This window comes from Anarhichas minor, unplaced genomic scaffold (genome assembly GCF_050575085.1).
Source record: "Anarhichas minor isolate MPS153535 unplaced genomic scaffold, ASM5057508v1 ptg000030l, whole genome shotgun sequence".
NCBI classification, from domain to species: domain Eukaryota; kingdom Metazoa; phylum Chordata; class Actinopteri; order Perciformes; family Anarhichadidae; genus Anarhichas; species Anarhichas minor.
Genome location: NW_027466476.1, coordinates 3,713,056 through 3,945,931, shown reverse-complemented (window position 1 = coordinate 3,945,931; position 232,876 = coordinate 3,713,056). Strand labels below are relative to the sequence as shown.

The 232,876-nt window shown below is 41.4% G+C and overlaps 5 protein-coding genes across 8 annotated transcripts; 2 read left to right on the top strand and 3 right to left on the bottom strand.

The window, feature by feature from the left end:
- Positions 1–2,383: 2,383 nt before the first annotated feature.
- fzd10 (frizzled class receptor 10) lies at positions 2,384–6,110 on the bottom strand. The gene has a single exon (XM_076104504.1). It carries the CDS (start codon positions 5,406–5,408, stop codon positions 3,654–3,656), a length of 1,755 nt encoding a protein of 584 aa, XP_075960619.1. The 5' UTR covers positions 5,409–6,110; the 3' UTR covers positions 2,384–3,653.
- A 38,934-nt stretch (positions 6,111–45,044) lies between these two features.
- On the top strand, positions 45,045–65,564 carry LOC142964593 (transmembrane protein 132D). Its single transcript, XM_076104988.1, has 9 exons — positions 45,045–45,069; positions 46,003–46,879; positions 52,763–52,904; positions 57,462–57,647; positions 59,507–59,650; positions 62,551–62,756; positions 63,031–63,292; positions 63,446–63,637; positions 63,729–65,564. The coding sequence occupies exons 1-9, from the start codon at positions 45,045–45,047 to the stop codon at positions 65,040–65,042; spliced, it is 3,348 nt and encodes a 1,115-aa protein (XP_075961103.1). The 3' UTR covers positions 65,043–65,564.
- Positions 65,565–66,045: 481 nt separating this feature from the next.
- On the bottom strand, positions 66,046–81,207 carry glt1d1 (glycosyltransferase 1 domain containing 1). Of its 4 annotated transcripts, XM_076104899.1 has the most exons (13): positions 80,731–81,206; positions 80,195–80,346; positions 79,958–80,063; positions 79,040–79,148; positions 78,411–78,462; positions 77,478–77,540; positions 76,863–76,919; positions 72,304–72,402; positions 71,612–71,661; positions 69,485–69,528; positions 68,892–69,012; positions 68,214–68,312; positions 66,046–66,539 (listed from the first exon to the last, which is right to left on the bottom strand). In XM_076104899.1, exons 1-13 carry the CDS (start codon positions 80,796–80,798, stop codon positions 66,387–66,389), a joined length of 1,173 nt encoding a protein of 390 aa, XP_075961014.1. In that variant the 5' UTR covers positions 80,799–81,206; the 3' UTR covers positions 66,046–66,386. The 4 variants fall into 4 exon arrangements, with proteins under 4 accessions (XP_075961014.1, XP_075961017.1, XP_075961015.1 ...); XM_076104902.1 differs by lacking the exon at positions 72,304–72,402 and having other exon boundaries at positions 80,731–81,207; XM_076104900.1 differs by lacking the exon at positions 77,478–77,540 and having other exon boundaries at positions 80,731–81,205.
- slc15a4 (solute carrier family 15 member 4) lies at positions 80,999–104,893 on the top strand. The gene is made up of 9 exons (XM_076104898.1): positions 80,999–81,525; positions 81,736–82,362; positions 84,401–84,693; positions 85,409–85,550; positions 85,784–85,855; positions 87,861–88,041; positions 91,269–91,427; positions 95,091–95,249; positions 103,189–104,893. The coding sequence occupies exons 2-9, from the start codon at positions 81,793–81,795 to the stop codon at positions 103,338–103,340; spliced, it is 1,728 nt and encodes a 575-aa protein (XP_075961013.1). The 5' UTR covers positions 80,999–81,525; positions 81,736–81,792; the 3' UTR covers positions 103,341–104,893.
- A 6,241-nt stretch (positions 104,894–111,134) lies between these two features.
- Positions 111,135–202,991, bottom strand: LOC142964591 (transmembrane protein 132C). The gene is given in 10 exon segments (XM_076104987.1): positions 111,135–111,468; positions 111,547–112,682; positions 114,581–114,772; positions 116,767–117,040; positions 121,471–121,679; positions 126,698–126,841; positions 141,872–142,058; positions 165,130–165,276; positions 201,040–201,928; positions 202,979–202,991. Coding segments are annotated over 10 exon segments (3,231 nt in total). The 3' UTR covers positions 111,135–111,428.
- Between the last annotated feature and the right edge of the window lie 29,885 nt (positions 202,992–232,876).

Genomic DNA, 232,876 nt, shown 5'->3' with positions numbered 1-232,876 from the left:
GCTCTCCAAACAGACAGGTCTGAACTAGTAAACAGGTGCTGCTGGAGCAGCTGAGGATGAGGACATGGGGCGTCTCCACAGATCAAAGAGGAGCTGCCTCAGCCGCCAATCATCCCAGCGACTTGATTTGTGTCACTGTGTCAGAGAACTTTATGACTGTTTGCACAAGCAGCAGACAAAGTTACGATACACTGGCTCCGAAACAACACCGCCTCGCATACAATAAGATGGCATAGAGAAGAAGGTGAAGTCATTTATTGATACAGAAGCATAGTCTTATGGTTTTGACTGGTGAAGATGTTTCCTTGCCGCTTTCCCTCTGAACTGGAATCAGCCTTTGACATGCCTTTGAGTCATTTCAACTTGATGCTTGTAATACTGCTCGGTTCCACAAATACACTTTACATCAGCTCAATTACAGAGTGTGGAAAGCTGAAAATCCTGGCTCGCTGGCAAGGCAGTCAGTTTAAATCAAATCAAGTAATTATCAAAGGTTTGATGCTGTTTCAACAACACTGATCACAAGCAGAAGCTCCTTTTTGTCAACAAATCCTAAACCAACGCAGACACTGCTACCTCCTGCAATGCTGTCACCCCACACTCATCCACCTCCTGCACGGCGCAGGAGGTGGATGAGTGTGGGGTGACAGCATTCGTCCTGATGAGTTCGGATATATACTGGTCTGAGATTCATCAGCCTTAGTCACATGGTTGTATCGGGATTCCCCGCTTTGTCAAATAAAACTTGTCATCGCAAGGCGCAACATTTAACGATCAGCAGCTGCAGACGAGAGATGTTTCATTCTGCTGAGAGATGCTCCTTGAGAACGTGTGATCTACTGTTATAAGATCTATACTTTTAAAGGCCTAAATCTAGCAATACATACAGTTGAGCCCCCCCCCCCCCCCCCCCACCCCACCCCCAAAAAAAGCAAAAAACTTTCTTGCTCTGAGCAGTATTTTTTTCCTTTGAAGAGAGGAGAAGAAGAGAAGTGAAGCCTGCTTGGCTGAAGAAGCCCTGGAGGGGGGTGGTAACTGTCATTTATATTTACAGCCTTCCCAGACACCTCGGGGGCTGTTATCCAGGTGGCCTCTGTTGAAGCTCTCTGAAGCACTCACACCTTTTTTGCAACTCAGAGTATCAATAGACACTGGCTGACTTTGATTCAGCCACATAGAGGTTGGGAGTCATGTGCTTTTGACTGTTAAAACGGGTTGGGTTGACGCTGGAACTTGAATGCCCTCTGGGATAAAGCATTACTACACTTCTGAAACTTTATTAAACCGGAGAGGACTCTCTACCACAGGTTTTAAACTCTCAAAGAAAGATTTAAAAGTGAGGCAGATAAAGGTAGAAAAGGTCTTGTACTCCAAAACTACATTTTTTTAACACATATTTATAAGCACTACTTCATGCATATGTGGTTCTGTTTAACATACATGTAGCCAATGACTTCATGCATCCATGTTCTCCCGTTGCTCTGACAGCACTGTCAAGTTAAAAACAATTGCTGTGGCTTGGAGTCAAGACTAGACTTGTGGCTCTCAGAGCATGTAGCTTTAAGTTGTTGACAGCGTAAGGATCGTTTAACACCAAACACCTCAGGATACCACACAGTGTATTCAGTTTGCTCATGCTTTAGAAAGCCGCTTCAGTCAATATGTAGCTACTTCAAATCCAGGCCAGATGTGTCTATAGAAATGTCACTATGCCTTGCTGATAAGAAGAGCGGAGATGACAGATATTTTGTATTTTGGGTTTGCAGCGATCTTCTTTTCAAAGTCCAACCCTTCAAACGATCTAATCCTGTCCTGAATGAGAGCTGGATTATTGTATAACCCCTTCATTGATACGCACCGACACATGCAACACAACGAGAGAAAGAGAGAAAGAGAGAGAGAGAAAGGCAGAGAGTGGACTAAAATAAAGTTGTATATCCCTTCAACTGAGGTAAAAAACTATACATATAAGCATCCGGCATAAAGGATGTAAAGGATATTAAAACAAAATCACTAACAGGTTATCAAAACCCTCATGTTAACCACAGCATTCGCAATGGACATTTTGGTCGAAAAAAAAACCTGTGAAGATGTTAATTTGTCCTTTGGATGACACCACCACTCTCACTTTTTATCCGTATGAATACTGGCTGAAATGTTCATTTATCCTGTAAATGTAATACTGTATCACACTGTTACAATTAGTTTTCTCATCAAACACGTATGTATTCTAATTGCAAAAGCCCATACAAAATCTGTGTTATAAAGTGTGATTTTACATGAGATTTTATATTAAAAATGAACTCACTAAATCTAAAACTAAATGCATAAGTGACTTTGTTGCCTGAACATAAACAGAAAATTAAAAGCCATGGACAATCCCTTCTTTTTCCCTTTAAGTTGTCCTTGATGCCGCCACCGAGGGATAAACGTTTATGTCCCATTGTTTCCTTATGGATATTTAAAAACAAGAATAGAAATGTCGCTATTAATGCTTCCTGTGTGTGTTGACTTAAGCATCAACATGTCAAACATGGTTACATCCCTTTTTATATGTAAAAGAGCATTTTTTTTTTGCATTACAAGAGATATACAGTGTATGTATAACATTTATGAGCTAATCCTAATGGGTCATAAAACCAATCAGTTATTAATATAGTAAAAATGTCTCTTTTGGCCGTGCAAACTATGCTGTTTCAGTCCATTCAATTGAAAACTATATTGTTTGCCAAATGTATTGTTAGAATCCAGCTCTGACATATCACATTCACAAATTAAGGTGAATGATTTCGATTTTTGTTAAGTGACTCCTACCAACTGTACAGCGTATAGCAAGAACACAAGTGCTGCGACAGTAAGAAAAAACACAAGCGGTCATATGAGAATGAAGACTCACTCCAAGGGGGAATAACAACACAGTTGCAACACACCATTTCGGCTTAGCAAACATTTAAAACTAGAACGTTTTATTAATTTTTTCTATAAAAGTTTTTTTTCGAAATATATACAAATGTTTCCTTGTGCTATAAAACAGCAAAGGAAAAAAAAGAGGAAAACTCAACTACGTGTACAAATAACTTTTCAATAACAAGTGTTTTTTGTAATTTATGGGATGGATTTGCCTCACAAATTGTGGGCAGTTTGGAAGGTCTTGAGCTCTTTTCAACAGCTGCTCTCACTCCAGTTCAAACATATATGGCACTGCCTTGATTTCCATTAAAAAGCCTCCAAACACAACACTCATCTCTCTGACCGTTTGCCTCCATTGTCTGTGGGGTCCTTTCATTGTCTGTAATCTATCACGAACAGTACAAGTGTTTGTTTTGTGGAAAACATCTATTGCACATTAATCAAGTGACCCCGTGACACATCCAAATGGTTTATTCCACTCTTTTTGTGTGAGGCAATGAGATTTGTTTTTCTCTACCAAGTTCCTCAGTACGATAAGTGAATACAGGAGTAGCAGATTGTTTTTTTCCCAAACAAAGGCAGATTTTGTTGCATGAGATGGCCCAAGACACACACACAAAAAAAGCATGTCAACGCAGTTTGCATAAATAAAACATGAACCTTTTGTTTGATGGCACTCTGATTACAAAGTCTCATTTAGGTAAGGGCTTTACAAGTATTTTTGGGGTTTATACAAAGAGAGCTCATACACATGTTGGAGGGGGCCGTGTAGGCTCATACTTAGTACTGTGCCCTTTGAGAGATGGGTGAGGTTTGATGTAAGGCCTGCTGCTGGTGAACACACTGGCAGCCTTCCTCCTCGTCCTCTTCTTTAGCTTCCTGCTAAACACGTTCTGCCACGACTGCAGTGTCTTTGAGGTCCAGATCCACATGCCGCTAGTGATGCCCACCACCAGCAGCATGAAGATCTTCACCATGAAGATCTCAACCGTGGGGATGGAAGTCTTCATGGTGCACTCGTCTGACTCCGGCCCGCTGCTGTCCACACACTTCTGCTCTCTGGCCACAATGCGCCAGTAGTCCATGTTGAGCCTCTCGTAGAAATAGCAGGCGATGACGCAGGTGGCCGGGACAGTGTAGAGCACAGAGAAGACCCCGATGCGAACCATCAACTTCTCAAGCTTGTCTGTGTTCTCTCCCTCCGTTTTCATGATCTTACGGATGTGGAAGAGGGCCACAAAGCCAGACAGCAGGAATGAAGTGCCAATAACAAGGTAGCAGGAGAGAGGAATCAGCACAAAGCCCGTGAGAGCTTTGACGTCCATGCTGCCCACGTAGCAGACGCCCGTCAGTTCATCTCCCGCTACCTTCCTCATCACCAGGATCATGATGGTCTTCACAGCCGGGATGCCCCACGCCGCCAGGTGGAAGTAGCTGCTGTTGGCCTCGATGGCCTCATGACCCCACTTCTTCCCTGCAGCCAGAAACCATGTGAGGGTCAGGATAACCCACCAGAGGGAGCTGGCCATGCCAAAATAATACAGGATGAGGAAGACAATTGTGCAGCCGGTGCTCTCCAGACCCTCCTGGATAATATACTGAACCCCATTGTCTCGGTCACAGGCTATTCTGTCAGCTCCCACAAAAAGTCGGACGAGGTAGCCCACAGAGTAAACACAGTAGGACATAGAGAGGAAGATGATGGGCCTCTCTGGGTATTTGAATCGCTGCGGGTCTATGAGGAAAGTCAGCACGGTGAAGGTGCTGGAGACAAAGCAGAGGATGGACCAGATGGCTATCCACACCAGAGAGAACTGCTTGTCTCCGTGACTCCAGTATACGTCCACTTTGGGGTAGCACTTGGGGGCACAGGACTCACTCTTCTCTACAAAGTGGAACTTGCCAGGATTGCTGCACGTCTGCTTGCTGCCGCTGTCCTTAATAAGGTGCAGGTCGTGCCCGCCCAAAGGCCGCTGTGGCCTGAAATCTGGAGGCTGGGTGTGGGAGACTTTGGGAGGCTCATCTGAACCGTTGTTGGGCGCCTCCATGCAAAGGTTGTTTGGGTCGTTTTTGGTCGGCAGCCGGGAGCAGTCCAGAGAGTCAGGCCAGGGAAAGTTAAATTGTTCCAAGATGGGCGAGCATTTCAGCTTGACCTGCTCACACATAACTCTACATGCCGGGATGGGGTTTGAAACCTGCTCCGTGCACATGGGAGCATACAGTGAACACAGGAAAAATTTGAGATGGCTGTGGCATCCAAACTGTATCAGCGTCGCAAACTCCTGCAGCTTTATTGCTGCCTCTTTTTGGTCATCGTTGCCCATAAGATTTGGCATCACTGTCATGTTGTAGCCAATGTCTTTACACTGGGGGATGTTGATGTGTTGACATTTCCCCTCTCCTGACCAGTCGGGGTCTATTGAGCTAATGGCTGAGCCCCCACCGCCCCAAAGGACCAGTAGCACATAGATGAGGCTCAGTTTAACAGTTGAACGCATTCTCCTTCTTTTGATTTAAAGAAAAAAAAAAAATAGGCCAAATGTTCACCACTATAACACACCACACAAGTTCATTTCATTAAAAAGTCAGAGATGAAACCTGGCTGGTGTTTGTGTGTCAGATCAATGTGGGGGAAAAAAAAAAAAAACTTACTGAACTATCTGCTGCATGACCATCGTTTCCTCATGTTAGATTTGTAGAGTTTAATAAAATCATAAATCCCGCAGTGGTCCGAAAATGTTTTCTCGCTGGTAGTCGCGTGCGTTCAGGTCCATGCTTTCAAGCGCTCAATTTGTAGTGTCGGAGCTACTTGTTCGGTCTCTTGCACGGAGCATATCGGTCTACTGTTGTGCGTAAAAGTGAACGGTAATGTGTTCCGATTTGTTCCCTACTCGTTCACAAAAGACTCACTCATCCATCCTCACGTATCGTGTCACTTTTCCCGGAGTATTTGTCCGTGTAGCACTGCGATTTCAGTCCTCGTGCAACAACTTGGGAAAACAAAAACGATTTTCCTCTAGTCCTTTATGCGGCGGGGATGGCTGCTCACAAGGCACCGGAAACAATGAACCAGTCGGCAATATAAGTAAGTAAATAAATATCCTCGTTGATAGTAATGACTGTGTCCCTTAAAATGCAGGCGTATGCTCCTCTCGTAAACAGGCAGTTGATGCGTTTGGTGGCAGCGCTCGTCTGAGCTGGTCGGAGCCTCCGTCCCGGTCTAACCTGCCAAAAGATCCGCCTTCAAAGACAGCTACTTTGCATAAGAAAGATGACACTGACACGCGGATTATTTTCAAATCGTGCGGAACAGCTTGTTCATTACAGCAGTTTCAAAGGCTCGGAGCAAACTTCCCTCTCTCTGTTTGTTTGTGCTCAACCGCAAACTTCGACTACAACAGGACAGAAACACATTTTATGAGAATCCCAAAATATTGCGCAATATGGCTCATAGGCACACCGGTCCGGAGGCGCATCAAAATCTGAGTTTTGGTTACAACTGATGTTTTAACTGTCAGCACATATGTTACTGCAGGGCAAGTTTATTTTTTACTTAAAAAAAAAAAAAGGTATGATTCCCCTCCATTTAATTGCTTTTTCTTGGTAAATACGTTTCAGAAGGCAGCTCCCCTAAATAACAGGCAAAACAACGACAAACAGAACATATTCCTAGTTTTTACTGCTGCATTCTGCAGTCACACAAGATGTTATCAATATGTTTTACTTTGTATGTTTTGAATCAGTGCAACCTCAGTTTAAGGGTTTCACTTATGCTGAGTGGTCAAAAATAAACATTAGCTAAGGACATGCCTTAAATTATATGAGAATCCAAAGAAAAATACATTTCATATTGTTCTTACTGCACACTAAAACATGCCTGACAGTTCAAGTACAAAGTAAAGTCAAATTAAAATATTCATGTAGAGTACAGTATTTGAGTAAATATAACTTTCCATAACTTTCATTGGCAATTTCCTGTAGACTGACATTAATCCCCATAGGACTTTCATTTAGCAAAAATTAAATTTGATGATCATAGACCAGTCTTTAATACGATGCAAGCAAAATGTATGAAAAAATGAAAATGATTACATGCATGAATTATGTTTTTAGGGTGTGGTTCCCCTTTAAATTATGATATATTTCTGGTATATTTCATGTAATGGTATATTTACACAAACAACACAGGCAGACTGGGTTAGCTATGTTTTATAACTTAATAAAATTGATGTAAATATGTTGTATTCATCAAGGTGAATTTCAAAATAATATTCACACATACCAACAAGAAAACAACAATAGACTTGAATAGTTTAAAACAATAGCTGTATTGTGTCGAGTGTTTGTCAGTCTGTATACTGTATGAAACATTCACTTTGCAATCATTTCCTGTCTTTTTCAATGAAGTAGTAGCAAACAAATGAGGTTATGGTTAAGTTTCTTTTACAAATGTCAGCCTAAGGTGTTGACATACTTCTATTGCGAGGCCTAAAAGAGCTTGCATTAATTATTCAGATACTGCTTTGCCTCTCCCACAGTGACATCTGTATTCTTACCAGATGTGGACAATTCTAGTATTCTCACCATTTTGCCGGGACATCCATTTCTTAAGTTGTGTTACACTTGGAGCCATAAATGAACTGTCACAACAATCTACAGTGTTTTCTGATTTTGAATAAGCTCTGGGTGATATCACAAATGCACCAGTACATATTTATTTTTTGAATCCTGGAGAGTTTAATGCACCTAATGAACAAATCATGGACACCTCTTCATGTGCTCTCTATGAACCCTCTATTATAAACACTGATTCGAAAGAGACACTCTCACTACACAGTGAATGTCAACAGACACATTACAGTAATTAGCTGTTTCGTTCTTTACATTTTTCAACAAGCTTTAAATTTAGGTTTTAAATCTTGGTGGGACTGTGCTGTAGAGAATGCTTTTATGTGTGTGATTAACCATATTGTGATGAAACATTCTCATAAATCGCAGAAATATATTTCTAATTAAATATATTACCCAATAACATTCATAAAGCACTGTGGCCAGCTTTGTTCACATGCGGAGAAAAGGACACTAACAAGTTAGCAATGTTGGCTGAATAGAGTTGATTCACTTCAGCTTCCCCTAATAAACCTTTTTCTTTTGAGATCATTTGTTATGATTGCACATTGAATCAGTGGGGACGGATACAAGTTGTTTTTTTTCTTGCATGTTCACAGAATGTTTTTACTTCATGTGCGCTTTCCTCTCACACTGCCAAATGATGAGTAGAATGTGTTACACTTACAGATCCTGCCTCTTGCACGGGATCGGCTCCAGCACCCTGTGACCCTGAACAGGATAAGTGGTTTAGAAAATGAATAGATGGATGGGCTTTTATTGGCCCATTAAAGCGAAACAATTCCTGGAGAGAGCCGGCCTACATAAGACAAAGCAACGGCAAAGTCACAGTGTGTCATGAAATAAACCGAACACGGTTATATTGCCGTTGCAGTGAATCAGAACTCCATCTTGGTTGTACACTGCGTCATTTTGCTCATGGAGGAGCTTGATGGCGTGACTGCTTGAGAGACCGTTATGAGGCCTTCTGCCTCTTTTATGTATGTGAGATCCTCCAGACCTCACTCACATTACCCTGTAAAAAGTTTGTGGTGGTAAGATTTATCCCCGAGCCTGGCCGTGCTCTTCATCAAGGGTGAAATACTGATCACAAGTAAACAGGAGTGCTTTTAGTACATTTTTTACAAGAGTCACCAAAGTGCTTTTAGAAGTATTTCAGAAATGTGTCCGGGCAAGATGAGAAACCTGGCACCAGCGTGCCTAAATGGTTTAAGCACAGCATATCTTAGTGGTGGCATTTCAGCTGTTAGCGCTCAGTGTGTGGAGCAGAAGGGGCATAAATATAGGGTATGAATACACTTAGGAACACAATACCCTCCTCCTATGCAGCACATGTGCTTCTCAGATTCCACTTATCCAGCTGTTACCGTTTGAAGGGGTTTTGGTCCGAATGAAAAAAATATCTCATGCTCATCACTTAAAAAAAAAAAAATACATACGCTCATGTTTTCCCAGTTTGTAATCAATGCCTTTATCCGCCACGCTAGTTTGATTTCCTGACAGATTCTATCATTTTAACCCGGCAGTATCATGTGTTGGGTTAAAATGAGTTTGCTGGGAAATTCATAATGATATGCAAATTATTATTAATAATTATTCCTTTGTCAAAAAAGCCCAGATGTAGCAGTAGCATGCATTTTATATATTGTGACCCCTCACAAAGGCAAGGACAACAGCTGACATGCCTGCTCTGTCCCTCTCTCTCCTCTTGGCTTTTATTATATCTGATGTGTAGAAGTAGAACAAAAAGAGATGACAGCTTTAATGTGAAGACGAATAATGTATTATCAATGTGTTCCCAGTGGCAGTTCTGCTCTCCATTTACTGATCATCCGACTTTCGGGAAACTCTGTCTGGCACATTTTAAAGCAAATATCTGCCCTTATTATCGCTGCCTTTGGTGTAATGAAGCTGACAAGATAATACTGTCACACAGTCTAATAAGAAGACACAGTCTAGTGGTTTGTTGTAATTCATCGCCTTTGTTCTCTGCTCGCTCCTGTCTTTCCTCTTGCCTCCCACTCTTTCGTGATTGTTTTGGTCATGATGATATCTCTTTGAAAATGAGAAGAAAAGAGGCGGAATCAGGCCTGTTCAGTCTTTAGCATCTGTAGCCTCAGCAGCTATTGTCTCTTTTATGATTTCTTCCCTGTCTACCACCCCCTGTTTCATATACAGCCCCCTTCTATAGCTCATTCCTACTCACACAAGTGCATAACACACACACACACAAACACACACACACACACACACACACACACACACACACACACACACACACTCGCTCTCTCGCTCTCACACACAGCAACTTTATCTCATCTTTGCAACCACAACAGTGTGATGAAGAAAAGCAGCGCAGCTCCATCGCTGAGAAATCAGCGACTGTGAGATAATTCTGTAACTAATAAAGTGAAGGGGGGGGTGGGCTTTGATGGCTGAAGCTGAAAAGATATTTTATTTTTTTGTGTGTGGGATTTGCGATGTGTGATTCTATGGAGCGAGCTCGCTCCCCTGCTGCTAGGCTCTGGCTGGAAGCTGGCCCCCCTCTGGCTAATGTTATGGAGAATCGGAGGAATTTTATGGCTGTCTTTTCCCTCAGCCCCCTTTTTTCTTTTGTTCCCCTTTGAAGAATGACTTTAGACATTTTATTTACATATTTAACCATGGATGAAAGAAATGAAGGGTGAGGAAGCAAAGCTCCTTGGGTTCTTTAGGGAATTTTGATCAGTAAAGATGAGTTGAAGCTAATACATTTTTGTTTGTGTGGCCTGAAATTAGATGGGAATCAAACACGCAACTGTAATGGTGACATTTCTGAGAATCGGCGCCATCAGTTATTTGATGGGAAACATGATCTGCTTACACCAACTCTGTATCAGTAAGAGTAGTCATAGTATTTTCTCTTAATTGCTGTGATTAGATGACTCGCATGCTGTTCCAACATGTGAGGTATGCTATGAGAGAGATGGGGGACGTTTTAGACATGTTTGGCATTGTTGTCAGCGTTGAAAGGGCATGTTGATTAAACGTACGGGTGGGGTAGGGCTATAATCTTCTTAACCAAGGCCCTCCTCTTCTCTTTCAGAGGGCACAATAAGAAGAAACAACACACTCAGTTGGAGGTGAGACTATTTGTCCACATGCCCTGCACATTGTCCAAGGATCCTGTTCTCCCTCCTGATCGCACGCATTCAGCGTTTAGCTCAGGATGATCCTATTTATCAACATAATCTGCTATTTTCTCTCTTATTGCCACTCCACAATTTGTGAAGAGGTTGGTGCCAAAACCCCCCAAAAATAAAAAAGGATAGCATCTGAACTTGGACAGTAAAGAACCTTGTGGTGAAATCATTTAAAAAATACTTAGATATTAAAGCAAGTCTTTCCTATCCCAGTTTGAAAAATCTTTTTTGCAACTGCAGGCAAAGATGATACATGATATTTTATCCGTCCCGTTTGAAATGCTTGAGCTTTAATAAGGGCGCCGGTTTTAGTAAAGGGTCAGACGTTTTGAGGAAACGCATATGAATCAAGCAATTAATTATTGAAGAGCTCTGTCAACATCAAAGCCTGCAGTATTCTTTGCTCATCTGGTTTAAATAGTTCAATAAAGTAACTTATTAATGAGGACTAATTTGTTTCACTCTCTTTTTCACTTTGCTCCATCAAAATGCTTTGTTTCACTGCTGTTATTATGGGTAGAGTCCCATCGGTTGAAGGTTAACCCGCTGATCTCAATCCTTGTGTATTGCGGTTGATAAGAGGAAGTCACTGCGTCATTGTAACCTTTCAAGTGTTTATAGAGTAGATTAGTACAATTATAAGTATGGTGGACTTTTGTATGACTGTAGAAACTGTCAGCCAATCTGCAATAAACAGTTGTAATGAATTTGGTTTGTTATGAGGCCCAATAACATCTGGGTTGAGGCTGCTTTGAAACAGCAATATTAGTTTAGTGGCGTGTTCTTACATCATACTCTTTCATGTGGTGGTCGTTTAATAGGAAAGAGAAGAGGAGGGGAGGAAGAAGTGGTGGTGAGGGGGAGGAGGAGGGTTGTTGGAGTTCAACAGCTTGAGATGAAGCAATGAACCAAAACAGTTACAGTCAACTGCTTGTAAAACGCATTTTTGTTTTAGAAAGTCAAATCAGACACATTAGAGACATTTGCGAAGTTCTGCAAAGTTCTTTAAAACACGAGAGCGATTAGTAGACGTCACAGATAAAGGAGGAGGAGAAAAAGAGTCAAAAAGGGAGAAAACATTTTATTGCCTTCGTCGGAGAAGGACGGTGATGGCAATATTATTACCCGAGGTCCTCGTGGGGGCACTTGAGTGTGAATTGCTAATCAGGAAGGCCTTCTCTGGTCTAATCCCTCTTTGAGTGGCCGGCCCGGAATCAGCGCGTCTGGGGAGACTCCCCACTGCTTCTGGCTCTGGAGGCTCCATTCAATAGCGCAGCCCTCCTGTCCCATTCCCACAGTCCCCTCACACCGTGCATCGCAGCCATGCATGTGTGCACACACACACATGTGCACACACCCGCACCCATACACACACACACACACACACACACACACACACACACACACGCATCCTCATCTGACCAAATTAGATTAGACCCTTCCCTTTCTCCCCAGCAAGGCGCTGGTCTTTTCTCTGCCCGGTCATTTATCCTTCCCTTTTGTCTCTGCTCTATAAAAGAGAAACAAATTCCCAAACAACTCTGCTCCTAAGAATGCACTGGTTTGGAAAAGGATGAGGGAAGGGCAGACATCTTTAGCAGACTATAGGTGATGCTATAATATCGCCATCCCTTTGGTGTGTCAGCTCTAATGATGTGTGGGGGAGAAGAGTGGTGTGGCAGAGCAGTGAGAACAACGCCAGCTGTGCATCATGTCAACCTGTTACCCCACAACAACACTGAGCCGTTTCTGACAGCAACACTAAGGATCTCTTTATTGTGGCCCCTCGCTAACATTGTCCAACATTTGCTCTGCTTGGCCGTAAATCCTCCCTGACTAGAATAGATAAAGTGCAGTTGGCGAACCGTCTGCCTGAGACGTGCACCAGTGCGTCCGAGTCCTGTAGTATTAGTTGTTTTGATTCCTTGTATCTTTATTCCTTGTAAACCAGTAATGGACACTGACACATATAGGCAAAATAAAGGCCTCTTTTGAAAGGGTCTTTTGTAAGAAAGCCCGGGTGGAAGCTTATTCCTCCTGGTTCAATGTGCAGCCAAGCTACCCCAAAAGCAGCAAATTGAGATCAAAGCAAAATTACAGCTGACTCGTTCAAAGCAAGATAAAAATGTGTGAGCCTGCAGCAATATTTTCTCTATTGATTTCCTCCTTTGCTTGCACTCCGTGGGACTGTGCTGGCTGTGCTGTGCTCAGCGCCAGCATTGGAGACTCTGAGGCTGCTGCAGGGAGAAAGGAAATGACTATCGATACAGACAGAATAACACTGTCATAATGATCAGGGATAAACGGATTTCACACAGCGCTCGAGATCTAAGGGATTGGGTAACTTTTCATTGCCGTCCAAATGTGTTTTCACTTTGTATTAAGACACAGGGAAGAATAATGAGAACATCTAAAGGCAAGCATGAGAGTGGCATGAAGAGCGAGCAAGGGAACGGCATTGTCTTGTGCTGTTATTAGCTGTGATTCTGCGGATAGAAGCAGGCGTGTAGAGCCAAGTTTCGTCATTGTCTTCTCATCCGGTGCAGGGATCTCTTTTTTTAAGGAACCACATGTGGAGCCTATCTCTCAGAAGTTTATTTAGATTTGCAAAAACCTTTGAAGAGTGTCTTTCGCAGACTTTTTTCTCGCCGTTTTTTAAAATTTGCTTTTATCTTCAGCGCTACAACAAAGAATCAGGCACAGATGAAGTTTTCTCAGTGCTGCACAGCAGATAACTGCACATTGAAAAAATGTCAGCTTTAATTAGAGTGAGCTAGCTCCAATGTGGTGTTCCAATAATAACACAACGGCAAAGAAAATATCTTTGCTATGTTGAGCTCAAATCTAGGCTAATTATGGGTAATTTACAGGTTGTCGGCAAGGTGTGAAGGCATGAGTGAAGGTGCAGGTGAGGGATTCAGTGCTGCGTTTGAAGTCCTGGGAAGGATTGACAAGGCTCGCAGTGAAATCTGAGAAGGTATGAAGACAAGCTGGAACAATCAGTGTCTGCAGACACCGCAGACCAAGAGTGTTTCTCTCTTTCTGATGTAATTCTCCTCATGTTGGATCTTTACACAGTCTTGCACATCAGTCTTTATCTACAGTAGAACAATGTAGCAAAAAAGTTGTCGGAAAGCTGATGACAAATCCAAAATGTCTGTCAGTCGACACTGGAGGCTTCAACAACTGACAAAATATGAACTCTTCTTTGTTTTCTGCGTCTCATGCAAGAGTGCATTTGCACATCTTTTATGCTCTCTTCACCTTTCTGTTGTAAGGTGTAACACCTGGGCGAGCTGAAAGGATCATGAATCAAGCTGAGGAAAATGTCTTTTAATCTGTTTCAGATATTGTTTCATAGCTGTAAGCAGTCTTACCTCATCTATGAAGCTTCCTCTTCAGACAGAGGGATCACTGTATCTGTAGGCATTCCTTGGGCTCAAATATCAAAACAGCACTAAATAACCTGTCATTCTCCCTCCCAGATCATAGACTTTGCTGCGTGATCAAGCTTGTGGTCCATTTTTGAGGAAGAAATTACCCCGCAGTGGTAAGACATCTGCAGTTTAAAGGTCCAATGTGTAAGATGTGGCCAGAAAAAAAGTTCAAAAAGTGAACTAACATAATCACCAGAATGTGAAGTGGTAACAGTGTTGACTTTACGTCAAAAATGTCTTTGTACTGTGCAGACATATCTACTGAAATAACCATGCTAAGCTGCTTGCCCCAGTCCATCCTGTCTTGTAATACAACCTGTACCTCGAGAGGTGATAGTGAGTCACTGTAGCATTTAGTCTGTCCTCAGTCCAACATGAGAGGACAAAAAAGTAGAGCTTCTTTTAGAGCATGTCAATGATACCGTACATCCATAGTCCATGTATGTTTAGATAGTTTGTTTATTGGATAACATCCAAAGTGGCAGAAACGATTCATATTTTTATTTTGTCCCCGCCATCACCAGAAGACCACCTCGCCGGGCGGAGGTCGACTCCGTAAGACGGGTCTTCCTTTTGCTGTTAGCTGTAGCAACTCTCCTTCAGCCAGCGCAAACCCCAGCGGCAGCACTCGATCTAACCTGTGTAATGGCAGCAGCACAAAGTTTGCTGCTCTGGGGGAGAGTCCCACGGGATCAGACGCCTGGCGCTGAGGTTTGCTGTAGCTAAATTTGTGTTGCTACAACTCTGCTAGATCTTACACCTCGCACCTTTGAATATTATACCATTGTGGGGGTAATTTACATAAAGAAACAGTGAAACACTTTCCAAAAGTTGAGCCGTAATCTTGATATAAAGGAGTGTTGTTATCAAGAGAACTTTATATCTACAGTGTGGAATGTAGTAAATTGCCTCAGAAACTAAATAAATGGTATTAGCAATAAAAATATCTTGTTTTCACTCATTTCAGTTTTCACTCATTATGGAAAGTGCCTGTGCGCTTTTTCCTCCCTTACACTGTGAGCAAGTGCAATGGCTGTTTGACTTCTCGTCTGGTGTTCAAGAGCTTTCCCAGACATTGGTATCAAACCTAATACCAAGTGATTTCCATTTCACACCAGTGCCTCCTGAGTGATCGAACGGGGAACCTACGACGTATCCAACACTGTCATAAGGAGAAGCCACTACGACAGTCAGTCAAAACCCATCCTGTTTGACATGCACGCTTCATACATCCTGTTTTGATACACTTCAGTTTTATCGACAAAGTATGAGGGACGGTATACCTTTGGGGAAGGGCTGTTTTTACTATTATTACACAACACATGAAACAATACGCATTCATCTCTATCTATCACACACACGTGCAAACACACCCATTCCTGTTTCTGCTTCATAGAGCACGCAGATGAGACCACTGCTGCCTCTTGTCACGGGAAAGGATGTTGATGTGGAGTCTTTAGTGGAGGGATTTGAAAGCAGTTTTATTGGTGGAGTCTCCGATAAGAAACCTGTGACTTAAACACGCTGATTGTTCAAAGATGGCTGTTGTTTCAACGCACAAGAGACTGGGTGTGACAGACTCAGACTAGGTTTGAGCTCTTAAGCTCGTTAGTAAAAGCATTCATGGACGAAAGCTTAGAGCAGTGCTTTGTCTGCTTTTTAAAGTCATCTATATTTAATTTAAGTTTCTCACCACAAGCAATCATGGTAACCCAGTCAAGAAGAATATATGTTTTTTAACTAAAAGTGTGTTCACTTTTCGCCTCACGTTATTTGCACGGACCTGACTGGAATATTCGCTCACATTTTTTAGCTTAAAAAAATCCGTATTCTGGCTGTTACTCTTAGACTTAAAGCTATAAATACATGACTTTAAATGGATGGACCTGTTTTTAGTCTTTATGCTAAGCTAGCCTGCTCTTAGCTGCCGTCATATATTCAAAACACAAACATGAAAGTGGTATCCTCTGATCAAATCGCCTCAAGAACATAAGCGTATTTCCCAAAATGTCACACAATTATTTATTGATTATTATTAATAAAAGCATGAGCTAGATAATTCTTGTATTAATTAGAATTATTAGTGTGGAGTGTGCCTGTAAAGGGGTCAGTAGCCTTCATGCAACACATCACACCCACTAATTTGTTTGAAACCTACTGAACCAATAGAATTGGACTCATCCTAAGCATTTAAGGAGCAGTGGGCTGCTGTGAAGCAACTTGTCTCTGTTTGTGAATGTTGTAACTTCTATCATCTGTAACAGCAGATAGGAGTTACAACATGTACACCATCTAACTTTTAAATCCTTGCTGATATCATCTAGCAGGTGTTACTACAATAAGGATGAGATCAGTGTGAACCTCACTAGGGCACCAACCTTTTTCATGTTTGCATCCAAACATTATTCTGTTTAAGCCTCACTAAAGGTGTTGAGAACTGTGCTTTCATTCTCCCTAGAAGAAGACCAAAAGGAGGGTAAAGAAAACTTCAGCGTGCCTTAAGTGTCAGGTGCTGTTGACAGTCTGGGTTCAGAGTGAGCAGAGTGTTAGCTGTCTAAACAGGGTGACGGCCCACTGTAGTTCAAACAGGTCAGCACGAGTGAAAGAGGACACCGGCTAGACTGGTCCCCTGTCTTCTGCAGCTGACACAACCTTGTTGGTGCCCCCCACCTTCTCCAACACCCAACACCTCTTCCTTCTGACACCCTTGTCCCCTATCTTTAAGCTATCACTGTAAAGAATAAGACATGCACCACAATGCGCCGTCTCTTTCTGGACAAACAACGGCAGCCTCTCTACGTTCCAGTGTCGGTTTCTCCCTCCCTCTCACCTCCGGGTTTTGACAGAGAGACTGATGTTTCAGGTTCAGAAGGTTTACATTAGCATCTTTGGGTAAAGGCCTGTAATCCAGCCGTCACAGCCCTTATGATCTGACCACGTCCAACCTGTTAACCTACCACTGTGACAATGTCAAAGCAAACAGACCCGAGAAGACTGGGAGGAAGTCCTCAGTTCAGCAAAGACTCCTTCTGTTTGCTCCCTCTCTAATAATTGTTTGCTCCGCTGTCTGGAGGTGTTTGTTTACGTCTGTTGTCATTTGGCTCAGTGTTGACATCTGATATGTGTAAGCGATATCATGGCATTCCTGAGTGTAGTATAGTCCATTATGAGATGTTACAGTTTGATATTGTTGTTTTAGCTCAGAGGTTTGAAGATAACCTTTCCTGTTGGCATCCTTGCATGCATTTTATTGTGTCATTTTACTTACGTACATGTTCACACAGAGTATTGAGAGCTGAAGTCGGGCTAGCCTGTAATTGTTGTATTTCCAACAAGTTTTCTACATCTTCTTCTGCAGTGGTTTAATGGTGCTCGAATGGAGAATTAGCGTTACGAAGTGTCTTTCTCATAATGGGACTGCACTGCATTACTTCTCATTTTGTTTGGTAAATTTTTCTGAAATTGTTGTGAGTTTTTATCTCTGCTGTACAAAATTGTTATTACAGACGTGTCTCAACTAGCTGCGGCCCCCTTGACTCAGACTCATGGACTTGCCTATTTTGTCAAGCTGGTCACGTTGTAAGTGGCAATAGACAACAAGACAGCGTTTCCTAGTGGTATTATTGTTAGTAATGCTGTAGCAAAGACGACCAGATCGCTTTCCATTTTCCTCAGAGCCCACTACTAGCAACACATTTAACAACCTATTCAGAACATCAAGGGAACAGCAAGAAAAACATTCAAATATATTATTTTGTAATTCACTCTCAATGCTGCTTAGAGTAATCGCAGTGACCGGCACTTCTGCCAATAACGCGCCATTTACATTGTACTCTACGGTATGGGAAAGGCTATTGTTAGCTACCGGGGATAATAAAAGTCCTGTCCTCTTCCTGTTTTGATTGCTTAATGGTTGAATTCACTTCCTCAGTGCCGTTAATCGAGTCTTCATTTTATCAGTAGATTGTACCCAATGGTGGACAGAATTGCAAAGTGACAGCGTGGCTGATAGTGAACTAATCTAAACGCTGATGGTGTCATTGTTCTATAGCCATTATATCAATCTACGTTCACTTTGGCTCTCTGTAGTCAAGAGCCACAGTATAAATGGTATAGCCGTCTAAAGTTATGAATAAGTCTGGCCTCTGCAGAGTAATATGGGCTTCAACCACTGATTCTTTCCTTGCCAAACATTTTATCTCTCCTGATTGGCATCCAATAAGTCAAACCATTAAAACGATTAATCCCATTCTCATTGAATACCAAGGGACATACTTCAAATGATGGGGCAAACAATTAATGGCATCCTGTTTATTTGAAGTGATTATACTGGGTTTGTTCCCATCTGCCTCGTGGGAGGAAGTGGCGTCCCTGGTGCAGATGCTGTTTGTCAGAAGTCAGAATGGTGAAGCAGCGAGCCAGCATGCAACAGAGGAGATTCAAGCAAACTGAAATAGAACAATGGCTCTTCCAAGCCTGTATCCTATTTCATAGGGAACAATGACTAGTTTGTGGCACTTTTCCATACACATGAAAGACAAGCCATGCTTCTATAGCTATACACTTTACGCATTTTTGTGATATTTTGGTTCCGTTTGTTTTGAAGTGTGGTAGAGGAAAGACAAGCCTCTGCATAGCATCAAATACTTCACTCATTTTAAAGGATTTGTGACGCGGATATAATCATTTAGTTCCAGAGTGTGTTTTAATGCTTATACGTACGGTATATTTATGATTGGCTGCAGCACCTCAGGCTTCTGTCTTGTAGGCCCCGGACTGTTTGAGCAGCAGCTGCAGTAAATTACTTTAGTTCTTATCCGTTCGCAGTTCGCACCTACAGCTGTTTTCGTTATATTACAAATGAGATTCAATTCAAGACATACAAAAAAGCCAGCACTAGAGTTGAGTGACTGCTCGCCTCTTTGTGAGGACCCTGAGGCAACTTCTCCTCCACTTATTGTCCAATGGCATGATTGTTTGTTGTCATTGTGATATTGTTTTCACTGTCACATTTTGATCTTGGTTTATGGTCCCAGATGTTGGCAGAGGGGTGCAATCCAAGAGAAAAGACATTTCAGATGTTCTCTGTGGTGTAGTGCTGCTAAAACAGCAAACAAAGACTTCCTACCAAAACACTAAGTGGCCATAGGTCTTTACAGGAAAGAAACGTGGCCTGAGCCTGTGGCAACCTGTTGTGTTGACCAAGTGAATAGGTTTTTATTGTTTTGCACTCAGATTGTGAGACGCGGTAGATTTGTATAAAAAAAACATGTCACTAAGATTAGGCTACAACAGTAGTACTGATAATACCTGTTTTTCTTGCAGGGACCATTTTTCCCTCACAAATGCTGGGAATCCTGCACCCCGTTCCTCTCCGTATAGGTGACTCCCACCTCAACTCCTCCGGTTGCTGTCCGATTGGTGTGAGGAGGCCACCCTGGTCTTTTTCTGCTTCTGTAAAGGTTAGGAGATGTGAATGAATCAGTTCTGTGTGTGTCCAGGGAAGAGGCAGCACAAAAGCCTGTTGTGGGGGGTGAGATGGCCCCAGTATAGCTTCTTCCACCAATCAGCAGTGATAAAAAAGAGGAGAGGGAGCCAGAGGCGGCAAGGGGAGTAGAGCTCCTCTGTAATTACAACATGGTCTTAAAAAGCAAATACCAAGCCCTAGCAACCTCAGCCGGGAGACAGACAAAAAAAGAGGGGGGGGGGGGGGGTAGTGAAGAGGAGGGGTAGAAAAAAAAATAGGCAAGGGGAGTTAAGAAGCGCCACAGAGAGCGACCCTGCAATGACCTCGGCTCTCCAACAATCGTCCCCTGCCAGCTGGAGCCAGGGTTAGGGGCGAGAGCGAGGGGCCGGGCAGGATCCCCTCCGATTTATGACTGACTATAAGGCCCCTGAAAGAAACCCAATCACCCAGGATTCCTGCGCAGCATGACTCTGGCTGGAGAGAATAGATAGCCCAGGAGAGTGTGGGACTGGGGCTTCGGCGGCAGAGCCAACGGCTCATACACAGGCGCTGACACAGAGGGCCACTTTACCAAGGGGAGGGCCAGTGGGCACTGGCTCTATTATCTGCAGCTCTCCGCATTGAGTATGATATCATTACACTGTGCCGACTCTAACCTCAGCTGCGTTCAACGACTGCCCAAACTCATCCTCTGAACTCTCTTTGTCTAATATATTTCACAACCTGGATTTACATGCACCCGGCTAATTGCTCTATCTGTCTAATTAGTAGAAATGTAATGGTTATTAAATTTCAACCTGGTATCAATGTAGAGTGGGAAAGAGAGAGGCAGGCTGAGAGTAGGGCATGAAAAGAAAGGGAGAAGGCAGCTGTCTTTTAAAGCGGGGTAAGCCGTGCTTGGAGCTACCCCGCTGATCCATTAGCATATCTGAATGATCCTGTTCCTGCACAGCCACCACTACGCTGCAAGGTGGCACATCTGAAGAACGCGCCCTTTGAATGCGCTTGCAAGCTGGGGAAACTCTTATTTTCCAGCCCGTTTGAAAATCCGGAGACAACTTGATGTTTGAGAAGCCAACAAAAATAAGAGAGGGAGAGAAAAGGGGAGAGGGGAAGAAAAAAGTTTGAGGTTTTGAGGAGGACAGAGTTTTACAAGTTTTTTGAAGCTGGATACTTAATAATTCACTTGATGCTACAAGCAGCAGCGAGGCAGTATGTATACACACTCATGCATGACAACAGTTTTCATAGCCGTGTTGTCAAAAGAAAGTGTGTCACAACCCCTGGCTCAGGCTACAGAAATGTAGTATTTTGTTGAAAAATGGTGTTTCAGGGATCCTCAAAAGCTAACCCATGTTCGAATATGGATTTCAATAATTCTGCCTACAAAATTAAGATAATTCTGAAAGTCAACATTTATTCAAGTCTATCTTTTTGATAATATCTGCAACAATGGCATACTTTATCCTCTCATAGAGTTTCAGAGTGCTTTTCTTGTTCTTGAGTGATTTTAAAGTGGCTTCATGTTCAAAGTACAATTGTAGACTCCACGAACCACTGCCTCCCGCTGCAAAAGAATGTACATACTTATTAACAAAGTAAAACAAACAGGTTTGGCTGGATGGATCCCTTTGACGAGACACACCCAATATCTGTTGCACAAGTAACACAAGTGATTCAGAATTTTTTTATGTATAATATATTCGTGCATTCTGATCCTGATCTTATTTGGTCGATGTGTCAGAGCTCCTTTTTTCCTTTCCTTTTTTTTCTTCTTCTTTTTTTTTTTTTTATCAGCCTTGAAGTTGGTCTCCCCTCGGCCACAAAGCAGGCTTCTATTGACTGGTTCCAGGGACCGTATTGATGGTTCCATAATTTGGGCACAGGAACACAAAAAGGCTGACCCCCGCTGGGCTCAGCACGACAGCCCAGTCAGCAGGGAGGCTTGCATTTATTAGCCTGGGAGAGGAGCTCCTGCAGAATTAAAGCACATTCACCCACCCATTGATCTCTGTCATGAAAACAATACTCGCCTCCCTCACTGGCAGCGAGCTAGGCACTGCGCACTCTGAGGTAATTCGGCGGCCATAGAAAACAGGATGGCTCACACCCTCGGGCTCCAAGTAAACTATATGAAAAGTGAGAGGAATAGGATAAAAACAACTCAGCCATATTAGATTATCAATCCACCTGTCCAATTGTATTATGCCATGAATCGGGATGAATGGGGGGTGAATATGAATGCAGCTGTTGTGTGTGTGTCCAGGGAGCAGAAACCAGTCTTTTTTTATTTTGGCTGTGTTGTGACATGTTGAATGCTACTTTATGCGCCTCTGGCGGATTCTGAGCCCAGGTTTTTTTTGTAAAAAGATGTCTGTGGATTGGAGCATGGATCAGCTTTGCACAGCTTACTGAACTTGCCTTTAACTTTTGGCTCTGGCATCATGGTCATATGAGAGGTGCAGCGCGTGGTTGCATCGCTTCCATCTCTCCAAGGGATCTTATCTGCTGGTCAGTGCACAAGGCTAATACATGGGATACAGACGAGGGAGAATTAGGGCAGTATGTTCCAACACTGTGAGCCCCCACCATCTTAGTTTCTGTTAATCCACTGATAATGGCCTTCATCAACGCAAAAATACCAGAGAGGCAGTCACAAGGCAGGAGCATGCCTTCCAGTATCTCCTATCTGATAGGGTGCACATGTGCGTGAAACAGAGATCCTTAAAACGGCTTTACAGTTGACCGGCACCGCCTCCCAAGACAGATTCATGAAAATTGAGTTATCAGTTGTTGTTTTGGTCTGCAGTCCTTCCTCTGGGCACACAAGAAACAATCTTGAGGAAGATACGATGGGGAGGGCTGCACCAAAACTGCTCCTCTCACCTTTGGAGTCAGATGTGTGTGTGTGTGTGTGTCTGTTTGTGTACACGGCCATGACTGTTGACCTAAGGAACAGGCAGGGCTTTGATTCTGCCCTCAGTGGCTAGTGTCCAAGGAGCGGGGGTTGACTGGACTGTCCGGTCAACTCCTCACACACAGGCCGTAATGTCAACACAAGGCACAAGAAGACAGAGAATGTCACACTTCACACATAGTTGAAAGGAGTGATGCGTCTCATTATGCCACCTAGAGCTGCTTTTGTCAGCTGGGGTTTGATGTGTGGAGGGGAAGGGCTCAGGGAGACGGCGTGGCCTGGTATGGGGCCTGCCGCTGCCACCTTTGAAGTCACTGTCGGGACAAGGTCTTTCATATTTGCAGAAAAGAGAGGAAAACTCAAGGGATGGCTGTGATTGGCACACTGTTTTGTTAGTGCAATAAATGGCTTGAGCTAATCACCATTTGCACCCGCCCTGTTCATCAACCCTCTTGCTGCCCCAGGAGTTTTAAAAACAGTGCTTTGCAGGCACTTTTTTGGCTCTTCAAGCATGAAACTTCCTTTTATCTATTCTTACTCAAAAAGCCATTCAAACATCTTACATAAATTATGCTCTTAGCATTAGAATCAAAGGCGAGCAACATCTCTCCTCATGCTGTCAGTGAACCTTTTGATGGACAGATATATTGAGGCTTGCTTTATGGAAAGCATATGCCTATTGTAATTCCAAAAGGAACTTGCATCCCTCAGTTACAGTGAGAATGAGCTCCTAAACAGCATCACAGTTTTCCTTCATTTATTTCATGTCAGAACAATTCTCGCAAAAATCATCTGCTTGGTATATCAATTACTAGACTACTACAATTCTTTGCTACATTAGATGTGATATTTTTGCCTGTAATTATTTGTACTCTTCAAAGTATACGTTTCCCTCTAGATACCCTTGAAGTTAAGCCTATCAGGACAAAAGTCTCTATTATATATATATTATGTGCATAGTAAAGTAACATGAACTACAGCCTACGAGTCTTGTTTTCATAATTACTGAGCAGCTATCAGTTAAGGTCAGTTTCAGAGCATTCCTGTTCCAGTAATAGCCTACCATCATCTTTGAAAGGAATAGTTTTACATTTTGGGAAATTGGCTTATTAGCTTTCTTCCCAAAAGTCCGATGAGAAGATTGATACCACTCTCACAATTGTTTCTTCAATGTACATTTGGAACTAGCAGCCAGTTAGCTCAACACGGAGGAAACAGCTAGCCTCTACCTTCACACACAGCCAGGCTAGCTAGAGATGAGCTAATGCTAAAGCTCACTAATGATTTATGTTTAATCTTGTTTGTTTAACACGTGAAAAAAGTGAGTAAAAGCAACAATTTGTGATTTCCACAGGGGTAATGTGCAGGACGATTTCTTAGCCGTACCTTCTGCCAGAGCCAGGCTAGCTGTTCCCCCCCTGCCTTCATGATAAGCTAAGCTAGCTGTCTCCTGGCTGTTGTGTCATGGATGGACAGACACGAGAGTGGAATCAGTGTTCTCATCTTGACAAGAAAGCACATTCGCCAACAACTATTCATTGAAGAGTAGTTTTTTTGGACATATTATTTAGTCATACCTGTGAATATCTACCACCCTCTCGCCTGCTACACGGTTCTCTTCGAATTACTTTTAGCTCTTTATTTGTGCATAATGCTGCACATAAATGGTGAGATTAAAGGCCTATGTGTTCCTCTTCCTGGCTTTATGTTCATCAAACAAGTAAGTTCATCGTATGTTGACTTTATTAATGTTTACCAGGAAGAGCATCCATATATATGCTTTGTACTCAGGATGAAAAAAAGCGTGATCCTTCCTCTATATTGTAAATGAGAGAAAGAAGACTCAGTGGTGTTGACTACACCTCAAACCGCCATGGAAGGTCATTGTCAGGACCTCTCTTTGTAATAACCACAAGGTTTCTTTCATAAACAAGGCAGAGAGAAAGAGAGAAGAGAGGGCGTGTGAGTGAGTGAGTGTGTGTGTGTAGGTGTGTTTGTGTGTGTGTCTGCTTGATAGGGGGGCAAATAGACTCTGTTCTTATCTTTGTTCAAATAGTGCGGAAAAGGAAAGTCAGGAAACACACAAAAGGGAGAAAGGAGAGTGGAAACAAAGCCAGTTACAAGATAATGACAAGGTCAAGTGTGCGCTCAATGGCTCACTTCAGTCGGAGAGAGATAAGGCCCAACCTGCTGACAAGGTGTGTGCAGCAGAGGGGAATGGGAGGTCAGGTGAAGCTCTGGGGACAGTTCCTCCTTACACACACACACACACACACACACACACACACACACACACACACACACACACACACATACACACACACACACACACACACACACACACACACACACACACACACTCTAACTTTATTTGAGTGCCCGTCTATGAGAACACCAGCTCTCCACCACCACCTGCTGGACAAATTAGCAAACACAGCGACTACTGATTCGTGCACAATGAGTGACAGCATTTTTGGCTCAGATGACAGCAAAGCAGAAACTCCCCCCCCAACAAAAAAAACTCTGATCCTCCTTTTAGCAGTTTATCATAAGTCAGACTGGCCTGTAAAGGAGTTCTTATGGATGCTACAGAGATAGACACAGAATGTTTAATTGTATCATCACTGCCTTGCCTACATCATGCCCTGCTGTCTGGAGTCCAGTGTTGTATAATGACAGCAGTGTGGGAAGCTTTCAAAACTCACCAACCAAACACAATCCCGGCTTGAAGGGCACGCTGCCAATGCATTCATCAACCATTTCCTGGAGCAATTCCAACAATAACCAACCATTTGACTGGAAGAATTCTTGTCTCGCTTTGATGTTTAAGTTTCTTCTGTTCCTGAGAGGCACATCACTGACCGAGTTAAATTTAAAAAGGCACATAGCTCCCATCTGACGTTGAGCATGACATTAAGTATGATTTTCAACGACAACAAATAAAGTGCGAAAGGGCTACAGGCTTGCAACTTACTTTCACAGGGCATAAAGGATAGGATTAGTTGACGGCTATCTCTGATGTGTCACTCATCTCCAGGAGAGAAGAGAAGGAGCACACAAGATAAAACGTCTTTTGGTGGACCAGCAAAGCAAGAGAGGTTAAAGAGAGATGGAGAGATATGCTTCAATAGATATCTGATACAACTGATCCAGACACTGACCCTAATCCTGATCTGGAATTCTGATCTCATGCCTGGATAAAGGGATAAAAAGCCTTTGGGGGGTTTCAGCCGAAAAAAGAAGGCCTTGGACAGATACTCAAAGGTGGGCTGGGTCAGTGGGACGTCAGGCAACACTTTGACCGCACCAAGCCTTGAAGATGCAAGGGCCCGCCTAAAACACAGCCAGGCGCAGGGTGAGCACTGAGAGACAGCACCAGGAGAGTGGCATTGAAGTGAGCTAGAGGGAGCAGGCTGGCTGTGCTGTTGTGACTGATAAAGCAGCGAGTCAGGAGCTCTTTGCTCTCCTTCATTTGACTATAGTCTAGGGCAGGGGTCGGGAACCTATGGCTCGCGAGCCAGGTGTGGCTCTTTTGATGATTGCATCTGGCTCGCAGATTTCGGCTTTTCAGATAAAACATAAAATATTATCACTTGTTTTAATCCATCCATCGATTTTCCACTGCTCATGTCCTGTTCAGGGCTGCAGTTGGCTGCAGGAGCAATTGTCCATTATTTTTATTGGATGATAATAGCTGACGTTGGCCGTTGCTGGGTAAACAGGTAAACGCCCCCTTTTGACTCAGTGTTCTCGGTCGTTAGCTCAAAGCTAACCCTTCGACGAAGAAGATGGCGAAAAGAAAAAAGGATGAGGAGTATCGTACATTTCAGGACGAATGGACTGAAGAATTTGCCTTTGTGGAGAGAGCAGGTTCTGCGGTGTGCTTAATTTGCAATGACAAAATTGCATCGATGAAACGGTCGAATGTAAAGCGGCAGAAGTCGCATTAATTGTGAGTATTACAACAACATTATTTAAAACAATAAATTCAGAGGCTTATTATACTCACATTTAGTTGAATTCAGTCTTAAAATATATTATATGGCTCTCACTGAAATAAATTTCCAAATATTTTGCTTTCATGGCTCTCTGAGTCAAAAAGGTTCCCGACCCCTGGTCTAGGGACTAGAGGAAGAATTAAATCCATTTTATAATTTTAGCGGATATTGCCATCTAGTGGTGACACCAACGTATTTGATTAATCACAATTTCTACAGGTCCATGTTACTTTAGCAGGTAGTGTGGGACTCCAGATAACTGTCTTGGCTTTATATTATGGAAATGCACCAAAGCCAACATGAACGAGATGACAGCTTGCTTCCAGGGGGAGGCAGTCTTAGGTCAGAGATGGAGGCTTGCCCAAACACACACACACTCACACACACACACACACACACACACACACACACAAATCCCCGGCAAAGCCACTGCTCTGTTTGCGGAGGATTAATCGGCCATAGCTGGCCCTGATGGAGGGGGAGCCGAGCGTAGAGAACATGGCTGGCCCCCACTCTATCAATCAGACAACTCTTCTTCTACCCAAACCAAATTGACCTGCCGATGCACTGGCCACGTCCAAGCTCTGTGTGGAAATAAATCACATTGAATCAGAGGTAGGTACCTGTCAGCTCCACTGAATGCACCATCCCTCCCTCTGCTCTCCCCGGGTGGAAAGATGTGTCTGACTGCGTGGCTTAATACCTCACACACGACAAGTTGACTGAACTGCACATGCAGACAATAATGGAAAGAGCTTTTTTAAAGATGTTTTTAAAATGATTGGCTGAGTCAGTTATCATGTGTACATTTATTTTGATGCAGACAAAGGATAAATGAGTTCGTTTTATTGTAGAATGCATTCTTTGATTCCTTCGGATCATCCATTGGCCCAATCGCAGCTGTAAAGCCATCAGCAGCAAAAACTATCTTAACCAAAGAGGTTAAGGCTAAGTGTGAAGTGTCAAGTGCAGGTTTTGTAATCAAACTGTAACCTCCACTCCTTGAATGAAAATAATTGTACTGAGATTTGTGTAGCTGGCATTGGCGCAGCGTTGTCGATATGTCCTTGCATCAGTGCTGACAAGACAAATTCCCTGACACTCACTGTACTTCATGTACACGGTGATTTGGAGTCTAATTAGAAATCCAACCACAACATTGTTGCATGCCTCCCCTCATCCTTCAGCTGTCCCTTTATTCCCCCGGTTGTAGCTCCAGGAGGTTTCACAACATGATCAATGGTGTGAGGGGAGATAATGTGAGGAAGGCCGGGCTCTAAATCTCAGTTCTGCTCATCTCCTCTCATCCTCCGGTTCACCTACGCGGCCAGGCTGACAGATGACACAGTGTGCGGTCCAGGCTGCATCTCTGTTCCTGGGTCATCCATTGCTCCCGGAGTGATAAGTGGCTCTGTACCGGTGTGGCTCATCCTGCTGCATACACATTCAATTACAGTCCGGAGCCACAGTACAACAGCAGCCTGTGGAGGACAGCAGAGCAATAACAAAACTCGAGATGACATCTGTATCACCTGAAGCGACAAAATAATTTGCTGCTGTCGGTCCAATAAAGGACCGGTTGTGCTACTTTTAATTGTGCCACAATAACTGTTAATGAACCACAGCTGGTTTGTAGTTCTGATTGTCAGCTTGTTCGGCGACAAGTTCTGAGGATGTCGAGCCGTTATGAATACATACTGGAACACAAGTTTCCACTTTTGAGACAGTACTTCTGTCCAACACAGCAATTAATGCCTAATATGTATGTAATGTTAAAGGGTTGGTTTACTCAAAATAAATAAGAAGTCCTATTTTCTCAGTTATGACATGAAATGCAGCCGTGATTTGCCCAGATTTTAAGATTTTTTTTACTACCCCAATACAATACAAGGGAAAGCAAATTACATTTGTGGCAGTCAAACCATGGAAAAATTACTTTGGAAAAAAAGAGTAAAAAAGGTAAAAATAAAAAATTGCAGTTTTCATGGGGACTATTTCTTTAGTAGAAAGTAGTTCCCAGAAGAAGTAATATCTACGTATTGGGGAAATGACAAAAGTCTTTCAGACTAATATATAAAAATAAAAAAATAAAAATTATCTGCATAGCTAGATACCACTAGCGGTATGTCAGAATTCCTTTTATTCTATTCATCTATTTATTCGTCATACGGGTGAACTGGAAACCATTAATGTCACACAGTAAAATAACAGGATACAGATAAGTATTGTGAGGTTAAATGGATTGAGACAACAATAATACTGCCAGGACTATGGCTTTGATTCCCACCCTTACATGTGTGACATGTGCACTCCTGGCACTGTAAGATGCTCTGAATAACTAAAGTGCAGTCCCCAGTTACACACACACACACACACACACACACACACACACACACACACTCACACACAGACACACACACACATGCTTCACAGGAGATAAATGAAAGGAAAATGAATGCTGTCCAGAGCTGAATTAATTTTACATCCCACTGCAACGAGCAGCGAGGTGCAGCCTCGAAGCACTAGATGGCAGCACAACCGCACTGCTGCACCTCTCCCTAATTGAATATTTTAGACATTCACACATTTCATATGATCATTTCTATGACATTAAATGATTACATACAATGTCATATCTATCCATTCACTTGCTGTTAGATTGACATGATGCCGGTCCCAAAAAAAAAAACATTGTGCGCACCATCCTCCACAGTAAAAAAATATAAATAAAATAGAATATAAATCTAATAACATGGCTGGCTAACTACTCAGCTTGCACGTTATGCTGTTGTGAGCTTGCACGAAAAGAAATATGCATAAATTAAAGTTGGGCTCTGACATCAACTCACTGGCCTTTTCCTGAACCACTCTCTGGAGTCTGACTTTTGGAAGAGAATATTCTTGTTAATCCTCTCGACCTGATCGCAGTTTGCCAGGTAATTCCTAGAATTTATCAGTGAAATGGAAATTGGGTTTAAGATGTGGAGCCCCTCTGGTCTTGCGGAGAGTCTTTAAGAATGCTGAAGGGGAATACTTGGAAGTTTAATGTTCACGGTCTCCACTACTTATTACTGCTTTACTTCTCAGGCTGCTGTTTCTGTTCAGGTGGGGGAATTTACTCAAAACTTGAATATTTTCAAAAATATTTTTCAGTGTTAATCAAGGAGTAGCGCCCTGTAAATGACAACAGACAACATATAGCATCCATACTGTGCATAGTCTTGATACATATTAGACTTTAGGAATCCCATGCATCAAGGACCAGTGGCCACGTCCGAATATGGGCTGTCCATATTATGTCTGTGAATGCTTCCTGTGGTGTTGGTGTATACATACTTATCTGACTCTGAGATTCCTGCCTGTCACGATTCATTCCATCATGGCTGACTGTGTTCCCCAGAGCGTGAGGGAGAAGCTTATCATCTGTCTCCTCATTTTATGCCCTGTAGCAGGCAGCCTTCAGCAACGGAACAAACTCAGGATGTAGCCATCATTGAAAAACCTTCATTGCTACACAAGCGATATATAGAGGAAGAAGCAGGCACAAATTGAATCACCATATTCAAAAGGAGTTTCAGGTGTGATATTTTCACAAAAATGTAACCTTTTCGGTGCAGCATTTTCAGGATAAGGTGAGTTGGCTACAGCCTTAATATGTGCTGTAAGCTGAGATAACCTATCCAATATCAGCAACTAATGAGGCAGAAAGAGGCGCTGGAGCAGACAGACACTATCATTTCAGCTCCATACGTTTTCTTGTGCAAGATAAGCTTTGTCAGAGGTCAGATACAATGTGATAGTTTGACCAATTTTCAGCACTATTTCTGGCAACGGCAGTCGATTTGATGGCAGCTTGGATTGCCAGCCGTGGTGAATGAGCAGCTGCAGTGCTTTTGGCTCACAGGGGAAATCTGTTTGGGCTGCCTGGAGTTGAACTGCAGAGCACTTTTACTCCTGGTGAGAAGATTGCTCGCATGTTTTATTGAACGTTGCCACCGGCACCTCTCATCCTTGACAATCTGATTCTACCAAGGTCCACCTCATGACCTTAATGTTCAACCAATGGGGTGTTGCAATTCACTCGCTCTGACCCCTCCATCAACCTCGTCGGCCTCATTGGTCCTTTGGGTAACATTTATGGGCCACTCTCAAAGTGGATTGATATCTTTTCTGTCTGCCTGCATTGTACTTAACTGTCATCTTTGACCTTTAGTTCACTTGTCCGATGGTAGACAAGGCTAGACATCACTTTGTCATCTATTTTTGGTTCTCTTTCAGTGTTAAGGTGTGCAGAAAACAACCTCAACATACTGAGTATGTACATCCTTTTGGCAAACATATTAAATGTGGGTCAAGGCCTCTCAGCTTGCCAGCAACTTAATTAAGATTCTGTCTAATCTCCTTGTCTGACCTCTGGAGCTGTCACCCAAACTGTATTATAGTAGAGATTTAATCCACTATAGCTGTCATGGAGCCAGTGATGCTGCCATAAAACACAAACCCAGTCCTCTATTATCCTTTTTACCACTTAACCTCTACACAGTTTCAACAAAAGGGAATACAGAGGAAATGAGGAGGTTATTCTTAAAGATATTCCTTTACAACCCCAACATGACCCCAACTTCTCTTTGGGACGTGCTAACAGCTAAGTGAAGCAGAGCTAAATGCTAAATACAGCAGAGCTAAATGTTAATGTCAGCATAAACTGCTCACAATGAGAATGCTAACATGCTGATGTTCAGCAGGTATAATGTTTACCATGTTCACAATCTTAGTATAGCGTGTTAGCCATGCTAACATGTGCTAATTGGCAATAACACAAACTACAGCTGAGGCTGATGGTAATGTGATTACTTTTGTAACCCTTACTTTCGTGTGCTATTTCATCATCAAAATCCCTTCTGAGAGGTTTTGAGGTGAGAAATCGCTTGTGTAGAGTTAGAATATTGGCAGTCTCAAGAAAATTAAAGTCAAATCGAAAATTTGCTTCAAAGTTTTCGGGGTTAAGAAGCTCCACAAGACCCCGGGCCGCGAAGCAGAGCATAGTGAAGCTTGCTGGAGCCTGTTTAGGGGCTGTTGGATACAGCCTGGCAGCTAAGAGTCAAGCCAGCGCTCAAGTGCATGCTGGAGAACCAGAGGGAGCGCGGGAGGACTGCGGGGTCCGTGCCCAGGGCCGAGTGCCCGCTATAGGCTGTCCTCCAGAGTCAACGCACCCTTGGATGTAAAGCTTAATATGCTCTGCGGGCCCTGGCTCTCCTCTCACCCGCTATGACTGCCTCAACAGCACCGGTCAATGTTCCAGATTACAGATTTACAAACAAATCATTTAAGCACACAAACTATATGAATAGTTAATTTTAGAGTGATCTATCAGATATTATGAAACTAATATTACAACTACTCCTCCTAATAATGCTAATTATTAATACGTACTATTGTTATTGCTATTATTATTATTAGATAGATAAGTCTAAAGTAAAATCTTCATATGTTTGTTTTGTAAAAATCTGGAGGCTTTACCAGGGCTCGAGGGGCAGTCATAGCCGGTGAGAGGAAACGCCATAAACCAACCTCCACAATGCCGAGGATGAATTGTAACTAACTGTACATTCATTGTCATCATCATCATTTAATGTCTTTACACAAGCCCTGAAAACCAAGAAGTCAAGTATTGAATGTATTATAATGAAATGAAGGTTGAATATCCTATAACCAATTTGATTTGGCTGGCAAAATATATACTCATACGCAGATTTTTAAGACTTAAAGCATTTCAAAAAGTTAATAAAACTGACAAGCTCCAGCACATGCAAGAGTAGGCTACTTACAGTGAACTCGTTGGTATCCGTGGTACTAAGGGTAAGTAATTAATATACATTTATATTAATAGTTGTTTTAGTTACTAGACCATTGTGAGATGTTTCTCATTTGGCTAGTTCTTTCTAAAACATGAGTTTTGTCACATTTAACTTAGCTCAACTTTGCTATAGGTAAGTTTTCCAACTATTGACTGTACTTTATCCCATTGAATTACTTTTTTTGTGTGCTACTTAAACTCCTACCGGTGAACAAATGAACATAAATACATTTAGACTCATTAAGTTCCTCTACCCTACTAGGGGGTGTTTAAAGTGGTGAAGTTAATGTGAGTACGGACTGTTCGGTTAAGGAATGCATTTTTTAACATTCAAAGATCGAGATCTTTTGATGCAAAGGCAGGACTGCCGGAAGACAACCAGACATCTCATGGTCACCATCTCCATGGTTTGTATTAAAATAGATAGATATATGCTTATAAAATACTTTTTTCATGCCCGTGCTATGACAATTGCATTAGCACAACCTCTAAGGTAAGTAAAAGTGCCAAGAGAATGAAAAAAACGTAATCAGGTAATTATACTGATTAACCTCAGCTTCAGTCAGAGATGAGGAAGTAATTTGGTCAGAATGAAAACGACCCTTCGTCTTTGTCTGCTTCTTGTCTCATTTGGTTGAGATTGCATAGATGTTGAGTACTTGCCTTTTAGCTCTCTGAGGTCTTGTCTACCACACAATAACCATGCAATTAGGAATCATTAGACTTGCAGTCTGCTATCAAGACTGCCTAAAATGCTGAATATTGCCAGAATGTTTTTTTTTCTCCCCAGGATGACAAGAAGCACACAAGACACACATGGATCCTAAAGTACCTCTGTCTTTCCCCTACCTGAACGAAGACCATAAGCAACGTCAAGGAATACATGGTGAGTCAGTTGTAGGTATACAAAGAAGCTATAGAGTAAGCTTATATACATTTTTTTGATATGTTAAATTCACAGGACACATTGAGGGTGATGCATATCATATATTAAACAGCAAACCCTGTACAGCTAAACAGTAATGTGCTGTTTCCTTGTTTTTTTCTCTTCTAATTCTCTCATTTCTGTGATGTTGGAACCAAAAGACATAGAATTTGGCATTTTCTAAAGTAGTTTTAATTTTTAAAGTTGACTCCATCTGTGTTTTTTTTCACGGTTTTCAAATTGAAACGCCCACTCAGCCGTTTGCTAACAGCAGTGAAGCAGGTTACCATTTTCAAATTGCAGGAGGTGCAATATTAGGTATGGGCAAAATGTGTGTCAAAATACCATTTTAGATGAAATATTGTTGGCCTTGATATCATGTTCTACAGACTTAAGAAAACATATTTGTTCGGTAAAGATCCCCGGTAAGCATTATCATTTTGGTGTTTTTCAGGGAAGGGACTCGAGCAGCAGTAAAAATATTTTAGCCACCTAAAGAAGTTCCACTTACAAAGAAACAAACAATATCAGCTTAAGTGTACACTATATTTAGAACATTTTGAAGACGTTGTATCGCTCACTTTTTCCTCGCAGAACATGGAAGTTGCTAATCTACCACCGCATCGATCGATTAGTTTGTTTGTGTCATTGTGTGTCTTTCGGATCTGAACTAATGTGAAGTCCACAGCAGTACATTGCTTAGCCTCCTTGCAAATAACATTTCTTCTGTCCTCTGAAAACTGGGAGCTTGCTGACCGCCATCCAAGTTCATAATAAGGTGTATATACACTGAACAAAAGTGTAAACGCAACACTTTTGTTTTTGCACACATTTTTCCAGAATTGAGATAAAATATCAAATTCTCTTTCTGTCAAGCTTGTTTCTCTCAAATTCTCCTCACAAAGTTGTTTAAATCTGTGTTGGTTAGTGCTTCTCCTTTACAAAGATAAAACCTCCACCTGACAGGCGTGGCATATTAACAATTTACACAGTTGTTTAAAAGGATAAAATTATGAAGTAATGACATTTTGGACAGACATGGAAGTTAACTGCAACATTATTAGTAAGCGGAGAAAAATAACAATAACAAAATCAAGGCTGGCTGATTTTTCTTGATTTGATTAGATGAAAATATATGGCGCGATTAAACTACTCCCATACAGTGATATACTTCTTGCTATATATCATGCTAGAGCATGACTAGTAAAGTAGATATAAATGATAGATGAATGAGATAGATGGGATGGGGGAGGGGAGTCATAATGAATCTCCCATGAGATGCTTAATTGTGGCCTAAATATTGCATCGCTGATTTAATTCCTTGTACAACCTCCTTAAGATAACTAAACTGGAAATAATGAGACGATTGTTAAACCATGAGGACTCTGTACGTAACAGATGCTATTGATAGGACTTAAACTAACTGCTTGATAATTGCCTTCAATAGATTCTTCTTTTTTTGTCACTATTGTTAACAAATTTCTTGGACAATCTTAAAGACGGCAGCCTCTAGTAAGAACCAAAGCTTCCTCATTAGACAAAAAAGAAAACACGAGAAAGGAGAAATATTTGTACGGAAGAGTGAGAAGCAGCTTTTACGCAGAAAGCAAACATCTGTTTTCTGCTTTTCGAGGCAGCTGTGAGACGACACAGGGAGGTGACGACAGATCTTTTTGTCTTTAGAATTTTTTCCTCGTCTCAATGATCCTCAAGATTCTACGCTGTCACATAACCATCGATTCAGGAGAAAAAACAATAAAATCTTTCTCATGAAGTTTCATTTCTCTTGTAAGAACATTTCTCTTAGTTCTTTGAATTGGAGACATCGCTTATGAAGAGTATTTATGTGAAGTGCTCCCCTTTAATTGCTTGAGAAGTCGTGAAAAGACATGGCAACAAGGGCGTATGCCACAAATCTCAATCGCATATCCCATTGGACGCTTGTGTCATTTTTTTATTTTTTTGCTCGAGAAGTGACTCAATTTCAGTCGAAATGCAAACAATCCTCAGTTCCTTCATGCGTTTTTCGAGACATGTGAACATCAATTCAGTCGTCAATCAAGCGTGAAAGACAATTTTCCTTTAAAGTGGCTGTTGACGCTGTGTTAACAGTGTGTGTGCGTGTGTGTGCGTGTGTGTGTGTGAGTGCTGGTGTGTGTACACTACAGCATGTATTGGCTGTGCAGAGGGCTGCAGAGCCCTGTCCTGCCTTGGTGTGTCTGACTTCGCTGTTGTGGTGGTGGGATTACTCTGGGGATTAGCAGGATACTGGCAGCACCCATCGATGGGACAGAGATGACAGTTCCCATCATGTAGTCTTCCGCTTCAACCTCTCGCTACTCCCTGGACTTAAAGCGACACAAACAGCAGATTACATGAGTGCGACAGCAGGGGAAGAAGTCACACATCACACAGCAGAGATTAGGCTGAACAAACTCTTCTTCGACTGCCTGAGGGTGCAACCCAAACATGCAGAGCTGTCTCTCATGGCCCACTTTGTGCTGGATTACGATGCTGCAGAGAACATTTCTCTGCACGAGAGTTTGGAAAAAACAACTGTTAGTATGCTATTTAAATAAAGGAGTGAACTGATAAGTAAATTGTAAGCATCACAATTTCCACTCAGAGGATAATGGAATATCTGTTTGTATAGCTATCACAACATGAAATTATGCAAATGCACATTTTAAAGAGGGTATAGTATCTATCCATAATCAGAATCACCTGTAGGCTTAATGCATGTTTGCCTGAATATCTCTTGAAGACATTAGTGCAGAGCATAGACTGTATATAAGAAGTGGACATAGTTGCCGTGAGATCACCCATTAGTTTGTGAACTACCTCTTTGAAGCCCTGAATTTGGCATTTTGTTTATCGCCATCTTGGCTTTTTGCAACCAGAAGTGACACGAGAGGGTGGAGCTGAGTACAACCGAATGCTGAATAAAACATTTTTATGTTCTGAAAACACACTGTGAAAGGGTATATTTACTCTAAATGGGACCATAATTTACTAAATTAACAATATGCTGAGAAGGCTTAAAACTAGCGATTGAGACCATAAAGTCATGGTCTCATTGTTTACGTTTAAGGCACTTCTCCATTGGCATTACTTTTCAGACCCCAAGGTTGCCGCCTGGTGCAGAGCCAGCCTGTATACCTCTAAGACTCTGGGGAATTAAGATAAATCCAGCTCCTGTTGTGTTTTTCAGTCTTTTGAGCTTGTGTTTGCTCAGGTCCCTGCATTGTACCTTTCAAGTTTTACAGACTTGCAATTAATATGTCTGGAGCAGCTTGCGTGGGAGTGCAGTGGATGCTGTGCAGGCATATAATATTAAAAAGCCTCCATTCGCTTCCCACCTATTGCGGAAACACAACCATTTTCTCTGTTATTTAATGGGATCATACTTCCAGCATATCAAAGATTTGTCTTTTGCCGTTTTATCCATTGTAGAATTTGATGGAAAAGTGTGCTTTTGTACTATAAGAAGAGGGATTGTTTGGCAGTTTGAACAATGTACGCTCTTTGACAGTTTATTTGGTGAGAAAGTAAGAATGGAGCCTCCTGCAGGTGGGCGCATCCCAAGCGGTAATTGCAAGTAGTGTATTGATATGGTTTGAAATGTTAGTGGGTGTAGTGAGACTTTATATTTATTTGCATTATGTTTTTATTTCAGTGCACAGTTTTTTCCTGTTTTTGGTCAAAGCCAATACTACATGCAAATTAAATATAAGGTCATCACCAAACAGCACGTCTCCCCCTGTTCCACTTAGAAGCACTTAGTTGCTACCAAGCTCTTGACATTTATAAGCCCAGTCAGTGTGTTACCAACTCTGCTAAAGTTTATTCTGGACAATTGCCTGCATACTACAAGACCCCAGTCTGGATTCTGAAAAATAATGAAATTTTAAAATCAATATGATGCCAGGATTCTACGAGTTAATGAAACACCTTCAGCAGATTTCAACATTGAGCCATGTTTGCAGAGGTGTTGATTTATCCAGTGAGAAATATCAACACTTGTTAACTTAAAATAACTTAATTCCAATAAGTAAAAACTTACCAACACCATGAAACTTGCTATGAACACAATTTTCAGGCAAGTGATGGAAAAGATTCCTGATCAATATTAAAGATCAGACCCAATTTGCAACACACAGCAAACACATGTCTATGCTTGAGAGTGGTATGAATACCTTTGCAAGAAAGCGAATACTGTTAGCCTATTTCCCCAAATATCAAACTATTCCTTTGGTAATTAATAAATAGATGGACTGTGGTCCAGAGGCTCTACAGCACTTTTGCAGAAGGTACATGAAGAACTATTAAAGCCAGCTTAAAAGAAAAAGTCAGTTTGAGATAAACACCAGTTAAAGTTTTTTCTTAGCCAGGCAACCGCAAAATGGTAATTATTGTGATTATTCAGCAAATGGCTTTAACACTAACAAGCCACATGTTACATTATAAACACTTTATAAAAGGGGCCTTACTAAAAGGTTGTGCCTCTTTTTAATGTTTCTCTGTAATTGAAAGACTTTAGCACCCCTGACAATAATATTCTCCAATTGAAGTCAAACTAGTAATTTACCATGAGAGTGGTGTCAGTCTTCTCATGTAACTCTTAGTAAGAAGGAGAATAAGCACATTTCCTTTAACAATACAACAGCAGATGCCTTATAAGTGAGAAACTCACGAGTAGCCTATTTCTTAAAGGATTTACAACTCTATCACACAGCATTCATCATTACAGCAGGATAGCAAGAACTCAGACCAGCAGAAGGCCTATAGTGAAAGACTAACACAGGAGTGTGCAGATCAGTCCACGCATATACACGCACACACATAAATACTCTATATATTCAACCTTCCTTCTTTAGTAACAATGTTATTGAAAAGAGATGTAAATTTTAGTGCACTCACTTTCTGAGGTTTACAATGAAAATGAGAACGGCAACATGTGGCTAAATGCACCTCAGCAGAAGCTACCGCTATCTGTCAAACAGAAGGATGATCTACATTGAAAACGCATTCCCTCCCTCGTGGCACTCGCATCTATCACCAGTTTATGACCACTCTCCCCACTCTAGCACATCTCTGCTGTGACATCCATCTATGTCAAAGTCCTAACTTGCATATCCGGAGGCCTGTGTTGTTTCTCTGTCCTTTAAGCGTTCATAACATATTCTTGACAGGTTTCACCATATGTTGTCTCTGCATCTGCAAGCTATTGCGGATGCTTCTTGTCCAGAGTCCCTGGAGGAAGGACACACATTTCTGTTTTTATTTTATTTTTTGCACAGCTTCATGTAAAGTAAATAATGGTTGAACGTGTGATGCTTCTGACAAGTGATTCCCTCATATGCGCTACATCAGGTGACTAAAAAGGCTGTTACCTTACAAGAGCATGCCTCTGCTATTTTAATGACGATTGGCTTTGGAGATTGCTTGAGCATTCAGCTGCCAATTCCTCAAGTCAATACTCCTTAATTTAATAGCAGAGAAACATGGGGTTCTGTTTAGCTATTAAGGCCTGCTGAATCTCATGAAATATTTGTAGTTGTGTGCACATATGACAAGTAACCATGTCCTCTTAATGCAGCCTCCAGTTCTGCATTTGTGAGTATGAATATGCATGCAGCACCGAGGGTGTATCAGTACCGCTACAACAACTTCAGCACCAGTTTTGGGGGGTAAATCTTCTCTCACAGCAGTAGCTTGTGGCAACTTCCTCCTGTCTCCAGATACTGTGAGGTTTGGTCACACACTGTGTTGATATGTTAGTTAATTATCTTTATTAGTCAATAAAGCCCCATTACATTCACCACTAGTCTGCAAACAAGTAACTTTTGTTGGAGTGAAAGAAGTCAGTATGTAGTACACCAAGTTTAACACCATTAAGTTGTGCATGTAAATACTTGCGTTTTAATGATGGATGGCAGTATTTCATCTGACTGAAATCTGCTCCCTGGTCCTGAAACATGCAATAACAGAGTGTTGCACAAGTATTAGCATCTCTTTCACGCAGCACTTGCACATAAAAATATTATGTGGATGCATGCATGAATATAAATTCTGTATCTATTAGGTTCTCTGTTAACAAAATGAGCCAAAGCCAGCTGAAAACGTAATCATTTCTGATGCAACTGGGCTGCAAGCAATAGTCAGTCACTCACCTTTGCTTTGCTGACATAGAAACTCCTCTTAACCATCAGAGGGCACTAAAAATCCACCTGATGCTCTCAACCACTCAAGACAATTATAATTTAAATACAACTGGAATTGAAGCTGGTGTATTATTAGAAGTGTTTATGTTTGGTTGTATTTATAATGTAAGAAGATGATTCTTTTTTACAAATCTCTAAATTTTGAATGAACAGTAATAATGAGGTAAGTGTGATGCAAACTGTGTCCTAATTAGCCTGATTTGTCCTGGTTGAATTAAAAGTGTCATTATTATAGTACATGCAGTTGTGGTTGCAAGCTAAAGTTACTAAAGTTACCTTTCTTCCCAAAATGGTCGATGCCTTGTATCTATTTAAGTAAGAAATTACCTCCTATTTATACAATACTCTTAATGATGTTTTCATTTGTTTTGTCCTTCATTCGATTTTATGGTCTTACAACTTCACACCATAAAGATTGATTCCGTAACTTACAGTTTCTGCTGTAGACCTGAACGCGTGTCCTCCATAATGGCTACCAGTAGACACTATGTCACGTTTGATCATTTGTACTGACATGGCAGTCACACCAACGCAGGGTTAATCCTACCAGCTGCGTAATGGACGTGGCTTCCTGAGCGGATGAACAGTGACAGATGATGAGTTTAGTGCCCTGAGGATTGCGCACAAGACAGTCAGTGATCTGCTAACAGCCGTCTAACACCAGACCGGGAGACCGACTCAATCCGGAGGACTTGTTGAGTTATTTCGCTTCGCGGGGTAATATTGAACCAAACGGAACATTCACCGTCACGCGGTCGCAGCTCAAGACTCCCACATCTTCTGACCGGGCACCAAGTCTACACCAGAGACATCTCCAGGATCGTTACGCGCAACTTTTACGCGCAACCGGGGACCTGCCGATGAACGGATCTCGATGCACTGTCACCTGCAGCACGGACTTCACTACAATTTGTGCTCTCACAGTTGCGATTATGTTAATTGAGCGAACTGCAGGAATGGATGAAGCGATCCGCTCCATGCTCTGCTGAAACGAGACCAAACGACGGATACTGGGAACTTGCCTGGAACAGCGAGTCGCACAGGGTGCCAAAATGAGCTTTAACTACCAGAGCAGGAGGATCTTACAGATATTATTTGCAACTATTACAGCAGTTCTCACACAAGGTAAGTGACCTGGAAGTAATTGTTTGCGTGCTGTGATGTGTTTAAATCTAAACTGTCCACCAGGGATAAGTACAAGACCAGTGTCTGCTGCCAAAGTGAAATGATTTTACCTGAAGCTTTATGCGACTATCACTGTTTAAGCACTCATACCGTGTATGCACTGTATTTACTGATTTCAGCTAAAATACAATGACTTATCAGACTGAAGTGACAATCCTGTGCAAATGTTACTGAAGAGGAGTGGGCCTTCTCTGAGAAATGTCATGCCAACTGTAAAATAGCCTTTTCTAGATGTGTAAATAATATATAAATGTCCTAATTTGTGCCTCAAACTTACATCTTACTCCACAGTGAAACAACTTTCTAGTGAGCCAAACAGAGTATGTATTGTAGCAAAGGGTTGTGACAGCAGTGAGTGGGATATTAAACATTTAGGAGGAAATCGGTGTAAATTGGAGTAAAATACTTGATGAGTGGGTTTATATTACAACTTGAGCCACACCTTATATCTTAGTACTTTGCTTTCCCTTATGGATGTCTGTTAGAAAACTGGGTTACTCAATTTTCACACGGCAAACAATAAGCAGACAATCTAAATTCCCAACTTTGATAATGGAAACAAATTTCATAAATTACTATTTCCAGGTAATGTTGGTGGCTGATTAATGTAGATACAAGGATGACAAAAATGGTTAAATTGTTATAAATCATTTTTTTTTTTTTAAAGCAGCTAAGAGTCTCATTGGACATAACAATCCCTACCAATCACTGCCAGCTTGAGCCTCCCCTCTCTCCCTGCCTGTCTGCCTGTCTTCTCCACCCTCTCACTCCCCAGGCCCTCGGGGCATTACATGGTATATGATCAGAGCAGCATTGTGTATGTTTTATAGAAAAGCACTTAATGTCAGAAGAGAATGTAAAGAGTAGTTTAGACCACGAGATCGGACTGATAAGAAGTGTTGTCGTCTAACTTTTATCTTGCGTAATAGCAGACCTGTTTTTCAGCTCCACTTTTGTCAGCACATAATTCACTTTCATGACATGAAATAAATGGCACGACAACAAATCAGCAAGAGAGCCTTGACCGCAGAACATAAATAAAGTAACAGTTTTGACACTATATTTCATCATTTTCTGTTAGTGCATCATGCTCATTGTCACAACCTTGACATTTGACAGCATAAGTTCAACTACTTAAGTGAATCTTTGTGGCTTTTCATTTAATTGGGATCGCTATTACGTTAGGTGTCTGTAGCAGCCACCACATTGTACTGCTTGTGTTTCTAACACAGTGTGTCTTCCAGACCTTTTTGGATCACAGTTTTTCTCACTTTTTCGATGACCTTTGATAATTAACCACAATGCTGTGTGATACTCTTTTTTTAAAATCCCTGGAGTACTAACAGCTTACCTTTCTTCTCCTGTGAGATGCTGTTTACCTCACAAGGTGACTGCTAAGACTAAATGTCTCGCAAAAGACTCACACCTTTGTGTTTAAGGACCTATTTATGAGCAAGCTGTCTGCTCCTAATTAGACTTTTTGGGGCTTTTTTAAAGGTAGATGTATTGGAAAGGTCAGCCAGTCAAAAGTTAAAACACAAAGTGTTAACATCAGCTGTAAGGATGTTGTCTCCTACAGGTGCTTAATTTGTGTTATAAGCATCCGACTCTTGCCAACATGTTCTTATTTTAAAGTATTCATCATCAGTGTATTGCTAGATATGTGACCCATAACACTAACATAACAATTTGATCAAAAACCTTCAACAGACAGCATGAAAGCAAAAAACTTTAAACTTTTAATCTCTCAATTACTGATTAAAATGCAGATATCCATCGTTGTCCTCTGAAATACTATTGGGAGTCGACTCACTTCTGCAAGCTGTTTTGCACATATGGTAAAAGTCATTACTGCACATTAGAATTCACAGTGATTCCTCAGCATTATAATAGAATAATATGAAGATTGATTACGATTGGAGAAATAATGCTTAAAGACAACCACACTGAAAAGAAGTTAGCTGACTATGAAAATATTTTAATACACAGCCTTGAGCCAAACTGCAGGGCAAAATGTAACTCATTAGATAGAAGTGTTTTTCATTAAAACTGGTGATGAGGAACATTATTTTGAAAGTTTTAATCCCCATACGCCACAGAACAAATCTCAGCTTTTCAAAGTAAAGTACTCTGTTTACTTTCCGTATACATTTTAATACACGGCATTAAAGCCCTGATTGCGATGTGTGTGCTTCATACATGTGGCCAAGCTAAAAACACAGATGAACTGAGGAATGTTGCACTCATGAAGTCACATATTCATTTAGAAAGACAAGTCGTGCTTGAAGTTGATTCTCTGCAATCACTCAAAGGAACAGTAGAGGTAGTTTCAAATGAACAACTCCAAAATGTAATTTCCTACAGGGAGCATTTTCATTTGGACACAGAGATGGATGAACAAAGATTTGATCAACAACATATGACTTGAATCCTGGCATGAAGGGAATCTTCTGCCCCCCCCCCCCCCCTAGAAAGCACTTAACCTACATACTGTAGACACATATAAAATAAAGCAAACACAAGGCATTGAAAATGAGCAGTCTTGGAGAGGTGGCTTTTAGAGGCTGTTGTAGCATCTGCGTGGCAACACTGATGCTTTCTGACTCAGCCAAGGAGGAAGAGGAGCTCAGGGTCTTCAAAATGAGTGATTTGAGAGGCTGGAACAGCTGGTGCAGCGGATTTGCGCTCATGTTTATCAGTTGAGGGCAGGATTCTCATCATGATGAGAGGACCATAGAAGTACAGTTTTGCTTACACTGACTACTTGTTAAATATCCCAAATTTTGACAAAGGAGAAGGATGCATCTCTTACCCGTCATGAATAATAATACAAAAAACTAGTGCCTGAAAAGTCTGCTACCAAGTAGATGTGTGCTATCTGTGCTTTAGATTTAGATGGTCTCCTTTTAGTTTTCTGTCAGGAAAAGCATGTGAAATAACAAGGACAGCACAGATGACCCATCAAACTCAACTGTAAAGGGATGAGCTTGCATGTGAAGTAGTTTGTTGGCACATTGGCGGTGCATCCTCCCTCCAGGAGACAGTGAGCCAGTTTATATTCACTCCAGCCGGAGCTGCTGCCAGCTCTGGTATTAAACAGCACATCTGTCACTGTGGCCACTGGTAGGCCAAGCCAGGACAGCCACGTTCCCAGCTCCAGTCCCTGCCTCATGCAGTGTGTCGCCCACTCGGCGAACATGACTGTCACTCTTGTCTGTATGTGGAGGAGAGAGAGAGAGAGAGAGAGAGAGATATGCTTTTGTCTCGCTGCTGGGTGACATGATTTTGACACTTACAGTATAGTCGTTGCTGTGTGAACTGTCAGACCATCATGACAGGCTCGTTGCCAGGGTGGATGAGTGAGGATCAAAAGCAGAAGAGGCCATGGTAGACGGACCCGTCAGAGGCCAGCAACCATGAGGGACATGATGACAGATATTAACAAAGAAAAGCTTCAAACTGTCCTTGTCGGTAAATAACAAAAAAATAATTCAGTGACGGACAACTCTCTATCTGGCAACTTTTGTCACACGTTCACAAATGCAACTGCTGCAAGTCTATAGATCTCGACATTTCCCCTTTTGATGGACATTGTTAGCTTTGGTATAGCAGTGGGATGATCTTTTGTTTTTGTCTTAGATGCTACTGAAGCTGTTTTTCCACCACGCTAATGCAGCTCCGTCCATTTCGTTATAATCTGCAAAGTAAACACCAGTGTTTTTGTCCTTAATTCACCAAGTAGGGCAATTAGCCACCAGATAAAAAGTGCACTCTCAGGTCAGTGGCTATAATCTTCATAATTCTATCAAAATGGACGTTTAATGAGGACACGTGATGGCCGGGTGAACTCTGCTCATGTCCACTGTGACAAACACTTACCATTAAGCTTTTAAACCAGATCAGAACATATTTATGCTGTTGGTTGGTTTTTACTCACTCATTTAAAAAGGTCCATCTATGCACTTGTGATCAGAATTTAACAGGCAGCCAGTGATCCTTGTGATCATTATACTGGTTTACTGTCCAACACAAAGCAACCTATGCAAAAATCACAGCTTACTGAATGATACACGGATACATTTTCAGATGTATCTCTGTTTTAGTCAGCCTAATAGTTTTATTAGAATCTGGTATTTTACGTCTCGTGGTGATGCTCCACCATGCTTGTTTTTTGTTGTTGTTTGTTTCATCTGCTGGGTATTCACAGCATGCTGACAATCTGAAAAAGCCATTTTAATCCCAGTTTTGGATGGCTGATTTCAACCGTGTGCCAAATTGATCAGATCCACCTTTCCTCCCCAAACTGATCATCCATGAGAGAGGTGAAACTGGAGCAATGTAAGGGGACAGGCAATATTTTTAAAGTCAATTTTAAGCTTGAATCACTTGACACTCCATATCAGTAAACAGGTTTTGAAAAGTAAATTCTATACTGAGGAATTTCTCACTTTTAGTACATTATCTTTGTGTGAAATGATTGGGTATTGTAATTTTTCTTTCGGCTGAAAGGAGGGTCTTTTAATCTAAAACTTATACTATATACTTATACTGTATTATTTCAGCTGCCCTTTGCAAATGTAATTAATAGTTTGATAAATAGTTACGTCTAAAAGACAACAGAAGCTTGCACCCTGTTCATTAAGGCGCACTTTGCAATATGCAGAGGACTACAATTCTCCCTAATGTGTAAATTGTGGTGCACATTAGAAGTTCCATGAAGAAATTAAGATTTAAATTGCGGTACACGATTAAACAAGTTTCACCAATGTAACACTGCTATATTATTATTTAGATATGCTGTGGGAAGGGTGTTACTGTTTTTCCGAAACAAGTCAAGAGGAGGCTTCAAAGGACATATTGATATCCCTGGGGAGGCCTCCTCACACCAATTATTTCCGTACAGTCTTTTAGCAAAGTCACAGAGTTCAACTGCTCTGTCCCAGCCTCAGAAACTAAAACACTCTTAAGCTTCCCTTGTTATAATTCACATTATTTCACCTATGTGCTCTGTTGTATGAATTGTAAGGTTAAGCTCAGGAGCCTTTTAGTGTAATACATTGATGCCCCACTCAGTTGATCAGTTGGCCTTGGCTGACTTTTTGTGCTCAAGTGTCCCTGGTATTTTTCCACAGTATTTTATTTTCAAATTTAGCAAACTTAATTCCTTAGTAATGTTTTCGTTTCAAGTAAAATTAGTTGCTTATAAATATGGTATTATGAGATATTCCCACGGCTTTTAACCAGCCTATCCTTTTCTATTTTACCTTACAGATTTGAGCAGTAAAGAGCTGACTGACAGTAGCCCAGTGCCTTTCCCTGTCTTCTTGCCGGTCAACTACGAGGTGCGAGATGCTGACTACTTCTTCCTGAAGGAGGCTGGGCAGGACTTCATGAGGAACTCCAGCATGCAGAGTCACACGCAGCCCTTTGTTATCTTAAGAGCCAGCCGGCAGCCAGCTGTCAACGCCAGCTACGGCACTATGTCCACAGAGAAGCTTGTGCCTCTAGATCTGGTCCAGTCTGTTCAGCTTTTCAACGCTCCAGAGGTCTTTACCTTTAACTGGAAAATCCAGGCCTTTGTGCTGACGCCTCGGGTTTTCTCATCCAAGCCCAAAGTCCGGGTGCTCTTCTATGTTGCGGGGAGGGACTGGGGCAGGGGAGAAGGAAGTGTGGATGAGCTACCATGTGTGACAGTGTACGCTTTCTGGCAAACCCAAGAGGTGAGGGGTTCCTGTGCCATGGGAGGCGACAGAGGAACCTGCATGGCTGAGCTGGCTCCTGCACTTGGCTGGTTTGCTCCGGGGTCAGAGGGCACCAGCAGGGAGAGGCAGGACCCGACTACCGGGAACCCTGTGGAGCTGTACTACCAGGCGAAACCCAAAGTCGATGGGAAGTGTAATTCTGTTGATGGAAGTCGTTGGGGTGGCTCACAGCAGCAGACAGCAGAGTTTGTTCCTGTCACGCCCATGCAGAGGATTGGCAGCGTGCGTCTTCTGCAGGTGCCTAAAGGAATGGCAACACTTTCTCGGCTCAAGCTCGGCAATGCCATTGTCATACGGACATCCTCCAAACCGCTGAAGAAGACTGATATCGCCACCTTCTACATACTCATGGCGAGTTCTGCTCAGCTGACTAACTTCACTCTCAGGTAAGACTGTCTTCTGTTGCCTCACAGTTTATTATTATTTATTTTTTTAAGGGCTCTGCAATTTTAATGTAGTCCAAATTAATTGGTTAATAAGAATTCAATGCGGGGAATCAGTCACTAATAGTATTTTTCCTCTTACTTGCGCAAATCCTGTGCCATCAAAAATGAGGAATATTGGAGGAAATCAGATTTATCATGGATTATGGCATACGATAAGAGGTTAACCGTCTTTCAGAGAACTGGAGATTATTTGAGTTCGAGTGAGCACAGCCCGATGACATTAAGGGCTGCTTCAAGAGTGGTAGTCATCAAGGTTGACATGGATCAAATAAGATCACATGTAAGCTTATGACTCATTACTGCTCTGCTTTAAAGGGTATGCCCGGGATCTGTGGTAATTCAAAGCACTGCTACTGAATGTATGAAGATCCTGGGGATTACCAGTATATCTCAATTTAATTTAAGGCTCTGTTCTCATTTTGCAATGCAAAATGTTCCCGTTTGACTGGAGAGGAGAGCATTTGTAGTCCCATCTCAAAGCAGCAGAGTTTCCTCTGGAGGTCTCCGTGACCTCCTTGGTAATAGAAGCTAATTTTATAAAGATCATAAATGTACTCGCATAGATCCCAAAAATGAATGACTCAACCACTTGACTTTTTATCCTCTAAAGAAAAAAATGCAAAATACAAGATTCAGTCTGTTCTCATGGCTTTCTCTCAAGATGCCAGTTTATTACTTCTCTTTTCAAGGTGAAATGATGCAACATGGGAGATTGGCACCTCAAAAACTGGATGTGAATTAAATGCCTCCATTTCCCTCTCACTGCTTCATTGTTGGTTTTCATGGTCATCTGCGGCCTAATGCCTTTTATTATCATCATCCAGGCGGAGTTCAAACAGAACCACGTTGCGGAGTTCAAACAGAACCACGTTGCAGCATAGCTAGATTTGTCGAGGTTAGCTGTCAGAGCAGACAAGTAGAGATTTACGCTAACTTGATTAGAGACTGTTTTTTTATTATTATTCTAGACACTATCTGCTTTACTCCAAGCCCGTGAATAATGGACTGTCAGGAGGAATGAAATACGTTGTCTCGGTTATTCATTTGGTTTGCGTGTAGATTTCGATCATCAGTTAAGTATGTCATAAATCCTTCCATCATATGTGGTTTCACATAATGTTATGATTGGTAATCTCTGTTGCTATTTGCAGTTTATTGGATGATGTCCAGTTCAGTGTCCTGACTTAAGAACTGGTTCAACAGGAAAGTCCTTGGAGGCAGCTTGTCTGAAAGTGTATTAGTTCCTAGAAAATAGTTACAGCCTCTCCCTGTAGATTGAAAAACACTGTGGTACACAATCACTACTTCCTGGAAAATAAATAATTTGAGAGTTACTTCTGTTTTGACTTGCAAATACAGTACATGCTTCAGTGGAGGTGAGCCAGGAAGGGGACAGTCATGGATTATTAATTCCCTTTTCACCTGGTCCTGTATTCATTCACATAGACAGTCACTTAGTCAGATCAATTGTGAATGCTGGAATGGGTAAATATTGATTGAGGCAAAAGCTGTGCATGGATGGACTTGTGCTTACAGGTTTCAGAGTTGAGTCTGCAGGAGTCCTTCAACATTTCTCTCAGGTCATTCAGCTTTTCTCTGGTGTACCAAAACAAAACAAAGCAACTTAATGCTGAAGGTGTTTCATCCTGTTTTATGAGTTGTCTGGATTTCCAGGAGAATCTGAGAACTGGGAATTGCACACCTTTGAATGTATTTTTATAGGGTTGGACGATGTATTTTAATTATTTAGCTGGGTTGCCTTTTGTTCTCTCTCTACCAGTGAAGCCAAAAAAGAAATCCTGATTTCTGCTCTTCATTCTGCCACTTTTAATCCTTGCTTCTTTAATACATTTACTCAGTCAAACATGTTTCTGAACAAAAAGCAGATAGCAGAAAGATAGCATCTCCTCTCCTCTCCTCTCCTCTCCTCTCCTCTCCTCTCCTCTCCTCTCCTCTCCTCTCCTCTCCTCTCAGCTGTCATTTGGCTGGAAGATTGGTAATCTTGTTAGAAAGCTTTGTAGTAATTGAACTTGTGTGATGGTCTGTTGTGTCTTTGTAGAATGTATTGGTGACTAAACTCTAATATATATATTTTTTGCATCCAATTAACATGGAGAAATACACTCACTGTTCTTCTCACTCATATATTCAGTAACACAGCGCTACCCTCCCCTAGCTTATCAGCACATTAACAAGCCCTGCGCATCCGGTCCTCAACAGCTGTCTGTGTGCTTTATCACAGTCGGAATGTCCCATTAAGCTTTGCTTAATATTCTCTCATCAGCATGATAAACCTGTTATTGATATCTATAGCTGGAGTCAAGGGACGTACAAATTTGAGGTCGATTGAGAAATCGAAAAGCCACACCTGTCCGCTCCTGTGAAATGAACCCTTTCATTTTCTGTGAGAGTTTGATAAAGGTCATTGATAAAGTATTACAATCACACACTCATGCGTTTGGTAATTAGGTGATCCCTTTAGTGTTTGCTCAGGACGTTGACTGGCAAGAAGCATGTGCTTCTGCAAGCTTCTGAACAGCTATTAAAAGTCAGCGATGAAGCACAATAGTTTGTCTTGTTCTGTGGGTTTTATTTAAAGACAGCAGTGTGGCAATAAATAAACTAGAACTTCTGTGTTAACAGGACACCGTGTCAGTGAGCTCTTCAACTAGGGAGCCTAATCATTCATCTGTATGACAAATAGGACTTTCACATCCATTTTTAGTGCTGTGGTGCCCGCCATCTGGCAGGCATGTTGGCATGAACGGCTCCCCAACTCACTAAACTGCTCCATAAGTCCGATAAGCACGTTGCCGGTGGCTGGTCATCAGACTGGCTAAACGGTGTACATTTGCCTGCATAATTAAAGATTGCATCTGTTTCACCGGCCCCGCAGTGATGCATCCACAAAGCCAAAGACACAAATGATATCGGTGAAGCAATTACAAACCCTATGTACTGTAGCATCTCGATAGCGGGTGATGAAATGCATCTGGGCCAGGCTGAGTGGCTCATACAGAGAATACAATGTATCTTGTAGGTCTTTGATCAGGCTCAGTCTCTGTTTTACTTGACTATTTATTAGCTTTTTTGAATTTTGTCAATGTTTACTTTCCTTTGTTAGCCATGGCGCTGTGACCAGTTTGCGTGAGTGAATGAAGAGTATGTAAAAGGTGAAAGAATACTGCCACTCATGCCTTGCCTGGTCAGAAGTGAGATGGATGGCAGGTGCAGCACCTGAGAGCTGCTTTTCTCACACACTGTCAGCTTCAGTCTCCAAAGCCATCCATCTTCTCTGCCCTGGTGCCTCCCCCTGCCTGCTGCCTCCTCAGGGCCTGCTAACCAAAGCCATGGACACTGGTCCCCGCTACCAACCACTCAGAAGAAAAACGCCTCTTCCAATCGCAGGGGATTTTTTTTACACAAGGGGGGCTGAGAGAGAGAGAGAGAGAGAGAGAGAGAGAGAGAGAGAGAGAGAGGGAGAGAGAGAGAGAGAGAGAAAAAAGCTTGAGATAAGTCTTCTTGTTACTGCCACTTTTGATTAGTTAAACTCTGCTGCACGCAGCTCAATACACAGAGGTGTTTCATCACAGCAGGACATGTTATTCAGAAGTCATTACTTGTTTTCTCATTAATACACTGTGCATGCCATCCTGCTTACCTCATTGATTATGCCCGGATTACATTGCACTTACAATTCTCTACAGTCAGCATTCGTGTTGTAATTTTTTAAAGAAAGGGGAAATGCAAGTTGGTGAAGGCAAAGCACGATGTAAAGAAAATCATACTGCAATGCTTTGAGAACTATAATGCTTTACATATGAATGACATTATGATATTATGCTGTGGCTCTGGACTGAAATAACTAAAAAACTACCGTATAGATTGTAATGAAATGTGGTTGAGACATTCATGGTTTCCAGAGGATGCATCCTCATTTACTTTAGTGATCCTCTGGCTTTTCCTCTAGCGCCACCATGAAGTTCACATTTGTGGGTTTAGGTGTAACAACTGATTGGATGGTGATGCAAAACCCATGACATTCCCATCAGCCTCAGCTGTATTTTGTATTTAAGTGCTAGTTAGCAAATGTTAACATGCATACATGCTAAGGATGGTTTACACCAGATAACATTATACCAGTTGCCAAACATCAGCATGTTAGAGTTGCCCTTCTGTGCATGTTAGCATGTTTCAATTAAGCTTAAAGCTGCGGTGCTTCCTGCCAGCATGGCTGTAGACCAGTGGTTCCCAAAGTGGGTGCTTACAAATTACAACAGTCAAAATCATAAACTGAATGTTTCATCTGAGACTTCATATTATGTGGCAGAAGTCAATTTGAAAAGTGATTGTAGAAACAGAAATAATTAACATGTGCCATTCTGTTACTGCTTTCATTCAGCAATAACACGGATAACAGAGTGCAACCTCCTTCTTCTTGTCATCGCCTCAGCTTTCATCTTTCCAAACCCGAAACTCATAAAGCCTTTTTAGATCAACACTGCTTGTATTTCTCTTTGCCCATTTAGCCCGTGTTGTTGGATCTGCTGCCTATTGGGAACCCTCAGACTGATAACAATGGACTGGCCACCCCTTTCTGTTTGCTACTCTAATGCACAGTACACAGAAGAAGCTAGTTTCATTCACTATCCCAACACAGACCATGCAGCACCTACAGTTTTTGGCTCCTTTTTCTTTGATGAGAAATGCTCCAAGCCAGAGTTGGAATTCTCATTTTGTAAGTTCAGTGTGTTTCCAGAGACACGTCTGCTGCAACATAGTGGCCCATGCTGAGATCAGTGGCCACTTGAGACCTTGCTTCCAGATTACATCCTGGATGTGCAGATGTTAACAAGAACAAGGGTTCCCACTTACAGACACACGCAAATGTGTACACAAAACGTACCGCAAGTCCATTAAGTGTTCATATTATATATTTAAATTAGGAGTTAGTGCGTGTTGGTAGACTGATTTGTTTCATTGTGCTGAACAAGGTCAAAACCCTCAGCCCAAAGCGGGAGAAGTGCTCAGATTGCTGTTGCTCCCATCATAGATTACACCTCCTCAGAGACTCATAATGCGCTCAACACTGTGTTTATCTCAATGATTCAGAGATAAACCACACAGTTTTGCATGCGGATGAAAACCAAAGAATTACACGAGGTTTTTGTTCTGAAATATCTGAGATAACTTGTCTGAGCTGTTTATGAGTATTCCAGAGTTTTGAGTTTCATAGAGAAGCAATTCTAAATGAGAACAGTTCACCATATTAATTATAGGTATTGTTGCTTCCGTTGGCCTAACTTCATTACAATTCTTGTTGAAGAATATCTCATTAACATTTGACCTACTGCAAGATGGTTATGCTGCGGAAGCCCACAGGGAAGGTGTACATGTGTAGTTGCATAATGCTTATCATTTCAAAATTTGAGGCCAAGAAAAGGAATTAGTACAGTTTGAATAATGAGCACACGTGGGAATGAACAGGCTGCCTTTTTGTTGTAGGAATCCTGGATTTATTGTGATAATCTGAACAGTTTGAATGTATAAATCAAATATATTCTGTGCGAGGAAACCACATTTTAAAATATACCATACTATACCATACTGAGTGGGAACAATCTATCATAACAAATTGTCACAAGCAAATTCCCCCCAAAAAATTATATCGGAAAAAAAGTGTATAAATATGTTCGGTTATTTGTTCACGTTCACCTACACTTTAGAAAAATAAACAGTCATTGCCCAGAATCCGTTGGTTGTTAATATAGGACATTTCACATTTACCACATTCTTGACCTTTTCGTTTTTGATTTTCCACAGAGCGACAGTAAAAAAAGGTGTGACCTTTCGAACAGCGACACCCAGTAATTCTTTACTGTGGGACATCACTCTGGATATGGGTGCAGATGGAGCCATCGCTGTTATTTGCGAGAGGAAAGCTCCCATACCTGGGAAAAGGCAAGTCCGTTCTCTTCACATTACTCTGTATGCCAGTGTACAGTATATATCTATATAAATATATCTATTTCGTTGCCTCTGTATCTCATCGTGACCATATTTATAGGATTTAATTGCTATGGTTTGAATGGACAAATAACACTTCAAAGGGAATTTTACTCGTACTGTTGGTTACCAGTGACTCTAGCTGATGACCAACTCTAGCATGTTGGACATTCTCAGCATGTCCTGCTAAGAATATCCGTATGTGTCTCTGCACCTGTGGAGTAAAAGACAAACCATCTGTGTCGTGCAAGCCTTACAGCAGCTTACTGCAGATGCTCACTGCGCTGTGTCCTGGGAGGACATCTCTTATACTCTCTCAGCACAGGTTGGCTGCAGGTTATCCTGTAAAGCTGCCCCTTGTAAACAGCTATTGCTTTCCCCCCTTTATTGTCCACTTCTCGTCTGTAATCTCAAAGCTTTAATAATTTCTAAACATTTACCAGCTGTACACATCCATGCATTCCTAGTATACAGTGCCTATGACGCAAGCAGGGAAGGTTGTTGTAGCAATTCCGTGGTGAGACATTTTCAAACATAGCACTAAAACTATTGGGAAAGACATCTGCAGGCTGGTCTGATCCAACTCATTGGGCTTCTAAGAAGTACTTCACTGTAACCTCATTAAACGGGGATACATCCTTTCCCCAACAAGCAGCTTATCTCAGATGTCCTTTCATTTGCAGTTGAGTGCAATTCATTGCACATTGAGGTGAGCAGAGTTAATTTAAGAGTTAAGTCGTATAAGTGTGCGCCTCCACGGACACTTTTTTGTAAAAAAAAAAAAAAAAAGGGCATAGGACACGTGTATCAATTTTAAGGTTTACCATGTTGACCATTTTTGTTTTGTGTGTTAGCATGCTAACGATGAGAGCAGAGGGTTACACTCATTGACAACAAGTCCCTTTTGTCACAGTTTGCTCCTTTGTCCCTTCTCTTCGGCTGCATCCTGACCTCCTCAGTGACTATTCATTGCCATTTTCCTTCCCTGCTTTCTCAATTACCTGACACATCCATCTACACACCTGCTTCCACTTCCTTCATCTGCTCTGGAATTACCTGGCCCTCCACTCTCACCTTGTCACCTGCATCTAATTGTCTAATCAGTTCCTGAACATACAGGTCCACTTCCATTGTTCCTTAGCTAAATCACCAATTAGTCAACATAACAAGGATTATGCATCATTTTTTTCAGAGCACGGTGTAAATGATATGTCAGTGTACTATTAGCGTGCTAACATTTGCTAATTAACACAACTTTGTGAAACGCAAAGGAGGCCTACAGCCGAGGCTGTTCATGTCATACGTTTTCCAAGTATTGGGCAAATCAAAGTTTTGACTGAATGACTGTTAGATGAAAAATATTTCACTCAAATCCACAAACGTCAACCTCATGCTGGCAGTAAAGGAAAAGTCAGGAGAACACCAAAGTCATTAGGATTCTTCCTCTGGGCACCATGACTGGATAAGGATAGATATTTCACTCTGGATGAGTTTGTGCCTCTAGAGCAGCTAGAAAAAAAATGCTTGTAAAACTAAAGCTCTAATCTGTGTATAAATGTTTGGCATAGCTTGTAAAATGTCTGCAGCCAACTTTCCCGGGATGAAAAAAATACTAATAAGAGTAGACAATAACATTTCTCAGAGAACTTTGCTTCAATATAATCAAAAAGATTGATCCCATCACAGGGATGAATATTATTTAGATCGAAACTCGTAGGTTTGTCTGACTGACACTGACTGGTTAGAGGTCGCACAACAATAGACGCAGCTTCCTTTAAAGTGAGGCAGAACGCTGACATTATATGTGCTTCTCATTATTGCTTTGACCTCATCAAGTTGTTTTCCCCATTTGGCGTGGATTATGACATTGTTTATCACAACGCTCTTTATGGGTTAACATATTCTTTCGCTCAGTTATTTTGGCTAATCCTCTCTAAAATGTCATGAAGCTAACAGAAACCCTGCAGTGTGTGCACTGTCACAGCACTCTGGGGATTTCTCTGACTTTTTGTCTTGGCTTTAGTGAACACTAAAATTATTTGCTGTATCTGTACATTAAAGCTTTTGTTTATCCTCTGTCACAGCAGCTTGGTTTGGATCTTAATATTAACTACTCACAGACAGAGTGCCCGCCATAAACAAGTTGTTGAAGCATCATCCCCCTGCAAGCTTTGCAAGAGAGACTGAGGGCGTAAATAACATGGCAGCATCCTCTATCTTATAGATATCTGTGTTAATGCATACTTAAGAGGATATACGCATCCTTATGCGATGCAAGCATATCCTGTTTTGACGCTTGAATTCCATTATTATCTTTTAATCTCAGGTCTCGGAGCAATATGCTAAGATTATTCAATTACACTAAATCTCCGTCTTGCCCTTAATAAGGGAACATATAATGGAGCACTGAGTGGATTCAGAGAGGGGCTTTTTTTGTACTTTGTTGTTGACTTTGGAACTTAATGGAGGATTTACAAAATATGATTTGCAGTTTCTCCAACTGTTGTTGCTTTAATACAAAAAGGCGGCTGGTATGCAACACTTTAGAGGTCGTTTTCACGCAGTAAACAGGACTTACTGTGTGTCTGCACAGCCCTGACACAGATATTTATAACATATACACGCAGATGCAGCGGGTCTGATAATGTCTATGTGGGTATGTGCATGCTTATTGTGTTTTTGTCCACCAATACATCTTTTCTATAGTTCAATACAGTGCCAAGAAATAAAACCCAGGATACTAACTTGGGCCACAGGAGGAAATTGAATCCATAGCTAGGACACTCTGTTCTCTTTGGCATCACTGAGAGGCCATTAGAAGTTACAAAGGCTTATACTTTGTTGTGTATGCAGGATGCCGCTGTCCTCGGACCACCTTTTATTCCGTTCACATTAACAGAGAAATTCAGCTCTATTCTTTTTGGATTTAGTTTGTGAAAATGCCTACAGATGCAAAGCCCTCCACTAAACAAAGAGGATTGGGTCTTGTCGCAACTACTGGGATCACATCCCTCGACATCCCTCGCCTGAATTTTGAGCTGGATATCTCTAAATATCCAGTCTCAAGCTTCATTGGGTTTCTTTTAATCGTCCCAAAAGTTTCATAAATATGAAATAATTGCAGTCTGAGGGACAGTATACAGTATACATGAGGTGTGTATGGTCTGCAGTTCATTGCAGCTTATATATTACATTCATTATGTGCATCATACAGTAAATGAGGTGTTATTGATTGTGAGGAATTTAAGTTGTAAAGCGCTCCTAGCGATGGGTATTATGTGTTACAATATGTTTACTTGTAGAAGGTTTAAACTAAAGGGAGAGTTATTGAATTTGTTGTGCACTGTGAGAGAAACCAGAGAATTTATGACACTGCCATTAAGTCAGAGAGAGGGGGATGTTGCTGAAGAGTTTCTGAGCACAGCCTTCAAGAAGGGGGGTGAATTGGTCAAGGAAGTGGCCGACTGAAGTCCGAAGGGTTCAGCCAATCACTGAGCTGATCGATGGGCTAAGTAATGTGTAATATGAGACATTTCAGAGACTTTGGAGAGACAAAGAAACTGTGAATCCCCGGAGATAATCAGACCTCATCTGGACCATGAGGCGGACACACCAGTCTGTCGTGTGGTGCGGATCGGGCCTCTATTTCATGAAATATTACTATTGATAGTGTAATTCAGTTTGTAACTGCATTTGCTTTTGTTAGTATATTAAATTCCTTTTGATTTAAACTTCAACCAGCTGATTCGGCCCTGCTTAATGATGGAAGAAAGAGAGCAGGGGGGGGGGGGGGGGGGGGGGGGTGGGGGCTGCCTCTTCTCCTCTGAACAAGGAGGGGGGCTTTTTCCTTTACCTTTTGTTTGAGAAATTTTGAACATAACAGATGCATTCTGAGCTGTCAATATGTCGCAGCAGCAATGTCACCACATCACATTTGGTTGCACATTTGTTGGTTGCACATTTGCCCTCTGGTCAGGGCTTTAAGTGATTAAACATTATAAAGTTTGGTTTTGGTCATCCAGGCTGATAATGTGTCCCTTCCGTTATCCATTTTCACATATGATCACATAGATTTGTCTGCACTGAGAGCAATGAGCCACAGGCTGAGGTGCAGGATACACTGCGGTATAATCACTGCACCTTTCGTCAGACATTTATCTCAACAGGAATTTAACGTGTGCCGAGATAATTGCAAACCCCAATGGTGAAATAATCCTATCAAGTATCAGTGGCTGGCTGTGATGGAGAGATTCTCTCTTTCTGTTGCTAATTTGCATTACCAAGAAGTTGGGAAAATTAGATCCCTCACACATTGAAAACACAAATGTGGCACTTCTTCCAGCGAATGATGATAACATAATACGACAATGGGGAGCTGCAGTAACATCTATTTCACAGTGTGTTGTTTTGATGATTTGTATTTGCATATCAACTTTAGTAATAATATGTAGACTGGTATGACTGCATGCAGGGTTTGCATATCTGATACTCCTCCTGCTTCCCATTCAGGCTTGAGAGCAGTCTGCTGGAGGTGCTTCAGATGGACTTTGAGGTGGAGGAGCTGAGCAGTCCTCTCGACAGTCAGGTGATCATATGGAGGCTGGAACTACCATCTGATTCCAAAACTGTAGCCAAGACTGAAGGAGCCATGATGATCTATACTACTCAGAGAGACTTTGTTGGCCTGGCCCCTCTTGTAATGGTGAGTTAGCTGACAGCTCTCATGTCACACCTAATCATTGTTAAAACCAACATCAACGTTACTGACAGCAGCGTTTCCAATAACGCCAACACCATCCTTTTGAGCGTTGATGCATGAAAATATCACAAAATGCACTTTGCTCTGATCCATTCGTGTCTGGTTTGCATACACAAAAGGCTGGATATGCTTTGGATTGTTTAGAAAATGGGTTCTATTTCGAGCAGAGACTGACCTTGTGTTGTTGACTGTCAACTAGCTGATGTGTCTCTTCTGTGTTGTTCTGCTCCGTTCTGGCGTACAATAGCCTATGTGGTCATCCTCTCCTCCTAACAGCTGCTTCATGCGCTTCTATTTTGGTGCCGCGGGCCTCTTTATCATGCTACCTCTATAATTAATCCATGATATAATCCCCACCACTAAATACGAAGCACTACACAAGAGTTTACACCACTTTAAATCACAATATTGAGTTATGTGTCACCTGCGGCCGGTGACTTCTTAGTACGCCATTGTTTGCAGGAATGACAATAACAACCTGTCCCATAATACACTCAGACCACCTTTTTTCCATTTCTTAGCATTTATTCCATCAAATATTTTTGATAAAATATGTACAATTAAAAGTCAATTTTTATGCTATATGTTTGGGCAGCAGTTTACTTGCTCTGTATGTCCAGTCTGCCGCATATCCATCATACTTGTGCCTGAGTGCCCGACGTTATGAGGATACGCTACACAGTATCCTGATTCGTGAATTTGACATGGTTCATCTCTCTTTTGGATTAGAAGCTGACCTCAGGCAGAGGGCCAAACACGAGGAGATTTGATGGTTGGCTCGAGGGGACATTAGCGCTGACTGATCACTCTTAGCTCAGCTCTGTGAACTCCATCTAGTGCTGCTGCTCAATACTTCTGTATAATGGCGAAAGCCTCCCTGACACAGGCTTCAGATCTGTATTTTTTAACTATATTTTAATGACAAAATGATGTTCAGATATTTCAGCTTCATTTAAACCAATGTTACAGTGGACAGACACATATCCATCTGCTTCATTTTCGTACTGTGGCCAAGTGTCTCTTTAAATTAGGTTCAACGGATCATTCACAGAACTTGACCTGGCTGCGCTCCACTGCTCTCGTACAAATTTACCACACTTATCCATCTGCTCCATTTTCATACTTTGATTTTCCATGCGTGCATACAAAATGCATGTCTGTACAAACACACACCGAGTGAGACAGAAATATACTACCACTATACAGTACTAACAATAATTCCTATCAATTACAATTTTTATAAAAACGCTTCACCACTTGAAGCCACTTACCATGCAAGTCGCTGGACTCAGGGACACTCGGACAAGGGGACGCAGGGATTGATAAGAGATTGATTGCGATAAGGGGACCACTCTGCTCTACCTGCCACAGCAGCCCTATTTAATAACACTTTGAGCATGAAAGAACAGGCTGTACTGTATATATGCAGAGGTTATTTTTATTCCATTTATTTAGATCATGTTTGAGCGGATATGACAGCGTTCTGAGGGATATACCTGTGCAGAAAAGTCCAAGATTAGCTTTCTATTCCATGAGGTGACCTGGCCAAAGGGAGACTGGCCTTCTCACCTTATCAGGATCGCTGAGTCACACTTCATCGCCCCCGTCTCCTCCTGCCTTCCTCTACTTGCACCCCAAAGTGGTCCATATCCCAAAATAACTTTTTGCACTACATGAAATCATTAGCCAAATGTCTAAAATGTTAAATGAAAACAAACCAAATGATTGCATGTTATTTGTTGTCCGATGGGACTAAGAAATATGTACTGACTTGATGGCTGGTTTCCCTGGCCTCTTCGTAGGACACAGAGATCCTGAATACCGCTGTTCTGACTGGAAAGAAAGTGGTGATGCCTGTGAGGACAGTAGCCGTGGAAGAAGATGGAGTGGTCACTGATGTTTCTGACTACACAGACTGTAGCTCTGAGGATGAAGATGTACTCAAGGTAGGATTTACTCCTCCTCCTCCTTTGATACCCGCCACTACATATTGTAGAGGAAACAATAACTTTCAGATTTTTTGTTTCTTTTGTTTCCCACATTTCAGTGTTTATATCGTAGCATTTTTAAAATCATTTAATTATGGGGATGTAATGATTATGAAAAGTTAAGAGGTGAAATTGCTGTTTCTTTTGTGTGTGTGTGTTTTTTTAAACACTTTTTATACTCGACCTTAATCACTTTCGCTGCAGAAGTATGGAGTGAAAAATGTTAAATCACTACTGGTAAATGGTTAACTGAGAACAAAAGCTTTACTAGCAGCCATAAATGGAAGAATGTGAGACATTTGTGTCTTGTCTGCCCACCCTAAAGCTCCCAGGCAGGAGGGCAATTTAGAGTGGCTGTTAAAAAAAGGCTCCATCGATGCAGGGTCGGTTATATGTTTGATGGTAAGGACAGATGCAGACAAATAAGTTGTACCAAAGTCACCCCGGCTCCCCGTCTCTTTTCCACACAGTAAAACAAACTATTAGCTGGGCTCCGACAACATCGGCCATCAATCTCCCGACAATGAACAACCACTGAGCTAAATCGCTCCCCTCAAATGACCTCAGTCTGCCACTGTGCTCCCATCCAGTGACTTGTCACTTTTGTCCTGTGAACCTGAGCACGGCTAAAAAGCCAACTTTGATTATTGATGAAATTGAAAGTCAGGCCCCTGAATGCTCCGGTCAGAGGCTGTAAGGATATTGTAGACAAAGAATAAAGACATGCAGTGGACTACAGGCCAGCTAATGTTTTTTAATTTGTTTTTAACTAGTCAAATATGTCCCACAGCACATGAAGCAAACAACAAATGTCTCGGCTAATAATGTAGTCTTCTGTTCAGTGTTGCTCCATGAGGATATCCACAATACAGTGTATACAGTAAGTGCTCATATGTATTGAGTCCTGATGGGTGTCAGTTGTAACAAAAGTAGGACTACATGAGGATGTCAAGAGGCTGGACTGAATCATTCTTTTCAACCCCGCAGTGTAGCCGTCTTCGCCGTTCTAAGCCTACAGTATAGCTTTCAGTGTATTTGCTGACCAGAGAGCAGCTTCAGTCACAAATATTCCTTTAATCTTCTTAATCTAAAAGCTTGACTCGGATATCTTTTCTCTTCTGGTGTGCCTGAAGAGTATCAAATGTGCTAGTAATAGATGGGGAAGGATTTATCGAGAATGTTTAGCTCATGTGACAAAACAAAAGCAAAAGTCTAATCTGTCGTGATGGAAAGCTTTTTCCGATGTGCATGAATGATGGAGAGACTTACAACGTGCATACATAAGCATTCTCTTTAATCAGTTCAGGATTGAAGTATTGACACTTGAACATTTTAAGCAGGGATATATTGAGCATAGATGTGTACTTAGTTGATTAATCAGGACTTTTTATGGCGTCGAAAGTTGACAAAATTGACATCAAGCCTGAACTCGATGTAACTGGTGAACGTAATTTGCCCCTAATTCATATTCAAAACTTATTTAACTTGTTTTTTTTGCACAAGGAAACTATTGTCACAGTTGTGTCAGTCGAGCGTGCATTTCAGGATTTCTTTAAATTTCTTTCTGCCCGTCTTTCATACTGTACCCAGTGATGAAAGTCAAATCCCATTTTAAACAAATATCTATTTTGACACCAAAAACACTCGAGGGATATTCTGGGAGGCAAAATGAGATTGTGACAAGGATGAGTGGGCGGATGACACTTTCAAATGGCATTCCCTTTGAACTGATGCTTCAGAATATTATTTGAACATGGCTCATGGAAGTTCACTGGAAGATGCCTCTCTGAAAAGGCAGAAAAGAGCAACGTGTCTTAGATCACGGATGACTGGTTGACTACCTCCACACCAAAAAAACAACAACAACTCGAAGACGACTTCACTGGAAGTAAATCAGTCCTCGTCTATTGTTCCATGCTTGCATAAGAAATTTTCTATAACAACCGCTCAGGGGCTTCAGCGTTGTAAATCTGCTGTTTGGATATATATCAAACATAGGATTATTCGCAGGGAAGAGGGCATCTCAGCTAACAGCGAGGATGACACATAGTGATGTGGTCATTCTAAAGCTTAAGCTCTGGTCATGGGTGCAGGATGACTGATGCTCAGACGCACTGTCACAAGATGTCCCTGGGACAGCACATCTCCTCGCGAACTGTTGGGTTCACCCTGATGAGCATGCAAATCATTGCTATTTGTATTCCTCTGAAGGCTATCTGTCAAAGTCACTAGGTTTGTTTCTCCCCTGTGCACTTCCAGGGGCTGGTGACTGAATTGCAATGCTGCGTTAATTATCCAATTTGTTAAAAGCAGTGGCTGTAGAGAGGACCGAGGAAAACCTCCTGACTCGTGTCTTCAAAATGTCCATGAGATCTCTGAGCAGTCGCCCCAAACTTGCCAGGGTCACCTTTGAAATCACGGTGTAATGAATGCATTTGGCTGTGAAGGAGTGATGTTCAGTACTGCACTACATGATATTTAGATTAACATAAAATTGCAATGCTGCCTCTTCCTAACGCTTCGGACCGGTGATCATCGCAGCAGTTTATTACAGCTAGCTGACATTAGTGTGGTAACACATGCAGTGCAAAACTGCTGCAAGGCCATTTGTTGTTGTAAGAATGGCCTATTTGTTAAAATAGTGACTTTTATGAGAATATTTGATTATTTCTTGTCATTGGTTAGATGACTAACTATCTAACTATCTCCTTCATGGACAACAATCTCATTCTGAGTTTGATGTAGACTGTTTACAGAAGCGTACTATACAAACTCTTTGATATTACAAGGGAAATTAAAATGATGACATTCATTTTCTGATGGATTGTTCCCTTTATATATCATCTCTTTCCATCCAGGTGTCAGACAGGTGCGACTATGTTTTCGTGAATGGCAAAGAGACGAAGGGCAAGGTGAAGTTGGTGGTGAACTTTACCTATAGCTACCTGAGTGCTCAGCTCGAACTGAACGTGTGGATGCCCCGACTCCCTCTCCAGATTGAGGTGTCTGACAACGAGCTGAGCCAGATCAAAAGCTGGAGGGTACCCATACTAACCTCAAAAAGGTGAGACACACAAATAAACCACTTATTTATCACAACAACTCACCTTATTTGGTTTCTAGATGGGATTTCCAGAAGCGTCCTTGAGCCCTTACAAATCCAAATCATATCTTTCCCAAGGGTTTAGGGATTTGATTCCATTATATAATGTGTTGCAGTATCTCAATGTGATCTAATCAAGCAAAGAGACAGGTTTGAGTGATTGGACAATAGCAGGTCAAAGCATTTACCATGTGACAGGTGTGACTTCACATGTGTTTTTATTCTCATGTCCTAGACCTGGCTGGAACAGTGAAGAAGACAGGAAGGGAAAGGGCTGCATGCTGCAGTTTCAGCACGCCCTGGTGCGGGTGCTAACTCACTTCGTGGCAGAGCAGGCAGACCCTCGGGATCCTAAGGCTTATTTCCTGGGCTCCGATTGGCAGGTGGATGTCACAAGGCTGGTTCGATACTTCATGAAGGTGGAGGACCCTCGAGTGGCTAGGCTGCAGGCAGGAAGGGTGCTGTCAGGACGAGACCTCGGGACCACCACCATCCAGGTAATGAACTGAACTACTGTTTGCATAAAGGGCTAGATGGGGTAGTTTCCTTTTGTTTTACTTTGAAACTCATGAACTGAACTTGTCCTGGCAAAGAAATAAAGGCTGAGGCCCCCCTAATTCATTTACTGTGTCTGATAATGTTTGTGACAGGTGTTTTCTCCACTGTCTGACGCAATCTTGGCTAAGACAACTATCAAAGTCGTGGATGACAAAGTGACTATCACAGATTTGGGGGTCCAGCTGGTTGCAGGCCTCTCCATGACTTTACAGCTCAGTACCGGAAGCAATAGGGCCATCCTGGCTACCACAAGCACTCAGGAGTTTCTACAGACCCCCAAACAGGTAACCATTGAATCTGAAACTGAATCCATTGAAATGTCTAAAAGATGAGCAAAAGCACAATTACAATTTCTCCTGTTTTCTCTTCTTTCAGGAAGCTTTGGTCAGTGCCTGGGTGCAGTTCAGTGATGGCAACCAGACTCCTCTTGACATTTATAATCCGGCTTTCTACAGAGTGACGGTGACATCTCTAGATCCGGGGGTGGTGTCAGTGCAGGGCACTCTTCCCACTGTGGTCGCAGAGGGTGAGGGCGAGGGAGTCCTGGTCAGAGTCGAGATGTCCATCTGCGAGTCATGCCAGAAGTCCAAACGCAAAAGCACAGTGGCAGTGGGCAACGGCAGCCTCAAGGTCAAGTTTCAAGTGAACAGTCGGCGCCCAGACGGCAATTACAGCAGCACTGTTAGCAACAAGGACAACGGCAGTGACTATGGAAACGATAGGGAAGAGGTGGGCAGCGAGAGAAAGCAGAGGGAGCCGTCCTACGGTCCTCCGCCACGCAGCTCAACCTTAGATAGAGAGGAGAGTGCAATGCAGAAGATCACAACCACGATCAAATCTACAGAACAAACCTCCATCACCAGCGGCAGCCTCGGAGGAGTGGGTAAGACTGGCAATTCAGGAAACCCCGGCAGTCCTACCAGCTTGGTGAATATCAGCATGATGAACAGCCCAAGTGACGGCAGCAAAGCGTACGGCTTAGACAATATGATAGTGGAGGATATGAGCAGTGTTAGCTTTACCAGCACTGTGAAGGCCCCTGGGAACCTTGTGAACTATAACTTCCCCAATAAGGCGGAGGTACCTGGGCAGGAGACAGAGGAGGTAGAAACTGGTGGTGAAGAAATGTTGGCCAACAGGCCGCTCACAGACTTGGAGATTGGCATGTACGCTCTGTTAGGCGTCTTTTGCCTGGCCATCTTGGTTTTTCTGGTTAATTGTATCTCATATGTAGTCAAGTTCAGGCACAAGAAGCCTCCCTCTCATGGCCAGGAGCCCACAGGGCACAGGCATGACTGGGTGTGGCTCGGCACAGACGCTGAGCTGGTGATGAGCGTGCCAGGCAGTCCTGTCCAGCAAGACTCCCGGACTACAACCACCGTCATAGACATTGGGCCTGATAAGACTTCCTCTCTGTCCAGGAGGCCCAGTTGCCTAGCCTCCGTCACAGACTCACCCCTCAGCTGCATGGGCTCCCTCAGGAGCAAACCTATGCACACCGAGTCCCTCCACTCGCCCACCAGCAAGAGAAAGAGAGTCCAGTTCACGACCTTCTCCACTCTGGAGCGCCAGCATTCGCCACATCTCCCGCCCAGAGAGAACGGCTATGGCATCCACTGGGTTGGGAAGCAGGACAGTTGTGAGGAGGAACCCCAAGTGCCCATGACAGAGGCTGGGGACCAGTTATAATACAGAGCCTGATCAGACCTCACATGTACAGTAGACGTGGCTTTGATCACCTCAATGCCTTTGTCAACAATAACTGTCTAGAATATGTGATTTTGGAATTTCCCCCCTTCTACATTTCATTACCTATCAAGGCCTTTTACATGTACTGTATATTATTGTTAATATTAGAGTGTGGATGCGTGGTAGATGGTTGACCAGATGGGAGTCTTATTTACACGTTTAAAGCCACCAAATGTTAATGATGCATGTGGATATCAACTTCTCTACATTTTTTTGTACTCACTTGCTGGTATACACACTACAAAAACACACTTAATAAGTATCCCAAACAACAAAAACAATTCATTATTTACCAGTTATAATACAAAACTCAGTCTGACGTATATGGGTTTCACCAAGAATGTGGCTTTGATTCAACATTCTTCTAACTGAAATGGATGTGCTATTATGCAATATCCAAGACCCATTTCTTTGTATATTTATGTCGAATTTTCATTTTGTTTTTCATTAAAACACTATGGTCTTGAATATTTCCTTTTACTTTTTTCTGCTAAGTACCTACTTTAAAAAAAAAAAAAAGAAGAGGCATATGATCTCTGATAACAGTATGCATGCAAGTTATTGATGTTCATCAATATTTTGTGTCATGCTTAATTTTACAGTTGCAACAAAAACATTGCATACTGCAAAGCTTCTGAGAGAACATTCCCCAGCCTGCTGCCAAAATCAACCTTTGTAACAGCAAATTACAAGAACCCTTTGCTGCCCTTTAAACCAATTGAGTTTTTGCAGAGCCCCTTGAATGTGTGCAAAAAATAATTTGGTAGCATACAGACTGGAACAGTCTTAGCGAGAGTAGATAAGCTTATCCACTGCATTTGAGGAAAGATCGAGATTTAATGGCACTTTCAGAATGTTAAGTAAGTAATCGGATACTTTTGTCTCAATAGAGGGAATGAAAATACATTTTCAGATCAACAACCGTGCAAAAACAACCAGTGGAGCCGTTTGTCTCTTTTATTAAGTAGAATGAATAAACAGAGAACACATGCCGTTTTATATTCATACCAAACCATAAATAACAGTATTTCAACACTTTGAAATGCATAAAATATATTAACAAGACAACCATATCTACTCTGGGTCTTTGGTTCAAAGTGTTCTGCAGCATAATTTCAATCTGCCAGAGCAGATAAAATAGGATTATTTTGTACAGCGTCTTTGTAGCCTGATTTCTTAAAAGACATTTGTGATAATTGAACCTATAAATAAACCGGTGTTATGGCCCGCTCTCTGTCGCTGCAGTTCCTGAGAAAGTACAGAGTGGGGTTGAACACTGTGACCTTACGCTAAGAGCAGAGTGTCCACCAGCCGCTGGTAGGTTTCTCTCTCCTGTTTCAGGCCGTGATGCTCTTCCACGTAGAGTTTTCCATTCCTCACCACTCTCTCTCTCAGCTCGTGATCTGACAACAGTCTCTGAGATTGATGCACAAATTCCTGGCAGGGATAAAAGCAAAACGAGTCTCATTTACTGCCAAATGCCACTTAAAGCATGCCATTGAAGTTGCCTGAAGATATGGTTTTTTCTTAAAGCATAAAAGATCATCCAAGGCACGAGAACAACAACTCAGATAGGAGCCTGTGCGCTGATTAGTGAATACTTAAAAAATGTCTGTACGTCGCCAAAGGATGGAGATATTTGTGGCTCCAGATTCACATACGGCTGTCCAATAGACCTTTTCAGTCTATCCTAATAGCTGCCACCACAGTTTAACAATACCATCACACCAGCTGTCACAGGGACACAGGAGGCGAAGATGGGAATTAAAATGAGATAATTAAGAAATGAGTAATGGTGTCATCGCTGAGCATTGACTGAGATATGATGTATCCACATGGCTTCCTGAATCCTAGTTGCTCATCTGTTGGCCCAGCAGACTGAAAACAATCCTCCAACAAAATGAAGTGAAAGTGCTTTGAAGTGTTCCTGCAACATGGCAGCCAACACTTGCTGAAGAAGAGAGCCAATGGGCACACACAGTTTCAGCCACTGCCAGTCAGCAGGCCAATTCACTTTACTTCATTCAAGTGATGTGATTACGTCTGGAGCGGCTATTGATAGGAAACGGCTCCTCTGTATGGCCATATGAGAGCTATAAATCCTCTGCAACTAGATTAAAGCTCAATTTATAAACAGCACGCTTATAATCATTTCACTCCTATTGCAAATGATTGAGCCAGGCAGGAAGTGCCATTTTTCTCTTTAAAGCTTTAAAGTGCTGGTGTGTTTCTTTCTTCTGACACATTTCTTGATACCTACACTCCTCGTGTAATTACTTTGAAGGCTTAAAGAACCAGAAACACTGTCAACCAAACATAAGAGGGGGTTTTAAAGCACGCAGACAAAGTCTTTGAGCGTGATCCACTGCAGGAAAACGTTTTGAATGAAAGACTAGAACTGACTGCCTATCGGTCCTGGCTGAGGTCGTGGTTTATCCAGCCCAAGTTGCCACAACCATCTGTGAGAGCTTCGTCCTGGCAGCTGAGCTCAACACACGTGACCCCCCCCACCCCCGGAGAGGACTTATCTCCACCCTTACAGCAACAACATCACGCAAGAGCATGGTGTCTTGACAGCACCACGCTCAAACCCTCTATCAACGAGCCCCTAACCCATATTTTCTTTTGCATCAAACCTCATTATAGATCAGACTGAAAAGCTCCCATGGGAGCTCCTCACTTTGCACTTTCCTGCATGCTGCCGTGTGTTGCATCACCACATGCGGTATCTTCGCTCCGTCCCTGAAGGCTGCCCTTTTTGATCCTAATCTAAGCACCTGGGGAAACATCTGCTCCTTTTGTTATATTTCATCTGCTTGGATTGGACTAATGATAAGAATTTAAAGTACAAAGTTTTACAAAATGATGTAAAGATTTCCAACTTCAAGTTGTGAGAGTTTTCTTAAGATAAATCTATGCCAGGAAGGGGACATACCTAACCTTCAGTCATCCGGATACAGTGCTTTAATTCTACCTACAGTATTAGCAGTAAGCACTTTTCGGGGCTGGTTGAGGTGACAGGAGTAGCTGTTGGCAGTAAATCCCTTCTGTAGTCCATCAATACAGTCAATGTGACAGCTTAATAGGGCTTAACGCATGCGGTCACCATACCTGAGGAGACGAGTACAGCAGGCCAGTGAACTCATGGTGCACTACGGCTGCATTTCCTGGGATGTCCCTGGCACACACAGGTACCCCGAGATCCATTGCCTGTTGGTGCAGAGACATTAAATGCTTAAAAGTCGCTGCGACTCATTCTGTCATTATCATAAAAAAACAAACGACTAAGCACCTTGAAAGTTGTACAGCTCAGCCCTTCTGCTCTTCAGTGCCTTGGTTTACTTACAGAATAATTCATCTGTATCTGCTAATACATTCAGCAGGTTGTTGAGTGAGAATATGCTAACGGACTAATCAGACTTTAAGCCCACTGTGGGTTGTCTTAATCGACTGTGTTTAAAAGAGATTAAGTGGATTTGCAGGTTTTGCACACTCAGGAATGGGAGTCAAGCAATTAATTTGGGTAATTGTCCCTGAAGTGGTCAGATAACATTGTAGCAGAGCAAGAAACAGCGAGATAACGACTCCTGTAAATATTCACTCAGTTTCACATTATTTTTATGGGCTTTGGATGGCAAATTCTCATTTTACATTTTGATAAATTACCAAAATATTCAGCACAACACTGCGTGAGCTATACAAATATACAATTGTGTTTAGCAGCTGAATTACTGAAGTCAGGAAGGACGTGCTATTGTCCAGTTACCCATGGCCCTGCAAGATGTTTACCTCCAAAATGGCCGCCGACATGCCCTCTGAGACGGAGCTGTTAACCACGGTGAAGCACCTTTTCATGGCAGCATGAAGCTCCCGTTGGCTCCTCTCCTGGGCCAAGAACACCCCTGCTGATCTGCAGAAGCAGCGGCAAAACTCAGTTCTGCGTGACTCAGGGCTAACAGAGGCGTGAATGATGCTAAAGCACAGTGACAGACTCAGGGAAGGAAACACAAATGCACTATGTGGGGGCATGCACACAAGAGGCCAGGTAAACCAGAGAGGGCAGCTTCCTGCCGCAAAGAGTATTGTTGTGGTGTTGTGGCCCTTGGCAACAAGCTAAAAGATCAGCTAAGACTTAAGAGTGGGAGGACAGATACAAAATAAAAAGAGGATCTTGGTGCTACTCAGATTTTCATTCTGTACACAGTATGTCAAGATAAAGGTGAGCTACATTTGCTTAGATATTTTCTTGTGCCACACGGGATAAATAGTGAGATAAGCAGTCTTCAAATTTCTTGCAGGAGGAAAGTCTTGATTGCCAGAGCTCAAGTCTCCTTTAATAGGATTTATAACTGGTAAGGAAAACCCAAAAATAGAAAGCTTACTTTTTAACAACGGCTTCCACTTCAACAGTAAACACGGGGTCGATCTAAGAGAGAGAGAGAGAAACCTGTCAGCCGTGACTTAATCTGAAGGATGGAATACAAACAATGACACAATTAATCATTTATATCATTTATATCAAGAGCAAATCATTCTCTGTGAAATCCTGTATTTTCAGAGATTGGGGTCAGGGTAGGGTGGGTGGCCAATCTGATTAATTGCAATGTGGGATTTGCGTGCATTAGCATGCCCACAGAAAAGTCAAAGCATAGCAATTTAGGTCAAAGATGCTGCCAAGCAAGCTCCTACTTGTTTCTCTTGCATTTTATAGCTCATGGAAATTCTAAATGGAATCTGCTTTAAATCATGTCTGTATTAAAATCAAAGTATCTAAACTGAGAAAAAAAATTGTATCCTGGTGTAATCTGGGATTTAGCAGCCATTGAACAACCAACAGGGGATCAAGATAAAGGCTGTATCAGCAAACACAAATGATTTAAGCACTGTACTGATTCTGTAGACCAGTTCTTCGTGAAACTGAGGGGAAGGACGTGGCCAGTCAGAAGGGGAAGGCAGACACTATATATATATAAATATATATATATATATATATATATTTAAATTCTTCCAGTGAATCTGTCATTCCTTTTTTTTGGTACTTTTTTGCCACATTATTTTCTTGTTACTAAGCAACTAATATTTAATGCAAATATCCCAAGATCTAATATTCAATTTTAAGAATAATCTTTAGATTTGTTTTATTCAATACTACGGAATATGCTGCACGTGGTGCTTGATAGAGCCCAGTAGAGCCCAGTTACAGAGCAGTGAGATGCGTCATCGCTGACAAACTGACCTGAAATTTCCTCTTAATGACAGATGCCGTCCAGCCAGAGTGCTTATTACTAGAATGTAGTGGCAGTGGATTTATAGTACGTCATGACAGCCTAAGCAAAGCATGTCTCATTCTCCGTTTGTATTTTTTAGGAATTAAGGTTCCTTCATTAAATCTATTGCACGAATCCTAAAATTATCGAGGGAAAATCTGGCGGTCATACAAAAACAATTTGTTTGTCATAATGATAATATATGGCTTTTCATTTCTCAAACAAACAAACAAACACGCTTTCCCTGTGATTCAGGGGTGTCGAGATGAATTACACGGCTGCGCTTCCACTGAACCATTTCATCAAACAACAAAGCATAGCGGACAAGAAGCGGCAGTCAGACAGTGTATAAGCCCCTGGCCATGTCTAATTGAGTTGTTTTTTGAGCAACTCTAAAGCAGAACATACCTTTTGTCTGACATCACTGTTTGAAAGAAAGAACAGATACTAAAATACTGTATATTGGTGTCATATCAAAGCAAGACGGGGAGAAAAGACAAAGACAAACACACAGAGAAAACAACGAGTGAGAGCCTTGCAATGAAACAGGGGGGGGGGGGGGGGGGAAGAACAGTTGTAAGAGCAGTGAGGCTGATAGTGTTTACTGGGATATAACTTTACTCTAACAAGGTGCAATCAGTCAAAGCTTTTACAGTAAATGTATAAAACTCCCTCCTCTGATTTGACTGCCTGGCTGACTGGTTGATTTATGAATATCGTCAATTATAGCCGGCTGTAAGAGTTCAAATGCTTTTTGACGAGCTTGACATGAAGCCGTGGTGCCTGTATGTGTTCAGTTGTCTTCAGGTATGATACACAGGACAAAGGCATGATGGTGTGGGACAGGGGGACAAACTGCTTTGGCTGCAATTCAAACCAGCACATGTCCAGATATAGATAGATAGATAGATAGATAGATAGATAGATAGATAGATATATGCCCATCCTTTAGTATTAAACTGAGATAGCTCTTTACAGGTCAAAGGCAAGTGCTAAACTGGAGAAATAATGTATCAAGCAGTCAGCCAGTTAGACAAAAAGAAGCAGTAACCACTGCTGCTGTCCCTCACCCTGTTTGCAGAAGATTGCCTTTTCCTCACAGGGCCTGTTAATTCAAGCTAAACAGCTAAAGCCAGTATCTCTGCTACATCCAATTACCGGCCGCTTGAATTCACAGGGAAGGTTTCTATTTCGACAGCACAGTACAGAGGGAGACACATGGCAGGTATAATGTCTACTTACCCGTGGCCCAATCACGACCAACACATTCAGCGGGTTGTCACGATGCCACTCTGAAAGACGCAAAATTAAAGTGGTCACGTAAACAAAAACACAACCGTTCGAGGAAGAAATGAACAGCAGCAGCATCAAAGCTGCGTTTGCATGACATTCTTACATCCATACGTGCTTAGTGCACCATATGTTTGTATTTTTACTAGTTCTCCTATCTGTCTGAAACACCAATATACAATTTGAAGACCCTCTAATCACTTTGTGCTGAGGAAGTCACATACAATAAAAAAGGATTTCAAAAAAGGCAACCCACTGATGCTGCAAATCAAAGGCAATCTCAAAGTTGAATATATTAGATACACGAGATATATAACATAGTTCTCATGAAAAGAAACAGCATAACAGTAAGGCTCAACAAAATAACACACGGCATAATGTCTTTGTCGAGCCTACATTCTCATTGCACTTTCACATAAATGTTTTAATTATCTGAAACTCAACCGCAGAGATCTTACTCCATTCCTAATTGATGAGGACACTGCCATTGCCTCTACCACAGGCTAGTACAGAAAAGCAGTCAGGAAGGCTTTGCAATTTGGGAGTTTACCCGACATCTGAACTTGCTGAAAACATGACAGCAAGAGATACACCCCCAGTACATACATTACCAGTACATACACTTTATAAAATAGATGGTATACCTGAAAAAACCTCCACCAGATAGAGGGGGTCCTTGACTCTTCTGAGGCCACAGACCAACAGGAAGACACGCAGCTCGTCCACGTGCTCACTGCTCACACCTGGAGAGAAGCCAGTATCAAAACACTGCATAATGAACGTCCCGAGTACGTCGGCAGATAATGAAAGCAATACATCACCCAAGGTCATGAGGAAAATAAGACAGCGGTGACTAATGTACTCGCACGATTCTCTGATCGCAGTTGTAACATTCAGCAGGGAAATAGACTGCTGAATACATTGGAAGGTTGCAGCCTAATCAGTGTGTAATACGGAATCATAACTACAGAGCCACAGTGTTTGGGTGACAATTTGCTCACTGAACAGCCTTAGAATAACATTTGCTAACCCCTCATCGCGCTGACAACATCAGACTTTTTGAAAACCTTGCTTTAATTGAGAGGGAGTGCCACTAAATCGTCCGTCTCTTTTCCCGGGTCATCCAACCTTAAATCCAAAGATTAGTCAGAAACTGGCAGGCAAACAACTGTGCTCACTGCCAACAACTACTGTTCTGCACCTGACCTCCCAAAAGCAACAGATGCAAGTCCTGACCCTGACGACGGAGCCCTGCACTTTGATGATGGCAACACACACACTGGGAGTGTAAGTCTCTGACTTAAATAGAGAACAACATACTTCTATTACTACTATAAAGTGGAGGTTGAATGAAATCACCTTCACAACCGCCTAGTGGACAGAGAGTAGCATCCTCACAACGAAAATGCTAACATGTTGATCATCGAAACAACAAGAGTTTGTGGCATGGAGACTGCACAATCACATAACACACAGTAACATCAAGAGAGCAGCGTGTGTCGCTCAGCGCTTCATCAGGCTCATGTTCAAGCTGAGCAAAAGCAATCTTGCAGTAACCTGAACCTCCAATCCTGAAGAACATGCTGTGCTTTTTATGTTTTTTTTCACCAACATGCTGATGTTTAGTGGGCATAATGTTTACCATGTTCACCATCTGATTTTGTGTATCAGCATGCTACAGCACACAAGCTACAGCTGATAGGAAGGTCACTAGCCTTGCAGAGTCATTAACCAAAGTGAAATGAAATGTTGACCTGATAATGGTGTGAGATGGAGAGTTAAGGGATCACCAGCATTATTATATTCATCCTAAGGGGGACACTAATGTCTGTACTAAATCTCATGACATTCCCACCAATGGTATTAAATTTAAAACCACAGATGTCCACCTCATGGGTGTGCTCGAGGAAACGTTAAGGGATCCTAAGTCAATGGGATACATCATCTGGCGACCATTAATGTTTTGTGGCAATCCATCCAGTAGATGTTAAGATATTTCACCGAGTGGAAATTTTGACCCGCTTGTGCACTAGAGGAGGAGTTGGAGATCACCAATGTCAGGAGGTTTGATCCTCTGGGGACCATGAATATCTGTAGTTGATGTGACAGGATGTTCCATCACTTTTAAAGCCGTTATGACCTGTTCTTTACAACGCCAGAGAAGGCAGTCGTGGTTTTATGTAGGCTTAAATTGAGGTTGGTGTAAGGGCAACATTTAAAGGTCACGGTCTACTGGCTAAACATAAGAACATATATTAAAACAAGCAGATGTAGAGAGATATTTTAACATTAGAGGGTTACCCAAGTGTCAGAAAATACATTTTTAATCCCTAACCTTTTATGCTCGACAACGATCCAAACGGATAAATCCTAAATGGTGAGATAGTACTGATAGTGTTGAACCAAAATTTAAGGGAAGTACAAAATAAGCCAATAATAAAAATGTATTTTGAAAGTGTCTGTGACAAACCGAGAAACAAACCATTCCGAAAATAATACCAGGCAGACACGTTCACGCGCTTTAGAGCACAGTGACAGTTGAGTGAAATCCCCTGCTGCCAGATAAGCCCAGATCAGGAGGCCGAGGCAGCTCTTTTAATGCTATTAAAGCATCTTAAAATGACAGTGTGGAGTCTGGGCAATGACCCTGATCTTAGGAGCCGATTGTCAAAAAAAGCTCTTCATCTGCAAGAAGTATCGAACATCCCCGCATTGATTCACAGGATGAGAGAGCGCGTCAGCTGAGGGAAACAAACATGTCTCTACCTCAGAAAGAGATGCAGGAGGAGGATAGCTGGAATCATACAAGAGCACAATATGTCAAAATGAGCAAGAAATTCAAAGAAATAATGATAAAAAAAAAATATCCTTTTGGATCCAACGACGCAATTCATCTTTCCTCGGGGGAGAAAGACAAATTTGTACAAGTCATCAGCTTTGCCAGCAGCACTCTTTTCTCTCTCTTTCTTTGCAATTCTGTGAGTTCTATGCAAAACACATTTTTGTTCGTTTGCCTTTGATTTCAGAAGGGTATTCTGAACAAGCCCCTAATGCTTTAATCAGTATGTGAGCGCACATGGATGTGGCAGCACATATCTATCTGAAGAGCGCCTATTCATCTGTAGTGTGGCACAGGGTGATACAGAGACCAGATACTGCAGGGAGCAGACAGAATAAAGAGGTTTTGATAATCAACCTTTCGACTGAAATCCAGAGAATGTTTTAAAGCAGCTAACAAGCTTCAAAGAGAAAATACTTTGTGCCCAGGTTGCACGTGTTTGTCCCAAATCTGAAGTCAGAAGAACTTTGGCTAGTTTCCTTCTCTCCACACCAGGACTACATGTTTAGAGATAAGCCAGATATCCGAGGAGAGAGACACATTTTTGGTCAGCCAAGATGACTAAATGAATAATTACTTACAATCATATAAAACGGGGCTTGAAACAACCGCAAACTCATCCATGTAATATACTGACCGAGGAACACGAGGCCACCTTAACGCATTATATGCCTGCTATGGCACAAACACTGTTCCCTAATCATGTTGCCACACTGTAAGATGATAATAGGCATTACACTTGACACCTAACCTCGTCCTTTGATTTTTAATTAAATTGAATCAATTCATACAGACTTCACTGAAGGCTCCCTGTGTCATTTATTCAATAATCAGACTATCCCTTGAGGATCAAGCAGCTGGACAAGGTGACAGCCTTTATATAAAACTGCTTTTAGTAATGATTCATTTATGTCACAGCAGAATACAGATCGCTGCAGGAGTCTCTACTGTCACATGTGCTGTTGTTTGAGGAAAACTAAAACATTATGAAAATGGTTGTTGAAGGTGACAAAGCAGGTCTTTAAAAAGGTCAAAAGGAGGATGTAGAAAGACCACCTAATGACAACTAAACAATGATCCTTAAAGTTTTCAGTTTTATGATAAGAAAAGCAAATATACAACAGGAGGATCAGTTATCATTTTATTTGAATGTTCCTCTCTGCCTCTCGTCCTTATTACATACAAACAAGTACGAATCCAGAGCATGCGTTTCCTTGTCAAAGCACTGTGGGGATAACACTGTGGCAACAAAAGATACTTTTTTTTTCCTACTGATATTAAACCCATCTGACCCACATCCACCAAACATTAACACAATCAGACAGCACATACGCAGAAACTAGAACTATATTTCCAGCACTAAAAGCAACCATGAGTCGGATCACAGTGCTTTCATCACATCACTGAGGGAAAGCACAATAGCTGTGACTCCTATTTCCAGTATAACAAAAGTGACTGCGGGCAATTAGTATTACTCGCACTGGTTGTGAAGCGCGGTGAAAAATGGACCCGGGTCGGAGAGCTATTAATCAATTGGCGCTCTCTGTATTCAACCTTGCTCTATATGAGCACTAATGTACCTGGGATGGACATCATCTTGCAATGGGCCGTTTGTGGAGAGGATGCTCGGAGTAACGGTGCATATTTACTGAGCTATTCAAATGGGAGCTGGAGGACTGGAGGAGAGAAGGGAAAAGGAAACTCTGGACTCCCTGACCACCACATTGATGCACTGAACATAGCACAGAGTGAATTTATGCTCTCTGATTGGTACTTCTCAGGTAGGGGATGTCTGAATGCATTCCCCATCATGCTCCCAGCGGGGGCTCCACTGCACTGCACAATCTATGACTAATAGTGGAGAAAATGAGAGGAGGGCGCCGTCTAGAATATGGCAGAGGGCATTCACGTTCAATACGGCAAACTGTTTCAAATATATGGCACATCTGTGTATGGCAGGTCACAACGACACCAATAAAACCTATTTTCCAGGAAGCTTGAATTTCAATGTGGAGTTAATAATGCTTAGACCAGACTGACCCAGTCGGACCAAAATGAGACAAGTTGTTGAAGAGCATAAAATATTTAGCTAAAAAAAACAGTATATTCAAAGTATGACAAATACCTACCACAGTAATTTCAAAATGTATGATTCAGCCATGCTATGAAAGGGTCAGTACACCAAAAAGACAAAAACTAAATATGATCCGCAGACTTCCCTCAGAATAGCTTTCATTGACAAATATTTTCTACTGAAGGCAAATAAACTAAAAAAAAAAAACTGTCCACAATGAGGCCTGTGGATGATCAAGTCTCCCACTAGACAACAGCTGGAATGACAACCAATTGAAGCAGTAGTAGTACCTGAGCTCCTCAGGAATTCAGCCCAGCAGAATTTCTCACTCACTTCCGTCTGGATGCCTTTAAAATGACAGACAAGTACAAGTCTTCATGTTAAAGCTTTTACTGTACTTCAATGCCAGCGTTCATTATGCAAACGGATATCAGCGTGTGTCTTTTAGTTAAATATTTAAACAAGTTTTCTAATATTCTTCTTAACCGTTATTCGTATAAAACGCATAGCTTGTGTGGAAACATTATATTGATCTAATCTCTGTCTGTGAAATAAACAAAACGGATGAATTTAAAAACATTATTGTGTGCGGTTGATGTCAAAAGCACTTCAGCGTGACCACTATCTCGTAACAAGCATGAGCGCTAAACTTTCACTGGTCAGGGATCCGTCATGCAGCTGGCCCACGGCTCTCCTCTAATCTATGGAGGGACACTATTTGCCAAACAGGGCAACTGGTGGGAATCAACATGTAGGAGTGATTTGGGCTGTCCTACATGGCGCGGTGGCCAATGGCAAGAGCAAATACAACTCTGTACTGTAGACAGCGTGACAATGAAGGAAAGAAATGTCAAAGCTGATTTAAATCAACAATCAAGCGAGGATATTCCTCCTGCAGAGCTTACCTTGGGGCTGGACATAGATTTTACTGCTCTGGGACAGCTTCAGAGAAAGACATTGGGAAATTTCTGGTTAAAACACGTACAAAAACATAGATACATAAGTGTTTTAAATCAATCAGTAATTATTGGTAGTGTTTGTTTCTACAAATTACACTTGATTACTACCAACAGTGCTTTTTCTCTTCTTCTCACACAATAGAAACAGCCAATTAAAGCTTGTTGTCCTCCAAACGTATTTAATCGAAATCCAAACTTTAAAAGAGGCAGTTGCTTAGATAATGGGGGGGGGGGGGGGCTACAATATAAATCAGAGGGGTTGGAAAGGAAATTGACTGGATGATGCTATCACACTAGATTCATCCGCTATGTGTGTTTTCTGTCACAATAAAAAGTGTGGCGATGCCTCTCAGTGCCTGTCCTGTCGGCCTGCTGTCAGCACTAAATGGCAGAGATAAAGCATGCCCCTCGCCTCAATCTGCGGCCAACGGCTGGAATCTAATCTGAAAATAAAACACGATAATATTGTTTTAATGCCAAACTATTACAGGCCAGAGCAGGATATTGTGTTTGTATAGTAAGAGCCCTTCTGTCGTATTTATTGAAGCCGTCAGGCTTCTGCTGTATGCCGATGTGCCGTAAAACGCAAACAAAAAGCGGTTGCCCTCACTACTTGATTTTTCATAGTAGCTTTGTAATACAGGGGTCAATGTTTTGTTTATGTTGAAATATTACTTATGACAGTCAGTTTAGTTGCTAAATTTGTGTGGGGAGTGGGTTTCAGCATAGCAGGCAGTTGTAAGCATATTGAATTAGGCACAGACACAACTGGTAACAACACATGATACAGTGGTTTGCACATGTGATGCAAGAATCAGTGCTTATTCAATATAAACTACTGCAGTTGGACTATTTAAATACAAAAGAGTATAATCATACCAAAAATAACTCTGCCTCTTCTTTCAGTTTGTCCGTAAATGCAACCGCAAACCTGATAAAAGAGAAAAACTTCATTATCACCCCTTTGAAAGCCATTTCTGTTAAACAAGAACTTCCATTGCTGCTGTTCTAGCATTTTACAAGCAGTGACAATTTGGTAACAAGAGTAAAACACAAACGTCTCCAGGCTACAGCTGAAGGAGAGGAACTGCTTTTGGTTTGAAGGCAAAGGATTTAAGGATGAATACACCAAGAATACAAAGAGGAAAACAAAGGGAAATGTAGAGCAAAGAACAGTGAGGAGATATTCATTTGCGTGCATTATTAAATAGGCCAACGGGCTCAGAGCGGTGACTGAATTTTATGATCAAGGTTTGTGTGAGAAGGCACGAGCAGCGGGAGGTGCGCGGATTTAGATGTTTGAAGTTGTTTCGAGAATTGAATCTCCCCCGTTCTCCCAGAAGGCAATTATCCCCTTAGATTTACTCGATGGATGCTCTACCATCTACTGCATTTTAATCATGATGATAACAGAGACACCAGGGTCTGGTGTTAGGGCACAGGACAGGATATTGATAAGCCTGTGTACACTTTTCAATGTTAAACTAGGGGAGAAGAGAACGCGCAACCTGCACAGCCGGGGTTGGCCTGCATGTGTTCAGCCTCATGCTTTCATGCCAGTCCTCCAGGCACGGGAGCATTTTCCAGTCTTTTTCCTCCCCAAAAATAATTGATACCCTGTAGAAAATAAGATTTAAATGATTTCCAACAATTCAAGTAATGGTGAAAATGATCTTTAATACTTTTTTTTAATCGTCATGCAATTGTTAATATCTACATTACTAGAAGGATGATCACTTTAGGCCACATAAACAGTGATTCATGGCCAAATTTGTTTGGCAACTTTGTTTTAAGCTTCGAAAGCAATAAAAGATTTGTTATTATGTCTCAGACTGAAAATCATATGGTTAAAGAAATTAGAGGTTGTCTTGATTTCATATGGACAAGTTAAGTTAAGAGGTGTAAATGGTCGCATTTACTTCCTGCTCGTACTTCAGCATGGTGACGTCTGCATCAAACTTCTACAAAAGGAAGTAAGTAAAACACGTTGTGACACATTATTGGCATATTTGGTACTCGGAGTCGATCAAGTCTATTTATTGATTCATTAAGACGACCGTGCAGCCACATTTCTATCACACTCACGACACATAACTTGTTCAAAAGAAATAATACATGTCTCATGTTGTTAGTTGCACATGTGCTTTTCCTGCTATGAGACTTTTACACATTTTAGAATCATAAGGTCAGTCTAAAATAGTGGTTATTACCATTATAATAGTTATCCAATATATATATAATATACTATTGTGTGTAGTTATTATGCAAATTGTGACTGCAGTTCTCCACAGACAGAACACACATATTTCCATAAACCTTTCCAAACACATTTTAGAAAAGATGTCCGTCTGGAGTAAAATATATGTACCTAATTTGGAGCGATTTGGAATTAAATAGGTTAAACTAGTGGTTTGCAGCAACATCACCTGGCTTTCAGTAGCACCTGCTCCATAACCACACGCTTCTGCTCAACTTTCACATCTTCATTTATATCCGTCCCGCCAAAGATAACGCCAAAGGGTACGTTGATGTCTGGTGTAAAGGTTAGACACAAAACAGAAAGGTCCTGACATTTTTGAGACAGGTAGCAGCAACGTGTTGGTCCAAAAGTATGTTGACAAACAAGATAAGTGAATAGATCACATAACAGCAGGGAAGTTTACCTAAGAGAAGGCTGCCTGCTCTGAGCAGATGAATGGCCAGTGCACCCTCAAAGGGAGGATGTCGAGATATTAGATTTGCCACCTCAGCAGGAGACTTAAATGCTGCTGCGTCTCTGAGCTCACAAGTGTGTCCTGCCGATTCAATGTGGGACCTAGAATAAAAGAAACATACGACTATGGATGGCAGCATGGTTAAGTTACAAACATTAAAACTAACTTTTCTCAAAAGCCTTGTTTTGCCATCATCAAAAGTTGTGTTGGTGTCGTGCTGTTTACACTGTTTTACCTACAGCTTCAACTTCCTGAATCATGTTATAGCTGATGTACTAAAGCTACTGTGCAGTAACATAGGTAGTTGAATCATGCTATAACTTATTTACTACAGCCATAAGGCCATTGTACAGTAAAGAAGACAGCTGCATTTGGAGATAGCTCTGGCTAACAGTCAACTAACTATTGCCTCATACAGGCCTCACCAGGGAAGTACTCATAAGCAACAGCTGTTGGAGCTAGCACTTAGCAACAATGCAAATTACCTTATTCTCTCAGCTGTAGTGTGGTTCCCAGTTTTGGGGCTGAGGCAAGCAAGGAAGAGTAATTTCATATCTTCACTACAGGCTGGTCTGACGAGATAACAGGGCTATTTAGCGTGTACACATTAGTGGAAACCAGGTGGCAAACTGAAGCAAGCCGAGTGTCTGTAGGCTCGCTAAGCTGAGCACCTATCACATTTCCTGAACCCATGCCTGCAGGTCACACGTAGAGCAATGCTACGCGCGAGCGCCGCTGGGTTAGCTCATCGCTTGGCAGCTCACACCACGCTTGAAAATGTTTACAAGTCCGTCTGCTATATGATCCCCTGGAAACACATGACGGTGCCACATACCGTACAGACACTATTGACCCATTTCCGTAATTTGTTTTATAAAAAAAAAAAAGAGACAAGAACCACACGGAGCATACTGATGTCTGCTGTCACGTGTGTCAATGCCACAATCAGCGAAAATCAATAATAAAAAAAAAAAGGCTCCACTACTTCCTCCTCGCGGTAGTACGCCTGCGTCACCGGAACAAACTTACAAATCACATGGATAGACTGCAGCTGCCTCGCTTTACAAGGCTCGTGGGCTACATTTCACTTTTAGATCGTTTAAGTCAACGCAAGTGTGACAGTTTGTTGACTGTGAGCCGTGTGTCACGCGATAGTACTGTGACACTGGTTTTTGTTGACTTCCAGTTCTCCTTTGAGAGTACTGATTTAAGACGACCCGAAGTAAATATCATCTGCGTTAATGGAGATATTTGAAGACCACTAGGACGCGTTTGGAAAGGTAATGTAAGACCCAACTCTTCTTACCAAGCTGTGTTGCTAAAGCTAGCTTACTTAAAGTTTGTACTGCATCTATTTATATATGATGAGGAAGGGGGCTCTTCTTGGATAAGTCATGTTGTGAGTTCCGTAAAGCTAACGTTTTCTCTTCGTTAACCTCGATGTCAACGTTTAACCAACATGTTAAGCTTCTCTGTATTTTTCTTCACAGGTGTTTTAACTTGTCCCTAATCAAGAAGAACCACAAAACCGTTTAAATTGTGTGAGAATGGCTAACAGGAATGGCGATGAGAGCACCCCTCTGCTGGACTCTGGGAACGCCAGAGCTCCACCACCACCATCAATTTTCCAGGGAAGAAGACTGGCATGTGCTGCCATCCTGCTGGCTGAATCATTAGAGAGGATTGCTTTCTACGGCATCACATCCAACCTGGTCCTCTTTCTCAACAGCAAACCCTTTTATTGGGAGGGCACTCAGGCGAGCCAGATACCCCTGATGTTCATGGGAGTTACTTACCTCATCTCCCCGTTTGGAGGCTGGTTGGCGGATGCATACTTGGGGAAATTCTGGACAATCGCTTCAAGTTTGATCCTATATTTTCTTGGCATGCTGTTCTTCCCTTTTATTTCCAATGACGACACCAGGATACAGCTATGTGGAGAGGAGTTGGCGTTTCCTGTGCAACCTGCCGTGTGTCTGAACACAACCGTTCCAAGAACTGTGCCCTGCCCTATCCGCGACCCATACTGTGGCCCAGCAATCTACGGGGGACTGTTTTTAATCGCATTAGGCGTGGGTACTGTGAAGTCCAACATCACTCCCTTTGGGGCAGATCAGGTAGAGTATGAACAATGTTCATTTCGGTTCTCAAAAGGTCTGTTGTAAATGAGGAATGCTGAAAGTAGACATAGGCCTGTGTAAGATCGGGTATGCAGTGTGACATCATGGCGGTCAGACATGTCATGTGATGGATGCACCGTCTCTTGCACCATGACACTTCACTTAGACCTGCATGGTCTCGATCACCATGGCCACTTATAAGTATTTCCATTATAAAGCTGACATCAATCATAACTTCTCTTTTTCTCTCTCACACACACACACACACACACACACACACACTTAAAAACAATGCATTTTATGAAACACAACACATCTATTTGTGTGATTAAAATAAAGTCTTTCTACAACACTCGGGTCATAGAAATAGGAAAGTTCATCAATGGGGTCATTGTTTTTCAAAAGAATCTAACCGTGAGAGAGTAGAACCTTTTTCAAAAGCGGACTAGCGGGGTGAGCATGATTAGTTCTTGAGCCCACTATGCTCATTGCAAGATTTTCACAGTTCTATTAAAGCTCCTTTTGATCATGTTCAAAAACACACACAATACACAACATCAAGCAAAATCCATACATTATATGGAGACCGAAGAGATACACAGAAACGGCAACATCTTCCAGTGGCAAACAACAGAAAGGAAACCGCAATATATGGAATAAATCAGGTACATGTTGCTGGTGCCTCAGATTGACACGCAAAAAGTCGTTACACATATCAGCAAACATGCTACTTTATTTAATGAACTGCATCACTTGAAGGCACAATTTTCCTGCTAATTCTCCAGATGAAAGTCGTAAGAGCTGGTAATCCTTGAACTTTGCTCAGTTTGAGCAAAACTGAATACTTTCTGTTACATGCGGCTTGATTTCTGTCTTGCAGTGGGAGAATTGCCATAGTCAAGGTTATGAGTATTTTTTTATTGATATGAAACTTGATCATGCTGTTACAGATTACTTGGGCTGCCTGATGCATCTGTGTAGGCAGCTGGTGGTGGATGGCTCTTAAGACAGGGACATGGAATTAAAGCAGGATACAGGGGAAACTGTATCGCCACTGTCTGCCTTTCTTGTGCTTTTACGAGTCACATCACATTTAGTGTCTCATATTCTGTATTTAATGGAGGATCAGCACTAAAACAAGACAGTAAATTAGATTTTGTATTGTCCTGAAATTGCTAAAGGCTCGGCGTAACACAACCACTTACACTAATTGATCTTGTGTCAAAACTAAATGTAGGAACTATACAAGTACCCTGCTCTATGTATGTGTTATGATAGTATACCGTATATCAATCAGGTGGTTAGTTTGAGCATGGTGACTATTTTCTTAACTGACGCTGCACAACTGCAGAGAGGAGCCCCAGCGAGATTTATGCTCAGCATGGGCTTGTGAATGCTGTGACATTATCTCCCCAATAGTTAATTGTAGCTGTACTGCAGCATCTTTTGTGCTCGTATATAAGAAGGCATATCCACTTAATCACACATTGATACAATCTTTTCCTCCACAGGGATCACTGCATACAGAATGCATCAGTGCCATCATGAGGATAATAATATTTGCCTTCATAGACTTGAATTTATTGCAGTTTTAGTAAGCTAATGGTGTAGGAAGCAGAAAATGAATAAACAAAACGTTGCTGTTATTTTAGTTATCTCTCACCTACGTTGTGGCCTTATACTTCTACTAGATAGTCCATGCAATGGTGGGGCTGCAACATGTGATGTCACATCCCTGTCATCAGCTGGTCTATATAATGCACTTTTTAGTTTTGTTACATATTGCAACTGTCGTTTCAGAGGGCAATGTTATTTTTCTAATGTGACTTTAAGAACTTGCGCATCAAAGTGCTGATGACCACACTTCTTTTATAGCCGACACATGCTGTTAGCTGGCAATCAAACTTGAACGATGCACAGCTGATGCGATGTTAGGAGTCCGTGGTTTTTCCCCCATGAGACAAATCTTTTTTCTGTTTAAATTCCCCCTGTATGCTTTACCAACTTCCAATGACCTGATTGGGTGTGCTCTTAGGTCAAAGACCGAGGACCAGAGGCCACGCGCAGGTTCTTCAACTGGTTCTACTGGTGCATCAACTTGGGAGCCATCCTGTCTCTGGGAGGTGTGGCCTACATACAGCAGAACATCAGCTTCGAGATCGGCTACGTCATTCCCACCGTGTGCCTCGGGATCTCCTTCCTGGTCTTTCTGCTCGGCCGTACCGTCTTCATCACCAAGCCGGCCGACGGCAGCGCCTTCACCGACATGTTCAAGATCCTGGCCTTCGCCTGCTGTTCTAAGAAACCGAAGGAGCCTAACCTGCTCCGGTGAGAGCGGCACGTCGCCTCCTATGTGTCAATCGTTTTAGAGCGCCGTATGTAGTGATGGGAACTGTATTGTCCGGCAGTAAAAGTGGTAAAGTCATTCCCTCAAGACAAACGGCATGCTCACGATAACCGGGGTGCAGCAAAGCATTAATCAATCTCGATGGGAAGGCTCTTTCCTACAGTGAAGCGAGTATCTTTGTTCATGGCAGAGTTAAGTGGGATGGTGGCGACAGCGGAATAACACAGCTAGGTGTTGTTGGTGTGCTGTTATGTTAAGGCCTCCTTTGATCCCCCTCCCAGTATACGTCTTTTCTTTCCACTGGTCCGGGCGTTGGTCTTCATTCCCTGTGGTGAAAAGTTATTCTAAAGAGCCGTTACTTGACTTTGAACCACAGCAGCCCTTTTGGTTAAAAAAAACTTGACATTGAATATTTTAAATTGGCCAATCCCGAAGCCTTTCAAGAATTCCATATTAAGACATTTTCTCCAGAGATGTGGATTATAGGCTTTAGAATAAAGTTTCTTTCTTATCTCTAGAAGTGCTGTAAGAGCTTCTGAAAAAAAAAAAAGGCTGATTAAGTCTCGCACTTTAAGAGTTTAGAATAATTCTAGTGTATTCTGTATTTGTTTATCTATTCATGTGTTTATTTTATACTATAAATTCCTCTTTCAAATAATATCTTAAAGGTTGTTTTTCTCTTTTATTTCCATAAAGCAACAAACCAACCCTGCTGGACAGTGCCAAAGTGACCTACGGAGGGAAATACCCGGAAGAGAAAGTAGAGGAAGTGAAATCCCTGCTGAAAATCCTCCCAGTTTTCTTTGCCCTCATCCCGTACTGGACTGTGTACTTCCAGGTAAGATCAACCCACTTTAAGTTGAATCCAAATTCATGAGCCGTGCTTTACACAAGAGGAAATGTATAAAGGGATTTAATAAAGAAGATAAGCTTTCTGAATGCAGCTAAGCACGCGCATGTGTTAATACAAGGGATGATTCTTTTCCGTTCCAGTATTGGAGACACCCTGGTGATCCGTGAAGGGGAGAGTTGCCTCATGCTGAGACTCTAATCTCCTTATTGTTTTTGCAGATGCAGACGACGTACGTCCTGCAGAGCCTCCATTTGAGGATTCCTGGTAATTCCTCAAACAATCATGACCAGGTAACCTAAAGTGGTGACACTCAGTCCAAGTACCTTTTTCTTGTTTACTTCAAAGAAAAGCAGCAATAAGGTGACATGTTAAGCAACTACTGTCTCATTCTATTGAGGTAAACATGCCTGTTTGGAGCTCTAACCTGCCGCGTCATAAGTAGGTTTGAACTAGATTTTTCACTGAAACCAAAGGAGTCAGTAGGTCACCGACACACACTGGTAGGCAACAGCTGGAGGCAGCAGCAAAGGTTGGTAATGTCTTAGGAATTAAGACTTTGCTTCACAGACTAATACCCCGCAGATCAGCGACCCCGGCTGTGACTGTACTTCTCCAAAGCAGCGCCTCCAACGGTTTCGTCCTGACTGGTGCTGCTGCTGCTGTACCCGTGTCTCTCTCTGACAGATTGTATGTTATGTTCCGGAGGGCTTTGATGACTGAAATCCCCTCAGTTCCTCCACATGATAGACGGCTCTTCAAAAAAATACTAAAAAGGTCTAAAAGTGATGAAATTGGAAAATACTAGGAAGTGTTGTATGTACCGTACGCCTGTTCTTCTTTCTGAGGAGGCATGCTTGGGGTGATAGTGAAGTGCAGTGACTTCATGGAAACGTGAAGTGAAACCCTTGTGTTTAAACCACCCAATCTAAGCCAGTGCTGTGTGTAGATGGAATATATATTCTTACATTTCACAATACTCTGCACTGAGACATGAAAACTGTCTGTTTTGTTTACTCATATTCAACGATGTTTATCTGTGTTTAAGAACTATATCCACATACTATTTACCTAGTATCAAAAACGAAACTGACCCTTTTTCTGCTACCAGTCTCAACACTTCTCAACATCAAAAGGGAAGTGAGATTAGATGCCTCTGTGATGGGCCCTCTCACCTCATCTCACCTGACACATTTCAATGAAAGAACTCAACAAACTCAACAAATACTACATCTTCAAATAGCGGTAACTGGGAGGCAGGAGTGAATGTGTTGTAATTTGGTATAATTCAAATTAGATCCTCAGATTACTACTCTAATGTAGTGGCATGTAATTCATGTCTCCATTAATGTATAGTACATGTTTTTTGACTATGCATTAGTAATTGTTTGAATTACATTACACAGGTGTTTGTACTTTTAATTTACCTATTTCATTGATCTAATCTTAAGCATAAGTGGTTTCCAACCTCTTAGGAATAAATTTAAAAAAGAGTCAAACTTGTTTATCACCTCTTGACGTCGCAACCTAATAACAGTGGGTATATACTGTACATGCAGTACATATGTATGTAATCCAGTTAGGGAAGTAAAAAGCAGAACACGATGCCCACCACAGACCTCGGCCTGCTGGGACATTTTTGTCAATCATGCCAGGCTTTCCTTGGTAAAGGAGACACTTTTTTTATTTTTTTTTTTTTATCATTGTGAATAATATAATGCACAAACTAAAGGAGGAAAACACTTTCTAAGGAGCTGCATATGGATTGCTAGCGGTTATTTCAAGAAATGAAGCGTTAAACCACATCAGGAGCTCAGATGGTTCTTTGGAATTTGAATTGCAAAAAAACATCTCCAGCAGTTTGCAGTCTTTCATTGCTCACTCGTTGAGATTTTGCCTCAACTTGTGCATCATTTGTCGGCTCACAATGGATTTTCTTCCTCAGATTGATATTTCATCCAGTCTGTTTGCACTTTATACTTTGTACTACGTTTGGTATTCGTGCTGAAAACTTTTATTGTGAATTCAGTCGGGTACACTTTGCCTCGTGTGCAAATTACACATTAGAAATGAATAAATATTTTCTATTTCATTATGCTTAGTTTTGACCACCTGGGGGTGCCAAAGCAATGTCAAGCCCCATGTACACACACTCACTCACTCACACACACGTGTACACTCATTTGCGCACAAACACATGGTTAACTGTGTTGGAATCCACTGACATTCTCTGTAGTTTTCATGCTTTGTTGCTTTTTGAACAGCTTTGGCTTCATCTTTCTCCTCTGGGTCCCCCAGATGACGTTCCGCTTCCCCACTGCCTGGCTCACCATGTTTGACGCAGTGCTCATCCTTATGCTGATTCCCCTTAAGGACAAAGTGGTGGACCCCATCCTGAAGCGCCGCGGCCTGGTGCCCTCCCCTCTGAAAAGGATTGCGGTGGGGATGTTCTTTGTTATGTGTTCGGCCGTGGCAGCGGGTGAGTGCGAAAGCAGAAATGTTCTCTCTACGCTGTCATACGAGTATGCCAAACAAACACTAATGAAGCAACAAAGTTGGTGCTTGTGGTGAATGCCACATGCAGTCAATGCTTCCAAGATGAAGAGCAATACCGCTTTAGATTAATTTAATTTAACTGTTTTTGTGTTACTAATACATAAGTTGCTGACAGAATATTGTTGCTCTTTTAATCAGCTCTAGGTGTGATTAACAGGTATTTGGCTAAACCTTTTTTTAGATTCATGGCTCTACCGTTTCTTTTTGTAGAATTGGGCAGATCGTCAAAACATGCAAAGGGAAGGACAGTCCCAGAGTTTTGTCGTTTGTTCCTCGCCCCCGAGAGAACAGGGGGAGCTGTGGCATCTTACTTTTTGGTCCTGAGCGACTGCACGCGACTGCGGCAGCGCTGCTCAGCCCTATTCATTTCTAGACAGTGGATTATTTTGGAAATAAAGTCTTAGCCAGGCCTGTCAGTGAGAACGGCTGCATTGATTCATCCAGGCTCAACTCTTTTGAGAGAAACATGCCTGAAGGCAGGAAGAAAGCAAGTCAGTAACACTCCTGAGAATCAAAGCACATTATTTTTCCACAATCACTGCCCTCTCTGAGACGCACAATACATCCGCCTGATAGGATTTGAACTATTCTGTCATCGGTGACCTTCTAGATATTGACTGGTGGGCTTCAACCAGATCGCCAATTGACTATTAACGATGCACTCAATCAACTTTGACAACTATTGTGAAGGATAATTCAATAGTAGTGTGAGTTAATTAAATATTTTGACCATGCAAATTAAAAAGATGAAAAATATTTTAGCTACAGCAAATATTATAATCTGATTAGCTGTCATTATTAATATTAAACCCTTAAATCAGCAGCTCTGTTAAATGATTTTACCAAGTGCTTCTTTTGCCCTATGAATGTACTTCGCAACACTGGAGCTGCTAAATAACATTATACTTACTGTTTGTGTCATCTAGTTTAAAAGAAATTGGTAGTTCTTTGAATCCTCATCTGCACAATAAAGATAATTCTTGCGTCTTTATAGTCATCTAACGGCAGAATGTGTCAACAGAGAAACACGTATACAACCCGGTATTTAAATGTGGTTCGGTGTCTATCTTAAAAGAAGCATTTTATTTTTCCATATATGGTAAAAGCTCACCTTTTGACAGCTTAAATCCGAGTTCACATATTACTAGTTGCTGACTCAAGCATATACAGTAAGTGGTGATGTATAGACGGAATGTGAGATCCATAGATGAAAGGGAAGAGTACCCCTCTAAACTGTGAGGTGTCTGCGTGAGTTTTTAAGGGTAAGAGAGGAAAAGGTGATTGCCTAAACTCTCATCGTATTTTATATAAGCATGGAGAAGATGAGAAAGTTTGTTGAGGGAGAGTCTTCAGATGTTCTAGCGAGTTATTAAAGCCTGACTTAGCTCATCAAAAAACATCCTTTTCAATCAGAGCGTTGTGAACCAAACCTAATGTGTCTACTTTTCGGTTTAAAGTAATATTTTTCTTTTCAGAGGACATGAGCCTTCCTGGAAGGAAAGGTGCCCTAACATGTTTATTTTGTGCTGTTCAAAAAGCTATTTAGGTATTTACTTTTCCATTTGGCTTCTTGAAAGAAAGTGCAATCCCTGCATTTGAATTCAGGCTAAATGAATTTCTGAATATCGCAGACAGCAATTTTGAGTCCTGGTAGTGGAGAGAAAGGGTTTATGATGTTGCAGTAGTCTGGCTATTGGTCACAGATCGGTCCAGTAGGTGAACACACAGCTAGTGTGCAACACAGTTCTGACCTGTGTTTTCAAATCTGTACAGCGATATACTCTGAGTTATTTAGATATAGTATTAATGACGTATCTGCATCTTATTTATAACAATTATTAATCCAACAATAATTCCCTGGGCCTTTGTCCTGTTTATCCCCGGCATGGCCTTGCTTCACATTAAGTCCGTTGACACACATTGACTCCTGGGAGCTGCCTTGCACTGTTGGTACATTTTAAACTGCATTTTCCCCTCAGCTGTCTCTGTGTGTCCTCGGTGCTTATCTGCATCTGTGTTCAGAGACCGACAGACGATGCGAATGACCAAGTGTGGCATCATTTGCCCGAAGAATAGCCAGGCCAACACATCGCATTGTTAGCCCGCCACTCTGTTCAGAACATTAGCCACGCCGCTGCCGTTCAGAGTTAGAATCACTTTCATCATCGTGTGCAGGAATTTTGTCATGATGTCATTGGTGTGGCGATATTTCACTGAGTTTCATCTTGCTCACTGGAACAGCTGGACCTCCCATGTAGCGCAAAGGGACAGCAGCAGACACGCTGTCAAGCCCGACACCGTGCTGCTTCTGATCCGCTTGTACAACAGTCCCGGACTTCCACCACATACTGGGGCCAGCTCTGAAGAGCTGCGCTGACATTGCTTTTGAAGAAATTTTATATATATTTTTTTGGCATGTTTTATCACATTCTTTTAACTTTATATATTAATCTGCTTTGGTTAAAGCTCAATGGCTTTTAGGTGTTTTTTATTTTTTATGAAAGTTGGAGCAGAGTTGCCAGGGATCACACTGGGCTGTCTGATGTGTGATGTTCAGTAAGTGGGTGTGTTTATAGTGTGACTCTTGCTCTAGGCAGCCCAGTGGCCACACTCTCTGAGATGGGCAGCTGGTATTATAGGATAGCCGGATTACAAGGCCACAACTCCTCTCAAATACAGCATTAAGTATCGTTATGATAGGAGGCTGTCTCTGGGAGTTATCTGGAAATAGAGCTATTATCATGTAACCAGCGGCTATCGAATAAAGCTCTTAGGAGGCAATGGTTGATGACAACTGCTTGGCTCTCATTATTGAACCGTCTGCACTGTTTCATTACTAAATGCCATAATATGGAAGCGTACAGATGTGATCTTAATGAAGTGGTTGGATAGTCTTAACGCTCGTTAAATGCTTAATGAACTGTCACTGAATCCTCTAACTCTGGCAGCATTTAGGCTGTTTGTTGGTGACACGGACTTAAATCTTTCACAAGTGTTTCTTCAGCCTTTAGATTCACTGGCTGCCCTGTTTGCATTTTGTTGTTTTGCATCCTGTGGCAAAATTTTTTACCATGTATGCTTTATCCACATTTTCTCCCTCAGCTAACGGTGCTGATGTGCATTTTCTTTTTTTTGTTTCCGTCCCCTCAGGTATTTTGGAGACCAAACGCCTGGAGATCGTCAAATCAAAGGGTACCATTGACCAGATGATTGGCAACGTTTTCTACCACGCGGCAGATTTACCCATATGGTGGCAAGTGCCTCAATATGTGCTGATAGGAATCAGCGAAGTCTTTGCCAGCATTGCAGGTACAGTTGTTGGATATCTCCTGTGTCTCGTTTAGCACCACCAGCAGGTAGACGTGATGATTCAGACTAACAGTAAAATACAGTATCCTCCAGTGGTTAGCCTTATGATTAGAGCTGGTCTTGAGCCGCTCTGAATGGACTGTGGGCTAAAAACCGTAGCGCCCGTTCTTCTAAGCAGAATGCAATGATGATGAAGAATGTGTTTCTTTGATGATTCATTGCCTGCACGAGCTTAATGCGTTTGTGGCTTGTAGTCCATATTAAATAGACCAAGAAGTCGATCGATAATTGACAATCCCGATGCACGGCGTTGTTCAGTAATGGGACATTTTATAAATGCAGTGCGGATAACCTTTTGAAGTTGAAATGGGGATGAAAGCTATGACTTCGCTCCGGCCAGTGACCAGCCGCACAGCTTTCCCTCCGTTTGTTTCCAAACATACGGTAGAAAATAGGATGGATGAATGCACAGCTATGCACCTTACACTGTACCGTGCATCCCCGAGGGCTATAGTCACAGTGGCAACACAATTAACATCGTAACATAAACTTTTCATCTCCGTGTTCAGTCACTTGGTGTGTTGACATTTACCACTGTGTGCTTAAATATACACCAGTGTATGAAATAGTAAAGAGAGATAAATCTGATGAATTGTACTGGAATACGCTGCATTGCAAGTTCAACTCTTAATTATCCAATTAGCATGCGTCCCCTGCTTTCACACTGCTCATGCAGACATATTACACTTGAATATGATGGTATGTCTTTTGAGGATGCTGGAAGTTATATTTCCATTTAGACCTCTACTTCCAGAGGCATTATACTGGAGACTCTATCAGCTGCAGAGCCAAAGGAAAAGACGGTATAATACATCGGTCCAGCTCATTGATTGTAAAGGGTATTAAACTAATCAGCAGGTTGACAAATCTCTCACTGTGGAGCACAAACTGAATTTGATCAATCTCTATCGGCGTATTCGGTTGGAAGCCAAAGCTCCAAAGGCAGATATCTCAAAACCTTGGCACAATGAGCCCAAACTATCTGCTTGATGCCACGTGGAGTGAGAGCTGTGACTTTGGTGATTAACTTGTTCTGAAAGTCCTACGTCTTAGATTAACCTGAAATAATCCTTAATTATTGTTTTGTGTCTTAGTGGTGGGTTGAAATCCTTTGTGAATAGCTTTAATCTTCTACCAACAGAAGATGGGAGAAAATATGACAATTCAAGATAGATTACATCACTTCTCACACTGGGAAGCTTGTTAAAGTCCCATGTCTGATTTGGATTTAAAGTTGCATTACTGTTGCGGCTTGAACGATTCATCCCAGTTAATATCATTCGAGGAAACATGCCCATCAATATGAGGCTACCCATAATCCTTCACTGGAAATGGGGTAGAGTTTGCATTCCCTGGAAAAATAGATTTCCTGTTCTTCTTTGAGAAATGATTTAAAAAGAAAAGCATTGAATCAAAGCAGGTCAGAATACTTTTTGCTAGAACTGTCAGCTGCAGACTTCTTCTTGATAATTTCAAGGTATCGGCTGAAAATTGCACCTTTTTTCTTTTTTTTTTGTGTGCCCTGAACTAAACAGGAAATGTCATTTCATTAAAAGCTACGAGGAGTAAGGCCATATTGTTCCAGTAATACAATAATGTGACAAAGTGAGAAATGGCTCTCATGTTGCATAAAATAGCGGTTGCAAAATCTGAGACAAGAATGGAAGCAACAGTATTCTTTAATAATAGAGCGGAGTTTGGGTCTGTGAGAAATGTGTGAGTGATATAGAAAATACAGAAATCTGCCTCGTATTGTGTTTGTCTGTAGTTTTGTTCTTCTCTCCCTCTACAGTAATGATCAGGGCTTCAGGCCTCCGTTATCTTAGTGGTTCAAATTTGTTCAGGCCGTGAGCCACGATTGAGTCATTCTCCTGTTGCTACGGGTCATGCTGTTGTAGGTTCTTCTATATAGCACTCGCTTTATTTCTATATCAAGAGTGAAGATTGAACCATTAATATTCAAGACTTTTTTTTCCTTCATCACAGTGGATGGATTATCAAGCCGATCCAGGCAATGCAGGGTGTTTGTACGAATGAACATACACATTCGCTCCGTAAGGCTTCTTTAAAACACAAGTATCAGCGTCTCCATGAAAGTGAAACCCAGACATAACAAAGCTATGGGGATCCTTGAAATAGACTTACTCTCCTCTCTCCCTCCATACCATCCCTCAGGGCTTACCTAAAGGAAAATTGGCTGACAGAATTGTGACATATGTCTGGTTAGAAGTATTTCCCCTTAGTATTCTTCTGTTTGAATAAATCTGTTTTCAAACGTCCTCGCTGCAATCCCCATTCTAGTAGGATGATTGGTAATTCTTTGCTTGTACACCACCCAAGTTTGTCTGCTTTCAGGCAATAAGAATATGCAAAAACTTTTGCAAAACTTATTCCTTTTAGTATTTTAATTATGTATTGCACTTCTAAAAATCTTAGAGACTAATGCTGTTTTCTAAGAAAGAAAAATCCCCCGATGAATCACCAACGATGGCCTTTGGAGGAAAAAATATTTATGCGTTTTTAAATTCCAGGCCTTTTTTTTTTTTCTTGAATAATTCTGCCCTTTGGTCGAGAAAGGTCGAGCTCATTTTGATTGTTTCTTGAATTATTGTTGTCACAAACTTAACATTATGTGGAATCCAGTTCTCCCACACTATTGGTCTGTACGGTCCCCGTTACTGTGCAAAGCTGTATCTAGAACCCTCGCCAACCTTTGTAGTCCCCTGTGATATGCATAGCTATTGACCAGTGTTGTTTTGCTATCAAAAGGTTAGCTTAGGACATAAACAAATGTATCATTGTGAACTTCTGGAAAGGTCATTCATGCTCTCCACTGAGTAATGGCGATATGTTTGCCATGCTCTTATCTCATTCTTTTTCTTCTGAAGCGTTCCTTTGTGCGACTAGCGCAGGTATCTTTTCGGAAACTGCTTGTCGCATTAATTTGTGCAATGTCCCCCTCCAAGGAATGTCTTAAAAGGCAAATGTATTTAACCGCAGCTCCCTAATCTCTACTGACAGATGTAGCTATAGGCCCTCATTTGAAAAATCACATGTTTGAGGCGCCATGAAATTATCAATGTCAGCTCTCAGGCAGACAGATCTCGAGGCAAAAAAGACACACTTGATGTTTTTTTTTGTGTCTTTCTTTCTCTTAGGTTCCTTGCCCATTTTCTCAGTCCTTTTTCTCTTTTTTCATGACACAGTAAATATTGAGTGATGTGTTTTTCCGGAAATAAAATAATTTCCAGTACCAAGCAGAGAAGATAACAAACAATGGCACCACAAACCAGTGCCCCCATTGAAAAGATGCTGCCAAGCAGCTGCCAACGAAGCCTTTTGGTCTCGTATACAAACAGTCAGTGTCAACAAACCCCGTCGTATTACATAGATGCATGAAGACAGATATTATACCTCAGTACATAGTGTTACTTTGTTACTACAGCCGGCATAGCGTATGACTAAGTAGCATGAAATTACAGGCTAAATTACTCACTGGCTGTAGCATGTTGCTACAGGACATAGCATATAAACTGTTTTCACTATTCTATACCCAACATTTCAACAAACATCTGTCTTGTTACTCTTTTTTTTTTTTTGCAGGTCTGGAGTTTGCGTACTCTGCAGCCCCCAAGTCCATGCAGAGTGCCATCATGGGGCTCTTCTTTTTCTTCTCTGGGGTTGGCTCCTTCGTGGGCTCCGGTTTGTTGGCTATTGTCTCCATCGAGGCGATTGGCTGGATGTCATCCCACACAGACTTCGGTAAGAGAATACCGTAGCTTATACGCTCATTACATGTGTGGCGGTCATTGCAAATCACACACAAGAGGCAGAAAACATAACAGATACATTTTTTTATAATAACAACAGATCAATTGAACATATGTAATGTGAAAGGGGTCAGTCTTGGTGCTGCACCCACAGAGAACTATCACTTGACTTTCCTGAATGTTGGGAGGAGCTTTAAGGCTTCTTTCAGCTCATTGTTTTGTTTTCTAGCCTGCAGCTTTACTTTTTCTTGGTTCAGTGTCAGTGCTCTCATAGGATCATTTTCAGCCTCAGCAGGCATCCGTTTTCAACGCTCTAAAAACCCGCTCGACACTGCCAGCTCGGCACCAAATGGACAAAGTTGGCGACTAGCTGGTGAACATAGCCAGATATTTCCCTCAGGAGCAAAGAGGAGAGTGAATATTAACCTTGCAACCACCAGGTGGTCAGAAACACAGCTCACAGCTCAATGATAATGTTGCTTCGAAACTGCTAGATGTGTAAATCAGTCTTGTGTTTACAGTTAGTCACCGCTGGCAAAACAGTCACTCATTGCCGGTTTAAAGCTTAGCATGTTTTTTTTATTTGATCTAAGGGGTATAGAATATATAAAGCTTGATATACAATAATCCTGACATTGCACAGAAAAAAAATCAATTGACCTAATTGTTTGAAGATTGACCCTTTGCCATGCATGCAGTCTCACAGAAAACATGACTTTGTCTGGGATTAAATTGAAAGAAAGATGCTTCTCTCTTCAAAATGTCGTCAAGGTGATTGATCTCGACTCGCACAGTTGTCTTCGGGCTGCCCATAATCCGCCTGAATTGAGCGTTACAGTTGTAAATCCTGCTGTTAGATGCTCAGTGCATGTGGAGTGCACTATTGACTTTGCACACCGACTGTATGTATGGACTCGTAATAGAATTGTTGGGTATCGATTTCAGAACGCAGCATTTTTTTTATTCATTTTTTTCAGGGACACACCGAATGCTCATAGCTTGTGCTGATTTAAAATCCACTCAAAGAGTTTGTAAATTAGATGCAGAGAGAGAGAGAGAGGGGGGGCAGCGCCCTGTGCACTCCTGTTTTAAGACTGTTTCCCATAATAAATAGACATGTCAGACTAATGACAAAAGGTTTGTGTAAATCTGTCCAAGTGGTAGAATAAATAGTGCGGTGGTGGCAGCAGATGGATGGGCTCCCTACCGAGAGGAGGCTCCCAACCCAGATGCACTTTTCTCTGAGCATGCGGTAAATAAGCCAACACTGTAAATTGTTTACCCACAAACACCTAATAGCTCATTAATACAGTGCGCCGACAGGTAGGGGGGTCTTTTTGATGATGTTAGCACTGGAAGATGCTCGGCACGCTTCATAAATCCATCCTTTGCTCAGCCTTGCTTCACTTGAGGGCCAGTTAAACTAGAGCCAGATTGCCTGTAAGACTTCTTTTTGCTTTCCAAAACAAGTCATTTAAAAGGTGAGCTGCAGAAATGGAACAAAACATCCTTCTGGCCACTGATAAATAACACGCAGCACAGAGCCGAGGTATTAAATACAGTCTGGGATCATGCAGTTTGTTTTTGTGGCTGTTTTTTTTTTTTTACACTTTGTTGCATGTTCGCTTCTTCCACATCTCACGGCTCTCTAGGTGGAATGGATTCAACTTATTTCCATGGCTGCGGGCAGAATAGTGTGCAGTAAACAGCATTTTGGGTGAGCTGTGCTAAGTTGTACTGAGCTGTACGGGCCTGAAGACAGATGAGCAACATTAATCACAGGCTGGGGGTCTGATTACATAGCCCTGGATAAGTAAAGCTGTCCCTGGAGCGTTACATGGCGATGGCACCGCTGGCATCATGCTGGTGGATTGCTCCGCTCTCCTGTAGTGCTGTTGCTCCTTCTCTCCCTGCTTTGCACTAATGTTAGTCAGCATCAGTAAGTGTCACAGCTAGTCTGCCCTTTGTTAAGGTTTTACCAGCTGGTTTGGAAATGTTAAAGAACAAGTCTCACATTCTTGGTACATGTGCATGTTTCTTTTTGTGAATAGTGTGGTTGTTCACTTTTTGTGACTATGAATGGTGACGTTGGCGATGCTAATAAGAAGGAAAATGTCCCATGCAGATTCGTTTGGCTCAACTATTCTGTGTCTATAATTTGTACATAATTAACGGGTCAGTTCAGTCTCAATATTGATAAATGCACACAAAGATTTATATTTAAATGACTCTGTCCACGATTATATTTTTCAGTGGACTAAAAAAATTGTTTATATTTAATAACTTTTGCCGTAGATTGAAATATATTTTTGCGGAGAGGGTCATTTATATATAAATCACAAAATACATTTGTGCATTCTTTGATATTGAGACCGATCTGACCCCAAATACGAAAATCTAAATATTGAGATACTGTAAAAGCAGGCGATTGACCCAAAGGAATTTTTTATTTGAAATATTTAGCAAAATGTTGGCAGTTAATCTTACAGGTACTGCCCCATGCACTAGCAAGGTTTATACATTGGTTCATAATGAGAATAATGTTTAGTTGCAGCTCTATTACAGGCATTCATCATCAGAGAATTCAAGTTCCAAATGCGCCAACCTTTGTTGCACATGTAGCATTATTGTGTCAGGTATACACATATGTATGTATTCTATGTCTTTCACAAACTCATAAAGCGAGATCGTTACCTCTTGTTCTTGGAGTTTTGAGTCTCGAAAGAGAATGACTTTCCCATTTAGCACGTGTGAGTGAAAGACCTCATGTGTGACTGACATCAGTCTGCAAAGCAGCGGTGAAAATGGTTATTCAGTATTTCAGCCACATCTGCTCTCCAACTTAAAACGGAGTGTTGGAATTATTGATCCTTCAAATCCCACGGCACATCGTTTCCCCACTATGGTTACATCTGGTTGAGTCGTCATCTATCACACCAGTATATAATAACACCATCTCATCCTTTGCTGCATGGAGCCGTTTTAACCTCATGAGTCAATCAAATATCAACCTTTTACTTTCTTCACCCTCATTATCTTTTACACATGAGGAGCTTTTTGTTCCTAGAAAATGTCTATTGTTGCATAATTTTCTGCCTTTGTGGGAGTGTCATTCACTCAAAGTGAATGTTTTATTTGTGAGCCCCGATGGTCACATGACAGGAAACGGCCTATTTCTTTGACCAGTGTTCAAGTCGTGTCTGATCTTCTCTCGGATGTCTGGGACGTGTTCAGACGTTCAGAGAGAGCTGACATTCGCACATCCTGCTCATGAAGTGTTGGATCACATTCAGTGAAATGTCAACGTTTTAATGGAAGCCTTTAATGTCAGATCTGGCAAATTTAACGAGAACTCTTACTCTGTCTGAAAATGTATTTTGTGGTGCATGTATGAGACATGTCAGAGGCAAATACAAATAGTAAGCATGTTGTAGTCATTTATAAAATGCCAGCATCAATCACAAAGTTTCATGAGCAAGAGAGCAGAAAATATATATTTATATAAATATTTATAGCTGAAACAAACATTCATTGATTCCCTCTCTGATTTCATTCTGAGGATGGTATTGAATGCATTGAAGCATTCAAACGTTGGGTCACTGCACTGAAGGTCCGGATCAATTCATCCATTTTCAAACGTTGAATTGATATTGACCCGTTTCATCTGGACTCGCATGGTCTGCTCAAACCCACTCGCAGGTAAATTGTCCCACAAGTTTATATATCTCAGATATTAGATGGTGTGTATACATACATATGTGGTGTATACACCCCTTCTGTTGGTGCATTCAGTCTAATCACAATATTGTCCTTCACTAAGTTAAGAGCTGTAAAACGGGTCCATATGTGGAAGTCTTAAAGAATGGTGTAACGACCAAAATGATCCACTCTGATTGGCCTCCACTATTCCCTCCCCTTTAAAATAACTGTCAAATATTTATGGGCTTCATTAATGTGTTTTACAGCAGCTCCTTGTTTAGTCTTTTGCTGCTGTAATCAGCCCTCCATATTTGTGAAAGTGGTTGGGCCTGGGGGGGGGGGGGGGCGGAGGCTGAAAAAGGAGGTCGAGCCCAACTTAATGTATAATGAAATTTGATCAAGAACCGTTACACAACTGAAACCTTGCACAGTTTTTCATGCTGTTCCCAAAAACATTAGATCTTGCTTCTTTTTTTTTTTTTGGCCAGTTATTTTGCAGTTAGGAGAGACGTTTCAAAATCTGGAACAAAGGTTGAGATCCACTCACCGGTCAGCATAACGCTGCGGTAACATTTTCTTAAGACGAGTAAAAATGTCCTAAAATCCGGATTTGGTACATTTGTCATGCTGACATTCAGTGCCTGCTTAAGGGCAAACTCGGGGAGTGTTGAATATGTTGCTGTAAATGCTGCACTTTTTTTTCATATTCTACTTTAAACCGATCATATTTTACTAAACGCTCTGGATGTTCCCCCGACATCATTTGTACGCTATATTCCCAGCTCTTTGTAAGCCGTACCGCTCTGTTAATTAAGACTGCGGTGGCACACTCTTGGTTTATCTGTTAAGGGAAATTATCGATTAAAAATGCAAGCGCGCTCGCTGCTAATGCACTTCCCGTTTCCTCCCATGCTCTCCTGTCAAACACGTTGCACTGCATGAATTATTCAAACACTGCCCTTGGTTCCAAATTTTGACCAAATTTAAGATGACAACAAAATAACTTAAAACTGTGACCGGGGGTTAAAGTGTCGTGTTTTCCATCTGCCGCTCAGAAGTTCAGTCATCAGCCAGCTCTCTGTTCCTAGATCAAAGGTTTCAAGCTATGGAGACGGCCCAATGCGGCGCCGCGGCGTTGACGAAGACGACGGTGTTATTTTATCCCGCTCGATTTCTAATTATCCACAAGACCGTGCGCACAACACAGAGAGAGAATTATTTATATGCACGATACACTTGGTGACATTACAGACAGTGATCCGCTCCACTGATCACGAGTGATAATGCAAAGCACCGGGATAACATGCTTCAGATGAGTTGGTCCTGCTCTTTGATCAGACGCCCTGTCGCATCATGAAGAACATGAAGGCCTCTGTGTTCGTTGGGGATACGTTGTGACACGGCTGCCTCGACAGCAGTAAGGTGGATGTTCTACAGGCCTCTGTTGTGAAACACTGGCATGATTTAATCACAGCCTTTGACATTCAACAGTCTAGTTTAATGCAGGAAATTATTTCTTAAATGTTCCCATGCTAACGCGCGAACTAAAGCTGGTGAACATTATACTTGTTAAACATCAGAATTAACAGCTCGACTGGCTGGAGACTCATTTTGTGGCGGCGCAACGACGAGCACAAGCAGCGCTTTGACCTTTTTAATTAACCTCTATTTGATATTGTGGTGTCCAGCGCATGCTACTCAGGTGGGAGGAGAGGCCCAAACAGGTGGGAGGTTCAATCCCAGGAGGCAGTGGAATGCAAAGTGTGAGTATTTTGATGCAGGAGGACAGTCGAGCTGATACATCTGCAGCCTCCTACTGGAGAAGTGTCTTTACGCGCTGCCGTCCGCCGTGTTTACCGCCTAATGACGCCAGGCTGCTGCAAAATAATCCCGTACACCTCTACACACACATCGTGCAGGACGTTATGTGGGAGAAATTGGATTAACAGAGCTCGTTAATTCTGGGCATCAACCTTTTTATACAAACCTTTTGATATTCATTACTAAGCAAATGCTGCTGTCATATGTTAAGATACAAGGTAACCATTTACAACCTGAAATAGCAGGATTGATATGATGCTTCACCATCTTATATGATGACAATACAAGCTTTTTAATTGTTAATTTCTAACGGCATTGTACTTCAAATTTTTTAATTTTCATTATTTCATATCCACAACCATATGCTACTGACTTTTGGTCCTGTGTGTGTGTGTGTGTGTGTGTGTGTGTGTGTGTTCACGTCGTGCCGCTCTGCACCGTCCACACAGCAACACGATTTCTTGGAGAAGCGTCTTTCCATTTGTTGAGCTGTTGTCATGCTTCACTGTGATTGGAACAGCTGTGTCTGAGCGATAAGACCAGTGCTGTGACTGGCTGAGAGTGCGTTCACTGTTCACCACGCCCTCTGATCTATACGACTTCAGCCAGCTCTTTTGCACGTTGCGCTGCTGCAAATACATGAACCAAAATAGCAGGTGTGCTCGGAGACGCCCACACAGTTTGTGCCCCAAAGACCGAACGTTTTGCACTTCTTTCTGCAAAGGTTTGTTTAGTTTGTAACAGATTAAGCTGCTCGAGGTTTTATTGGCTGATGACCTCAACTTTTCCACCTTCTCTTATAAAGTAAAGTGTTGGTGACAGCAAACAAACGTTTGCATAGTATCTAGTGTCTGCTGTGCTAGTATACCTGCATCACATTAGACTTATTTTAAAAGGATTTTGTGAAAATAGCTAAAAAAGTAAGATGGGAAATCCTGTAAGCGCCATCTTGACCCAGGTGGCTGTTAACCTTAAATTGACATGTGTAATTAGGCTGTACTCTAATACACTCCCACACATTCCCTGCTGTGTGAATAGGCAGAACTTGAAATGTCGATCGGCCCTATATATAATTAAAATCAACGCTTCTTCTCTTTCGCCGGCTCTTTATTGGGCGTGACCGCACCACGTGGAGAAGCTAACAGGGAGCTTTGTGAGGAAGACGGCAGATTGCGCCGGGGCTTCACATTTACTCATTTGACGATAATGTAGTATGTAAGCTTATAGGTGTCGCTGCTGAAACCGTGCCTTACATGGAGCCTGTTAAACCCAAGGCATGGTTCTTCAATGTGCCGCAGAAGTCTGTACAAGGCAACCTTCAACAAAATGTCTCCTCGTCAAGAAAAAGTGGTAACCGGCCTCATCGCATGCTGTTGGCTGCAAAGTCAAGTGGTCTGCCTGACATGGTCAAGAGGACCAGAAGCGGCTCTCATGCCAATCCAATTGTCTCCACACTTGAAAAGTGGAGACATTTGTTATTGTTTTGCCCTTCATGTAAAGCCCTAGCAGGGCGATAACAGGATTTGTTTAGAGCTCCCCTCTTGAGCTTTGTGACCACTTCAATCAACACTAGAGCCGGTTAGAGTTCACCGGCTGCTGGTTGAAGTCTCTAAACCCAGTAGGAAAAAATAATGGGTGTCTTGAAACTAACTGTGTGCCCTTAGTTCTGTCAGTCTTATCACAGACTTTTTGTCCCCCCCCCCCCCCCCCCCCCCCCTCCTGTGCCGAAGTCAGACAGCAGATCACACTGGAAGCATCAGTTTATGGTTTCCTATCTTTTTTTTTTTATTGCATCCCATTCCCACGAGGAAACAAACCGTCCTTTTAATATGGATGAAAGACTCCCTGGTTCGAATCACAGCTGTGAGTTATTTGCGACACTTCAGTCCCTCATCATCAACGCCGCCTTTCTGTCGATGAGCGGGGTCAACCGTCTCCACTTTCAGAAGGTTTCGCCGTGGCTGAGATGAGACATAACAAGCCCTTCCGCTGAATCCTAAATCCTGACAGCGTCGCGTTTCCCTGCCATGCTCACTTCAAGTCTGCCTTTTATATCTAACAAAAAAAAAAAAAAAAAAAGCACAACAACCTGCCACACTTGCGAGCTTGTGGCCGTTTACCTTTGCCTTTGGTATTCTCTTAACACGTCGCAGTACTTTGTGATAAAAGAACCCTCCTGCTGTCGCCCTCTGAATATGTCGTGACTGACTCTTTTGTTCTCCAAATTTCCATATTTGTCGTCTTTTTTTTTTTTTGCCGTGCAGCTCACAGTTTTTAAGCGTCATCTGAATGCCAGTCTTGCTTCTCAGCTGTTTGGAGTCTCGGCTCAGGTGTAACATATCTCATAATAATAATAATAATAATAATAATAATAATAATAATAATAATGTCCTTGTTTTCTCTCTTTCCAGGTAATATCAATGACTGCTCTCTGCACTACTACTTCTTCCTCCTGGCAGGGATCCAGGGCGTCACCTTGCTCGTCTTCCTTATTATCTCTTTCAAGTATGACAAGCAGAAGGGCAGAGCGGGAAGCCAAAGGCAGCGACTCCTCTCCTCTTGACCTACTCTCATGTCTCCATATCCCCCTCACCATACCTGCCTCTTTCAGTCGTAGCGCCCAAAGACCCTGTTGAATAGGTACTTACGAATCAAATCCTACAAAAGTTTGGTTTACCTCTTTCATTTACAAATTATCCAGTCAAGACTGTGTATTTTGTATTTGTTTATTTGAGCTTTTAAGTGGTGGGTCTTCATCCTGTTTTTTTTTTTTTTTTAAATAATAATATTGGTTTTACATCACTGGATGAATGCACAGGTACCACTGAAAGTATAGAGATTAATGCAGGAGCCATGTTTGAATCGTTTCTACTGTACTCCCTCGCTCCTGTGTTGTTGTTGCCTTTCTTTGATCATTTGCACTTGACTTGAAGAGTGGTGCCATTAAAAATTGGTTGTTTTTATAGTTGCGTTTTTACTGTTTGTGCTCTGACAGTCTTATTTTTGAACCGACTCTTTTGCTGTGAAACATCAGTATTCAAATGATTTCTGGACTTCCATCCACTGATGTGACATTTTGTGCATTAAATGTACATATTCAGCATTATTTCTTGATTACAATTACCCTGCTGGGCTTTTAGAGAGCTTGAAATACCTATGCAGTCACAGTTGTGATTGAATGGGAAATGTGTTTTAACTCCGGGGGTAATTTTATGTTGTTGCAGAATCCCAGAAATCACTGCTTTTAATGACAATAGGGCTCTTGTTTGAGGAGATTCCAAAGAAACTATTATTCAAATCTAATATTAAGAGAAAAAAATCTGCCACATTTGTTCCCACTGCCTGAGATTACATCCTATAAATCCTCAAACAGACCCATACATGAATACTAATAACCCCTCGTTACAAATACTCCATGACTCGATGAAGCTTCACGGCAGTTTTTCATTTCTGGTCGAGCTGCAAAACTGCATGACAAACAATTAGAAACTAACCTTAAGCTTAACTGGCAACCTTGAGTGTAGCTCTTAAAATATCCCCTGCGTTAATGCTTCGATCATGAAAAAGTGCAGACTTAAGATATAAAAACATAACCCATTCACAGTGACATCTTCTTTATAGTTATAATTCCGTAGTAGAATAAAGCATAACTTTAACAGTATTTGTTGTCAGGGACATTTTACAGTGTTATCGTGGCTTTGCAGCTTTGCCCGGAATTCTTAAAAAAGAAGCTTCTGTATTGTATTTATTAGACTGTGATGCATTTGTTTTAGCTTTATACTGTTAAGAGAAATGGCTGTGTGTGTTACTATAATTCTCAGAGCAGGTATAGCACAAGGTACTGAATTTTATTAAAACAAGAAAACTCTCAGGGCTCAAGGAATAACGGCACATAAAAAAACAAGAAGCTATTTCTTGTGTTTAATTGGTCGGATGAATTGATTTTCCTTGTTTTATTGCATATCCCATACATGCTTTCTTTATCATTGCAGTCCTCTTCAGAAAGATTTATTACGTTTATTTTGTAATTATATTCTGTTTTCATGATGCTACAGAACTGGGATATTGTTTTTGTGGTTATACGTTTGTCGTCATTATTAAAGTGAATTAAATTGAGTATTGGGTTTGTCATTTTCAGCCATTGTCTAAATTAAGCACAACTTGCTAAGCTAGTTCAGATATCTTGTCACATCACTTTACCTGCTTTCACTTATTTTTTCACTGCCTTTAAAGTTGCAGGTTGTGCGTTCAGGAGTTCATATAAAAGGAAAATGTGTATCTTAAACGTTCCATTCTAAACGTTTATACCTAGAACAAATGTTTTACGCTCCAGAGAACATTGATAGCATAACATGTTTTAATTTCAGGCGGCAGAGTGACCCTGTTGTTTAAATGAGAATCACGACGTGTGCCTTTGAAAACCTGCCAGGATGCTTTCGTGATTAGCGCTATGGTTTGTTGCTCCGAAGGGAAACCCAAAGTCGACAGTGATTTATATTTCAAAAAAACACACCCTGTGGCCGGCTGTTAGGGAAAAGGTTGCAAACGCAGAGGTTGAAAGCCTCATTTTGCATTCCCATTGGGAAAGGCAGTATATTTCTTCTCAGTTTCATCAGACACAGATTGAAATCAAGACGTCGCCATAGATCATTTTTTAATGCTAAGCCCTCACAGCCACGAGGCTCGGAGAAGGCTATTTCCTGTTTAATTTGGTCAGAGAGCCCACATCGCCGTGACTGAGCAGACAGCTTAATGTTGGAAACCAACACAATGCCTCCGGGTCATAATTCCAGTGTGGCGGCTTGTTTCTCATGTTGAGAGGAATTTCTGACACGTCGAAGTGGTTACGGAGGCAGAATTGCAAGGCAATAACATTGAGATATATAGTTTTGGAGCTGACCTCAAAATATTTTAAGTTGATTTATTGGCCAGGATTTAAGCAAACTGTGCCTTGGAGAGAGCACACCAGCATATACTATAATACCTGCTACTGGTTTGTTTTTTTCTTTTTAGTGTTCATGTTTTTGGCATGTTCCAGGAACCAAGGTAATGCGTTGCCTCTGGAGTTTATAGAGTTCTAAATTTGATAGTATATTTATTTAACCATTGTAGTATCATGGGTTAGGGTTTGAGTTGGCAATGTCAGCCTGTCGGTCCACCACCTTGGTTCAGTCTGAAATATCTCAACAACTGTAGGATGGATTGTTTTGTACAGACATTCATGATCCTCAGAGGATTAATTCTAATGACTTTGACGTTTCCTATAGCGTCACCAGCAGGTTCAAATTTTAACTTAACCCGTGAAATATCTCTATATCTGTTGGATGGATTGGGACTTCAGAACAACATTTTGGACAGACATTCATAGTCCCCAGAGGATGCATCCTGGTGATTTAGGTGACTCCCTGACTTTTCCTTTAGTGCCACCAAGAGGTCGACATTTGTGCTTTGAGTGAAATGTCTCAACAGTTACTGAATAGATAAACAATGACATTACCATCAGCCTCAGCCGCACCTTTTTTGTGCTAATCAAACGATTGGAGTTGCTAAACTAAGATGGCATGCATATCTACGGAAAAGACTTATTGTAACAACAAATCAAGGCAGTAAAGGTGAAATTATGTTTCAGTCAGTGTCTTTAATCTCAGGTATCTTTAGTTCTAGGTTGATGTGTATCAACATATTGTGTGATTTGTGATGTATACAAAATTAAATTGACATGTTAAGTAGAATAATCTTAAGAATTAAGAAAGAAGGAAGTTGGTGTGTGTATCTCCGTGCCTTTGATATTCTTTTGCCAATGACGTTTCTGAGGGCATGTGGCAGCATAGCATAATCTACAAAATACTAAGCTGATTTAAATTGTATTACTGAGTCTTACCTGTGTAATGAGCAACCGGCAGATGCTCCAGAAGATGTTCCTCCAGTAAGTGGAGGATTAGGAAGTATCATTACATGTTAATTAAGATAAGCTAATGCAGACACAATGTTTAAGAGAACGGCCAAGCAGACAAATCGCCGATCTCTAAGTACTAATCATCTGCATTTACACAGACCTAATTATCTTATCTGGGCTGTCTTTGTTGGGCGGCATCCTGCAGCCTTTTCCAAATGAGTGTTTTGGCACGAGACAAGTTGATTAACTCAGGGCTCATCTGTTTCTAACACGCTATCCCCACTTGTACTGATAATATGAGCAATGGAAAAAAACAAACATATGTAGAGCTTCTCACAATCTCATGTTTCAGAAAGTGTCAGTCTTGTCATTTGAAATACTGTTTTCTGTGGGACCGAGCACATCGGCAGGTGAAGGGTGTTCATTCAGACGGATGATCTGCGAAATAAGCAACCGTAAAATGAGTTTAACAGCGTACATCCATCTGGATTTACCGCATCAACCTTGGTTATTGTGTGCAGGTCCTGTGGTTTAGAGCTTCTTATTTGTACAGAATGGGGCTTGACTCCCATAAAACAATACAGGTATCAAGATGCATTTTTCTCAGCCACACTGAGGAACATCATTTGAGCTTGCCGTATCTTGGTTGCCCTCTGACCTTCTATTGTTTTCCGGCAGATAGAAAAATGCCCCGACCTGTCTCAGGTCGCTGGCTGATATGTCGCTCCCCTGTGCTCGGTGCTCCGCTCCTCCTGTGCTGATATGTATCTAAATGACACGGTTGGATACTCACCTCATGCTGCTAAAGGGCTTTGCTTGCTGCTGTAGTTGTTTATTGCGGGTTTGAGTCATGGCTCATACTTTTTGTGGCGCATATGTTTATACTGTTGTGTGTGAGTTTGTATTTACATCACATTGTAAGAGTCAGAAGCTGATTGTTAAATGGTGTTGTGGGGATGCACCTCCATTCTGGGGACCAACTGGCTGGTCTCCACAGTTTATTAGGGGAATTTGGACTTTGGGTTAAGTGAGATATGGCTGGTGGTGTTCTATATTTTTCTGACTCTCAACAAATCAGAAACCATCAAAAGCAACAAAGTCTGAGAGGGCTTATTCCTCTCTGCCATAGACTTCCATTGTTCAAAAACTATTAAAAAACATTACGTTTATTAAGATGAACATAGGCACTGTGGTTTAACACTGTATTGCTGTTGTCAGGAGCACCAAATATGCATTAGTCCACAGCTAAAAATAGTCCCCAACAGCTGCTATATTAACTCCTGTTTGAGGCAACATTTGCTAACATTTATGAAATTGTTTTTCATAAATTGTGTTAATTACATCTTCAGCTGACAATGGACAATGGACTACTACATGGTAGGTTTTTGTGTCATTTGTTGACAATAAGAAAACTACCGAATAATATCAGCCTGATCCTGTAAAGTTATGATTAGGTTGAGGCTCAATGTAGTCAATAAAGAGCTTTTACAAGGTTAGTGAGACAAGTTACTCTGCGTTTTGTGAACATGTGTGTGTGTTCTCTGGTGTTTGTCTTCCCACTCTGTTGCACTGGTCAGGTGGGAGATGATGTTTACAAGACACAGATTGGGCACAAGGGTGTTGTATATGAACGCTGTTGTCTTTGGTTCCCTGCGGCTCCATCTGTAAAAATTGGTCAGACTGGAATGTCAAGCTGACCTTGTCATTCCTATGTGACTGCTTGTTTGGGTGTGTTTAGTTGCTGTGAATCTACTGTGAACTGATTTTTATTTTTTAAAGAATTCACAGGAAGCAACATAAATCAAGCAGCGAATAATCATTTGGAAATTGCAAATACAGACCCGGCACATTAGGACCACAGGGAGCACTGCCAACCATTAGTGTGAGTTTGTTGGTCTCACATCATCAATTTAATTAAAAATCCATTTAAGATGGAGGCCTGGGGAAGGCTTTTTATTTTCCTTTCAGGGAAGTCAAGACATCAAGGCCAACACAAATGAGTCCTGAGTTGCCATGCTCCAAGAATGGAGGTGAATACAATCTTTATAGCTCCTGTGCAGCATCTCAGCAGGTGTGAACACGTCTAAAGCCAAAGCCCAAGGGTTTGGAGGCGGTGGGTCTTTAATGGGCTGCGCTGTTCTTCTCCTACCTGAAGACGCTGAATCCACCGACGACAGTCACGGAAAGAGAGTCGCAGTGGTGTTTTAATTACACAGGGCCTTTCATCAATCATGCCCCTTGTGGCTGACAGTTAAATCCCTCCCAGACCTGCACTGGCTCTCCTCTCTCCTCGCCCTTCACAGTCCACAGGCTGAGCACAGCAGCACACAGCGCACGCTGCACATGGACTCGCTTCAATCCCCTGCAGTCACTGATAGAGCCACAGAAGCAGGAAAATCACACAGGAGACAGCCAGTCGCATTGCAGGAAAAAACAACAAAAATCATTTCAGGACAGCAGAAACGGAGACAAAAGAGTGAACATGGAGAGTTTTTCCTCTGTGTGTGTATGTGTGTGTGTGTGTGTGTGTGTGTGTGTGTGTGTACACACTATATTGTCATTAGCTGCCGTTAACCTGAGTAATTGTGAATTCAGCTGAGGTCATAATATGTTTCACTTCTACTAGACTCAGTTTAAAATACTGTAACATCAGAAAATATAAGTTTGACTGTAAACAGGAAGGAACAGCTAGCCTGGCTCTGTGTAAAGGTAACGAATATGTCCATCACCACCTCTAAAGATCAGTAATTAACATGCTTAAATCTTCAGAGTCCAGGCAGTAACTGTGCCGTCTAAGAGGTCTGGCACATAAGTTTTACAGCTTATGTAAAATGTTTTCACTCTTCAGTTTTTATACAGTTTGAATACATATTATAAAGTATGAATTAGTGAGCTTAAGAGGTGTGGCAGGCAGATTTGTTTCCCTTTGGACAGAGCCAGGCTAGCTGTTTCCCCTTGTTTCCAGTCTTTATGCTAAGCTAAGCTAACTGCCTGCTGGTTGTAGCTCCATATTCAACGCAAATAAAAGAGGATGGTATTCTACGAAAGCAAACAGCAAATAAACACACTTCCCAAAACTGCTCCTTCAGTTATGTCACTACCTATCATGGCTAGTTATCTATATATTTGAAATCTATATATTTGATGTTGTTTTAATTCAGTGGCACAGCATGCAGTGAATCAATAGCAGCACCACAGAAGTAGAAAAGAGAATCAGTCGACAAGCTGCTTGAACGAATTAAATAAAAGTAGAAAAGCCACTGCACTTCTTACTCAGGCGTCTGGAGGTGCTCCATTCAGTGCTGACATAACTCACCTAATCTAAATGGCATCCCATAATTACACTCAAGGTGGTGCTACCATTTGCTTGACTATCTCACCTCCCTTCTTCCAAGCTAATATTGTGAGCGTTGCTGATTAACAATCTGATCCACACCGCAGCAACAGTTAACATAATGTGAACATTTCTCTGCTTGATGGAAAATAATAACACAAAAAAAACGCAATCAGCCAACACCACTGTGATAATAATAACGTTCACTGAGCAAAATGCAATTTTTCAGCCGACTGCCTTTGTTTAGGACATTTTCAGAGACGATTATTATTTGAGCAATTATCTGAATACTTAAAGATCCATTTCCAAAAAGGAAACGTTTTCCACCTTGCCTGTAATCATCCCTATTTGTATCTCCACTCTGCCCGAGAGATGGAGAGCACATTTCATCCTAGTATGTCCGTCAGTATGCTTTTCCTGGAGGCTATGGCACTGAGGTTAACGAGACCTTAATTGGCATTTTCTTCAAAGCTCACTTCACTTTAAACTGGGGGGTTTCAGTAGAAAATGTCAAATTACACTGATGTCCAGCCGTTTAGTATAAAAGATCCTTCATACACTGGCTGTCATGTTAGGGTACTGACATCTAATCGACGAAATGAGAGTATTAATGGGTGCTGCCTTCCTCCACCGACCAGCACTAAAGAGGAGCAGATTGTGTTGTGGCTTGTGGGTAAATTGCATCTCATGAAATACTCTTCATACAAAGATGAATGTGTAATTGGCTCCCCTTCCTCAACCACATTCCTCAGATGACCTTAGGTCTGAGAATTGAAAGGCCTAACGATGCTGCGGTCAATAAAAGCTGATACACGCTCTTGACATTGTTGTGTATTTCTTAAATGTTATGAAAAATACAATATACAGAGCAACAATACAATGCTGTGGAGACTGTTCGGTATATACGTATATATATATACTGTATGTATATATATATATATATACATAGATCAGGTTTTCTGCCGTGTTAAGGAGGATGATCATGAACCATGAACCATGAAAGTTATATCTTTTTTTTTTACCATCGACATGCAGACATTCCTGGTTGCTTGCTTTGGCCCTTCCAGAACTCTTCCATAGAACAAGGATCTGGCGTAAGAAATTAATATCCAAATGTTACAAAACTTCCAAAACCATTTAATGTGCACTCACATTCAGAACATCTATCTAGTCATGTTACTGTTTGTTTTAAAATCTACATGTTTAATGAATATTACATAGTCCTGGGATCCTTCCATCTAAACCCTGTAGCAATAAAATGATGATAAAAAGGTAATCATCCGATAAACAAATGAAAAAGAACCACCTGATGTCATAATTCATTGTCATTTTTCTTCATTAGTGATTATCAGTCACTTGTGGAATCATGACAATCCTCTTTAATTAAATGACCCTTTGGCAGTTTGGGGATGATTCTGAAGTCAATTTCCGGGTCCGGTTTCTGTCCAGACCTACTTTCCTCTGAAAGGCATAAGGGTGAGTTTGTTACAAGGGCACACAGTACATTATGCCACCTCTTTTAAAGCGTTGTCATTTAACCTTTCCATGTAATTGCGCAACTCCTTGGAGTCTCCCAGCTCCACATCTTGGCAAACCCACTTAATGTCCTGGCTGTGGCTTCCAGTCAGTGTGTTAACAGTGGGGTAGCTACTGTCCGAGGGGATGGTGGTGAACGTGGTGAACTTGACTCGCTTCCTCTTGGTGGTGGGTGAGTCTCCTTTGCTGTCCTTGGTTATGCACCCAGTGTCCGCCGCCCGGTGCACTTGGCCCTGCACGTTCTTCTGGGCCGAGCTTCCGTTCAGCAAGTGGCTGCCCTCCTCGAGCCCGCCGCTCGAGTCCATCATGGAGGTCTGTTCCTCTTGCTGGGGCGACAGGCTGATCTGGCTCTCCAGCAGCTCGGCCTCATTCCCCAACCACACCCAATCGTGGGCATGGTTCATGTTCTCCTGGCCCTCAATCGACAGCTCCTTGTGGCGGTATTTCAGGGTATATGAAATGCAGTTGATGAGAAAGACCAGGATGGCAAGACAGAAGACCCCCAGCAGGGCGTACATGCCGATCTCCAGGTCTGTGAGCCCACGAGCAGTCTGAATGAGGTCATCGTCCATATTGCGGCCGCGGGGAAGGTCCACTTGCGCAGGGAAGTCAGCAAAGTCAATAGGCATGTTCTGCCTACCATCGTCTGAAAGTTTATCTCCATTGGGTCTGCGCATTATTGAGCTTCTAGTGGTGGTGGCTCTCTTCAGCGCCCCATCCTCCATGTCAGAGATGGAGCTGCCATAATAGTGAGTGTCGGGGCCGGTCCTGTCCTGGGATGGGGAGAGCCTGCCTCTGTTCTCCATGTCGTCTCCATCGGGGCCGTAGTCGCTGCTCCCTCCCCTTGAGCTGTCACTGTGACCAAACTTCACTCTGACGTTACAGTTCCCTGCTGCCAGGATGCTGCGGCGCTTGAACTTCTGGCAGACCTCGCGAACAGTCATTTCCACCCTGACCAGCAGACCTTGGCCCTCCGCCTCTGTCACGATGACAGGCCACTTCCACGAGGGGTTCTGCTGCACTGTCACTATTTCCTCATCGAGGGAGGTGGCCGTCAGGACAAAGAAGTCGGCATTATACAGGTCTAGAGGAGCCACAGAGCCGTCGCTGAACTGTAGCCACGCGCTGATCAAGGCCTCCTGTGAGATCACACACACAAACAATAGGCAAAGAGAGAGAGAAGATAGTCAGTGACAGACAACATGTTGTGCCTTCATATTACAAAGAAATGGAAATGGAACAGATCAAATTGTTTTCAATGCATTAGCACTAAAATATTTTTGAAATTGCAAGGCCTCTTTGTTGGAGAGTTAGAGCATCCACCAGTTGTTGTTCAGGTACGGTGTAATATCCCACTAGCTTACTGGCTTCTACACTCAGGAGTAAAGTGAATTGTATGAATATTTGCATATAGTGCTCCTTTTGTCAATGCACCAAATAGACTTACGATAAACATGGCGTGTCCTAGTTGTGGAAAGACCAATACTAAGTCGTTCTGATATCTCAGCGGCTATTCTCTCTAAACTACGGGGGATAAAGATGAAAAGATAGGCAGAAAAGATCAAACAGTAACATTAAACGGGTGAGGATTTGCCACACATAGGCATCTCAAGGCCCTCTCCTACTGCAATTTCACAATTTGCCTTTTAATGTTGCCAAAGAACAAATCCCCAAAGGCGCACAAGTAGATCCCCACAGTGGTCTGTCAACGCTCCCTAATTACGGACACCAGGGGACTTACAGTGCAGCCTGCTTATCTTCACAGTTTGCGCGTGGAGATAGGGGAGATAAATGTCCTTCCCATCCTTCCTTGCTTGGAGGAAGAGGAGGGGAGAGGAATGTAAAGGAGCAGTCCAGGGAACTTGTGAGAGGGTTGATGGGCAGATCAAAGGGGCCACAATGAGAGCAGCCAGGGCAAATGACAAAGGGAAGCAAAATATGAACGTTTGTGCTGTGAGTCACATTTTGGTACGAAGCTGTGGTGTTTCTTTTGCATGCTCTGAGATTAAGCTCCCGTTTCTATTAGCTGCCCAAGGAAACACATTCTGTCACACTCTGGCTTTCAGGCCTTGGAGTTAAGAGGGTTAGGGATGGTGTAGAACAAACAAATAGACACGTGTTCACGAGCACATGCACACTCGCAGCTTTCTTTGATTGTAAAATTGCTCATTCAAGGGCCCTGGTAGTGTGAAATGAAATCTGGAAGGAAGTCTTTTGTTTTGAAAAGCACAGTAATCAAGGCTGCAGAATGCACATTTTTTGGCTTCAGTAGATATACAGTACAGTATAAAAGTCAGTTTTTCATCAAATGTCTATAAAGAATAACTATAAAAAATGAATGCTGAGAGATAATAATTACTGGTGTAAAACTAATTATTCTCTTTTTAATCAGACCTGGCTAAATTGTGTTTGCAAATAATTACTGCTCTTTGTTTTTAATCTATTAGATTAGAGGATTTGTATTCAATTGACGGGGCTAAGAGCGACAAGAGCTCTTAAGCAAAGCTCAAGTCACACTTAATTTCTCTTTCATACTTTACCTCAGGTCTCTTACAGGGCGGCAACAATTATCTTCATTATCCATTATTTTCTTCAATATTAATCGATTCATAGTTTGGTCTATAAAATGTCAAAAAGGTGAAAAATGCAGCCTAAAGGGATATGAAATATGACTAAATGAATATTAAATAGCTTGTTTTATTAGGCCAACATCCCAAAACCTACAGATATTAAGTTAACTATCAGATATGACAAAGAAAAGCAGTAGATCGTCACATTGACAGCTTGAATTATGACTAAATCCATCACCAAGATAGCTGCATCTCGATGGATTACTGATTAATCAACTAATAGTTGAAGCTCTGCTCTGAATTCCCTCTGCCAAGCTTTCTCCCCTGGATCCCCTTTCTCTCACTTCAGCCAGCCTCCATTTCACCTTACTATTAATAAAGAGACTTGTTTTTCACCTACCAGCCTGTCCAGCATCCGCATTTAGGTTCAGCCTCACAATCAGTGACCTGTATTACTGTATCCTGACCTGTTTGGGGCTCTGCAGAATCTCCTGCGTGGTCGTGGTGGCCAGGATGGCTCTGTTGCTTCCAGGACTGAGCTGAAGGCTCATAGAGAGGCCCGTCACCAGCTGGACCCCCAGCTCTGTGATGGTCACTTTGTCATCCACCACGGTGATGGTCTTCTCTGCCAGGATGGAGTCTGACAAAGGAGACAACACCTAGGAGGTGCGAAGACGGTAGAGAAAGAAAAGAGGCAGAAAATGATTACAACTGTGACATTAAAGGAATTTTAAAAGGAAAAGATGAAGAATTAGCTTTTGTTCCACAACATTTCCCTCAAATACGTGATTGCAATAACCCGTGACATTTTGGTAAGATCAATTACAGCTGTGCTACTCTACAATATTGAATCAACCTATTGTATGTTCATGAAAGCTTTTTCATTTCCTGCTCTAAACACCCAGGGCTGAGGAGATGTTTCCCAGGAGAAATCAGCAGCGACAGCAACTGTAGCCGAACACAAAAAAAAGAGCACTACTTAGAGAAACTTCATCAACAAAAACTTCAAGCAGAAGTAACTCAACACTGGTCACATCGCTTGACTGACAAGGCATTCCTGGCAGGTGGAATGCAAAAACATCCCATCAATAAGCACTTAGCAGTGAAGATGTCACAGACATGAAAAAAAAAGCGGATTACCACGAGTTACAGGTGATTTAAGAATATGTCTTTCCAAGTGTTTCATCTAACATAAAAAGCTCACAAGCCCCTGCGCAATATGCAAAACCTACTTTTTTTTATATTTTATCTCTTTACTCAGGCTGTGTAGATCAAACAACTGGACTTGGCTGCCATCCAGCCCCAATACCTCCTGCAGGTGAGAATACATTCCCTTTGATTAATACTGGTAATCCAGAGGAAAGGCACACTTTAACCCCAATTCGGAAACAGGAAGAAGTTATGATGAATGCCATGTGTGACTGTCTCCGCATGCACGTCTTTGTGAACGTCTGCCCCTGCATCAGTCTGTGTGACGAGTGGCACAGGTAGTCCCAGCTGTCAGACCTTCGCGCTCATCGTGTTTTCCGGTCCGTGCTTGTTTTGTTAGTGCGTGGATGTTTTTGCGAAGGTGGAGACACGTCTGCACATAGATAGACAGATGAGTCCTCGGCGCCAGGGAGCAGAGGCCACTCACAGAGATGCCATTAGGAGGCTGATAATCATCCAGTTGGCCTGAAGAGCATGCCAGACCAAAGGGCCGAGGGGGAGGACCCACTCACTGCTGAGAGCCCGCTGTAGGCCGACAGGCTGTGACACACCAGTAAGCACCTGTCTGCACTAGACAAAAGGACGTACTAGTCAGACCACAGCAGCGACAGTGGCGGCTGTTATTGTCCCTGGAATAAACCATATGTACATAGTCCTACATTGTATTCTAACGTGCATTTGTGCTGACAGCACCTAAATACACGTGGTGCTTTTTTTAACATAATTTGAATGTGCAATTTGGTGATACTTTTACAGTCATAACATTATTATCATATTAGTTTTGAGCTATTCAAATAGTTTAGGCATTGTATTCTGTAATTACTAAATCAGACCTCTGCCAAGATCATTGACAGCCTCCAGTGCCCTCTGCAATGCAGTTTACATCATCAGATTTTGGGAGGAAAGAAGCAGAAGGAGGACAAGTGGCTAGACCTTCTTTGAGACAGGAAGCAACAGGGTTCATGGGGAATATGGTTTTAATTTTGGGAAGTACTGGCACAAGTGGAACATTACAATTGCTAGTGCTCCCTCTATTATTAGCAATGCCACAAGCATGAGACGAAGGTCACCAACCTTGATCTTTTTATTTAGGCCTGTCTATTTAAAAAACACTGCTCTTCAGGTTTATTACAATTTGGTCTTATTACCATAGTGTTGCCATCGTTTCTATTAATTAGCACAATATTTTAAACTCACCAAAGTGTGCATGAACAACTATGGAGAGTACAGTAGGTTAAAAGTTAAACCAGGAAGTTGATATGTATGCTACGACAGATGGTTTGCATGTAGCTTTTAGGTAGTAATAATACATTTTGGCTGACCTGAGGATTTGTTAACAAACTCTCTGATTGACTGTCATATCAACTTAATTCAAGCAACAGGATAAACTGGAATTGTTATCTAACAATTACACGAAATCCTTTCAAGCTAAAACATAGCCCACCTGGATTGTTGTCATCCCCATGTCCAGTCCCACCAGTATCCTCCTGTCCTGTAGCTTTGCAATCTGCGGGTCCTCTACTTTCAGGAAGTCCCACACCAGCTCTGTGATGTCCACCTGCCAATCAGTGCCCAGCATGAAGCTGGTTTGGCCTCGAGGATCAGCTGACTCAGCTACAAAATGGGTTAGGACTCTGACCATGGCATGTTGGTACTGCAGGGTGCAGCTTCGCCCTCGTCTGTCTTCGTCATCCTCATCCTCGCTGTCCCGTGTGGACCTTGCAATAAAAAAAAGAATAAAAACCTGATGTGCAAACTGGGAGGAACTTTTCTTTATGGATAGCAATGTTGGTCGGTCCAATACATTGGTCCGGACTGAAACTTCAGTACTTATCAGATGGATTGCCATGAAATTTGGTACATCCATGTATGGTCCCCAAAGGATGAATCCAAATATGTTTTATGACCGAATACCTGCAGAACTAATGACTCATCTGTACTTTTCTGTAAAATTCAGTATGCTAACATGCTAAACATGGAAACATTATACCTGCAATACATTTGCATGTCATTTCTGCATTGATGTGTGTTCCGTAGTATTTTCAGCAGCATTGAACTTAAACTGATCTCTGTCAAACATTCACACACACAGAGCAGTGTAACCAACACAGGAATGTTTACCCGACGAAGATGAAGTAACGATGCAATGTTGTTGATTAAGCCACTAAGGGAGGATCATTTTTCCCTCTGAGTCTCTCCTTCACTGTTTCGTAGTACCTGGTCTGGGTTGTGAATGTGCACACACCTCTTTACTGCTAACTTAATAGCCTTCCTCATTGCTCTGTTGCCAGGAAATCAAATTTTATTACTTCAGGCAACAAATCAGCCAACAGGGCTCAGCTCTTTCTCACCAGGAAAATTGCTTTAAGTGTGACAAACTGGGTTTGATGGTTTAAATGGTTACAATACAGCTGCAATATCATTAGATTTTGCCCATAACTGTTTTTTTTTATTTTGCTTGAGCAAACAACAGATGAAGCACACTAAGATGTTGAGAAAGCAATGTTTGAACGGTTGATCTGGGAGAATAAATGCTGCTCCAGCTCTTCACTCTTACACTGGGGCACAGTTGGGACACTTTCAAACAGGAAAAGTGCTTTGTCAACAAAACTGCGAACCATATTCTGCATATAGACGCACCCGTCTTCTTTCTCTCTCACACACACAAACACACCAAAGGTCCGTCATGATAAAGTGGAGGAGAAAATAACTTAATCTCTTAAACAGTTTTTCTTGCGATTATCCGCTCTGCTTGTCTCTTTCTTGTTTGAATCCCCTGAGAAATCGGACTGCACGTGAAGCCGAGGGAATAAAGATGTTAGCTGCACGCTCCAGAGAAAAGCCAGTGAGATTTGGAGTTAAGGGCTTAAAAAAACGATTTCACATGCAACTGAATGACAGCCATTCACAGAGGAAATGACTCTGGATATTGTGGGATCACTAAAAGAAAACATTTGGATTCAGGATTCAACAAGAACAACTGGTACATGTGTTTGGACACATTTATAAGTGTCTGTCGTGCTCAAATACAAAATACAAAAACAAAACAAACGATTATTTCACTATTTGTTTGATGTTGGTGTGTTAGAGGCCCTGAAAACGTCATATGATATTTATCTGTAACATCCAATATACATGACTGAATGAGCAATAGTCTAAAATAAAATAAAACAAAAGTTGAACTCTTAAATAAGGACACAGTCAAATTCTTAGTAGTTTTTTCGAAGACAACACAAAGTGGAAATGAGTGGTGTATCAGCCTGGTGTCATCAGTCGTATCACTATACCAGAGCAGGATGCATGTCTGTTGATCTGTTTGTCCTTTGCATAGCACTGAACATGTCTGCGAACAGTGTTTTTAAAAAGTTTCATTTTTGGCACTGTTTTAGAAACGCCTGTAACACGAGATTAACATAGCAGATCCGTTGTGCCTAAGCTTGACACATTTAATGCATATTCATGAACGCTAACTCCTCCGCTTATGATTTTTATGTCACTTTCCACACAAAAGTGGAACACTGCATTCAATTTCCAGGCGAGGACGGGGTTATTTGAGTCCTTCTGGTCAATAATAGTTGTAGTTACACAAACAAAAGAACTACCTTCTGCATGAAATGTAGCACCACCTCAGATTGCAACTGAATAGCAGGGATTGTGATTTTGTGACATTCATTTTATGTCGCATTTTTCTCTTATACAATTTATCTTCTCCTTTAACAGATTCCTGTTCACGACTGACTATCCACTCATTTACATATTAGATGCAGAGGAGAAAACCATCTGCCAATGATTTCAGTCACCACCTTCCAATTATTCCAATGGCAGTAATTGAAAGTTTCTCACCGCTGACTGCTTTAGTTAAACCCTTTTGAATCAGAATTGTGAGCGTTTTCAGCGTAAACAGAATTTGTTATTTGACATTCACAGACGATGAGTTGACAAACGGCACTGATGTTACAGGAGTCTGTAGCGACATATTGACTGAATCAGCGTTTGAACAGTGTATTTATGAGGAGGGTGTAATGGTTTCAGGAGCAAACAAGCTGATAGTGAAGTCGGATCGTTTTAGCTCCGGTATAAATCTGATATGCCAGTGCTTGTGCAGCCACCTCAAAATCTAATCTAAGGTTAATCTAATAAACAAATCACACTCAGTGCCGAGAACAACCTGCTTCACAAAGCAATCTTTCTTTCCGCTTCAGTCACTTTCGAGCCCAGTTGTGACTTCAGAGGAGATGCTGCATATTAATGTGTGTGTGTCATGCTTATTTATGTTGTGCCCCGTGGATCGTGTGCCGTATTTGTTTTGGCATTTCGCTGCATATTATTTCTTGCTACGACATGACGAAGGTCATTTGGACAGAAAAAAGGCAGAGCTGCTGATATTTACAGATCCATGCAGCTCCATCTGATGCTTGATTGTTTTTCTATTATTTGAATATTGTAGGGGATTCAAGTACAACCTTGTTTTACAGTAGAGAGAAAGCACTCAGTACACAGTTTACGCCAACTCTGTGTAAAACAAAAGGTAACTGCAAGATATTTTTATTAACACAATACAACAAGGGGGAAAAGGAATCACAATATACACTTCTTGAGAGATGTGTAAAAGGAGTAGTGCATGCCTGAGTGCTACGCCTACACTTAGGTTTGCTGTCTGCGAAGGCTTATCTTGTCCCTGTTTTGACAGGGCTTAGGGAGGGAAGAGGTGAGCCATACAGGCAGCGCCAGTCAAAAACTGTGTGAAGAGTACTTTTTGCGACTATCCAACTTGCAGGCCTGATGTCTCTATTCCCTCATTTCTCTCGCTCAACCCAATGTGGCCCCCGACATGCCAGCCTGGCCGATAAAGGAAGGTCCCGCCACTTGCTATTGTCGCTCTGTGGCTCAGTTCCTCGTGGGCTTATGGACAGTGGAGCAGTGCCCATTCTCACCAACAGACATAATGCTACTTTGCAAGGTCGCGCCTGCTATCCCCTGATAAACAAAGACGGGTGGAAGACAGGGAGAAACAAAGCTCTCTGCTGCCCAACAGCAGTGAGAATGACAACGCAACTCGGCTGTCCATGCTGATAAAGGCGTACCAGCACACAGCTGGGAAAGCAACATCCTCGACAAGCCGTGGCATTAGTCGAATGCTGTACCTCTGTCACTCGAAATAAGAGGAGAGCAGAGATAATTAGAGCAGGCACACTGGTGCGTGGGATGACTCCCAAACCCAAGACCAACACTTTTCCAGAGGTAATTACTGCAGGTAAGCTGATAGCTGCTCCATCAATTGATGGATTTCAACAGTTGCAGAGATACACTGCACAGCGGTGTTGGCAGAGGTGCTGCTAGTGATGAGGCACCCGAGGGAGAGGTCTGACCTCAAGGCAGCTCTAATAATGTCCTTTTTTTACTGACGACTGAGAGGCAAAATGGCAGGCCACCTTATGCCGGTCGTAATGACAAGCTGTATTGCACAGGTCAGCCATTTTGTTATCAGCCAAGAACTGTCAGCAGGAGTGAAGTCAGGAAGAGACAAGCGGAGTGGTGTTCAGTCAAACGTCTCATCATTATCTTATCTAAGGCTGCCGTGATTGAAATCAAATACATCACCTGGATTAAAGGCCATTCGTTACCCTCTTGAAGGAAGCTAGTGCTGCTGCGAAGGAGGACAAAGGGCTCTGATCGTGAGCATTTCTGTGATGCCAACAAGAAAATCTAGAAGCGCTATTGGTAAAGAATGAATACAACCCCCACTAATAATCAAATTTGGATCCCTTCAAATAAAAATTTGTGCCATAACCTTGATGCTGTTTCATTCGATAATTGGAAATTGTGCCTGAGTTACACTTTGCACAGATGATCACACAAAAATATTGAAGTGAGAAAAAGTGAGCCCTTGCAAAAAGAAAAAAACATGTAAATGTAAAGTAAAGACTGAGTCAACTTACAGTGCCTCCAATTAGCCAAACATACCTGGCAGAACCTTGCAATTATATCTATTTCTCTGGTTTAATCTGATCCTGACAAATCCAGAGAAATAGTGAATAAGCTACTATTTCATCATTGAGTCTGTAAAAGGGGAACAATGTAGATTAAAAACGTGTGTTGAATGAGAGACACATTGCTCTGTAACTGACCGAAGCATGCAGCACTGTACCTCTGACTGGTGGCCATGATGGGTACCCTCCACCCTTTGATCTGGCTCAGCTCCGTGTCTGAAACCTCAATCTGGAGAGGGAGTCGAGGGATCCACACGTTGAGCTCCAGTTGAGCACTCAGGTATCCGTAGGTGAAGTTCACCATCATCTTCACCTTGCCCTTCATCTCCTTGCCATTCACGAAAATATAGTCGCACCTGTCTGACACCTGCGTGAGAGGAGAGGGAAGGATTAAGAAGTTGAGCTCTTCTGACAGTTGCACATAGATGACTACACATTGAATTACACAGTGCAATATACAGCACCGGGTACACTGTAGCATGGGCTCTCCAAGTTGATTATAAGGTTTACACTCCTCACTGATGCAGTATTCTTGTAACTACTTTGAACAAGATGAAAGGTCCTGTATGTGCGCCACACTCAGGGAAATAAGGGGGGGGGGCAGCGAGGGCATCTTTGAACCTAAGGGAAAACAGGTCGTGGTCTGCTTTTCTATTATATTTCTGCCTACAGCTAAAAGAGGAACCAACAGATGGAAACAAGTAAAAAGAGAGCAGTTGTCTCTTGATAAAATAACCAAACTCAAAGCCATCTGTTTCATAAAATTGCTTTGTAAAAGGAGTGAGCGGGCCAAATTTGTGCTATAGAAAGACACAACTCCTTGTTGCCTTGTGCTGCTCACTCTCTTTGAAGCCCCCCCCCCCCCCCCCCCCCCGAAATGTGTCTTTTGTTACTTGTGTCAGCGTTTGATTAATGTCCAGAATCTCCTCTTTCTCCATCTCTTTAAAAGCCTTATTATATGGCCATGCAGGCAAAACAAACACAAAAGATATGCAAATACACAAAAGCCAAAGAGGATCTCAACACAGATATTCAGAAGACACAGTATGTCTTTAGCAGAGATACCTTGTTCTTTTCTGGGCACTTTGTCAATCCTATTGATCCCATCATATAGGGGAGTACCAAGGCTGGAACCAGATGGTCTGGGGAAATATCTTTTTTTTTCTCTATTCCCAAGTTATTTCTCCACAGCGAGATAAAACCATAAACAGCCATTAATCATGAAGCCGCGGCAGAATATCCTCTGTGACCAGGAAGAACACTTTGTGTGTGACAGATTGTTTGTGTGAGCTCCCTCCACTTCACATCACCTGTAGAGTGAAGCCAGCACAATACTTTTTGTGGAAACTAAAGTTTGTCTGGTTGGTGGAGATTGAGTGCATTGATTTTACATTCTGCGCCGTGTGTAATCAAAACAGTCATCAAACACATTCAAGTTGATTCCGTTCAATGTAAATAAATTAATGTGATGCAAGTGTCTACTGTATATGGACATTTGAATAGTGCAACATATTGAACTCTTTTTTGTAAGTGTGCATACTGCTAGGGAAAAAGATACAAACATAATTTCCTGAAGGAATTCATTCATTCTCCCAACTACTCAATATGAGTGTAAAATAAAAGATCTTTCTGCAATCCTACAATGAATCAAGTTGCCAATTATCATTTGAAAAGCAATTCAATTTTAAAGTCAAACTGAAATTTCTAATTTGTGTAAGGAAATATGTACTATAATACTGCAGCTATAATGCACATGTATGTCCCTTTGGAATGGAGGATAAAATAAAACCATTTTGCACATATTTGTAGAAAAAGCACGACGACAGTGCAATTAAGTCCCGCCCACACCGGATTGTATAACAATTCATTGCTCTCCATTGACTTTGTATTGTGTGAAGGCGCCTGTCACTTTCGTCTGCTAGCAAGCAACAGAAAAATGCCTAAAGGCTGCTGTGTGGCGGGATGAACTACCAACAGGCTAAAGAACCCACAACTATGTTTTTATAAGCCGCCAGTTTTGCTGTTGTTTTCCCAGAGGTTGACTGAAATCTGAGGGCCAGTGTTACTGAGAGATATCTTTTTATTTCCTGCCTTTGAACCAGCCCACATAGTGTTGGTTATGTAGCATACCGTTAGTGATATAGAACATTTGTGACCTTTATGGCATGCAACATTTGGGAGGGTATGGCTTTTTGGAGCACTCATATCAAAGATGGGACTTAACAGCTAACTGTGGCTGCTGGAGTGATATAATGAACTATTTCTAGTGCCTGCCGGCAAATATAATGCACCTATCAAATAACCAGTAAAAGCACATTATCACTCGGGACCAACAATTCACGTCCTATGCAGAACACTACTGCTATCACAGGAGAAAAACCAATAAAACCTAAATGACATTTATACTCATTTCTTAGCAAAAATGCAATTTCAGTTCAACTTAAAAAAAAAAAAATCGACAGTAACCATTTTTAAATGGTACAAAAAGGTTGCCCACCAGACAAGAATCCCTAGAAACCCCTGTGAGAAAGCTAAAAGCACGCTGCAGGGCATCCTTCAAGGCTACAGCCAACCATGAGAGAACTTCTGCTAAGGACTGAAGGATCAGTGGATAGTTGCTCTGGTATTACAGCCAATAAATAGTACAGAGCACATGTACAGTAGTAGTACCTTGCTCATGCACTAATGCAGCACGACACTGCAAAGTAACACGGACTGTGATTAAGCTGTTAAACATCTCTATGGCGGAGGCCCTCCCTGGCTACAGTCAGTCATGGATCAGATCGGGCTCCGTCAGAGCTTCCAGTGTGAGAGTGTGTTTGATCTGATTAAGATGTCAGAGGAGTCGCTGCTCCTTATCAGCCCTCATTGTTCGTCTCTTTCTCTCTCGCTGCTCTCAGTCGGCTGATACTGAAGTGCCTTTAACGGCCCGTTTCGTCTGCGACTTCTCCCACAAGTTTGGGCCGCACAAGCGTTAGCTTGCAGGCTAGACGACACCTGACTGGGCTTCATGTAAGGCTCATTGACCAAATTGAACAGTGATATGGATGATCAATAATAAGGATTTTGCTGGCAAATATGTTTACGCCTACCTGTCTTATTTTTCTTGCCACATTCAGAAAAAAGCTGCAAGAAGTCAGTTTACCCTTATTTGTATTAGGAAAAGAACGTGTAATGAGTGTGGGATTTATTAGCATTGAGGTTTGCTACAGAATGTCCCATGACAGGCAAATGAACTGCCTGCTGGCATTTCTTTGATCTACTCCCAAACATACTAAGTGGAAACAATTATGGCAAACATGGCAGCTGACATGCAGCCATCCTAACACATTACACTGACAGACTTACACCTTCCCGCTGTGCTGTCTCATTGGCCGACATAGCTCCAATTCAATATTTTAACATAAAAAAGACCCCCTGAATTAATCAGCGGCGCCTTTAACCCCTCATATACATGTTGTGGCAGACGGAGGGTGGGACTGTCTCTGTGAATTACAAACTCTCCTTCATTCTGATTCACAAAGTATCATAAACGTCCAGGAAGATCCACTGCCGCATTAATCAGACGCATTAGGCAGCTAACGGGAGAATACTTACAGAGGGCATTAAGGCTGTCTCTGGATCTAGCCCAGGAAATTAACAACTCACCAGACGGATACAATCCACGGCAGATATGAGCGATGGGAGTACGGAGCATGAAGGTGGGGTGAGCCTGTCTCTGGTTTGTACACACAGTTGGCTTGACAGAAGCAATTAAGCAGCTCAGACTCCTCTGAGTAAGCTACAGCGCTCACTTCGATGCAACGGGAAGGTCTGTACATATTGTAAAAGCCCTGCTCCGTGGAAGCAGTGGTTAGAAGAGCCCATAGCATGACCTTGAGGAAGTAACGTTCATGGCTAACAAGGAGACAGAAGCTTTGCTCTGGAAATTCATTAACACATGATTTATCTGTGGAACGTGTTTGTGCTGTTGATTTTGCTGTTTCAATATTCTTTGTGTGTGTGTGTGTGTGTGTGTGTGTGACCAATTGAAATAATATTTTCTATAGAAAATATCATGCTTTATGCCCGAAAAGCATGATATTTGGACCTTTATATCTAAGAAACCGACAGACAAAATGGTACATTTAAAACTCTAATAACATATAGACATATTGACGCATTGTCATCTTTTAAGGCAATATGCAACTACAAATCCAGAAAGTGCAACATGTGCATGTAAAAAGAATGGAGTCAGAGCCTTATTTCAGCCTACATGTCAAACATTAATTTGTTTAAAGAAGACAAATCTCCAAAGAGGTTTAAAGAAAAAGCCTATGACCTGAGGTATTTATTTAAAATTCACTGCAATTATAAGATCACAAGTGAGTAGAAGCATCATTTGTTGTGCACAGTGATTCATTATTCCGGTTTAATGTCGCTCTGTTTACTTCTCACTAATTCTTCTCACTAATTGGATAAATTAGTCATGTTTACATACAACATCGCATGATGAGAAGAACTTCCCTGAGTGAGCGCCAGTGAGCAGGACGAATGCTCTGGCCAAGAGATGTCAGCAGCAGAGCTGTGGCCATTTGTTTCAAAACTCCTTTGACTACAATTTAATTTCCCTCTGGAACTCACTTAACCATCCCTAACTCACGCATCAGACATGATAAAGTGGATCGTTGTGGCGAAAGATCGTCCTCTACTTATGATTTTGTTTCATTGTTGTTCTCTTTGGTGTTCATAACTTCTGTTTGATTTGCTGCATCCTGTCCATTCTAATCTGGACAGATTCAAACACAATTGGAAGGAGCCCTTGGCACCACAGCAGGGTGCTGTTTCTAGATCCTGAGCAACATCTCAGCCACTTATAATTGGAAACAGAACACAGACAGATGTGATTTATTTCTCTGGTTTTTATTGAGTCTTTCTACAGATTATTAACGCGTCATTGGAATTCTGTTGGAGCGCAACACTGATGCCAGGGCTCAACTTTATAGCACTGTAAGGGACTTTCTGCTCTGTTGTGCCTTGTGCCCCAGGTTTGAAAGGGGCTCTAAAAATAAAAGAACATTTGAGCAACCTGTCAGCAGTCACTGCATATCAAACACACACTTTCATGTTGTTTGCTGGTGTTTGTTTATCCTTTCTGGAGGATTTATATAGATGTGCTAAACATAGAAAATCTTCTCATCTGTCGCATTTTTTATATTCTCAGTATTGCTTTCACATAAACTCTAATGCAGTGTCTGTCAAACAATACCTGCATTGTGTCAGTCATTAAATACACCCATTTCAGCTCAGTCTTTCTTCTGGTTTTCCTGAGATTAGCTCAAATTGAAAATGTGCATAAACAGGTGGATGGAAAGGCTCGTTTCTTCAGCAATTCATCTTACTGACCTTGACCACATCTTCGTCTGTAGTACGACACTTGACTGCATCGGAGACATCTGTGACAGAGGTGTCTATTCCAATGGTCACCACTTTTACAGGGACAGCCACTGTCTTCCCAGTCAGCACGGCGGTGTTCAAAATCTCAGAGTCCTAGAGACAGAAAGAGGCAGAGAGATCAGCACAGCAACGGTCGAAGGCCTGGCAGGTCTCTAATCCACCTCCATCCAATAACAGACCCTCAGGGATTACAAACTCAGAAAACAACAGAAATAGTGCAAGTAACAAGTAGTATTGAAAATGACCTAAGGAGGTTTTGCACAATCAGCGCTCAATTAGTGATTATCGGGTAAACTGTTGTATAATCAGAGCCACTGCTGGGTGGACGGTGTTACAGCCGCTAAAAGTACATGTTTTTGTTATTTTCGTTATTTAAATTCAGCTGGACCAGGTCTACTGAGCACCTTTGTTCAAACATGCAGCATTTTGTGTTGATCGATTTTTGAATAGTTACTTTGGAGTTTCTAAGCTGAGTTGCCAGAATGTGAAATGAACCATAACAATTTCTGGGTTCTCTAATTATTGTCATTGCAACTGTCAAACTGAATACTAAACGTTGTCCTCACTGCCACGCTCTTCAGCCAGCTAATTGATTAAAGTAATCAGCATAACATTGTGCTTGGCTGGTCACAAAAATTACTGATCGGCAGATAACATTTTGATTTTACTTGATTATCAACAGGAGACAAATGAAACGCTTGAAGAATTATATTTCACGCGGGGAAATTATTCGTGCTCCATTACATCAACATTTTTCTATGAGTCATTCACTTCTCTGCTCAGTCACCGATAGTGATGCAGTGACATGAAGGCACTGAGTGTTTCTGTTTCAATGGTCGATCCGGCTGTTATTCATAGTGTCCTGGATCCACAGCAATTTGAAGGCACTCTTTGCAGTAACTGTGGTGGTTGTGATTGCCCTCCTCTTGTGCATGTATAATTGCCCAGGAGACGTCTCAAACACTGCCTTGTTTGGAATGCATAGTGAATTTCATTTCTTCCTTCAGTCATATGCCTGGCCTCTATTCTCAATGTGAAAACTAAACAGTTCCAACAAACCCTCTGCCCCCTAAAGCATTTATCTCCCAGACCACGGGGAGATTGGACAGACTGAAAAGGACATCATAGAATCAGCCTCATAAATAAATGACCAGTGTAACATTTTATTGATAAGGGGCCTTTCTGACAGGAATGTAAAGTGCAGTAAACACAGAAAACACAAGTGGTACCAGGAAACATATGTGGATAGAATGCAAGAACAATACTGCCCTACAAAGTGAAGTTGAGATTAAAGGGTTTAAAGTTTTCAGGCTCCCTGGCAAACTGCGTAACAGAAGTTTGTAATGCCTCGAGTTTACTGGGGGGAAAATTCACATACTGAGCTCTGCATTTGGATAATCTTCACAGAATGCAAAAATAAAATTCAGCAAACTGTGTTCTGTCAGCTTTCTTGTCCATAAAATACCCTTATTTTAACCACTATTTTAACCATTTTACACCATTTTACAAAAGTACATTAATTTACTTTACATATATGTGCTATAAAGGTAACCACACCAAATCGCATAATTTCCACTATAAAATCAAAACTTGACTGCAGTACTCTTCCGCATAGAAATTATAATAATAATAATTTTCATATTTTGATTAAATATTTAGTTATTCAGTCCTGGGTAAATTTGTACTTACTGGCCAATCGGCCATCGGCTCTGTGTAACTAAGGCTGCAATTTACCACTGGGCTGTATTTAGAGGTACCTCAGCGGTCTAGACAGCCTTGGTTCTTTAAGTTTGATGGCACTGCTTCATCACTATGAACATACATCTTAACCTTTCGTTACACATGCACACAGTCTCTCACACACACCACTATTGTCACAGAAGATAATTGGGGCCAACTACGATGAGTTTGAGGTAACTTTTTCTCTCCAAAGCCACGTTGGATTGGAGAAATGGCTCTTCAATTAGACAGATTAATATGGACCCCTGGGTAGCTCAGGAAATAGCTGCATTGGAGGTCAAAGTGTACGTCTCAATACTTGTACAACGAACATGGCTTTTTTGCCATTGGGGAACTGAAATGACTTTCTTAAGCTAAGTGCACAGCATGACAAAGACCCCTCATTGTACCATGTTTTCATTCTGCTACTGGGATGGTCTTAGACAAAAGCCCTACTTTAATTTCAATGGAAAGGAACCCCAAGACACCTTTTCTTGGCACTATATTGAAGCTTTGCCAGCACTGAAGACATGTCAGTGCTCTTCTATTGAGGAAGCTACTATTATTTTTCTTTTAACACTGAAATCTTACTCAGGAGTGATGACTGCCGAATCAAATGTCACATTTGTTTAGAGTAATATTGTTAAAGCTGACAAGCGCAGACAGGACCAATCTACAATGCTCGACTTCCAGGAAGCACATTCATGGGTATCCCATTGTCACCAGGGACGAACACAAGATTTGTACAGTGCCCTCTTAACTCTATTTCTAAACACTTCCCCTTGTGTTTGTGAGCGAGAAAAGGAGGATTAAGTTTGGTTGAAAGGAGCCTGGTCGTTTGTGAGCATCAATTACTGGGACCAGTCAGCTTTGGAGTGAAATGATTATTAGTTGAGCCAAGAGATAGCTATGAAGCACAAAAAACACTTAATCTTCAAATGGCTTTTCATTACAATTTTATAGACTGTGACAGTGTTATATAGCAATATAACCCCCCCCCCCCCCCCCCCCCCCCCTCTCCCTGTGCCTCTGACTTCGATTCAATAAAATCGAGTGTTGCTGTAAATTAATTCTGTGTCTGCTGGGATTCCTCCATTTCCAGAGGGTCATCTATAATACATGATGGGGTAAATGGTTGGGACCTGGTGAAAGCGGAGGCTAGTGTTATATTACAGCAGCTGGAGATGACCCAGCAGGTTGAGAGCATCAGAGAGCACGGCTTGATGGTAATAAGCCACAGCGGGATCCCACAGTGATGCATCAATGGTCCAACACTCAGATAGACAGTGCAATTAAACACAGAATGGAGACCTGCAGCGTTACTCGACTGAGTATCTTACAGTAGAGAGTGAAAGAAGACGTTTGTGAAACTGGTAAAACTTGATGACAGTTTTTATTATGGACAGAAATGAATGAGTTTCTTACTTGAGATGCCAGATATCAAAAAAGGGAATATCACCAAAATGCATTAAAACCTTAGTTCTGTAGCTGCTTTGTTTTTATGTTCCTTCTTTTTAGAAAATTAAAAGGTGCAACATGTAGCAATTTGTGTTTCTCATGTGTGTTGCCTGCAGGATATAAAGGTGTTACTCTGTCCTCTTTTGTCCTGTGTGCATTGATTCTAGGAGCGAAAAAAGGATAACAAATAATAGTAATCCTTGTTAACATCCGGTATACTGTATTCAGATGAGGTTCATCAACATGAAGTTTGATTTAAACAGCCTGAATAGAAGTTAAATGATGCAGATGTGTTGCAAATTAAACACATCTTTTCATTTTTTTTGTCATAAAGCAATCTCCCTTTGTATCAAATAATAATGCAACAGATTTCGCAATTGGATTTGAATGGATTACATCACTTACACAACACCGTGGCTTCTGACCATCAAAGTGTACGGTGAAGTATATTGTTTTTTAATATTTGGGGCAATATGCTCTCTAAATAGAACAGTAGGCATTGTCTTTACCAGAGCCATAATGCCATCATTTTGTCATGTTTTTAGGGTCCATTTTAGGACCTCTCCAAGACGGATTCTCAAGATTATGTAATGATGCAGACGCTACATAAAGGCCCCTGTCATTCCCAGTTTAGATTGTGCTTTTTGTGATGTATACAGTATTACTGAACTAATTTACAAATAATCAAACTATAACATTCACCACAAAGTTAACCTGGAGCTTTCGGGACGCCCGAGGTCTCGGGTTCCCTGGCATTCCTTCACTATGGCTGAAGTAGAAGCCAAGCAAGTAGAAGTAAGAGAAGCCGTCTCATAGTAACACCTGAAACAAGAAGCCTATTTCGGCTTGTGTCTAATCACGCTGTGTTTCCTCAGTTTTATTGTCAGTTCATCGTAGCTACTATGCTGTGTTTCACCTGTTTCTTTTCCTGGTAATAGTCTTCTTCTGGTGTTTTGAGTTTATTTCTTGTGGTCGGGCCTGGTGGATTAGGTTTCCTGCCTGCCATCGGACATTCAGCTTGTGAAAAATTGTTCTTTTTTGAATTATTTCATGTTTCTGCTGCCTCCGCATCCTTTTCTGCGTTGGAGCCCAAACCTGTATTCTTGAAACATGGCACTATGGGAAGCAGGAGTAAAAATGAGCATTGAGTAGACATTTACTTGTCGCATCTTTCTGTCCTTCATCTCTCTGTCATTCCCTATTGACACGTATCCTTCTTTTGGTCACTCTCTCTTTTCCATTTATTATGAATAGTTATGATAATTTGTATAGCACTTAACATATAAATGATTAAAAGAAGAACATGTTGCAGTTGTTTGTGCTTTTCTTACTAGCCAATCTGTCCCCCAAAGTTTCACAGATTTTGTTCAATAATCTGTGGGAGAACTGCCCGTCTGCTTTATCAAGGATCTCTCTCTCTCCCTCTGTTAGCATTCAGCACGCTGCTGTGGCTGGTAATGTGTTCTGGGCTGTAATTTCTGCCTGTGTCTCAGTTGGATCTGAAAATAAGTGAGATTTATGGTGTCAGCCTGAGTGACACTGGTAGCATGAGAAGTAGCGAAGCTGCTGCCTGTCCTGCTGTTGCTATTAGCCTCTGCTTCTACCCAGCACTAACACATCCACACTCTGGTCTCACCATCCTGGCTATACGACAACAAATGAACAGGTCAAGCACAGTGTTGAGTTGGGGATTTTAGAGCCTGCATTATTCATGGCGCAGCAGAGAGAAGAGAGGGTGGTGCACACAGTGTTTATGCTTAGTGTGTATTCCTGTCAGCCCCTTGTTGTCGTGGCTGTCCGGAAGCCAACTAGCTCACCAGATAATCAAATTCCTTCTGTGTGTAACGTACTTGGCAATAAACAATTCTGATTCTCATTCTGATAAACCCAAAATCCCAAGTCTGGGTAGTAAAAACAAAACTATAACCAACACATCTAATTTTGGAGCTTTTACCACCACAATGAATTCCTGTTTATGATCTTTCATGTGATTTCTTGAGCAGAAGCATTAAAAGGGGACATCAAGTATGCCAATAGTCGACTACTCTAAATGAAATTTTCATAGTTCCGATAAACATTTTCATCCCTTGGCGATAACGGCATGCGTACGTGCAAGGAAACTGAAATGAGAGTGGAGGGGTAGTGAATGATATGCTGTAGACATTAAACTCCACTCAGACAATGTCCTGAAGCTATTAAGCAGACTAAAAGAGGCATGTCCTTTCATCAGCCCCTCTCTCCACATTGTGCAATGCTCAATGTGGCACTTCCTCCCTTCCATTCCAGTGGGCGTTTAATTGGCTAGAAACGAGAAACATGGAGGAGAGTGGGAATAAAGGCCTTGGTAGCACCATGCAGAGCGATACATCACTGCATGACAGCGCATTGAAGTGGTGGGATGGTTGTGAAGCCAACACGCTGCCTTTTAATGAGGGTCTCTCTCTTGCTCCCTTCTTTTCTCTTCCCACTCTTTGTTCCTCCGACAATGAGCCACTTCCTCTCCAGCGTTCCCTTTCCCCCTTTTTTCCTCTCTTCTTCCAGGCTCACTGGATGAAGGTGGCAGCATCACGTGGCACACAAAGAGCTCATCTCCAGTGACTGGCAGTGCCCTGTCTGAGGTACATGCCCATCAGAGATCTGATCTGCTCATTACTGTTGGCTGTGGCTGGTAGGGTGAAGACTAACCCGATGGCTGCTTTGATAGTGGATCCGCTACTCAAAGTGTCAGTTTGAAAGGAGGGGTTGTAGGAGATTACGGAAGGATCATATGGACAGAATAAATGGGTGCCTCGGAATACATGGGTGCCTCGGAATGGTGCTGCTTTTGCTGCCACGGCTCCCTCCATCATAATCTCATCTTAATCTGCTTTTTGTATTGTTCACTGTGTGTATCATAGGAACATTTGCATTCTTGTTGAGAAAACAGCTTGCATGGCTCTGTCCAAAGATAAAAGAAAAATACTACCAGCACCTCTACAGCTAACTCAATGTTCTATCTCGTTGGTTTATTTGGTACAAAAACAAAAGTGTAAAAATGTCCACTTCTGATACAGGGAGTTATTTGCTTTACTATTTCTTGGCTAAAGCTGTGTTTTCCAAGAGTTTCAGCTGGTTGCCTGATAATGTCATAGTAATGACAAGTCTCCAGAAAGCAGCTGCTTGTCCCAAAATGTTGATCTCTTCCTTTAAGGGGGGGGGGGGGGGGGGGGGGGGGATCAAATCTCCCACAGAATGCTCGTTACTGCTTGCATTCTCGGAAGTCCCTTAAAGAGCAGAGCCTTTTCTGCCAAAAATCAAAATGTATAACTATGCGCTTTAAATATTCAATACCTTGACTTACTATAAGCGTATCTGACTAAAATAAAAATAATGAAGCCTTCAGACTTCTGAATGTCTGATCAGGCCAGTGTGATTGTGAAACAGCATGGGAGAACGAGAACATCTGAAGACAAAATGGTTGGCACTGATCCGGAAAAAGTTGAGCAGCTTACAATTGACTTTGTGGTGGAATGATTTATGTTGTATTGTTGCCCTCGGAAACCTCAAAAGAAGGGCAACCAATGACGTTTCAAGAACTCCCTGCTCTTCATCTGAGCTGCTTGGTCAGGATTCACACGACAGTTCCCAGTATTGATGTTTTAGTCACATGGAAATGCTCTCAACTGTAAATTATTTATGAGTGCATATGATTTACAGGTCATCTTTGACTGTGGGGAACTGTCACAATGACAACATGCTGACAGGACAAATCCCCCCCAAATATTAACTATATTATGGACTGGATTGCTGACAGTATAATTAATTTTCTACAATGCAAAGACTCTACCTAAGGATCTATCTTGGACGTTTTATTTTCAAAAAAGACCTGGAGGGACAGAGACACCCTGTAGAGTACAGTGGCCATGAATTGCCCCTTATGCTGAGAAAATGAGCTTGTGAATAAAACATAGCTGCACGTAGAAGTACGATATTTTACCTTTATAGGACGAATCCCCTGCAATTCTCATGAATACCGTACCTGTAATACATCTAGATCAGGGGTCTTCAACGTTTTTCAGGCGAAGGACCCCCAAACTGATAGAGAGAGATGGAGCAGGGACCCCCAACTATATATATTGTATAAACATACCTTGTCAGCTGATACCAATGCCAATATCAACATTGTCTGTCAATTGCATGATAATCATGCACACAAGCTTTTCAAACTGATGTTTTCATTTTAAACATAAATGTGGAAATGAAAAATGAATGATGGCCTATTAGTGCTACTGCCATGCATAAAGATACCTGTTATCTTTCATACAATACTGAACTATTAAAACAATGGACAGATTCATGTTTAGATAAAATATTATTATTATTCTTTTTTTTTTAATTGTCTAATCAACCAAAAATTTCGCAGACCCCCTGCAGTACCCCCGCGGACCCCCTGTTGAAGACCTCTGATCTAGATCAATGGGTCAGAAGTGAGCAGCGGGCGTCCCTGGTGAATTTCAACAACATTCAGACTCGGCACCATAAGAAGAATCGAGGTCAGGCACCAGCTCTGTGCTCCCCAAGAGATGAGTGAGAGAGCTGCAGGGACTCAGGGGAGGGAGCTGGCGGGTGCTCTGACTGAAGCTGGCTCCGATACTGTGATGTCTCACTGGTGCCCCTGCTGTTTGCCCACTGAGTCCGGGCCCGAAGGCTGGAAGGCAAGGAAACAACCCTGCCGGCACCATTCTGCTCGATTTCAGCCCAATATCTATCACATTGAGCCGATCGATGAAGAGTTATTTACCAACGGCCAACCATGCCGGTGAGAGATGACCTCCTGATCTCTGTTCTGATTTCTTCACCCGGCTCTGATCGAGATCCATACTGGCAGCTTAGCTTGACTTAGCTCGGCTTAGCTACCCTCTGGACACAGACCTCTCTCAGCAGACACAAAGGTCAGCTCCACTGTAGAGTCCATTACCGCAAAAAAAAACAAAAAAAAAAACACATTCCTCTCAAACCTCAATGGGCCAAGATTAAAGTCAGAACGACTAGAACTCGGCCTGAGAGTGAAGTGGGATGTTAACAATTATGGGGAGATCTGAGATATGGATGTGTCCAGACCCTGTCACTGCAGATCGATCTGTCAGTCTGGATCCCGCCCTTCACGTCATCGCTGTATTTTCTGTCTTGCTGTACAAACTATTGTCACCGTACCTGACGGGATTAGGGGCACAGAGAGGCCTACAGTGACGGGGACGAAGGCATTGAATCAGAGAAACGAGAATATAAGTGGTTCAGGGTACAGGTCTTCAGCATTTTCTGTTGGCAAAGCAAAATCAACTTTTACACAAATGCATGAATCACATAATGCATTATGGGTCATCGTCTGAGAATGTCAACGGCACAGTAAACAAGCGATTTGACCTCACTGCTTTCAAGAGTATTGTGGGATGGTTAGCTTTCTTAAAGGTGACTGATGATGTTTTCTGGTGTAACCATAATGAGCGAGCTTTGAGGAAACAGTTTCTGCAGCAATAGCTGTATTCATCTAATCACATACCGCACACGGGAGGTTGTGTGGGTGTGTGATTTAAAAGGTAACAAACCCATCCCACTCACTTTCAATTACAAAAGCAGTTTGGGGTATATCGCCTTCCTGAGTGACATTGGAGGAATTTGCTATTAAAGCTCGGTGTATCTGTTCATTTTGAAAGTAACTCCCAGTGTGCAGCAGTGGGATGAAAAGGTACAGAAGTTCACCCTTTCTCTTTCTCACTTGTCACCATACATGCATTCACATTGAAAATGAGTGCCAGTCATTCTGAATACCTTTTATATCCTGCGATGGCAAAGGTTAAGGAACATGGAGAATGTCAAGGCACAAATAGCCAAGAAGTTCAATCATGTTCTGGAATAAGTGAACATTTATCACAATCTGTTGTCCTAATTAGCATTACATGTAATACGTCACATGTGCATATTGCGGCAGCCTCAATTTGTGCGACCACTTCATCAGCAGCCTCTGAGCTGTAATAGATGCTAATGGCTACTCGCTCAGGGTCCATCCATCAGCCCCTTATTGTAAAGCATATGATTCATGCTCTGTGTGAAAAAAAGCTATGTTTTATCCTGTTCCACTAAAACAGCAGAGACCTGCAACAGAGACCTCAGCACGAGTGGCTGAGGTTATTAGATGAGTGAAATCAGGTACTTTTAAACAAGGTCTACAGTACATGCTCTGTTTATTAACAGCTTGTATGATGCTACATGCGTTCATGTGGCATTTCTGCAGGATTAGCTGGCGTATAAGTGCTTGTGTCTGTATGTCTAACTATGTGTTTGATAAATGGCTCCCAAGATCTGACTTGTCTGCCAGAGAAGATGTGCATTGCAACAGAGAGAATGGAATCGAGAGGAGTAAAATGAAACATTCATTGGAGGATCTTGATAAATGACTTCATCATGTGAGAGCAGAAGTGGCCAGAGAAGGCCAGGGTGATGATGTATTGTTTAACGATACATTGGAGCGGTACGTGAATACAAACGGCTGCTTTCATTTCTCCTCATCTCTATGCCCGCGAATGCTCGTGTGGGTGAGCACAGTTTGGTGTCTCGGCTGGAACAGGAAGACTGATGAGTCCAGATATGATGTATGCCCTGTCCTCCTGCTCCCTCTCCATCACCAGGCATCCACAGCAGGGGTAATGATGATGAGGGCAGCCTGGACAGGAGCATATTACTTCACGATGGTAAAAGATAATGGACCAGCCTCCTACTGTGCTGAGGAATCTGCTCAGGCATCCAATTACTGCCGTTAAGACCCATCTCAAGATGACCCAAAAAAACACAGCTCTTTCACACTTAAGTGAAACAGAGGATGCCAACGCAAGGAGGGGGAGGGTGACAAGGGAGGCAATTAATCTACATTGTTAATATATTAATGTATGTTTGTCTGGAGCAAGCAGAACTATGTAGGGATAGAGAAGAGGTGGAGAAAATAGAGGAAAAGATCTAAAAAAAATAATGAAATAAAGCATGTGAAGAGAAGACAAGCCAGGACAGGCAGGCGGTATTACAGTCGACAGAGAGAGTTCTGAGGCGTTTCCTCGCTCTAAACTGACTAAAACTTTTGAGTACTCTTTTCATTTTCTGCTTTTGAAATAATTGCTGCATTTGCAGAACTTCTGCTTTGCGGTTTGAAATTGGTGACAAAGTGGTGAGCGGTGCTCTGAGCCCTCCCAATGCGGGTGGGTCTGTGGCAACACGCAGGAGGAGCCCTCTTCAAAGGGAAAAAAAGAAAGTTTCATCTTTCAAAACGATGTCGCTGCTTTCTCAGAGGTATCACCTGTGGCAGAGCCCATCACTTGGCTGGGAAAATGCAATAAAAAGACCTTTTTATGATAATCCATTCCAGCAAGGGCGCAGTAGTTTAGAACATGACTTAAATGGGCTGGGAACAGGTCTGAGGAGCCATTGAAGTAATAGGCCATAAATGTGATCAAACCCAAAATAAGCTTCTCTATTTTTATAGTCATTAGCTTTATTACATTACAACCTGGTTGTCTGACATGGTCAGCTATGGTTCCTCATTCAGAAGATGAGATTATTTCTTGTCAAAGCACAATTACAGCAGCTTTTCCATTACAACAAAATACAGCTAGCTTATTACACTAATTAGTGCTAATTGAAGATGAGACTACCTTCTACAGCAAAACCAGAGAGTTGATGTGTCAACAGATGCCTTCAGCATGCTCTGTGAAGTCACTTAAAAAAGAGTGTAGAATTCTGTTTCTCCCTCCCTAGCTCTAAAAACACCGCCTTCTTCCTCTAAGACTGTTTCTCCTCTGCTCTTCTTTTCGTCTTTCTTTCACCAGTAACCTTCATTTACTGTCTACATCACTGATCACAATAATGATCCACTATTGCAAAAAATACTGTAACGACACCAAATAGACTACATTAAAAAGGGGTTTATTTAATCTTTACTTGGAGTACCTACAAAGTCGGCTAAACAATTGTATTTCTTTCAAAGTATCATTCAGCTATATTTTTTATATTAATAGCGTTGATTGTCTGTGATCTAATATTGCTAATACTGTTGATCAACACTGCACTCTGCAGCCCCATCCTTCAACCATGTTCTACTCTCGGCTCTCGGAGACCCAGATGTTTTTACTGTTTTTTTTAGGGCATAAAGGGAGAGGCATAAACACGAGGGAATATTGGACTTGCTTTCGACCAGTGGTGTAAAAGCGGGGACGTCAATGCTTCTGCTGGGTATGTGTCAATTAAAACTAGGGTTGGTAATCTTTAGAAAATAGCAAGAGTACGCTTAAAAAAAATATCCAACCAAAAATCCCAGCCCATTGTTGCCAACTCTTTTCCAATGAAAGTAGGTAGCAGCACTAGCTCAAAAAGTTGCTCAATCTAGCAAGAAAGTTGCCAAATTAAATGATTGGACGGGCTTAACACAATCCACGACAGACAAAACTGGATTATTTTTTTTGTCAGAGCATTTGAATAATTGATTGCTGTCAGAATGTAATGACATTCTAAGAAAATATCAAAAATGCTTTTGAAAAAGATTATGAACCCTACCTTTAATGTTTTAAGCTTGCCATAAGGGATAAATCGATACATTTCAGATCAGTTGCTGAATACTGAGTAACCACAGTATTTTAACATGGCCAGCATCAAACACCATTTGTAAGGCTGCCTTGTAGCTTAAAGTAGTAGTGGAAACATGTATTATGGTCAGTTAACTTTTACTCTGTTTTCTCTCTGATGTACATCTGGAGAAATGTGGAGAAAGATTACTGCCAACAGTCAGTAACAGAACATGATGTCGGATCTGACATCTTTGAGTTATGAGGCTCGGACCACTATTCTGCATGGTTTTCCATCATTATATTCCCACCTTGCACGATTGGTGTTACCCCTTAAGGTAATTTGACATTTCTTCCATGAACTATAACAACAACCACTACATCCTACATATCCTAATTGTTACTGGGTATGTGATTATCAATATTCTGACCGCCCACATTACTTATCTTAAGTCTTTGCTACATCTCCATCTTCACTACTCTATTAGTGACTTCAGGTCTTTGTGCGGAAACCAACTTTTCTATTGGCAAACCTGATTTTATTTTCCCTTTGGTAGAGACAAGGTGGTGATGGTGGAGGGTGATGTGTCAGTGTGTGTGTGAGTGTGTGTGTAAGGGGGGTTGACGGCACTGCTCTTACATTACCTTACTTCCTCTTTTCTATCAGCGAGGAGTGTAGCAGGGGGAAGGGAGAGGAACTTATCTGTGGGCCTTTCATGCCACAGTGATCCCGAGTAATCTAATTCAGCCTTCCTCTTTCTCGCTTGTGTGCTTCTCTCATATTGGTGCATGCAGATTGTAAAAGCCTTATATTCTGTGCGTGGGTGTGTGTGTGTGTGTGTGTGCGTGTGTGTGTGTGTGTGTGTGTGTGTGCATAAGAGTGAGGGAGAGAGAAAAGGGGACAGAGGGAGACAGACAGAGGTAATGAGTTCTGAATGTTTCTGCATGTAGAAGTATTTGTGTTGTGTGTTAAGTACTATGGGGTGGCTGGAGATGCTGTGCACCTTGGGAAGTCAGCTGCGTGGGAGAAGCACTTGAAAGAAAAAGAAGTAGAAAAGCAAAAAGTCTTATGGTGGAGCAAAATAAAAAGAAACAAAATTGTCCAATCAACATCTTTTCAGTAAAAGTCCAATCACGTGAAAACGTGTCAAATGTTGGTGTCAAAGGTCTCCAGCAACACGGGTCGATTTCCGCTCTTTGCATGCATAGACAAAAAAACTAAAACTTAGTTAGGTTTCGGCAACAAAACTTCTACCCAAAAGATTGTGGTTTTGGTTAAAATAACTAAGGAATAGCGTCACTTAAGTACGGCAGTTATGTGACAAACAAATCAACATTGACTTCTTGTTTCACAGAGGGCATGAACAACGGTCTCCCGGGCGAAAGTCACATCCACCTTCCATCCCGCTCGCTCTGTGTGGGTTCATGCAGTCTTTATACTTCCTGGTTCATGATTACGTGGCTCACACACAAAATTGATGTTGTGGGATATCTACAAATTACAGCGCATTCATTTTCGCAGGTATAGCTACGAACGCTGTATGAGAACAGCCTGCATGATAGCAGCTGCTTCACAGGTCCAAGAATAGCACATCAAGGCACGAAAGGGAAAAATCAAGCCTTTCCTGCAGGGCACACACACACACGCACGCACGCACACACACACACACACAACCACACACACACACACACGCAGTGTTTCTACACATGAAACACTATTCATCTTTATCTCCTGAGAGGCTCCTGCCTAAATTACCCTGTCCCTAATTGATTTCGCCAAGTTTAGAAAATAATTGTAATATCAGGTTAATTGAGATGAATTTTTGCCACTGTGAAAAAACGTCATATGATATATAGGTAGCCATTAAAATCCCTTCTTCTGTGTAAAAATGAGCAGAATATGAAAAAGCAGACAGTTGTAGGATTGATTGAAGAGTGCGTGTTAGATTTTCAATGGGTCGGCACTCAGGGAATTCATTTTGCACAAACAACAGAAGATGGATTTCCTCCTCTGTTTTGCAAAAAAGCCACATTAGTTAGTCAAATAAAGATTTTATTTAAAATATGATTTTCAATGAGCAGATAACAGCACATAATAAATTCTCTCTGTGAGTAAAACCTTTGTGAGATAATCATGCATATCAACTTTGTAATCTTTTTGTCAGTGGAAGGTGTGGGAGCAAACTATGTATTATTAGACGACAGCAGGCTGTTGATACATCAGTGCCATGAAAAGAATGTGAGAGAAGGAACTCGAACAATACTGCAGCATTAAACACATTGCTTCAATTATCCTGAGAATGAATCAGTGGGTGAGGAAGCGCCGCATTCCTCTGAATCCAGGAACAGCCACCCACATGCATCTATCATCTACACAGCTACGGGCAACACTTAGAGAACAACACTGACACAACAGTCAGGTCTATATCATGCAGATCACGAGCACTGAAATAGAAATGAAAGCAGTTTTTGTTTTAGTAATCAGCGCTGACGTGACATGTTCACGTGAATGCTCTTGATCTAAATCAGAAGCAGTGCACTCTGGTTCGCTAAGCAAAACTCTCTATGTGAAGTTCAATCGGGGGAGTTTGGCTCAATCGACACAACAGAGTACCTGCGCCTCGCTGACGGAGACACACAGCTCCGGGCTTACCCTCGGGCCAGAGCCAGACTCTGGACCCCATCTGAGGTCTGCTGGGAGCTACAGATGCTCTTCTCCTGTCATGCTCCTAAACACAGACCCACCTCATAGCTCTGCCTTCTTTAGCTAAGCACCAATGAGTGGAGGAAGCATTCAGTATCCTTTACTCAAGGAAAAGTAGTAATAATACGATATAAAAGTACTCTGTTGCAAGTAAAAGTCCTGCCATCATAATCGTACTCAAGTAAATGTATCAGCAAAATGTACTTAAGTAAAGTAAACTCTGTATGCAGAATGCCCCCTCAAAGAGTGTTATTGTTACTGATGCATTAGCATGTATGCAACACATTGATGTTCCAAAGATTAAATGATATAGCGTTGATAGTGTAGGAGGTATTTATAATTAGTTCGGAATGTTTGGTTTAATAAGAATTGTTCATCTTCGTGTAGCTAGGCAGGTGTAGAACCTGCGTGCTCTTGGGAAATTTTGTTTTATTAACTCATCACATGTTTTGGATGTAAATCATAATCTGAAAAAGCAGTAACTGTAGCTGTCAGATCCATGTAATTAAGTGAAAAGTAAAACATTTCCCTGACTATATGTTGTTTCATTACTTTCCACTACAGTCCACCACTGCTAAGCACTAGCTGAAACACTGTCTGTTACTAAATTCTTCATTGAAAAGCTGTTGGCATTGAGCTGGAAGTGGCATGACTCACCATGGCCAGGGGCACGATGCCCGCCAGGTCCTCCTGCGCCAGTTGGATCTCCGTCTCAGCCTCTTGTGTGGCGGCACGACTGGCCGGGTACTCCACCTGCCAGGCCATCCAGCGGCTGCCCAGCGGCTCAGGAAAGATTTCCATTTTCAGATCCACCTGGAGCACCCTCTGAACTCCCATCTCAGACCTGCGCCACAGAACAGAAAAAAAGAGTGTCAGTGAATGATCAAGCAGATGGCTGGACGAAAGTTTGAAAAAAGGATGTGTGGATGTGTGCGCTCGTGTGCTTATTCCACGTGCTCCAATGACGACAAACAGTAAAGGCTGATGAATGTGTCTGTGGCTGAAAGCTATGACATTTTAGCTACTGAAATGCTTCAAAATGTCAAGTCCCTTTGCGTTTGCCTCTCTGGTAAAACCTCTGCTTCATGGAATAATATCCCAGCCCTTTTTTTTTTCTTATTCCTCTCACACTTTTCTACATGTGCTGTGTACTGTAAATAGAACCAAATCATCCCATGGCTGGTCCACAGAGCAGTTCAAAGGAATGCTTCACCAGGCGTGACCCCCGCTAAGGCGTTGACGGTCAGGTTTGTCACCGGTGCCCTTGTTTGCCGTAGCAGAGCGTAAATATACGACATACTTTGGCACGATCTACGGCAGGACCGGATTAAGTCAGACAAATAGAGAGCGTTGATAATAAAATTTCCCATGGCACCATAAGTCTCTGGTGCTCAGAGTTTAAATATAGCCTGGAGGCAGGAAAGGTCAGCTTTACACGGGAGCCGGAAGAGATGGGAAATGGCACAAGATCTGTTAGCCATGTCTTGCGTGTCAAATGGCGGAACTCAGGGCCAATAAATTTCATGCATGGTCTCTGTGGCACGGCGGCACAAAACAGCTTCTTGTAATTCGAACATGGTGAGGGAGGGAGAGACTAATTAATTCACATGGTACTTTGTTTGGAGAGGAGGTTGCATGTAACATGTAGAAAACATATTAAAGCATGAGGCGAAAAAAGACAACTTTTAAAGCCAAAGTCAGTAATGCAAACACAACGTTGCCAGAGAGAGATAATGCATATGAGATACATCCTGGAAAGACAATACAGCAAATGTATAACATCCTAAATTATGAACAGGGGACTAAAGACGGTGAAACAATAAATAATAGAAAATGTTTTATCAACTGCCCTCGTATTCACATAGGTCTAACACGATTTCCACATCATTCTCATATTATTCAGTTTTATTCTGAGAGAATGGAAGATTTGTTGCGCAGAAGAGCACAACAACCCAATTTTCACATCCAACAGAGGTGTGTATGAATAATTGAGATGACAACCAAATAACTTGTGTCACATTTCATAACAGTGTACCAATCAGAGCACCAAACCACTGAAGGCGTAGTAGGACATCGTGGACTTACATAACCGTCCCGCAATGCTGTGGGAAAAAGACAGACGCTAATCTCAGACCGGTAACGCCACGAGGTTCATCAGGCAAACAAAGTTAACAGATGATGCGCTGAACGTCCAGAAATAAACCTTTGAGAGCTCCAGAGTCAGCGAGCGTCACACAGGACCTGTGTCATCAGCACAAATGGCCTACTTTCCACAGCACAGGCAGACTTTTTCTCCGGCAAACATCGCACACTTTAGGCATGCAACGAGACATGCAGGCACAGAATGAAAGAGATTGCACAGCGGAAAGGTTTGATTACACCACCAAGGAGAGCAGCTAAATTCACACCTTCACAAAAATAAAGGGCCTCCAGAAAAGACAGAGAAGTTGACTGTTATTAGCTTTTTCTTCTCTTCAGAGATGTCAATTATTTCCCTCCTCGTGTGATCCAGTTGGCAGAGTTTAATAGCAGCTGCGAATGCTATGAATTTTATGAGTTTTTTTTAATATTTCTTCATACAATAAAAATGCCAACAAAAAAAATGCAGACATGCTGTTAATTCAGCATTTTTGTGACAGAATTATATATCTTCAAAAGAGTATCTGAAAAGATGACAGCAGTGTAAAAACGGTGACGCGTGGAGGGAAGAGAAGCAACAGGATCTTGGAGAAGTGCAAAATGGAGAACAAGAGCAATGCCATGCAAAGAAATGCAAACTATCGTTTCGCTTTGGTCATTCTTTGACTTTGATTAACATGGAAATTAATTGAAACCGTACGCCAGTGTAATGAGAATGTGTGTGTGTGTTTTAGTAAAAAATCGTGAAAGATACGACTATAATAAATACAATGTTCATGGTGGAAGTGGTTTATTTATTGCATTTTTATGATGACTCTTAAAAACCAAAGCTGCTGCAGGCTGTATATCTAGCTAGCCAATAAGTCATAGAGCAGATGGCAAAAACAAGGAACAATAAACAGACATTTTGGGCTCTTAACCTCACGCAGGAAGCCTGGAAACGGTCCAACTTTGATTGTCGGCTGTACTCAACCCCCATTGACACACGTCATAAAATGAAACCTGACAGATTCATCTGTGTCTAGGTGAATGTGGCCTAGACGGTGAGTCACAGACATGACCATATACACCAGTGTGCCATTATGAGCCGACCTCCCCTCTCCAAGTCAGCTAATCACATGGCTGGCTGGGGGAAACTGTTCATTTCTCTGTTACTTCCAGCATGGGGTCTAATTCAATTAGCAACAAAGGGCCTGTGGATGTGTGCCACGCAGCTGGTCTCAACCTGATAATTATCTGTAAACTAGCTGTGGTTTGACTAAATCTGAGGCCAGACAGACGACCGGAGGGCAGCCAAAGGCAATAGAGAGGGGCTCAGTGGATAACAGGCCCTCAAGTTGGAAGCAGCTGGCCCTCTGGCTCCAGAGAGCGAACTGGAGAGGAAAATCGGACTTGACAAGGTGCTGCCCGATGACCGCCGACAACTGACTCACTGAGAATAGCAGAGAGATGACTGTGAGGATGCTGTTTAGGCTCATTCAGGATGCTCATTAATCTCGACGACACTAGCAGATCTGTAGGCCATGCAGTGACACACAATGAGACATAAGTGAATAGCTTAGCACCATAATGTATCTTTTTAAGATGCTATATTTAGCAGTCTTACACATCAAAATGACAATGTAAAGGTAATGTTTGACATAAATAAAAGTGGCGGTTGTGATGACCGGTGACTGTAACTCTCACAAAATCCAAAAGTCCAAAATCTTAAAATAATCTTAAGAATTTCATACCTCATCAAAATAATTGCACTTATTTTCTATCTATAAAATGTATTAATAGACTTTAGCAGAACGCTTTTAAGTTGGCACAAATAGTAAAGATGCTCAGTACAAAATTCAGAGCGTATTTATTGTTGTCTGCTGCTGAATAGCGTATGGAGAACCTTTAACTTGGAATAATATTCTCAACATCTTCCACATGTCCTTTCAAAACGTGCCACCAACAAATCCAAACTTCTGCCGCTTAACTTCTATCTTCACTAATTGCACAGCTTACAAAGCTCCTCGCAGAGGTGATTGAGCTCCATCTTAGCTTGATGGAGCATGTAAGACAGCTATTGAATTTAGGCTGCAAGAAGGTTAAAGAAAGATAGATTTAAATGTCAAAATGAATAAACAGAAACAGGACAACGTTATTGGCGGAATTTCCTTTTTAGGAGATTTCTCTAGAGAAAGAGCTGTAATTGAAAGAGCTTCTATTGTCCCATTATCAAACTCACTGTGTCACTGTGACACTCCTTGTTTAATCTCCCCCTGATGTGGTAGGATCCGCGTGCCCACTGCCGCACCCAATGGGGATTAGAGAATAAGAGAGAGATAGACAGAGAGGCTTTGTGCGATAGATAAAGTGACATTTTCAGGTCCAGTTTCTTCATTTTTCAACTCGTACATCAAGTATTCTAGACATGTATCTAACATTAGAACAACATGATTTACGACAAAACAATTGCAGCCCAGGTCGGACTTTTGTATGTTTCATGTGTACTATACATAGAGTAAGATGTAGAGTACATGCCACCAAGGGCAATAACAAACCTCAGCAGAGCAGCATGTTCAACGCTGCTGAGTCACTGTAACAAGAGAAGTTGAACGAAAACAGAATGGCAGATGAAAATGCATAATGCAGGCTGCTGGAACCAGAGGAGATGCGGTCCACGGCAGTTTGAGGCTGCTGTGTATGTGTGCAAGTGTTTGCGTGTGATTGTGTGTGTGAGAGGGGGGCCTCATGCAAACTACTTGTGGAGGGAAAAAATAATCAAATTTGTGGCTTCAGTGGTGCCTGAAAGCAGCACCTTAAAGCTCTGCTGTTCTCATGCTCCGTCACCTGGAACAGCAATAAACCAGCCAGCACAATGGAGCCCGGACACACACACACATAGCTCCACACACGCACACACAAATAGCTATGCATACATGTATGCACATGCACAGCATATACGGTACCCAAGAGCATCCATGCATGATGAATCTCAGCCTGCAAACATCGTGGACCGAAGCACTCAAGCTAGTTAAAGTTTTCTCAATCTAACACAAACATGATATGCAATGACTTGATTGTGAAATATAATGGCATCTACATGTGTTTGCATCTCCACAAAACCTTCTACTGCATGCAACTATTACAGTTTGTAAATTCAAATGTTATATGCAATTGTGTCAACAAGCTCTAAAGTGCTGCAATGATGGGTAAGTCCCCCTCTTTAAGAGACTGAAAAGGATATTTCATCCATTTAAATTACACTGTTACAGAAATCTTGCTTTTAAGGCTAAAACATCATATAACACACTGTATTCTCATGCAGAATTATTATTATTTATTAATGGATTATGTGTCTGATTGATAACATCTTACCAACGTCTGGTGCTGCATGTGAATGGAAAAGCCTGATGTTTCCCAGCTCCACATTGTTGTACAATAATCCAGCTTGTGAAATATTTTATTCCTGCAAATTGTTTCTTTCTTTTCATATTTCAAAGTCTTTCACAACTGACGGTAAAATGCACTTATTTTTAATTATGTTTATGTCAAATTTAAGCATTTGAACTGTAATTAGATAATGTAAACTGCTGTTTGTTTAAAACCTGCATATTTCTTATAAAGATACTAAAGACATGACCTCAATGTTGACTACTGCCCTGACTATTATTGGCCCAACCCAGTGATGTTTCGTCCATTAAATTGTTCCCATTAAATACAGAAATTAATGGAGGACAGGTCGAGGGAATGATGAAGAGACACAAAAACAGTTAGCTTAGATATGATATTTCAAATGATATGGTAACAATACTACATGAATAGGAAGAGTTAACGCTAAAGACTAAAGAATACTTGATACAGAACACTCATATGGACTGGAGTTTCCATATTGTTTACTTATTACAAAATATATAAAATTGAATGATATGTTATAATATTTATATTGTATTATTACATTATTAGGAGTTTGAGAGTGGAGAGCAGAAGAAATGTTAAACTTCCTCAAAGTTAGGCAGAGGAACTTGAGTGCAAAGCCAGGTATGGTAAGTCCATTAGTATCTTTATATTCCAAAGATCTTTTTCCAGCATGTTCCTGCTAAAGGACAGGAAGCGAGATGAGGGAAGGAGAGAAGCCAAAGGGTGGGAAGTGGGGGTTGTGAAGTTTGGAACCAGTCAACCTTTTCAATTCAGCCATGTCCATAATAGAAAGGGAGATAGTGACAGGAAGGGGAACAAAGGTGTAAACTCCCCCTGAAACACTTTCAAATAAAGGGAAGACAAGGATGAGAATAATAGTGATAAATGTCAGTGAGGTGTAGCTGCCTCTGTGGCTTTGGAGGTTCATGGTTATGCAGCAGCAGAGATATATTGTATGTAGTGGCCACAAGAGAGTGTAGAGCCGGATATAAGAGGGAGAAATCAGACAAGAATACAGACAATTTAAGATAAAAGAATAGAGTGGATTCATGTGATGATATATAAAATACGTGTGATGCCGTCCGATGGTGGAAACAACAATAGAGATAACACGTCTTTGACTGTATTCATTTTTATGAAGCATTGAGGCAGATGAGAGTGAAAAATACATGTTTATTATGCCTTGTTGTTGCTCAATGTGCTGATCACTCGTTGGCAAAAGTGAAGAAAAGCAATAACTTACTTGCAGTAAGTAAATTTTTCAAGAATCACATTCATGGAAGGTTTCTAGCAGATTTAAAGCATGCCATGGCGGAAAAATTGTCAATATAGAATTTGCCTCTAGGTTTGACACAAAGTGAGAAAAGAAAAACTTCAAATCCAAAGCACACTTTTCTCCTTTCACCTGACAGCAGCAATGCATTGCAGTCTGTGAGTGCTCTTTCGATCCTCTTCCAGGATGCACGCTATAAAGATCCATCTGTGCAAAGTGCCTGCTGACAGGAGCCACCAGCGCCAAACATTAACTTGTCAATATGACATTCAAACCACACCAATTTTACATTTGATTAAACTTTAACACCAAGCTGCCTCTGAATGTATGGGTGTGTGGTGCGTGTGTGGGCGTATGTGCATTTAAGTGTGTATGGATCCATGCTTGTGTGCCCGATTCCAGTGTTTAAAACATGTCATAGCGTTTCCTACATGTAGGCTGCAGTGAAAGACCTGTGTTACAATCAAGCGAGCCGCATCATCCCTTATGTTTCAATAAAATACCTTTGATTTATGGCGCTTCAATTGACATTCATTTACACACTTTTAAACCGGCAGAACAAAAATAGAGGAAATATTACACTGGGCTGTTAAAAAAAGCTCTCTGTTTTTAAACGTTGCGTTGGGAATGTGGGAGTGTGGTGAAAAAAATAAATTCTGATAACAGGAAGCATAAATCTTTTAATACATCCCCGTTGAGGCACACAAATTCTTCTTGGGGACATTTGCTGTCATAACATAAAATAAGGCCCTGAGCACGTCCACTTGTACAGTAGCCACATTGTAACTGTTGTGAGGTAATGTGATGGATATGTTTATAAGTATTTGGTCCTTGAAGTCAACCCTGAAATAAATGCATGTTACATCCAACTTGTTACCTCACTAATGGAGCAGTTAGAAAAGTACTCCCCCGAATTTGGCATTGCACTCTTATAACATTGCACAGCAGACCCAGGCATATCATCTTTATTATTCCTTCTTGAAACCTGCTGCTTACATTACCCACAAAGCCACTCAGCCGACGACAGTTCAAATTAAGGCTGCATTCCAAATCAGACACTTTTTCTTTTTACTTTTAGTTTGTAGCTCAGCTGATCTTACACAATATGTACTGTTGCATACAGCATACATTTGATAGAGACATACTACTTCGTTAAAGCCTTCTTACATACAGACTATGGTTATAATATCATACCCTTTAAAGTTGACCTTCATGCTTATACAGCTGCTGCCCAGAGGATTGTTGGTCAGGATAGTCAGTCGAGCATGCTGGCTGGCATACTGCAAACTGCAACCAGATGCAGCAGTCCTGGTATTTTTGGCATACTGCACTTGAAATGCAATACTCTATATTATAGATTGTGTTAGTCTGAAAGGATTCAGCCCAAGAGGCATCACTTGAGGCAGGGCGAAAAGCGCCAAAACCTTCTGATGCAGTCGTGAACACAGAGGATCAGAAGTGTGCAACTGACATAAAAATGTCACAAAGACAGTTGAACTCCTTTTTTGAAGAAAGGAAGAGTCGCACTATGCTTCTAAAAGACTGGCGACGACGACGCATGAGGTAATGCAGTGTTAATGCTAACAGCCCGCAAAACGTTACAGCAGCAGCAGCTAATGTTAACCAGGTTCATTGTCAGGATTAGCGGGAGGCTGCCGTCGCAGACGCTAACCAGGTTCACCGATAGGAGCAACAGGAGGCTAACGTAACAACAGTAGCAGCTAGCCAGGTACAACACAGGAGCATTTTGTTTGATTTAACAATGATTGTATCTCTAAAACCCTAATTGGAGTATCGTGTGATGACGTTTCTGTAATTTTATTGTCACAGTTCAGCTCCACACCCTCCTCACTCTACCTGTCAGCCACTCCTTCCTCATCAGTCTACCTCCCTTCACCTGTTCACTCACCTGCACCTGATCACCAATCAAGCCACTACACAGACTCCTTTCTCTCAAACGCTCATTGCCAGATTGTTCTTTGCTATTCAATGCCAGACTTTCCAGCGCTTTATGCGGGACTGATTTCCCGTTGTTGACCCTTCCTGCCCCTGATCTACCTGTCCCGCCTGACTCCCGGTAAACTCACTTGTTCCTGACTTGGAATCATTCTGCCTGCTGTTTCTGCTGCTCTGCCAGAGACTTTGCTGTAGGGATGGGCGCTATCAACCATTTAAACAAACTCATAGACAAGCTATATGCAATTTATGGCACATGTAATAAAAAGACGAATTAAGATGAGATAGTCGGCCAAGCGTTTGGGTGTCCAGCTATACATCGGTCTGATATTATACATTGGGCGGTAGGCATCTACTTTAGAACAGTAAAAGCAGTGTGGAAGAGCTACCCAGCAACACTTTGCAAGCATTATATGAAGCAAAAAGTGGACTTGCTGTGTGCAACCCACGCATTTGTAAACAACCTAGCCATCATGTGCGATGCATTGCAAGAATTATGAAAACTGTCACTCGAGCTTCAAAATTAGAAACAATTTAGACAATAGAGACAATTTGTGGGGCCACATCGGAGCGGCTAGGGCGACATTGCTGCAGTGTGGGGTGTTTTGGACAACTAAGGTAAGCATACATCTGTCTATTTATATTGAAGAAAGCTTTGTGTGATTGTTTACTGTGAGCTGTTAAGTATTTTTGTCTTACTATATATGGTAGACCTGTTGAGTAATTGATTTCTGACTTTTTGTAATTGCTGTAAAGTCCCACCATTCAGCATGTGGTGAGGTGGGCATTCGCGATTGTTGTGCAAACTAGAGAAGTGACTCATTTTATATCGTTGCCATAACATTTGTATCATGCAGATTATTTGAAATGGAGGCCTGTAAACCCCAGTAGGGCTGTACCGAATTTAATTTAGTATAATTGAAGTTTCTATTGTTTTGTTTTTTTAAAGTAAGCTTTGAATGTCTGTGGGGTTTTGTGTGCATGCATGACCGCAGTGAAAATGTTGTTTATGAAAGGCTAAACACCAACAAATATATGTATTGAAGCATAACATTGTGTTAGATAAAAACATGTTCATTTTGGAAATGATTACATCCATATATTATCAATAAAATTTGACTTTTGGACTCGTACTGAGACGATTACAGAGACGACGACTGAGCACTGCGCAGAGTTGTGCTTGTGCAGAGTAGAAAATAAATTTAAATTATTGCTATAACATTTATTGCTATAACATTTATAACGTTATTTGAAATTGAGGCTTGTAAGCCCACAGCTTAGTAAGTGGGCATTTGAGTACATTGCATGTTTGCAGCACCGTGTTCCGAGTTTTTCCTAAGTTTGCCTAAGAACCTGGAGGGCCGTATGTTATCTTGGAAACATAGTGTCTGCTGTAAAAAAATACAAAATAACTGTAATATACTTATACGTTCAAAAGGTGTTCTACACCGTATTGCTTTGTTCTTTCCAATAGGCAAGATTTACATTCTGAGACATTTAATTTCCATTTATCTTATTCTCCAGGAGCTCATAAAAAAGATTGCACTGTTACATTTCAAATAACCTACAGTGCTTGAATTAAAAACCACTTTTAATAGGCGTCAGATTCCCTTTAATTTAATCATTTATTATTTTCCCCTTTCTAACGAGCACACAGAGAAAAGGGCTGAGTACTATTAATTATACCACTATAATGAACCATGGGCTCAAACCGAATGCTTCTGGCTTGTGAGCATCAAACCCAATAAGGGGATCAAATTTCCGATTAGCTTAACAGTGTTCTGCAGCATTCATCAGCCGAAATATTCAACTCCCACCGTACTCGCTGCTCGCGCTCTCTCCTAAGTCATGCAAATTGTCACACACATGATTAAATGTACATGGGGGGGGGGGAAAGGCAGACTTCTCTTTCGAAATAACTAACTGCCAACGAAATAACTAACTGCCAAATGTGGCCTTGAATTGGACACAGCAGAGCTTCTGTCATTGCTCAAATCATTTACTGTCACTTCATAACAATGTTTAGTTGGCTGGTTGGTCAGTTTCTACACAGAAACTCAAAGACTGTATTTTACACGTACATTTTAACAGTGCCATAATAGGCTGCAGCAAGAAAGTAGAGACACTATATCTCGAGTCAGTGAGGGTAGTTAAAAGTCGATTTGTTCTAGGGGGGATAAACGGGAAGGATGCTCGATGCAAAAGGTAGAAGAGTGTCAAGAGGGGAATATTCCATTATTACATTTGTTTCTTAACTTGCTCCAGATTGCCTTGAGGGATACAGGGCGCAGTCTATTAGCTCGGGCTCAAACAGTGGCATATCAGTTCCCAGACAACAAAATCTCATCTTGAAGCTAATGAAATGCACCATGCCAACAATTGTCTAATCAAAACTAAATGCTTTTCTGCAGTGCAACATCATTAGAGTCCATCAGCGGAAGTAGGCTCCATGGTGTAATAGATCCCTAATGACGGTAGTTATCATCACCGGTGACCTCAGACCTTTGTGCATCAGACATCACTTCCCAGTCAGTTGCACTCTATATCGGTCTCATTCATAGCAAAGCTATACAAGTAGCAAATTGCAATATAATAAATTGCTACTTGTCCCGACGGTTACACTCAATTTTCTTCACATCAAAGCACTCTTCTCAAGGCTGGATAACAGGCATTAACCACAGGGAACGGCCAGCAAAGCTGCTGATAACTCAGCCACACACACACACACACACTAGGGGGCAGCAGACACTGAGCCCTGTGGCATTGATGCAAATATTAAGTGCAGATAAACTCTCCCTCCCCTGTCACCCCTCAACATGCTCCCCCTGGTTGATCTGCGGGTGACATCATGTGACCGTCCGGGCCTGCCCTTGCACCTGCAGGTGCTGTGACACTGGCAGCGCCTGTCCTCCTCGGGAAAAGTCCTTAAAGACCCACAAAACCTGGGGTCCTTTCAGCTCTGCCATCGTTGGCATGGCAACAGAACCTGGAGGACACACAGGAGTCATTGACGAGAAGCGCCCGGCCCATCAGATCAATGGTACTCTATTGCAACCTATGCTTTACCCCCCCCCCCCCCCCCCCCCCCCCCCTGCTTGTAGGACGTGTAAAGTTAAGCTACGACTTTGTGAGACACACAAAAAAGGTGAACGAGTCGGGGATCAGCTCAATATTACAGCATGTGTTCTGCAAGCAGGTCGCTGGTAAACAAGGACAACACAGCCAGATGCCAAATTTGCTGTAAAGGCAGAGTGAGATCAGTGCTAGCATCTTGTGAAAAAGTAGTGCAAAGATTTAAACATCACATAAGTACTGCAGAGAGCTTTTTAGTAAAGGTCATACAATAAATGCAAGTTGGCAAACCGACAACGCACGGAGTCGCATATTAACTAATGCATGTACACTAATTATGCACATGTACACACTTAAATTTACAAGTCACACTCCTGCTGTTTCTATGTGTAAATGGAGCTGCTTTGTTTGTGATAATTACAGTGTTGGTGAGGAAGCGATGCGGAGGCTGTGTGGGCATGATTGCCTTGTTCCTTACTCTTAATGCAGTGCCATGGATCAGAAAGGTAAGAGGCCGTGATGGAGACTCACAATAAATCTACGTGACACCCACACACTGGCTATACTTTGACATTAGAAATCAGTTTTCATCGAGCGTATATTGTTTTTCAAGCGCACCTGCTTGGAAGATTTGCTTCCAAATGTGCTGAGAGTTTCAAATATACTCTCTTTCCAAGAATTCTCTAATTTCACTGCACATTTATCACTGATTATGCAAATTGTGTGTGTTCTAGCTGTCAAACAATACAAGTTCAGTGCATTAGCAGCGTGTCGAAAGGCAAATCACAAGTGGTCAATTTGCATCCACTTTGAACAATGTAATGATTTGGCTGCTCATTTACTGTGAAAACACAGTAATTATATCACAGATTCTTTGATTACTTACTTGATTGATCTTGAATTAAAAATGATATTGTAAAAGTATGGACATCAATTGAGAGGATGAATAACAGTCCGTAGATTGGGAGAAAATTAATTTAACCTTGCAAGCTCCAGATTCTGAAGTTGCTTTCTCTCGGGATGCTCAATCAATTTGAAAGCTGTCATCAGTGAAATCCCTTTGTACATGAGCAATGTGTCCACTGCACGTGGACACATTGATGGTCTCAAGCCAAATAACCGTAAGATTAGTTAACGTTTTGGATTCTAAAACCCCTAAGCAGCTATCAAGGGCTCTAGGAACTGAACCCACAGACCCTAATGGCCATTTTAAAAACACATAAATAGCATTTTAGAGTCACAAAGCGCTATATCAGCACCTCCTCCCAGTATACGCCCAACTGCCAGTCAGGAGTGCATTTAGATATTAAGAAGAATTTAGCCCCCTCTTATGCCCCATTTATTGAGCTCAGTGCTAAATTACTACCAGAGCAATTACACACACACACACACACACACACACAGACACCAGCTGTATATTTCCCGACGCACCGCATCCACTATACACACACATCAATAGTACAAATCCAGACAAGCCATTCCATAAATCAAACTGCATTTTTGTTGAAATCTGATTAGGTCCATATAAAACAAAATCCTAGGGGTACACATATCAGTAGGGTGCAGCAGCAGCATTTCCCATTGATCAGCAGTTAGGGAGTGTGATGTGAACGGCCGTCTTGGCAGAGAAATTATAAAGCATTTTGCAACGGAAACACTGCCTCCGCACACCCAGAGGTCCGTGTGCAGAAATCGGACATTGATCCATAATTGGAAGCACTCAGTCATGAAATCTAAAGACTAATTAAAGACAGAGAGCTTTAATGGCACCCATTTACATATTCAGCACAGTCATTCAATGCTGCCTGCCGACTTGCAGCCGGTGGGAGATGGAGGACTGATCTGGAGGCTGTGAAGAGTCGAGTTAGATCACGCTATGATAGACTAATGACAAGTGTCTGAAATGTCTGACTGCATCAGCACGAGCCGCTTGTGCGACATGATTAAGATGCTTGTGGACACATCAGCTATGAAAAACGTGCAGATATCTTAAGGTCTAGTGGTTAATCATGAATGTAGTCTTGGCACAAATGACGGTGAAGGCAGTGAAGTCATCGCTTCACTGGGGAGCCTCTGTGGACGTCCTTCCAGTGTGACCTCCACAAGCCAAAGACGGCTTCTGATGCTTCACTATCACCTGAGGCTGAAACTCGAATCGCCCTCGCACGAATCTGTCCGCGTGTGTAAACCTACACGCACAGCCATGTCTCCGTGCCGAGTGTTTGTGTGTGCATGTTCAAGGTGGAAGAGGTGACATTTACCAAGCGTGGCATCTCATCTGGAGGCGTGAGCGTGTCCGCTGGTCCTGCTGTGTTGATGCGCTGAGGGTGTAGCTTCTGATGTCCCTGTGGCCCACTGAGGTGTACAACCGGCCTGATTACATGTCAGGGCTGGTAAGTCCTGCTAAACAAGCAAGAGGAGGGAGAGCCTATGGTGGCACCCGGTGCTTTTCCTTTGCACGTTATCAGCTGGACGTAGTTCTGCTTTCAACCTGTTAGGCTGGGAATGATAACCGAGGACAGCAAAGGATTGCTTGTCAATGATGCCACGCTCAAGTGCTGTAGACGAGGGGATGGGACTTGTGCCTTCCCTGTTTGTCTTCTCGTTGATTGAATCTGCTTCTGACTGAAAGCAGAGCTGCCCATTTGTGTTCCATGTGCCGAGTTCGTCACCATCCGTTCCTTTTGGCCCCCTTGTATTTTTTTCTTCTGCTAATACTGCTTCTATACCTTTCTCAACAGCCCAGGGCTTTTTTTAATAGGCTTATTTAAATATTTCTCCTGTGCAGGTTAGAGAAATGAGACAGCGTTGGTGCCAGACCAGGCATTTCTTTAAGTGGAACAGGCTTCTATATAAAAGCCAATCATCTTGAAGGCCAAGCTAAACTGAGGTTAATTGGAGGCAACTACAGGCCGAGGTTTCTTTTGCCTATTCAGTTAGATACATCTGTGGGGAAGGAGCTTTTGGGAGAAATCTGACCGGCAATATTAAAGATCAGTGGAGCTTATTCTCACTGCTCTGTGGTTGCTCATCAGGAGAGTGCTGAATGATGGAAACCTGCGATGCAATCTAAACTGAGTGCTTGTTCAATAGACACTATTAAGATGTAATTAGAAGAGAAACATGCTGGATGTTTGTCAGAATTCCTGTAGACAATTGCATGTTTACATCTCAACCCACTTTGCCTCCCTGGCAGAGTGCTACCTGCAGCGAGCATAGCAACACTTTTGATCTAACCACAGGTCTAAACGGTTTCTGTCTGCTCAGAAAACACAAGCATAATTCCTCCCATACATAAATGTATGAAAGTACCCTCTGAAGAAATTTCCGTATGTCTGGCTTTTGCATCGCACTAAAGCATTTCAAAACAAAACAAAACCAAAAGCTCCCGATACTTCACAGAGGGAGGATGTAAATGCAGGGAGGAGTCTGTCTGTTCGATCCAATTGTGTAGTTAGCGAGACCATTTACTAATGATGGTATCGAGCAATTACCTTCTTCCTGGCTTAGGCAAATGCTTTTCTCCCCAATTACAATGATGCACTGTTATTAATCAATATGTTTTATAATGTAATTTCCCCAAAGCTATTTTTATGTGGATGATCATTTCAAAATAATTTAACCATAAAGTTATGTTCCTTGTTAAAGATACTACAAGGAACGTTTATGAGGCGTTTTTGGCGGTGCCTCTGGACGGAAGTGGTAGTGCTTCTAAACACCAGAGTCCCTTTAGATCAGGGGTCTTCAACGTTTTTCAGGCCAAGGACCCCCAAACTGATAGAGAGATGGAGCAGGGACCCCCGACTATATATATTGTATAAAATTGTGTTTTATATTAAACTGGGCCTAGTGCCATGTATAAACATACCTCTTTATTGTGCATTCAATACTAAGCTATTCAGATAATACACAGGTTCATATATTCATGTTTTTATTTTAAACATGTGCAAGGTACAGTGAGTAGGGAGGCCGTGCCACTGCCATTTATAAACATACCTTGTCAGCTGATACCAATGCCAATATCAAGATTGTCTGTCAATTAATTGCATGATAATCATGCATACAAGCTATTCAAATTGACGTTTTTATTTTAAACATAAATGTGGAAACGAAAACTAAAGACACTTATTTTTATTTTATATAAGACATACTTATTTTGTATAAGTGTGTGTTTATATATAGAGTAAGCTAATGGCATGCCCCTTACCTTTGGAAATAGGCTAACGGTAGTGAGTTAGTTAGCCAGGCATGCTAACTTTTAATATTAGAATTTGTAAAAAACTGTTTACTGTAGGTAACCACTCTAACACAAAAAGAGAACCACTGGTAATGCAACACTCCAAACACTGGTGGCCTCAATCTAATCCTCTGTGGGATTAAGCTCTTAAGAGCGCCGGATATTCACTCGTAAACCTTTATAAATCTGAAACACAGAAACTCTCTGGGACACATGCAAACCTCAATCCGTCTCTCCACTGCGCTTACATTATCCGCCACAGTACATGGTGACTTCCACAAACAAATTCTAATGGACAGCATCCGCCATGGCCTGATTTTGAGTCAATCTGAGCTACTACGTAATCAAACTGCTCCTTATATCACTGGAAAACTATTTAAGTCACAGTGTGAAGCCTTTGACAATGGTTACCGTAGCAACTTCACAGTCACTTGGTGTAGATGTAAAGAGTACAGATCAGATTGTCCCCATTGAGTGTTACAGTATCACTGTCTTTTATGTGAACTGGGGAAAAGTGCAATGAGGCACGCTGGGACATTATTTCCCCATATTGTTTCCTTGGCAGTGGAACAGAGGAGCAGCTTGAACAGTCAGATATAATCTGGGCAGACTGCTGTAATCAGCTGGCTGTCCCGGGGAGAAACACTACGCCACATCTCTGCTCCGGTCCTGATATAGTAAACTATCTATTCTAGTACGCATATCTGAATGCGTCTTTCTCATCAACCTTACAATACGGCACCTAATAACACCCTCAGTGACTCCATCTTGATTAAAAAAAAAAATGTAAAAGTAGCGTTGGTAAATGCGGTGTCACGTCTGGGCTGTCACAGATGAGCATTGATGGCGCGTCATTTCCATCACCAGGCGATGACTAAGGAAATAGAGCAGTGTAGACTGTTGAGTGTTGGTAAATACTGCCAATGAAGCTCCAATGAGAGTGGATACGGTAAATGGAGCTCAGGGGGAATAGGGCTGATTCATTATCAAAGGTGTTAGCATTAAGACTGTCAAGTTAACATTCCTGTTTGGCCCTAATGTAATTGAGCCATTTCATTTCAGCCTTGATTTATGCAGCATTATACAGCATTAAAGCCTACGGCCTGTGGCTCATCAGGACTGCTGCACCTTTAAAAAAACACTGAGCACATCAAGGAGATTTAGCAACTAATTTCAAATCAAGTTTTAAATAAGGGCTGCAGCTATCGATTGTTTTAGTAATCAAGTATTCTACCGATTATTCCATTAATTAATCGAGTTTAAACAAAGTCTTGATGCATATAATTTGTAGTAATCGAGTTATTCAAGTTTTGTTGACGAAACATGTACTGTATTAATTGTGAAAAGCATTGCGTCTTATACTTTGTCATAGGCACAAATTCAAATATATCAGAGAAGGAATGATACATCCTTGTATTGATATGGTTAAAAAAAAAATCCAGGAGCCTTGAGGGCTGAAAAAAGCCATCCTGGGTCCTTTGTTTCATTGCAGTAATTGTCACAAACTATAAATAATTATGTTCTTTAAGGTTCTCCAGACATTGAAATTGAGATAAATTGTGAGGTCACTGCCAAATCTCACCCGTTATTACATAGCTGTATGATTTCTTACCCTCTGGGATCCTAACCATTCACACTGATGAGGTTTACAAGCGTGCTTTAGAGGAAAAGTCATGTATCTTTATAGTGAAATTAATGTATGCTGAATTTAATTAAATTACTCCGAACTATATAGAGATTTGATTTAATGTAAAACTGGCCACAATGAGGCTGTTTGAAGTTTAAAAAAAAAAAAATATATATATATTTAAATATATATGTCCTCTCCACTGACCCCACCCCCTTCCCACTTGGACTGGCTCTCTTGTGGAGTGGCTATAATGAGTGGACTGTCTGCTGTCCCGCTGCTGGGTGTGGTGTGGGGGATTAATGAAGTGGTGGCTCACAAGGGAGATCCATCTGCACCCAGACAGTCTTAATGAACTACCGAGGCCCAGACACGGCACTTTCACTGAGGCCTCTACTTATGGCTTATGACCTGCTGAGGAAGCAGGACTGCTTTTGTTTTGAATGGCCTCGCTTTAATGGTGACAAAGTGAACTTTTCAATCTACCAGAGTGCATTTCAGCCAGCATTATGTGTACTACACATAGAAATTGTGTCCGTTTCCATAAGGACTCGTTTTTTTTATGTGCTGCAGCACCATCGGTGACAATCTCAACGTGTCAAAGAAAGGGTGCCATGTTCCCTTCAAATTATGAAAATATGATGGAAGGTTAAAAAGTAATCTGCACATAGATGCGACTGTAAATGCACACTTTTGACCCAAGACTGTCGGCTCTAAACATGCAAACTCATACAAAAAAAGTCCGGTAAGGAAACCCACACCCTCTTTATTTTACAGCATATCAATTGATTATTTGTAAGATGAATAAATAACAAACGGTATACAAATGAATAGATGGTAATCCCTTACCCCGTTGTTACTGTTGCAAGGCACATGTATAAGGTTTGCAATAATATAATAGTTTGCCAGGTATGCTTACAGTACAGACTATTGTCCTTATTCGACCTTATTCAGGTTATTCAGGCCTGTGGTGTCTAGTAACAGGTGCTGAGATAAGATTGGCCATCGCTGTTCAGGGGCGGGGTTTAGTAAACAGTTAATTTTAAAGCATTTATTTAAAAGCCTTCAATAATCCGTCAGTTAATTACTTGGTATTTACAGTAATAAAGCACATTAATAGCACATTATCCGACTATGTATCTGATGATGAGGGGTGATTCCATCTCTTACTGGAGGTCTTTATGACCAACTGTTTCTCCCAAAAGCTTTCATTATGGTGTGTGTGTGTGTGTGTGTGTGTGTGTGTGTGTGTGTGTGTGTGTGTGTGTGTGTGTGTGTGTGTGTGTGTGTGTGTGTGTGTGTGTGTGTGTGTGTGTGTGTGTGTGTGTGTGTGTGTGTGTGTGTGTGTGTGTGTGTGTGTGTGTGTGTGTGTGTGTGTGTGTGTGTGTGTGTGTGTGTGTGTGTGTGTGTGTGTGTGTGTGTGTGTGTGTGTGTGTGTGTGTGTGTGTGTGTGTGTGTGTGTGTGTGGGGAGCAGATCTGCCTTTTCACGAAAACGTCTCATGACAAAACCACAGACAGCTGTTACTTAATTATTGCAGGCTCGATAGATTTCTTTCATTGAATTTAAAAGAACTGAGAATCAGCTGTTTTGTGGTGTTTCCTTTCGGGTGAAGTCAGTTATTTTCAGTCAAAAGCCCAACCTGTCTTTACACTGTAGCACCCCTTGATGAAAAACTGTCACCTCAGTATTGGTTTCATTAGGCTGGAAGCCGCCAGTCGGGGGGAAAGTGTTTAGGTTCGCATTACCATAGGAAGATTCCCATGTCTGCAGCGCTGCAGAACAGATTCAAAATATGACACCTCTCTGAAAATAAGGTTTTGTGTGAGGAATATTTCCCAAAAATATTGTTTGGTGAATACTGACAAAAAAGTATACTAAGTTTAGCTGTAAAGCAGATGTAAATTTGAAGCTTGCATGTCAGCAAGAAGAAATGGCAATGTCTATTTGATTTCTATTATTATTTTTTTTTAAATGCCTGGAAGGTGTGGTTGGAGCATCAGATGTGAATGAGGAAGAAATGAGTGGCTCAGCTGGCCAGGGTGAGCAGCTTCAAGTGACTGAGTGAACCTACACGTAGAGTACACCTGACCCATCATATTGCTGTGCTCTCATGCTTGCAGTGGGGTTGGGCTCCCATCATGACACACACACACACACACACACACACACACACACACACACACACACACACACACACACACACATACGGGCTTCAATTAGTAATCCCATACGCATTATTCAGTGACACTTAAATCCAATCCAAGGTGCGCTTTCATTGCCAACAACCATTTGTACCACGGCTGACATTTTTAGCTCCGATTCCAATTTTCAGTCCAAGTGTGTGTATGAGTGTGTGCTTTTGGCCGGGAGTGACTATGTAATGCAGAGAAGGGTAAAAAGAAAGCTGGAAAATTGTCAGGGCGGATGGTTTCATACCATTGCTTGGCTTTGACTGTGCTGCAGAAGAGTAATACAGTAATTGTAGCAAACACATCCATACTTTTAAAAAGTGCGAGTTTTTGAGCCCCTTTTAGACTGGACAAGAAGTGAAGACTTTTAGTAAATCTATGAAATCATTAACTCCAACTAAGTTAACACTAACTCTACAAGTCTTTTTTTAAGGATAAGGACATGTAGCTACGACACAAAAGTACCCCAAAGTAGAGGTGGTCACTCAAATATCTACATTTTAAAAAATACATGTCTCTTGATAATCATGTTCAAAGATGCAAACAGGGTCCACATTTGTTTGATCTACTGCATTCACACGCCTCTCTATCATCAAGGAAGGAGCAAAAAATAAGAAAAGTGTCTGGATGACAGCCCAATAGACGAGATAGCTATGTCTAATCCCCTTTTTAAAAGCGCTCCATTGAAATGACTGGGAGCGGGGAGGACAAGACGAAAGAAAAATTTGCGCATTGTGTATTGTATAACCATCACGAGGCGTCCTGGGTCTTCTCTGTGAAGTGACTTTGACAGCTTTGGGGATTAAGGAGCAGTCCATCGTACATGGCCCAAACAGCAGGGATTAGACTAAGTATGCTCACTCTTGTCTGTGGCTCCTTCACTTAGTAAATCAATAAAGCATGATTTTTTTTTTTTTTTCTTTCTACAGTAACGGAGCGTGTGTGTGTGTGTGTGTGTGGGTGGGAGAGCGGGAGAGGTCGTGAGACCAGGCAGGGAGAAAAATACCACCTGCAGAAAGGGGGAGAACGACTCCTGAGGCAAGGACGAGCCAGCTGACAAGTTTTGCTGCTCACTGCTGTAGTTTGTTGAAAAGTTCCTTTTTACTCTATGTTGTTAATGATGCTGCAGCTCCACTTACAGCCACACTGAGGCATACTATGTTACCTCCATGGGAGAGTTATTGTTAAAGGCCAAGAATTCAACTTGGACAGACTCTGGCAAGTAGAAATCCTAATATATGGCAATAACAAATTTAATAACGGTAACAGAATTTTCATTTCACAATTGAACACAATATTCTGGCCATTATTTGTAAATCAATTGACCTGATCAGTGTGTAGGATTAAGTGGTATCTAGCGGTGAAGTTGCAGATTGCAGCCAACTGAACATTCCTCTGCTCACCCATCCCTTCCCAAGCGTGTGGCCCCCAGCTAGCGTAAAAATGCAAAAGAAGCTCTATAGAGCCGGTGTTTGGTTTGTCCACTCTGGGCTACTGTAGAAACATGGCGGTGCAACATAGCTGACTCCGTGAAGAGGACACGCTCCCTATGTAGATATGAAGGATTTCTAAAGTAATAAAAATGCAACATTCCTTGTTTCAGGTGATTATACACTAATGGAAACATAGTGAAAATTGTATTCTATTTCTACCAATAGATCCCCCTAAATCCTTCACATTAGACCTTTTTAAAAGAGGATGGATTAGCAGGGCTTGACATAAAGCTTATACGTGCAAGCTGAGATGTTTTAATTGCCCGATAGCCTACATACTTTTACGAAATGGAAAGTGTAGGGCTATTATTAATTAAATAAAATCTAAGGGAAGTCGCACAATTGGACAAAAACAAACGTCAACATTTTTTTGTTATTTTAATGTATTATTGTCATGTATAGTGGTTATTTGCATAACATTACACATTTCAAAGGATTAGGAAAAACATTTAAATATTTGCTCTGATCAAACGTTTTTTTTCTGGACATAGGCAGTTTTTGATTATGTGTTATAAGCTGCTTAGAGCTTTAAGGACGTTAAACAGGTGATAATTTAATATCTATTTTATATTGCTGTGAAAAGATATATTTCAAACAACTGTATTTATTGTATATTGCTTTTATGCAAGTTTTCTCACCAAAAACGGAATTTTACAAGATTATATTTGAACACATCATGATAACGGTGTAATTTGCCTTCACCCAATGCCTATTTTTACAGTTTGTAGCTTGAAGGCACCATAATGTAACTCAATGCAACCTCCGCTATCTGCAGAAGAGCCGGACACTGTAATTACCCTGAGCAGCATGCATGGGAATGAATTACAATATAATAGGCCAACGTGTATAATTGTCTTAATGTCTAAATAAGTTAGTTGTTCTCAATGTTGCTATGCTGTTAGCTCTGTTATTTAGCCAAACAGGACTGTGCTGCTAACTGGCCCATTTCAACGGTTTTGTTGTTCACAATGTAGCATTATCAAGAATCGACAACTAGAAAATATTAATGCTGATCTCTTGATTGCATATTTTAACCGAATATCGATCCCTAATAGAGATCACATTTATTTTTCATGAGGCATTCCACTTGCCTGAACACTGAGTTTAATGGCCCCAGGCTAATGGGAAAGCTATAATGTCAAGCCGTGGCTAAGGCAGATACAAAGAAAATTGATATTGACATAAAATGTTGCATCCCTGGATATTTTCAGGCGGCTACCTTTGTGTTTAAAAGCTGTCAAAATGTGTTTAAAGACTGAATAGAAGGACTGGAAAGAAGTTTGAGTGCGTAGGCGACTTTGAGCTCCTGAGGCAGCTTGTGTTTGAAACTGACTGCTAATAAAGTTGAACTGCATGTTCTGAGAAGGGGAAATATTCATCCCTTGTATAAAAAAATCTCAGACCATTGAGATCTGGATCAGCAACCGCCACGGCACGACTGAGCTGCTGGTCTGAATATGGCTCTGCAGTATCGCACAACAAATTACTGTATGAAGAGTCTGTTAAAGAAAATCTTGCAGCAGTTTAATGGCAGGCACATATATCTTTGTTTAACGTGCCGTGTGCATTGCAGTTACACAATAATCATTCTTCGTAGAGATCCATTAATAGCAGCATGTCTAAACAAATCACTGGACCAACTGATTCAAATTACATATGTTTCACAGCCTGCTCTACACTTAAATAACCCCTGCGCAACTTTGATTATAAAGTTGCAGTTGCGATGTCAAGTGTCCCATTTTCTTAAGGGAGTGGTTTAGAATTTGTTAAGTGGAACGAAAGCTAAAGAGAAAATAAGTGGAGCTTTACCCAAACCCAAATCTGCCTCTAATCCATAAAATTACACCTGTCACTAGAAAGTTAGATCTATTAAAACTACTTCCTGATCCGAGAGGGAAAAACCATTAAAACACACAAAGGCCTTCAATCAGCACTTAATTAACACAGCAACCTTTTTCCCATTTCGGGCAATCACCCCTATCTGCCAGATTAGTTTAAGGACGTGAATACAGATGACCAAAACAACTTTGAGGATACGGACAGCGATGAAAATAAGTATGCAAATAAAAAGAGGGAGGAGAGATGATGGAGAGAGAGAAGAGTGGATATCGCAATGGTCTAATAACTCCCCCCCCCCCCCCCCCCCCCCCCCCCCCCCCCTCTCACACAGTGGTCTCTACAGACGTATCCCATGTCCTTTATGTCAAGTCAAGTGTGTCATTTCAGCAGAGGGACCATCATTAGATGCACTCACTCTGTATGTATCCGTTCCCATGTATCTCTTGCAAACTGTAGAGGATCCGCGACCGCTATTTCTAAGAAAAATTCAAACGTTTTAGGAGATTGAACCGCTACTTGGTCTAAGTGATGGGGCTCAACAGTCGAGTATCACAAGAGTGAGCAGATGAGAATTTGTAGCAGCTGTATGCATTCAAGCAATTTTTAAAGACAAAAAAATGTTGTGTTTCCCCCACGCGACCATATCAATTTTTGGTGTATTCCATTTGAAGTGGTGTAATTTGTGTGCTCACCTTTGCTGATCGTAGCCGGACTCCTTCCTGCGGCAGTGGAGAGTCACCACTCGGTGGCCTTCGCTCCTCACGTCCTGGCTAACTATCCACTGAGTGGGATTGCTGGGACGAGCCCCAAGAAACGTCAATCCTTCTTTCAACTTCACTCTGTGGAGAAAAAAAAAAAAAGACGTGTTTATGAACACATTAGGCTGAACGATTCTACTTCTGTTACCATGAACATCCTCATTTCAATGACTCACTGGATGTATCCAGCTGATCCATGCATGGCAGCTGCGTCCAGACAGACAATTATTTTATTTTTTTTCTGCCATTTGTCTGTCTAGCAATACATTATCCAGATGGTTCACTGCGCTGTCTGGTCTTCAAAAGATGTCCCAGCTGTTATCTTTTTTTGATCACACCCTTTTCCCCCAAGAGGACAATTGGCTGACTTTAGACATGCATGTTATCTCATGTGTTCCATTGGTCAATCGAGCAAACACCTGCTATTTTAATGAGCAGTTAATACACTCTAAACTGTCTGATATGTGTTGTTGTTGTACATCTTTGCTAGAACTATTTGTTTGCTAAAATGAGCTAATCAGCGAGTAACGCTCTGATACTTTGGGATCTGCCATCCATAGTGAATGTGCTGTTTGCCATAAAATGAGGGTTCTGTGTAAGTGGGATGTGACCACGGCACTCCTTTTCCTCCTTTACCTCCCTCAGTAATAAATTCACCCTCTCGCAATCTGGAAAATGACATAATATTACAGCATCACTGTCCTTGGCTCCGTCGACTACAAAGGAGGAAAATGACCATGAGGATCAAAACAAAATGAAAATCTCTTATACATGTAACCCATATTGTAAAGTGTATCCACCGAGAGTGATCTGGGTGAACGTGTTGACATAAAATGTATTAAGACTAATGTTCCATAACATGTGAACAGTGTGATTTTGTCAAAGTGCGACAGCAAAGTTCCAGGATTGAAGAGAAGACTAAATTAAAAGAGAAGGCCCAATCCCTTTCCCCATCCAATCCATACCAGGTTGGCAGATGAGACCAAAGATAGGACTTTGCTTTCATCTTGAATTTGTTGCTCCACTTTACCATGCACTTTGCGATTGCTTGTCTGTATACCAATGAACATATCTGCTCTCTCCGTTCATGCTTCTTTTCTTTGATGTAATGTCATGTTGTGATGGGGGTTGTATGCAAAGTGGATAATATGACGGAGGGTATGCTTCCCCTCGCTATAAGAATGAAGATAAACGCTACATCTAAGGGTCGATCTGAATGCGTTTGTGTAAGTGCACGTTGCAGTCTTCCAAACATGATTTGATCTCTCTTTTTTTGCCAGCTGCTTCCCTCTCTGTTGTGTGTCTATGAATGAAGACCTACACGCATTTACGGATTTTGCCACATAAGCTATTTAGTCTTCTGGTCACACTACACGATATTTTTGTCCTTTGAGAGGACTCCGAGCAGTCTTTGCCTTCATTTACAATGTGCGTGACGTGAGGGTGAACTGAAAGGTTACTGTTCCACCTGACAACACCAACAAATATTTGGGTTTATGAATGAAAGCAACCCTTGAACCATTCATCATCACTCAGCAGAGAAGGTGGTTCCTGTGCAGGCAACAGAAAGAGGGTGAATGTGTGGGTGGGAAGCATAATCTGTGTGCAGGAAGTGATCCCACAGGTGTGATTACTTTGATTTAATGCCCCTGACCAGAGGGTGATAGTTATGGGTTTATTGATATTAAAACATTTCGTGTTTATAGTTGTGTACGCGGGAGTAGGGCTGCACCTAACGATTAATTGTCAATTTATCTATTTACTAAATGATTGGTTATTCTTAATTTTATTTTTTAAATTCCAGATAAATATAACATTTAATTTACCAAAAATAGATATCGAAAAATGTTATATAATATTATATTTATATAATTAATATCATCTTCTCTTAAAAACAAACAAATACAACAAGATAATAGACGCTATTTGTCAGATGCCTGAACAGAAAATCATGGACCTCAAATACAGAAGGATTGCTGTGACACACAGATTAATTTATCACTGTATGTCAAAGCAACCCTGTCCCTGAACTGGAGAATCTGTATTTCTACTTAAGCACTTGACTTAAACTGGTTATGACATGGCTTTATTTCATCCCTGGAGTAATATGCAGTGAAGATAATCACTGGCAAATATATTTTTGCATCAGTGTGGGGCAAAGGGAATAATGGAAACAAAGTACAGACTGTAACAACAGACTGTAACAGCTGTCTGAAACGTTTACGTTTAAGCCATTTTATCACTTATAAATGGAGGTAGACCGCTGCCAATGACCCGTGATTATCCACACTAGTTATTATAACAATGGAAATAATGAAAAATACTATAAATACATGAATTACTGAAATAAAATGAATAAAAATAGTTTGATACCAAATAAAATATAGGCTACTGAACCCACTACAGTAGGATCAATAGCTCAAAATACAATAATCCCCAATGTTCACAGTGTAGTTTGCTAAAATGCTATATTTATATTCCCTTTTATCCTCCTTTGACTGCAGGCAACAAGAACAGACTTACTAAACTCAAACATTTTTGGGAAATCAGGAAATCGCCTAAACTTCGTCCACAACTGGAATAGATGGATGAGAAGTGGCTGCACGAAAAAGTGAATTACAACACTTCATCTTAACCCACTGCTAATACTGAACGACACGGGACGTCACAAAATACCTCACAGTGTCAGTCCAAGGCCGCTTTTTTTCTCCCACTAAATGGAAGATCCTCTGTTCAAGCCAGAGTGAAAGGAAGTGCTGAGGAGGGACTTACTGACAGTGCATACAACTCTAACACAAAGAGCTTGTGCACAGTCCTCCTCGGGTCCCAACGGGAGCAGCGGGGTCTTGTATCTGGTTTCTTTACACTTCAGTGATCAGGATGTCTATCAGTGGTTCCCAGTGAGGCTTCAAAATGCTTTAAACACAGTTGAGTCTCAGAGGGCAGCCAGTCATTACTCCACGGACCATATCCAAGCTGACTGAGTAGGTGTTAAGAGTACGCTTGAAATGTCTTTTATTGACTTATTAATGGTCAATTTGGCCCTGTAACCAGCCAGCGTCTCCTGGAGGTTAAATAGCATTCATTCAATTGTGACTACTAGATTCATGTTGCAAGCTCAACCAGGGAATATATGCCTTTGAATAGGCCAGCTCTTAAAAATATAGCAATCCTGATATTTATCAAAACTCAATTGTAGAATGTCACTACAAATGCATCAGTCTGGTGAACTCTGACAGCAAAATCAAGAGGCGAGATCTTTGTGCTCTTATCAACAATTTTGTGAATTTCGGGAATTGTAAAAATATTTTTCGGTTCATTACGAAATTGTGGCGGGACAAAACAGACTTTGGCGGCTTGAGATAATGCTCAAGCGGTGATGAACACAGTGAATATATAATAAATGCAACACTTGGAATGGAGCCTGTCATAGCCTTCCATCCAGTAGTTGTTGAGATATTTCAGTCTGGACCATAGTGGGATAATGACCGAAAAAACCATTTAACTTAATGTCATGACATACCTCGAGCCATGTCGCCAGCGTGGCTATTATAAGAGTCTTATATAAAGTGTGTGATCAATAATTCAGGTAGCTGCATTTTTGTATGTTTTCCTAAATGTTGAGGTCTTGTGTTCCAGTTTATACAACTTAACTGTATCACTCTGTTGGGTGGCATTCCAGGACACAAAGAAAGAGTGAAGTCGAGGGCAAGCCAGACAACAACTGTGTAGAACTCTCCTCAAAGTTTAACAAGCTGACACTCCCCTTGAAAATGAAGGAGGGGACACTCTATATTAATATACCTGGGCTCTCCTCTTTCTCTGAAGAGGTCTCCTGTGAGCTACAATCAAGACTGGATGTTCTGAATACCAAGTATTACACAACTACAGGGGAATTTAAGAGACACCAGCCCACAGAGGGAAGAAGGGTAGCAGCGTAAAAAGGAGACAGCTGACAGTTTAACGTCGCACTAAACCCCACTAAAAAGACGTAACTTCTTTAATAAATCATAAAATACCCTGACGCGTATTCATCGGCACCGTAATGAGTCTGAGCCAAACTGAGCTGAACAAAGAGAAGTGAATGCAGGTGCTGCAGAGGCAATCGGAGACCACAGAGCGGTCCAATCCCGATTCTTATGCCATTTTATGTCCTTACGACCCTTTCTTGGATAACAAGTGAAGAAAATCATCCTGCACTGTACATTCTATCTTATTCTTTTTCTCTCTCGACCCTGTCTTTCTGCCCTGTCCCTGCTGCCCATCTTCCCTCACACCTGATTGTATGCTTGGACACCTCAGGGGCTCCCTCAATAAATAGTGATGAGATAAGTGAGAGCTTCTCCTCAGCGGGGCAGAGAAAGGAATAAACATTTCCAGAGAAATCCAATAAGGTCGCGGCTGGACGACAATGGGAGTCCCCAACCAGTGGTCTGCGTGCCGCGACCCTGGCTGCATTTTTTTCTCACAGTTACTTCTGTGGTGTGCTTCCATCTGGCTCCGTGGGGCTGCTGCTGGCTCACATGCATCGCAGGGTTGGGTGACCTCTTCTGACCATTTCTGACCTCTTCTGACCATTTCTCTCCACTGACTCCCCCGAGGACCATATGCATCCACAATCAGCAGCTTCCCCGAGGAAGCATTTCCTGTTTTATCGTGCCATCCCGCCTACATAAACAGTGTGCAGGGAATGCAACAGCTCAGTGGGGCACAGGGGGAAAAGAGAGAAGATTCAGTGTGGTGGGAACGGCAGAGACAGCAGGAGGACAGCACTTTGTGATGGTTTGTGGTTGACGGCTAATGGAACAGTGTAAAGCACCGCGCTCATCTGCGAGTCTGCTGCTTCACAGACCGTAACTGCTGCAAGAGCAGACACTGGAAACAAAACACGCACACACATACACAGTGGCAAACAAAAAAATAAATCAAGCCGAACGCCTACACTCCAATTCCGAAGCGACACATCAAAACAGACTTTTATTTTATTTCCGCAATGTACAATAGGACATGGAAACTTTTGCAAAGTCGTAAAAAGAAAAAGAAAGGATCTGTAATGCCTTTTTACTGATTTGATGTTTGTGTGTGTGTCTGAGAGTGTATGCAGGGGGGTCCAGTGTGTGGTATTATTGATAGTTTTACCCAAACCCCCCCTCTTAGTGATTAGACAGTATTGAGCTGGGGTGAGTGCCTGCTTGCTGATTAATGTATGCGAGTTAGGTAGCAACGTTAGCTGCTAGGATGGCAATGTCGCATTTGTCCACCACTTTGGTCCGTGTGGGGCTCATTGTTTTTCTAAAGATTGGGAATGGTCTGGGGAGTGCATTGTGGCCGGATGTCCTGCAGGGGACGAAGACGATTATTATTAAACAAGTGACTTTTCTCTCGAGCTCCATCCTGAGGTTTACATTTGTGATTTGGAACGACACGTGTCATTAACTATTGGATGGATTGCCCTCAAATTTGGTGCAGACATTCATGTTTCCCTGAGAATGAATTATTGTAACTTTGGTAGTACCTGAACTTTCCAATCTCGGGCCATCATCTGGTCAAATTTTCATTTTGTCCAATACTTTGGTTAGTGACTAAATACCTGCAAAACTAGTAACATTCGCATCAGCCTCACCGTTTCATGCTACTTAGCAAATGTTAACGTGCTAATCCATGATGGTGAATATAGTAAACATTATACCTGGTTAGCATCCACTTGTCAACAATATCATGGTGAACGTATTTGCACGCTATAGTTAGTGTTTAAGTAAGATGGCATGGCTGTGGACTCTTAGACTGCCTTCCAAATCACATACTTTTCCTTTTCACTTTTAGTATGTACTGCAGCTGCCCTTACAAAGCACATGCTGTTGCATTTTGCATTTAAATGGAACATACTACTTTGTCATTACATTGCACTTTTAACTCTCTCGCTCATATATCCACTGCGTAGAGGTTTGTGGGTCTGAATAGCCAGAAACGCATGCTGGCTTGCATACTGTAAAGTGTGACTGGATGCGGTAGGATTATCCTGGTATTTTTGGCATATTTCATTTGACATGACTATGTATTGGGATATACAAAATATTTTTTTTGCATACTTAATAGTATGGTATTATGGGAATGGGAACGCACAATTAGCTTCTTTTTTCTTATCAAAAAGAAAAGGGCAAGAGAGAAAACAAATACTGTAGGTAATGTCATATGTGTGAGTTTAGGTAGATAGAAAAACAGTGAGGCAGGTTAGAGAAGAGGTTGATTGCATTTGCAGGCGCAGAGCATGACTGAGCGCTCTGCAGTTACTTAAAATCAATGTGTCGTTCTGTTCATCTTGACCATTCAACAGAAGGAAAACGGATACATTACAAGAGTACAAAATGAGCACCATTTGTAGACGTAGAGATTTTGAAAAGAGAAATTACCATGAAGTGTTAAAAGGATCACAACAGATCGATTTTAATATAATGCACTGATATAACACTTTATGGCCCTTTATGAAAACTAATATGCTCAAGAGGCGGGGCCAGACTCTGTCTGTTGGCCATCAGCATGGTCAGGTAAACATAATATACTGACTCTATCAGCCTCTCATCAGCCGCTTCTCTCCGTATGAATTATTCATTTGCTCCTTCTTTGTATGCTACATAGCATTTAGAAATAATAATATATATTCCAGCATATAGACAGCCATATTTTAAAACAATGCAATATATAAGGAAAGTATGTGACTTTTGCTCATGTGCCAATGGGGGGGGGGGGGGGGGGGGGGGGGGGGCACTGGTGCTGGAAGCATGCTCTACCTACAGTCACAGTCATCTCCCCCACATGCCAGGAGACACATTTCATTGGCTTTTCATTTCTGAATCACACAGCAGAGATTACAGAGGTATCCATTGTTATGCTGAGTGGCCATAAAAGCGAGAGGAAACACATTTTGTCTGGAGATCTGTTTGCCAATTACTCTATCATTTGTGTAGACACGGTGTGAGCAACCAGAGGGGAGCATCGGAAATCCCATTTGAAGAATACATATGATTGCTATCATGGAGCGCAGATTTGTGGTGTTCTCGCAGAATGTGTCCACCTAATTGGATTTGGACGACATTCAAGAGCACAGCGAGAGGGGGAAAACCATGAACGCAGGGCGGGAGGAAAAAAGCGGCATAGAGAAATAGAAACAGTCAATAATACTCGGATGGGAGATAATGTAAGACTTATGAAATATTTGCACTTCAACAGATGTGGTTTTCAAACAAGCCAGACTCCAATTAAATTTTACAAAATGAATGTGTCTTTTTGTTAATGCAACATGAATCAGTGCAGTTAGTTAGTTTGAGGGCCCGTGAAATAGTTCCTCTAGCCTGTGAATTGCAGTATCATCTAACAATAGGATGTTAAAGTCTTTTAGAAAGGAGCTGATTTAGATGAGCAGGTAGTGGGGCTCAACAAAGGCCACTGAAACGTGTGTATTTCCACTCTGTCCTGCATTGGGGCAGGCAGGCAGCTAATCTGTAGATGAACGTGTGTGTGTGTGTGTGTGTGTGTGTGTGTGTGTGTGTGGGTGGTTAGCTAAACACAAACACACACACACAAGATCATTTTGAGCACAACAGCAAATGCTCTCAAAACATACACAAGCCGGGCACAGGAAAATGTGTTGGCACACATACACACACAAATATACGAATGCATATATGCACATATGTACTCATACATGTATGGCTTGCACATGTATTTACACGCACCCTCAAACAAAGGCAGGGACGTATAGGAGCCGGCCTCTGTTAAGCTGTGACGAAGAGATAATGTCACAATGTTGCCTTTGGCAAAAGAGATTAACCAGCACACTTGTTTTTCCCCCTTTTTTCTTCCTGTTGTTGCTCCTTTTCATTTCATTTCCAGTTTTGAGAAAATGGGGGAAATAAATAGTTGCATGCCCAGAGGAAATGGTTAGTAAATGGGAAACTACATTCAAGGCTTTGGCTCTGCTGCTCACACATTGATGTCTCATCTCTGGTTTCATCTGGTGTGTTGATCAAACGGGCATTACTGTACTACTGAGATCCAAAATACCGCAGACGATTTTGAGGAGAACCCAATTGTTTAAAGTTTGTCTCATCCAAACATGCCACTGAGTCATCTCATTGCTTTCAGAGCTACTGCACGATAGGTTTCCATTGTTAACTCGTGTGATGAAGAGTTTGACAACAAACGTGCATACTTCATATTCAAATATGGTATGTGTGCACACCTGTATGTGTACATAAAGTAAGTAAAGTAAGGTAGTATTCAGCCTCTTGCTGCATTCTGGCTGAGAAAATAGCCAAATTGCTTCCAACTGCAAGTTGCCCGAACTACAACAGCAAACTGGTACGCTGCAGCAATGATTTTGACAAACAAGAGTTATAGTTATTCCATTTTGACGCAGTGAGAATTGTTCCACTCAAGAAATGAACAGGAAACTGAGTGGTAAATCAAAAATACTTAAGAAATCAAGGAAGGTATTTCACATACCCATTATGAAAGACATTTGTATTGTGTTCACAATCGCATTACATGACAAAAGTCACCAGGTTTTTCCTTAAGTAACAGTAATTAGCACTTTGCTTTGTAGGAGTTGAAAAATGCTCCTTGACTGAAACCCAAACAACATTCAGTCTTCCAGCTGTGGTATATCAATTCAATATGAATACAGCAGGTGTCCATTAACAGGGTGGATGGCGGTCGTAGAGCCATCATGGCACAGAGCTCTGTCAGGTAGGGGAGGACAGGGTGGCTGCAAAGGGAACTCGGTCCTTCAGGGATAACACAGCATGGCGTTGGCTTCTTAACCTTCCTCCAGATACCTAGGTTATTTACACCAGCCAAGAGCTTCCTGTCGTCTTTCACACATCCCCTCAACCCCCGACTGGCCCCCATGTCTCCCCTTTCCGAAGGGAGTTGGTAAGAGATGAGCTTTGTGTTGTGGCAGAGGCAACTGACACCGCTTCAACAACATGAGGATTTAGCCTGCGAACAGAGAACTAATGCCCTGCACGTGCTGGGAATCTCTGATACGCACCCATCTGCTCATGTATACCTAAACATGAATTGAAAGGCATGCGTTTGCACACTGACGCGTACGCTCATGCATGTGCGGTCACATTCACCGAGTAAAATAAGCGTAACCGAGGCACCCAGCATTCCACACGGAGACGAGCAGGTTCACGCACAAACACACTATGAGGTAATGAAAAGCCGGTCCCAGTACACGGCATGGCTTACTCTAATGCTCACAAAATTGTTTTTAATTGGTGGAGAATAAACAGAGAGGAACAAAAGCTGGTGTGGGCAGATCATCAGACGATGTTGCTCTAGAAATGAAAGATGTTATAGCACAATTTTTCCGCAGTTACCCCCCCCCCCCCCGTCTCCATATCCATATAAACTAGTGTTACATTTGAATTGCAACTTTTCATAGAGCTAGTAGACTCTGGATCGAAGCAGACTGCAGGGCCATATATCCACATAGTGAGTCAGTAGCTCGATAAGTAGTGGAGAATCCTCAGAGAGGCGAGGGGCCTCCAGGCGTCCTGTGCCTCGGCCCCCCTCGCCCACAGTTGCTTTGATGAAAATTAGCTGTCAGTGTGTGGCACTCATCTGATCGACACAACTTCATCCGCAGCTCACTGACCTTTACAGAGAGAGCAGGGAGAGGGCGGCCGTCCACCTCGCACAGAGAGATCAACACACCAAGAGATAAAACAATAACAATCTCAGATGCTCAATGAGATGACACAGCAAAGGGTTTGACTCCTCGCAGAAAGACCAGACTGGAGCCGAGCGGATCTGAGGTGTACAAAAGGATGTGTGTATGTGGTGCATGTGAGTGTGAGAGAGCGTGTCTTCCAGGAACAAAAAGCAGTGGGTAAGAACATCAAATGGCTTGAGAGAGATAAAAGCCCAAACCACAGGCAAGAGGGACAGTCCTTTACCGAAGAAGAATCAAATTGAACTCGAGAAATAGATTGTAATCTCCAGTATGTCACCGTCTCGTTACCAAATGATCACAAAATGAAAATTGCACCCTTTCTCTTCAGTTTCTCCAAAGGGGTTGATATGCCTTAAAATATTCAATTTGCAGGCTCACCAGGTAAAATCCATTAAAGGCAGCCAGTAATGTCAATTGAATTAGGGCTGCTTCGTATAAAGCATGGATTCCCTGTGCCTTCAGCTGAGTGGCTTTGCTGGCACCTTGTTTGCGACCACAAGGCAAATGGGATTAGAAGGAGACACCGGCAGCTAATGTAACGACACAACTTTTCTAATCATGCAAAACTGCAGAGAGCCACTAACGGCGTAATATAGTAGAGAAAGCATTGCACTCTATTAAAGACTCAATTCGTATCTGGAAAATTTGATCCTGAATTTCTGAAAATCTGCCACTGTTACTTGTTTACGTAGTGAATTAAGTGGGTTGAGGACATTGTCCTTACCTAGAAATGAAAATGTTTGAACACAAGACTGGGTTTTCTTATGAGGTTTGTTTGCTTCTGTATGGTTTGTAGATATACTACTCTTTACAAAAAGACAGAATACAAGACAAGTGATTATAATGAAGCACTGAAGTACATTTTTGACCTTGGAGTAGTTTAATCTCAAAGCACTTAATGCTGTCTTCATCAGCTGGTTGCTCGCTTTGTCTGTCTGCTGTTTGTCAGGTAGCATACAGTTGGTTTCACAGAAACACACGCTAATGAGAGCCATGAGACTCAACCAAAACAATGAGCTAAAAGACGGTAAAACAGTGTACAGCCGAGGGAAACTGCTTTGTGTTTTAATTAACTGTGTGTTTGTCTGTGCGAGCGACCACGTACACATGACATGCAGTCATTTGATCCATTTTTAATATAGAAACACAAGTGCAGCTTTAACTCGCAGACAATGTCTTAGCTTTCTGCAGATTTGAATCGCTTTCCGTGGTCTTCGTTGGTAGTTGTTTGCTCAGTTGTCATGATGCGAATGTGCAAATGTGGAACTTCAGAAAAAGATAATAAGTGGATCTTGAGTAAAGAAGGTTTTATCAAAGTAATGATAATCAATTCTCGCTAGTAGTGAAGTGTATTTGTAGAAGTAGGGGAGCGTATCTTTTAGGTGATCTTGACAACACTGCGGCTTTATCAGGAACACCAATATCCTATCATGATGTTTCTGTTTTCAGAATTAAAGTGGGGTGTGCTGACCGCTGTTATGACTCAAAGGTATTCTGCAGAGTGAACTGTCACCACAGCTTATGCTGCCCTTGGCCTGTGCACTTGACAATACATTACTCAGCTGTGATTGACAGGTGACACAGCCTATAACAGGCCAGGTGACACTGCATTGAAGTGGTCAGTGGCAGTTGTGTGCTTGTCCTGTGCAGTATATGTGGTCAGAGAGCTGAGGGGAGCTGATAGTCTCACCTGTCAGAGCAGCAGATCTAGAGCTCTTAGGGCACAAGGCCCTTTGCTATCCCACCAGGGACAAGTGTCCTTCAGGTTTCTCACTCTAACACACAGACACACACACACACACACAAACTGATTGTAAACTAAGTGTAAACAGAGGAAAGCTACATATGAACACAGGTGTTCTGAGTGTCAACTGCATGTGCATAAACATCTGACATTTACATCAAAAATCAGCACTCCATATGTGCATCAACTGAGTTTGTACCGACTGTAGCGTGACAACGCAGGTCTTGAAAACGCAGCTGAGACAAATGTAATCACAGCTACCAAGTTTCTGAATATTAATAAAAATGCCCTCAATCATCTTAAAATCTTACATATTTCACATAAGCAAAGAAAGTGGGCTTCTTTCTAGGCCTATGCAGAGATAACTCCACCATGAAAGAGGAAGAGACAACAGCAGCAGCTTGAACCACTAACTTTTCAGAGAGGTGCACGGGCCTCTCTTTCACCTTAAGATAAGAAGGTTGTTGCAAGGTATTTTGGGAAGTGTAGGTAAACACTGAAGTCACAGCAGATAAATCATCTTGACGGATAGACAGTGGGTGATTTGTTAATTTTTAACAGGGAGGATGGATTTGTTTTGCTCACCCGTGACTAGCGAACTCCCTCCCTCCATTTTTTTTAACCCCCCCCCCCCCCCTTTATAGTTTATAGAATATCATAGATCCAAGAGGAAACTGACAAAAGATAATCGTAATCACAAATTGGTCCGCTACTTCAGCACCATGGACAGCGACATGGTTTTATCAATACATAGTACAATTAGGCTACTGATATTTCAGGCCATTGCCGTGGCCATAGATTCTATCTTGCAGTATATTTTTGTCAAGGATTTTCTAACTTTTACTAACTAACTACTTACTGTAAGATGACCACAAACATCATGTAAACATGATGCGCTAGATGGATAATGGAGAGGCCTTTTGCCGAATAAATTCTGATATAGTGGACATTTAACTCTCAGCTGTTTCTGCTGCTGGATATTCCTATAACGTGCAAATGCTTTACCTCGTATCCGAACAGCATGAAAAATGGCCCATTTTACCTGACATGAAACCACAATTAAAACTTGCCCACTTAAACAAATCCCTGAAGACCTCTCTACTTTTTTGTTTCTCTCGTAGATAGATTGGATGGCCAAGCTGACTTGGTTTGTTTCCGGTTCTCAACCTCTACTTCTTCTACTCTGTTTGCTGGCGGGTCACAGCTATGTATAGTCTAGACCACCAAACTACGCTGTAGCGAGTCAGATTAAGATTTTTGTATCGATGTAGCCGTATGTAACCGTAGACTCTTGTATCGTTTTTTCACCGCGTATCGTTTCATCTTTACACCTCGTAAAATATGCTTTGTGGATAATTCAATGTCTTTATTGATGCAACCATAAAGTACTATATGCATGTACAACGTGATAGAGGACAGCGAGAGGTGGACCTACACCATCACCATCAACGTACACATGCACAAACACACAAACATAAGATGATTAGCTCCAAAGACACCAAACCCAATGCCAACCCATCTGCCATTATTATTACAGACGGCTCTTCTCAGCAGCCTACAGTACATCTCAGGGAGTTGCTCTTACCTCTTCATCAGTCTCCTGCCATACTGTATGTAGCAGGAGCAGTTAATGCTGAACAGTGGCAGTTGCCAATGCCTGTTAGTAAGTGGGTGCCATGTTCTATGTGGATTAAGGATGTGCATTAACTGATGCTTATTTCACGGCTAGTTATTCCATTGACAGGAGTGTGATATTACAGAGTCTGATTTATGACCATCTGTCTCTGATTACTCAGTGTCATGATGGGGCTGAGGATGTGAAGGATGAGGGGATGGAAGGGAAAGGAAAGTTAAGGGGAGGAATGCTGGTTCATTTCCATCTCTTTACGTCTGTCTCTCTGATTACCATTATATATTCATTCCCTCTTAATTGGTCATCTTACCTCTTTCTCTCTACTATTTCCACTTGTCTGTAAGCACCCTTGAGGCAATCCATTGTACAGAACACCTACGAAGACACACACACTCACACTCTCTCACACACACACACACACACTCTTTCCACTCACTGCTAAGTGCACATTTGCAGTATGCTTCATTCAATCTTAGCTAAAGCTGTTTGCTCGGCATACACTGTGAGTTAATGAGACTGTAACAATTAATGCCACTTGTATACAAAGTGCTGATGTTGTCGCCGCTGAATTGTCTTTAATGAAATTGTTTAAAGTGGACTACAGGAAGTAAGAGAGGTGTTCGTAGAGCTTGTGCGTACTTATTACAAGGGCAAATGTCTGCAAATACTCTTCACCACAGTTGAAGGAAAGGCCACAGAAGAGACTTTTCTCTTACGAACAGATGTGATCAGTACATTTGCAATGAGCAAACACTTCACTGTTTCCTACACGTCTAAGGAATTCTGCAAATCCACGTTACAAACTTCACAGTATCAAGAGAGCAATGTGCCCTTCTCGTATGATATCTAAAGGAGGCAAGGTGCCCAGCATAATCATTTCATATTACAACACAGTGTGACATCAATACACCATCAACCATCTGCCTTTGAGAGACTTGCTTTGTTTGAATTTTATTTAAGGTGTAAAATGGGGCTTGAAATCACCTCCGCACAATGTTGAGGAAAAGGGTATCTGAAGCTATCTCTGCTATCTGTGCAGCAAGGAAACAGCACAGCTCAAAGCTTTTCTTGAGCTGCCACCAGCTTACAGCGCGTACATCAGATGTACAAACAATGTCAACATTGTGTTGTTGTCCTCCACTCCGTTGCGGTGAGAGGAGTGCTGCAGTTTGTGCAAAAATATATTGTGGCATTTTACCAAGGCTCAGGAGGATGGATATAGCTGACACTCGCGTCCTCTGCTCAGCAGCAAGGAGATGGGGACGTCACACAGTTAATTGCCGACAGAACAGGAAAGCTGAATCCTGTGAAATTTGCATTTTAACAGCTACAGTACACAAAAGTGTCAAGAGCCACTGCCATACAAGATGATACACGGAAAACCAGGAAGAGGTGAGGGGGAGAATATATGAAGGAAGTCTGACTGGTGAGAACCGGTGGGCGGCAGATATCACATGAGGAAACTTATCCGTTTTTACTGTGTACGTTGGCAACTTTACACCTACTGTCCCCTCTTTACTTCTATTAACTGTGATAAAAGACTACGACTACAGCGCAACCACTGCATGGGTACAAGTGGTTGAATATGTAGGGCCAAAAACACACAACAGCTTTTAGAATTAAGGTTTTGGGAATTACATTTTATTTGCGAATTTTGCCATTGTGGTCATTTCCCTAAATCCTGAATCATTGTTCCTTGTGCACTAAGATAAAGTGCTTGGCATACTGAATAGTCTCTCAATGTCCTTTCACTAAAATGAAAAGGGGGGAAATGTTGCATTCAGGATTTCTTTCAGACTGCCATTTCATTTGGATTAAATAGTCTATTCAAAGTATCAAAGGTGAGACAAATACTAAACCTGCGAATGCAATTATTTTCAGTAGCTACCCATTGTTTGTGTTTTCTAGTACACCTTTGAGCCATTTCATATGACTGGATGAAGAAGCGGCTGAATCTGTTCATCCGAAATAAACACACTGATCATTACAGGCCCAAAGGGCGGATGATCAGTAAGTATAGCAGTATACTATATTTTTAGGAGAGAAAAATACCTATTAGGTTAAGTAGGTCACATTAATCTCACCAGGCCACTATACAAAAACATCACATTTTTAATTACTGGATTGACTACGGAGTACCAAAGACATTGTATTCTGCAACTACCTAAAGATATTTGCCTGTTATCTGAAAGAATTGTCAACTCTTAACACTTACCACATTTATTCAGTCTGACAAGGGGGTTGGAGGGTTTGATTTTCGCTAACCAATCCCTAGACCAACGTATCCGCCTGAATCTAACATCATTAAAGACGACAGGTGATGTTTTACCATGACAACATACTTTGTGCCGTCGTTGGAGCAAGTTAAAAGAGAAGCCTGCGATATTGAGAAGATGCCGTATATGTAAAATGAATTCGTTAATCAAGGGGGTCAAAGATAATTCAAAACACATCTGCCACATAGACCTGGCGTCCATTCTGGAGGATTTGTTTTAATGTTTTAGATTACTTGTAAGGGTTGAAGATTCACAATGTATTGTAAAGAGGTGGCAGTCGCATCTTATTGTTACGAACACAAATGAGGAGGACTCGAGATGAGGGACCGTGATACGCCAACAAAGATGCCACAGAAAAATAATCTATGCCAGATTCTCAACCTGGCATTTCGTAGCAGTATGAAAGAGGTAAATAATAAATGTTTCCAGACGACAAAGCGAATTGCTGTTCAATACTTTTAATCTAACTAGAACAGCCTTGAGAACAGTGTCTGTGTCTTCTGTAGTGGTCTCCATTGTTCTTATTTGTTCTCATCTGTTCAAACGCCCAGCTGACGGTGCATGACAACGACTTGTCTGTCCCACTCCCAGCGCTGATTGGCTTATAATTAGTCCCCTCACTGTGCTTATTGGTCAATTACTTTTTAACTGAGAGTCGGCTGTTTCACGATGGCAGACTATTCAGTCGATTTGAATCCGGTGGAATGGGAGGATTCAAAGGTCTGGACCCAGGCCATGGATATCTACATGCACTAAACCACATCTGAGCCAATTTTAGCAGACACATACCCAGGCCTGTTGACACTGGTAAAATCGGGAGCTGGGCCTTAACTGACTAAGCCAGGTACATAGAGGTAGAAGAACTAAACACAGTGACTGATCTACATAAGGGAAATAGTAAGGGTGTGTGGAAACAGGCTAATATATAACACGTGTGCCAACACCAACATCAACAAGCATGACTACGTCCGTGTCACTTCAAGTGTGTGTTTTTGTGACGAAACGTAGTTTATAGACCGTATCGAGGACTCCCGGTCAGTCATGTAATCTGAAAACCACGAAGACTAGAAGACAGGAAGTTGTGTACAGTACAGCTATCTGACGACTTTGAAAGTGGTGTAGTGTGTACTTGGCTTAAGGAAAAGTCTGCTGGCTGCTCGGCCAATCCATGCAGTGTGACATGCCACAGGCATCCAGGTGACTTGTCTTAGAGCTGCTCAGTGAACAGCTTATTTTTGTAGATTACAGCACACTTGTAATGCGCAGCAGAAGGATTTATGTTTTGTTTTTGTTGCACATTTAAATCGTTGATGAGTGAATTTTGAGTGAATGAGTGAATCGTTGATGAGTGAATCGTGAGGCCAGGGAAGATTCACTACCTACTGTTTTTGGAGAAGTAAACTATATATAAATATCTTGTAATGAAATCTAATTTAACAAGACAAATTGCAGCCTCAGATTATATAAGCGTAATAATGCACAGCATTTGTCTCCTATGAAGATTATGTGAAGATACTATCTTGTCATTCTTAATCTATACACCATCTTTCACTTATGGATGCCCACAGTGGGAGTTGATCAAATACATTAATACACATTTACATTTGCTTTCAACGGCATTATAGTGGTTTATAATCCGTTATTGCATGTTTTATATAGTGCTTACTTAAGAAGACTGCTCTGCTAGTATTATGCTCATAAGACTATTGACTTGAATTGCAGGATGATCTACAGGTTACTCAAGATAATCCATAAACCTTTTTGTGAGCCGTTTCATGTAGGAATTATTTTCTTTCAACCATAGTTCCTAGTTTCTATAGTGACTATGGTTGAAAGAAAATAGTTTATTTGAGCACTACAAGTCAAGTGCCATATAGTACCATTGTGTTTGAGAGAAGGCCCACATCTCTACGGCCATTATCTTCAGAACAAGGCCACTCACATCAAAACAATCTGTTTTGATGAATAACACTAACATGCTACAACAATAGTTAAGCTTAGAAGGGAACTACAAGACTAAATTATAGCTACAACGAGGTAGATATCTCAATGAATGTATATAGAAGAAGGGGCAGACCGCTGTGGTTACTGTGGTATTTATTATAAATGTATGTTGGTCTATAGATGTTATAAGAAGCCGTACATGTAGGGACTTAGGACCCAGGGGAATGTAGGTGAAGCAGGGCAACCTGGGAAAGGGTCTGTATCGTGACAGTAACAGACATGTGGGGCGATGCTAATAAAGAGTTGAGTTAAGAGCAGTTTGTTCTCACGTGCTTATATATGTTATTTAAAAACACGACAGTTACTACCTTAGTTTTAGCTAGCATTAATGGATAGCTCTCTGTGTGCAGCTGATGAGTGTTGACGTGGTTCACGGCATCGGTGTCAGTGTGACAAAATACAAAAGAGTTGGGTCCAGTAATAGTAGCCAGTGTAGTTATTATTGAAGTGTAAGAAAAAGTATGGGTGATGGTATACTATCATTATTTTCCAAAAGTTGTAAGGAAAGCAAGGTAAGTATATTGTTAAGCCTGGGACTGCCAGTTTAAACAGGAACCGCCCATTAGGAATGCATCCGCAACGAGGAAGGGATTATGTCATCGGTCAACACTACACCTGGCATTCTATTAGTTGGGGGATTTTGACATGGTTGTTGCACAAACAAATCCAAGATCAGAGGAGAATTCTGAGAGCAGATGTTTCACGAGCACACAGAAGCAGCCCACGTGTGAGGCTAAAGCTGGAGCGCAAGCTGTGGCTATTTGAGTGCGAAGGCAGGGTTTTAAGGGAAAACATTCAACAAGCTGAATTGAAATGAATGAGTCATGCTCTCAAATTGAAAGACCACACTCTTGAATAAAGATGGTTAAATAAGCTTCATACATTACAGGTAAGAGAAAACAACATATGTATTTTTCATTTTGGTGTGAACTGTCCCTTTAAATTCTCAGGCAATAGAATGCTTTATTGTTCCACGCATCTAGTCCACATACCTGCATTTCAAATTGAACTCTTTTTATCTAGGGTTGTAAAGACGTGTTCCCTATGTTACTCACACTGGTGCAATAAACACTAATCTTCGAGGGATACCTTTTCTAATTACTGTTATTCAATCTAAGGGCCATTTTGCCTGGAGGGTTCTGATGCTTTGCCATAGTAAAGGACACCCAGTAGAGAGGTGATCAAATAAGAAAAATCCATAATCTCTTTTCTTTGCCCTCAAGGTGACATCTGTTTTAAAAGAACTCTAATCTGAGTTTATATAAAAGGACTTTCAAAATCCATTTCACTAGCTTTGTGTGTGTGTGTGTGTGTGTGTGTGTGTGTGAACTTCCCCTGGTGTCCTCTGTCTCACAGAGAAAAAGCAGAGCCAATGGTTATGTAAAAAGGTTCCTCTGAAGCCTCCACACTGGAAGAAGAAAAAGCTGAACCCTCACCCTGTTGTATGAACACCATCATGTCTTTTGTACTGACAATGAGACACAATGTGTGAATCTGCTTACTTAAGCTTCAATGCTCATTACGATGGTCCCTAAGCCATTCTTTGCGTTCTCTGGCACTGCCAGTCATTTTGGCCTCTTTCATCCCTTCTGCCGTTGGATAATAAAAAGAACAACCTCTTCATTAATATATAATAATACTATGGAAATTCTAATTCGCTCAGAAGATGATGAAGATTGGGAACTTGGTCTTGTTAGAGCACCTTAGGTCTGAGCATGGTCCGAGGTATCATCCTGACCCAAACAGACACCTCTGCTTCTCTGCCTCAGTCTGTGAATGAGAATGGCTGCTAAACACTGTATGCTCCTAATGGCATGCGGTAGCTGCGTCCCTGTCTCCAGCCAGCTGGTGCACTCGCTCGTCCCTCCTGCCTGCTCCCTCTGCCCCCCTCCCACCAGTGCGGGGCAGCTATCTCCCAGTATCAGCTGGAAAATTGATGGATGGCAGGTGGAGGGAGAGAGAACAGGGCTCCTCAGAGGCCGTCAGGCTCGCTCCCACTGCCCATTAGTCTTCCATTTAGCGCAGCGCTGGGCCAGCCACCCTGATCACACACACACTTGAATTTTCTGGTCAATGATGAATCCCTAACCTTCCTGCTGCAGGATGGGACCACAGGCTCCTTTCACGGGGAAAGAAAGAGGCCACTACGGTTCATCTTTCTCAGTCTTTAGCCACTCAGACCAACCACTTTGCTCCACTTCTCCTTTCCCCCCCTGTCAGATAGTGCCTAATGCTACAGGAGGGGCTGTCATATTCTCAATGTCTGTCTATGGTAGATATGCACTGCAGAGGACAGGACTAGTCTCTGCAGGATACTGTCGAGTACATTGTAAAAAGAAAAAAGCCAAACCGCAGTGGAACAAAAGAGCAATTTTGAATTTTTTTACTTGACAGCTATAAACTTGGGGATAGCTGTTTTTTTTAGTATGTTTTCTTTTGCTTTGGGGCCAATGGGCAATTCAAAGAGTATTTGCTGTGCAATGGCAATTCTGCAGCATGTTGGATAAACCAGGTTAGGTTCACTGATTCTGGCCTGGAAGAACAAGGAGGAAGTGACAGGCAGAAAAGATCGCTGAGGGCCTGCTGAGAATTGATTGTTGGTGCCGATCAGCCCCCTCTGCAGCCCTAACAAGGCCCAAACCTCTGACATTTGCCCCATAAAAACCCATGTTGAACACAGACACATTGACATCGAAGACACCAAATGAACAAGTAAAGGTTGTGACCTTTGGAAAGGCCAGACAGTTGAATAACATAACCAAATTCGGAGGTGCATGTAAAATGCCAGAGTTCAGCATCTGAGCAGTCAAATCCCGAGGTGTTGGGTTGAGAGTGGGAAGAGATGGAAATATCTACCGCCAGTGCACTGAAATACGAGAAGAACAATGCAGTTTAATTTGTAGTCAGAGTGCATGTTAGCATGATCGAGATATGAGTGAATCAAGGTGAGATGCATCTCCATCGGTCATTGAAACAAGAATCCCAAGCCCCGTACTGTACGTGCAAGCCAAATATTACATTATCCCACCACAACTTCCTGGCACACAATCTAATCTTTAAGTCATTTCACTTTCTATCTCCATATTCCTTTTACAAGAACAGGGTCTCCTCGGTTAATAACAGTTTCTTCCAAAGGTTGAAGAAATTGTTCCTCCTCTTCTACCTGTAAAGATTATTACAGGAAGAAGAGGATGAAATGTAAATAAGGGAGCTGGCATTTTGATAACACAGAGCTCTGCTCCATTTCCATATAGGGAGTGACCGAATGTAGAAATGGTTTATCAATACGGTATACTTGACGAGGGAGAAATGGATTCATCTGACAAACATATGCATGCATACATCTCTTTGTTACTTTGTTACTTACACAAAATGTGCATTTTCACTGCTTTTGAGTGCTTTTCCACTTAAGATCCCACAAGGACACGCTATGTTGCCACAGGAGACATATGCCTAGCATGATGCTCTCTATATGCCCTTTCAGACAAGCACTTCACTCCATAATAGAGACGTTTGTTTGAAAGACAAAAATACATTTTGCTTCTCACTAAAGGTGATTTGACAGAGGTAAACACAATAGAACATATAGACAAAGTACAACCTTATAGGAAAAACATAGCCCAGCAGAGAGAAGGGCTTGTTTGTTTAGCTGCATCGATACCACAGTACCGGGCAGGATGTACTGTATTGGAGTGGTGTGTATAAGTAATGTAAATCCATACTGTGTTAGAACACAAAGCACTGTGTTAAAAACATGGAAATAGCACCAATAAATCTCTCCTATTTGTCAATTAATTTGTACGATAAAAGATACAAGTTGTTTTCCTCACTCTTAATAATTGAGACACATGAAATAGGAAGTACGCTAGATAGTAAAGGGATGTGTACTGTACCTAAATAGATGGAGGAAGGGAGAGCAGTGGCAGGTCTGAGTGGGGGATAAGTCACAGGATGGAAACACATCCATGGGTGGGGAAAGCATTAGCAGCTGATGTCACAAATGCGGGTGGCATCGTTATTATTGACTGTGCATATGCACAGCTTCAGGGAGGTATGCACAATGACTCATCTCCTTTTTTTTTTTGCACCCACACAAATGCGATCACACAATCAAACATGCCCTCAAAAGAAAATGAATGTAGCCTCCATAAACCCAAACATCTTTCATTCCATTCCCCGGTTCAGCTCTGAAGCTATGTGCGATGATTATTCTGTTAACACCGTTTTTCTACTCTGTGTTACGTTTCTTGTGTTCTGTTGGTATTATGTTTATTGTAGTAGGATTATCCTCCACTGAGCTGGTTTGGAGCGTTTCTCACGTTCAGGTTAACCTTGTCGGGCTGTCGTCACATGGTCACGGTTGATGCTGGGTCACTGCTGAGAGTTCAGCTAAGTACCAATATGTCATCACATATCTAATACGGGTATCATCAAGACCTACACATTTTTATACACAAGGACTGATTTAGAACCGGTTCCCGTTTAGAACCAGGTTTCGTGGGGCATCCTTACAACTCAGAGACGCTTTCCCTGTAGATTATTTCTCAGCCGTACAGTGTTTTAAAAAAGTAAAGCAGGGATAAAGTTAAAACGATGTGATCTTTGAGCACAGTAATGAAGGGAACACACAATCATGCCACTTCATACTTCTACTCCACTACTATTCAGAAGGGCTGAACTTTTTACTCCAACCACATAGTTACCACATACTTGACAAACTCTACAATGATTTTACATACAAAACTTATAATGAGCAAACCTTTTTAGTTATAATACATTATAGATTTTGCTACTCAGAGGGGCAGTTTTTCTGCATATTTCTACGATTAATACTTTAAGTACATTTTCATAACTACCAGCAGTGACAGCGATGCTGGGATTCTTTTCACATTGTGAGTCTTTGTGTGTCATCGTGGTCGAATGGGGTCCCGGAGACGCCTACTGTCGCGAGAACCCACAGAGGCAGTTTGGAGTACTTTGCCAGGTGTTTATATTTCTGCGGACAGTTTTTGTGATAATGTTGCAACCGTGCAAGATGCAGTCACAAACCTTTATAGGTGTTCAGTTGAGATGAAAATGAAGGCCAAGTTCGAAGATAAGTGTGGTCCGAGCAAGGGTGCTGGAAGGAGGGTAGGAAGTGGGAAAGGGGTCATTGGTCCCCCAAACGTTACGCCCCCGGTAGTGTGGCTGATATGATCCCATAGCAAGTCTCTAGTTTTATATACTTTTACTAAAGTAACATTTTTAATTCAGGACTTTAACTTGTAATGGAGTGGTATTACAACTTTTACTTCTAAAATCTATATTAAAATAAAAGAATAAAATCTTCCTCCACTACTGCATTACACCATTATACTTAATAGTGACTTTCTTTGTTTACATTTTCTGTTGTATAACGGTGAACATGTTGGTTTTTATGCTTACTCAAATTACTAAGTGGTTTATTTCATATAGTTGTGGAGTTTAGAACTGGAATTTAGTTTTTTAATGCTGGCCATGACTGACAGTCAGTCGCAGGGGAAAGAATAGCTCTGACAACAAACACCAGTTTTACCTGTGGCAGAAAGATGAGCCGGTAGCTATGGAAACAAAAACTATCCAACATGTTTGGATTTACAAGTTATTTTTATTTTTATGATGAGTTTTTAATAAAACATTTTGAATCCCATCATTTAGGGTTTCCTGCATCCTAATTGGCATTGAATGATTGTGATTGACTGAGAGTGCAGTATTTTAAGACCACCACATGCTGTCATAGAGGACATCTGTACATGCAAACATTGATTTTAGTATCATGCGTTTGTGATATGCTTGTTACTTGCACTGCACAGCAGCTATAGGCAGGATGGGAAAAGGGAAGAATCTGCCTTCGACACGGAGGTATAATGGCGCTCTGCCTGAAACCATTGATTTGATGCGGTTCTGCAGGGGCGGGGCTGCGCTGGGGGGCTGTCACCACAGGGGCTCTCTCTGTCTGTGGAGAGCAGAGCTGTTGCTATAGCTGTACGTTTTACTGCCCTGATCCCTGGATGCAGCCAGCCAGACTCGCACTATAGTTGACACACAAGGTGGAGATAAACTAAATCAATTCTACATATCGTCTTCCAACAGATTTTGGACAGGGGTCGTCAGAATCTAGGAAAGAGATTATGTGTAAAATATTGGGGACTAATTGGGGACTTCTTATTGGTCCCAGCGGATTAAAAAAGTTGCAAGAAACACATTTCATTTAAATGACAGTTATGTAGAATCTATGTTAAGATGCACAAATTGCTCGATTGTAGTTTGAAGACTAAAACATGGATTACAATACATAAAAGTGTAAGACTAGCTTTTCTTCAACTGTTTACAGATGGAGTGACAAAATGCACAAAAGGACGCATTGATCTCAACAGAGGCAACAGCATGTTCGCTGTCTGACTTCAAACTCTTAAACTGAAGACTGAACCAGAGGCCAGCAGCGATGTTCAACGTGTTTTGTTTTGATTAGTAAAACGGCAACAAGCACAATTTACAAGCCAAATTATTAAATCCTTTGTTATTTTGGTTGTTTTCTGTATTAGAAGAAACACTCTCAAAATGAAGTTAGCTGTAAATGAAGACTTTGACATTTTGGGAAAATATGCTAATTTGCATTCTTGATGAGATTTAGATGAGAATATTAATACCACGCTCATGTGAGAGTGGTGAGAGTGGTATCGATCATCTCTTCCAACTCTTGGCAGGGGAGCAAATAAGAACATTTCCAAAAATGGCAAACCAGACTGTCATTTGGTGTACTTGGAGATTAAGTAGAAAGAAGTAGAAAGAAAAAGATACACATAGAAAAATGTCCCATGTCTTCCAAATTGAATCTACTAAGCATCTGATGAATTTGATTGCACTTGTATGTGGTGGAAAGATAATCCTCTTATTTCTATTCTTGTGTGGGTGCCAGAAGGATGCAGTAGTGAGAGAGCCCTCGAGAATCACCATGTTTCTAACCGCTGACTCGTACTTTATATTTACTCCCCATAACAGCAATAATGCAGCTAACTGAGATAATTAGCCACTGTCAGTGAACAAGTTGCTACAAGTGTCAGTGATGATATAAGACAACCCGTTACAGTGCCAATTACAGAGTTTTAAAGGCACATTAAAGTCCATGAAAATGAATAAGGAAACCATTCAATTTTGTCTTATTGTGTTCCCTCCGATAAACGGCATTAAATCATATCTCTGTACTTGCAAACTGCTAATAAGCTGAGCATCATTCAAGGCCGAATGGACGATACTATCAAAGTGAGCCAGGGAGTTGAGGTTCAAGTGTAGTCTGCGTGTCTATACTTGTATCATGAGGGTGATAGATTGATGGTTCTTTTAGCACATTTTATAAAATCAAATAAACCTCTCTGCTTTGTCGTAGATTGTGTTATGTAACATACATCGCCATTGATGAGTGTAATAAACTATAAATCGCTACTATAATGTATTGATTTGTTCAAGGATTCTCCTCTTTAATGATGAATGGCAATGCTTTACAAAAGACTATATCAACATTTAAATCAGGACTTTGAGATGGACAACTATGAATACAAGCGGGGAAGAATCCTTACAATACTGATTCTAAATTAAACATGAAGCTGAACAGGGTCTAGCTTAGAGACTGTAATTAATTAAAAGAGAAACGCTTTGATCATGTTTATGTTTAGAAGGAAATAAAAGGGGCAAACGAAAGTGTAAGTGAAAGACTGGGGACTGAATAAGCTGACCTATTAGTTAGTGCCGAATAACAGAGTGAATTATTGTAATTAAATTCAGTCATTCTTCAAAGACATAATTACTGCTGCATTTATAACGTTGAGAGCGGGAACATATTGTGATCTTTGAGGCTTTGTTCTTGTCAATATATTCATCAGTGGTGGGAGCTTGGCCTCTATTAACTTTCGTAAAACATACAATTAGCATGCTGATCTTAACTGTAACAGTCGGTTACAAATGTAATCAGTGGATCAAACAGAAAGATAAAGTCATCTTTATGTAATTTCTGGATGATTGGTGCATGAAGAACACTGTGACTGCTGCTGAAATACAAGATGGAATTGTTCTTTTTCTTGACCCATGATTTGTCTTTAAATTTTAAAAAGGAAATTGGAGATCTTAAAGAATGGAGGACAAGACGACTGAATGAGAGAGGTTATTATTGGTTATTTATGTGGATAGCAAAAATCTTGAAAAATACATTTACTGAGCATATAATCCGTTTTTGTCTGCTCAAATTAAATTATTCTTGACAAAATAATAACTGCATGAAAAAATGTTTCTTGCGGTGAAAAGATATTCATTGGTGACGGTTTCAGCTCTTAAACATTTGGCTCGATGTTTGCTCTGTTTACTCAGTTAGTTTGCTAAGCTTTACATTAGGAGAAATGTAACCACATCCCAGTCAATTCATTTCAACTTTTATTTTTTGTTTTCTAACAAAGTACCGATTTTCCTACTTTCTTCTTCTGCAGGGGCAATACTGTGTGATTATGGTAAATTTGTCCACAGCGCCCACTGCAGTATAACTCCCACACGTGGACCATTGGAATATGCACATTAGCTGTTATATGCACACATTAGCTGTTATGTATGCTATTAGCTGTTATATGCACAAATGTGGCAGAGGAGATTGCCTGCTGGTTTCTGAGGGGAGCATGCTAAGAGCTTCGAGGTGTTCAAATATGATCCAGTAATCCCTGTTAATAACGTAGCCTAAAAAAAACCATATTATTCTACTATCTTTATATTGTCACATATTTAACACTTCTTTACATTTATTTTGCACTGTTGACTGTAATGTCAAAATCTGAATCATGTGATGTTCAATAATTCTAAAATAAGAAGTACATTCTTTTTCTGCACGAAGCATTTTTCATAATTGAGACACAAATATAACGCCATACATATACATCAGGTTGCAAATTAAAAACATCCCCCTATGTAACACGAAAGCCATCAGTATATCTGTATTGCTGTCTAATTATACTGTATATGAAAGCTATTCCTGGACCTGCACTGTATTTCCAAGGAGCCGAGGCGGATGATGGGACCCCCCGTGGAGCTGTGTGGGAACGATGGGGGCTAGATGTGGGAGCTGTGCACCACTCTGCCCTGCTCCATTACACTGTTTCCACCTCTCCATGCATCCAGATTTTTGGCAGCAGTGTTTGTTAACAGGATCTCAGTAGCCCGCTGGCAAGGCCACACACTCTAGCAGCTTATGAAAGTATAACAAACATAATGCAACTAATTTAAATAGGCAAGCTCAGCATAAGGGACGTTGATGTTTGACACCTTGTGGCTCCCGTCGTGCTGCCTTAATGAAAACGTGAGGGGACTCCTCACTACGTGGAAACAAAATAGCTCCTGAACATCCCAGTGCTGTGCGCCGTTGTTGCTGGTTTTTTTTGTTTGTTTTTTAAGGAATGTATATTATTGCATCCAAGAAGGTCTCTGCTGTTGACACTATTGGCCGCCTTTAACAGAAAAGAAGACAGTTTGTTTTGGAAATGCACAAGCAATCTGCTGCAGGTTGCCAAATCACACTGCAAACTCTCACCAACTAAATATAAACAAACTACGGAGAAATGATTCATTATGACTGGGAGACATCTGACAAGATTTATTTAATGCACGTTTGAAGCTGCTTTCTCAGATACATTTAGTCTTAACCATCTATATCTCGACCCCGGAGTGCTTCTTTTCCCCCCACTTTCAAATGGAGAAGATTTTTTTTTTAGCAAAATGGCTTATGGCTTCAATGCCTGCCAATAAATGACAAGGCATTTTCTTAGTCTTTCATCACATATTTTCCCCCTGCAGAAGCACCCCAGTGGTTGCTGAGTCAGAGGCTGTTTATAGCCAGCGATGATGGCTTACAAATGAGATTGCACTATAATGAATTGGTGTGTGTGACTACTGAGTTCATCTGTGCGTTGTAGTCTTATGTCTTATAATAAGCCAGCTACCCTTTATGTTGCTATCCATTTATCAACATGAGCAGTTATTCATTTATTTCCATGAATTATTAGTTTTATTGGGACTTTTGTATCAAGCTAGTAGTGGTCAGCTGCTAACTGAAACGACATGCCGAAAGCCACTGGTGAAATGTAACTAAGTACATTTACTCACGGACTGTGCTTCAAGTACAAACTGAATGTACTTGTACTTCACTTGAGTTTTTCCATTTTATGCAACTTTATCCTTCTTCTCCGCTACATCTTGGAGGTAGATATTTCCAATGTAAGCCACCGTTACCGGGAGGACAGTCTGGGGAATTCTTTCTTGAGCTGAAATGATTAGTTGATTAATAAATTAATCATTAACCAATTAAAACAATTAATCTGCAAAAATTGCAATGGCCTGTTTCAGTCAATCATTTGAGTCAATTATCAAGAATAAAATGTAAAATCTATGACTTTAAAGCAGAGGTCTTCAACAGGGGGTCCGTGACCCCTAGGGGGTCCGCGGAGGTAGGCTACTGCAGGGGGTCCGCGAAATTTTTGGTTGATTAGACAATTTTTTATTTTATTTTATTTTTCTCTAAACATGAATCTGTCCATTATTTTAATAGTTCAGTATTGTATGCAAGATAACAGGTATCTTTATGCATGGCAGTGGCGCTAATAGGCCATCACTCATTTTTCGTTTCCATATTTATGTTTACAAATAAAAACGTCAATTTGAATAGCTTGTGTGCATGATTATCATGCAATTGACAGACAACGTTGATATTGGCATTGGTATCAGCTGACAAGGTGTGTTTATAAATGGCAGTGGCACGGCCTCCCTACTCACTGTACCTTGCACATGTTTAAAATAAAAACATGAATATATGAACCTGTGTATTATTTCAATAGCTTAGTATTGAATGCACAATAAAGAGGTATGTTTATACATGGCACTAGGCCCAGTTTAATATAAAACACAATTTTATACAATATATATAGTCGGGGGTCCCTGCTCCATCTCTCTATCAGTTTGGGGGTCCTTGGCCTGAAAAACGTTGAAGACTTCTGCTTTAAAGTGTATAAGGTACTACGGAAGTACGACTTGTATCCCAAATAAGAAGTTTTTTAACGCTTTTCTTCTCTTCTATTCGATTCTATCCGGCCCCTGCTGATATTTTAGGCCCCTGCCTCTTGCATACATTAGTCACTGTTGTCCATCAGTACACATAATGAAGCGTAATGGCAGATAATTTGTTCACTGAAGCACTGCCTTGTAAAAACCAGGCAAATTGATTCCATCACAGTCGCTGATACAATACTTTTAGTATTCACAGTGCAAGCGTGGCACGGCGCTCAGACGTGTCAGCAAACAACCACAAACACTTCTGTACACACACAAACACGTGCACAAATACTCCCATACGTACACAGACACACATGCATACACAATGTGATCGCAAAAGGCTGACAGTTTTATTGAAATTTGCTTGCAAACAAATGTTTGGAAGAGTGTTCTCCAAGGGAGGCGAACGATTAAACAGGCTGCACGCAGAAGAGCAGCAGTGTGTATCTGGTTGGCAAACACGTCAGCTGAAACACACAAACGGTCACGTACGTGTGCACACAACACATCTGCATCTGCCGTGCATCTGCTTCACACACACGGACACACACAAAGGATACGTTCAAGCATATTAGCCCAGCTTCCATCCTTTTGCAACATACAAAACGTAGATGAAGGTACAACCACAGCAATAACAGATATTATCTTCGCACTGAACACACAATGCATTCCTTGCAACCAATTTTAGCCCAATCTTTCCTATTTCAGAGCCTTTTAAGGGCAAGGCAAATAACGACCAAGGCAGCAAGATCAAACAACTATTTTTTTTTTTTTTAAACACTTGTAAGATCTAGACCTCAATGTAAGGTCACTGACTCTCAAATGCACTTTCCAGGAGCTGAGGGGGGAAAGTCTGACATTTGACAAAGAGCATGAGTCGGTCTTTTATCTTTTTTGCATCCCAAATGAATGTTTCATTTCAACCTTCCTTGTGAGAGAACGGAGTGCAAGTGGATCTTTACAGTTTTTAGTAAAAAATAATTCATTTTCCATTCGCCATAACAGAAAGCAGAACAGTGGGGTTCACAGAAATGTAATATATTTCAGCATCCTACATGGTGAACTTGTTCTAATCAGTGAAATTAATTAAAACATGGTGGCCATGGCTGTTAACGGTTCAATAGTTTTTGATGTTACAGACTGACTGACTTCATACATTATACGCAACATATTTTGATCTAAATATTATTATAATTTGAAGGGCGGGTGAAGAAAAAGTATTGGATTGGTCCTACCATGCAGCACCAAAAATGCTTCTATCTCTGTCCAGTTCATTCATTTAGTGGCAGTAAAAAAAACTCTTTCTTCAAACTGGCTGAAATATTTACAATCTTGTCATTTTTGCCATAAATTTGGTAATTTTCTCTATTTCAGTACTGATGTGTGTAATGGTGCCTATGTGACAAATATTGTATTTATGATCTACACCATCTACAATCCAACTTTTTCTATGCCTTTTTTAGTTATCAATGGTGAAACAAGTTGTCTCAATACTGTGGTATTATTTTGAGATATTCAGGGGATAAGTGTTTCTCTTAGTCATGCACAGCATTCAGAGAATAAATGTAGCAGCAAACTACTTGCTAAAGATGTAGTGGAGTAATGTCTACCTGAGCAGAGAATGAAGTCGCTCTCCCTCTGTGTGTGTTGTTATACTAGCTTCTCCTTGCTTTGTTGACATAGCCCGGCGCAAAATCTGATAAATTGCCTCAAGTGATGTCACTTGAATCAGTGTTGGTTGGTGCTGAAGACAACAAGATGGGAAAAGGAAAAAGAAATCTGTGTGTGAAGTCAGAGAAAAGTGAGGTAACCGAGCCTCCGCAGCCCGCTCCTCAACTTTGCTTGAGGATACATTAGCCTCTACCCGCATAGCACACCTGAATCTCTGAACTGAACTGTCAGCATTCGAGTTGCATTGTGGGTAATGTAGGCACCAGGTTTTGAAAAGGACGTGTGGAATAAAAAAAGACGACATGTCTGGTTCTGCTGGACAGATTTTGCCATATTGGCTGGGTGCTCTTTTAATGAAGCTGGGGAGGGCCTTACTTTTTAAAGAATTGGAACAATAAATCCAACCCCTCTCCCCACCCCAATCATTTTCATACAGTCTCTAACGGGCCGTCGACCTATCATCAGTAGTGTCTGAGTGCTCCTTTTACTTCGCTAAAGCAGTTGGTGAGCTTTTTCTCTGGTAGGTAATATACAAAGAGGTTATAAATACAATATGCTCTGGAGACCGTCTGCTGTAGTGAAATGTTGTGTTACTTAAATCGACTAATCTATTGTTAAAATTACGGCTGAGCCCGGCCAGGGAGGACAATGCACATGTAATGACCCTCACTGTACAGTGACTCATGCTGTATGGCAGCACTGCACCAAGACAGAAAATAGAGCCATTTCCTTGTGTGCTCTGTTTCTTTTTTTCTTCTTTATACCCCTAGAGACTACAGAAGGAAAAAAGAAATCCTTTAAAATAATTCCCTTCACTGCATTTCATTTGCATATGAACCATCTGAGTGATAATAATGAATTATCAATGACATATAACAATCGAAATCTCACGCAGTGATACCAGAGAACATATTATGATAATGAGCTTATAGATTACTTTTATACTAAATGTAATGGCATTGTAGTTGTAAGTGCCTTTTCAATGTCCTTTCCTTTATTCGACTCCCCTGCAACGGTGCAGAATCTGCTGGTGTGCAGGAATGTCTCTGACGGAGTGACTCCTGCTGATGATGAAACAGCTCTACTGGAGACTGTGATGTGATACTGTTTCTCATTCAGCATAATAAAGCAGGGAGATATCAAAGAAGGAATACAGCAAAGGAATACACTGCTGCCAAAGAGTTAATCCTGTCTAATCCAGCTTTGTTCACCGTCATTTATATTTGATGATATCCTTTGACATTGACAAGACATTTAAAAACCAACATAAGATGTTATGTATTATAATTCCCTGTATTTTTCACAAGATGTTTATCACCTTTAAATGGCTGCAGGATGTGTAAACTTGTAGAAAACGTCATGAAATATATTGATGTAATTAACTTATTTTGCCTTATGTTTTGATGTTTTTAATGGTTTTATGTGAAGCACTTTGAATTGCCTCGTTGTTGAAATGTGCTATAAAAATAAACTTGCCTTGCCTTGCCTGTAACTAAATTGTGGTTTTAAATCAACATTAACAACATTTCCTTCTCTAACCTAAACTAAGTCCTACAGACCTAAACAATCAATCATCAGTGAACATTTTAAAGATACTGTAATGATCTGTATGAACAACTTGTTGATTAAAAATGTTTCCTCATTATTTTGAATAAAAGAAAACTACATTTTGGCATAACTATGTTTCTCTAAAAACCTGTTTTCTGTATTATATAAACAAATACAACGTCACCTATAGATCCTGACACGTCCGTTCTCGTCACCAATTAAGTTAGTAAATGACGGCCTTAACGATGCCACATGACTTTTGCTGTGTGAAATATCATCTCTGCTCTTTTTGTGGAAGCAATATGCTTTATTTCATAAATCTATGTACATATTTTATGATGTTAATATAGGTTGTGTTTGTTTCAGGCAGTGCTGCCAACCTCTGCTTCCTGAAGAAGAGATTATGTATCTCAATGGGAACATTTTGGCTAAATGAATAGTCATGATGATTTTATGAGCAACTGAAAACGTACTAAAATGAGAAGTATAGCTTGAATCATCAATTTAAAATAAGATCCTCTCATGAGCATTTGGTGAACACTGTAATACTTATGCACACTCCTTAAGTACCTTAACGCCACCTTGGCATTAGTGCCATGCAGATGATGGTAGTTTAATTAACAAATGTAAAAATAAACATTAACAACAAACACCATCGTCTTTTTATATTGATATTCAGGCAGTTTTCTCTTTCAATTCACATCGCAATCAAATCGTTTTTCTCCAGTGGACAATGGCTTGTCAAAGGGAGAGGAGACAGGAAATAGATATATACTCATACGTCAGGAGGACTCATGATAGTGACTAAAAGCAGCAACTATTTGATGCTCCGAAATCAAAGTCCCTCTAAATCCGAGCAAAGTGAAGTACAGTAAATAAATAAATCATATCAAATCAGAGCCCATCAAATTGAAAGTAGCATGTCAAGACTGAAATACCCCAGTAAGGCATACCATGCTGTGAGTCCACAAAGTAATAAATTGGCCGGATGATTGGCTATTGAAAATATGTGAAATTAGCTTTTATTGCATTACATCTATCACAGCATGAGCCTTTCAGCATAATGGATAAGATGAAGGTGAAATCTTGATTGGAAGAAGAGGAAATAATTACTAAAGGGCGCAGTGGCCATTTTCATTTTCTTTCGACGTTACCATTTTTCCGCCATGTGTAGAAAGATAGTGAGCATTTTAATACCGACGTGTTGTTTACATATGCACACGCTGAATGAAGTATGACGGACTTGGATTTTGTTATTAACTGTATGAAACCGGGCATCCAATTAACATGTAAAACTGAAGTGGCAGAAGGTCTGTTTGACAGATTTTTACAGCATCATAAGCTCATTCTGCATTCAGGGCTACACAGCCAACAATGGCTAACACAGAAGTGTGCAGCACACAGATGATAATGATGTTGTGAATATAGAGATCAAAGTCTTCTCGCTCTGGTGATTACGCGTCCTAACAAATGCATGTACGAGGACGGTCTTATCACCAAGGACCACACAGAGGCCTTTCCATATCTGCCGCTCTCAGATGGCCAACCTGCGCCCGCCATGCACTACGCTGCCAAATAAAAACACCACAGGCGTTGCCTCTGTGGCCAGCCTGGCCAGCTCATTTGACTGATGAAAGGAGAGTTTCTCAATTTAGAATATGGGGAAAGAAAGTTTCCAACGCCTAATCGCTTCAGAAAAAAAGAACTATTTGGTAGTTCAATGCAACACAAGAAGGACATACGTCTGGAGGATTTATTCAACTTGTTCAAACTTCACCTCAGCTCCAATTGTGAGCATAAGCAAACTCTGTGTATCTTTTCTATGAGCTGGGTAACTTATCTACATTTCCTAACAACTGGAAGAGGAAAAGAACTGTGGAACAGCTTTTCTTTTAATAAACAATAAGTTTCATTTTGAAATTGCCTCTGTGCTTTTCACCTTGCCTAAGCAGAAAACACTCTTATTCAGCATACGGCTTGTTTACATTTACACAGGTTGACAAATGGGCTTGACCCCTTGTTGCAGCTTCTCGGAAGGTTTATAAATGTTCCAAACCAGTGTGATTAATACCGGCTTCAGTCATTACACTAATGGACGTGCATTTTAATGAATGACATCCTCATTTGCATTGCATGTTAATTATCTCAATCATTTTGTCTCTTCTGTTCACTGTAATTAGTACCTATCAACAGCTTCAATGAATCAAGCTATTTCCTCGAGATAACTCTGCTCTTTCACTGTGTAAGAAATGCTTGGTTACCTGAGAAGATAAAAACAACAACGTAACTTCTAGAATTCAGTTACTATGAAGTTAACTTTTTTAAATTTTATTTACTAAACCCATAAAAAACTAACTTGGGGGTATAGAGGTCAACCGATTAATCTGTGCTGATATGACATTTTCCAAATTATCCTTATCGGTGTAACTGGGCTCCGATAATGTCACGCAAGGACGTACATCATCATTTTACGTAGAGGCTTCATACACATAATGAGGGCCGCTTTTGCTGAAAATATTTGTGTGCATGTAATATAAAGTTATTCTCCATTCTGTGGAAAAACCTTCAACACATTATTCTGGCGATAGGCTTAGAAAATGGGGACTAAAACGTCCCCGCAGCTGATTTTTACAGCAAAGCTGACAAGTGGTATTCATGTCACATTCGACCTGTTTTCAAACCCTTCACAAAAGTTATCTTTCAAATATATAACACAACACTATCAGCTCTTTGTCCACGATACAAGCCTGGCAGACAGGGTGGAAAGGAAATCATTCGACTGTTACTTTAACGTACCAGGTTGGCGTTCTGTCTTCCAAATAATCCTGCCGCGTGACTGTCCATTTATGAAATGACATCGCACACTTTAGGATCCTCCTTATCCCGGGAATATGCACCAACAATAATGGTTTGTAAGACTGGCATTTAACAATTTAACGGGACGCGCAACAGAAGCAATCCACAGAACAGCATCGCCCATTGCAAATAAGTATAATGTATTCTAACAGTGTCAGAAGTTAAGGTCTTCATAAACTCAGACTGATGACAGGGTGATAAAGGGGTAATTCATTGTCAAAAAATATATTTATGGTTGGTTTAATGTTCAGTTCCAGATGTATATGTTTGTTTAGGTATTTATTATTTCGATCGATGGGCCAAAAATCGTCGATCTGCTTTTTCCTCCTCCTCCGAACAATATGAAAAAAACAAACATATCCATTCAGGTGATTTATCCATAACATACCATAATAAGTCTGAAGATAACTATCAGTTATGTTTGTTAATGGTATGTCCGTGGCTTCTTGGTCCCTTGAATTGGTTTGTGAGTGTGTATGTGCAGACTTGTCATTTATTATATGGAATGCGTGATGAAGGTCAATTGACGGGACACAATTGTTATTTAATAAGACAGATTCACTTATTCTCCTACACACCTGCCTGAATACAGGGGACGATTAAGAGTACTTCTCTAAAACAACGACACATTCACAGATGTAGACTTGAGCTGAAGATGTGCTAACTCTCTCTCATCACTCGTTTGGAATTCCAATACAGCCAATCAAACAGTGAAGTTGTTGTCATCAGCTTGTGTTTACGTTTGTGTTGTCAGACGACTTCGCGATCAATACTGATTTGATCAAGGGCCACGGTGCTGCAGCACAGGAATTGCTGTTTACCTTGGTTAACAAGTGGCGTTTGTGAGCTGCGATCAAATAATCATTTCGTCTGATTCAGTTGTTTGACTTCAGAAAATGAAGAAATGAGTCAATGAGAACACCTAAATTGTGATTATAATGAATCGTGATCAATATGATCGTGGAGAGCAGGGGAGAGAACAGAGGTTTAACTGGCTGTGAGAAAGCACGGGAACCAGTCTGTGATGCACAATCTTAGTGTTTGCTAAAAAAAATATATATATATAGAAAGAAAATAAGATTTAGCCATGTTTCAGTTTGGATGTATACAATTTCAAAAAACCTTAGCGTGGATACTGCCTAAATCTTTAAGGCAGACAAGCATGACAAAGAAAAGGTGGAGGAAAAAAGAGTCAATAGACTGCAGAGTCTGAGACTGACAGAGAAAGTCTGCAGCCAGACACTTCACAGAAGAACAAAAAGAAAAGCGTTCTTACCTGAGAGTAAACATCTCCACAGGAGAGTCGGCTGACACGGTGATATAAGCAGAGACGGTTTCTCTCTGTCTCATGGGTGTGGCTGGCACCATGACCATAAAGTTGTTATCAAGCCTGTGTTCAGCGAGGGGCGGCGGAGTGGGGTTCTGGTAGAGCCTCACACCACCGATCCTACGCAGCGGTGTGGAGGTGTAGGAACCAAACAGCCCTTCCTGGCTTGAGCGGATGAAGTTGTCCTTCCTGGCCTCATCTGAGTGGCACTCCCCTGCTTCTGTGGACTGCAGCATGTAGTAGAGCTCCACTGGTGTGCCCTCAGATACTTCCAGGTTCCTCTGACGTCCTGGCACTACACTGGGTGGGCTGAACCAGCTGGCCAAGGGCTCCAGCTCAGCCACGCACAGCCCCAGCCCCCCCTTCAGCTGGCAAGTGCCCCGCACCTCCTGGGTTTCATGGAAAGCAAACATGTGCACGCAGGGCAGCTTGTCGATGGCGCTGTAGTCGTCCCAGTCCCTGCCTGCGACGTAAAACAGCACCTGGACTTTGGGCTTGGCCAAGTGAATCCTGTTATTCATGATAAAGGTCTGCACCTTCCAGTTGAAGGTAAAAACAGAAGAGGCAGGAAACGTCCCCGGGCTCTGTAGGAGCTCTAAAGGGACAGGCTGCTCCACAGAGAGAGGCCCATAGCTAGTGTTCATTGAGGGCAAACTTCTGGCCTGGTAGATAAAGAAGGGCTCAGTCCGGGACATCAGGCTAGAGTTCCTCATGAAGTCCTGGTTGGCTTCCTTCAGGAAGAACGCCAAGTCCGCGTTGAGCACCTGATAGTTGACCGGCAGGTATGTGGGGATGGAGGAATATCTCTGCAATCCCTCTAAGAGTCGACAGTCGGCTACTAAAAGAGAGAGGAGAATACAAAGTCAGGGCAGGCTCACTTGGTGTATACGGACAGTCTTTCAGCAAAACTAGAAGATAGTGGGTGACAGCCAATTGAAGCAGTCAAAAACTGGTACAACACATCTTAAAGTTCAACTCCGGTGGGTCAACTGGTCACCACACTGCTAGTACTACATGTGTTCCTATTCTTAATGGGATGTCACATATGTTTTCCTGCCACTTACAATCTCTCACATTCTTACATTTAAACTCAAAATACTGAAATTACAAACAGAAATCAAAACTCAAAATAAAATGCTTTGTCTTGTATTGCTATTGCATTTACTGCAGTGTAAAGTCAGACTCTAGACCAGGTGATCTAAACCAGCATGTTACTTCATATTGCTTTTATTTTCAAAGAATGACTTCTTCATGAATAGCACTTTTTCTTCTCATTGCTGTGTATAATCTTCAGGAAATGATAGTTTACCAAATTATTTATTTTTTGACAGCAATGAGTAAAATCAGTGGTTAACATATACTGTAACATGTTGTGATGCTCTGATAAACTTTTATAGAGATTTCAAAATACTGAAATGTTGTACTTTATTGCTTTATATTCCATAAGGAATTTGCAAACCCACTGAAATGCAATAAAAGACTTTTGAGGCCCCAAGGTGTCTGGTGCCCCGGGGTAGTTGTCGAGTTGGACCGAAACGTGTCCACACCGAGTATCAACAATTGTCAAAAAAATATAATCTACCATTGAATTCCGGATCGGATACATAATCTTGTTTACTATTCTTTGACCAAATAGTTTCTGATGGAAACTTTCCCAATTTTAATTTACTAAGGCAAAGTTCTTGGATGACCACTTGTGTTTATGCAACATTTAAAAATTTAGACTTTTTGCTTATTTTGATAAATTAAAACAAGTCAACATAATTTTGGTACAGACCGAAATGTGAACTAATCATACAACATACTCTTTAAAGGGTTCAACACAATTAGGAGATTATTATAAATCATGTTTAGACGTACAGACAACTGGTATGGCTGCTTATCAGACCATCCAAAGACATGATCATAGTTCAAATTAAGCCGGATATGTGCAGTTTATCAAAGATCAAGTTTCCTTTATTGCCTATGGCTCCGCTGGTTGAGGGACAGTACAGCCTGCTTGAAAAAAGGTTTTTAATCACAATAAGAGCGGGTTTTGACCTTCTTCTCAAGAGCAATCTGCTGTGTGATTACACTCCCTCAGCATACCACAATCTCCCTGCTAGCTGCCAGAGGATTTCTTTCCTCTTATCATCCGTGTAAATCAATGTCCCGACAGTTTACAAATCAGACAGGGATTTGTGATTCATGGTGCCCCTCTTGACCTCAGTGCTGCTGTCCCACTGGGGGTGCAAGGGTGTAGGCAGGCTGCGACCCTCAACCCAGGGGCAGCACCAGTCCTACTTAAGGCATTAGTTAGCTTCTCCGGAGTAAAACACTCTGATCCGGACCTTGTCTTTACGACAGGGAACACAGACTTCTTAACAACAGAGCACCAACACAGCAGTTTGTATTTTTCCTGAACAAACCTTGTGTTGTTTGTTGGCAAGAGGCATTGTTGTGTACGTGACTTTGTGCTGCTGGCAAATGACAAGCTTAATAGTCCGGCAAGACAGAACAGTCAGGAACAAAGTCATCCTCTGGTCCCTTGGTACTGTGGTAATGTTACTCTCACTCTCATGTCTGAGCCCCTCATGTCTCAAGTAAAGTGAAAGCAAAGTGCTCTCTCCAATGGCCTGCGCACCTCACTCTCTGTGTTCGAATGTGATGTTTCACAGCTGACAAAAAGGTTTAAAATGTGCTCAGACTTTTGCTAGCACAGAAAACAGCAGATCATTGGTCACTCCTCATTAATAAATCATAAAAGGAATGCATATTAAGTTACTGATTAATGACTGGATCCGCCATGTTTTAATTACAGATTTTACATTGTGCAGCACACAGAGGCTATTGTAATTCATTTATCTACATGGACCAAATGATCCACTATTTAGAATATGATGAAAACATTACAAATAATGAACTTCTAAAACGCTGCTCTGTTAATATTTGATGCAAGCAAACTAGATAAGATCAAGAACCAGACAAAACAAATGAGTCTCTAACTATTTACAATTACAACTGCTGCACAAAAACATGAAGAAAGACCCTGTTCAAGGAACACAAGGTTTCATCAAACCACCATGTGTACCTATCAAAGAAGCCAGTTGAATGCTATTTAAAGCAAAGCAACGAGGCACATCTTGTGTACAAACAAAATCTAAAGTAAGATGAGCAAATATTCTGGTGGAAAGGGGGAAATGAAACAGAAAATGGAAGATCCAATACTAATTAGGACCTTGGTATGTCTGCACCAAAATGTTACCGTGTTAACAGTGTGTATAATAATTACTTTCGGACACTCGGGGGATCAATGATAAACAAGATAAACAAGGTTTAACTTGATGTTGATTTAGCTCAAACAATTCTTAAAATTGCTCCATGCTTTGTTTTTTTGTTCAGTGTATACCTGTGTGCGTGTGTGTGTGTGTGTGTGTGTGTGTGTGTGTGTGTGTGTATGAGCCCCCAACCAGTTGCGACCCAGTTCACTGCAGCCTATGCATGCAAACTTTTTCTCGAACCAGTGTCTGGAAAAAAACAAACATTGAATTAATAAACTGCAAAATAATCCTATCTCAAGACAAATAAAGCCTGGAAATCTCCAAACCCAGATCCAGCATAATCCGAATCAGCACGCCTGTGTTATATATTGGAATTAATAAATCATACAAAGCTATTTCAAGATAAATAGCTCCCTCCTTTGTTCTGGGGAGAAGAAATCGAAAAACACAGTACAAACGTACTTTTCAAACTGCAGTAGTTCTTTGTTTTTCTGTGCAGCAGGGGTGTAGCTCAGATAACTGGACCCCCTGAGAGAATATTGCTCTCGGCACTCCTGTTTAATAAAAGCTCTCTTTTGGAATCTGTGTGGGCCCCCTCCTGCTGTGGCCCCTACAACTGGCTGGTTATAATGTCCCTTTGGCCAGCTTTTACTTCACTTCATTTTACTGGATTGTATATTAGCAGGTTTTGCACCATTAACATACGTGTGCAGCCAAATGTGTTGTTTCAAAGGATTAGTTGGACACCTCACGAAATAATGCTTCATGTTTTCTTTCCAAGAGTTGGATGAGAGGATTGATACCACTCATGTCTGTACAGTAAATATGAAGCTCCATCCAAAAGCCAGCTAGCTTAGCATAAAGACTGCAAAGAGGGGGAAACAGCAAACCAGATGTTGTCCAATTGTTCCTAGAACACTGAAAGTTGCTGTGAACACACCAAGCACACTGGCTTCCCATTTACTCTGTGAAGAAATAGGAAGTGGCCCATTTTTCACTTTGTGTCCTCTTTCGTCCTTTTTTGACATTTTCTACCGGCGACTTCTGCACGGACAGTCGCCGACAGTGCGTCCCCCAGTGGACAAATAGGAATAGCAGTGCATTTTATTGAAAAATTGAAATTAATTAACTTAGCAAAGTCATCCAGTGAGCTGACTGGATCCTTTAGCGAGCCGGTTCTGGCCCTCAGGCCGTATGTTTAACACCCCTGATTTAACAATTAGACATTGAACGTTGTTGTTAAAATACAGTTCCCAATCCCAGTCACAAAAATGCTCCATTACGTTGACAATAGGCTTGTTTTCCGTCTTGCCAGGAGTTTGAGAAAGGGTTAATATCAAATCTGTCTGCACTCAGTTGAGTAATAATTGATTACATTTTTTAAGTAACCAGCCCAGTATTGAAAGTCACCCATCAAAAACCCCAAATAACACTGTGTGAGCAGTGTGATAGTAGTAGCAACTGTCTAATGTCACAGCAACAATAGATGTGTAGTAGTAACTGCAGTTGAGCTGTAGAAATATTAATGAGGAATTTTAAAAGATACCAAATGTCAGATTTCTTCAGTATAGGGGGAGGTGGAAGGATGCACATAACTATTAGCTAGCAGAGAAATGATAAGGCAAAGAAAAAATAATGATAATTCAACTGAGAAAAATGTCCATTTCAGCATACACTTTATGATCCACATCATGTATAATTAAATTTCCCTATTGTGTGGCATTAAATCGTAAAATGATGGGCAGCATTTTGCTGAGCCAGATAAATTCAAATGTTTGAGGCTCTTTCTTCATTTCCAGTTTTAATAAGATTCTTTCTCTCTACATGGAAACACTGTTGAGGCTGTTGGATGGTTGCTTTGTAAATGTTATTGGCAAATAGGCATTATTAAAGCCCTGTATGTCTGCACATAAGTAGTTATTTAGATTTTTACACAGGCTAGGTTGGTCAGTCCACCACTTTGGCCCAGATTGAAGTATCTAAACAATTTTTTAATGTATTGTCATCAAGTTCTGTACAGATATTAATAGTCCCATGAGGATGAATCCTAAAAACGTTGGTGATCTCCTGACATTTCATCTTGCGCAATCAGCAGGTCAAAGTTTTCACTCATCCAGTGAAGCATTCCCGTATTTACTGGATTGCTCGCTGCAAAATTCTGTAAAGACAATCACAGTTCCCAGATGATCCTCTGACCTTTCTTCTAGTGCCACCATGAGATTTGCATTCGTGGTTTTGAGGGAAATAACTCAATTTGAGGGGACAGACTTTAGCTCTGGCCATAACACAGCTCAGTGGAAAACAATCTTAAAGTATCATAGAAGAAATGGATTTACAATCTCTCTCAGCACTGGTGCAGTTTCTGTGTAATGTAGTCTCTAAGGCAGTGTACAAGCGTACAGCATGTAAAAAGCCATAAACAAATATCTGTTCCAATTAGTTCAGTTGTCACTTTAAAATATCTGATGCTACTCCTGCACACACAGTTAATTTAGGCTTTCCAGTTTCTGAGGTTAACAGTCAGAGATTTTCCTGTCAGACACGGATGTGTAGAGGTGTGCAGGGGGGGAAGACAGGTCTCAGGTGAGCGCTAACTAGCCAAGCAGCACCCCTGCTATACTCAGCCTCATACAGGCTCACTCATCCTGCCATCGGGGCTCCATGTTAGGTTATGTAGAGCTGGAATAGGACTGGCGGAGCGAAGAGCAGCCGTCACACTCGCAGAAGCTGGGTAAATGACAAGCCACAATAAAGGACACCAGGGAAGGAGAGGCAGCGTTCCTGCTGTCCACTCCTGGCTGTAGTAATATGGGTGGACACCGAATCGAATGGCTGCCGGGGTGGCTGGCTGGTCTGTTGCCTGTCTTTATGCTTCATCACACATGTCAAGACAGACCAGAAATAAGCAACAAGGACAGAATGCTCAATGGGATGTAGCAAAAGTAGATGGTGAGCAACAACGGACAAAGTAAGAGAGAAAAGGTTGGATGTTTCTGTGATATCTGAATTCTCTTAAGATATTCAGTTTTGAATGATCTCCTACACAAGGGTCACATACAAAAGGATTTTCAGCACATTATTGCAAAGCTGCTGTTTGTCAAGGTTTACAATTACACTGCCTTTGACCCTCATCCTGACCCTAAATCATTCTGAGCTTTGTCATGAATGCCAAACAGGACAATCTTAAACATGAGGGATGACTGAAAGCTCTCTCGTCCCATTGAATTACCCGCATCATATTTCTCACCATGTTCAATTAATAAAGGCTATTGAATTTGTGACCATGCGTCAAGAATAATAATTACACTATTTCCTTCAAGGATCATTTGCCGATGATTTATGCTTTTCGGTCACCAAGAAATTCAAGAAAGAGGGACTGGAAAAATAATCAATACATGACACAGTATGGTTTCACTTCATGCCAGCTTCCATAGAAAAGAAATCATTCAGGCACATCGAGGTCTGTGGAGTCCGCCCAGCTGATAAGTAAGAGTCATGGAGGATGGAGGTAGGGCCACAATACAGTTTGGAAATCTTCTGAGGGAATATTCTACACAGATGACTCGTCTTTATCTTGGAGATGAGCTGAATCCAATGCACAATGATAGCTCTTGATTAAGGGTCAGTTTAAATGAGTGTGTGTGTGTGTGTGTGTGTGCGTGTGTGTGTGTGTGTCTTAGCAAGCTACTGATGGACCTGCTGGGGCTGTTTGTTGCCTCGCCGCTAATGGATGGCCGCATTTAAGACACTAAGAGCTAATAAAGAGTAATGGGCCCGTGGCTTCAGAGGGGAGGAGGGCGAGCTATTTTGACTTCATGAGAGAAAGCATCATCTCGAGGATTAAAGAGTATCGATCGATTGAGAGTAAACACTGCAACGCCGTGCCGCTGGCCCGTTTAGTGAAGCTATGAATGCAAGAGGCAATCCCAAATACGCGCCTCTGTTAGTGGGACGGTCAGTGGGGATGTCATTAAGGGATGCTGAGAAGGTCCTCCAGGTGCTGCGAGTGGGCCCGATATGTCTGGAACAGTGTTACCACAGCAGGAGACTGCGGACTGGGTGGCAAGAACCCTGAGCATCCTGCGGGCAGAGAACAGCACCTCCTTTGTTCCACCCAGTGCACATGGCTGGAGGGGAAAGGGGTTGAGAGCTTTTGGCTTGGGTTGGGAGCATGAGACAAGAACATATCTGTGTGACAATCAGTATTCACGTGGCCCCTCCGGACTTCTCTAAAACATAAACTGAGCTCCTTAATGAATCTCTTCCCCTCACACTGGCCTTTATTGCAAAACGATATCGTAAATCAGGACTAAATACAGAGGCATTCGCCAGGCAGAGTCAGTCGGCCTCTTTGTGAGTGCAGAGGGACATTTAATGGTGATTGAGCTCTGTTAAGGCAGAGGAACAGATACAAATACACTCAGGATGTATTGGCCACCTACTGATGAGAGCTAGGTTAGAAATTATATAATTACACAGCAAATAGGATTCTAGTGGCAGATTACATGACGATTGATAGCAATCACTGAAAAATGGAAATTCAGATCTGTTGCTGCAATTCACTTTTCAATGTTCTCCAACTCTATCATAGTTCCCCTCTTTCAGTGTTATCACCAAGAAATCATGTTAACACTGCACTAAATCAAGGAACCAAAGAAAATCAAGCAGATTGATTATGAAGCCTTTCTTAGAAAATGCTGCTAGAAAATGAAGCAGTGTCTCTCTGATGAGTGTGAGGAGGTCGCATCTCAAAATGAAAATGGGTGTGAATCAAGCCAAAACATGTTTCTCTCCTCCCAGGGTCAAGACACATCAACACAAACTTTTACAAAGCATGCGAAAAAAACATAACTTCAGAGTTCAGCTATGGTCCATTCAAAAAAAACGTACAATGAACAGTTGTTGCCTAGAATTACTTCAAGCCAAAATCTTGAAGTCTTTGGAGGGTTTGCTGAGGAACCTCGGGATGATAGCTGTAAAATCCGTAAGTTAATTAAATCAGTTTATATAGTCGGTACAGAGGGAAGATTTCCCCCAAATCCCTTTATTTATAGCAAGGTGTGGAAAAACAGCTCGTAAATGAAAGAGTTCTGTAGCACAGTGTCTTTGTATGCTTAAGTACCTTCTTATCCAACCGTGCTCCCTCCCCAAATTTACTGGTAAACCTCTCCCCAAGGTCACCCACATATAGGATGATAAATTCTGCCTGGAGCTCTCCTGACAAGGCTGAATCCCTATAAATGCGGCCACGCTGCGAGACTTGGCTACGCAGTGTTTATAAATGTAGTGTAGGCTTATCTCTGAGTTCTTAAGAAGCTTTCTCTTCTAAGTTCTACTGCACCAGACATTAGGTGCATTGCTAATGAATAGACGATAATTATGATGATAATTGACCCTGATTGGATCAAACTTTGCAGTACTATTAACCTGTAAATGCTTAATGTCTTCAGTTGAAACTGAATGGTGCATTTGGATAAATTGCTGAGCAAACTTTGGAGGCGTTACGAATGTATTCAATGTCATGAGAAAGATGTCAATGGAGAGAAATAGGTGCAGATTCACTCCAGGTGGTGTGAACTGACGCAAAGATTTGTTTGCTTAAATTGAACGTTTCATCTCGAGCAAGAAATTAAGAGTTGTGAAATTCTGTTCATTTGCACAAAGCAAGCAGCAAAAAGTAATGGGAATGGTGGAAAATTAGGAAACAAACTATTGAAGAGTTTCTGGTTGGTTATAGAGTCCGTCTTTGTCAGCTGTCAGGCAAACAGATACACAGACGCTTTTAGTCTGTGTTGTTACAGCTGCGGTCTGTGAACTGTTGCAAAGGGAAAAACAGCTGACTGCAAAAACATTTGAACCTTTGAATTTATATGGATACAGAAAAGACCACGTCAGTATACATCAAACGATGGATTGCTTTCAAGTGCTTGTGTGAAGCTCCATCATCTAAGACTCAACAGTTGAAAGCCAAATAGCATAAGCTTCGTCCCACTATTACAGAACGTACTCATTCTTAGTATGTGAATTGTGAGTATTTAGTGAAAAAAACTCTAAACTTTGAAATTTGATATTTTGAACCAAGGTAAAATTAAAAATATACCATCATGCAAGCCAAAAGACAAAAAAAAAACATAACATAACCTTAGATGAGATTGACATTAATTAAGACAAGTCTGGTGACATTTACTTGAATTCAGTCAAACAGCCTTGCATAGTAATCAAAAATCAATTCCATACTCAAAAGAAGTTAGATTTGATGTAAAATCTGGATATAAGATTATCTCACTGGCGTAAAAATATAATTGTTGCAGTGAACTACAATAGGCTACAGTAACAAAAACAGTTAACCACAGCATAGCAAGAAATGAATGATGATATTATTAACAATGCAATGGTGAATTCAGTTGTTGGGACTTCACCATGTGGTTGAAACAAAGGGAGAGGTACGATACGTATCGCGATACGATACGATACATATTGCAATATATTGCAATACTCTTTTTTTCATGAAAATGTAAAAATAGAGCTGAAAATACAACTTGCTGTGTACCATGTGGATAGTCTAATACGTACATAACATATTTATAACTCAATGGACAAATTTCATCAAAACTGCTTCATCGGGTGTTTTTGTTGCACGTCACTCAGCAGAGAACACACTGAACTGAAATGCAACTGCCATAAAAAAAATGATATGAAAATGAAGTGCATATTGTATTCTCATTGTATCACTGAACACTTTTTTTTTACTAAAATCATCTGAAATAGAGTGCATTAAGTAAAGCTGTGGTGTCGTGATGTGGTGTGACGTAATCTTAACATCCGACTTGTTAGTTTAGTCGTCTAACTTCGCACGTCAGGGCTACTGTCTCTGCAAGGGGGAGCGATGTTTTGACACATTTCATCACCTTTATAATTCCTGGGCGCTACACTGCTTCATCCATCATGTGTTGTCAAGAATGACTCAGGATCACATCGCGCCGCTCCACAGTATACGGCCGCTTGCTTGTGAGACACCATGTTGTGATCATGTGACAGGCCGGGAGAAGGCAATAGGCAGCAACATGTAGCGTTACAGCAGTGGAAGAGAAGGTTGCTTGACACACGCAGGGAATCGAGGCATTTTAAAGGACATTTTAAATCCGTTTGAAACAGGATTTAAAAATTGGCTCTTAGTTTTGACAACAAACATCACGTTTTGTAGAAAATAATAATAATAAAGCTTATTTATACAACACATATCAAAACGAGAAGCAAAAGTGTTTCACAGGCTGACAAAAGGATAGCACACAATGAAGATACACGCCAGTTTCCACATAAATATATATTTACAAACACACATGAATAAATCCGAACGAGGTCTGTAAACTACAAGTAGCCTACAGACTACAAGTAGCCTACAGGAAGGAAGTAACTGTTTCTGTGACTTCCTGTCTATGTCAAGTTTTTTGTCAATGCCCATGCTGCTGCCGCCTGCGCTCATTCACTTTCCAGGCGAGGCGCATCAATATCAATAGTTCAGTTTTCATACTTGCTGATAACCAAACACGCTCCTGCCAGATCCCAACACGGTGTTTGTCATCGTTATTTTAGGGCCGTAGTAACTAATAGCAACGGTTGATGTTGCACTCTGCACAGATGTCATCTGGTTTTCTGTACTTTCACCTTTTAAAACAGATCAAGGTCTCTCTTTTCTGCTCTAACTCAGCGCTGGACATTCTTCACTAAACTGTACCAAGAGACAAAAGACAAATCCATAGAAACACGTAAGGTATTTTTCACCTATAGGGTTTTCAGTCTATTGGGACTTTAACGTTTAACCTACACACATGCACTCATCAAGATCTATCATCTTTCTCTGGGTAACATGATGAGTTCAGGGTGTTAATTCCCCAGTGGGTTGTTGTATACATCAAGGTCAGTGCAATCAATAGTTATATATATATATGTTTAGAATTTTCAAATCCTTGGAAATATAGAAATATGATGTTTTCTTTCCCTCTATAGAAGTATCCATCCACCCCACGCTGTCTCGTTTCCTTCTGAAAAGAGCTTTTCTTTGCAGATCTAGATGGGTTGGCTGTAAATCTGCAGTTTAACCTAAAATCTGTCAGATTTGAAACTAACTCCTTGAACAAGTAGATATATTTTGGGCCAGGGAAAGAAAGCTATTAAAGCAACGGGAGTGAAATGTTTCAATTTAAGACTAGATCAGAAGTGCTTTCACACTCACTGACAAAATCTGTTAATTTGAAAGAAATATTCCCAACTAGCAATGCGCCGGGGCACATTTTGTTTACAAAAGCCTCCTTATCGAGCTGCCAGGCTAAATTTTATTTCAATGACTGACAACAACTCACTCTGCACTCCAGCAAACGAGTCTGTAGGAATCCTGGAAGACTAGACCATTCCTGTTGAGCGAAATCGTTAGACGTGGGCTTTCCATTGTGTTGAAAATATATAAATAGCTAAGGGAACAGAAGCTAATTATAATTTTACTTCTACAAACATTTTTTGGATGCAGAGCTGCTCTGCAGGCAGAACAATACACATCTTACTGTTTGAGTTAATCCTCAATAGGCCAAGTTAAAGCACCACAGGTTTTCCTGGCTAACTAATGTTAGACTGAACCCCAGTGAAAAGCAGAGATGAGAGAAGGGCAGCAATTATTATGAAGCCTCATGCTCTTGCTGTGAAAAAGGAAAGGAAAAATAAGTTATTCTTGGCACATTTAATTAATCCTGTTAGCCGTTAGACCTAGCTGCAACGTGAGGGTCATGTGACCGAGGAAGACAGCTATAGGAGTCGTGTGCAACTTTAGTCTGCTGGTACTGTAAGAAGTCAATCAATGAAGAATGTGAAACAAAATCAGCTTGTTAATTAGTGCTAGTAAGTAGTACAGTACATTACTACAGTACTGCAACATGTCTTTATTATTTCACCTCAACTTAGCTTTAAAAGGAAGTAACCTTCCTGGGATGGGAATGTAATCAATACAAAAATGTTAAAATGTACAAACGAATTAGAGAAACAAACTAAAGACTTGCATTCATCTACACATTACTTCTAGTTGATTAGATTTAGAAAAGTTTCATTGCAGATTTTTCTGTGGTTTTAATGTATTTCGCCCAGAAAAAGGAGTTTTCACCAGCTCTGTTTTGAATGTCTTGCTTGGAAAAATAGGTCGTGAAGAGGAAACAACTCAATGCGATTGTAGTAGAGAGACAAAAAATAAATCTCAAATATAAATTCTTCGTAAAATCTATTCATTGTAACATTGAAACACATAAAACAGCACCATCAAAGTGTGGTCCATAACACTGTAATAAGAGCTAGCTTGCACAGCCCAAAGTAAATATCATTTTTAAACATAAAAATAAGTTTTGGAGTACTGTGATGTGTAGCACTATTACTGCAGATAATAATGACCTCTGGCCTTTTGGGATGTCTCCTCATATCTTCGACAGGCTCTGACATTACTCTGAAAACCATTAAATACTCAGGTGAGAGAGTTTATATCACCTATTCCTTATCAACTTTATACTGCTGCAGTGGAGCTGCTCAGCCTCTATCAGACAGCTGAGGTTATGATGCTTCCAGGTGTAAAATATTACTAACTGTATAACTTTGACACACCTTCATAAATTAGGCGATGCACTGAAAAATGTGCTATAAAAACATCATCACATTAACAGTGTTGCCAACAATCTGTATGCCTACCATGCCCAAGACAAGACAGTGATATCTCAGTAAATATAATTCTAAAAGAGCTGTTCATATTTGAGAAGTGGAAGATCCAACACCATGAGCACGACCCGCAAGAACATGTGTACATGCAATAGCCTGTTGGGGCTGTTAGTACTGTAATTTGGTTTTCATTCTCCACACTAAAGGATTCAGCATTTCAGTTCCGTGCACCCAGGGTTCCCACTTCCTTAGTCATAAACAAACCAAGCGTGGAGTCACATGGACTGGCAGCTAACTTGCTCATTGGAGGATTATGGTGATTTGTCAGCAGCGCTACATACTGTAAAATCTGTGAGGGGAAAAAAACTAAATAAACCTTATTCAGAAGACATTCTGAAGTTGTTCTACACTTTACTATGCGAGAAGGCTTGATTTATTTTCTCTGGTGGTCTGAACCGCAAAGAGCTAATAAAGAAAAAGCAGAACACAGTTGGAGCTGCAGTCAAGAGTACAGAGTATCAGGTGAATTTGTCTGGATTAGCTTTCTAAATAAATGTCACATTCTGCATATCCAATATCAATAAATTCTGCCACTTGTCCATGTTGCTCACATCACACCATGGTTTTTCAAAAAAATGGATCAAGCCCTACATTTGTTGGTGGTTTCAATTCCTGCACCGGGGTTCAAATTAGCAGTATTCAGAGCAGATCAAATTGACAACAGACACGGAGCAGTTTAGGGTAGTCTTGTTTTTGTGGCTGTTATTCGGTCATTCGAATCAGCGTTAAAGTAGATAAAATGAGACGTGTAGAGAAATCTCCAACCAAGAGTGTGTAAAGACCACTAACATTAATGTGATTAAATTCTTCTTCTACATTGAGTTCTATCGCCGCTGCCCAGTTGTTACAGCACCAGTCTATTTCTTACAACGTGAAGAGATATGCCAAAAATAAATCACGTTCACTTTCGAGTTCTTTCTGTGAAATTGTGTGCAACTCCTGATCTCTTATCAAATAATTGATAGAATTCTCCTCTAGCCTACACTTTCAGGTTATATGTACTCTGTATGCTTGTGTGAGAGGATCTGTATTTATGTTTTTGTCTGTTAGTGTTTGTCTCAGCGGCGAGCTCGTGTTTGCTGTGCCATATCACAGAGTGATTATTCACCTCTCATATGTCTTCATTCACAGGAGACCGCTCTCTCAGAGATCAGCCCACCTCTATCTGCTGGTCAGCTCACAGTATCTTTCCAGACATATTTCTCATTCGGACAAAAGTTGCCTTGTCGACATGCAGGTCAGATCCTGAATATTTCTTTGGATGAACAGGTCTGGCTTCCATCTCTGAAAAGACCAGATAAGAGCAGCATGCTCAGTTGTTTTATAGGTCCTTTCTCCTTATCATGCGGTACTTTTTTTCTCTGCTTTCCCCTGTCCTTTGGCATGGATATTGTTGAAGCAGTCATGCTTGCTTCAAGAATGCAAGGTAGCTTGTGTGATAAACTTTGCATCCTCTGTCAAAGCAATATACACTTGTTTAAGTCCCTCCAGACAGGCTATACAAACTACAACCGGACAGAGAAATGCCATATAGGATTTCTTTTTTTAATCAACTGGTAAAAAGCTTGCGGTTTCTTCACTCTCACGGGCTAAATTAGCCATCCTACGCATGGCATGTGCAATTAAGGATGGAGCACTGATTACATCACTCAATTTCAGCGGTTGCCTTAGTCCCAAAACATCTAATTACAGGGCATTCTCACAACAATCTTCAAGGTTCTCCAAGAAAACACAAAAACAGCATGACACAAGACAGCAATAGTAATCAAATGCAATCCAGCAGGGCAAGCACTTGCCAACTGCTTGTTTGCACTTATCTCTGGCTTATACAGGGGAGTAGTTAGAGTTTCCTCTGAGCGAATCATATCAAGGCCTCTATCATAATTCTGCACATCCCTTTGCCAAATACTTTTCACAGCCAAAAAATAGTCAAATCAAATCTTAATAATTTTTTGCCCACATGGTACTTAAAGGATACAAAGTTATGACTTCTATGCTGCCAAAATGCTTGTATCATTTTTAAGTCCAGACCGTTATTTTTACTGCTGTAGAAAAAAATTCTGCTAAGCTTTTAATGGATGCAAAGTCGACCGCCATATTAGCCTCCCTCCACTGCCTGCCAATAAAGGTCAGAGTCAATTATAAGGTTTTAATCAGCACCTTCAACACAGTCAATGATCTGCATCCAGCCTACATTTCTGAACTTTTAACCCAGAACCCGGGGTTCTCTTTAATTATTTTCTTAGTTCTTACTTTTGGGGAGCTGCCATGCCACTGTGTACGCACCCTTCGGATGCAGTCCAGAGTAGAAGAGTAATATACTGCATATTACTCTTTTTTCCAAAAATTAAAAAACACTGAATTCAGGTAAAGAAAAACCTTATTTTAAGTGTCATTTTGATTCAAAGATTTATACATTAGCAGGAATGTTGCACAATGTGAAAGTGAAAGCAGTTGTCTGTTTACTTAAATGCAAAAGTGCAATACATATATTTTTCAATTGTATCAATTTGTAGGTACTTGGTCATAAACTAAAGTATTAGAATTAAAATGTTTACCTGATCATGGCTCTAGATGAAAGTGAGTGTAAATCAGCCTGACGGACAACATGAATTTCTGTACCAAATTTCATGGCAATCCATCCGTAGTTGTTGAAACATTTCACTCAGAGGGATCACATGAGTAGGGCTACCCCCCAAAACTCAATTCTAAACGGGAATCGGTTCCAAGTTAGTAAAAAGCCAAGGTATTTATAAGGTCTGGAGTTAACAGTTCTGCTATCGGTACTTTAGAAGTTACAAAGTGAAAAATAGCAGCATCTCAAACCTCCTCTCTCTGTCGCTGTGCTTGTCTTTGCACGAGTGGCGAAGTTGTGCTTTACTTTGACACACACAGCGACTTCCACTTAGTACAGCGTGAAACACACATTATGGCAGAGAGAAGAAAAAGATCCAAAGTGTGGCTACACTCGAGTAGATGCTGATAACTCTCGTTGTCTCAAATGCAATAAAAGTCTTACAAGTAAGGGAGGTAATACCAGCAATTTATAAAAACATTTGGCGAATAAGCAGAACATTAAACTGCTCACATGCACAGTTTTCGACCGTTTGGCGAGCAGCCGTCTATCCTCGTCCACTGCAGGTAACGTTAGCGATGCCATACGGAGTTTGATCATAAGAAAAGGTTAATAAATGAGAGCTCATCACTTAGCTAATTGTTTAACTGCGAATGTATTCTAAAGATTTTGGTAATTATTGCATTGCTGCTCAAGAATGACCTATTTGTATACAAACAAAAATAATAAAGCAATGATGATTCTTTTCTTAATTAATTGTCTTTTTTTCTCACAATATAATCGAAAAGAACCGATAAGGGCATCGATAAGAAACCGAACCGATAAGCAGATTCAATAAGATCTGATATCGATACAATCCTAACGATACCCGTCCCTACACACAAGTCATTAGGGTTCATCCTCTGGGGACCATTAATGTCTGTGCAAGATTTGATGACATATTTCAGTCTGGGCCAAAGTGGTAACAGAGAAACAGGCCGACCAACATTGTCATCCATGAAGCCATGACGCTAGTATGATAGAAATAATTATGATATAATATACTAATCCAAATTCTAATCCCAAGCAATTGGGAAAGACAGCATTCAGCGTTGCATTAACATCAATTTTATTTCCCAATTTGAATTAAACTTTAATATTTTTTAAGCTAACCCTTCATTATCATTGGGGTCATTCTGTCTCAGCATGGTGTGGCTTTTTTCAATTTGTGTGAAATTGAAGGCCTCGGGGGTTAAGAGGAGAATCTGCAGGAGCAGATAGTGGTTCAGAACGCGCTGCGACAGGGTCTGCTAACTGCCAGCGCTGCCCCTCCTGGCCTGTGCGACACCACTGGGAACCACAGGGCCAATGACTCACTATTGCCACGCTGTCTATGTTGTGACTGGACAAATCTAATCCTCCCTCGTCATCAGCTCAGTGTCCCCCAGGATGAGAGAAACAAAGAAGCATCGACGCTCCAAGCTGCCAAAAACCGAGGACTGCAGGCTGCTGAACAGCCAGGGCAAGATGACAGCGTGAAATCCTTGCTACACATGTGGTAGAAGATCAGGATTTATAAGGACAATGCTTTTTAGATCCAGAAAGTTAAAGTGCGTAAGAGGACTTTTGTGCTCTTTGTCTATGAACACAGCCACGCTGACTCAGTGGGTTCACTCGAGGGAGTTCATACAGTTAGAGCCACTCCTGACTAACTTGTACACTGATTGTGCTCTGAGGTGGCCATTACTTTCACACTGAATAGGAACCGGTGATTGTGTCAAGACTGATTGGGGACGCATACATACACTGGCATTCCAATTACACCAAGTACCATCTAGCCAATGGTCAGAGCGTTCTTCGGGTCATTTACATTTAACTGAGTTGTAGTGAATGAACAAATAATTGTTCTATAGAAGTGTTTCTGTTGGGTATCGGCTTTAAACATCAAGGCAGCAAATAATCATAACATCCCATGATCAACACCTTACATTTGAAAGGGACTCTTTGACTTTCTTTCACCCCAGTTGGTCCAACTTGAATGCTGATATTGATTAATGCCTATGGGTAATAAAACACCACATATAGTCATTGTATATTTATATTGCAGTTTGTCAGCGAATAATTTATGTTGTCTTTATAAACACACATGAGCAAACGTTTTGGATAGGGATCTCTTAAATTTGGTTATTGAAGCTGCCCCACTCAATATTTTTATATTACTATCTCTAAGAGATCTCTAATGGTGACAAACCCAACAGACTCTGCTCCCCTCAGAGAGTTTTTCACTTCACTATTTTAATTCAATCTCATCAACTGTGTTTGCAGTCGAATGCAGCTGTTTTCAAGGATAAACCCAGTGTTCACAAACCTGCCGAGCACAAAACAGCAGATAAACAAAGTTAGCAACTGGCTAATGAACATAGTGTTAACAGGTAAAGAGCAAGATATTTCCCTCAGGAGCAATTAAAAGGAGAGTGAGTATTCAACTTACATTTACTGGTGTCCTGACACACAGCGCAGTGCAAACTGTCATTGCTAGTTTCAGACTGATACAGTTGTCATTACCATGCCTAGCACGCAAATTGTGTCAGTGTGTACCTGCATGCATCTGTGCGCCAGTGTGTTGGTCTTAAAATGAGGTGTATTAATTTGCACAACTGACAAACAAAGACCTGCTCTAAAATCAATGGTGCTTTTAGCATCATTGGCTGCTAGCCGCCGGCGCTTTACAGTTCATTTCTCCCCGGCATTGACCAGTTAGGTTTATGGCATTTTGCCGGTAACATATTGACTTCTTGCTTCTTCATAAAATATTTTGTCTGTATGCTCTCTGGTGCTTCAGACAATTCTGCAACGAACAACGCGTTGAGCATAAATGCGTTTTTGCGTGCTCGTAGCTCGCGCGCCATCTGTGGAGGCCTGCGCCACAGTACCTCGCGAGTGAGCTTAAACAAAGCTTCACACACGGCCTCTCCGGAAGCTGGTGAGTAATGCAGCCTCCGGATTCAGCACCCCGTCTCAATGGACAGCAAATGGAGTACCCTCCTAATCAGTATGATGAAACTCATTAATATAAGACAATACTCCGTCTGTACTTAAAAGTTGGAAGCTTCAAAGTATCATTCATAAAGTTGACATTCGGATTCTAAATCAACATTTGAAGGCAGCACAGCTTTTTTTGCATTTCAATTTATTCTGTTTAAAACCAGTATTTGTGCACATTAGCAGATAAACATTAGGCTACACTAATATTATCATCATCATACTGTTTGTAGAATGTGCTTCCAGTGGTGGCTGCGTAGGACTGTTTCTGGCTCGATGCGCCCAAAACACACCTACACTGTAAAAGTGCGCAGTACCCAAAACGTAATTGATTACCTAAAAATATTTAAGTAATGGTAATATTTTTCTCAGTAAATATGAAGTAAAAATTATATATTCAGTCAACTTAATTTGAAAATTAAAAAAAAAGTAAAGTTCCCTGAACTTAAATCAAATATTTCTATTTTCTAATATTTTTAACTGCTGCATACTCATTTCAATTAAATCAATGATACTAATACTGTTATTAACTTCCACTGACTTATCCTTAACTCTAATCTCTTGTGCACAACTAATAGCCTCGGGGAAGTCTACTCAACAGATACATTTGAGAAAAGCTCAAACACTGATCTCTTGAACTCTTGCTTTATCTCAGCATCTAACATTTCTAAAAAATACAGTAGTGACGAGGACTATGTGTGTTGTTCATTACTGAAAGTACATTTTAACATTAATACAACTGTATTACCACAGTGATAGTGCTTTGTTGCTCTGTTTATGTATATATTGGCGATACTTAGTTCCTGCAAAGCAATATTAGAACAGAAATGTTAATTGATACTAATACAGCAGCTGTTAGACACCACTGTTGGTACTGAACATACAGACTAAGCATGTATGTGATCATTCCGATAACAATATTTTGAGCAGAGACAAACAGAGTGGTGGCTCAGTCAAACTGAGCTACCAGAGTGAAATTTAAATCTGTGATGCCACGCTGATGTAAAGCCCAGAGCTGCTTCACTGACAATAGATATGTTGATTTCATACACTGATTTATTTTTATATCCAAAAGAGCTTTATGTTCTGATAATGCTGTTTGTTTCAAATGATAAAACGTGCTGTGTCAGAGGCACCTTTCCATCCATAAGTCATTCCTCGTGCAGCTGCACATTGGTTTGCTGTCATAGATGAGAGGGCACAGCCAACTCTCCAGCCTTGTTCCAGCTGCAGCAGACAATAGTGATCCTTCACAAACAGAATGGACTGTTCAAATTATAAAACGAATATTTCAAAATTAAAATTCAATGGTAGTTTTAAGGCTGCTCAGTTCAGCATGAGCTCACAACTTTGAGTCACAAAGAGCGGCACGGCTCCCATTTTAACATAATCTCAACAATCAATCAGCCACACCACAAAGAAGTCAATGGGCCTTGACAATATGTACCTGTCAGATCATTGCCTCTAATGCATTAAGCTCTGATGCCTCTGATAGACAGCGACAGCTCCGCACACAACCAACTGCTCCTCTCTCTCAGATGTAGTGACAGCCTATTGTCCAGCCACCTGCCTGTGATTATTCAAATCAAAAATGCATAACCAATCGAGTTATGGATGCATCTCCGCTGACAGGAAGGAAGCAAGACTCTGCTAAGAAACAGACCATAAAAAGCTATAAATGGCTGGAAAAACAGTAAAAATATGCCACAGTATGCCTTATGCAAAATACTTTTTACACTCTGTGTGATTTTATATAATATTAATATTAAATAGTATTATATTCAATTCAGCATAAATGTTGATGTTAATTTTCCTCCTGTTCACATCTGTGCATGCACTGAAGCCCCAAAATCACAGTACAGGGAAATGAAGTTATTGGGTTTATTCATTTTGTTTACTGTAAGCCTTGATGCAGAATATATTACATTAATATCTAATATTGTAGGATGCTGTCCTTGAAGTGTATTTCTTTTATTTGGAGAAAGCTCCCAGGCTAATGTCATTTTATTAATCTATTGAAGAAATAAAAACATAATCCTTTTATTACTTCGGTGTTTTTTTCTAATATCCTATGATTTAATAGCTTTTACATTGCAATAAACAGTACACATGTATTTTCTCCCTCTTTCATGCAGAATGAAAATGTTCAACTGTTATTAAAAGCAGTAGAAATACATTAAAGATATAGGTTACAACGTAAAGACAGCAAATGTGTAGGTGTTTTTCAGGGACATTATTTGCAAGAAATAAAGCACAACACACACTGTTAAGATGTCTGAGCAGTGTGTATGGGAGGAAATGTCCTTTATAGTTTAGCTGGGTTTGTATGAATGCCCACTAAGCAAACTAAGTGATTAGAAGAAAACATCAAGGCATATGCTTTTTACCATTACTGATAAACTGCAAACCAGGGTCTTTTACACTAAGCTGTTGAGTATTAGGGGAAAAAATTACAATTTTAAACATACTTATTATATCTTTTCATCAGTATTCAATTCAGTCTCTTAATTCTGCAAAATAATTGTTACTTAAATGTGATCTGTTTAGCGACGTCTGAGTAAGAGATTAAGCTATGCTCGGGAATTTGTCATGGTCCCCAGAGGATCAATCCTAATGATAGACTTTTCCTCTAGCGCCACCATGAGGCTGACATTTTAGGTTTTGAGTGGACTATCTAAAAACAACTTTTGTTGGCATTTAATTTGGGGCGCGTTATTTGTGGTGCCCAGACAATGAATTATAACAATTTTGGCGGCCCCATGTCTTTTCAACTAGCGCCACCATCAGGTCAAAATATTGAGTTGTGCAATACTTTGGTTTACGACCAAATGTCCCAACATCACCCTCAGTTGTTCTTTGTGTTTAGTGTTAATTGGTCAATCTTAGATGACGAACACGGCAAGCATTGCCTAATAAACATCAGCATGGTAGCATTTCTATTGTGAGCATGTTAGCATGCTGATGTTATCGTCTTACAGAAGTGCATGCACAGCTGTAGACACTTTATTCTACCACACAAGACACATTTTTTAACTCATGAGTTCTAAATCTGATACCTCGCAATTCTAAATTGTAATTTTCAAGAGCAGCCTGAGTTCATAATCAACAGTGAAGTTCCATTAAAGTGTGAGGTTTGAGACAGCCTGCAGTCTGACACAAACTGGCGGTCTCTGGTGTTTTGCACCACATCTAGTTGACGCAGCGCGACTGAAGCACACACAGTCTGGCTGTGAACTCCCAGACAGATTTATGAGGGGAAGTCCTCTATTCAGACACAACTATCCACTGATGAGAGAACGCACAAATACTGCATCAGCATGTTGCAGTGTTTGTGCTTTCTCTCATCAGGGGATAGTTTTGTAAAGCTTTTACAGATTTCCTCCATTCCCCTTCCATAATCATGAAACCTGATTAAATTGAATGTGAGATCACGGAAGTTATAAAAAGCCAATTAACACAAGGCAGATGTGCTTTGTGGGAATATTATAGGACATTTTACTGATGATAGATGAATTCATGGGGGTAAAGAAAACCTTGTTTGACTCGGTGCTCAAAAGTGCTGAAAGCTACAATGTATGCCTCCCGCACATGAGCGTAAAAGAGCAATACAAAAGATTTACTTGAGAGTCCACCTACTCAGTGTGTTTACGATCATTAAACAAACAACGGTGCTCAATTTGACACACAAACAAATGGCGTAAAACATTTGTGATGGTTGATAATCACACGGCAGAGAAGTCCAAACCCTGCTTACGCCGGGGCTGCTACTGTGATTCTCTTTTCTTTTCTCCTTCCATGAAGAGAACTGCGGAAAACACCCAAGCCACACCAAAATTGGATTTGAGAGAAGGGAAAAATCTGCCTCTTTTTATCAGTGTCCTCCCTCACAAATCTAAAAAGTGCACCACAGTGTGCTCAAATCGTAGCTGTAAGATAGCCTTGATAACAATACCACCAAACCAGGGATTACCTCTGTTCTTTTCATGTTCTCCGATCCGTAAACAAACCGTAAACATTACCGAGCTAATGCCAAATAATAGGAACAATTATATTGCAGGGCTTTATCTAATGCAAGCTCACTTAAGACAGGGACTCATTTACAACTTAATGACCATTATGCTACTTATTGAAATCGAATTGATAATCTGTTAATGGTTTGAAAGTGAATTTAGGATTAGTGGTTCTCAATGAGAAATGTTCCATTGCTATAAAACACTTTGACGCAGAGTAAGGTCAGAATGAAAATGTCCACCAGAATGCTGATGAAATTAGACCCGTTAGTTTAAAGTCAATTTGATGTAGTACAACGTAAACAAAGGAAACACAAACGTGGCAGTATGCTAAACAGTCTGTCCGTATCGTGTGCTCTCTCAGCCAGAAGTTATGTTTTTGCACCGTCGAGATTTTAAACTCAACATCTCATACAGATGACTTTTGGTCCATTGATTTATGTCATATTTTGCTTTTTTTCCAGTGAAAACAAACCATTTTCTGTGCCGGCAGTAGCCTATGTCAATCCTCTCTCTCATTTCTTGGTCCTTGCTTGCTCAAGGACATGAGCTGCAAGGCTTAAAAGACTGCCAGGGGCAAGAGAAGAGGAGCTGGATGTGTGCCACAGCGCTGGGGCGCAGGACCACAGCAGTGGATCTTTCAGAGGACAATTACAGATAAAAACTCTCCGCTGAGAAAGAGCCGAAGAATCTCTGCTGGGTTGGTATAATGTTGGTGTTCCAAAAAAAAACATTCTACAGGACAATCCCAATCGTTTGTCTGGGATATAAACGCATGAGGACAGACACACAGTAGGGACAAGAGAAGGCATGGCGCTTAGTACTTAAAGATGTAGACTGAAGGCTATCCTTGCTTGATCCCCTTTTGGATCATGTTAAGCTCAAGGATAAGACGCAGAGAAGGAAGATTGGATATTCCACTCAGGAATCCCAGCGAGGTGTCTCACTGGAACACACCTAGCGGGTTCAATCAATAGAGAGGACATTCTTTTTAGAATATATGAAATAAGGCCAGTTCTCTGAAAACTGAAAAAAGACCTTTAGTCTTTATCTTTACTTCATCACGATGACATTTTATTCAAGAGATTTCTAATCAATATTTCAGGTCTCTGTGCTGATAAAATGTGTGCTTTTCCAAACAAAGTGTGTAATCACAGTCACACCAGCATACCAGAAGGTTTTACTCCCTGATTATGCCTTCATTATGCTGTGCAGACATTTTTCTAGCATGGATTTGATCCTCTCATTTCCTGGAGTGTGTTATCAATTCCCATCACTATTCACAGTGAGAATCTGTGTCCTGCAGCTTTATGACACACAATGCTCAATTAGGATCATACTGTGTATGGTTACTGAGAAGACCTTTGCATATGGCAAACATCATTACTGTGCACTTCCAGCCAGCGAGTCAGCACTCATGATAGAGGTGCTGTCAAAAAGGAGCCATCCTCTGAGCGGCGAGAAAGAAGCACAATCAAGGTGTATGTGCACAGTTGACGTGCATCAACTTTCTGGAAATGCATGACCTCTAAATTCTATATGGAAATCACTGTAGGTGTTTCTTTGTGTGGGCTTTTACGTGAATATAATCAGATGGTGATTCTTGTCCTCAAGGCCAAAAGAAAAGGCAAACATGATACGGTGAGAATAAGAAAGATGTTTTTCATTGCAGTTGATTTTAAATTGATTATTTGCAGCTGCAAAACTGACAAAAAATCTAAACCTAAAGGCATAATGTTTACAAACATCATTTTTGGTTAAACCCTTTTCCCACAAGACAGACAGATGGGAATCATTTGCCAGACCACCAGTGGCCCCCAGATCCCTAAATGCTGGCTGTAAAACAGCTAAAGTAAATCCTCCTTGTGGCACTTAACGACTGATGGGCACATTTACATTATCACTGTTTTAGCAAGAAGTCAGATAGATAGAGAAAAAGTCCTGCAACTATATGTCCACAATACACAGTGATTATTATTGCTTGTGTCCTGTTGTGATTTGATATCTCACCACTGCAGGTCTCTGTAACTTTTCCCATAAAATGATTATGGGCTGTGAGATGAATTTTGATGTTATAACCTGACAAGCCAAGAGGTAATAAAGCCACAATGCCTCTGTTGCACAAGAGAATCCCTGTCATATTGAAATATTCATGAGATAAATGTTATTTAAGGCCAGAGCTGCTCTGGGTATGTTGTACAGGTGCAGTGGGTTCTTCATCATACATAATGCATATCTGAACAGATACGGACTCTAATTTTTGTCATGGAGTATAACTTAATTAGATTTGAATTAGAGCAGATTGACACCCACACAGCGGTGTGTCCCTTTGTGTCAGGAAGCATTTGTCCCAAATACCTGGCTTGAACTCGTCATATGTGTTGGCGATAGTTTCTGTTTAACTTCTTCATGTCTGGCTGCATTCTCTTTGTTAGAAAAACACATATTCTCAGTTGAAACAATGGAATAGTAGGGAACATTGAATGATATTGTGCTTACCTCCAAAAAGTAACACCGCCGACTGAAGTGCAAGGATATGCAACATGTTTCTTTGAGTCGTTGAGCAAACACGAATTCCCCCCCAAAAAATAGATGGAAGCCGAAATGGCTTAATTCAAAGAAAAAAGTCCTTCTTGCGGCATCATTAGTAAAAACTGAAAAATCATATTTTCTGGTAAAAAAAAATGTCTCATGCCTTAGCCAGTCATTTGCAAATGCTAAAAAAGCATAGTGCGTGTGACAAATTAAAGCGAAAGCCTCTTCACTTGCGTCTTATCTAGTTGTTTTCGTCTGGCAAATTCAAGAACTGAAGAGAAGAAACTTGCGCGCAGCTTTGCATTACTCTTTGAAGCATTTTCGGAAGAGAAAGACCCTCAGACGCCTGGTAGAATGACCGGTGCGAGACGTCTGTTGTTACACATCTTCACAATGATTCTCCAAAAGGAATTCTCTCCAAAAAACTGCCGAAGTGAAAACGTTTCAATCCCTTGTCCTCAGTTGGTCAGTTGGTCTGCTCTGTTTCCTCCGCATTACCAGGTACTTGAAGTTGGCTGCTATGCAGTGCGTAAAGTACGACACTTGGGCACGAACAGAAGCAGCTCCCACTCGGCACCATGTATGGTATAAGATATAGAAGTAAAGAAGTTTAAATTGCCACACAGGTCAGCGTACATCCACACCCAGGCAAGTCCTGAGCGCAACTCCAGCAGCCCGCAGCAGAGCGCGCGGGAGCTCTGATCCCGGAGCCAAATGTTCAGAACTGCCACTTCTAATTACACTTTGGCACCAAGTGCTTCAAATAACCTGCGAAAGTGCGCTTTCAAACCTTCATCTTTCGATGTTTATGTAGACAGGCAATAGGCTACAGTTTCAGTAGAGCTTACGCACAGTCAGCCGTCCAATGCGCGTCGAGCGGGAGAGGAGAAGACAGCCGAGAGCTGTGACAATAACTGACACTGGCACACATGGGGAGGCGTGTGGCGCTCCAGCAACACACCATTTTTCACAGGTAGTGCTGAGAATACACATACGTATTTATATTGATCACTGTTGACCAACTTAATTCACATTCAACCCAAAAGGCATCTCCCCTTCAGCTCTTCTTCAGAGACCTAAATCATATATCTTCTTCCTTACTAAATGCCTTACACTTTCCCACCGACACCGTTGCCCTCTGTGGACAAAAAAGAATGACTTGAAAAAGTTGTTATCGAACATGTCCAATTGATTGCATGATTGCGCCACTTGGCATGCACTAGTGACCCCGTGTGGCACGGGAAGTGAACTGAACAGAGCTGCTCAGGTGTGAAGGAGGACAGAAGGCAATGGACACCTACCACTGTGGGGCACCATAAAGATCCAATTAGAAACCAGTGATTAAAGAGATTTACAGCGAGAAAATCACCAATTTGATGTGCGGTGGTGCTCCACAGTGAGTTTCTAGTGTCCTTGTTGCATTTTGACTTCTTCGTTCATTTTATTTCCCATTCCTATTCATATTCAAGGCCATAAGAGACATATGCTCTATCCCAGCATGCATCTCGAATATGTGTATAGCAACCTATGGTATGTTCTAGCAGACTACCTGAACATTACAAGCTCTTTTTATAAGGTAACATCGTCTACCAAACATGTAAGATGGGTAATAGCATACTGCCATCAGCAAACTATGGCTCTATTGCCATATAATCTCTGATGCAACGTCATACATGACTTTATATAGTGAAATGGTCATGTTTGAAAGAATTTGCTGCCACTCTACAACGTAATTGTTGCCTCTGATGGATTCTTCAGGATTAAAACAACCTCAGACAGGAAAATCAAATTAAATATGGTTTATTACTGTAATCTGGTAATTGATTAAACCGTGAGCCAGGTTTTTTTCTGGGCAGGCCAGATGGTGTTGTGAAGTAAAGATAATTAAAGATCCATGAACGCTAAATACGGAAATATCAGATGAGTCACCCAGCAGTCTAATCATTCTTTTCATGAGTGTTTGTCTTTGCTTGTCTTCCATGCTGTGATCACTGTAAGTGAGGACCTAACATTCTGTTGGTTTGTACTTTGATCGTGGGAAAGATGCTCATGCTGTTCTGAGATGTAATTAATGTAAGCATGATTTTACAAAGGAAGACGATGTTTATTAATCACAAATTAATCACACACTGAAGGCGACAAATACTAACCTAACCATTTTAAACTAAAATGATATGTACAATGTAATAATACTATATGTGGAGATAAAAATACATGTTCTGACTACACGTACGCCCCACACACTGCTTAAGGCAAAAACACCAATTTTATATATTTTAGTTTGCATGCTTATAGCTTGCAGTCAGTTTATCACAGCATCATCAGCAAAGCAAGATGTGGCCTAAAAGTGGTATCACAACCTACACTTTGATTCTATGCAGCAGTTATGTCTAAATAGGCCTGTCAAACAGTGAAAGGAAATCAACCACAGCACTTACATTCACACAAATAGTGTGTGAACACTACTCCCTTTAGTTGTTGAAAAGATGTTTTTGAAGGTAAGAGCAGGTTTGAAAACCCTTTAAAAAATCATAGTTACAGCCACTGCATCTGTCTTTATTTAAGGTATCCTTTCTAGTTGACTTCAAATTCCATTTGCTCCTTCAGGAGCCTGGCTTTTGCTTCCTCCCAAATGTGTGCAATTTGATCGTGGAAACTAATCCACTCTTGTACAGCTGCAAGAAGCATTAGAGGTGGGGGGGGGGGGGGGGGGGGGGGGACAAAAGTGTTGATGTAGAGCAGTCACTTCTCTAGCTGTAATGGTTGAGCTGGAACATCACTCACACAAAGGCTGGTAGCTGTCCAAAAGTAGCCCGTCTATACCCTAACACTCAAACAAATCCCTTGAAGCCCACACTACACTGCGGTCCATTCAATAGCTGGAAATCAGAGAGAGCACCAGACAGAGCCAGAATGGCTTGGGTTACATCGCCTGTGTAGCTGCAAGTCATTAAAAAGAAGCTGAACCCCTGTCAGTCCTGCACATGGTAAGTCCATTTCCTTGGCTGCTGTAAAAACTCACACATCATCCATCTCCCTCCTGAAGATGATGAAGTAAACATTAGATTAGGAAAAGATGGAAGTTTTAAAAACAGGTCGAGCAGTTGTAGGCAATATTTAAAGAGAAATGTAGGACGGTGTCTTGACACGCTCAACGTTTAGATGCGCAGATCTCTCCGAGGACAGGTCGTAGGACTTTGATGTCTGAAGAAAGCTATCAAGTCTTTGATGTCTGAAAAAAAGATCTGGAAGCTTTCACACCTTGAAAATAGGCCGAAGACGTAAATGTCAGATGCACGAACATACAACACATTGCATCTACACTTTCAGACATCGGTCGCCAGATTTTACTTGTGAATGTTTGCAAGTTTAGTGTTCTACAAGAGCAAAGATTTTCTGACAAACAATACTATAAACAATTCCTGGTAAATTTAGTATATATATTAAGATATTAAGAATACCATATGGGTGAATAGAAACACACTATAGGCCGTATTTTTGAACTTTCCCACTGCCCCCCCATGACCTTCAGTCCTGTAGGTCCCGGGGGTATATACCTCTATGATGAATCGTGCCCTGTGTCTCCTTTTGGGTTGTATCCTTCATCTATGACCTTAACCAGCCTCAGTACCTTGTCCTCCAGTCAGTTGGTAGACAGGAGGCCCAAATTCATCACCACCTTTCATTTTCCTACTCTGGCCTATCTGATGTATGACAGCATTAATAATAACCGCTGCAGAATGCCCCGTCGCCCTCTGCGCCTTGCCCACTCGCCGCCTGCGCAGATTACCACTAGCCATTCACAGCCCATTAAAACTGTATTTACTTATCAGCCTCTCTGGGGCCGTCACTCTGTTTTCAAGACTGATGCCCAGAGGGATGGCAAAGGGTGACCTTCCTGTAGTCCGCTGTGCTGTAAGTCACTAGTCTAGTCGCAAATGACTCGTCCTTTATTTTGCTGCCTAAACTCTACTGAAAGCAACGTTAGCCCCTTTCTATAACGAGACATAGACAATGTAATAAAGCCAATGGAATGAGACATAAAGGGTGTTCATTTGAAATTGTTATCGACCCTTGTTTTTTTAGTTTTTTTAAAATAGTCGAATAGTTAGATTAACAAAATGATACAGCTCTAATATCTGTCCATTGAATATGAAACTATAATCAGCAGCCAGTTAGCTTAGCTTAGCACAAAAACAATCAGCCCTGGCTCTGTCCAATGGTTACTAAATCTTGCCGCCTCCTCTAAAGCTCACTAATTAACACGTCTATCTTGGTTGTACAAAAACGAAAGTGTTAAATTTGTCTTTTTACTGCGGGTTTTATGTGCCACACTAATTATGACCTGGGAGCAGAAACTTCCTGGATGTCCCAAAATGTTCCCAAAATGTCAAAATATTCCTTTAAATAGAATTTTAAAAAAGCTCAAGAAACTGACTGTAAGCTACTGCAGCATAGGTAGCAACGAGCTGACTGAAAAATAGAGATGAAATAAGAGTGAATACTTGAACATCCCTTCTGCCAGTGGCCAGAGACACAAGTCCAAACGAATGCTAATGTTGCTGTATGTCTGCTTGATGTGTAAATAGGCAAACACGTTAGCCATATCATCTTCAAATCAGATATGTCAGTGTTTTTCGCTGTTTCTTTTTCCCTACGTGCTCAAAGTTAAGTTATTGCTGGTTTAATATGACGCAATGTATGATGGTTTCGACGTATTATTGCTCTGATATACTTAAAAGACGAATATTACAACGCTATCAGGCTTCAGTGCATTACTCTGTTTGTCTCAAAGTATGTTAGCCAGGGCAAGGACTTTCCTACAGTTGTGGTTGACTGCATATGTGCACAATATATTTGACTGACAGTTGAGCAATCATGATAGCATAAATGGGACGAGGTGAACTCTCCTCATTCCTCCTTAACCAGACAGTTCTTTCTTATCAGTTAGAATGTGTCATAGTCTACTTTGGGTGTGCTTATGACTTCCTCTGACCTTTAAAATAGCTGATTATTTCCATCCACAATCTTCATTCGGCAATACGCTGCCAGCACAAAAGGATATTAGGCCCAAACTTGCTGGTCTGATAATTCCACCTCTCTGTATGGAACTGAGGGAAACCAAACCACAATGTCCTGCCACTCTATTATCATTTCACTGCCTCCACTTTCACCTTCCCCACTGCTATTCAATCACCTTTCACCTCCGAGTGTGCCGTTTTTTTCAGGAGCTGAACAGTTGTCTGTGTCATCTCTTTTATTACATCTTAAAAGTACTCTGTGGTAATTAACTTATCCTTTATGCATCACCCTCCCGGGACAAACTAGACAGCTTTGCGTAGCCCAGAATACTTTGTAGGTGTGTAAATCTCCTCAGTGTTGGGAGACCCACCATGCCTCCAGCTCCCCTGACAGCACTGTGTGATAGAAATAGAGGGGATCTCAAAGGGCAACAGGTCTAAATGTTTAATAGATTCTTATTTTACTTGCGGTAATCTGGTAATCAGAGGTTCGAGGGGGTTACATCTATCACCCAGGGAACAAATAAAAGTCTTATTGTGTTCTGCTCCCTCTCACCTCGGGAGGAAATGTGAACCAGATAAATGATGGCCTTGTTTCAAGAGAGGCTCAATCTATTGCCAACGATTTGTGGCCAACAAAGTAATTTCGATACCGTTCTTTGTATTGATATATGGGGCCTAAATTTGATAAAGAGCCAATTTACTCGTAAGCGGTATAGGAATGGAGCTGCCGTTATCGCCCCTCTTTTTTTCCCTCTTTGCCTCCAATCTACCAATCCAGCTCAAATTAGATGGATGTAGAATGACAGACAGCACAGAGGGTCATATTTTTTTCACAAATATTTGCTCTTAACTATCACCATTACTCTTTGGTAATGCCTGTGAGTTCTTTCGTCACATATAGTATGAGAGATCTTATGAAATTTAGTGACTGTCTGAGTGCATTTTCTGTTGGATTACATTTTTTGGCTGACTGTTAAGCTTTAACAGAGGACCAAAAAAACACCTGCTCAGTATTTCAGGTCATGTTAACTTGAGCATTTCCTCCTTCTACCTCAGGGAGAATACAAATAACAGTGGCTTACAGGATTTTTGAAGAAGCTGTTTCAAACCTTGCATTTTGATGACTACAGGCACTTGAAATGCAACGCTTTGTGAACAACATTGACACTCGCTGTGCCATAGTGATGTTCCTAAACTTCCTCAAGAACCTGCGTGAATGTTAATCTTCAGAACTGGAAATGTGGGCCCTGCAGCTGAGATGCTTTCATCGCCAAACACCGGTAGTGTGTTGCCACCTACTGTTATTGTTGTCTGACAAGAAACAGTATGCTCTTGCGACCACAACGTGGCAAAGTGACAAATTAACCTCAGAGTGAAAAAGAGAGATTGTGTGCTTCACCCGGGGAACCCCCAACAGGTGTGTGCACAAAGTCTTGAGCACTAATCGCTGGCAGATGTATTAAAGGAGAGGTAAAGTAGATTATTCATGAGCACACGGCTCAAAAATTTAGAATAAATTGAGCGTGTTTGGAATATAGCAAAAGAGACTTTAGCCATATTAGAGGGATTCTGAGCAGCCTGCCATGTGTTCAGGGAACAATACTTTATTGATCG

Bases quoted from the DNA above. Each gene is read 5' to 3' on its own strand.
- fzd10 (XM_076104504.1), bottom strand. From the start codon at position 5,408: ATGCGTTCAACTGTTAAACTGAGCCTCATCTATGTGCTACTGGTCCTT.
- LOC142964593 (XM_076104988.1), top strand. From the start codon at position 45,045: ATGAGAGAGGTGAAACTGGAGCAAT. The intron at 57,648-59,506 runs GTGAGTTAGCTG...GCCTCTTCGTAG, and splicing joins GCCTGGCCCCTCTTGTAATG to GACACAGAGATCCTGAATAC. The intron at 63,638-63,728 runs GTAACCATTGAA...CTCTTCTTTCAG, and splicing joins TTCTACAGACCCCCAAACAG to GAAGCTTTGGTCAGTGCCTG.
- glt1d1 (XM_076104899.1), bottom strand. From the start codon at position 80,798: ATGAAATTACTCTTCCTTGCTTGCCTCAGCCCCAAAACTGGGAACCAC. The intron at 80,064-80,194 runs GTAAACTTCCCT...CCTTTACACCAG, and splicing joins AGCAGGCAGCCTTCTCTTAG to ACATCAACGTACCCTTTGGC. The intron at 76,920-77,477 runs GTAAGCTCTGCA...GTCATTTTAAAG, and splicing joins AATCTATGTCCAGCCCCAAG to GCATCCAGACGGAAGTGAGT.
- slc15a4 (XM_076104898.1), top strand. From the start codon at position 81,793: ATGGCTAACAGGAATGGCGATGAGAGCACCCCTCTGCTGGACTCTGGG. The intron at 91,428-95,090 runs GTACAGTTGTTG...TTTTTTTTGCAG, and splicing joins AGTCTTTGCCAGCATTGCAG to GTCTGGAGTTTGCGTACTCT. The intron at 95,250-103,188 runs GTAAGAGAATAC...CTCTCTTTCCAG, and splicing joins GTCATCCCACACAGACTTCG to GTAATATCAATGACTGCTCT.